Source organism: Melozone crissalis, unplaced genomic scaffold, assembly GCF_028551555.1.
Source record: "Melozone crissalis strain CALT ecotype California unplaced genomic scaffold, PUWL_Pcris_2 ptg000017l_1, whole genome shotgun sequence".
Classification (NCBI taxonomy): Eukaryota; Metazoa; Chordata; class Aves; order Passeriformes; family Passerellidae; genus Melozone; species Melozone crissalis.
Genome location: NW_026535795.1, coordinates 15,274,776 through 15,553,702, shown reverse-complemented (window position 1 = coordinate 15,553,702; position 278,927 = coordinate 15,274,776). Strand labels below are relative to the sequence as shown.

The following is a 278,927-nucleotide window of genomic DNA, read 5'->3' as shown; positions in this document are numbered from 1 at the left end:
TATTTTAAAAAATATTGTGATGAAATATAAGGTGCCAGCACTACAATATTAAAACTGCTAAAGCTCATAATTTTGAATAGAACGAACAAGGATTAGCTTTGCATTACAAACAGCTAAATCTGTCCTTAGTTACAAAAAATGCACAAGCTTCTGTAACACAGTCCATCTTGGGAGATTCAGCTTCAGCTTTTACACAACACGGTTGATCCTTGAGGTAGATTCCATCCCATACCGAAGGTGAACATGTTGTCTATGGGGTATACCAAATTCAGCAGCTCACACAGCATCCATCAATCAACACAACTCATTTGAGAGCTCTTTGTTTATGCACTGAAAAAAAGGCACTTTGCCATACACAGGATTGGGTTTCTTACTGGAAAGATCACCAAAGGGAAGAAAGGAGAAACACTGCTACAAATTAATCTCATCAAACCCTCTTTAACAGATACTTCCCCCAGCATGTGCAGGGAATGGGTTCCCATGTGAATCTCTAGTCAGACAGTACAGTCTGTGAGACAAAGAAAACTTCAGTGCCAGCTGTTCTTATCTTTCTTATGTCCAGTCAAAATATACTGGCTGAGCTGGGCAGACTCCTTGCAGCGACAGAAACCAAGGGCCCATGGGCAAACCAAGTAACAGCAAAGATCTCATGACAAGGGGAGGGAAAAAAAACCCAAAACCCCAGACTGCCTTAAGACATTGCACTGTATCTGCTCTCCCCACCACCTCTACCACTCATGCTCCCACCAAACTGGTGCTGCCACCAAAGCTGACATACTCTGCCTATCCCCTCCCCCAGTCATTCAAGTTTTCTAACCTCACTAAGAAAAAATTGCATGGAAGAAAACCAATGGAGGGGACAGCAAAGTGCATCATGATTGTATCATAAACTCTGGAACACAGAAGAATCTTTTGAATTAATGCACACACACACACAAAAGATGCACACACAAAGAAACCAAGGAAAATAGGCCAAAAATGCTAAATTTCAGGAAAAAAATTGTTCTTAACTATACATAAAACTTATCTGTGAAGGCACATAGCCACACTGAGGCATCGCTTTCCTCTAGAGATCCAAGGGTCCTCCTATCTGAGAATTTCTTGCAGTACAAGGCATTTGAGAGGCAAAACCCAGCTGATGTTGCAGGATACCTACCTCAAACAGAACAAATTTGCAACAGGTCTGTGGTGCAAACACAACAGTGACTTGGGATGAATCACACCAAGAAGCAACCTCTTGCCAGAATTCACTGGCCTAGGAGTAACACACTGATTTAATTTTCTCATTAGAAAATTAATTTCTGAATAAATTACATTTTAGCACAAATTTCTGTGTGTCAATAGAAGCACAGTATATGTTGGATCAGCCTGCCCTTCTCCATGTTAAAAACTAGTTTTATTTTTGGCTTCTTAGAGCTTGTGGTCTGCAAAGGTAGTTCTCCAGTCAAACTGCAAGTGTCAGAAAACAGAAGTGCTGCATAATTTGCTCAAGACTGTGCAGAAAAATGTGTTTTAATCCATATCTAGTCCATGGATAGCAATGTTTTCTCAGTGCTGAGTCCATTTAATGCTTTTGAGGTCAATTCCATCCTGCACCATTTCCCAGAGAGGGCTGTAAAGAAAAGGAGAAAACTGAGGGCTAGCTAAAATGCACAGGACATCATCAACAATAATTAAACAGATTTTTTCAATGACACAAGGAATTAGGAGATATCTATCTGCCTGTCTTGCCCTTCTGGAGGTCAGTGAGCTTCAGGTGATCAGCCCTCAACCGTGTTCTCAACCAAAAATACAAGAGATGAGAGGGCAGATGCTCCACCTCATTTCCTGCTCCTACTTTCAGCATAAAGCACTGGTGTCTCTGAGACTGAGCCCTAGCATTTTTACTGTCCAGATTAGTCACCAGTCTTTCAGTTTCATCAGAATAAAACAATTTATCAATACATTAACTCAGTAATACCATCTCTGGCTTAAAATCTACTAGGTACTGCCCTATGTGCCTGCCCTACTCATATTCTTTCTCTGAATAGAAAAGGTTTGGTGTCAGGTTTGTTTCCTTAGAAATTTGTCACTAATGTTAGAATCAGGCTCCTACCCACCTGGGGGACAAAGTTGCTGATGGTGAGAAACATCAGCAGATTCTTGAAGCAAACAATTACTTGCAAGTAAATAAATCCAATTCTTCCCATGATTGTCACACCTAAGAAGTCTCTGTGTTCAATGAGACAATATCTCACCTCATTTCCCTCAGCCTCTTCACGTGCTGTATGCACTTCTGCACTGTATAATCCACTTCTTCTTCTGTAGTGAAACGACCGATGCCAAACCTAAAGAAAAATAAAATCTTAAGGAACTGAATAACAAGTACATGAAGAGGGTGGAACAAATCTACCATTTATTTTTATCAGGAAAGAAAAATATTTGGAAGCATAAGGGCAGACCACACCACACACCTTATAGATGAGTGAGCCAAGTCTTCATCTGTTCCGATTGCCCGCAAAACATAGGAAGGCTCCAGAGAAGCTGATGTGCAAGCACTGGGAAAGGGTAGGCAGGGAAACGTCAGACTTTTGCTTAATCTCCTCCAACAAAGAACAGGTCACTCACCTCTTTACAACACCATCTAACTACTTCCCCAGCCTCCTAGAAACCACAAGTGAATACAAGCAAGTAAAGTGATATTTCTGCTACTGCAGAAAAAAAGAATACAAGAACCAGGCATTATTGAGAAATGAGAGTAATAAATTAGGAGTATAAGGAAAGGAGACAGAATACAGGTAATACACAAGAATAAACACAATGCCACATAGAGGCAGCAGGAATGCAGATTAAGAGGTAGCTGATGTAGAGGCTGTGAAAAAAAGACAGAAACTATCCGGAGAAAGTAATACACTCAGAACATAAAAGGAAAAAAAAAAAAAAAGACTTCACAAGCTGCTGTTTGGCAGCAGAACAAATACATGAAAAACAGCGCACAGAAGGATCCAGAGCGAGATGACTGCAGTTGTCAATAGAGAGAGCTTCCACTTTGCAGCAGAATACAGAACTGGTTGCATGACTCAGTTGGCCGTGACTCCGTTTTTACAGGTAGCAACATGCAGTGCCAATTGGAGAGCTCTAAAAAGCTCCCCAGTGCACTAAGTAGAGACTCAAAAGAGATCTTCACATTACAGAAGTGTTTGGCTTCAGGGGCAGTCATGTGGAGACTTGCTCTTCCTCCTCATAGTGCCAACTAGTTTCTAATTAGGATATGCTGACCACTTTGTTCTCAAAGGTGAGAGAAGGAGAGGAGGGGCATCTTTACACTCCATTCATTTCATCCTGAACATCAGGTTTGTCTGGGTAACTGAAATATTCCTCATCACTCCTGTAGTCAGGAGAGCTCCATAAAAGCACATGCAATTTTCTTTCTCAGTTTGCCATTTAACACAGGAACTATGAGCTGATTTAATTCAGATATGTGCCCAGCTTCACTAATCGCAGTAAAAATCTGCCGAAGGACAGAAGTTGTTCAAATCTTGGTGGCCTTTAGAATAAAAGTGTCACCAGTAGAAGTTAAAGTTACTCAAATAACCAGTTTGCAAGGCTAGTAGGTAGGAATTTCTGGGTTAATTTTGTGGTTTTGTGGGGGTCTTTCTGTTAGGATATTTTTTTGGTTGGTTTTTGTTTAGTTTCGTTTGTTGTTTTTTTCTTCCAGGATAAATAAATTTGACCTTCAGCTGAAATGTGTCCCTAATCACCACTGTAGAATGTAATCAATGCCAGGCTGACTCATTAACTGAATATGTGAATACAGGGCACAGAGGAAACTACTACTTAGCTTTTACCTTCATTAGCAGATGCTATTTTCTCTCAAAAATATACACTGCTATCCTTCCCATACATTCCACATACCTTCCTGAAGACAGAGCCACATCTTTCAGAGCCATCAGAAGACTCTCCCCTTCCACATATGCAAAAGATAAATTGATGCATCCTACATACACATAAATGAAATAGAAAAAAGAATCCATCAACTGAAATCTCAGGCAAATTGTCCCCTGCAAGGCAGGATTTGCATCATGTGCTCACGTGCATTATTCAGCCATGGCCATTAACCCCAAGGAGCCAGACAGTACTAGCAGGCTCAGAATTTTGCTTGAGTTACCTGGATAGCGATGCTTTTGATCTCCATTCATCACCACATCAGGAACTTCACTCATTATTTTTGTAACCAATCGTTCTGCCAATTGTGAGATTCGCTTATGGTCATACTAACAGAGAAAGCAGAAAAGACACAAATAATAAACAGTGTACAGTCAGACCTCCCTCAAACTGCTCCATGTCACCAGCTGCAAGCAGAATTAAGTAACTGGGTTTGGCCAGACAAGGGAATGAACATAGCTGAAACTTAAACTGTTAAACTTTGCCTGCTCTGGACACTGTTTTAAAAGAGAATAACCCCTTGGCTTGTAGCTAGCTCAGTCTTCACAAATGTTTCAAACCATTCAGAAAGATCTACCTACACAAGCTGCCAAACCGACTTTCATAACAGCATTGAGTTCTTTGGGTTTAAAGACAAGTTACGCAGTGCAGAAGATGATGCATTTTGCACACAAGAAAGGGCTCCTATTACGACAAGTGCCTCTTATTTCCCAGGAGCTCTCTAACTGTACCACAGAAAGACATGGACTTGCAAATAACTATGAACTCAGCTTTTACAATAAGTAACCTGCATGGCGAGACACATGCCCATGTGCAGTGTCTTGCTCTAGACTGAAAAATGAGGTCACTTATACCAAGAAAGCAGAAAGGTGTAGGATCAGCTTTGGCACACAGGACTGGCCACACGCACACATGCAATTCATGCTTGTTTACACTTGAAAAAGTTAAAAGAAAACCAGGCTAGCTCCAACACCAGTTGGTTTTAAAATGCCGTAATTCTGCCAGGCAAGGAGGAGAATCCAGATTGGGGGTTTGTGCAGAATTCAGACTCTGCAGGCTCCCTAGCCTCAGCTTCCATAACCACACAGCTCAGAAGGTGGAATTCTGCTTATCTCCTGGAAAGAAGCCTGATCCTTGGGTGAAGGTATCTGGCCTATGCATCCCATTGTCACTGTAAGTATTTTTACTTTCCAGCTGTAAGGAAGACATTGGTGCTCACAAACCAATGTAGCACCATACAGAGGCTCAGACACCAGACCTAGCAAGTAAACTTTACTGTCCAAGCTAGGAAAAAAAAGAAAATAAATTCTTAGTTGCAAAGCTGCAGTAAACTTTAAATTATACTTAATAGGTGCAATACATATAATAACAGACTGGGAAGTCTTATTTTTTCAATATACATTACATAAACATGACAGTCATTTCAAAGATGTTGCTAATACATATGTGCATAATGGAGAAGTAAATACAAGCACATAAATCCATATTTCACTAAAACTGTCAATTGTAGCCTTGTTGTAGAAAACTACGACTCTTCAAGAAACTCAAGAAAAAAAAGAAACTTTAGAAAGAACTTACAATCACCCAAAAACATCCCTTAAATTCTCAAAACTTTCACTTAATGCTAAAATATGAGAATCAAATTTAATTCAGTTACATGGCTGCAAAAAGACCTAAGGAATCCATAACTTAAATGGTGTTTTTACACTATTTTCTGGAACCCAGGAAAAGTATCTTGCTGCACATACCTCCATCTCCTGCTGTGCCACTTCACATGCTGCCCCCAGTCCCACTGCTAGAGGTGTGGGCACAGTCCCAGACCGCAGTCCTCTCTCCTGGCCTCCCCCACTCTGCAGGGGCTCTAGCCTGACACGGGGTCGACGGCGAACATAGAGAGCACCAACCCCTTGGAAGCAAGGAAAGCTGTTTTAACATATGCCCAGAGTTCTGAAATTATGAACAGGGACTCCAAGCTTTGGTAACATTTCTTATTTCCACAGCAAACACACACGTGAACACATAACGGGAGAAAAATAAAGTGAACAAGTTCAGTATTTTCTAGGAAATGGTGTTTGTCCCCAATAACCATGTTGAGGCTTGCAGAGCTTCAGCCATGGGAGCTCAGCTTCTTCCACTCTGCTTCAGTCACCCAAGGACTCAGTGCTTCTCCTCCTTCCCACAATTCCTGTACACAGCTGAAGTTCAGCCCCTTGCACTAAAGTTTTTATGGGCATTCACCAGTGTTCTCTTACTGACTTCCAAATTCTTTCCCTCGATTACTAGACCAGCACCAGTCCCAGGAGTCCTCTCCCTTTCTTCTCATTAGGAAGACTCATTAGTGGCAACAATTTTCAGCGAGTGGATTAGATAAGCCAGTTTTGCTAGTCAGTCACTTTAGTGCTCTACTCTCCTCACCTTGAAACCAAATTTTCATGTCTTTGAGTGCCCTGGTACACTTAATAAGTGACTGTCACCACAGGAAGGACAGTTGCAACTTCTCAGCATAACAAATGGTGAAAATTTATGTCTATCACTTGTCCAAAATTACTAGTTGAAAACTTAGTCCTTGTCCAGAGATAATGTCTTCAGCTCTCAGCAGAACTCAGAAAAAAACCCCCTTGTTGAAAAATAAGAATTTTGTTTTTTGTTTCTGAATAGGATAACAAAAGTTATAATATTATATATATAATGTTATATATAATATAATGTTATAAGTTAAAATGCTGTATGTATAGCATACAGCAAACCTGATTTCTGGCTCTCTAACACCCACTGTCACAAGCCAAATAGACCTTGACAATAATAATAGCTGGATTTTTAGTATTTGTCAGTCAACCAGAAAATGTATAGCTGGATATTAAACCCCATTCTGCAAAGAAAATGCACAAATGGAGTTGTTGGAATGGAGCCACTGGAAGTAGATAACAATCAAAAATCATCTATCAGTTACCTTTTGGTCTCCTTGTTTCAAATCCCACTCTGGTCTAAACTTTGCTCTATAACCGAGTGATTTCATTTCAATAATTTCAGCATTAGTTCTGATTCACACCAAGCAGATGACTCCTGAAAAACCCACTGCTGCTATGCTGCCACCATCATACAACACTCTTTCTTCTTTCAGTAAAGCCACCTCAACCCATCTAGCATTGAAGATCTACTTACTGCAGCTCTACGCTGGCAGCAGTGCCTGAGTTACTCTGCAGTCTGTCCAACACCATTCAGAACAGCTTTCTACAGCTCAAGTAACTGACACTGTGACAAATGGGTTTGACTTCACACCTTGTGTTGTTACCTTAAGGTAGGTATGGAAACAACAATTCCCTATAAAGCACTTCAGTGAGTACCTTTGGGCCCATAAATTTTATGGCCACTGATGCTCATTAAGTCAATTTTCATGTTGTTGACGTCCATAGGAATTTTACCAATCGCTTGTGCAGCATCCGTGTGGAAGAAAACGTTACGTGCACGGCAGATCTCACCTGCAATAAAAACACCAAACCAAAAACAGGTTACCTTAACTAATTGCTATGATCCCAAAGATTCCAGCACTGGATCTAAAGCATGACTGAATCTAAACCAAGAGGAAGTTATTGAGCTATCTGAGGTGACAAAGGCAGAAATGGGGGATGTGATGTTTCTTTTACACTGAAGTGGCTAAAGCTGTGCAGGGGCTACTGTAGTTTGATGCCCTGGCACAGGTTTAGGCAGGTAGGACTACAGTGAATTTCTCCAGCTGAGAAGTTAAAAAGTCTTCTACTGTTAAGAATTGAGACTATTTCCAAACCCACACCTAACAAGCTTAAGAACAAATGGTTACATGAAATATCAAAGTCTCCACACAGAAATGACTCCACAGTTGGAAAATATTGGTTTTTCTTGCTTCTTTTGCTTTTCAACGTCCAGTACAAGCCAGCCTTCCTTTCAAGTTTCTATTTGCCATATATTTTTATGTCATTCCCTCTATTTTCCAAGTTTTCCAGCACTCAGCTTCAAAAATATTCTCAGAATTGTCACACACACACCTATTACTACCACATGAAGCCAGCTGAGCTGGTCACCAGGCTAAAATATATGAAGAAATAATGTTCATAGGCAGAAAACGTTAAGTATTATTTATTTGTGTCATAAAAAAAATCACAATACATCTTCCACAGGATCTGCACAGCTGCATCTGAGACTTCTCCTCTGCACAAGAGGTTCAACATGGCACTTCACAGGATAAGTAACCCCCCCTGTGCTCCAGCAAGGTCAGGCCACAGGCCACAAGTCACACAGTAGCAGGGCTTCAGGTTCCCTCTGCAAGGCCTCAGGCCTGGCCTGTTGGACCTGTTCAAGGTGTCAGGAGAACATACCAGGGGAACTACAGCTGGCACCAGCTGTCTCTGGCATTTAAACATGGGACCATAGTAAGGACCTTGACAATATAAGCACAGGAGGAAAAAAAGAATCCCTGGGGCTATAAGCAACTCACTGATGGTCAAATGCTTGTCAACAAAGAAACACAACCAACCTTGAAAAACTTTGGCAAAAATAATGCTTTGAGCTTAAAGAAGAAAGAAATAAATGCAGCAGCTAAGGAAGAAAACCAGATACATGAGATGCCTGCCACAGCCTAAGAAAACAATACCCTACGGAATATGTACTCCAGAGCAGTCCAAATATTGTCCAAAAACTCAAACATCTTATGAAAGGCTGTCTTGAATATGAAGGTGTGCTGGGTTTGGCTGGGGTAGAGCTAACTTCCTCCACAATGGCTAGTATAGGTCTATGTTTTGGATTTGTGCTGAACACAGGGGTAATAACAGATGTTTCTGATATTGCTTGACCAGGGCTTGCACAGAGCCAAGGCCTCTTCTGCCCCTCATATGGCCATACTGGCAAGGGGGCTGTGGGTATGTGAGAGGCTGGGAGGAGACACAGCCAGGACAGGTGACCCAAACTTACCAAAGAGACATTTCAGACCGTATGACATATGCCATACACTTTCAGTATAGAAAACTGGGAGGAAGAAGGTGGAAGGGGGAGACATTTGGAGTGATGGTGTTTGTCTTCCCAAGTCACCACTAGGATGGGGCCCTGCTCTCCTGGAGGTGGATGAACACCTGCCTGTCCATGGAAAGCAGTATGGAATTCTTTGTTTTTCTTTGCTTGTGTGCATGGTTTTTGCTTTCCAGATTAAACTATCTTTATCTCAATCCCTGCGTTTTCTAGCTTTTACCATTCCAATTGTCTCCCCAGTCCTGCTGGTAGGGGAGTGACTGAGTGGCTGCAAGGTGCTTGGTTGCCAGCTCAGGTGAAACTAGGTCAGAAAGGGTATCTGTATATGTTTTGCTACTGTCACAGTAAACTATCAACAAATCACCTGGGATCCAGGGATCTGGAGGATCATCAGGGAGGCACATGCTCACCCTGCTTGCTCCAACAACCATGGGTCTCCAGGGTCCCCCTTCATCTGCTCTGAGGTCCCTGTCACTCCACCTGCCAGCTCAGAGCCTGGCTCACCCTCTCCCTGCCTCCTGTTCCAGAAGCATAGCTCTTCAGTGGGCTTTTGGCCTACAAAGCAATTGTTCATGACTCTATACTGGGGGAAGGATTGTCCAAGTGTGGTGCTCACTATCCTCTCCCACTCCAAATCCTGCACATTTCTCCTCTTAAACACTACAAGCGCTCAATAAATCATTATAGTATATAAGCTCAATTTTGGCCAGTTATTCTGTACAATTTTTTAATCCATCATACAATCCAATGAATTGCAGCTGATCCATCCAGAGCAATGATTGCTGCAATGCTCACCATAAAGGTAGTGCATTTCATTCCCATTTCCCTTTGAAATAAATTTTTATTTGGGACAGTAGTATTATTTATTTATAGTACATTTTTTATTTTAAAATATTTATGTTATTATTTTTTCCTTAGCTATATTACACCTAATCTTTTGCATCAGTACCATTTGGAGATGAAAACATTAATCTAAAATGAAGCAGAAGCAACCTTAGTTGGCATCTAGAAGCCACAGTGTACTTACCAATGTCATGAATAGGCTGCTTTACTCCTATTTCATTATTTACAGTCATTACAGAAACCAAACTTGTATCGGGCTGGAATGCAGCCTCCAGCTCCTGGCGAAAGATTCAGAAGGACAAAAGTTGTGACTAACAGAGAAGCAGGATTGCTGCGCACATCTTCAATTTACCAGCAACTCAACCACCAGTCCCTCATTTGCAACAAACACCTGGGGTTCTGACAAACAGCTCTGGGGAGAACACTAACCCACGTGAACATAAAATGCCTGTTGGAAGAGGAGTGAATCAACTGTGTCTCTGCATGTCCTAACCCTTCAATGCACCTGGCACCCCACTTGATTAAATCATATCTCAACAGGCTTTGCTATATCCCATATATGTCTCTGAACTATTTTCTTTAATGAATTAACCACCCACAGTACAGCTTAAGCCTCTTCCAGCCAAGGTGAGGCTGGCTGTAAAGGAACTGCTCTTTAAACAAAGTCACATCACATCTGCAGCAACATGCTCAGAAAGCACCACTCATTACTGTGCCCACAGGCTGATCCCTTGGTCCCATCACAAACCACTGCTCTCCATGGCAGGTGAGGGACTGGGAATAAAACTGTTGCTGCCCTGTGCTACAGGACGTCAACGATGAACTAAAAACATACAACTTCTACATTTTAGGGCTGCAGCCAGTACACACAGAAGGGCTGGCTCATGGACAGCCATAGGAAGTACTGTAATCACTGGAACAGTGCCTCAAGTACTGGGCTCCTTATAGGGTACTCAACAGCTCCACCTGCACAGTAGCAGCTGAAGGGTGGGACAGAAGGTGGATGTTCTGGTTGAGAAAAAGTGTAGGATATTAGAACAGAAAATCCTTTTCCAGGTCTGACAGATTTAGCTATGATTCTCATACTACTTTGTGATATTTATTATCCTTTTAGAGGACACAAGGTTTTGAGCATCAATTTGAAGCAAAAACCTCTTCTTTTTTTTTAGTTTCTTTCTGTCAGTAACAACTTACCTTCAGATCTATGAGCCCATTTTTTTTAACAGGTAGATATGTGATGTGAAAACCTTCTGTTTCCAGGGAACGACAAGAATCCAACACACACTTGTGCTCGGTTTGCGTAGTAATGATATGCTTTTTTCTGGATTTATAGAACCTTGCAACACCCTGTCAGGCACAGTCCATGAAAAAGAAATTGGCCACTGAAGAAAGCAGGCATTACACATTATGATCGGAAATAAGAAATTACTACTTAGATATAGTTCATTTGGATCTTTCCTGTTTGACCCAAGTCATGAATCTAAAAGGTACTGACAGATAATCCACACTACATATCTCCATCAGCACCTGCTTTTCAATGCATCTTACTTCTCAAAAACTCTGTGAAAATCTTTATTGCTGTTAAGCTGTAGAAGCCATTAACCAAAGCATTTTTTTGAAAACTTTTGCAATGGAGTTATAAACACTGAGAAGTCTGAACAACCACATACTACATACAAAACCTAGTCTTCATAAGAAAAAGGTTTCTAATCTGCATGTCCACTATATTTCACAATAAAGATTTCAATTACATAAGCAGAAGGAATGTATTTAGTGCATGTGAGATAAACATCAAATATTTTACACTGCCCTCAAAATCATGTCCCAGGCATCAAAACATTCATCCATGTATTTCCTCCACATATGTAAGAGAGTATCACAAAAAGTAAATCCAGAAATGCAAATATGTTATACTCCAACATATATTAACGTTTAAATTGTTGAGAGATGCATACAGTTCCTAAATACAAAATTTTAACATAATAAATGAGAATCAGTGTAAACTTTTTACCTTAATTGCCATATTATTGGACTCTGTTGCACCACTGGTAAATATAATTTCCCGTGAATCAGCTCCTATTAAATCTGCAACTTGCTGTTTAAAAAGAAATACAAATTTAACTTGTTAAGAAAACATAGAATAAATTCACTACAGCAAAATACATGTGAAATGCTTTCAAGAATACTCCCTTGAGCTTCAAAGGATTACAGCTGGTACCTAACAAAGTTATGCTAAAAATAGTCTAAATATCTGAATTATAAAATACACAAGGAATCCACAGTCATTAGAAGTGGTATTAAGCATTAACCTGTTATAACACAGATAAAAGCTTAAGTAGACAAAAACCCACTACATATTACTTAAAAAAAAATGAAAAACATCCTTCCCTAAAATTAGAAGAATGATAAGATATGGAGTTAGTCCAATGACTACAGCAACGTGCTTGTGACTCCAGGAAACCAATAATACTGTGGCACTTTTACTTACAGTATTGGTTTCTGCCACTCCAGTTGCTCTAATCTCACTGTTGGAGCAAGTGCTGACTTCTACACCTGGGACTGGAGAACCCTGGGAGCCCAGACAGACTGGGGAACAAGAGGCTGGAGAGCAGCAGCACAGAAATCTGAGACCTGGAAGTTTGGGCTGAGGGCAAGTGCAACAGGAGCCAGCAGTGCCCTGGCAGCCCCAAGGGTCAGCCTGTCCTAGGGAACATCAGGCCCAGCATTGCCAATCGAGCAAGGGGGAGACTGTCCTGTCCTGTCCTGCTCTGCTCTGGGGAGGCTGCACCTCAAGTCCTGGGGGCACTTTGGGGCAAATCTATATAAGGATATGAAGTTATCAGAGAACATCCAGAGGAGGGCCATGAAATGGTTAAAGGCCTAGAGGACAGTCTGTAAAACAAACAGCTGAGGTCACTTGGTTCTTTCAGTCTGAAGAAAAGGAAATTGAAGTCAGACCTCACTGGGGGCTGCAGCTTCCTCATGAGGGGCATCAGAGAGGCAGCTCTCTGCTCTCGGTGACCAATGACAGGGCTTGAGGAAACAGATAGCGCTGTGTCGAGGAGGTGTAGGTAGGATAGTAGGAAAAAAGTTTTTTACCCAGAGGGTGGTCAGGCACTGGAACAAGCTCCCCAGGGAAGTGGTTACAGCCTGAAGCCTACCACAGATCAAAGAGTGTTTGGAGAATGCTCTCAGGTGGTGGGATTGTTGGGGCATCCTGTGCAGGGCCAGGGTTGGACTTCATGATGCTTGTGGTTCCCTTCTCACTTGAAGTATTCTATGAGTCTATCTTTTCCTACAATAAATCTGCTAAAGTACAGCTAAGCAAAGAGGAAGCTGCTAAATCCACCCCACAGAGAACAGGGGTTTTTTTTCTTCCTTTTTTTGTTAGGTTCTTCTGACCCTGATTTTCCTCAACAGCAGGAAAACCAATGCAAACAACAACCAACAACTTACCCGCCTCGCTTTCTCCATGGCAGCCTCACTCTCCCAGCCATAGGCGTGGGTCCTGGAGTGGGGGTTGCCATAGTAGGCTGTCAGGTATGGGAGCATGCTGTCCAGGACTCTGGGATCCTGTGGAACACAAACCACCCAGCCTTAGAAAAGGAGAAGGGAAACTATATCTGGTCTCTTTGGACAGAACCCCTTGCCACAGTATCAGCAGCACTTCTGTGGCAGTGTCTTGCTTTAGCTTAGACCTGACCTTAAAAACTTGAGGCTATTACATGTTACGTGTAACACAAGTATTCAGCAGTCATGCTCTGTGCACATAACCCTGATCTGCACCGAAGGTCAAAGAAGAACAATATCATTTGAGAAAACAGAATCACAGAATAGTATGGGCTGGAAAAGACTTTAAAGCTTGTCTTGTTCCACGCCCCTGCCACGGGCAGGGCCACACTTTCCACTAGGTCCGGTTGCTCCAAGCCCCATCCAACCTGGCCTTTCTTCTGAGCAGAAAAAAAACCAAAGTCTTAAAATGTTAAGAAAAATGTCAGATCCGTATTTTGGCTGAATTCACTTCCTGCTTCTCTCAACTGTCTCCACTCCCGCAGGGGTCGGTGCGAGCCACTTCGCGGCTCGGCCACGCTCCGGCCCTGCGGCACGGGGGCTGCCCATCCCGGGGGCTGCCCCGGCGTAGCTACAGCCCTACCGGGGGATGCCCGCACTGCCCTGTGGTGACAGGAACAGCCTGTGTCGCTACAGGTGGCGCCGAAGGGCAGCTCGAGGCACACGCGACCGCTCGGGCAAGAGAACCGGGAGTGTGGGGGCCCTGCTCCGCTTCCCGTGCTCGGTACGGCCCTTACCAGCGGGGTGGTGGCCTGGACATCCATGTAAAGTGGCCGAGGAGCACCGCCGCCATCGATGGTTCGCCCTGAGGGGAGAAGAGGGGGAAAGCTGCTGTCAGGGGCCGGCAGGAGCGGGGGAGCTGTTCCTTCCCAGACAGGGGCTCTGCCCGACCGCGGCCTTACCCGATCCTGATCCGGATCCCGGTCTCGGTCCTGGTCTCGGTCCCGGTTCCGGTCCCGGTCCCGGTCCCCCCGCTCGGAACCGCCGGGGGGCTCGTTCGCCCCTCAGGGCCGCCAAGCGCCGCCACAGCAGCATAGCGCGCGACGGCAGAGCGGGGCGTGCCCCCTCTTCCTGTACGTCACGGCGCGCGCCGGAAGCGAGGCCCAGACAGGCGGAGGCGCGGTGCGGCCTAGCGAGGTACGGGCGGGGCTGGGACCCGGGAACGGGAACGGGAACGGGAACGGGAACGGGAACGGGAGGGGGGGGGCGGGGCCGGGCGCTAGTGAGGTGAAGCGCGCGCTGAGGACCCCGGTTCGCCTCCGAGAGCTCTTGCGCCTCGCAACGGCGATGGCCGCCGTTCCCGGGGAGTCCACGGCCTGAATATCTGCACTAAGTTCTCGGCCTGGCCTCGATCTCCCTAAGGGAGGGTTCACTGCCCGCTCCTCTGCCTCCGAGACCAAGCGGCAGCCGGGAAGGTCGGGCCAGCAGTGGAGGCTCGGTCAGGTGCCGTGTGTGCTGCTCGCTAGGGACTGAGAACACACAGGGTGAGGCCCCGAAAGAGTCTCGGTAGCCACAGCGGCGCTCGCAGGAGCTTGTTGAGGGGAAACGACGCCATCGTTCCCTCCTCCTTCCTATCTGACACGCAAGGAAACAAGCCTGGGAGCCAGCACAACCTCCTGCGCTGCACGCGCGAGAAGCTCTGAGCTGTACAGCCTGGCCTGCCAGCCCAGTTTGATTATAGAAGTCTGTTCGACAAAGCAGTAAATCGGTGTGGGTATTGTCCTTTCTTTTTTAGATGCCTGTGACCGTGGGCCCATATGGGCAGTCGCAGCCCAGCTGTTTCGACAGAATAAAGATGGGTTTCATGATGGGCTTTGCAGTGGGCATGGCTGCAGGAGCGCTGTTCGGCACATTTTCCTGTCTCAGGTATGCCAAGGAAATGGCTTCCACAGGCAAGTGGTGACAGGGAGATAGCCAGAGAGAAATGGTCATGCTGTGGGGTTGGGAAGGGATTGGGTCTGGTCCTGTGCCGGTCCCATGAATGGAACTTTGTCTGTGACTCCCAGCTACTGCAGTAAGCCCCTGGCCTACAAAATGTGAGTGCTGGCAGGGCATCACCCCTGGGTGCCCTGTATGCCAGGAGGTCACAGCTGCACAGACCTTTTCTTGCCTCTTGTAAGGAAGGTTCAGTGGGAAGCTGAGGCTGTGGAGGATCACCTCCAGGAGGAACCAGATGAATTGTCAATGCAGATACATGTGCAGCCTTCTCCTGGCCCTAAGGCTTCCTGAGGTGCTGTGTAAGCCCTCAGTGTCTGCATCATGGTCCCTTTGTGTGTCCCATGCCCTGCACAGAGGCAGTTACCAAACTGACCCTGAGTCTGAATGGCAGGAGTGTGGGTACACCCATGGCTCGCATTGGCACAGTCCCACTGTGCAATGGAGAGTGACAATGTTCCACCTTCCTCTGGCACTCAGCATGCTGACATGAAAACAAGCTGTGTTTGTTGCTCTGTGTTTGCTCTGGTACTGTTGACTGGTGTTGCACATCATCTATGACAAAGAATCACTGAAGTCAGCTCTTTCATACTTTGCAGAACTCTGATGGTTTTTACCTGTGATTAAACATGGGAGATGATTTGGTAGTGGGGTGAAGGAGGAAGAGGTACAAATCTTAATCCAATGGGAGTTTGAAGTTTTCTAATCTCTCTCAGTTCCCAGAGGATAAGCAGCATGATGCTGGCAGAAGATACATATTAAGAGCATTTAGAAGAATCAGTGAGAGTGGTTCTGTTGTACTTGAATGACACAGCTGCAGTACTTGTGCTGTTCTATTTTTGAGAGAAAATCTCATGTTTTAAGAATGAAGTGCATGAAATTCGTTAGACTCTTAAGTCACTGCACTGTTTAAAAGCCAAATATTACAAGAGCTTCTTGAGACAGAACAATTCTTTTTGTTTTAGTCTGACCTCAGGTAAGTGAAAAATGGAGAACAGAAACAGTTTTTGAAGTTTCTAGGCCTTTCAGGTGTCCCATATTAAAAACAGAGTCAATAGTAAATAAAAATTTAATTTTAAGTTGATGTTAAAATTTTAAGGTGATATTAAAAAGATTGCCACTGCAGTTAGAGAGGATGGCAGTACAACAGCTCAGACAACTCTTTGTACTCTGGCATGTGAAATACTTGGCCAGCTTTTTTTTTCCCATATTAAGGGTATTTGGGAGACCAGGATGCAAAGCTGTGCCTTCTAAGGGTGTGGCAGGAAGGTTCCACTGCAGGAAAAATACACATGGGCCATGTGAGGTGAGGGCCACCCGAGAGCCCCTGCAGTAGCACAGGGCACTGCACCCAGTCTCTGGGGAGGCAGCTGTACAATTGCACAGATTTAGACTGAAGAAGTGTTCAATTTGCAACCATGAGCTGATTGTCTCAGATGTTTTCTGCTGCATGTCTGTGATCTGTCAGGTTTCAGCTTTTATATAATCCCTGTGATTTTCTTTATCTCAGGATTGGCATGAGAGGACGAGAGCTGATGGGTGGAGTTGGCAAAACGATGATGCAAAGCGGTGGGACGTTTGGGACGTTCATGGCCATTGGTATGGGAATACGCTGCTAATCTGGAGTTTGGGATTTATCCCAGAGTGCCCCCACCCAGCCATTCCTCCACTGTACAATAATAAAATCTTTAGATACCTGGAAGTGAGAGCTCTTAATGAAACAGCACAGTCCTACCCTCTGTGCTCTGCTGATTGTAAGCACACCTTTTACAAAATTTCTACTTTCTTCCCATGTCTTTCTCCCAAAACAATGAGAATTAATAATCATTTTTACTACATTGAAGTTCCTGTTTTACAGATAGAAGTACACCACACAAGTTTCTCCCTTTGGCACTTGGGCAGCTCACATTGCTGACGTGGATGTGGAGCTGCTTTGTCCCTTCTTGCAGTCCTCAGTCTAGGAAAGTTAGATGGTGGGTACTTCAGATTAATTATAAAATTTCTGGCCTCTTGCAAAAATAGGTGGGTTGAAGCTGGTCACATTTCTGAATTCAGTGTCATGGGGCAGGTGCCCTCAACAGTGTAAGGACCCCAGGATCCAGGCAGCTCCCGCAAGAGCTGTGCTCCCAGAAACAAAGCCTCTTCTTTCATTCTGGTTTAGCAGGCCTACAAGGTGGTCAGGACTTCCCTAGGAGAGCATGGGAATCCCTCCTCATCCTCCCCACCCCAGAAGCACTGCCTACAGCTGACCTAGGAAAGGTGTTGGGTGTTGTAGTCTTCCACTACTTGCCTTTTGAAATAAGGCCTCTTTCTGCTCCTCCTTTAGTTCTGTGTAAGGAAGATGTGTGAGCAATAGCACTACCTCAACTGGCACCTGTACAGCCTGGACCTGGTACAAGTGCCTTTTCCCCAGTTTTTAAGGCAGAAACACAAATTCATGACTCAAAGCCTGTTCTCAGATAAAGCACACCTAGACAGCCAGTTTTACTTCTTCAGCTGTGTTACTATTCCCAGAATCCTGCTGTATTCCCACCCCTCCTCACTTCTACCTTTTGCTTGCTCCAAGTTCTTTGATTAAGGACAGGCCCTTGCCACGCTGCAGCTCAAGGACAGCTCCGGCCCTAGAGGCTGCAGAGCAGATGCTCTCCCCGCACTACTACAGAACACCCGTAGCACTGCTGCCTGCCCCACCTTCACCCACTGCCAAGGAATGTTCTGTTCTCCCTACTCTCCCCTTGGCCTTTTCTTAGTGGTTAAAAAGGCCAGGGAGGCGGGACAGGGATAGAAAGAGCGAAGCACAGGGGCAGCTTCCCTCTAGAAACCAGACTGAAAGCAAACATAACTGACTCGTCCAGCCCCAGGACTCTCAACCATTTGTGAAGGATGGGAGTGGAGGTGGGCAGGAGGGCTTTGTCTCTGGACTGAACTTTAAGCATGCCTGAGTAGGACAGGAGTTGTGCCCAGATCCTCAGCAACCACGGTCACACTGCACAGAGGGCTGGGAACAGCTTCTGCATGTACTCTGAGCACATGACATCCCAGGGCATACCTGCATACTGTGTAGTCGTATCCCAGACACTGGGCACTGCACAGCATCTATCACTCACCTCCAGGCCTAAGCACACAACTGCCTAAATCACATTGGGAGACCAGAGAAATAAAACTTCATGAAGGCCTTTTTAAGAGAATTTTATTTGAGTGGTTCTTACAAAGATTGTTGCAATATGAAAGTTTTTGATAGAAATATCAAGCTGTCTTGTCAAACACACTGAAGTAACCCAAAAATATATTTCAGAGCTCACAGAGCTTAAAAAGAGCAAAGATTATATGCAACCAGAACAAAACACTTTTCTGTATTTCCTACCCATTTTCAGACTTGGCTGAAATCCTCCAGCTCTGCCCCACTGCACTCATCTGGAAATGCAGAGATGTTTTGTTTGGAAACTTAGACACACCTCACAGTATTTACAAAGAAACTTTTACAGATACAATAATCAAAAGTTACCATCAAGAAGTAAAACCCTTCAATCCTCCTATTCTTACCAATTATTCAGCACAAAGCAAGCTGAGTAGCTGTCTGCAGTCAGCACTCAGTAGCTTTTTGGATTTTCCATTTATACAAAAACACTAAATATGTCCCTTCATCCAGTCTCTCTCTGATACTACCCTTGAGCAGATCACCCACATTTAGTGAAATGTAAAATGTCTTTGCTGCATTAAAAGAAAGGCTCATGAAACATTAAAAATGTCATTATGTCCCATCTGCCTTTTACAGAGTACTTGTTATCTATGAGCTACTTCTCAGTTCCTACAGATCACCTTTGTCAATGTACAAGAATTACAAGGCAGAACAAGAAGTCAACAGCTTTGTATACAGTGGAAATGCTAGTTAGGGAGAATGAACACACTGCATTTCTGCTTACTTCGTTTTATTTTTAAAGATAGCAGGAAGTGTACACAAAATGACATTAAATCCTTTCCTTTAGTTTTATCTAAATAAAAGATAACTCAATCTTCCTCCAAAAAATACCTATGTACAAAACTGACTAAATTAATCTTCATCGTCGAACAGGAACCAGTAGTTGGGTTGCAGTCATAGAGTCTGGGAAAAGGCTGTGGTATGTTGGAAGAGGTACATACGCTGCTGTAATCATTTTACCTAATCACAAGAGGAAAAAAAGTAAACATCAGTGTTTGTCATTTCTGTAATGGATGACTAAATGTAGGCGTGTACATGGAACACTCACCTGCAAACCACCTCCCATGCAAAGCATTGACAGCCGCGATGGCAGCAGCGATGGAGGGACATTTCACATACACATTGCCCTGCAAGACAGAATAGTGCAGCCCATGAGAACTCAGAGACACTTGCCCAATGCTGTTCCTCAGCCACCCCTGGACCTGGCTGGGACAGAGCCACACCTGCTCCATCAGGCACCCGCTGGGATTAATCCATAACACAGAATGAGCACAAGAGAAGGGGACGGTGGTACTGGCAGGCACTACTCCACTGTGGCAGTTATTGCAACCTTCAATTTTTCTAAATAGGATTTTGCAAGATAGCCCAAACATGCTTTTGACCAGCAATCACTGAGCCATGAATGGCTGATCTGCTCCTGAGAGCCTTTTAGAGAAAGGATCTAAAGGCTCCTAATCATTAACACCATGTGAAAGAAAACAGCACAAGGGGTCTGACAGCCCCCAAGGCAGCCCAGCTGCCAAGGTCTATATGCCACAAACCTCAACTACATATGCTCCACTCAACATGCAAGCTCACAGCCTGTATTCCACAAGAACCAAGCACTCCCCATTCCCCCAGACAGAAGCAACACTTCAAGGGAGACAGATTCCCTAAAAATTCTCCTCCATAAACATCATCATGTCTGTCTTTACTCGAGCAAGAACTGAGGCAAAGGGAAAATCCCATCCCCGCAGGGCAGGAAGAGCTTGAGATTGTTCCCAAGGCATATGACAGACTCATCTTTGAACTTCACCTTGAGTTTGCCATCTGCAGACCAAGCACTGTGCCTCCCTAATCCAGAGAACCACAACAGTCACACCCAACAACTCCAAGACACAGAGATGCCCACAGTAATGTGTGGCATTTTTCTGGTTGCCTGCTAAAAAACAGACCATCAGTAATACCCAAAGAAGATCGATTCTAGCTGAAACAGATTTTTCAGGAAAATAGTACATTAAAAAATAGATTCCGGCCTTTCCTTAGCAGCTTAAGTCAGTCGGTATTAACTCTTCCCACTGCAATCTAACTCATTCCTTTCTCATGGGGCGAACCTGAGCTTAGGGGCTGGTGTTTAAGGCACTAAGGAATCAATTAACATACAGAGCTCTGCTCTCAGCCTCCCCCTGCAAAGGCACCTAAACTGCTTAAATGCCCAGATGAGGTGCAGGAACACAAAGCTGTGGCTTTCCTTAACACCAGGCAGAACAGACAGATGTGGTACATGAGCCATACACTCAGCTGGGACTGCAACTGTTTAATCCTCAACAAATCACATGCTCATAAGCCAACCCCTGACAGCCCTCAGCACAGAAGTCTGAGACAGAGCCCTGAAGGTGCCCAGAATCTAAGCCTGGAAAACAGAATTGTACAATGGAAACTATCAGTGGGTATTTTATAGCTGTGTCACTGCTGTGCTACTATGACAAAACAGATTTCATTTTTTATGAAACATTAACTCATTACTTAGTATGTTGCAGTTGCTTTTTTTAAATCCACCTGCTAACATGAAACAGAATTTTGCAGCTCCATGGGCTTAGAACCTATGTGAGGTATCCTGAGGGCTAGTGTAGTTTTGGGTGGTGGTTTTCTGGGGGGTTGTGCAGTGATTTTTTTGTGTGTTTAGTTGTTGAGAGGGTTTTTTGGAGGTGGGAAGTGTTATGGGTTGTTGGCTATTTTGGAATTATTTTTTTCTGTCAAAGAACGCTTCATTTTCTCTAAGTAACAAACACATTATGGGGAAGGTTTCTTCCTCTCATCAGTCCAATGGTCCAAGACCACAGGCGTAATCTTGAAGATTGCAAGATGCTAGGTAAGGCAGCACACTGTTTTATGTGCTAGACTGCAGCTCCTATCTAACCTCTGTGTAACCCACAAGAAACGGTTTTAGGTGATATTGGGGCAGCTGCACAAGACAGCAATGGTTGAGTGCAGGGCAGAACAATCCCACCAAAGCACACCAGCAGGAACATGAGTTTCAGACTTATACCTTAGCATGGAACACAAGATGACACTTTTAGGGTCAGAGAGATAGAAATTAACCCAACTGTGAAACCATCTGAAAATTGAACTTCTGTTTGGGCTGTGAATTCTTTTTAAAAAGGGTTCAAGAGAATGAATCTATTTACAGACCTTCCAGAGTTTATACAGTCTAAGAGCTGAAATACAGAGAAGAGGTAACCAGTCTGGGGTTTATGTAAACAAAGTCAATTCAGAAGAAAAATATATTTACCAGTTTTAGATGCAGGTATTAATCTGGAATTCAGTCATCAGCAACGGTGTTTCTCTTCCCTGTTCTAACTCCAGGCCCTCAGACTGCCCATTGCAAGACTTTAATGTCCATGAGTGACCACAACTGTTTCTAAGCACAGGATGAGGCACATATTTACCTTATGCTGTAATTCTGCAGGAGCAAGAGCTCTTTTCTACTGAAGCCTGTGCTCTAGAAAGAGGAAACTGAAGTCCTTGACTTGGGGGGAAGGCACAACTTAAGGGAAATGCCAAATGCCTGAACTAGTCACAGCTCTTCTACAGCAACTTCAGCTGGGTAAACCTTCAAGAGCAGCACCAGAAAGCTGTTCATCCAAGTTCACACAATGATTCACAATCGGAGAGAACCATCTACATTCTGCACAAACTAAGAAATTTAGGTACAGTTTAGGAAAAGCCCCGTATTTGTAATGTTCCCCCTGGACAAAAGAAAGCAACAGAGCTCCTAACATCAGTTCAGTGTGTCATCCCCGGAAGCAGGCATACCTGAGCTGAGTTTTTGTCAACATAGATGTGGATTACTCCTCCATGTTTGTTACATTCCTCAATCACATCATCTTTAATTTCTGTGTCCCAGCCAGCTTCTTCTTCACTGTACAGGGGAAGGAAAAACAGGACAGAGATCATTCACACAAAATCCACCCCCAAAACCCATTAAACACATGCCTGCAACATTCTGATTTCTTTCTTACATGTTAAAGTCATTGACAAATGCCAAACAGACAACGATAAATCACTTACGTTTGAGGATTAAACATGTTGGAAAGCTGGAAGCACTGTGTTGCAAGTGGTTGTACAGAAGCAGCTGCAGCCAGAACTGTTGTAATGAAAAAAAAAAAAATTAGCACATCTAAGAACCCACTATGCATGGCTCTAATTTATTCAGCATAATAGAAGCAGCTCTGACTAAACAGAAACTGAAGGCAGGAAAGCAAAACTCAAAACCAGACACTACTGATGATAGATATATTTAAAATGATCAATACAAAAGCCAGCACACTATGAATCACAGTTGAACCTGAAAAGTGAAAATATCATCGTGTACATTGATTTTGGCAGATTTTCCATTTGAACATTAAAAGGCATGCATCTTCATTTGCATTTAAAATGTCTTCCTGAGTTGTATGTCAGCACCTTTAATGTTTTGCTCCTCACAGATGCCCAGCAGCAGCTCAGGACAGCACCACCCCAGCTGACTGGACAGCAAAGGACAGACAACCTTGGGGAATTCCTAAAACCTGTTTTAAGCACGTTGAATCATGCTTCAGAAGTGTACCTGCACTTTCATCCCTTGAAAATGCAGACTGAAGGAAACATTTGACACCTGAAATTGCTCTTTCCCTGTAACAGTGAAATTATTACTTGTCATTTATTGCTGCTTATCATGCCAGTACATTGCATTAAACACTGTCCCACAGGCTGCCCTTCCACAGACTTCAGACTTCTGTCAATGGAGCTGCAATAACAGCTGCCTTCCCCATATACTTCAGACATTAAGGGTTGTGCAGTCAGATAATGAGAAACTCTGAGACAGTAAACCCAAACTTCTGATTCTCAAATAACCCCTGAAAGGCAGGGAGAACACTACTAGCCAATCACAAATACCAGTCCACGCATTTTCTTGGACTAGTACATGGCTGGAGAATGCTACCAACACTGGAGAAAATGCTACCAAGAATTTTCAGTCAAAAAAATAACAGGATGATTCCCCACTTCCCCACAGACAACTAGACAACTAGGAGAACACAATTTCTCAGGTATGGGCAAACCCTATACCACAAGGATTTCCCCTATAGACACCTGAAATAAAATCTACTAATTACAAGTCAAAATAAATGCTAGTTTACCTTCATTCTGCTGGGACAGTCTCGTTTGTAAATCTAAAGAGAAATACAGAGAAGTTAATTAGAGCGCTTGCCAGCATCACTGTATCATCACCTGCCAGCCAGGTTGTTCAGCTTGTTTTTCTGTGGTTAAGAGCTTATTTCAGTATCACTGTTCCTCTCTAGTTGTGAGTAGTTTCACTAACTTCAGCTTCTGTACTAGAATGTTCTGTACTTGACAGATTCTGTGACAACAAAGCATTTTAAAGAGCAACAATACCTTAAAAGGACAGACATGACCATGTAACTTTAATTCAGTGTGTCACTCCCAACTTGCTTTTGCTGTGATTGTCTTCAAAAGACACGTTTTACTCCATGAGAAAATAATTACAGCAATTCTGACATGCATTAGAGGTGTGTGTCACCACCAACATCTTTACTACCAGAAAGCAGTTAAGCACACAGCTATCCAAACCTGACCTTCTTAAAGCAGTTATCAAATTTCATTTCAAGTAGAATAAGGCAATATTTTGTCTGCTTTGCTTTCATATAGATTGCATAATGATACAAGTAGCTTTGGTATTTTTCAAATTCAAAACATTTTCCAGTGTTCAGAACATGTGATTTGCCTAGAAAACATGATTTACTTGTTTAACATACACTTGTCCCAATCCAAAGTGATGGGAACAAACAAATGCAGACTTTCTAGCCATTTCCAAGTAACATGACATCTTTGAGCTAACATAAAACTTCAGAATTCAAGACTAAGTATAAGCCCCTTCAATCATGGTTCCATTTAAGAGACACTAGGGGTGTGAGCAAACAATTGCCTTAATTCACTCATTTAGAGAGTAGCAAAGTGATGAGCACCAAGTAAGCTTCCAAGCTTACCTGGAAATACCTGAAGGCACCAGGTATCAACATACTTTTCCCCTTTCTAATAAAACCTCCTCCACGACACTGAAGAACCAACAGAAATAAATGTTTTTCTCTAGATTTTCCTGATGTGCCTTTCCAAGCGTTTTGCAAGGAACACGTACCAGGAACCATACTGAAAAGCAAGGGCTGGAAGGAGTAAGCTCTGAAGGTTGTGTTGTAAAAAGAGCTGGTGATATTTGGCATGTTTTCCATCCAGATCTGAACCCACAGAGTCCTCACCTCCACAGAATGAGAAATATCACAACAGCAAAGGCTGTCTTAGCCTGTATTCTCTGAAGAAATGGCATGGTCTTGGCCAAATCTGTAACTAATTACCTAGTTAATTAATATTCAGACTCTTGTGAAAACAAAGGCCTTTTAAAGAAAACAGCAAATATCCGAACTCTCAATTTAGAGGAGAGACACTTTTCCTGCTGCAATTCCAATCCATCATGTCCAGCAGAACTCGTCTATGTGGGTCAGCCTGGGGCTCTACAGCCAAATCCCTGCACCTAATATGGTAAACCTGCACATATCATCACTGCAAATTCCATCCACAGCCAAGATCTGTTCTAAACACAGCAAAGTCAGCCACCATTATCTTGTGCAACAGTTTCACAGGTTAATTATTAACCACATTTGAAACATAACCTGCTGCTCACCAGATCTTTTATCAACAAACTGGATTCTTTTGTTGCTCATGCCTCAAGAACAGTCCTGTCCTCTCACTTCTAAAATCACTCAAAATTAAGAAATTGATTGTCACTCTGTATAGTCAATTCATGTTTCCCTACACATAGTTTTAAAGAGTATGAAGAAACTAAAATTAATACATCTGACCAATTCAGATCAAAGTAACTCTTTCAGTATATTCTTGTGTAACACCTGTAAGAGCAGCAAGTTTAGCACAATGGGAGTACATGTTTAGTGTACACAGAAAGCACAAATACAGACAAATCTATCAAAGTAATTTGTGTCTTAAAATAAAAAGTTTATTTTTAAATCCAGATGGCTTTAAATAAGCCAAAGTCTGCCAAACACTGCCTAGCATCTTGAGTCATTTCTTAGAACAGAGACCAAATAGAGGTCCAGGATGATAACAGCTATCTCTTCCTCTTTTACAGCACACCATATCAATTTTTTTCCATAAACAGATAGCTCCTTCCACAAGTAAGGAATGCTTTGTCCCACAAAACATTAGAAGCATATTCTATAGGCTGATTATTTTAAATTTCCTATGTTGAGAAAGAACAGGGAGTACACAGCGACAACTGTTCAGCTTCAAATTCTTTTTCCTGCTGGATGGCCAAATTCTCAGGTGTCCCCTAGAACTAATTCTTTACCTTCCCTACTTTAGTTTTATTGACTCCCTCTTGAACATGGATTATCAGAAGTATTTGCAGATGTATACATTACACCTCAGATGCTCAGGCCTACTTGCCTCTAGGAACACACCTAATATTTTAATGATATATCATGCTGCCAGGTCATGTTCTGGCTCTGATAAACTGAAGCATTTAGATATTTTTCTCCTCCCTGGCCATTCTTCCATTGCTAAGCTCCCAGACTATGCGACTGGAATTTTATTTAACCCTGAAGAGGTGAACAATATACAACACCCCAAGAATTTCTTGTCGACAGCACCTACGCATTTATTCACCTCATTTCTACTACTGACCATTTTCATTCATGTAAATATTACTCAAGACCAGACCAACACCTAAACTTTGGTTTTAACAATAGCCTCCAACTTTCCCAGCTTTCACCTGTAAAAAAGTCCTTTCTCTGAGCCAGCTTACTGACACACCTTGTACTTCCTGTATTACTCACTTCTCCAGTTTAATAACTTCCAAATGGCAGGAGTCTAAAGATCAGCAAGAAGCTGCTCCTCCTCTGCCAAGGAAAGGCAATTTAATCAATGACTGTTGGTCTTTAAATACAGTTTCTGACAGTATGCTATACTTTCATAATATTCTCCAGTTTACTCATCTTTAGTATAACCTCTGAAGGAGCAAAGTCTACTCAGTAACGGGACCAGAATCTGGCCAGACCACATTCTTCTTCCTTCAAGTGTACTTCAAGTCTAATTTAGTCACATGTTTCAGCTATGTACACATCGTGGACTTAAAATGTTTATCAACAATACCAGAGATGAGACCACATGTTTTATACATGTATTCCATCACTCATTTCATGGGACTTTTACTTTTCTGACCTCTTTACATTAGCCTCTTACTTTTAGCTTTCTTTCTACCTTGGGAATAATTTTCCTTTTTTATTTTTGAACTACATATTCCTAGCTTACCTTCCTCAAATTCTAAACTTTATGACCAGTATCCCCACTGCAAGTTGAGGCAACTAAATACATACAAACATTTTGGGAGTAGTTTTTCATTCACCTGAGTCCCACTTCCTTTTTTCTTCAAGAGTTGGTAAACCTTCATCTATTGCTTTCATGACTTTAACAATGGTCTAACTCAATCGGATTGTTGGCAGACAATTATCTTTTTGTCTGTTTCCCCCCAAACTAAAAATCTTGTTTTATTATCAGTCATTTTTCCTATTCTTCATAGGCTGTGTGGTCATTCCTTATTTCTTTTGAGGTAGCTGATCACCCAGGTTCAGCGTGGAGCCCATACTAACAGAACTTTTTCTTCTTTCTGTAGAATACAGATCCAACACAGCATTAGCAATGTAAAACATCCTGCCTGTTCAAACACCCAAGTTGCTCAGACCAGATGACTTAATTGCCTTGTTTCTTCAACCATCAGCTAGACCTGTTGGTGTATCCTTTCATTTAAATGTGAGCAACTCATGATCCCTCAAGTCAATGGTCATTTCTATTCTCATCCGTAACATCTTCATTACTTACCAAATTGAGCTTAAAATAGCATCCCCTCTTCATGAGTCAGTGAGTGTTTGATGAAGAAATTTGTCGGATATCACATCCAGGAATATCTGGGCCCCACCATTATTACTAGCAATTCTTCTCCAATCTGTATCGGGGAAGTTAAAGTCTCCCACAATGACATAATTCCTGGTAGTAATTTTCTCTAACAAGAGTAAAGAGATCTTTAATCCATAACCAAATCTCACTTTGGGGACAGCTCATTGACTCTACGGCAGCAAAAAGCTTTATCTTTTTCCAAAGTTACTTAAGTTGCATATGTCTGCATTATTGCTTTTGTACAATACAAGTGGAAAGAACAATGCTACCCCTACCACCTTTATTTCCACAGTTGCTAACATGCATCTTTTTCTAACATCTGTATTCAGCCTCATGTATTTCTCTGCAGAGAATCATGTTTTCTCATGCTGATTGCATACTACCTGAACCATTCAGCTGTGTCAGACATTTATGGCGATGTTCTTGATTTAGTGAGTTTGGATTTCTTTAGACCTTGTTTGTTTCAAATCCGGGGGAGGAAAAGGACTGGTGTTTTTTTTAAAACACAATTCTCATTTCTAATTGCTGACATGTTTCTACATGAGACTGCCACACCACTTTATAACCTGCATAAATTATGAACTAACTTCAGCAGTGGTTAGCTTTCCTTCTCTTTCTGGACTAGACACACTTTTTCCTAACTACTGTATGTTTTTCATCCTTCTCAAACAGGCAACCAGCATTTTTCTGTCACTGGCCAGTTCATTTTCCTTCCAAGGGCACATCTCTAAAACAACTCTATTATATTCTTTTAGCAACTGTCTACGGCTTCATATGTATGCTCTTCTTAAGACTGCACCTGACCTTCAGTAACACGATTCAGACCTATCTTATTAAGCCTGAATCATTTCCATCACATGCTCTGCTGGAAGGCAAACAAGAACGCTACCTTTTCTTTGCTACTTTCTGACACATCCCACACATTCCAGCATCTGGTTATTTGTGACATTCAGGTCCTTTCTACTGTTATGACAGTTTCATATCCCTTGTTCATAGTATTAATCAAAAGTAGCAAAAAAAAAAATAACATTCAGGGAGGGTACTCCCTGCTCTAGTTCTGAAGACCCCATGAAGTGTTAGTTTTTCAGACCAGCTATGAACTAAGCAGCAGCAATCACATCCCTCAGCCTCATTCCAGCACACCCACCTGCAGAACACACGTACAACTATTGCCAAATCCAAGCAATAGACACATTCCCTGACATAAAATGTCTTTCCTCACGAGGACATACGCTGTAAAAACGCTGCTGCCATCTTTATGATGTGTCCCCCATAGAGTCCTAATAACCTTCCTGCCCTTCGTACAGCTCTGATTTTTCTACAGGGGTCAATCCCCTTCCAATTCTGAGCCTGCCATTTTCAACAGTCAACACGTATGCTGCAGTAGAACATACAAATCCCCACTAGCCCAGAGAATAGTGAAGAGAGGAAGGTTTGGGGTGAAAACCAGCAAATTTGGAAAAATATGCAAAGTGAATCACACCCATTCAAATTGTGATATACCATTATTAGTTACTTGCTTATGATTTTGCAGTGTTTTACAGTGCGTAAAACATGCTGCAATACCTCATTTTAAAAGACCAAAATGCATTTTCATTTTAAAAGACAAAAAAACATAGTTAAGTACCGCCTGTCTCAAATTTATAAAGTAATTTTAAAAAATATATATAGGTCATCATTTCTTACCTGTCACAGCTCCAAAGGCCAAAGATCCACTCATCTGCAGAGCCTGCTGTGCAGCTGGAGGAATCTGCAAACCAGTACCTGGAACAGAACACAGAGAGACCTTGGAGCAAGCCCTTTCATTAATTTAGGAATGCAGTAACAGAAGCATCATAAATATTCCTCTTGTCATAAGATAAAAAATACCATGCATTTAAATATTTCATTCATTTATTCAAACAGTTCTGTGGAGTGTTTTAATTCAAATTCTGCAAACTTCTTCACACACTTGTTATCCAACGTTGCACACACCTTCTGCAAGTCTTGCCATCAACTGAAGCCGACCAGTTGTTCCCAAATCAATTCCAGTCCGTTCCAACTCATCACTGTCCAAAAACGAGCTAGCACTGGAAGCATCAGTACGCTCAGTTACATGTCCAACTTTCATTGGTCTCCCAGCCAGCTCAAATCCATTGAGTTGTTCCAGGGCTTTTTTGGCACACTCAGAGTCTGAGAACTGTGGTTTGGAGAAACACAAATTCAGTAATGCTTGCCTACAGGATTCAGCAACACTTCTACTGTATGTAATATCCACAATTACACAAACAGGAGAAACTCTTTAAGAGAATAGCAATAAGCTAATGTACATGTGCTCAGAATTTTTCATTTAAACAAAACACACACATATTTTGGTATTTACTTTCTCATGGTTAGGTACTATATATTTAAAAATATTGTTGAAGTTATAGCATCGAGATACTGCAATCAACAGAAGTCATGACTGTGGCTGCCTTTCAAGAGTGACACTCAATTCTTCTGCAACCTTACAACTGCCATGGTATTTACAGTTTATTCCTAACAGATACTCTGCTTCATGCTGCAAAACATCAAAATAAACACACAAGCATTTTATCAGTGTTAAAACTGTCAAGTATGAACTATATAGTAAGTTTGGTTTCATTTGTGTCCATGTGCCAGAGGTCCCAGCCGAGACTTTTTTCCTCATGACAAATTGCCAGGTCAGTTAAGAAACTCAAGTTCACAAAACTGTACCTGAGGGTAAAGAGGAAAGATTTTTTAACTGAAAAATTTTTAGCCCCTATTATTTCCCCTATAAAGTTCACATTAAATTATTTTCAGCTATAAAACCACCAGTCTTTACTAGTGTCTTTGCCTGCAGAAGACAGCATTTGCTTTTGCTGGCACTGACTACAGAGGAAACTATTCCCATCTAAACATATTCACTGCTCATTCTCAATACCCAGACAACCATCAGAAAGAAAGAAAAAGCCAGTGCTGCATCCTGCAACATGACACTTCTGAAATGAAATGTACAGTTATCGAGTAGCAATTTAGTACCTCCCATGCATATGTAACAAATTTAGATTGTGCTTAGTTTATTATGTTTAGATTGCTACTATATAACCACATAAATATACACAGGAAGGTTGACATATAGAGAAATATACTCCTGCATGGGAAGGTTACACTCAGAAATCATCTTAGAAACCTGGCAATTCTAGTCATACCGTAATGAATCCATATCCTTTTGAGCGTCCAGTTTCACTGTCCATCATGAGCTGAATACTTTCAATCTGCAGATAAGAATAAAGCTATTTACTAACAGACATTTTGGAACAAACTCCAAGATACCAGAACACAACATGAAAACAGCCCTGTCAAATTGTCAAACACACAGACATGAATGTGAAACTATTACTTTTTTTAAATTAGTTTCTCATTCCTTCCTCATTTCAAAATTAGTATACAGACAGCTAAATAGGTACTTGGATAGTAAGAGAAGCAAGTAAACATAAGGGTTTTGAGCTCATCTATGGGTAGAGGCTTGATGCAGAATTCTAACAGCATAAGCACACAGAGATGATCAGATCGTAACTGAAACACACTCATCATGGCACTTCATATGCTGAGAAACTCTGTTTTACAAACTAAGAAAAGCAGTATGCCTGACAAGTGCTTTGTGAGTATGAAGCTGAATTATTTCCAGAAGCTGCTAAGGCTCTACAACTAAGCTAGGTTTTTCAAATAAACTACTCTAACACAACATGCCAAACTAAAGTTTACCCTGCCAAATGGCTCGAAGATTCCTCGAAGCATATCTTCAGTTATATTGAAGTGTAATGATCCCACATAGAGCCTCATAGGACCAGCACTGCCCTTCTGCAGATTGTTTGCCATTGCTGCTGCTCTGTTTTTCTCTGCCTACGGAGAAAATAAAAATTCACCTTCAATAAGAAATCAATAAAAAACCCCTAAAATAAGAAGTAAATACCTATCAGATCTAAACTAGAAGATTCACCAAACATACAGAAGCTGTTGCATGATCTGCAGTCTATCAGACTTGAACTTAAGAGCTACAAAACCCAAGATCATGACCAAGTACAGAGACAAGAGACTCCAAAAGCCTTCAAATTGAACAGCTTCATGCAAAATTCTGACTTCTACCTAGGAAATTATCTAGAAGGCATACACAATATAGCCTTCACTTCTGTAACACTATTAACAATTTCTTTACTGTTATTTGCTTAAGATCAGCATTTTCCTAATACCTTTACACAACTTTCAATCACTTTAATTTGCCTGTTATCTACTGGCAACAAAAATCCATTTTACTAGCTTAAATAATCATCCTTGTTACGGTTTTCCAAACATTCAGTAGTAGCCAAATTTTCACACCAAGTTTCTCATCAAAATACAAGAAGCATAACTCTGCATGAACAAAAATGAGGTTTACAATTCCTTACCTGTGATGCCTGTACTATGATAGGTACACCCAGGACTCTCTGTCCAGTCAGTCCTATTGCCAGGGGCACTGAACTAACATCAACAAATTCAACATAAGCAATCCCCTTTGAACGTCTGGAATTTCTATCTGAAATCATTCGCACATCACGAACCTGAAAGGCAACAGAGATGGAAATACTTTTAGAGAAAGATGAAAAAACCTAATGCACCCTATTTCTCAGACACATATTAATACTGAGAATTATTTGCCAAGCCAACAGCTTTAACTCTACAGCAGCATACACTTTTTGTAACAAACATATCCCAGAACCAAGCTAGCACTAAAGCTGTTTTGTTTTGTATGTGACAGAGCTTGCAGCACTCTAATGCTTTACACCAGAACCTTACAGCTGATAGAACAAATGAAGTTTTTTCAACTTAGAAGTTACATGAATTTTCAAATGACACTATAACTGACTGACCTATCTAAAAAAAGAAGAAAATATGAAAAATGAAGTTGAGTCAGAATTGCATCAACATGTTTTGCCTCACATCACATCAACAAGCAACTACTGAAAAACTACATTTTTGTGTTCAAAGCTTTTAATAATTAGTTCATCATTAATCCCTCTTTGCACAGGCACAGGAAGCTCCAGAAAGCCACATGCTTACAATTCTGAAAAAATACTGAACCTGTACTAAGTTGTACTAGGACAGCTTGTGGCAAAATTCAAAATTTTTTTAATTTCCCTATCAATTACCTTCCCTACTGTAGAGAAAAATTCCTCCAGGTCTCTTGGTCGAATTCTTGCAGCCAACTGCATGCAGAACACTGTTCGAGCATCTCTCTCTTCAGGGGTAAGATTATCAATAGGTTCTCTGGAAAGAGTAAAGTTCAGCTAAAAAATCAACTGAATTGAGATAATTCATCTTTGAACCACACATGATACACTAAACAATCAGTACTTCATAGTCTGATAGGAAAAAAAAGCCTGCTGTATTAAAAAAAAGGCAGAGTAAAGAACTGAAGGGAATGCCAAATATTAACATGGCAAGTTGAAACATGACTGAATATCCTATTTCACCTGTGAGCACCAAATATAACTGGAAAATTCTATTTTATATGCAAAAGCATAAACTGAGGTACCATTTTGCTACTGTCCAGAAGTGGTACCAGATACCACTATGGAGCTTACATGTCCTTTTCATCAAAAAGATGGAAGAACAAGAATATAAAAGCGAACAGGGCAAACTAGCACAGACTGGCTCTCCAAATTCTCAGAGAAGTAGTGTGGGCTAGGCTTTACTAACTCACATCTTGCATTTACCCAGTCACTTTGGAGTCACTACAGCCACCGCATAAAACCAGACTGACATCCATGTAAATAGAACTCGCAGTCCTCATTCCACAGTTTCAGCTTGTTAACCCATAAAGAAGTATGAATAGTATTGAATTACTGGAATGAACAGTAGAATTACTTTGATCCTTGACACATGAAGAACTACAATAATTTTATTTATTAGCTGAAATTAGATGCACCAGTGTTAACATATTGAAGCTTCAAATCTAAACAAATCTGACTTGTACTCAAGTACAAAGTACATAAGAAGTAGCATGGTGTATCCTGGATTGAGCATCTATCAATGTAGTATGTATTTTTATTAAATTAACCACATAGATACTAATCACTTAGAAAACACAATAAAAATTTAAACATCATTATCTTAGTAAGAGTTTGCCAGTCATTGAAAAACAAAATGAGATTGGTGAAATTTGACTGCATTAACATAAGAGAAAAATCTCATTAGCAGCTATCTAAATCCTATTCCCTTAAATGAGAAGACTAAGAATGAATAAGCAGCTTCTGGACTGCAGAGGCACACAGCCTCTCAACAAATAACACTAATAAATACTGGACAGCAAAAAGAAGCATTTGTACCATTTCATACTCTAGATTATTAACTATGATTTAGCAGAAAAACTAATTTAAATCACAATTAATGGGGAGAAGATTGAAAATACAGAAACACAAACTAATCAAGACTTGTTTGCAAACTGACATTATTTACAACCTTTTATGACATGGGGAGAAAGCAACATACTACCAATATTCTTTTCTCACTAGCTTTCTCAATGAATTCCAGCATCACTTATGAGTGCTGGAGAGCAAGTAGTCATTTATATTTCATCATCACTTTTCCAACTCCAAATAGACAAAAACAAACAAACCCAAACAGGTAAAAAGTCATACCTAACAGGGCTTTTGTCTTTTCTGAAAGGACTTTTGCTTCTAGAGCGGCGTCTGCTAAAAAGAAAGATCAACAAGATTAGAAGAAAACTTTCCAATATACCACTCCTGGTTCTAAACAAAACCTATTAATGATGCAATGAAAGACAGAAAAAAGTCAAAAACCTTAATTTGATGCTGTGAGGCAGACCAATCTTCCCTCTGATGGCACTGTTGAATTTTGGACCAGAACTATGGCAGAAGAAAAGACAAAAGACCTGAGTATTTGAATTCAAAATTTCCTGTCTGTACTCACATTACACTCCAAGTGCTCCCCCACCCTTGCCTCTGAACTTGTCAGCATTTCCATTAGCAGCACTCACAGCATGCATCAGATAATCAGTTGGTTACCAATACATGCAGCACTTCAGACCATACGGCACAGAATATGATCCTCCCCCACTTTCATCTACACCACAAAATCCCAGAATATGCAGGACTCTTCATGAGACAGTCAGCCATAGCACATTTGTATATGCAAACTATTCTGAGCTACAGTTACTGTTATAACCATTTTCACCTGTCTTTTTGTCCACATGCAAGTTCTACATACTGACGACTGCAAAGCATAACATTCATGGCCTGGAACTCTGCTTCAGAGCTGTATGCCAAGTGGTACTGGCAGGATTACTTGCTCAAGTGTAATATTTTAAAATCAAAAAGTTCCAAGAAATTTAAGGTGCAAGAGCAAACCAAAAGTGGCTCCATGCAGGCACCTGCAAGGGACATGTTCACTAATGGTGTCTCGGCTCTAACCAATGAAGTGCTGCAAATATATAAATGAAGCTTCCTTAAAATTCCTAATGGCCATCAAACCACAAAAACAGTGAACCCAGCAGTCAGCTGCATACAGACATGTAACCACAAAAGGAATCCAGCCTCTTGACTCAATCTAATTTAATTCCCCAGGCTTCACACAGAGTCTCTTAGAACAAACTGTAACCTGCCCTTTGCTTCCACGTTCAGGACAGTCCTCTTGCTAGTTAATGGGGCACCCAGGAAGAGACTGTGACAAGAGCAGTAAGATATATCCTATTGTGCTCTCCCTGAATTTGATCTCCTGGTAGAGAGTTGTTCAAAAGGCAAAGAACAACACCTGTTAACATTCTTCCTGTATCTCCACCAAACGCAGAGGCACTCTGCACAGACTGAACACTGTGCACTGGGCTTTGGCTTTCCATCTGTACACAATTGATTCTTTCTGCTGTTGCTACAAATTGATGTAAAACACCCTGAAAGACACGGCAGGCTGAAGACATTAAGTAGTCTTTCACTAAATCCATTTGGCCACGCAATTTGTCTGAAAAACGTCTTCTTGCTCCTCAGTGGAGCAGTAATGCTTATAGTTAAACTCAGCATCCGCCACAAGGAGGAGGATGCCCATTTTTTTAAGCATGTCATGACACAGGTGGAAGCAGTGGGCCAAGATCCAAAACCGTGCTGGCCAGGTTAAAGCAAGGGAAATATGGCCCTGTACAACACTGGAAAAAAAATAAAGAAAAAAGACCATTTAGAAACTACTCATGAAGAGAAGATAACTACTGAGAGAAAATAAGACATAAAACACAGACACATGTGGAGATGAGATCACATTTGATCAAAACCAGAATTTTTTTTTTTTTGCCTAGGAGAAATTGCTCCCTTTCCTGCTCAAGTCCAGACAAATTATTGCCAGGAGTGTCCATTCAGGTTCTTCAGTATCTATGGAACAACTGTCAAAAGCTGCATCTGGAAATACTGGTACTAATTTCAGAGGCTACCTTCTTATCAGACATGGGACTACCTTGCATTTTCACATCAGATGTAAAACATGGTGCTCTCTATTTTAATTCAAATGCAGACAGACAAACCAATTACAGTGACTCCAGAACACTAACATGTGGACCCAACTAAACAATAATAAATAGTTAAGAGCACAAGTTTTCAAGGAAAAGGTGAAAGAAATATTTTAAGTACTCATCTAAATCTAATGAATAACAAAACCAAAACACAAACAACTGAGAAGTAACAGTTTTCAAATGCATGCACAAGGCAGGGGTGGGGGTGGAGGGAGGAGGAAAAAGCAGCAGCGAAAACTCACAATCCATCACAACTCCAAAAATCTCCATTTTTCTTTCTTGACTAGTACTATCTTATTTACAGAACTCCATGACACCAACATTAAGAAACCCCAGACCACTGGAACACACCAAGCAGAAAACTGCCTAGGGCAAGGTGAGAGCCCAAATTACCTTCTCAAAATCAACAGCATACCCTTTTCAACAGTATTCTCCCTGTGCTTTTCTAAGGAGACTTGCTTGTAAAGCTGTAGATCTCAAGTAAAGTTTCTGCATTGCTTCTACTGTCTCTACAACTGTTGCCCAGTTCCTGCTAACCTGTACGGAAACACCGTGTCACAAGCCATTAATCTCTATGTCTAGGAGTCACCTTCTTTGTAAGCCAAAGTCCCGTGTGCTGCCAAAGCACACACTTCCACAAAGCCTAAGAGATGCCACAGGGCCCAATAATGTCAGGTCAGAAGACAGCTAGCAAATTATCAGCTGTTACCTACTCACTCATATTCAAGATTCCAACAAAAAAATGTTGGACAAGGCAAACTCTGGCTAACAGAGTCCAGGAGAATCACAAGGAACTTTCAATCATCATTGTAATAAACCTGTTTTCCTAACAGCTTTGTCTAAATTTGTAATTTCAAAATAGAAACAGGATGGTCTAAGTGACTGCTACTTTATGTTAGCAGCAGCTGGGATTTGCCCAGCAGATGTCTAAGCAAGACTACTCAGTCAAGTTCTTTCTCCTAAGAGACCTTATGATACAGCTATGTAACACTTAAGGGACAACATACGTGAAAATAACATGAGATAAAAACCCCTGTGAACACTAAGCAATGCAATAGTCACCTAATTTTAACCTAATTTAAAATTAAAGCATTTAACCACATTTCAAGCCTAAAGTGAGAAACTCAAAGTTTTCAGGTTGCCTGTAGCACTCTCCTCTCCTTTTCCTTCACAATTATCTATACTAAACTTTTTTCCTCACTACTGCTGAGATGCCTCCTAACTACTCCCAGCAATAAAACCATCTTGGTTTACAGAAAATCAGCTCAAAATGAGCCTTTATAAAGCTCATGAGGAAGACCACAAGGAGGAGGAAGAGTAAAAAGTAAGATAAAATAGAAGCCATTAAGCAATTTGATCTAGATACTGCAGTTAGCCACAACCCTGTCAGCACTAACTCCAAGCCAAAACTACCAGAACAGCCTCACAAGAAGAGATTCCAGAAATAAATTCTCCAGCCAGAAAGAGTACTCTGGCAGTCACTTTTGAAACACTGAACTTATGCCACTGATACAGAGACAACTTCTTCAAATGAAAGCTCAGTATTGGTAGATCCAAAGGTGGCTGGTGATGCAGGAGGGCTTTATCACCAAAGTTTTCATCTCTCTGAAATTCAACATCTGTTACATAGATTCAAAAGTGAGTCCCTGCATTTTAAGAGCCCTGAACAGGAACTCTTCACAATCCCTTCTCTTTCACACATTTAGAGCCAAAACTAGAACTCTGGAATCACATTAGCATGTTTATCATTTTAACAGGACTGTTCATCCTCTACAACTAAATGACAGCAACTGCTTGCTGACTGCCATCAGTCAACACCAAACCTTCTGGGACACATGTGCTTGCCCCATACCAGTTTTCCACAAAACCATCTCAACACACTAGAATTCTACTTGGTTAAGTGAAAGCAATGATTTGGCAACTGAAGCAGTGAACAAACTATCAAATTAACAGCACAACTATGTACCCTCAGAGCATAGTACATTATCCCTGCTTCTTGCTCCCTGTATCTCAACACCAGAGCAATCACCCAAAACAGCTACGAGAGAGTGTCAGGATAGCAAAAAAGACCCCTTGCAACTACTTACCTTTCTGGCATAACATATCTCAGAGCATTAAAACAGGCATGGGTTATTGCAGAACAATACTTTCAACCTCTACTTGCAGAAATTATTTTGGAAGACCAGAACACTGGAACTCCCAAATTTCTCCAGGTGAAAAACCTTCTCACCCAGTGACAACAAGAAAAACAAAGAATAAAAACCTCCAACACAGCTGGAAGAACGCAGCAACTCCCAAGAGCTCCCAAGCAACCACAAGATGAAACAAAGGACATCCTCTCCACACAACACTGCACTGGAGGGAAGGATGCCAGCAGGCTCCATATACAGAAGGCTGAAGTTTTTTATCAAGGTCCTCTGTACCTTGAGCCACAACAGTGGCACTGGCATAACCTAACCAGCTACTGTCATCTTACACGTGCAACAGAGTTGTGGGAAAACTACTCTGCACTGCTGAAATCTTTACAGCTGAAGTCCAGAGCCGTGTACAGAGGCTCTGATACTCAAGACAAAGGAAAAGCAGGGCTGATACATTATGATCCCCACATACACAGGACTAATGATACACAGGACGCCGTTGCACCTTAGAGGACCCAGGAACTGCAGCAGGTTTTCATGACAAAAATGCCAACATCCAGATGACTTGGCATGGAGTGAGACCCTGAGACTTCAGGAAGTTTTTGTTTGTAGTCCAAGAGTACAAAAAGCCCGAAGAAAAACATTCATGTCCATAAAACTGGACAAGCCTACAATTTATCAGAAGGTAAACACTGTCTGCTCAAACATCTTGAAGAGATTTCTCTATCATGGATGGCATTATATGTCATGATTAAAAAAATACACTCTTTTCAAATGCCTTCTTTTAACATCATCTTTCATTCCAAAATTTGACAACAATTGAGATGAGACCTGCACAACAACAGAGACAAACAGCAGCCTCAGGTAATCAATGACAGTCAAGCATACAGCCCAGTTCTCACTGAGTTTCTGCAGAAAAGAGGCAATGGGAAGCATAGGGGAGAGCCACAGCACAAACCATCAGAAACAATACTGATGAAAAAACATCTTTTGAGAATTGATTTACAAATGTCTGGAACCACCTACCACTGAAGTTCTATCAAGCTAAATATCTGAGAGGAATTGTCAGCCTCTAAACAAGTCTGAGAAAAAAGCAGGGCAAATCTGCAACACAAGGGCATTACTAAGACAAGATGCTCCCAGTTTGGATGCATAAACATGGAATATGTTTGAGTGAATATCCATTTATGGAGTTAATGTTCAAGAACAGCAAGACAGTAAAAATCTTTAGTAATACCCAAAAAAAAGGATACGAGCCTGGAACCAAATAAACATACTACTATTAATTTTTTGGCAGTTAAGCCATCAAGTTCATATACTTTAAATAGTTAGGGCATGGAGAGAATTTGGTTGTTATACTGATTTTGTGATAAACTTAGTTTTCCACTCAGCTGTACACATTCTTTCATTTGCTTTCCCATCTCTGTCTTGGCTAAGAATGAAAACTAGAAGAGGAATATTACTATCCTCATTTTCACTCTGTATTTACTGACATTTTTTAAACTTCACCTCTCACTTTCTTTTCAATTATAATTATTGACCAATTTAGAAAGCAGAGAGTGAAACTTCAACCTTCCATACTGTAACAGTGAAGCAGCACACACGCAACTCTGAACAAATAACCTACTAGGGACTTCTGTAGCGGCCTCTGAATCTGCGGTCTCTGCTCCTAGACCGGCTGCGTCTGCGTTCTTTGCTTCTGCTCCGTTTCCTTTCCCGGCTTCTGCTCTTTTTCCGTTCCCGATCTCGGCTCCGTTTGCGTTCCTTACTTCTGCTCCTCTTTCTGTCATGGCTTCGACTTCGACTCTTGCTCTTTTTTCTCCTGACAAAGAAAAGTGCAACTTCAGATACACATACAGTTCAGTGTTATTTACCCCACATTCCCTCTGTTACACACACTGATGGGAAAAGCTTGTACCTGACGGTATTTGTACTTTTTATTGTAAATGGGTGACTAAGCATGTCAGCAATCTCCTTTCATGAGCCACATGAAATCGGCAACAGCACATTTTTCTCTTAAATTTTTTAACTGCTAGAGAATGCTTTCAGAGGAGTAAAAGGACTAAAAACCCATTTCCTATGTTAGACCTAGTACACAGCAGTTGCAGTACTTCATCTGGTGTTTAAACATACTTTGTGATTTTAAGAATAAATTACATAGCAAAGTAAAACAAAATGCAACAAAAACAGAAAGAAAGAGGCAGCTCTGGGTTTGTTTCCTCTTAATACTCCCTGCCAATTGTTTTTTACATGCTGCTTAAGAGTTTTGCTTCCTACTTGCTACTCCCACTCATATTATTTAGAACACAAGTAAAAGCATGTAATCTGTATGATTTCAGAAGGTGACAGCAGCATACATGCTGACTTCAGTGCATTTCTGTAATACACAGCTAACTTTTCACTGTTTTGTCAACTATCAGCTTTGTAATTTTTCTCTTTACATCAATAACCTCTTCACCAAATTATGCTTATAAGGTAAGGAATTTATTTTACAGACTACACACCTTTTGGGTATCACATCCAGGTGTTCACATCCTGGAATTACGCTTGCTGAGCAAGGTGTGCTTGTACTCTTGTTTTTTAAAAAACTTGTATTATAAATTTAGACATCTTCAAAGGGCAGGGACGCAGAGAACAGAGCAAGACGATTTAACACCCTAAACCTTTTCAAGAAATCACTGGTGTCTTTAACAGCTTTCCACTGCTCCAAACCACAATTCTACAACAAATAAGTTTTAAAATGCAAAATCCATTGCATAGGTAAATTAACAAAACTAATTTAAATATGCTGAACATACTAAGTCTGCATTTTTATCTGATGCTAGGTGAATGTTTCTGCAATTTAGATTACATCAGTTGCAAAGGGTATTAACTACATTTGTAAACAAAATAAAATTTCCAAATTGCTGCAACTGCAAATTCCAAGCTTTTCCAAACTACTTCCTTAAACACCACTGACACGGATTCACAAGTCCACAAAAACCAGCAGCCTCTACCCAAATGCAGAGAACTGAGAAAATACTTACTTCTTGCTGCGTTCTTCATGGCCATTGGCACTGCTCAATTTGTTCTCATCCTAAGCAGGGTTGATAGAAGAACATCGTGAGGACGAAGTGGAAATATTTCAAGTGGTCAAAGGGTAATGGGAATAGGAATAAGAAAATAAAAAACAAAAATTTTAATACTAAATTACTTGTTTACAGTTTAATGTGGAAAGCTTTAGAAAATTTAGGTAGGCATGTTTAACCACTTTGCTGCTTAAATTTAAGTCATACAATTACAAAATACAAGACTTACATCATTTAAAAGTGTGTATTAAATTGTAGATACTTCCATACATGGTTTAGAGAGCAAGTTATCCTGTAGAATTCAGCACTCAAGTGACTAAATGTTATTTCTATAAAATTTAAGAGGAAGTCTGAGGTGTTTGCAAGCCCCTCTGATTAGTACCAAGGCTATATCTCTGCCTAAGCCCCGTGGCTACACTAGCAGCCAGCCACTATGGATTTCCTGTGACCGATGCCATTCCCGAGATCTTCACTCATTTTCGTTGAAGGGTTGTAAGAGCTTGATGTCACCTCTGTCACACATCTCGCCCTGAAGCAAACAGGGATTCACACTGCTTTAGTAACGTCGACTCCCAAGAAAGCCATCAATAATCCACCAGTGCAGCCTAAACATCCCCTATTTCCATACCTGTTTACATGGAAAATATCCATGTTAAGCCAGGACACAAGAATTTTAACACAACAGTTCACAAATTTCTCTTCAAGATGTAAACATAACTGCTAAATATTACATTAACTAAATATACCACTTAAAACTTACAAATGCTCATCCAAAAATTCATGACATGGTTGTAATAAACACTGCAGAACAGACTGACAACAGCTGCTATATAACTTATATACTGGCTTTACAGTTTAATCACATTGGTTACATCAAAAGTACAATTCCTAGGCGATTTAAACTTATATACATTTCTTCCAAAATCAGTAGCTAAAGCATGCAGTCTGTTAACACCTCACCACCATCTGGTGGAAAACAAAAAAGACAGTATTCATTTGCTGCTGGTTTAAGTGAAGGACATCACTAAGCTAATTGATAAAAATTTTACAGAAAAATTGACATTTCCTAATTAAACAACTAGGACAGAAGAACACAAGAGCTTCTTTTAGAATGATACCGCAGACTGTGATACTGTCTTTTACTTGCTAAGAACATTCTATTCAGGGATCCAAGAATTTCTGTAAATTCATTCACTCAGCAATTGATTTTCATCTGCCCTGTTGAAAGATTACCCGCCAGCAGCCTTCTGCATTAAAAGCAAGTCCCACTCTTCTCGCACTGAGCAGATTGTTCAAATATTTACTTGCCATGGGACTGGTGAAAAGGTTATTCTTGGAGCCCCGCTGTTTTCCCAAACCACTGCATTCACCTTGTTGCTATACCAAACTAGAATTCACAATTTTAGAGGAAAGGTTTTAGGATTTTGGTTTCTGGGGTTTGTTTCATTTTGGTTTTGTTTAGTTGGTTTTTGGGTGGATTTCTTTTGTTTTGTTTTGATTGTGTTTGGTGGCTTTTTTTTTTTTTTTTTAAACCTAGGGGACCACGGTACAGCGATACGTCACTCAATTACTACCTTATGATTGACAGTTCACACTGGAATCAAAGGTGAATTCATGGGAGTAGAGGTGAGATATCGTTAGGCAAGTCTACAAAGAGAGATAGATGGGCATTTATTCATCACGCTGAAGTGAAACTACTGCACAATATAATTACATTAACAGAATATATTAACTTGAAAGTTACATGTAATGTATGTCCAATAAGATAAATCATGAGGGCTCCAGGGATGTTAGTTTACAGTTCAGCAGTAGTTTCATGAATAATGCTAAATTAAGGTAAACGGGACCTCACTGGCATATTTTTTCTCACCTTCTTGTAAGGAGCTTCAAGCATTGCTTCAATATCAATATCATCAGCCATTTTTCAGGACACCTGAAAGAAGAAACAACTTTCACCTGAGTTGGAAAACACCCTTGTGCTTTATATTCCAAAAGCTTTTGTTTAAAAGGTCATCACTGCATTGGCTCGAATTCACTAAATATTTAAAAATTCAGTAGGTATTTCCAACAAAAACTGGAATGAAGTTTTGCCCAATGAGATAGTAACAAATGTGTCCAAAATAATTACAGCTGCAAACAACAAAATGTGACTGAACACTATTAGCCAGAGGAAATCCAGAGGCATTCCATTAATTTCTTTCAAAACAAAGAGCACAGCTTATTTATGACACAAACACAGCTCTGGTGGCCATCTTGAGAAGTGCTAGAGCTTCAGCAAGGGACAATGAACAATCAGGCAAACCTGTTCACAGCTCCTAGCCTTTGCCACCATCATTTACCAATCTCAGCATGGGGACACCATGGTGCTTTAAGAAATGCAGCTTAATCCATTACAGGGATCACAGGAAAACAGTTATGATTCCAGCACTAGGAGCTACTAAAGCATACAAAAAGTCCATCCACTCTGGAATTTCACATCCCAAAACGAAAACATCCATCACACCAACGAAAACATCCATCACACCAGGTAACACTTGACACCACAGACATTTTGGGTTTAGCTGCTCCTCTTATTTCTAATTTCAACCCCTTAATATAATTTTATGTTCACTATACTCTGAATCACTTTGACACTTAGACTCTTGGTTTCCAGCAGTCTAAAGTGGATTAGGTTATGGGGTGGACAGGAGGGTGAAGTTGTTGTGTTCCTTCACCAGAAATTGTTCTGACGCGACGATTAAATAGGGCCTGTGGTCTGATCTTCGTCCTTTTGGCTGAGGGCTCGATGTGGTTCGATCAGATTAACAATGCCCGCCTTCGGCCGTGCTCTTCTGCCAGAAACTACACCTCCCTTCATGGCCTAGCGGTGTCTTGCAGATTTTTTTAGCCACTTCAATTCCGAGTAAAACAATCTGTCAATGACCTGCTCTTCAGGTGCAGCTTTTGGCCCAAGCCACTGCAGATTGCTGGAGCCCTGAAATTCCATCCAGTTTGAAATTTCACATCTCAAAGCAAAAACATCCATCACACCAGGTAACACTGGACACCATAGACATTTTGGGTTTAGCTGCTCCTCTTACTTCTAATTTCAACCCCTTAATATAATTTTATGTTCACTATACTCTGAATCACTTTGACACTTGATTTCCTCTCCCTATGCAGGTATGCTATTAAGCACCTCTCAAGACTCTTGGCATTAAACTCAGATATTCAACTTCCTCAAATCTCTTAGTGGAAGTTTCTCTTCTTTTTCTTTCTTAAGCTCCAGAATGGCCAGTCCTCTAGATCAGAGTCTGACAGCCCAACACTGAAGATTTGTGTGTGCACCATAAAATGGATTTTTAATTATTCAGATTAGTTCTTGCACCTTATCTACAGGCAGTAGAACTGTGCTGTCCTGAGACTTCAGCAGAATAACAAAAATGCTCCAACACATCAAGATCCTTTACACCGGTTACTTATAACGTCGTAATTGAGAATACTTTGCCAGAGCTGCAGCACACCTGACCCTGGCCCCGGGATACATTCCAGAATAAAACACCATCCTCAAGCAGGATCACAACACTGGAAGTTCACATTCAATACTTAATTGAGGCATACTAACCTCATTTTCAAATTATTACTCTTGGGCTACAGTGCTATCGCTTACAGATATGACTGTCCTTCAAGTGTAAGAGCTCAATTTTACTTTTTACTACAGTATTTATAGTCAGCTTTTCAAGCCATCTACATACATGCACGTGATTTGATTCACAGCTGTTCTACCAGTAGGTAGTATAAATAGTACATCAGTGTGATTAAAGGCATGGAAAAGGCAAACCCAGATTTCTACAAAAAAATTCCCCCTGGTGACAACTCCCACCCAAAATTACATTTCCAGACGTGTAATTTAGCCAACATATCGAGCTACACTTGGGGAGGAATTCTTCATCCTGAAGAGGGGTGGCCATAATAGGGACCACCAAATCCTGAAAAGCATGGAAAATTGCAGAGAGAATGACTATTACTGCATTCCCCCAAATAATAAGTGAATGAACTATCATCTAGTGGATTCAAAACAATGGTCCTTATACACAAAGCATTTAACCATTGAATTCACTGTTGAAGGGCACTGTGGATCCCAACAAAGAAAAAGAAGCACATACAATGTTTAAAAAAAAACAAACCAAACCAAAAAAGTTTAAAGAAAAAGATTTTCATTAAACAAAGGCACGCCTCGTGACCCTGAACTACAACTAACTGACAACTAAGCGCACACAGAGAGAACTGTCAACGTGTGACTGCGCTGTTCATTCTGCTTTTGGCTTTTACTGCCGGCCACCAGCACTGAACCTCCTGAGCTGCATGGACCTTTGGCCTCACCCCAGTAATCTGTACCCTTTGTACTCTTTACAAAACACTTCCACTGGGACAATACCATGTTATCAGAATTCCTTCTCTCTACGTGTACCAGTCCTGCTATCAGCCCTGAGACGCATACATGTAATGCATATAATCATGCTTCATCCAAAGATGGAAGTAATTTTTTAAAAAACGCAAACGAAAACCCTTAATAATTTCAAATTACTAGAAAATCCTGACAGATTCTTAGGTATCTTTCATTAAACAACAACGGTCCAAATAATTGTCCTAAAAGCCTTTCAGCTTTCTCAAAAAAGCTAAGCATGGCTAACTTGTTCGTAAAGGGGAAAAAGGAACCAAAACCACCCAAACAAGCACACGAAAAACACCAACAAAAACACATACCAAAACATCAAAATTTAAAAAAATGAACTACACCTGAAACTTTGTGGATCTACAGAAAGCGTAAAGGGACATGAAATTTATTGCAACGGAACTAGTCACTATTTGGAAAGAAATCACTCTCTTTCTGCTAAACTATACTACATAAAAGGAATTTATAAGGGTCCCGTTCTCAAAATTATTTGTTTTAGAAATCCAACGAATGACAATTCGACACGTTTTTCATGTAGTGTCCGGGAAGAACATCAGGAAACTTTAGGGAGAGCTCCGACGCCTCCGAAGGGAAGCCAGCCTCTCAGCAGGACCCATACGTCTGCGGGCAGGTCCACAGCCTGCAATTCCCAATTCCCTCAATTCCCACATACTCCTGACAGGATCGAGCGGACCGAATTCGGTTTTCCCAGAGACAGCGATGCCCCGCGCTGTCTGCCCCGCCGCGGCCGCCCTCCCACGTCGCTTCTTCCAAAGATTTCACTCCCAGCCCGCCCGCCCGCGGCGGCCGCTGCTCCCCCACCTCCGCCCCGTCTCCCTGCGCGAACGGCCCCAAGCTGCTCACGCCCGGTCCCTCCGCACAGCGCCATCACGAGAAGAGAGGGGGAGCTGGAGCGGGGGGAGCCGGGGCGGGGCAGCACGACGCCGGGGGCAGCTGGGCCTCCCCGCGACGTGGCCACGGGAACAACCAAACCGCACAGGGCCTGGCCGCAGGGCGGGGACCGCCGGCCGCGCTAGCCCTGGTGAGGCGCAAAGCGGCCGCGCGGGCAGGGCCGAGGCGGCCATGGCAGCGGGAGGGGCGCAGACGGCCGGGCCGCAGCACCCCCTGGAGCAGGCCGCCGCTCGCCCGGCGCGGGGCCCGGGGCCCACCCGAGTTACCTGCGCCGCGGGCAGTGCGATCCTCGCTAGGGGCCCGAGGTCCGGCAGCAGCGGCTCCGGCGTTATTACCCTGGCGGTGGGGAACGGGCCCGAGGACTTGAGCACCTTCTCCAGGCGTCTGAATATTAAATGGACGGCGGCGCTCAGGCAGCCCCGGGGAGCGGGCGGCGAGGGGCGGCGCGGCCGTGAGTCGATCCCGGTGCCGGTCTGGCCCCGTCTATGGCTCCGCAGCTGCTCCCGAAATGGCGCCCGGCCGCTCGCGGCTCCGCGCACGGCACAGGGGCGCCCAGCGCACCGCGCAGGGGCCTCTCGCGAGACTCACGGCCAAACAAGCACTTACATGCCCGGGCTCGCCGCCTCTCGCGAGATATTGAGCCCGGAAGCAGTGGCTCAAATGCTCGCGAGATTTGGGTTGCCATGTGAGCTTGTCACGCGCCTTTGCGCTCTCGCGAGGGCTCGCCCGCCTGCCGGGAGGGGCCGGGGCCGGGGCCGGAGGAGGGAGCCGGGGCCGCGGCCGCGGCGGGCTCGCGGCGCGGGTGCCTCCGGCCCTGTGGCAGTCCGGTGCGTTCGGAGCAGCCGTTCCTTCCCTGGCTCTGGAGGAGCCGTGTCCCAGATCCTTCAAGGACATTCTTGAGCCCCATGCCGAGGCCTTTCATAGACTCTTGGTTTCCAGCAGTCTGAAGTGGATTAGGTTATGGAGTGGACAGGAGGGTGAAGTTGTGTTCCTTCACCAGAAATTGTTCTGACGCGACGATTAAATAGGGCCTGTGGTCTGATCTTCGTCCTTTTGGCTGAGGGCTCGATGTGGTTCGATCAGATTAACAATGCCCGCCTTCGGCCGTGCTCTTCTGCCAGAAACTACACCTCCCTTCATGGCCTAGCGGTGTCTTGCAGATTTTTTTAGCCACTTCAATTCCGAGTAAAACAATCTGTCAATGACCTGCTCTTCAGGTGCAGCTTTTGGCCCAAGCCACTGCAGATTGCTGGAGCCTTGAAGCTTAACTCAGCAGGGAAGTAGTGTTTTGTGAAAAAAGCCCCTCTTTAACAGTGCTCGATGCTGTCTCATTAGCAATGCTTTGTTTCCCTCAGAGCTCACAGAATTGTTCATTTGTATTTAAATATAATAATACAGTTTGGGGCAATTGTTCAAGGTAGGACAGACAGCATTAAGTACGTTTCCTGCTGCAATCAGCATGAAATAAATTGTTGCTGGGGAATTTTAGGTTGTTTTGTTGTTGTTTTAGAAATTTGAAACAACATAAAGAGAAATTCTAAACAAACTTTGCCTCCTGAAGTTATAATTTTATCTGAAAATCCCAGACTACTGTCTCATTTAATTTCATTTCTAGCTAAGTTCCTGAAATGTTAATAGCAGAAAATCATCCTGCAGCTCTTGCCCGGAGTATCCAAGTCTTTCTAAGATGAAGTAGTCAACTAGTAGAGTTTGGAACATTTAGGAAAAAATTTCTGTTTAAAATTAAAAACAAAGCATTACTATAATAGGGTTTTTTCCAACCTAATCATTTCTGTACCTTTTGGTTGTAAACAAAATTACTAGTCTTACAGACAAAATGCGGTTTGTTGTATTTGTTCCCATGCACTGCTCTGGCTGCTTGTCTCTTACCCCTCGGCTTCCAGTCAGCCACCAGGTCTGGTATAACCATCTCCATGTTCCTTGTTCCCTCACTTTGTTGTGATTGTGACTGAAGTATGCGCATAGGCTCACGTTGGTGGATTTACCTTCGGCTTTTCTCTATCACCGTTTGCCGTGGAGCCAGGCTCTGGAACGGGTACACAGACATGGGGTTTTTTGTCTACTCCACTAACACACTCCTTGCCCATGGCTGGTGCCCAGGCAGTGTGGGAGAAAGGATGCAACCCCACGCTAGCAGTACTCACGGAGAGAGTGAAGATGGCTAATGAGGGACCTGGAGTAGTAAATAGCTGCACAAGCTGCGTGTCCAGCCCTGTTGCCAGACCCGGCGTATCGCAGCAATGCCCCGACCCATCAGCTGTCGACGCTCAGCTCCGCAGGGCTGTTGGTGTGGTCAGTACACACTTGGCTGGATTCACCTCTGGAGCTGAGGGGAAGCTCTCATTAACACACTTCCTAAAAAAGGTTTTCTTGTTTGTGGGACGGCTTGATTCGGAGGAGAGAGTGGCTCTGCAGTGCTGAGACATAATGCCGACTTATCGCCGGCGTTCCTTACTCTAAACCTGGCTCCGTACTCGCGCCAGGAAGTTCGTTCGCCTCAGGTCCAGGGTTGCGGGCAGGAGTTTGTGTTACCTGCGCTGAGAGGGGTAGGAGGAATCGCGCAGAACCAAAAAGCAAGCACGCCAAGGAAATAAAACCATTGCTTTCCCACACCGGGAGTCGAACCCGGGCCGCCTGGGTGAAAACCAGGAATCCTAACCGCTAGACCATGTGGGATTGCATACTGGCTCTTTATTCCTGAGCCAGTCAATTCCTACACAGCTCCGTCCCTGCACTGTCCCCTGTCTGCTCTGCTTCCCGCCTGCGCCGCCCGTCCGCGCTACGCGCTGCCCACCGCTCGTTTCCTGCTGCCCGCCGTTCGCTGCTCGCTGACCTCTGCCCGCACCGTTGGTCAGGATCAGGGAGTGGGGTGAGGGGTGCACGGCCACTCCCTCACTTACTTAAAAGATGAGGCTGGAAGTTGACAAAACTGAAGAAGTCGGAAATTACTAATGGGAAGATGAACAAATGAAGTACGACCTAAAAAGGCACAGAAACTTCGCAACAGCCACCGATGTGCTCTGTAACAAATCTGAGCAACGACAAAAGCAGGCAGAACAACTGCACTACCCAGTTTTGACCGAGGACAACCTTATCAGACAGGTACAAGGCAGGTAACAAGTGGCGCACTGAAGTGGCTGGCTGCAGATATGCAGGAAGAACTGACTGCTGAGCATGTGGAGGAGTAATGCTGGATGTTGAAGAAACTTCAGAATCAATGTACCTAAACCATTTTAATCTTCCAAGATGTAGCTGAATCCCTATATGTGGAAAATTCAGACCTAAATAGGCAAAGGAGAGAATTAGGACTATTGTAGTGAACAGAGTGTAAAACCAGCGGTGGTGACAGTAATGTATTTAGGAGGTTAGAGTTGCTACCAAGGCAGAAAACATCATTATGAAAAGTCTCCAATTTCCCCCACACTGAGTGAGTAAATGTTACATCAGCATATCATGTGCTTGCTACATTTAGATATCACAAAGGTTTGATTTTTGGAACAGCTGGTTGGAGAACATAAAAGAAGCGACTGGGTTTAATGCTGAGTTTTGTGAGGGGTTGTTAGAACAGTTATGCATAGCAGTGAGTATAATGTACTCTATCTGGTGACATTATAAAAACAACATCAACAAAGAAATTCCTGCCTCAAGAGGTTATTAAAAAATGAATAAACAGAAAGGATAACATGGTTGTAAGAAGCAGGGAGATTCTAAAATTACTCAGAACACTTGTATTACCAGAAAGAAAAAGCTATGGCTACAAAGCACCAAAAAAAAAAAGGTTATGGAAATATTAAATTAAAGATAAAATACCCTTCAAAATTTTAAGGTGGCGTAGACCATGTCCATATGCCAGCAGAGAAAATCCTGAATAGGTTATAAACGATCAAATTAATCTGACAGTAACTACAGAATGTAAATTTGAACAGATTCTCTTTCCTCGCATGGATCCCAAATGCAGCCCACTGACCTCCATGAGGTTGCTAAAGAAATGGACAAGGACTGGGTGACAGCCAGACAGCCCAGCTTTTTTGGCACACAATGATCTTAGTCTGTCTCTGAAATTAGGGGGAAATTTGCTCCCCAAGGACTTGACAGCAGTGGTGGAGAGATTTGAGCTTCTTCTATGTATCAACCTGCCTGTCCTCAGCTTCTCTTCTAGTTCTAGAACTAGATTAATCTCTTTCTCCTTCCAGAAGGCCTAGTGAGATGTCAATATTAGCAGCAGTGCCAGCATCTATGCCACTCCAATTTTGCTTGCTTAGGAATTGCATGTGAAGGAAGGGCATTTGACTTTGTCAACCATCCCTGAAGATCGGGACCAGGGGGAGGCAGAACTTTGGGTTCATTTCAACTGGCCATGCTCATGCTGTTAATCTCATCTGTCTGTGAAGTTGTTCTCAGGGCCCCAAGAGGACTAACAAGCACTCAGGCCAGCCTCATTGAGGGCTTGTGCCCCAGCCCTGCCCAGGAGCCCCAGTTCACATCAGCCCTGTGTGGCAGCAGCTCTCTCCACAGACAGCAGCAGGCAGAACTTTCCCAGGCATTTTCCTGTGGAAGGCTGTGAGAAGATCAGAGAAAAAAATGAGAAACAATTCTTATCTCCACTTGCTGCACCTATTGTTGTGCACATGTGGAATGCGTTATGGACATTTGTTTACCAAAGGGTGATTTCTTAATTGGACACTGGTAATGGTGTTTCGATTGACTGACCAATTAGGTCAAAGCTGTATTGGACTGTCTGGAAGGGGACGAGTTTCTTAAGGAGTATAGTACAGGATAATATAGTGTAATAAAGCAATTGATCAGCCTTCTGCAATCAGGGAGTCAATGCCAATTATTACCAGCTGGGGGCCTGCAGCAACAGACCTGGACCCTCGGGCCCTATCTGAGCTGCATTGAGGTGTGCTTGTCTCAGTGCACACCTCATCAATTGTCCATGCCCATGGCCATGCCCAGCCCTGAGCCTCTGACCCTGACCTGGAGCCTGCCTGCCTGACCTAACCTCAGCTCTGCCTTGTTACTACAGACCTGTCGTGGGCTGGGTCTGTTCCTGGTCACCATCACTGGCCTTATGCTGATCCCAGCCTGCAGACTGACTTTCCAAGTTGACCTCAGACTTGCCTCATCCCTATGAGCTGCTCAACAGTCTGGGCTACCCATGAGACAGCTCCACCATGGCAGGGCTGACCATGACCTCCTGCAGATGTGCTATTCTGGGGGACTACCGGCAGGTTGCATGGGGTTGTCCCCTGAGACACTGCTCTGTTGCAATCCCAAGTGTTTTCTCTCTCCTCTAACAGCAGCTGTTCACAATGAGCAGCCTCAGAGGTACAGAGATGGACAGAGATGCACAAGTTCAAAGTGCCAGCACCCAGCCTGAGTGCACAGCACTCAAATTAAAATATAAGAACCTGTTGGTTGAGTTGATCTGCTTAGTAGATCTCCAAGATGTTTAAAAAACTAACAAAGAAGATCCTTCAGAGGGGTCTGCCTAAGGTTGAATACCTCTTTGCTGAGAGGAACCCAGCTTGCCTGTCACAGTCAGCGCAGCACAGGAGGACACTGAGCATTGCAATGCTGGCAATAACAGGTTTGGAAACTTCACTTCCCCCTTCAGTTATGTGGTAGAGCAAAGAATTTGCTGCTGTTCCCACTGAGTTAGCAGGAACGTGGCTGGTCCTGAAACCCTTGACTGTATGAGAAGGATAACAGATGAAGAGTTATAACCCACTTCTAGTGCTCATGATAGGATTTCTGTTTTCATTATGTATAAGTAAGGAGGTGTATAAGTAAGTATGCAGACAGAGGTCAAGACAATACCCAAGAGCAAAAAGGATTGAATTTTAAACAATGAAATCTGTTTTATTTTATTGAAAGGATACAGGAAGAAATAACAAAGTGCATAAATTTCAGTTGAGGACACCTATAAACAACAAAACGGAACAATTTTTTTTTTTTGCTAGTTAAAAAGAACAGGAATAATGGGATGGAGCTGAGAAAACTTAGGCAAAATACCCTGGCGGGATTTCAGATAGGTGTCTGAATGGTCATCCCAGAGACAACAAGGCCAGGAAGAATTAACCCCAGAAATGCCTCTGCACTGGTCAGAAATGGTGAAAGTGATCTCACAAATCCCCATCTTTCTTTATGTCTTGAGACCTGACTGTGGTTCCTGCTTTCCAAGTTACTCACAGAAATGGGGATTAAATTAGTTTGTCAAGGCTAGTTTGTCAAAAAACATCAGACTATAGGATTAACTTGAGGAGTTACAGGTTCTGCCTGTGGCTAAACAATAAACTCAGTTCTTGCCAAGAACCTAGAATATTACATTGCGCAGCACAAACGTCAACCACAGCAAAGCCAGATTGTAGCAGTTGGTTTGAAGGTCCCCGGGGGTCCCCGGGGGGCCCCCTAAGCTGTGTGTTCGCTGGTAGCAGCAGGCAGGCAAGGAGACTCCACACGGCTTCTGAGGGTGCTGATTAGATGAGGGTTTATTGGGGGTCCCACCCCCAGGAGCAGCATGGTTCCTGAGGGTGAAGGGGGGAAGAGGGAGAGAGGGAGAACCTAGGGAGAAAAGGGCCAAGAGAGCATCTGTGGTCTCTCCCGCACAGCTTAACAGGGAGATTCAAAGTGAGCACGGAATAAGACTTGGGCCAATGGGTTTACAGATGCATGATACTGCAGGGGAGGATCACAGGCTTGGAATAAACCGTACATTTTCGAGGGGCGAGACAGAGCATACCATTTAACTAAAATGTAACACCACACCCAAGCAGCTTGTGCAGCCCAGCGGGAGAGTGAGCAGGTAGGCGCAAGGAGGTGGCACAGTGTTGCAGAATGAGGCCTTTGTCCAGGATGAGCCATTTGTCGGTGAGGGGAGACTCGGACACTCAATATGAGTGATAAGCAAGTTCCGTTTATTGAAGAGAGCATCAGACACTTATACAGCAAATAATAAGCTTATGAATATTCTGTAAGCCAAGCAATCTATTGGTTAAACTATACCATCAACTCTTCCTCATTCCTTTGGGCCTACATTCCCTATTCCCCACGTCTCTCTGTCCACTTGTTATCATACCCAGCTAGGCCCAAGGACACGCTATCTTGCAGGTGCAGGACTTGGAATTAGCCACGGCCTTGTACTTTTCCAATCTCTAGTCAGCTAAATTCCCAGCAGCACAGCTCTGTCTTCTCCGCTCATGCTGCTCTTTGGGTGCACTGGCGGTTCTAGCTCAGTTTTGTGTCATAAGCCCTGGCCACAGGCCTCTCAGCAATCGTCCTCTGCTCTGGGCAGGTGTCGCCCAGCTCAAGGCTGCTGGTGGTGAAACAGTTTCATGTTTTCCAGAGTATAAGGTCACCTGTGGGGTAGAGAGCACTACTGGCCAACTTAGCAGAAATATATTTGAGAGCAGCAGAGTTTACCAGAAACAGAGAAGTATGGGAGGCTGTGATATGGTAGAAGTCCTTTGGAAACCTGTCAGGAACATAAGTACCTTATTTTGGGGAGTTTTCATCCCACAGGAATTTTGAAGTAAGGCAGACAAATCTCTGCTGGGGATATTTTCCTGACCTTCACTGCCAGCAACCTCAGAGTTTGGCTCCTAGAAAGCTACCTGGGAGCATGCACCTCCTTCCTGTGTCTTGTCTAGTATTGGAACAAGGACTACCCTGGACAGCAGAGTCGATCTGGTTCACAAGGGACATCCCACTTCCACCTTCCTCCCCTATTCTTCTGACCCATCCTGGAGTGTGGCTGCTTTCCTCATTCTCATCCCAGTGCTTGCCAGATCATCCATCAGGCCAATACAGGTTCCTAACTGTCAAAACACTGCTCACTTTTAATGCATGCCAGTTTAATGAGCCGATGGGGTTCACCCAAGATCAGGTGAACACCAAAATCAGGACTCAGAGCAACAAGAGAAGCAGGACTTGTTGGGTCCTCGGCTCAGTTCAGCTATTTCACCCACTGCACCCTTCCTTCCCATGCAAGGGTATGTTGACATTGTATCTAATGCCCTTCTGCTCTTGGCAGCTTTCCTCTCAAAGGATGCCGCTTCCCTTTGCAGAAGGGAGATGTTACCCCCGCTATATAATGCCATGGCTTTGTCAGCAGCCAGGAAGCCACAGCAGCAGGGAACATGGCAAAAACCTCCCCTGTATGTTTTTACTCACAATCTGTTTTAGAAAGCAGGAGAGGAAACAAAGAGCATTTGCTGCTCCATCTGTTTCCATGTCCCATACTGCACAGTTGGGTTACAGCCAGCTGCTGCATTGCCAAGCAGTAACACGATAGCACTGCTGCTTACTCTGCAAAGGAGCTGAAGACGGTAAGGCAGAAAAAATTAGGACACAATGATTTTTTAAAAGCCCATTGCGAAAGACCTGGCTAGTTATATAAATTTACATCATGCCTGCTAAGGGAAAAAAAAAAATCTAAACAAACCACCAAACCACTACAACCTGCTGATCGATGCTCAAAAACATGTATTTTTACAAATGGTCAAATATCTCCAACTATCCTTTTCCAAAGGACTGTCCTGGGCTATTCAATATCATCATCTTCACAAAACAGACAGGATTAATGAAGAACAGGGATGTTTTTTTCTTTTCCTCATACTTGCTAAGACCATTTGCCAGAGAGAACTCTCACAGCACACAATCCAAAAACTTCAGCCAGCAACGCCTGCAACCAAGTCAGCCTGGTTCCATACAATAAGGTCTTGAAGACACTGGATACAAGATGTCTGTGCTGAAATACTGAAGAATTCACCACATATGGTGCAAATGTCTAGCTCCCTGATATGGAGTTACAGACGTGTTGGTTGGGAGGGACCTTTGGTGAGCATTAGCCCAAACTTTTGCTTGAAATGAGACCCACACCAATACTAGATCAGATAAACCATGGCTTTACATAGCCAAACCTTGAAAATCTCCAAGGACAGAGATCTCTGAGTAAACTGTGCCCCTCAATCAGCCCAGCACTTTATCTTTGTTGCAGCAAAGAGCTCCCCATGGTGAGCCCACATGTAAACACTCATAGGAGTATCTGGGCAGTAGTTTGACCTATTTAACACAGGGCTTTCACAGAATGTGTTTTGGTATTATTGGCTCCCTCATCACAAGAGCACACTGACTGACTGGCTCCTGCTCCTGTCCCCCCTTACAGCCGTGGGGGCTTGGGGTGCTGGAGGCAGGAGAGGATGACAGATGTGACGTGACAGGATGACAGGAGACAAGGTGACAGTACGACACTGCCATACTCACCATGCAAGAGGAGCAGAGAGTTTGGTGTCAGTAACCAGGGTCAGCCAGGGTTGAGTGACTGCTGACCCAGTGAGTGGGCCTGGCACAAACTTCAGTGAGTGGAGTACAGCTGAGGTGAGGTCAAGGCTGAGGACTTGAGCTCAAATGCAGCTCAGAAGTAACATCGGGAGTCCCCAGTGAAGCATTTCCCAACTCATCCTCCCACCATTGCTGGTGCCCTGGAAGGTGGATCCAAGGCTGCAGCTGCACTGGGGCAGTGCTGGCTGTAAGCCTAGCCATACAGACCTTGCCAAGCATTTTAGGCATCTAATCCCGGTATCACCAGTCTCTCAACAAAGGTTTGTCAGAGCTGACTGGAGTTGTTACTCCCTTCCTTGCTGTACACGGAAGACAGTTGCTGTGGGTCTGGTGCTGGACTGGGCTGGTTCCAAGCTGTGCAACCCAGTTTGTTAAGAGAGGCAGAGTAAGGGCAGTGCCTGCTGGCCCAAACCTCTAGGACTGCGCTCATATCTGTAGTATATCTGCCTGGGGATTGCCAGAACTCTCAGCCTGGGACATACAAGCAGGACAGCAGCACTGCAATCCTAAGCTTTCCATAGCTTTAGCATCACTGGTTATTCCACACCCCCACAAGAGAAATAACTCTCATGCCAGGACCTCCACCTGCAATTTCCTGACATGGAGTGTATGCCCAAGTATTAGCACCAGACAAGTAGTTTTATGAAAGGGTGTACAACTCCAAATACAATTACTTCCACTTGGGAGCAGTACCTGAGAAACAATTCAAGCATGATCTCAGGAAGCTGCCTCATTTTGCAGTTCTGTAGTGACAGTTATACAGTATATCCTTCAGCCAAGTACAGGCAGCAACAAGATGGTTTAGTCTGGAAACACTGATCTCTTACGGCATCTTACAGTGATCTGGTGTTCACAGCCTTACAATTAATGAAGGCTATTTCTTCTTTTATTAGCAAGACAGCCAGGACCCTCTGTTCTCAGAGACACTGCAGTGTTTTTTCCATGCTCTCAAGTCATTTCACATTCACCTCCTGCTGCCACTTTTGGTGTACTGATAACAGGTCTCATGACTGGTGGGCTTGATATCCCAAGCAGGTGTCACAGTGACCCACCTGTATCTCTGGAGAAGAACTGCCCTGTGTTATTGCCACGAGCAGAAGTTTTCCTTAGCCCCTGACTGTCTGAGCTGTCAAAGTATCTGAAAAAGTTCCCACAAAAGAAGCTTTTCCTTTAGCTTCTTCCCCCTCTGGGATTACTCTCCCCCTCTCCGTTTCACTAGTGCATCAATGGCACCTACGTACAAGGCTCAGCCTCAGAGCTGTCTGTTGTGTCGGAAAATTGAACCTCCTATCACCCAGCTTTCCTTCTCCAGCAGTGGGGACCTCTGCTCCCAAGAGTATCCTTGATGTCAGCAGGTGTGTAACCCTCCTCTAGTGGGGAGGTTCTGCCTTCAAGGTGGCTTCCTTGCTCTGCATTTTGATGCCCTTCTGCTGTGTGACTTTGTGCAGGTCAGCACAGAGCTGCCAGCTCATGAGTTGGACTGACTGGAGATGTCATGATGTCAGTGTGTCCTCTGTGTCCTTGAGAGACCCCAGTTTGCCCATTTTAGCCTGAAGAGAGACAGGATCTCTTAGTGCAGAGTAACATCCCAAGAGTTTGAGCTGTGGCAGCCAAGTGGTGATGTTTAGGTTCTTCAGCAAGGCTGCCAGAGGAGTAGGTGGAAAACAGCCTACACATTATCATCATGCCCTGAAATACACAAAATAAAATGAGAATGTTGCAAAAAATGAATATTTTGTCTGGTCCATCCTGCAGCCAACTTCCCACTTACTGTGGCAGGTCACTCATTTTGGGGGGCCCTGAAGCTGGGGCCCTGAAGCTCCCATGTCCCCAGCATCTATTTTCAGCATGCCCAAAAGACCTTCTGGCACAAAAATGATGATCAAACTGTTAAAATTCTTACACACTAAGTCTGTGTCTACAGGAGCCATTGAACAGACAGAGACTATCAGGCTGCTATAAGCATTTTCCCAGTATTACTGTTTCCCTGAGGACAGGTATAACCTGTACTGGCAAAGGTAAGCAATATCTGCATCTCCACAAGGAGGGATGCCAATTTAATCATAGTAGAGCTACACCAGCAAATTTTTGTTTGCAACACAGACCTGGTTCAACTCCTCCTTTTCTTTCCTGTTAGCCTGTGCCTCAGTTCCTGAGCTTTGCAGTCCCACAGAACTCAACTTCTCCTGCCTGCTTTCCCACAGCACCTCAGGCATCTCCAGCAGCTTCACAGCCCCTGTGGGGGCCCCACTCGCCACTGGCCCCTGGCTGCCCAGATACAATCTTCCCCTCCCCCCCCCCGCATAAGCACAGTGCAGCTGTGTGACCAGCCCACAAGTGCAGCAGCCATGATCTCACTGTCTCTCTATTTGCTATTTAAAAATGCAGTGGGAATTTCTTGGGAATGTCTTAAGATTAAGTTACCCTCAAGTTCTCAATAGTGCCAAAATGCCATCTGAAAATGAGTGCAGTTGCTCTGGGTGGGACCCTGACCATTGGCTGGCATGGGGTCATTAATAAGCTGAACAGACTAATTTCTTACCGTAGCAGACATTTGCTCCCTGGTGCAACATGAGCCCCAAACCACTCTGTTAGTGGCAAAATCCACCAAGAATCTGTCAAGTCTTGCACCCCTAGTTATAGGATCTGAGGAATCCAGGCAGCTCAACCCTCAGGATTTGCATCCACATGGGATTGTTTCTATTCCAGAATAATAGGACAGTAAAGGATTCCTCGGGAGAAGTGGCACATTGCAGCAATTACTGATATACAGGAGCCACCATGCCAAATGACATACCCCAAAGCTGTGGCTGACAGAAGCTGATCTATCAGGGCTGACCTTTAGAGCACGGCTTGTTTATTTAGAGTACTCATGCTGGCCGAGAAGCAGGGCTCTACTAGTTCTTGAGGTCTCTGAACCTATGCTGTTCGTACGCCGCTGGTGGATCTGTGCATCTGCTGGAGACACACCTGATATTCCTGCACAGCTTTGACCAGTCTACTATGTGCTCATGATAGAGAAGAAACAGAAAGTCTACAAAATCTGCCCAGACAAAGCTGCTGGGGCAAAAAAAAAAAAAAAAAAAAAAAAAAAAAAAAGAGAAAAAGAGCAAACATCTGGGCAAACAAAGGTCTGTACCCTCCCAGCTGGAAGCAGAGACAGCTCAACATCTAGCATTGGCAAAGGAACTTTCCTCTCAGTGTTCCACACTAGTTCAAGTCCCCCTTGCCACTTTCCATCCACGCTCTTGCAGGATGTCGGGAGTACCAGAGGGCAGAGCAGAACCAATAAAGCCTCATGTGCCCAGGGCAGCGGCAGGCAGCGTCGGGAGAACACGGTTCACCGGCGCAGCTGTGATCCAGCGGCGCGCACAGGCCGTACCTGAGGCCTACAACTACAGCGCTGCCGAAAGACCCCCGAGGCGAGAGCAGGATGTGACCTGCCTGACCACGGCTTTCCTCACAAAAGAGGTCACGACCACTGACTTTTGCCATTGACCAGTAGCTCAAATAAGGCTTCAGCGACTCCAAAACTGATGTCCCGGCACCGCTTCCATTCTCCTTGTTTCCACTCCTCGGGTTGGAGCTCCGCGAGGCCAGGGCTCGGCGGACTAGATCGGGTTCCGTAGCGACCGCACCCGCCGCTAGGGGCTGCCCTCGACCCGCGGCTCCACCACTGACGCCGGCTCCGCCAGTCCCGGACAGTCCTGGCCCGCTCCTCCCCATTCCGCTCCGCTCCGCTCCGCTCCGCTCCGCTCCGCCCCGCCCGTCCCAGCACAGCAGCCCCCGGCAGAGGGACCTGGGGAGTGGCTGGGGGTCCCGGGTCCGGCCGCACCACCTCCGGGCGGGGCCGGGATCGGGTTTCACATCCTGTCCCGCTCGCGGGCAGAGCGGCCATGGCGGAGAGGTGAGTGTGGCCGCCACGCACCTGTTGAGTCGCGGGAGAGGGGAGAGACGCGTTGCCGCTCTTCGAGGCAGTGGGCCTCGGCCTCGGCCAGGGCCTGGGCCTGGGCTTGGGCTTGGGCTGGGGCCGGGAGCAACTCCCGGCTAGGGTGGAGGCGAGGCCGGGGAAGCCGACCTGGCAGGTGAAATGGGACCGAGTTGAGTCGATCCGTGCCGTGCCGTGCCGTGCCGTGCCGAGCGGTCAGACTCGTGCGGGGCGGTGGTCCCGGGTCGCCTCCCGCCGCGCTGGGCTGTCTGTGGGGGGACCTCTCTCTCGCACTGTCCTGGCTCCCGCCGGGGCCTCCGCCTGGGGCTGGGACTGGGCTGTTTGCGGCCTCCGAGCAAGGCGGGCGGCCATGAGCTCGGCTGAGCGTAGCCGGCCCGGCCCTGACTCGGGGTCCTCTCTCCTGCCGGGTCCCGGCGCCTCCCCGGGGGCTGCGGCCGGACTCTGTCGGGTGCCCTCACACCTGCAAAGCCGGGCGGCTCGTCGGGAGCACACCATGGTTTTGTGCCCGTTCCAGTCCGGGCTCGCTGGCGCTGAGCTGTGTGCTCCCGTAGCTTTCTCTCTTTCGCTTAAAAAATAAGCGCTTTTACAGAATGACAGTGAAAATACTATCGGGTGTGGCTGTTGCAGGGCCAGGAGAGGGTTCTGTCCTCTCCTGGAAGTGGGTAGGGAGACAGGATCACCTGTTGGCAGTGAAAATGGAGGGCCAGGTAGCCAGGCCAGTTTCCCAGGCTGCATCCGGCTTCCGACAAACTCAGGCGGATTTTACGGCTCCAGTGAATAACCCCATTGAAGGAGAACTCTTCCTGGTTCCCTCCGCGCCTGGGATCGTCGGCCTGAAGTGGTTAAATTAAGTTTGATTCTGCCAGGAGGAACGTGCAGAGGCACTATCCTTGTTGTTGCTGATACCAGTTGCAGTTGTGCTGTTTTGCTGGTGTCTTTTTTTCATTCTAGGTTAAATACTTGACTGATTTAAAATTCCTGCAGTGTGATTCTCTCTTCAGCTGGCTTCTCACGTTCTTGTTGGCAGGGGGAGAGTTGCACTGGCCTTTTACTCAGTGCCTCATTGGTGATGCAAGGTGTTTGGAATAATTTTTTATTTCTCCTGCGTTTGAAGTTGTTTTATTTCTTTTTCCTTCTGCATCTCCTGCAGCAGACCAGGGTTTGAGTAAGTCTGTAAGGAGCATCTTGGGAAGGGATAGCAAATCCCATTGAGGGTGGCCCTAAAACACCAGAATTCAGACTGAGCAAAGTGATGAGCACAGCAGCATTCTCTCATCTTGCCAGGAGCAGCACCTCACAACTGCTGCTTCTGCCTCTGTGCTTGTGACAGCCAAAGGCACTTGGAGATCGAGGTTGTAGATTCGTCATTTTGGGGTAAACTCTAAAGGCCGACAAAATCTTGTAGATTTGAGGCTATCATTCCACTAGCTGGTGCAGATGAGTACAAAGCTTCTTGTGCTGGATTTCAGTGTGTTTTACCTGTGTATCCCTTGCTGTTTCTTTAGTGCTTTTGAATTTGGTTTTTGCTGGGTTGACAAGACAACTCTTCCTATCAGTTGGATGGAGGCTGTTTGGAGGGATGCTGTGATTACAGTGGATTATAGGAATGCAGATTTAGAAGCCACAGTTTTGTTCAGATAGTTCACATGCCATCTATATTCACAACAGGCTTGCCTAGCTGAAACAGATATCTTGGCCTTAGTTGGGCAAACATAAGCTGCAGTGAGATCTCAGTCCACACGTCTGGTGCATTTTGTAATTGAGAGAATTTTACGGTCATCCTTGTGATGCAAAAGTCTGACTTCAGCCTCACCCTGACTGGATTTGCAGCAGAAATCCTCATGGGAGACATGCATGCATAATATGCCATGCAGAACAGGGCTTACTGAGTGCTGCCCTGCTTTAGGGACACAAAAGAAGTGCCTCCCATTCAACTGACTTACTTGATTCCTAGAAAAATATAATATGTGGTACAAAGATCAAAGGAGAGCCTGGAATTCCTGTAGTGAGCTGCCTAAGGGGTAAGAACAGCTTGTGGATTTCCTTGTATTGGTGTCTGAGCTTTGAGGCATTTTTAAAATCCATTCTGCCATTCTTTTGGGGGTGCCTTCACAGGATTGGGGTAACTGCCTGATAACAAACCGGTAAAGTTTTGTAGATCAGGGACCAAGGGATTTTTTTCCTCTGAGAGCAGTGGAGGAAGAATTATTAGCATTGTTGAGGGACTGTGGGAAGAGCTGTAAGATACATAAAATCAGCTTTAAGGGAATTACTTCTGCAATTAAAGGTAAGAGAGCATAAACAGCTATAGGAGTCTGACTTTTTGGCCCATGACTGTGGCTTGTTTTTTTCCTCTGGAAGTGCCATTTAATAAATATTCATTCACCCTTTTTTGGAAGTCATATATGTCATATCTATATTTCCTGATGGGTAAATGCTATAGTAATGATACTACTTGGGTTGTCACTTTACTTATGGAGAAGAAAGCTTTTAAGTTTGGACTTGCTGTTTTAGCAGCATATTTTTGGCTGTTTGAATTAAACTGCCTCAGGATGGGTGCGAAGGGAGATCTTCCAGCCTACCCAGAAATACTGAGGTTGCTGAAGTCATGTTAGCTGGGTGGAAGGACTGGGAATGGTACTAAGTGTGTTTGTTCAGCAGGAAACCTGCTGTTCTGGTTGGCTGTTTTAATTTGATTTATACAAAATGTAAGGGATTCTTGTGTTTTGTGGGGATTACAATGAGGACTCTTCATTTTGTTATTGAATCTTGAATCACTTTAGCGTACTTTGTTGTTTTTAGTTAATTCAGATTAATTCAGGCTTTGAGTTTGCATGAATACTAGTTTCCATGTTTTTTAGGAACTTCCATTTAGGAGTGAATGAAAACTTTGACAATTCATCGCTCTGCCCTGGAGCTGCTGATGGGCTCTGTGTGTCTGAACTCAGCTGTGACTTTGCAGCAGAGAGGTCTTCTAGTTTTGGCAGGGCATCCAAGCCTCTCACTGTTGTGCCGTGCAGAGCCCTCCACATCCTCTGAACTGGGTCCATGTGCCCTGTTCTGGTTTAGTCTCTTCTTAGTTGGCTTAAATAAGGCCATGAATAAATATCCTCTCTGTAGCTAGCTTTGAGTGCAGAACACGCCCATGCCCCACAGCAGGTCATCCCACTCTTGTCTGCTGAATGAGCCTTTTCTTGGATGGACTGGATTGTGGTACTTCACTTGGCAGTAAATAAACTGGGATAGCAAAAGTCTCTGTTAGCTCTGCAAAGTCAGTGGAAATAAGTGCAGGTGGGAGAAGTTATCAGCAAGCCTGACCTCTGCCATATGCTTGCTCCTGTTGTCACTACTCCTCTAAACATGCTGCTGAGCCTGGTAAGCTTACCAGGGAAGTTTCCTTGGAATGAAATGTTTTAGAGGTGACTGGCTTTAAGTGAAGCCAGGAGTTTGTTTTCCTCCAGTAGCTCTTCTGGCAGAAGCAGAAGAGGGGCTGTAGAGGACAAGGTGGTTGTCCTGTCTACCATCGCTGCCAAAACCTTTTTAAGGTGCTTTGATCAGCAGGCCCAGCATGGCCCGGAGCTAGCTCCTAAGGGGCAGTCAAACCTTCAGTGTTTGCCTGTGCAGATAAAGCCTGGTCTTTGGGAAACGCCTTCAGACAGATCAGAGTCTTTTGATGGAAACTAATCAGAAGTTCAAAGGAAAGCAGTGTTTCCTCCTTCTTGTAGTCTTGTAGTCTCCTTTTCCTGCTATACTCCTGAAATGGCTTTCTCAGTGGATGATGCAATTAGGAGGAGATGCTTGCAAGCTTTCAGCAAATACATAGGTTAGCAATTGAAATGTTCCATTTAGGCTCCATCAGTCCTTCTTCCCAAGTGGAGTGCAATTATTTGTGCCTTGTGACGTGTATACGCTTGTGTTTCTATAAAAAGTCCCCCAGGCAGATTCAAATAGTTCAGGAAGTGCCTCTTATCTGTAATAAAAAGAAATTCCAGAACAGGCGCTGGGATTTGGTTTTAGCTGGATTCATAGGAGGTTCCTGAGTTCTGCTGTCGATATTACAGATTTAATGTTTATTCCTGCCTTTGCCAAGGAAGGCTGTTCCCATGTAGGAAAGACAGCCTTAATGAGCAAATAATTTCTTGTGTTTTTTAGTAGCTCAGTCATGAGTATCCATTGAAGCAAGCTGTCTGTTTGATGGGTTTTATGCTTTTCATGAGGAAGAGTACTCTACTTTGGATAGTTTCTTAAAGCAGTCAGTTCTAGAAGTGGCAGGAAAGTATTAACTGAAGCAGCAGCCTTGAGGTCCATCTGCCTCGTACATCTGGAAGAGACTGTAGGTCAAGAGAAAATTCTTTTGTGCTTGGTCTTTGTCTCATGGGATATTGGAAGTACCATTATTTGGCATATATTCACTCATCCTAATTACTGTTCTGTGAATTTGAAGTTACTGCTGTAAGAATTAAGTGTTTTATATTTCCAATTGAGTGTAGCCCAGTAAATTCCAGTGTAGCTGGTGTCAGCTATCTTCCAGCTTCTCTCCCAGGCTTTTTTTCTTTGTGCGTTGTCAGCTGCCATTTTTTGGTTATGCAACTCACACAGCCAAAAGATATTTGGGAAACTTAAAATGAGAGTGCTGGAGGTTCAGATTGTTTGGTTGCAGCGAAGCATGGGAGAGGGAAAGCACTCTGTGATTCCCAGGTGAATGTTGGCATAGCAAGGAGACATGGCCTCCCACTGTTACATGCTTCAGGCAAAAATAAGAGGCTTGAGGTAGACAATATCAGCTGTAGAAAATTCTTTCTGAAAAAAACCACACTGAAAGATTAAAGTGCTGGAGATGCTAAGTTTATTGTTTTTTCAGGCTCTTTTGTCTCTTTTTGCTTTAGGTCTTGTATGAAATTCCAGCAAGGGCTCTATGCTGCAGAGTGCTAGAACTTCTGAAAAAAAGGGTCTTATTAAAATTATTTGCTAACATATTCATCAACCACTAGAGGAAAATAGAAGTCTGGTTCTCTAAGGAGGGTGTATTTTCTTACCCCTCTTGTATTCTGCTTGTGCCCAGCTCCCTGAACCAAGCTCTTGCTATGCTTTGCCTTCCTCAGTGGCAAGTGCTTCAACACAGATGAAGAGGGAGCACCCTGTGCTCCCCAGATTTGCTGTGTTCCTGTCTCAACTTGAAGCAGAGCAGTCCTGGGCCTCTCTAAACCAAGCGTTTTCTTAGCTGCAGGGTTTATGATCTACCAAAACCAAACAAGCCTAGCAGGAAGGGTTCCCCACACAAACTTGTGCTGGGTTCACTTGTGTGTGTAACTTTGCAGCTGTGGGACACTGCCATAAGGCACTTTGCTGTGACAGATGGGGCTGTTTCCTACCTGGGCAAACAAGGTTGCTGCTTTTTGCCTGGAAACCTGTTACGGAGGCAGAAAAGACTCAATATAGTGGGATTTTGTGTGATCATGAACATCATGAACTTGTGGCCCAGGGCCAGGTGCACTGTAGCAGGGATAGCCTCTTTGTTTTGTAGGTCTGGTATTTTCTGTTTGTTTTTGCTTGTGTCATTCATCTGGGAAAAAATAAACAAAGAGGCTTACTGTCTCCATCGCTAGTGATACCAAGAAAATCCCTGCACAATGCTGCCTGATGAACTGAGACTGAGCTCAGCAAATCCCCTTTAACCACATGGAATTCAGCTGTCTTGGGTTTTTCTGACTCTGAAGCAGTGCAATATGTTGTGTACAAGCAGCCAGGGCTCAGGTTAAAGGATGAATTGGTGTAAAATATTTTCAGTCATAAAGGAAAGTCAGAGAAAAACTTACAGGAAACTTTCTAGCTAAATAATTAAATACAGGCCCAGGGAATGCAGTGCATGAGCTGTGCTGTGGAGTCTTGCTTGGAAGGTTCCTCTGCACTGGCTGGAGTGGCTGACTCACATACTGTTGGAACTCCAATCTGCCTGCTGGTCCTGGCCACCTCACCTGCTCCGGCACCTGCTTCTCACCCCCTGCTCATCTGCTAACACAGTTGTACCCTGCCACATGGTCTTATCTGCCCTGGGCTGGTCCCGGAATGCTATTGGTGCCATGTGGGAAATATCAAGTGCAGGGCTGTTTCCAGACCTGAGGTAAACTGCGGGTGGTCCCATTGTAATCTAGGCACTGAGTCTTCCTTACAGATGTTAAAATAGTAACCCAAGGATCAGCTGTTAGTTTCAATGTGGTCAGTTTGCTGTAAAGTGATAAATGCCATATTTGGTCCTCTTCTGGTCCTGTATCTATTTCTTCCTTGTGTACATTGTAGTTCTTTGATAGTCCTTTGATATCTACAGTTATCCAGCTGTGCATCAACCACATTGTTTAGCTCTTCTTGGCTCCCTAGATCCAGTAGTTATGCTTGGGATTTTTTTTTTATTAGACCATCCGACTATGTATTGCTCTAAGCTAGGGTGAGAGGAGAAGCTCCAACTGTTTTATGTATTCTTGATCATCACTGATCAACATGAGGTGAAGCAAAGAGAGATGGTGAAATGGCTGTGAGCTGAGGTGCAGAGCCTGGAATAGAGCCAGCATGAGGAGCGTTCAATGTAGTCCGGAGGACAGACACTTAGCACGTTGTAATGTGGAGGTGTATGATCTTGGCAATTTATGCCCATGTAGTACAGTGAATAGTCTGGGTGAGATATGGCTGAGTTGTATTTAATCAGCCTGGTAAAAAGAGTGTGAAGGAAGTAGCATTGGGGCTTAGAGGGCAACTTTGTGCTTGAGTTGGTGTTGCCCTTGGGCTCTCATCTGCAGTGCCGAGTTAGAGTACAAACGGCCCACGAATTGCGGTTTTGGCTTGGAAACTCCTTAGGGTTTCCAAGTAATCTGCCCCTGAAGTAATCTACTCTAGTGAAAACCAAATATACTCTTTTTTTTTTTTTTTTTTTTTTTTTTTTTTTTTTTTTTTTGTATAGAGGGCTTAGAAGCTGCTGAGGAAATGCCTGGTGGTGATATGATAATCCAGCCTGAATTCACTAAAGCTGTAGTTTGAAATTAGTCTAAAACACATGTTTAAGATTCTGGAGACTTCCAAAGTAGAAGTCTGTTTTGGGATGGCAATAAGCAGAAAAAATTAAAAAAGACAGTGATGATCTGTGGAGGTGAAGCTGAAGCTGTGCACTGCCACCTTACCTTTTTTTTTTTTTTTTTTTTTTTTTTTCTGTTTCTGAATCCTGTTACCAGAGTCGGTGAGTTCACTAAAGCAAGAGAAAACCATCTGCTGTTAGTTAGCAGGCTGAGTTATCCCTGTGAAGGATTTGAGGAGCTCTGCAGGCCTCACGTGATGAGTGCTGGAGATGGGGAAAGAGTGGGAGGGGGGGCATAGAGAACATATCACTGAATCATCCACTCTGATTTTAGTGTGCCATTGTGCTGTGATGTTATCATCCTGTTCCCTCTCCATAGTCTTTTGAGCCAGCTTTGAATGTAATGCTGTTGAAGTGACTTTGGCCTTGAATTCTAAATGCTGCTACAAGAGGAAGGCTGGCAGAGATACTGTGGGCATAACTTCCTTAGTGGTGACACTTCTTTGGGTTGGTCTTGTTCTTGAAACCAGGAAGGCTGATGAGTTTGGCAGTGAGGGGCATGTCAGTGATTTCAGCCTTTCTGGCTCCCCATAACTCTTCCCTAGTAAGGTGGCCTCTCGATGTCCAATGACACCTCCCTGTCAGCCATCCAGTGCTGTAATAGCTGAGCACTTTTATGCTTAAACTTTATTTGGTCTTGGAGGGATGAAATCACTCACTATTTTCACTTCAAGCAAAGCTGCTGCTGAGATGTGAGAGCTGTCTGTACGTGGAGAAAAGCTTTTTGGGTACTTGGTGTTCAGTGAAGTTGTACTTGCTGCAGGGGTACAGGGAAGTTTCACCTTGGGCTGTTTTGTCCATCCCACTCTCCCTGGAGCAGGAAGCAAAGACTTCAGGTGGGAAAGGGTAAACAGCGTGGTGATCATCACATGGTTTAGTGAAAGTACCCAGAGTTCAGCTGGAAATGCAAAAATTAGTATCTTCTAGTAGTTTTGCTCTGGCCTGGATGGCTTGGGTGAGCCCCAGAGGTGTTGATTTTGTGCTGCTGTGGAGTCTCATTGGGGAGAAGCAAAGTTTTCTATTTTAGGGTGTCTCCTGATACACGGTATATCTTGTACTCTGGATGAGAAATAAAATAGCCACTGCAGCTGGCCCAGACAGCTCTGTTACCCTGTCTTGCCAGGGCACATGGCACCAACTGCAAAGTGGAGTTGGGCCTCCAGGACCTGCACTTGGTGGGCCCTTGGTGCAGGCAAAGGAGGGCATGCAGTTAATTCCTGTTGCTTTGCTCAAGCCGCTGCTGTTTGCAACAGTGGTTATTTTTTCAAGCAAGGACATGCGGGTGGTCAGAGAACAGACAAATTAGTCATGGAACTGCCAGCAGTGCAGCTTTCTTGCCCTTCAAATTCCAGCTGGACCTGGCTTAAACCCAGAGGTTTTACGTACTGCAGAGGTTTGAGGGACTCTAGATGAATTAACAGTATTCCCCAGAAGTTACCATTTTGGGTCTGTTTCTTATGATAGGAATCTGTACTGCTTTGCCTATGGATCTATAGCTGTAAACCCTCCTGAATGGTGTGGCTGTTTGCCCTGGGAAAGGCAAATGTGAACTGTGGCACGAAGAGCTTTAACAGTGAGATGTGTCTGTGCTAGAGCTGGGACTGCTCAGTTGGCCTGCTGGGAAGCGTGGGCTTTCATTAGGACAGGCAGTATGTGGGCCCATGGACAGAAAGCAATATTAGGGTGGCTGACTGTGAAAACTGGGTGCTGCTACAGGGGACGTTCAGCCAGCCCCTTCTTGGGTGTAGCTCTGTTGTAGCAGAGCTCTCTGCTGCTCAAGATGTAGGGCAGTATTGGGCTTCATCTTTCAACTTCCCACCTTGCTAAGCTGTGAAAGAAGATGAGAAAAGGAATGAACAGCTGAGGGATGTAATACTCACTTTTACTGTGCTTCAGGCAATAATTGATCCACGATGCTTTTATTTTTTAGATTAAAACCTGTTGCTGACTAAACTTGTTTTGCAGTTTGTTAGCCATTGGGCCTAGCTTTTTGTCTCTTGTATGTCTCCCACCAAGGTCCTGCTGGTTTCAACCTTAGCTACAGCTCTGTGCTCAGTAGTGCTGAAAGTAAACAAGGGAGAAGGTCCAAGCTGTGGCAGTTCCTTGGAAGGGAAATGCTGTTGCAGGGTGCTGCTCTCCTGGAATCTTTTCTGCCCATTGATGTCATCTTGTATTCCTCCTGGGAAGGAGAAGCCTTGACCCCTCTACCTCTCACCTGGTGGCTGCCTCAGGAGGTGCTTTGTTTGTGTAACATGGTTTCCAGCTAGAAAAATATCTAGTTTTGGGCATCTGGAAACTGTGAATGTGCAGTTACCTGTGAAAACTCAGTACTTGTGTGCTGAATAGTCATAATAATGCGAAGCCTGGGGTTATGATGGGATCTTTATGACTGGCAGCATAAAAATAAAATAAATGAGACTTGTCTGCCTCGCCCCAGAGATGGTGTTTACTCCTGAGTCTGCTAAAAAGGGGCTGTCTGCTGCCTTGGAAGAAACCTGAGATCTGTTCCTCGGCTTAAGAGGAGTTGATTGGAACAGAGGGGGCACAGAAAGTATTTAGTGGTTATATTACCAGCTCAGAAGGAATGGGTACCTCCACCAAGAACAGATCAGACATTTTATTTGGCCTTTTAAAGAAAGACACAAAAAAGGGACATGTGCGGAGGAGAAAAGGACAGTAGAATGAGAAGCAGGCTTACCAAAAAGGGGAAGTTGTATCCAGGCAAGAAGACCAAAAAAACCTATCTATTTCAGCAGATTACATGTAAAATCAAAATAAGGTGGTCCAGATTAAGACTTTTGAGGAGTGAATTTGCCAAATATGATTAACTTTCAAATGCATTGAAGCCTTTTGGAAACTGGCAGCAGAAGAGATCAAAGCATGAGAGCCACAGAAGATAAAGCTATCACAAAAAAATCTAAACCATTTGTGGCCATCTTGACTCCTGTGGAGGAGCTTTGCAAACTTCAAGCTTGCTACAGAAGAACTGTTGGAGAAGTTGTCTCGCATTGAACATCAGTAGAAATAGCTTTAGAGCAAAAGACGAGCTGATAAGAAGCTAAGGAACAGATAATATTTACTCAAGAGTGCCAAAGGATTTTAATACTGAAATTGTTGAGATACTTTCATGTGTATCCTGCCTCTAAAGTGCCCTTGGTATCACATAAATTGGTGGTGGTGAATGCAATAGCATTTTAAAAGGTTGAGTCTTGAGGAAATTGGAGAAGTGGCTCAGTATTTGTGCAGGTGCACTGCTAGGGAAGGGCTGTGAAGAGTATTCAGGATTCCATGGACTGTTGGGTCTGACCCCTGTGCCTAAGTCTTTGCAATGAAGAACAAGTTTGCTGAAGGCATGGCCAAGCACAGCTGCTTGGACCAGTGTTAGAAGGGCTATTGTAGAGGCAAGCCCTGCCCCTGCCTCACAGACCTGCTGGAGATGAGCATGCTGGGAGCAGGACCACCAGGCTTCATGTGTCTGTGTTTTCAGACAGTCTTTGGCAAGTTTCTCTGCCAAAGGCTTTGAAGAAAGAGTCGCCACGGGCACGGAGGAAGGGTCTTGTTACGGACAAAGAGCTGGTGAAAGCATAGACTGCAAAGGGCAGGGCTTACTGGTCATTTTTTAACCTGGGGAAGTCAGCAGCAAGGCCCGAGAAACTGGTGCTGGGAGTGTTTTGCACCTTATGGGTAACCTCAGGTATAGAGGGGTGCAGTGACATTCCCAGGTTTGCAGAGGATCCTCAGTTTCTTCAGTGGGTTGAATAGCTCACTGAAGATAAGGAAATCCATTAGAACCTCAGAGAACTGAGCAAGTGGACTGATACATGACAGGTAAGCTTCAGTGTAGGAAAACATGGTGAACAGGGAAAAATTACCTGTACTGAACCTGTTTGATACTCAGCCTAGAACTAGTGGTTATAGCTTGAGAAGAAGCTTGGAGTCACTGACAGTTCTCTGAAATCATCAGTTCTGTCTGTGATGTTTGCCAAATAAACCAATCAGTTTTGATCACCATCAGCAATGGAGTTAATACTGAAGCAGAGGACATCAATTTGACCCTCTTTAACACTTTGTTCATGTCTTGGAGACTGCATGCTGTTTGGATTTCTGCATTGTGAGAAGGACAGTGATGTTAGAGAGACTGCAGTGAAGATAATTAAAATTACTAAAGGACAGAGCAGCTGCCGTAGGAGGAGAGAGCATAAAATTTGTGATTCCTTGGTTTGGAAAAGTCTTGCATAGCAAGATCAAGGTATGCAAATCATGAAGGTAGTAGAATCAGAGAATGGTTTGGGTTGGAAAGGATCTTAAAGATTGCCTACTTTCAACTCCCTGCCATGTACAGGGAGATCTTTAACTAGGCCCGGTTGCTCAGAGCTCCGTTCAGTCCGGCCTTGAGCAACTCAGGGAATGGGCATCCATATTTATTCTGGGCAAACCCATTCCAGTGCCTCACCACCCTCACAGCAAAGAAGTATCTAATCTAAACCTACTCTCAGTTTGAATCCATTCCTCTTTTTCCTGTCACTACACGCTCTTGTAAAAAGTCCCTGTCCATCTTTCTTGTAAGCCCCCCTTAGGAACTGGAAGGCTGCAGTTATGTCACCCCTAAGCGTCCTGTTTTCCAGGCTGAACAAACCCAATTCTCTCAGCCTTTCCTCCTAAGAGAGCTGCTCCATCCCCCTGATTAACCTGGTGGCCTCCTCTGGACTGGCTCCACCAGGTTCGTGTCTGTCTGGCACTGAGGACTCCAGAGCTGGATGCAGCACTGCAGGTGGGGCCTCAGCTGAGGGGACTGGAGGGGCAGAATCCCCTCCCTTGACCTGCTGCCCACACTTCTTTTGATGCAGCCAGGACACGGTTGGTTTCTGGGTGCCAACACACAGGGCCAGGCGTGTGCAGCCTCTCATCCACCAGCACCCCCAAACCCTTCTCATCAGGGCTGCTCTCGATCTGTTCCTGCCCCGGTCTGGATCAATACTGGGACTGATACCCAGCTCAGATGCAGCACCAGCATCTGGCCTTGTTAAACCTCAGAGATTCCCGTGGGCCACTTCTCAGGCTTGTCCAGGTCTCTCTGGATGGCCCTGTCCTTCAGGTGTGTCATCTGCAAACCGGCTGAGGGTACACTTGTTCCCTTCATGTACTAATGAAGATATTAACCAACGCTGGTCCCAGTATGGACCCCTGAGGGACCCCACTTGTCACTAACGTCCATTGGGACTCTGAGCCATTGACCACTACTCTCTGGATGTGACTGTCCAACCACTTTGTTACCCATCTAACAGTCCACTCATCAACTTCATCTCTCTCCAATTTAGAGAGAAGGATGTTGTGGGGATTTGTGTCAAAGCCTTTACAGAAGTCCATATAAATGACATCTCTGTCCCCTCCCTTGTCTACTGAGCTATGCCATTGTGCAAGGCCACTGAGTTGGTCAGGGAGGACTTGCCCTTGGTGAAGCCATACTGGCTGTCCTAAATCACCTCCATGTCCTTAGTAGAGCTTCCAGGAAGGTCTGTTTCATCACCTTCCCAGGCACAGGGGTGAGGCTGACAGGCTGGTAGTTGCCAGGGTCTTCCTACTCTTTTAAAAGTTGGGGACAGTGTTTCCCCTTTCTATGGGTAAGTTGAATTTTTTCTACCAAGTCTTGTGACCCTAGAACTATTAGCACTTGGTGAAACCTAAAGGAAGAAGGCCATTTATTTTACACAATCTGTGATGGACTTCTGATTTCAGTGTTCTTGGGGGTCACGGATGCAAAAGGCATCATCAGGTTGAAAAAGTATTTGCGTAAACTTATAGACAGTTAGTCTGAGATAGTTACTAGGAAGAGCAGCCAGCCATCTGCCTTTAACATCTCTAATACATGTGTGGATTCTTGAGCAATGAGGGAGAAGATGGAGAAAGGGCATGACCAGGCTTACGTGTTTTGCTTAACAAACTTCTCAGAGTGTCTCACCAGTAGGCAGAATGGAAGGGGCACTTGGCTTTACCAAAGGTGCATGACTTACGCTTCAAAGTTTCCAGAAACCAGTATTAAGTGGGAACATAAATGGGTGTGACATGTTGGGGAAGAGCCAATATGGCTTTTGTCGACCAAAACTGAGCTACATGACTCCCCTGGTACTTGGAAGGTGTTTCCAAGTACGTGGCAGGTGTGATCAAGTGGAGTGGTCTGCTGGACCTCACTGAAATGTTTCAGCAGAGGTTATCGAGGAAAAGTCCATCATGGGTGGATAAATGGTTAAAAGATTGGGCTGCAAAGATGAGGAGTAGATGGTCAGACTTCACAGAGGAGGGAACTCTTGGTGGAGCCAGGCTGGGATCTCTGCTGCTCACAGTGTTTGTACCTGATCTAGAAATGGGGACAAAAGTAGTGGTTGAGGAAGAGCAGATGAGGGAAGAAATCCTTAGCACTACAATTCAGGAATGAGTTTAGGGTAACAGATGGTTCTGGAAAGTATTAGCACTCTGTGTGTGCTCAATGCTTGGCAGTGCTGCAGGGTGGAAGAGGGGGCTGAGAACTGCAAAGAGGAAAGCAAAGGACAGAATAGCACAGCATGGTGATCTGCTGCCATGTTGGATATTGAATGTCAGGTCATCCCATCTTGGAAGACGCCCTGCTTTAAGCGCCTCTTCATTTATTTGCTCTTTTTTTTTTTTTTTATCGGTAGCAAAATCTATGTATTGGGTACATAGTGTTTGGCAGATGAAGACTGTCTTGATGGATATCAAACAATAAAAAGTGAAGTTGAATATGGTCCAGTTTCTGCCCCAGTCCATCAACCATGCCATTGCAGAAGCACAGAGAGTGATGCCTGCTTTAATGTCTTTCTGAATTTGCCTCTTTTTTGCTGTCTTCCTTGCCACCGTTGAAAGTGAAAAGCTCAGTTTTGGACTGAACACAATCTAATAAATGTGTGGATTTTGGTGGGAGAAAACATAAGGAACTTGTTTTGGGCACCAAATCAAGAAGTGTATTGTTCTCATCCCACTGTTCACTGTTACCATGTATAGCAATTTCTGCCATGGCAACACATATTTTCATGAACCAGCCAAGATCTTCCAGGGCTGCAACATAGCTTCTGATACTTGCTCATTGTGATGCTATTAATAACTTTGTTTCCCCTTATCGTAGCCCGGAAGCTGCTTCTTCCTCATAGACCAAGTGCAAGCAATAAGCTCATTTTAAATCAACTGTGGGGAGAATTGACACTGCGGATTTCCTGGGGTTTTTTTTGTTCTGGAGATCCTGTCTAGTACTGCCAGCTCTGTGGCCACCCACTGCACTGTCTCTTTTTTATAAGAAAGTCATGTCTCAATTTTCTTTTAAATTCAGTTTCTTTTTTTCTCTTATTCCTTTCTCCCCCTTCCTTTAAACCAGGACAAACAGATGATACATATTTACTTCTCTGGCTATGCAAAGTAGCTTAAGTGTTTATCTCAGACTGACTTGGTGAAGCGGAGAACCTGGTGCAAATCAAACATGGTCTGGGCCAGGCTCTGGTCTACATGATTTCTTTACTTATCTCTTGCTTATTCAAACAAGATAAACTCTGAGTATTTAAAATTGCAGCTCAACTGTTCTTGGCACTAGTTGAATTTAGTGGTGTTTAAAATCCCAGAGTGCATTAGCATGTCTGCATGAATCTGCTTGGAGTTGGAACTGTGTCAAAAATACCATCACCAGCGTGGTTTTTTGGAACCTTTTAAAGAGCTGTGGAAAAGGTGAAACCTGGGCTTTTGCTTAAGAGGGTGGTTCCACTTGAGCCTGGGCAACTGTGAAGAGCTGCAATGGGTTCGAACCAGGGTCATGAGTCTGTCCCCAGCTCTGGTTCTGGGTGTACGCAAGTCACAGTTCACCAGTTTCATCCCTCCGGAGGAAGGAGTTGTTTTGCCAGATCACTCTCCTCTCATTCGGGGAGTTCACTTTTCTTCTGCTGAAGTGTAGGTGTTAACTGTACAACCCTCCCTCCCTTTCTTCACCAACTTGAAATTTTTTTTGGCAGACTTGAAACTTGCAGCTTCAATGTCGCTGTCTTTGATATTGCACTTTCCCTGATCTCCCTGACCTGCTGGATTGACCGCCTACTGTCATTAACTGAGGGAAAAAGATATAGTGAAAACAGGGAATTCTTTATCCTACCGACCTCCTTGGAGAGGCTAAAGAAATGAGCATATGCCCTGCAAAAGGTTTGTCCATAGCAAGGAGTAATTGTGATGTCCATAGTGAGTGACTGCATCATTATTTTAATGCTGCTCTCCCCATTTCTTGGGAGGGTCTGTTCAAGGTAGTACCTCCAGAGGTGCTGCCAAGGGTTGAGTCTTCCTGGGGAAGCATCATATGCCATGCAGGACTGCCTTCTTCTGCAGCCCAGCTGGTTTTTCCTGAGCATCTCCAAGAAACAACTGAGAGCCTTTGGTGACTGATGCAGTCATTTGCCACGAGCTGCCTTCTTGTGGACTCTTGGGAATCACAGAATATGCTGAATTGGATGGGACCCATCGGGATCACTGAGTCTGCAACCTCCTGGCCCTGCATAGGACACTCCAGTTATCCCACCCTGTGCCTGAGGGCGTTGTTCAAATGCTTCTCGAGCTCAGACAGGCTTGGTGCTGTGACCAGTACCCTGGGGAGCCTGTTCAAATACTCAGCCACCTATTGGGTGAAAAACTCTTCCCTGATATCCAACCTAAACCTCCTCCAACTTCATGCTGTTCCCTCAAGTCCTGTCACTGGTCACAAAAGAGAAGAGATTAGTACCTGCCCCTCCACTTCCTCTCATAAGAGTGTTGAAGACCATAATGAGGTCTTCCCTGGTTAATCTCCCCTTTGTTTCTATGACATGGTGAGAGCAAAGGCTAATTTGGGGCTTTAACTAATGGTGCTTTATTTTGTGAAGTCTTACATCTGTGAGATCGAAGAGATGTTCAATTTTTAAAAAGCTGTGACTGTATTTTAAGGCAAGGTCAAACACCTCAGTCTTTGTTTCTCATTAAATCAAGCCAGAGCTTGTTAAGGACAAAGCACTGGAACTATAGGTAACTAGTATTTTGGTTTACTGAGGGTTCAAGGTGTTACTGTAGTCCCTGCTCTTCTTGCAGATGCAAGTGTGTAGCAGACAAAACAGAGGCTGAAACGCAGCTCATGGGATGTGACTCCGACTCACACTGTAAAGTTGTAGAGACAATCAGGAAAAGAATGTCAGTTTGGGGCAACAGTTAAGCATGCTTTTCCTTTTGGAGGAAGCTTTTTTTCATGGTTTATTACATCAGAATAAAAAACAAGATAAAAGAGTCAAACGTGGGCTGTGATTTTCATCCCAAACTAAGAATTTACTCAGGGATAGGTGAGCTTTCCAGAGCTGGAGCTGTGCATAGAGCAGAGACCCATGTGCTTCCCTGTGGGGCAGGCATGCAGGAGGGGAGGCTCTGGGGCTGCAGGAGGGACCGATGCTGTGGGTCCAGTGCATTGGCTTTGCAACATCCTGACTCTGTTGTGTCTGATGTGCTTGTCATTCAGCAATTCCTGTAGGCAAAACAAATGGAAGGACCTCTTTTCCATTATATATTTATTTTTCTTGCTTATTGGTTTATAAAGAGCTTATGAACTTTGTGACTGAGGTTTTCAGCTATTTACTTACTATCTCTTCTTCTTCGCCAGAGGAAATTGGTGTGCTTTGGGCTGGAGAAAATGATAACACTGCTGTGGCTCCTCTGCACAGAGTCCTGTTGGGATGAGCTTCCTGATGGCATCTCACAGGACAGGAGAGATTTGTTTGTTTGCAGGTGGTTATTCCTTTGACTTGCTGCGAACACTCTCCTGTTCTTTCCTTTGATTTGAAACCAAATTCCTCTGCTAGCCTGGTATTTTAATGGTTAACTTGAGTCACACATAACAGGCTTGGACAGCTAATACTTTCAAGAGCTTCACTGCATCTGTTCTCTTGTGATTTTTTTTCAACGGAATTGGCAGAGACAGCTGCAGCTGGAGAGATTTGCTGAAGAATGAATAACCCTAAAGAAGTTATGATGAAACACTTATATTTGTTTTGTACTTTTAGCCCCCAGTGTTTTGTGGACTCTGCTATCTGAGGAATGACTTGGTCCCTTGCTGTCCGTGGCTATGTTGTGCATAAGTTTTCAAGGGACCCTGTTTTTCAGCTCATAAATGACTGTTAAATGAACAGAGACAGAGGGCCATTATTTTGCTAATGTCCCACTTCTAGGAACTTAGCTGCCTCAGATATGTAGCTTTGCTGAGTGGTGCTTGAAAGCATTATGCTCTGTGGTCTGGCTGTTTGTAGGGCATCCTCTGTTGGCACCATGGGTGACACTGTTCAGTTGGCCATGGCCTGGCAGTGCAGGTTCTCCACCCTATAATTACAGCCTCAGTCTGCTGTTCCTGACCACTGCCAACTCATGTTCTGCCTTTAGAAAAGCTACGGTTGTCATGTTTTTTTGATGGTCTGGTGGAATTATTTTAGATCAGAGGTGGGTGTCTTGAGAGGTCCTTAAGTCTCCAACCCTGCATGCTCTCACTGTGGTGGCCATTTGGTCCTGAGGACCTGGCTGATGGGTTTCCCTTTGCTGGTTCTGGAAGTATCTTTTCTGTTCCTGTCTTCCTCCTCTTCACCCTCTGACACTGTTCAGAAATCTGTGTAAATGTTTTATTGTCCTTACTCAGTGTTCCTGTCTGCAGCAAAAAGCTATCCCTGTGCATGATGCAAATGAGCCTTGGGAGCTGGCTATTTACTTTGGTCTGTTCTGGCTGCTATGGGCTCTCTCTTCCCTTCAGTGAAGATGACACGAGAATGGTTGTTCTTTTGCCCTTCTGTATGGGGAAACTATGCTGCACTGCAGTGTGTTTATGTCTGTGCAGTGCCTGGTGTCATGTCACTGAGCCCAGGATGATCCGTGTACAGAAATGACGGAAGATCAGTCGCTGTTGAGTCCTGCTCCTTCCGCAGTGTACAGGTTGTGGGTTGCTCCCAAGGTACTGGAGCAATTGCTAGGTTTATGTGGTAATGGGGCTTTACTTAAACAACTTCTGATTGGAGAGCCTCCTATTCCCAGACTGCTTTCTTTGGCATCAATTCTCTGAGGCAGCAGCTGCTGTGCTGGGCCCCTGGCTGCACGGGCTTCGTGGCAATGCTGGGAGGAATCCCTGGTATCAGTAGTGGTGACATAGGAGGCGGTGAAGAGTAAATCTCAGTCCTGAAGCAGCTGGACAGCAAGCTAGATAAATCAAGACCTTTGTCAGTAATTATAGGATGACAGGGCAGTGACTGCTGCTGAGTCCTTGAAATAGCAGGGATATCATTGACGTGACGTTGCTTGCTTTGGCCCAGGGAGAGCACTTGGTGTATGCTGCTTCTCCAGGGCTCTGGGCTCTTGCCCTACCTCATTTTGGCAGGTACAACTTCTTCACCTCATTCCTGCAGTTTAAGAAGAGCATGATGCTCTTCACCCAAGGTGCAGTTTTATTGGCACTGGGAAATGTCATCCTGCTTCAAGTCCAGTTTACTTCTGTTCAACAGCTGCCAAGAGGTATTGGGGTCTTACAGATCTGTGGAGCCGTGTTCAGCTTTCTAGTCACTGACCAGGGTTTCAATCAGCAGGTAGTGCTAAGAGGTGCTGGGGCCCATTGAGAAGGCAGGAGATTAAGGGGTCCCATCTCCATCCTTTTCTTTTGTTTGTATGGATCCTCCTTAAAAAAACACAAACAGCCCAGACCTGATTTTAGAGTTTCTTTCATGCTGCGAGGCTCTTAGCTGCTTTGAGTACCATTGTGGGCAGATCCTGTATGATTTGGTGGTGCCTGCATATGCTCTCAGAAGAGAGTGAAGCTCAAGTCTGCTTCAGTTGGTATCATATGTCTTAGATTGTGCATCCCAAGAAGATGTGGAGAAAGTAGATCTGTTACCTTGGGTACCTGCCTGCAGAGATTTACACTCCTGGAAGGATGTGGCTAGTGCATCTGGTGGCGACCTTGCGTGGGTCCTGCTGCCCCCTTTGGTGGGATCCTATACAGGTGGGATGACCATGGCGATACTCATCAAGCCATGCTTGCAGCGTGACTGCATGAATCCTCCCTGAAACTAGGGGCATCACCATGGGAGCAATGGGAAGTCATCAGGCTGCCTCCTTGGGACTGAGCCCCACATGCTGCCATGGGGGAGCACCAGGGGTGGAAGGTAAGCAGTACGCATCCCAGCTGTGGTCATCATTTTTGCTGTATTGGCAGGTTGTCCTGTAATGCCTTTACCTAAGCAAATATTTCCTCTCTAGGATATTGATAAAATCAAAGTTTTCTCATTTAAATCCTGTCTGGTTGGGGCAAAGTCTAGTTATGAGCATGTTGAGATGGGATGTAGTCACTGTCAGATGCTATGGTGCTAATATTGGTCCCAGTCCAATGACAGACCTGACCATGTGTCCTGGGATTGATGCAGCTTAAGGCTGTGCAAGTTGGAGGCCAGCACCAAGCTGTGCCATGTCTCAGCTCCCTGCCAGGGTGCCTTGTTTCCCTTGGGCAGGGACCGTCCTGCTTCCCCCCACAGCCACCTGCCTTCCAGCAGCTGTGGTTTGGAGGCAGCTGTGGATGCACACAGTACATTTTGGAAGGAGAAGAGATGAAGACTGCCAGGTTCTTTTTATCTTCTGCAATTTGTTCTTAAATATTTAGCCCCTTAAAAGGAACAATAACTCTGCTGAAGTTTTCATTGAGCTTAGAAGGTGCTACTTCTTCTGGAGGAAACCAGAGCTTTGGGGAGGCTGTTTAAGTACTGGAGTTTTGGGCTTTTGCTGTGACCTGCAGAATGAAAACTCTAGCCATAAGGCAGAAGAGACCCAAGGTATGCTATCACAGCAGCTTGAGAGCTGGACAGGGTGTCAACGCAGGTCCCATAGCCCAAGGAAGCTAGCTCACTTCTCTGCAGTGGCCTGGGGCTCAAGCTCCACAAATTATTTTGCTCCTCACCATGTGAAACCCAGGGGCTGGATGTGACAGATAGGCAGGAGAGGCTGCCTGCCAGATGTGTGTCCCTGGCCAGCCTGTGGATGATTGCAAAGAGTAGAGAGAAGCACCTGGAAACTTCTTTATGCTGAATGTTTTTTGACATGTCTTCTGCCTTCTGCTGAGACTGCAGTGGCCACAGCTTGTCTCTAGCCATAACACAGGCCAAGGTGCTCACCCTCAATGACAATTTGGGGACAGAGAGAAGTGAGAGACCCTTGGCCTCCAGAGAAGCAGCAGATAGCTCTCTGGTGAAGACCTGTGCCCAGTCTGCATCACCAGGATTTTTTAACAGGAGTGGATTTTACTGCTCCTCCTGCCCTCAGGTGCAGTTTCCTTTAGTGTTGGTCTGCTGGTCACCAGGCAGTGCCCTGGTGCCTGTGTCTCCAGTATGGAGACACTATGGACACTATGACCACCTTCTGCTCAGAGTGTCCGTCCAGCAAGTGCTTTGTGTTTTGTCTCAAGGCCATGAAAACAGGGATGTTTTCTGTCCCTTGGTCTTTCCTCTGTTGCAGAATTGCCCATCCTGTGATGGAGGCACCGAAGGATGGGGTGGGGATGAGCAGCAGTTCAAGCCCTTCTGTCTTCCCCTCCCCTTGGGGTGCTCTCTGTGTGGCCCCAGGGAGTGATTTCAGGACCCAAATCATTCCAAACCTAGTGGACAACACTTGGCACAGAGTGGATGATGGAGAAACATGAAGTTTGGTGTGGGCGTGCCTGTGCTGCCTTCCCTCCTCCCTGGTGACATACAGAGCTCTAAGATGCCTGTGCATCCTTTTCACCCAAGGTTCAGGTACTGGTCTTGGGCTGTTGGGCCTTATGCCTTTGAGACTGTTCTGGACTTTATTTTAAGCTGATTATCATTGGGGCATGCCTTGTCATGGTGTCTGTCCTTCCTTATGCCCCTCCTCTCTCCTTTTGCAGAGACCCCCAAGAAATCTCACTTGTGTCCCAAAAGTCCTTTTTACTTACTTCTTTCTCTCTGAGACAGGATCTTGAGAGAATTTGCTGGTAATTTTGGTGTTGCCCCAACCTTCTTCCTTGGACTGAGCTACCCCTTTGCTGTCTGTTCTGTTCTGGATTTGGGATGAATCAAGAGGCTATAATTTTTGTTAGAAGGAGGCATGGGTATTCAAAAGAAGTTATAGAGTGTGTGTGAATAAAGCCTGAATTGTCTCATTCAGCTGAAGGAGGATTACCATAAGGAGCTGATGCTGGAGACCTTCTGGAGGCTCTCTGCAGCTCGAGGATAGAGATTAGTTTTACATGCTTGTCCTGGCTTTGATATGCAAATCTGAGTGAATCGGAGCCACCTGGAGGTTGCACTTGGTTTCTCAGCGTCTGTACTAAGTAAACTTTTCTGAGGCCTGTTGTGCCGAAGGTGAAGGGGCAAGCGCGATTGTCTTTAAAAAAAAATTCTGTGGTGATATTTGAGTTCTTGAACACAGCCTGTGCTGTTTTTCAGTCAGCCAGGAGCCTAGACCCACAGAGGAGCAGCAAGGTCAGCAGCAGTGGAGCCTCTGGGCTGGTACCCTCTCCCCATTCCTGAACTGGCTTGCCATGGTCTGCTTCAGGGGCCTCCTTTTAGAGGACTCAAGATGGTGAACATGGCATCATTCTCTGTATGACTGGATCTACTCCTTTTCATGGGTTGTTTGTCCTGTGTGCCATTAACAGCAAATGAAAGAGGATTTGAACTCGTCTCTGTGGGGCTGATAATTTCAGATGCCCATCCCCATCACCCCAGTTGATTGCTACAGCAGGTTGCCCTGCACGCACTTCCCTGCCTTTGGCTGGTTTCACACCCTGGCCAGTCTCTGGGAATTATACTTCACTCTGTGTGTGATGGCCAAAATGCATTCCTCCTCCTCAAGGAGGACCTGTTAACAAGGCAGTTAATTTTGGCATAGGCACATCCTCAGCTAGATGGTCTCTGCTGATGGCAGCAACTGGCATCTTTGTCTTGGGACTGGCTTTGAGTATGCTGCAGGCCTCCATTGAGGACATTAGTCTTGAAAAAATCCTGCTTGGTATGGAGCCATGTTTGGCCAGGAAGGACTTAGTATTGCCCCAACTCTCTGCAGGGCTCATCCCAAAGAAGGGAAGTGGGGGGAGGAGGTGGGATCTTGGCTTGAAGCACAGAAATCCAAAAATTACAGAGCATGGAAGTGGAATGGGAGGAAGACCAAGTCATAAGAGGTGTCCTTGTAGCCATGCAGAAGGGTTTGTTGGCAGCCTGGTGTGAAGCTCCCTGAGTCAGTTGATTCTCTTGGCTATCCTTGGTGCTCTCTTCCCCTTGGTTAATGTTTGCCTTCTCAAGCTGGTGCTGAGCAGCTTCCACATGTGGGGCTGCAGATCACATTAAGCTGATCTTGAGCTGACAGCTCCAGCTAAGAAAACATCTCTACTATTCTTACCTTTTTACAGCCTTGGGAAGAACTTGTGGTGTCCCAGACTGTGCTTGACTGCCTGGGCTGTGTTGTCACTTGGGTGATGGTGGCAGGAAAACCAGCTCTTCTCTGAGGGAGTGGCTGTTTGACTTCTTGGGGTTCCTCAGCTCTTCCTGCAACTGACTCTTCACCTGTACCTGGTTGTCACAGACATGTTTTATGAAAAATCCTTTTTTTTAGGATTTTTATCTTGAGAAGCTGAGAGGCTTTAAGAACAAAATGTAAACAATTATCTGCTGCTGTGGAATGCAACAGGTGCATCTTTGATTGGTCTATGTTAGTTGTTTCTAATTAACAGCTAATCACAGTCAGCTGGCTCAGACTCTCTGAGAGTCAGGAGTTTTTATAATTCCATTCTTCTTCCTTTGCTTGCTAGCCTTCTGATGAAATCCTTTCTTCTACTCTTTTAGTATAGTTTTAATATTTTATATATATATAATAAAATAATAAATCAAGCCTTGTGAAACATGGACTCAGATCCTCATCTCTCCCCTCTTCCTGAGACCCCTGTGAACACCACCACACCTGGTCCTTTCCGTTTCTGGTCCTGGTCAATTCTCTATAGTTAAAAAAAAAATTATTCCTTCCTAGACCTCCTATTAAGCATTTACAGTCTTTGTGAGAAAGATCTGGTCAGGAGATGCTTGCAGATGCCCTCTCAGGATGAAACACCGTTTCTTTAAAATTACTGCTATTATTTTTTTTCCAAGGCTTTGCCAAGCAGGAGTGGCAGCCAGGAGGAACTTGAGCTGGTTTTGAAGGAGCAAAGTTGGTACATGTCCATCCCCTGTGTCCTTGAGGCTGCAGGACAGAGCACAGCAGCTTGTCTCTTAGCTGTACTGTCTATTACAACACTTCATTAAAAAAACAGCTGCCCATCTGTGAGGCAAAGCCTTCAGATGGGACTAAATCTGTCTGCCTACATGAGATGTGATTATTCACAAAAAGCCCTACACTTTCTTCTGCTTTTTCCATGCCTAGTGCACCATCCTGTTCACAGCACGCTGCTGCTTGGGGGCTGACCCCTGCAATGGCCTTGCCACTCCTCCAAAACATCAGCATGCTGGAGGCACAAGCCATCACAGCTGGGGGCCTTTGCCTGCTGGAGTGAGCAGCTGGAGCTGTGTCCTCTTTCCCAGCTATTCGCTCTGGAAAGTATTACTCAGGACACACAGAAAGCTCCTGGACTTTCTGACAGTACAGGAGGATGCACCTTGGGAATGTGGACTGCTTTTGGAAGCGAGTGGGGGTTTTGTGGAAATCCCTCTGCCTTGCAGGCTCCGGTGACTGCAGTAGTTCCCTGGAGCCATTGCCATGCCAGCAGGCTGGTTGTCCTGTGCTGGGGTAGTGGAGGGCTGTGGTCTCGCACTGCAGATGGGGCCTGCAGGCAAGTCTTGTTTTGGGGACACTGAGTTACAGGAGCTGTGATGAGGCGAAACCATTGCCGTGATCCTGCTGGTGCGAGCAGGCGCTGCAGTGCTCGTGAGCGTGGGCACCCACTCTGTGTTTGCTGCATCCCTCAGCACTTGGAGCTGAAAGGACAGAGAAAAGAATTATTTAAACCATCCCCAGGAAACTTCTTTAACCTTGTAAAGTGGAATATGAATTAATTTTGGTTTTTGTGTGTTTAAGTTACAGCCTTAACTGCAATCTTGGGTTTATCGCATCTTTCCAGAATTCTTGATATTATGTTTGAGGCTTGTGTGGCAGCCTGGCGCTGGCCCTGCTTCAGGAATGTACTCTTTGCTTTTCCTCAGTTTTGAGGACTGGCCTGCTTTTTATGAGTGCATGCCAGACTGCTCAGCATTGATTGTTGTCAGTCAAACCCACAGTTTTCCTAGCAGGGAGGTGCAGTGGGCAACTAAACCCTCACCCCGACTTGCCTGGTGATAGGAGATATGCTGACCTTCCTCAGAAAGCCAGGGCTGGGCACAGGAGCCTGGGCTGCCATTTCAGGCACTGCAGTGCTGCCACCATCACTCCTGACCCTTCTGAGGGTGCAGGCTGGCAGCTGAGGGTGTGAGAGGGATGCAGTGGGATCTCCCATCTCCCACTTCTGCTGTCATACCCTTGCTGAAGAGCAGCTGGTGGTTGTGTCAGAGTGAACCCCTGGCAGAAACAGGTTTCAAGAGGGGCCTTGGACCTGTCCTTTTCATATGGCTTTTATTAATGGCAAAAGTAGCTTCAGTTAAGGCCCTCCTTCCTGCAGCTTCCACCAGCATTGGGATGGAGGCCAGGCTTTGGGGTGTAGGAGCAGGACAGGCTCATGTTGTTTTTCAGCATGCTGAGCATACAACCTGGTTCATGATCACTTTAGGTAACATCTCTCCTTTGCTGAGGGAAACCTTGCTGGGTTTGCGCTCCCTTCCTCCATTTACCTGAGCTATCCAAAATGGTTTGGGCTACTGCATTGGGGAGGCATTGGCTTTGCTGAACTCTTCAGGCCAGCTCTTTAGGGTTGGTGTGTCAGTGGTATGGTTGATATGACATGTATGACGGCTGTGCAGCCCAACACCTCTGCATGAAAACCACTGTGCTGATCTGCCTGAAAAGCAGTGGTTCAGCACTACCTGCTTTGCTCTCACTGTCTGGGCCGGTATGGGTGCTGATAAAGGACCCTGGGGCTCAAGGGGTTCTTTAGGGCTGCAAAGGTTTATGCATCAGCAGCAGGGCCTGTCCTTTGGGTCACCTTACACCCTGCTGAAGGCTCTGTCCCATCAGCCAAGGGATAGGGGGAAGAGCTTGCAATGGAGATGGTCTCATCCACCAGTCATTCCCCACATATATCTTTTGGACATATAAGTGTGGGCTTCGAGCTGGGTCCATGGGACCCAGAGGTCCCTTCCAGCCCCACAGCATGTGGAGCCTGCAGGCAGGCACTTGCATGGAGCAGGTTGCCCACATTGTTGGGAGCCAGGGCTTTGGTCTCCCCAGGTGGAATGTGCAGCTCTCAAAAGGAGCAGATCCTGTTCTGCAGATACACCCTGCTCCTGAAAGTCAAGTCCCCTCCCCTCCTGCATCTTGCACCCTGCATCTCCCAGGCACTGGCACTCCTGTGACTGGGCCAGCCCTTGATGTGAGTCATCCCAGCATCAACAGACTGTGCTCGCCAGCCCTGTGGGCTAGTCCTGGGCTAGTGAGTGGGAGGTGAGTGGGCCAGGCTGATGGGACTGACCTCCCCTTCCCTGTGCCAAAGGACTGCTCTTTTGTAGCAGCCCCATCTCAAATCCTTGTCCTGGCCTCTCCTAAGATCGTTAGATTGCTGAATAGCCCCAAGCAATGCTTTGATCTGCAAGCAGGCTGCCTGGCCCAGTGGCAGCAGGTTTGTAGGACTCTTCAGACAACCTGTTTGCTTTGGGCCTCTGGTCCAGACTAATATGGCTCTTGTGTCCCTGCAGCTCGGACTGGGTGGAGATCATTGAGCCCCGCTCCCAGGAGCGGATGTACGTGAACTTGACCACCGGGGAGTGCAGCTGGGAGCCCCCTCCCAACCTGAAGGTGCGCCAGTCAGACCAGAAGCAGTGGTGGGAGCTCTTTGACCAGAACAACAACCGCTTCTACTACTACAATGCCATCACGCGGCAGACAGTGTGGCATCGGCCCCAGGGCTGTGACATTGTGCCCTTGGCACAGCTCCAGGCCATGAAGGGCAGCTCCCAGCCTGACTGCTGTGGCCTGGAGCACCGAGGCAGCACTGGCAGCGGTGGCAGAAGCACCCCCATCCAAATGGCCGTCTTGCAGGAGATGGAGAAGGGCAAGAGGAACAGTGTGGCAGAGAAGAGGAAAGATCCTGCCAGGTATGGGGAGAGCTTCAGCCTTCTCTGTTTGTATCTGTGGGGTGAATTTAGCTGCCAGGCCAGCCCTGTTAGGCAGGTTGGGAACTGTGGTTCCCAGGAGGGTGCTGTACTGCCCCAGGAAGGTGCAACAGTGGGGCAAAGTACCGCCAGACTCCCAGTCACTACCATGTGTCCTCCTCTTCTTGGGGCACAGCTGTCTGCTGCCACCACTACCTGAATGTCCCCAGCTTGGGCCAGGCCATCTTTGTGTGAGTCACCATAAAAATACATGTCAAAAGGTAATCTTTGCTCTGGGTGCTATAATAGACGGAGAGGGGACAGGCAGGAGTGTCATGTAGTGATGAAAACGCTCTCAAAAACTCGCTCTCAAAAGCTCTCCTGGGCACAGTTGTGTGGTCTCATCAAACCTGAAATAAAAGACCAATAACAAGATGCTATTTTTATGTTTGACTAAGAGATTTTTGTTTTTACACTAAAACTAGTCTGACAGCAATTGGGGACTTTTTTATTGTATTGAAACTATTATTTCAGCTTCAGTTGCACAAAAGTATCCCTTCCCCAGTCTCTGTTGGGTTGGCCCCTCTGCCTGGGATACTGTGTGGGGCTGCTCTGCCTCCCTTCTACTCTGTCTGGGCATCATCCTGCCCTGGAGGATGTGCTACTGACAGCTGGGGAGGCTGTGCAGCAAGCAAAGTTGGGTCATACTGAGAACTGACCTGAGAGCTAGAGCAGCTCTTGGGTAAGCCTGATTGTCCTGCCATATATGCTGGGATGCCTTGTTCCGGTTCTGGGCAGTGCAGCAGGTGGTAGCACCTTGGTTTTTGGATCAAGGCTGCCTCTCTGCGTGCCTGGTGCAGGCAAGGATAGAAAAAAAAATGCCGAGTTAATGAAAGCCACAGAGGATGGCAGTTCGGGAAAGTATATGCACCCTGAAGTGAGGTTGCTTATCACATGTCTGCTGCTCCCTGTATTCAGTGCAGATCTTAATGGCTGCAAGACACTGGTGATGCACATAAAGTGCACCAGAAGGAACCCAATACTTTACTGGTGATTATGATGCTCCCTGTGCTTCCTGCCCCAGAAGCAGCACCCCTGAGCTGCATGTCCATCCAGAGAATGGTCCCTGCCCTGCCAGGAGAAATCCAGTAAATGTCTCAAGCTGTACCTAAGTAGTTCCCAGTTCTCTCAGGTCAAACCCAGTGACTTGGGAGGGAGTCACACAGTTGAGCTACTGGCACATGGGATTTGACATGAGACAGGCGACTTTCCTTCTTTGTCCATTTACAGTCTGCCACTCCAGGGCAGCCAGGATGGGCACCATCAAAACTACATTACATGTTTCCAGATAAATGAGTGTAAGAGCCCTGATAGGGCCCTGTGAAGCTCACAAGATACTGTGAGCTTCACAGAGTCCAAAGTATTCATGACTGTGCCAGTTTTAACACCAGCTGGAATTAAGCTCCAAATAAACCACTCCTCTTCCCCTCACTGTTTCCAGTAAGAGAGAGACAAAAGCAGAGATTACGGGTTGAATTAACAATTTACTGAAAGCATAAAGCAGTGGAATAAGACACACACAATAACAACAGCAATGTTAATAGCAATAGTATACAAAAAGAGGAGGTGTTATGCCCACAAAAAGTTTTTCACTATTTGGAACAAAACCAAGATGGCAGATGCTCCTTGTAAGCTGCATCTGCATGGTTTTCCTGGACAAAGGCAATGTGGTGGCCATTCATGTGCTGCCTGTGTGGCCGCTGGGAACAAAGGCAAGATGTGGGAGAACTTCTGTGACTAATGTTTGCTTCTCCCAACCAGAATCCACAAAAACCAGTAACATATCCCCTGAAAGCTGGATCGTCTGAGTAGGGTCCTGCAGCTGTCTGCACAGGTAACTGTGCCACCATTTCAAGCACCCCACCTCACTAGAGGTCAGCCCTGCAGGTCACTGCTGCTTTTTTGTCATACTGCTCAAACGCACTCCTTTAGGCTCAGTTTGGCTGGGTTTGGCAGGGCTCCTTTCCGCTTGGCTTGATGGGCTCAGCGGGATTGGGGTCACTCCCATTGCTGGACTGTTGCCTTCCAGCAGCCTCCTCCTCGCCAGTGCTGTTGGTTCAGAGCTGCTATCAGTTTGCATTTTCACCGCTGTCCCTTTCAACGCCCTGTTCCATAGTTGTGTACCGAGAAAGCAGGAGGGGAACTGGCAGGAGGGGAGCAAAGGGACTGGGTCCTGCAGGGGTTGATGCTGACAGTCCCTCCTCTGGAGAGAGAGGGAAAATACCACGCTTCAGATGGGGTGCCTGGCTTTCCCTGCTGAAACTGTGGTGTGGTTCAGGAGGGAAAATGTTATTCTATACCATGATGTGCATGGTATAGAGTAACAGCAGCGCTAAGCTCTGGGCTTGTCTGCAAACAGGACGCTGACTCAGTCTCTCGGGAGGGAACATGGCCTCCTCTGCCTTTGTACTGGAAGTTGCTGTGCCTCAAGGGAAAAGTGACGCCAGTTTTGACCCATCCCTCAGTTCTTCAGTCCTCTCAGTAGAAAAGACCCTTCTACAGGGTCCCCTCCTATAGAAGAAAGGGGGGTGATGCAATGTGGGCAGGAGTTTGCTGTACCTTTCCTTATCTCCCAGGGCAGCATCACCCACCATCACTGTTGATTCTCCTGCAAGGAGGGGAGGTGGAAGGCGTTCTCCATTGTTCCATCCCTAGATGAGGTTTATGTAGCAATCTTGGGGCACCTTGAGCCTGCAATGAATTAAAGGGCAAGTGCTGAGAAAAGCATGAGTGGCAGCTTGCATGGGAGGTAACAGGCTACTTGGATATGCAAGGCTCTTTCAGATTACAAGGCTCATACCAGTAAGCTGACGTCTCCGAAATGTGCTTTCTTGGAAGCAGAAGATTGGGCATTGTTTCCTTGCACATCTATCGTGTTTTCTCTTCTGTGTGAGCAAGGGTTGTGTAACTGGTTATAATGCAGAGTTTGATTTCCCTAGTTGAACCTCACACCCAAGGAGAGATTTCTTGCCTTTTGCTAGCTTGTAAAATGGGGAGCAAAGAGCTGAGCCAGAAGCAAATGTTCTCAGGTGGGATCTAATGCCATTGCTGGGATGTCTGGTATACTAACAGCATGAGCACACTAAAGTTTTCAGCTCTGTTGTCTGTGTTGTTCTTCAAAGACAACCTGAAGCATGTCCTCCTCTGCTCAGGAGAAATGCAGCTGCGTAAACAGAGGATGAACACACTGAGTGCTGTTGGTAGTATTTGACATCTTTATAGTTACTTAGTTCCACTTTTGTCTTTTAATGTCAGTGCAAAAATAGTGGTTTTCTTTCCTTCATGTTTGTCATTCTGTGATAGATGGAGAGACCAGCAGAGACCAGTGTAGTCCCCAAGAGAAGTCTCCTGCAAGCCCACCCAAGAAAGATCTGGGGGAAGGGATTTCATTCTGGTTTTAGTTATACTTTGTGGTCAAGGCTTTTTCTTTTAGTAAACTGGTTTTTACCACCTTTCCTCTCTTGTGCCTTATATCAGCACCGCTGAATTTGTTGTGCCCCCTGCCACATCTCAGTGCTGTGAAACCCTCAGCAGCCTCGAGAAAAAGAAAGAAGCTCTCCAAACCTGTTCCCTCTGTCTCTATTCCCATGCCACCCCTCCCTCAGTGCCCCACAGCTTGCTGCTGCTCTTCCAGCTCTTGCAGTGGCTTGGAGCAGCCTTCTCTAGACATCAGCCTTTGGCCTCCCCAGGTAGTACAGGAGGGTAGACCTCCTAGGGAAATGGCAGCTTCTTGCAGCAGGGTAAGGCACTGGTGCCATGGACCATCTCTGGAGCCTTCTGGGGAAGCTCCTCTGCCCATGCTCTTGCTCCCATATTGTCTTTCTGCCACTCATGCCTTTCTGTGCTCTCTGAGGCTGCCCAGCCCAGTGCTGGCTCTGTTTCTCCCTTGCTGGACAAGAACAGCAAACAGCACTTGCCTCACAGCTCCAGACTCATCCTGAGCTCTTACAATCCCGTTAGGAAGCAAACTGGACTCTCTTCAGGGGAAATGATGGCCAAATTATCCTTTCACACACTGGAAAGCTCTGCAAAGGATGGACATACTCCCTTGGTCTCACAGTCCAGCCTGGGGTTGAATGCAGCGTTTTGGAAGTGTACTCTGAGCCACTGCAGCCACGCTGAGCTTTGCCGGAACTCCAGGGTAATGGGTGAAAAAGGGCTTGGTGGAGTGCCAAGGCCTGAAGAAGGCAGTCTTTCTGGGAGGCTGTGTGCTGGTCTGCAGCATTTCAGCACACTGCAGGTGAGGACTGTGAGCAGGCTCTGCTGTTCCCAGCCCTGCTATCCGTGCAGTACCAGCCCCTTTACTCCTCTTCCCCTGTTTCTCATAAGGTCAGCACTCTGAAACTGGAGTTTCAGAGTGCTGTTTCTGAGGTTCTCTTTGCAATAACAGGCTATCTTAAAATCGTCTGTAAGAAAGCCACCTTCTCTAGGAACATTCTGTCCCCCAGAAGAGGAAGGTGAGGTTCCTTTCTCCATGGGCAGTAGATTGTGCTGCCTATCCCTTCCTCACCCACCGTTCCCACAGCTCAGCATCCTTGACTGGGAAGGAGCAAGGGCTTGGTGTTACAGTGCCAGGAATATGTGCTGGAAGAGCAGTGAGAGGGAATGTGTGATTAGGTGGCTGTAAGAGGACCTCTGCCTCTTCCAGCTCTGATTTGTTTCATCATGGGCTCATGGATCTCAAGGCACAGCATAAGTAATGCAACTGTGAAGTTTTCATAAGCAAGAAAGACCATCAGAATCCCTAATACAGGCTTGTTTCCTGCTTGTGCAGTTGGCCTTGGGGTAGGATATACAAACACAATGTTCTTTGCACAACTCTGCAGAGTTTTTGGTTTGGGCGGGTTGTATCCCTGCCTCCAGTGTGGGAATTAGGGGCAGAGCAGCAGTGCTGCTGGAATACAAACATCCCTGTTCACTCACCTTTGTCACAGCACCAGGAAAACAACTAGTAGAAAGAGCAGAGCTAAGGTGCAAGGCCTTTTCTCCAGGCTTCTGGGAAGGAGGAAAACAAACATTGAAGATCTGGAGCCTGGGAAGAGCTGCTAGATATGCTGTTGGAGCTAGGTGCAGGCTGGGAAAATCAGTGCCAAGTTGAGGCCTTTATATTGGAGCTACTTGAAAGCATTCCTCACAGGAACAGTCCCAGGGTATTCATCAGAGTCTCTGCTGCTATTGGCTGAAGAGCTCGGCTGAGAGGCTGCATTGGGACACTTCTCCACCACTGGCTTTGCTTTTTGTCATGGCTTTCACAGGGACAAGACTGAAGCTTCATGCTGGGAAGTCAGGAAGTCCCTGTTCTCTTCTGCTTGGTCTTCCCAGCAGCCTGGGGATGAGGTTGAAGGAAGCTCTATCCAGATATGGCCCCAAGAAATCATTCATGGCTGTGGAAATGGCCTTTTCAAGACAGCTTTGTCTTTTCTGTGGTGGTGCTTCTTTGCTCTCATCTCAGGCAGCCAGGGAGGCTGCAAATGGCATGATGTGTCCATGATGAGACTGATGGGCGAGGTGGGGTACTGTACACATTTAGAAGTTTCCCTTCACCATCACATTCCTGGGTGGGGGAGCATGGTGGCATTTGATGACATGGGAGTAGCACAGCTTCCCAGTTTCCCCTGACCTCTGCAGGGCATCTAGGTGCTTTGCCTCTTACCAGTGTCCATGGTAGCCTAGCTGTGGCAATCCCACATGTTTCTGCTTTTCCTCAAAAAGAAGCAGTGTCAGTGGGTGGCTCTGCTAGCTCCAGGGAGGTGCAGCGGTCTGGAGCAGGCTGGCTCCCAGTGTGCGCCTTGACCTAGGCCTGAAGGAAGGGAGCATGGGCTGCATGTTGGGACATGGACTACAAGTGCCAAAATCCTGCTGCAGGGTGGCAGAGCCACTTCTTCATTACCTTGCTGTGGCTGTCTAATTTGTCTTACTGTCCTGCCATCTGGGCTCAGGGGAGGTGCAGAGAGAGTCCTGTACCAGTGCAGAGCTCCTGCTGCTCTCCATCATGTCCCACCCATGTGGCCAAGTCTGTGCTAAAGGCCCAGCGCATCTTCAGTCCTGGGCAGGCCCAAGGTGAGGGATGTCCCTGATGAAGGGACTCTGGGCAGTGAGGAGCTGTTGTGCTTTGGAGTGCCTTTTGCCCTCCAGCTTGCTGGGGCTCGCAGGTAGGTAGCTTGCCTCTGCAGGAGGCTATGAGCACAATATCCTCTTTTTTTTTTCAGATCAAATCCCTCATCACTCATCTGAGGACTGAAATCTGGGCTGTGCTCTTTATCACAGATGGAGGGGCAGAGGTTTTTGCCAGTTGAGGTCCCACAGGGCCCTAAAAGTTATAATGCCATGCTGGAGCAGGAACCCATCTCTGATGGGCAGGTTGGTGATGTTCTGCAGATGCCCAGGCCCACACCTGAGCAGTGACCAACAGGGATGTTCCCAGTGCTGCTCTGTGGGTGTGAGTTGGAACCGATGGGGCAGGAGGTGGTGCCAGTGCCTGCTGTATGGACAGGGAGGGGCTCCTTCCTGTGTCTCAGAGCTGAGCAAGGAGGTGGCAGAGCTTCAGGCTCAGTTCCTGGTGATGTGATTTTCTGGTGCCAGACAGTAGCAGTGTGTGATGAGCCTGGACGGGGCGCACAAGTCTGGCCATGCTGTATCTGGCTGAGGTGGGTCTGCCAAGCCTTGGCTGAGTGGATGGTTCAGCTGTGCGCAGCTAGCTGGGCCTGCAGTGCTGCATGTCAGGGAGAGGAAAAACTTCAGGAGGTGGCTTGTGGTATGTGGGCGTCCAGCACCTTTCCACAGAGCACAGGGTTATTTTCCAGGCCTGCCATAACTGGAGGTCTTGTAAGGCAGTGGGACACATCTGCAGCTTTGGGCTATCCTTCTGCAACCCAACAACTGGATAATGCTGGTCCAGATGCAATGATGGTTGCTGTAGGGTTGAGCTAAAATATGTCCCAGTCACACACTTGTGGCCTGCCTGCTGAGTCAGGGGCCTGTGGATTGTTCTGTCCTTTGCCAGTCTCTCTTCTGTGCCATGAAATGAGAGACTGGCAAAGTGTCTCTCACTGATCCAGCCATGGAGGTGTCAGAAATACTCATTTAAAAGCCTAGAAGGTGTTGCTGTTCTGGTTCTTCCTATTAGTCCACACACTCTTTGAGAAAGAGTCTGGTCTTCAGCAAGGCTTGGGATTGAGACTGGAGCTTGAGTGTGCCAAGGGGAGATGCCTTGATGCAAGGAGCAGGCCGTGTCCCCAGGAGGAATACTTGGTGGAGCTGGGTGTCCTCCTGAATGCCACTCTCATGCTGCTGTTACCGCTGGTGGTTCCATGTGTGCGTCCTCACTTGGCACCGCTGGCGCTCAACCCCTGCATGAGGCATCATGCCCCAGGAAGAAGCATGTGGAGGACAAGCCACTGAGGGCTAAACAGGAATGGGAGAGCAGGGGCTATGCTGGATGGTGGCTTGGGCAGATGGAGAGAAAATGTCAAATTTGTCAGTGTTCCCCAAGCTGCTCTTGGCATAGGGCTTAGGTCAGCATTGGGCTGCAGTGCTGTGAAGAGAATGAAGGTGGAGGCTGGGAGACAGGCTTTCCTCATGGCAGTTGCATCACCATCTTGAAGTAGTGTCAGGAGCTCCCTTAAAATAAAATCCTTGGTGCCTCTGTGGGAGGTATATAAGAGGCCCCAGAGCAAGAGGGGGCCCCAGGGTTCAAAGCAGAGGACCTTTGCTGGCCACAAGCACCAGAGAGGGTTGACCTTTGCTCAGCCTTCTCTGGCCACACCTGGGTAGTTGCACAAGAGAGCTGCACGGACTCTGTTGCGGGAAAGGAGCCAGCCCTGCAAAGACGGAGGTGCAGCAAGTGTGATCAGTGTCATGAGGCCTTTGAACCCTGGCCAGGGGTCAGGCACTGTGCCCATGACAGGGCAGTGCCAGCCTCGTCTGTGCCACTCATGATGCCATTGTGTCAAGATGGGATTCACGACACATTGCCAACAGAGAGCATGTTTTGCCAAAAATATGGTAAGCAGTGGATAGGGAAGGAGCACACCACCCCTTTAGGAAGGCAGTGATTGGGAACAGATGTGAGACATTAGCTGTTGGACAGAGGATGTAGGGAAGGTGACCAGAGTGCACCAGGTGAAATAGGACACCCACAGTGATGGGGGGCAGGTGTAGGGAGAGCAGGGGGTGCGCAAATGCACTGGCAGGATAACCATGGGGGAAGGACAGGCAGAATACCCCAAGGAAGCTGTGCTGAAGGAGGTGGCTGGCACCTGGCCAGGTGAAAGGGCTCTGGAGAGCAGGAGTGGAGCAAGAGGGCTAGTGTCCACATACCTTGGGATTTGGTAGGGAAAGCACAAGAGAGCCAGACATGGTGGGAGGCACCTCCGGACATGCAGCAGAAGTGGGTGTGTCTGCCAGCACAGAGGCCATAGAGGACAGGTCAGCAATGTGGAGTGGGGAGCAAGGTCAAGGTACAAACAGCAGAATAGCTATGAAGGTGTTAGGGGAGCATCTCCTGTCTCAGATGGAACACATGCAGTACACCCTCAGGTTTTACCCAGTGATGGCTGGTAGCAGATATATGGAGGTAGGGCACAATTCAAATGGAGGTAGGGTCAAATTCAAGTGGACCTTCCTGGGGACTGTGATGCCTTGGAAAACCTGGAAACCCAGCTGGTTTAATATCCTTTCTATTCCCTTTTCCTCAGAGCTCACAAACACAGACTGGCTGTGGTCACAGCCTGACAGCAGGTGGTTGTTGCTACACTGTAGAATATATCCTGGAAACTGGGGTGTTGCAGTGGGCATGTTGGGTTGTGGTGGATCCCGAGTGCCGCCACAGATCAGAGGTGATACTCCCAGCAGAGGAGGGTTTCACAGCCATGGGAGCTGAGCAGGGCCGGTTGGTGTGGTCAAGGGTACCAGATCCTAGTGCATCTGGACAAGGTTGGGTGGAGACGTGGCAGGTTGTGTGGGAATGTAGGCTGTGAGTGGAGAATGGCCACCCCCATGTGCCTCCCATAGACCTCATAGGTTTTTCTACAAATAAACGCATATCTGGAAACTTATATAAAAAATAGCATGGTCTGGAAGGACTGTCATAGTTGGATAATCTGAAGGCAGGTACTTCAGGGGACTATTCAGGCACTTTGAGACTAACAGTTTGGTATTTGGGTAGACATAGAAGGTACTTCAGTAAATATAATTCTTAAATAATTGTGTGTATTTGTATCTTTCTTCTTTTAGGGAGACTCCTACCCACTGGCAACCTCTGCCAGGCACGAAAGCAGCCTTGTTGGTCAAAGTGAACAGTTTGAGGCAGATGCAGAACTTTTCAAACAGTTCTCTTCAGCTGCAGGGTACTCCAAAGCCCAACAGCCCAAAATCTCTTCCCAAACCAGCTGTATATGCTCAGCCTCAATCCACATCCCAGAGCCCTGGAGCCACAAAGCAAATGCCTACTGGAGAAACAAAGCAGTCTATGCAGATCAAAAAGACCGAGAGTGGTGGGTTTTGCCTGGTGATGATGAATGGTCCTACTTCTCAAACACCTCCAAGAAGCCGGACAGGAACCCCCCAGCCTGCATCCCCCACATATGCCTCTCCTGCACCTATATATGATGAGCCATCTTTAGAGTTGCCAATTTATGACGAGCCACCAGTAGATATGGACACTGAAAGCATTTGTGTGAGTGGGATGTCTCCACCAAGGTCACCAAGCAATAGCTTAAAAAAGCAGCTGCAACCAACCAAATTTTTGCAGCATCCCAGTATTCAACAACAGCAAGCTGCAAAGAAGCATGCAAGAAATCCCTCTTCCACTGAGTACAGCCCAGCTGGCAGAGAATACATAAAACATATGGTCAATGTTGACCAATCTGCCAAACTCTCCCACTCTTCTGTTGCAACAACAGATACCTCCACTAAACTGCCTGGTCAGCTTGCTTCAAAGGACAGCTTCAAGGAGTCTTGGAGGATCTTGGAAGCCAATGTTCTCAAGAACATGGAACTCCACCACAGTCGGCAAAACAGCCTGCAGACTCAGGAGTACCCAACTGGCCATCAGGATTCTGGTTATTCAACTGGTCCTTCTCCAAGCTTGAGAAAAAGGAAAGGAAGGAGGCAAGGAGCAGGTCAAGCAAGACCTGGCTCTGTGGGCAGCAGCAGTGAGCTCACAGCTCTGAATGATAAAGTGATTGCTGAGATGCGTGCTGTGGTGGGTAGGTCAGCAGCTTGCAGGGGAAGCAAAGGCAGCCTGGATGCTGAGGGCCTGGAGAATGGTGTTCCAGCAGAGAGCAGCAAGGTCAGGTTTCAGTCTGACCGCTTGAAAAAATCCATCACCCAGAGCTCCAGGGATGATGTCGCAGCCAGCAATAGGTCTCTGTACAGACAGGACCTGGAGATTAGGGAATTCTTTCCCAGCAGTGTGGCTACTCCACAGGACACAATGAGGCAGAAGAGAACTTTTGAGAAAATAGATTCTTTAGAAAATAATGTCACCAGCCAGACAAGCGTGACTTCATCAGGTGCTACACGCCATTCCTCCCAGGTACCTCCCCATCTGTGCCATGTTAAATTTTTTTTTTTTTTAATTGCTAGACTCATCATAGAGAGCCTGCTTCTGGGGGATTTAATTCCAGGGGTATGCTGCAGGCAAGACACATCTGTTCCTGCAGAGTAGCAAACAGGTCATAAAGCTTCACATCTTTGCTCGTGGAAACCCTGTTTGAGGCCAGTGGCTTGAGAGGAAGGAGAATTGTGGGATGGGGCTCATGTCCAACAAGGCCTCAGCACTGTGGGTAGTTCTGCTCTGCTACTTGGGTAAATGTGCTTGCCTGATCATGTTACTGTCACTCATGTCTTCCCTTATATGTACTTTCTTCACTGGAATGATCTGAGTTGGTGGGTATGGCATCAAGATTTGCATAGCCACATGACAGCAATTCCTCTTTTTCTCTCTGTCCTTTTTCAAATGGTTCCTCATAATGCTATTCTCCTTCCCAATTCCTGAACATGGAATAGCAGTATTTAGAAGATCGGTGTCAGTGGCTCTAGCATCTTGTTGGAAATAGCTATTTTAAAGCCCCATTAGTGTGCCTGCACAAGGGGAGTAGTTTTCTCTCTAACACAGCACTTCTGCAGGATTATTTTGCCACCTTTTTTCTTTTTTCCTCCCCTGAGCCCTTGGATTCAAAGGAATGTCCTGCTTCCTGGTTTTAGTTCAGATTTAGGTTCTTTTTAGATAGTTTTATATCTCCTGAAGCTTTTTCCCTTTTTTGTCTTTGCTCACTCTGTGTTCCCATTTTGAACAAGCAGGATCTCTACATCAATTTGATAAGGCAGAGCTGACAATCATCCTCCATGCTGAAAAGTGGCTTCTTTTCTCTAGTTTTTCTTCTCTTTGCTGGTACGAAGTCTTTCATGAAGAAACTTGGGAAAGCTCCTTGACTATTCCAGATTGCTCCAGCAGACCTGTGAGATTTACCTTTTCTTTGAAAGCCAGGCTGACAGCTCTCCGCTCTATCAGATTTATCTGTGTGTGTTCTCTTTATTGCTATTTTGGATCAATAAGTGCCTTGCTTTCATCTGAAACCTTTTGGAAAACTGATATCATGTTCCCACATTTCCCACTTTTCAGGCACAGAGACACATCAAGTTTACATGACTTACGTGTTACTATTAATAGTTCAGCAATTTCATTTCATAGCCTCTTTAGACTTGAGACGGATGCCTTAAAAGAGATGGATGTTGTGGTAGAGGCAAAAAGAGTCAAAAAAAAATATTCACAAAAATACTCAAGAGTCCAAGTAAAGAAGGGAGGAAGTTGCAGAAAATCTGGCAGCAGAATCACTGCCTCACCTAAAAATAACATCCAGTGGCTTGAGTGAGCAGTGATGTCTTGTGCTGGGCTTATATGATACAGAGGAAAATTGGGAGATAAGAAAACTCAGTATTGGAGGAGGGTGGGCAGAAGTTCTGGGACAGGCTAAGCAGAGGTGGCTGTGAATGAGATGTGAGAGAGAAGCCACAGAGAGAACAGAGAGAGAACCCAGAGCTTCCTGAACCTCAAGATAGTATGAGGAGGTGACTCCTCAGAAGGAACATGCTGAAGGAGCAGGTAGGGTGATAGATGGAAAACCAACTCCAGGCAGGTAAGGTGGTTTGAAGGAGACTGAGGATGTTAAGATGGCAGAGAACTGCAAGTGGGGATTTTTAGTCAGTGTGTTGAGTGAATTCAGAGGGTGAGGAGGTAGAGGAGTAACTCAAGGGATAAAAAGAACAAAGTAAAAAGCCAGGAGAGATTATTGTGCCCCAGGCTGGCAGTGAGGGGTGGAATGTGATGTGTGCTAATCCCATCATCCGCATGCAGAGACATGTGGGGTGTGAGATGGGAAAGGGTTGGACTGCAGAAGCCTCTGTCCTGAATTCAGGAGTTCCTCTATACTAAGAAGAAAACACTGACTTGCTCTAAACTTCTAAGAACTAATGTGTATTTTGGGGTTAACTGTAGACCACTGTCTCATCCTCTTCCTGGGCTTCTGGAGCTGCATTGAAACTGAGGAGTGCAGAGATACTTGTTTCCTTGATGTGTGCTTGGTGCCACAGAGCTGTGCTGCTGCTCTGGAAATTGGCTCAACTCCTGTCTATCCCTGTAAACTCAGCAACTGCTGGGATGCTCAGCCCTGTTGCTCCGTGTCCCAGCACTTCCCTTAGGGACAGCATTAGTGTGTGGCTGTGCCAGCCAGGCTCTTTCAGAGCTACAGGTGTTATCCACCAATTCTAGATGTACCAAGTCATGTTTGTACAGATTCACCACTGTGCAGTTGCTGGCAGCTTCATGTCTCACTGTGGATAATTTTCCTAGCCAGGTAAGGAGTCACCTACAGGTAAGGAGTCACCTAAGCTGCTTTTAACATGTCTGTTCTTCTTTGCAGCCTGAGACCATAGAGCTGGAGCCCAAGCAGGAGGGCAGCAGCCAGCGTGGTGGCTGTGTGGAATGCCATTTCCCTTACAGCACCCTACGGAAGCCCATCTCTCAGAGCAGCATGGCAGATTGGGCTTCCAAAAACCTGAACATGCACACACAAGGCATCTTTCGACGAAGGATCTCCATCTCCAACATGCTGTCCTGGAATGGTGGCTCCATTAAAAAGCCAATGCTCATCACTAGCAACCGGACCATCAAAAAAGAGGCATGTGAAATGTTCAAACTGGTGCAGAGCTACATGGGAGATCGTCAGACTCGCATGGACCGCAATCACGTGGCGTTGGTCACAGTCACCAAGTGCTGGAGCATGCAAGGCTTGCGGGATGAGCTCTACATACAGCTGATCCGGCAGACAACAGATAACATGTGCTACCGAAGCCTGGCGTGGGGCTGGGAACTGATGGCCATCAGTCTGGCCTTTTTTTCCCCATCACCCAAATTTCAGTCTTACCTGGAAGGTTACATTTACCGCCACCTTGACAGTGATGAAAAGAGTAAGTGCCTCATGCACCTCCTCTGTATGCAGCAGCATCTTTGTGAGTTGTGCCACATAGCCAAGGTTGTCTGGGTTTTAAAAGTACAGGTAGTCCCCAGCTAGTGCTGTGGGCTCTGTTAGTGAGAGCACAGTGTACTGTCTGAGTTCACCTTTCATCGGTGGGATGAAGCTGCCACCAGCTCGTGTCTGGCAAAAAATTGCAAATCCCAGACTGTGCTTACCTCACCTGTCAGCACTGAAATGAGCGGATGTTATCCCTCCAAAGGCAGAGCTTTTCTGGGTTCTCTGATGACATAATTTACTTTTAAGATCCTTGAAGCTGGCAAAATAAAAGGATTGTTAGCATCTAAATTTTTAAGGGAGCCATTGCAGACACTGAGAACAGACCTTGCCTGTTTGGGGATCCTGAAGAACACAGGCTTTTAGTGTGAAGAGATGAAATTTATGTGTCTTTCAGAAGTTTGGGGACCAGCCCAGCTTATATTCCATTATTACCCCAATTTTAAATTGCTGTAGCATCCAGTTGGAGGGGGTGGGGGGATGGGGTGTGAAGAATAGAAAAAAAGCAAAGTACCAGCTTGGAGAGTATTAACTGGTATTTATTGGCTTATTTCCACTATTTCAGCCACACGCACTGTATCTTGTCCAATCTCAGGCCAGAAACTAGACACTTACTTTCCTCTTGATCTCTGGGGACCTGCTGTGTTTGAAGCCCCCCCAGATCTCCAGGGTGGCTACTGGAGTTCTGCCCCTGCTCATGAGCATGGCGGCAGAGGTCAGACCAAGGGGCAAGTGCTACACTGGCAATATTTGCCTTCTTTTTTTATGATTTTAGCCTTAATGTGGGATTTCTTCACTGAACTGCCTGTTGTGCAGCACTAGTTTAAGTTTTATAAAGATTTTCAGCCATTGTCACTTCTGTCCAAAAACATTTCCTCCAGCTGTGCTTTGCCTAGAATACAGGCAACCAGGAAGAGTATTCTGAGATACCGAGAAGATGGTTCTTTTGCTGGTATTTAGCAAGTTTAATTAGGTATAAACTTTTCAACTGTTTGGCCATTTGGAGAAGCTGAATGTTCTGAGCCCTCATTCAGGTTCATTGGGAGCTGGCTGTGGTGCAGGACCTTTCTCCTGACAGAGCTTCTTATTGCTGGAGTCAGGCTGGCTGCCATATCTCAGGGCAGTTCTGTATTTTGGTATTTTAGTATATACCACATTATTAATTGAGACTCTCTTCTGAATTTTCAGTTGCCCAGCACATCAAGGAGCTTGTGGATCTGAAAAACAAGAAGATCACAAAATCCAGGAAAAAGAGAAAACAAAACACAGAGGATGAAGGTAGGGAGAGGCGCAGGAAGCAGGAAGCTGAGAGAGAGGTCTGCACTGACTTTAGGCAGGCAGCAATGCTGAGCTCTGCTGAAAATCAAACCATTTCTTTAAATACAGAGACTTGGGTTTGGGAAAATTTATCTGGTGGCAGGCTGGTGTTCAAGATTAGATCAGAGCATGGATCAGCAGTGCGAGTGGCAGCTGGGCTGCATTTGGGACAGGTGGGGGCCCTTTCCATCACAATTGTGCAAGTTGTGTGAGGGATTTTAAGTTGGATGCAGATTTGGTGCTGTAATTCCTCTGATCTGTGCATGCCACATTTCCTGGAGCATATTCTGGTGCTAGAAGCCAGAAGCCAAATGAGCCAATGTGTTGAAAAGAACCTGTCTCAGTTGTCTTAATGGATTTTGTAAATCACTGCCTAACCTGAGGCTCTTTCTGGACACTGGTGAAGGACACTGTCTTTTTCTCTTCAGAACTGGCTTCCCTTGCCCACACTTTCTGGGCTCTGCAGCCCAGGGCTTGCCCTGGCATCTGTGCGGAATGAACAAGAGCTTGCGCATTCCTCCAGACTTAGTTTAATTGCTGGCTGCAGGATAACACTTTATCTGACTAAAGCCTTACTAGGCAAAGTCCATTCAATATTTTTTATATTGCTTTCAGGAAACTTCAGTTAGCCCTGTGAATTCCTCTCAGGCAACAGTTTATATCAAGTGACTTCCGTGTTTTTAATCTGTGAGAGCTGGAGTCCAGCTTCCTGCATTCCTGAGCACTCCCAGCAGACAGCTGCTGCCTATGGTGGCTTCCCTGTGTCACTGCTGTGTCACCCTGTTTCATGAGGCAGCTGCAAGTCAAGGGGTAGGGCTGAGGACAGCCCTGGGTTGAAGCTGCTGCACTAACAGTGTTCATTGTTTCTCTGTCTCGGGTGGGATTCAGAGCAGAGACCTGCAATTACATCGAAGAATTATATTTCTGGTAGGAATATGTGTTTTTTCTTTCCTGTTCAGGCCCAGGAGAGTTCAGACCATTCTGAGCCTTTGAAAATTCATTTTGCATGTGCTCTGAGGGACTAAGACATCTTTATGAGACAACTCCATGGAGATTGTTCTGTTCAGCAGGGCGTGATGTGGGCTGAGTGGGCTGTTCTGTGCAATAACATGTCTAAATTGTGTGTGCTGGAGATGTGCTTAAGAAAACAGATGTAGTTTTTACCTAAAAACAAACATTACATTTAAAATTTAAAACAAAATACAAACAAAAACCAACAGTTAGACTCTTTGTAGGTCCCTTCCAACTCAGGATTTTCTATGTTGCCTCTGATACATATTTTTATATATATATTTATATATATATATATATTTATATATATATATATATATATATATATATATATATAAAAATGTTGTGAAAAAGGCATGCTAGGATAACTTTATAGAGTTTCCAGAAGGAAGCACTTGAAAGTCAGCTGTGCCTGTGTACCTGTGTGGCCTCAGCTGGGGCTCTGGTGACAGGTCACACACACTGTTACCTTTTATAGAATCATGGAATCATTAAGGTTGGAAAAATCCTCTGAAGTAATTGAGTCCAGCTGTTCCCACAGCACTCTTAAGGCCTCCACCAAATCATGTCCTGAGGTGCCACATCCATATATTTTCTTAATACTTCCAGGGATGGAGGTTCCACCCCTGCCCAGAGCAGCCTGTGTTCCAGTGCCTAATTACCCCTGCAATGAAGAAATTTTGTCTTATATCCAATCTAAATGTGCCCTGGCGCAGCTTGAGGCTGTTTACTCTTGTCTGTCTTTCTGGCCCAGGAGGCTGCTCTGGCAGGGACCAGGCTATGAGTTGTTCTGCAGGGGTTTAACAGAGGAGGCAGCAGGGCTGGCAGCTCACTCAAAACAGCTTTTTCGCAGTGACTGAAACTCTGAGGACTTTTCCTAGAGACTGACTTTAGAATTGCACCTGAAGTAAGGGGAAATCTTGCAGGAACATGCCATGTTCTCTCTGCTGCTGGCTGGAAAGGTCAGGTTTTTCCCTGGAGCACCTACTTCTGGTTGACCAGCCGTGCTTTCCAGATGTGTGAGGGGTGGGTAGGATGCACCTGAAGCTGCAAGGCTGTTGCGAGAAGTTTCTTAGTGGCTCTGAAATACTAAGATGCTTATGGATGCTGTAGCATCAGTTTAACGGGGAAATCCATAAGGAAATCAAATGCACTGACTTTGGTCAGAACTGAGTAGAAGATAAGTAGGCATCTATGTAAGTCTTTCAGTGAAAAGATGAGTTGAAGCAGTGAATCCCCACACATGTGCACATAATGCTTTCAGTCCAGAAGCTCATAGGTGAGTAAACATTTACCACCTGACATATACCCAAAGAAAGAATTCTGAAGTTTCCCACACTTAACCTCTGCAGTATTCATCTTCTAGCTTAATTCTCTGTGAATAAATGAAATATAAATGTGGTTCAAGGTCTTTTTATGCATGAATAACCTGTTGGCAGGCAGAATAATAATGGGTAGGAATAAATGCTGTGTTTTCAGAAGGAGGATTGTCTGCTGATCCCACAGAAATGTGAGCTGGTCTTTGGATTTGTACAAGGAGACAAATCATGAGGTGACAGCTCAGTGTTGATAGAAAATTGTTAACAGCTATAAAAATGAAGGGTGCAGAGGGATCTGGCGAGAGTGACAAACGGAGCGATCAAGCAGCAGAGAATGTTGTGTCACCAAAAGCAATGGTTTTACATGGGGGAGAGGTCTCTAACTGCAAGTGCAGGGGGAGGTCCCAGTTGAGCCTTTTTGAGGAGGGAAAGACGTTTTCCAGCTAGTATATGAATTTCTGTGAACACATACACATTGCTAGGAAGTGGTCAGAAACCAAAAGAGAGATCAGGAGCTTGCAGGGAAGGGACAGAGAGCAAAGCAGCACTTGGCTGTAGTCATGCTGTGCCCACCCTGTATGTCCTGCCCAGGGGTCCCTCCAAGGCTGATGAGTGAGGCAGGGAAGGTGACATGTGAGCTGGACGTGGAGGAGGGAAGAGGGGCGATGGTCAATGGGAGGAAAGAAACTTAAGATTACCTGGGGAAAGCAAGAGGAAAATTTCTCACTGTGTGCCATAGCAGAGCTGAAAGCTGCCTGGTTTTGGTGTTGGGCAGCAGGCTCAGTAATGGTCTGTCCTGAAGCACAGAATGAAATCCCAAAGGGCTAGTACATTGTTCAGATTGCCATGACATTCCCAAAGAAGCATCTTGAAGAAGACATCTCAGGGCCACAGGCACATCTATGCTCATGCTGGGTGATTTCAGTTCTGCCGTGATCCAGGCACACAGAAGGAGAGACGGGGTCTTTGTGTGGGGTTCCAAGGAGAGCCTTTATTGAGCTGCTTCGTCAAAGGGATCCAGGGATAAGCAGCCACTCTGGCAGGCAAAGCAGAGTTTTATATAGGGATCCTGAGGGGCAGAGCAGAACACCAGGGCCAATGGGATGAGGGCACAGGGGTGGAGGGAGTGGGAAGGGCCAATGGGATGAGGGCACAGGGGTGGAGGGAGTGGGAAGGGCCAATGGGATGAGGGCACAGGGGTGGAGGGAGTGGGAAGGGCCAATGGGATGAGGGCACAGGGGTGGAGGGAGTGGGAAGGGCCAATGGGATGAGGGCACAGGGGTGGAGGGAGTGGGAAGGGCCAATGGGATGAGGGCACAGGGGTGGAGGGAGTGGGAAGGGCCAATGGGATGCATTGAGTCTGCACATTGCAGCAAGGCATGCCGGGAGAAGCTTTTTTCCTTACCCTAACAAGGGTGATTGTGGCTTGAGAGGTTTTCTGTCCAGGGGAGTATTGTGGGTTCTTTCCTTGTTGGCCCACCAGCCCCCACAGTTCAGAGCATAAAGAGGCTTAGAAAGAAATGGGACAAATGCGAAGAGGGGAGGTCTGTCTCTTGATGGCTAATGGTCCAGGTGCAACACGGCCTGAGGGTATTGCCCACCTGCTGTTAGCTAGGAGTTTTTTGAAGGGAGATACCAGTTTTTAAGACATCCTGTATCTGTGTCTTGGTGACAGGTGCAGGCTGCTGGCTTGTCTGGCTCATGAACATGGCATTTCCCATATAGGGAATGGTGATCCAGAAGCATTGTTGGAGTGTAGAAGGAAACACTTGTGGTGTGAAAAAGAGGAGCTAAAGCAGTGCTGTAAAATGGATCCTGGGCAGATCTAAGCCAGGAGAGCAGCACTGCTGGTGCCAAGCCCAGTTTACCTGCTCAGGAGCACCTACCCCTATGCTATAGAGTGCAGTGAGATGGGATCCTGGTCTGAGAACCTGCTCTGGCTGTGCCAGGCTGAAATCCAAAATGCTGTGGTAAATCAGAGGAATATCTAGACAACAGCTTTCTGTAGTGCTAAAATACATATTCGATGGCCAGGTCCTAAATCCACACTCTTTGGTGAATTTTTAGGACTTTTTTTTTTGCAGGAAAGCATTTAAGTCAGTTCCAGAAGGTATGTTCCTGCATGTGTCTAGTCTGGATTTTAACTTTTTCTAAAAGGAGATGTTCTTTAAGATGCTGTCCACATGTGTTTCTAGGCTGGAATATGGAGAAATATTTTCCTTTGAAAACTATTTTTCGCTATGTGGGCTGTTAGTAGTCTTCTGTTCCAGAGCTCCTGAGGCTTCTGTGATACCATAGGGAATAACAGATCATCTTGGATTTCTCAGATTCATTATGTGCTCACAGAATTGCCTTCAGGATTAGCCCTTTCCAGGCAGTGCAGATGAAGCTGCCCAGCCCTGCAGCAAGAGGCTGGAGGGAGTACCTGGCCCACATGTCTGGAGATGTCAGTGTGCGTGATGAGCTCAGCGGCGGTGGTCAGTCTCTAGCTGAGCGTTCTGAAAGCAGCAGATGGTTGGGACAGGTTGCTGGTTTGGAAAAGCTGAGGCTCAAGCTAAATTCTACTCCTCTCCCTCATGTGCCTTCCTGCAGCTCAGCATGTGCCTCCTGGCCTCTCCATGTCTCTCTCCATTGTTGCCCATCCCACTCTGCACATGCCAGGAACACTTATGTTGGGGCAGATGGCTTCTGCTCTGGAGCGAGGAGACTGCATGGAAGCCATTGGTCTGTTCCCTCTGGGATGAGTGCTGCTTACCCTATTCCTCAGGGCTTTTGCCTCTTTTTTGGCCATTCAGGTCTATGGACAGTAACTCCTCCATCCTCTTGTGCACGTAGCAAGTTTATTTTTCAGTTACTTAAATTTGGTCAGCTTCACACGTGACCCCAGGAGGCCCCATTGGGTCAGAGGCTGTACGTGGTTGTCATGGGAGCAGGAGGCCTCGCTGCAGAAAGTGCTGGATGTAGGTTTTAGGCTTTTTCTGAGACTGGGAGCTTCCTGGGAAAATGCAAAATAGGCTTCAAGCAGGTGTGTCTGCCCATGCATCAGCCATGCAGAATCTGCAGGACACCAGTTTCTTTTGCAAACATTGTTAAACTTTTAGGGTGATTATGTGTTTCATGGTCTAAATACAGTGTGAAAAAATACTTATTATTATTAATTGTGAATGTGCTGTCTCCTGCAAAATTGCTGGGATGCAGAGACGCAGTCCAGCTTCTTCCCCTTCCCCTCTGAGAAGGATGACACCTCTCTTCAGGGTGTGTCTCACATTGGACAGCAGAAGCTGTAGCCTGGGATAGTAAAGCATCACAGGGCATCTCATTTGGTTTGTTTCCTTTTAATCCTTAGATATTCCCAGTGTAAGTCATGCCTAGCAGGATTTTTGCTTACAGTGAATATTTTGCATTAGATATTCCCTAGAAAGAAATTCCTAAAACTGGCTTTCCTTCCCATTGCCTGTGGGAGATGGGAATGCTGTTGTGTACCTGCTCTGGTGCGGCTCCAGCTGTGAGGCAGATTGATGGAGGCAGGAGGTGCTTGTTTCATCGAGAGGAGCCGAGGACTGTGGTTTATCTGCTGGCTAAGAGGATAACACATCTCCCACCTCTGCTTGGGAAGAGTTTGTCCTCCCTCTGCATTAAGAGGATTTGAAGATGTCCAAGCTCCCAGTCAGCATGCCTAAGCCATAGGGTGCGTGAAAGGCTGATGTGAAATGCCCAGCATCTGACTAGAATGTAGACTTTCACCACCACAAGTATTTGAACTCTGCTGCAAGCTTTGGGCCTGGCAGGGAATCAAATAGGACAGATCTATTCACTGCTTTCAGTGAGCAGTTTTAGGTTTTACTTGAACAAGAACAAAAGGCCGATGGTTTTGGAAAAACTCTCTCAGCAGTCAGTGCTCTGTCATTGCAAACATTTCTCTTGGTGTCACGGGAGGATTATCTCTGTGAATGGTGGCTTGCACTTGCCTTCAGAGTACACTGAACCAAGCACAAACAGAGCAGGTGCTCTTGTGGAGGGCAGCAGCTTTTGAGGTACAGTTCCCAGGCTTTGGTGTGTCCCATTTTCCTTGTCTCACAGAACATGCCTGAGCTGCCTGGTACAGGCTTGTGTTGGAGAAGATTGCAGGCAGGAATGTGAGGAAATCTTCTGCAGATCTCTGGGAAGATAAGATCCCATCAGCTCCCCACGCCTCTTCTTGTGTCCTGAGGTCACTGTTGGTGCTGCCACTCTGTCCCCACATACCTTTCTCTGCTGCTCCTCTCTCACTAGCAAAGGAACCAAAGTTCTCAAATAATAAACAACCTTGGCTGTGCCCAGCAGGCCAGGGCCCAGGCCTGTTGTGTGCCCACGCTGTGAATGCTGAATGGGTGCCACGCGTGGAGTCAGGGTGGGGCAGGTGCGCTCCGGGTGCAAGAGGCAGAGATCTGCAGGAGCAGGGATGGGAGGTGCAGAGCTCTGCACCTTCACTCTGGAGATTAATCTTTCTAAGTCCAAGCCCTGGCATGCACTGACACTGTCTGCCGTGGGACTGGGAGACTTCAAGGTGCTCAGTGCAAGTTTTGGCAGTCCCGCCCTGCTGCAGTGGGCTGTGCATTGAGGGGGCTGCTTGTGCCAGAATGAGCTGCTGTGCTGGAGCTCTCTGAAGGGCTTCAGTGTGGGGGTGCATGGTGCTGTGAGCTGACCACTCATTTCCTCTTTCCCACCAGGTCTACCCATTAGCACCTACGCCAAGTACTGCTACCGGAAACTCCATAAAGTAGCCGTCACTGGAGGCAAAAAGGTGAGCAGTTGCCCTGGCTGCGGGGCTGGGGGGCTGCCTGGGGGACTCTGGTGGTCACCACTGATTCAGTGATGGGAAATGGAGATAGAGTGAGCATGCTGTGCAGGTATCTGCATGGCTCCCTGCTTCCTGGCCTCAGGGACAAAGACAAACCCAACACTTACCTGTTTCCAGGGTAAAAGGAGCTGTCTGTGCACGGGATACTCATAATTTTGTTTCTTCAGGTGAGGGAAGAGTCTCCCTTTGCACTGAGAGCTTGGGTCTTGCAGCTGTTTTACTGCAGAGTTGTTCATTCCCAGTTCAAACAGTCATACAGCAGAGATGGGTGGTGCAGAGGGGAGTCTGTGCTCTGTGTTGTCTGTAATCTTCCTTTCTTCCCTCTGCATGGTTCTGCCTGTGGCCATGAAAAGTGGTAGATGGCCTGTCAGTTTTAGGTCACTGAGCCAGATCTGGTCATCGGGGTTTTTTTTTTTTGGAAATTCCTTTGGGGACTCCCTGCCATCTGAACTTTGCATAGTGAAGAAATTAGCTGAAATACCTTGAGAGGGGTGAAGGCTCCTGGCATCCTGCCAGGGGCAGGACAGTAAGCCTCCAAACACACATTGTACACAAGTGCAGCCCTGGCCACTGACCCTCAGAGGGCTCAGTGGGAGCTTCTCCCTGTCGTGTTCCCCACTTGGCTGCAGGATCACTGCTGAAGGCCACTGTGCTGGGCAGCCTGTTCCCCCTGTGACAGCTCTGTGCTTTTCCAAACTGCTGCCAGAGGACATTCAAATCCCCCTTTAAGTGTTGGTATTTGTCAGAAGCAACAGGTACCAATGCCTACTTTTCAGATTTTAGCACCCCTGAGAGCAAAGCTTTCCCTGGAGTTGGAAATACCTGGAATTCCCATCTCCAAAGGACTTTTTACACCTGTCAGTGGCTTAAGCACTCGCCCGATGCTTGGTTGGGGTATGGGTGCCCTCTGCTGACCTCACACAGCTGGGGCTGGGCTGGGCTCCACTCCATACTGCGTCCTGCAGCAGGTGGAGCTGCAGCCAGAGCAGTCCTCTTGCTGTGCAAAACACAGCAACAGAATCTCTGCAAAACCGGCCCAAATTCTCCAAAGTGGTCTCCTCTGCTCCTCCTGGGCCTGATGAATAGACCCACCCCTGATTTTAGGCAGCAGAACAAGAACCATGCTGCCAGGAGGGTGACAAGGTGCCCACACTGGGGGTCAGTCTTCTCTGTCCTGGCCACTCACCATCCCCATCCCTGGATCACTCTTTCTCTGTGGGCTGGCTGTGTCATGGCTGCACAAAGCTTTTCTCTGTCCTCAGGGCCTCCGTAAGCCAACAGTGGAAGAGATAACACATGCCAGGAATGCCATCCTCACGCCATCGCTCTTCGGCAGCTCCCTGGAGGAAATCATGCTGCGGCAGCAGGACATGTATCCAGGGAACAAGCTCCCCTGGGTGCAGACACAGCTATCACAGCAGGTCCTGGCCCTGGGAGGGGAACAGACTGAGGGGATTTTCAGGTGAGCTTTTGCGGTACTGTGCTACTTTTGAGCAAACCACAGTCAGTCCTCATAGCCAAGAAGTCAAGATCGACCTCCACAACCTTCCTCTTCCCTAAGAATAGCACTTCACTATGGACTGGGCAAAATCTGACTTTCCTCAGGTTCAAGAATCACCTCTTGTAGTGTCATTAGCTAGTTTGCATGTGTTAGCACAGAGGGGACTGGTGTAGGTGTGACTTAACTATGTGGACAACTCATCCCCAGGCAGGGTGATGAGCTTTCATCAGATTTGGCAATGGTGGTTAGCCGGTGTAGGGGAGGGAGGAGCTCCCTCCCTGGTATCCTGGCAGAGCTCTTTATCTAATGCAGCACATCAGCCTCAGTGCTGCACAAGACACAAGGAGTCAAGAGAGACACAGAATCTGTGTGGTGAGCATGGGGGACTCTGCTTTGGGTTTGGGTTTTCTTTGTTGTTTTCTTTGTGTGTGGTTTTGTTTTGCATTTAAGATTTGAATTAGTTTTTCAGTACCTAAACTTAAGATAGTTGTTAAAAGGCTCACTTTACCTTGTATGGGTAAATTTTTTGATAGATAGGTAGATAGATAACAGATAGATAGATGTGTGTATGTATATAACTATATTTAGCCAGAGATGCTGCTCATCTTTCGTCTGAACACGCTGCAAAGAAGGCTGGTTACAGAAAATATTCAGTCCTGAGAACAGAGATAGTTGATATCTGAGCTAGTTAGAGCCCCCACTTCAAGATGGTGTATAAAAATAAGCACTCCCTTCTCTCTGAGGAACTGCTGCTGTGGCTGCCACAGGTGCCTGAGGCCTTCTCCCTGCTCCCTTCTCCCTGAGGCCCCAGAAGCAGCTTCGGAGCCATGCTTTGCAGCCTCACCAAGCACATTGCCTGGCTCACTCAAAAGGACCTTTTCTGTGTCTCTGCAGGATACCAGGTGACATAGATGAAGTCAATGCATTGAAATTGCAGGTGGATCAGTGGAGAATCCCAAACAGTCTCAGTGACCCCAACATACCAGGTACAGGACTGTTGCAGGTGTGATGCTGCAGCCTCAGCCATGGTGCAGTGTGGAGGGGCAGGTGCAAGAGCAGCTCAGTGTGTGTGCTGCTGCTTGGCAATGTGTACACAAGCTGTCTGCACTGACCAGAATTTTGTTCTGTGTCTTTTCACTGCCTTTCCAAACACTGCCCATAGAGGAAACGTTGGGTGTGGGGAGAAATCTGTCTCTGATGTAGTAAGGCTGTGCAAGCTGGGCAGAGTGGTGGGAGTCTTTCAGGTCTCCTTGTCCTCTTCTTTAGGCAGTCCCAGAGCTGCTTCCTAGAGGAGCAGGTAGGTAGCAGCCAGTATTTGCCACTAACTGGTCTGCTTGGGTCCCTGAGCATTTCAGAGCCAAGACTGAATTAAGGTGAAGCAGCACAAGCACAGAAATTGCTTCTCTGCCATCTCTCTCACTGCCAAGTTTGCCCCTGAAGGGAGTGGGGAAGTGACCAGAGCTGTTCTCATGCCCCTGCTTTCTGCCCAGCCTCTCTCCTCAAGCTGTGGTATCGGGAGCTGGAGGAGCCTGTGATCCCCCAGCAGTTCTACCAAGAGTGTATCAGCAACTATGAGAACCCCGATGCTGCTGTGGCTGTGGTGCAGCTTTTGCCAGAGCTCAACAGACTGGTGCTGTGTTACCTCATACACTTCCTGCAGGTAGGCAGCCCCCACAGCCCTGCACTGGGGCCAGGAGCATGTGAGGCACAGTTAGTGTGACAGCTGTGCCGGGACCATCAGCACAATTTTAAGATCTCTTATCTGTATTAAGGTGGGATTGATGGAGGGGTGTTTGCTGGCCTTGTTCCTTATGGGAGCAATAAACCCTGATCCTGATCTTGTAGAGCCTGGGGTTGGTTTCCTGTCTGCCAAGGCTGCTGCTCTGTTGGTTATGTCAGAGCACAGTGCTGTTCCCTGTGGACGCGTGGCACTTGGGGCACTGTCCTTCAGGCAGGCTTTACGTCTGCTCTCCTTGCACCTTTTCTTGGGCCATGTGTTTGGACTTCCTTGCCCTTTCCCACCGCTCCATCTGAATGTGTTCTTCCTATCTGCAGATCTTTGCTCAGCCATCAAATGTGGGCAGAACAAAGATGGATGTGAATAACCTGGCCATGGTGATGGCCCCCAACTGCCTGCGCTGCCAGTCCGACGACCCTCGCGTTATCTTTGAGAACACACGCAAAGAAATGTCTTTTCTGCGCATGCTGATAGTACACCTGGACACGAGCTTCATCAAAGGGCTGGTTTGAGCCACTGGCCCCACACTGCAAAATGTTGCTCTAAGGAGTTGCTAGATTAAGTCTTCTCCTCTCCACTTAGGTTTCTTCCATTGTCCTTACTGTTGTCATGCCCTGGGTTAGCCCTTCAGCATCTCCCAATGTATGATCACAAGGACTGGACATTTCTGGAAGGCTTGGTTCTGTCAGCACCAGGAAATCCTTGGGCATGGCAGGTCAGGTTTAGCAGTTCCTGGCCTTTCAGTGTGCAATCCTCTTCCTGAGAGCCACAAGATTGGGTGCTCAGTGAAAGGGCTGTGACATGTGTGAGGAACTGCTACATGCGGCAGTGAGACTCTTCATTTTCCTTCTGGAGGCAGAGTTGACTTGAGGTAGGAAAACATCACTCCTGTGCTGTGGCAAGATCTGGTCCGAGGGAAGGTGCTGCCTCATCAGGAATAATCCTACTACTATGGGGCCAGCCTTGTTCACCTCTGCAGACTGTTGGCTGGAGGTGTCAGAGTTGTTCTGACGTCCCACAGTGCTGTTGATAAAGGGCTGTGAAAGTGCAGAAGTTCAAGAACTGTAGGGCTGTGCAGCAGTCTGTAGGACCAGCCCTGTGCTGAGTACCCACCCACACCATGATGCTGGGTACAACAGGAAGGCCACACACCTAACAACAAACAGGTAAACAACCACTTTGGCATCCTCTTAATGAGGGCCATATCTTCTGGAGCAGTGACCCCAGTGGCCTTGCAGCTCCTGTTTGCTACAGACAGCATGAGCTGACACCAGCTTTGCTGAGGAGCTCCTGAGCCTATGCTCAGAGCAGCATTCACAGCTCCAGCTCCTTGCACCCCCCTTCCTAATACCACATCCTTCCCAGACTATTCTGCCAGGAACTAAATACCAGTTTGACCCACCCTTCAGGCTCAGCCCAGGTCTAAAGAAAGCCCACAACAGTCAGAAGTGCTCCTGTGCTCAGGTACACCCTTCCAGGCAGAGCAGCAGCAGCGCTGTGTGCTTCAGAAATGCTGGTACTGTCTGTAATCAACTGTGGTATCCATGCTCTTCCTTTGAGGTGTTTTCCTTGCTGGAGGCAGGTCTGCTGCAAAAAAGTGTGTTTTGGGATTACTGTTGCAGTGCAAAGTCTGCCAGTATCATGCAAGGTTGCATTTGTGTTTCTGTATCCCCCTCCCTTTCCAGTGGGGACCTGGGATCATCCTCTCCAGACTGCAGTGGGGAGCTGAGCCCTGCCCACAGTGAGGTTTAGAGCTGATGCCTGAATCAGTGCCAGTGTGGTGCCATGTGCAGAGTCTTTCTAAGAGGGTTCCCAGAGCCTATGTTCAGATGAGTTTGAATGAACTCCAGAACAGGAATTCAGTTTGTGCCCAGCTGAATAAAGGTTTCTCATACCAGATGACCCTGTGGTCCAGGAAATCTTGCTCCCGTGTTAAAATAAGCTTTGTCAAGCATGCCCACAAAATGTGCCAGCATTTGTTTCACGTACACACCCATCTCCATGCTTTGATGCCTCTCAGCTTGTTCTGTCCTTCTGTAGTGCTGAACAACTTGTTCTTCACATGTGAAGCTACTCCCCCAGAAGTGTAGAGACAGGCAGAGGTTACCAGCTCTGACATGCTGTCCTGAGATTTGAATTGCTGAACAAGCTCAGGCTGTCCTGTTGCCTGCCAAGGGCTGGAGCAGCCACGTGGGACCTGCCCTCCCTCGGGCTGCAGGTGCCTGTGTCTGTGTCAGGCTTTGCCTGCAGCCACTGCAGTGGTGATCCGTGTTACTGCTTGCACTCAGCCAGAGGCAGTCAATCAAACCATAGGCATTTGCTGCTAGTAAAAGTGAATGATTCTGGCAAGAGTTGTAAAACATGCTCATAAAAGACACTGGATATTATTGTCTTTGCCAACAGATTTGTAAATATCAATCAGTAAAGTAGCTTTTCCTCTGTTCTAATAGTAATAAATACAATCTTCATGGCTGTATCTTTTGTGAGTTGTCTTTTTTGGGAATTTCTGCAGCATGATTACATCTGTGTGGGGCTGCACATTTCAGCCTGAATGTCAGTGCTCTTGAGTAAGATTTGAGAATCAGCATGAAGTAAGCATTTGGAAACCATGCTTTGGGCTGCTTCTGTTGTTCTTAATTCTCAGGCAGCTACCAAAGGACACTTAATGAATCTTGGAAGAGAATGGTTTGAAACAGGTAAGAGACAATACTGCTTTACACATATCTTCTGGAGCCTTTCAGGGTCATAAAGGTATGAGAGAATTTTATGGGTAGTTGGAGGGTAAGAGGGATATTCTTCTTGTGTCCCTTCTCCAGCAGCTGGGAGTGCTGCAGGTGGACTCCAGGAGGTGGCCACACAGGCATCCTCTGCATGGCCTCCTGCGGGGTCTCTGCTGATGCAGATGTAATTAATTGGGCTGTTAGGCTGACCTGATGGGGACATTTTTATGTTCAGACTAGAGCATTCTCTCATCTTTCCTTGCTGGTCATCCAAAAAACCACTGGGAGCAGTCTCTTGGTGCTCGAGACTCGTGCTGGTTGCACGGTGTTGTGGAGCTGCAGGGCAGATGCCAGCTGTGCTACTTCAGCCACACAGGAATGAGCCCAGGCTCTGGATTGTGTTGCTGGTGCTCTGGGGGGTGGTCACTGTCTTGTCAGACTAGGAAAAGCTGCTGCACTTCAGACAAAGCCAACGAGGACTGTTCTGTCACACCAGCAGTTAAGGATCACATATGCTGGCCATACCACTGGGTTTTCCCACCAGTCTGGCTGGCAGAAGTGTTGTAGGTGGGCTGTGGGGCAATGGAGCACAGAAGGAAGACCAGGAACATTGTAACCTCACACAGCCCTTTCCTAGGGGGATGTCTGCAGCCCAATTTCTGAGTGTTCCCCAAAGCTTTTCTGTGAAATGAGGTGATTTTTGCCAAATCAGAAAAGGCCACAAACCAAGTGCTTCAGCTCAGGCTCCAAGACTCAGGCTTATTCCTGCAGTCACCATGACCTGACACCTGGATCAGTTAAAGAAGTGATGGCCTTGGAACAAGCTTGTGGTTTGTTCTGGGCTTCTATGAGCAGTGCAGTTGGAGCCAGTGCTAGAGGGCAGCTGGGACGCAGCTCCTTGAGAGGAGGCACCAGTGGCTTGTCCATTACCTGCTGCTGGTTGTGAGAGACTGATGTGTTCCAACGGGGCCAGCACTCCTGCAGTGCTGGGTGCTCTTGCTTGTGCTGTTGGATTTCTGGCTGGTTTGAGTCTGCTTTTCACAGACCCTTACAAGAACTTTTTGCTATGCCTGCAAACAGAAATGGTGAAAGCAATTCTGCTTATGGCTGCTGATAGACACCATGCCCTCATGTCTGTTGCCCATGTGCCAACTCAGCTCCTGAAAAGGCTGGGCAGATGTTGTGGATCACAGGTGGATTTTGGACCTGTGTCCTAGATTGCAAGGCAATAGTTATCTTCTGTTAATTGGGCAGTTCTCTTCATCTCTTCCACAAACCAATCCTCCCTCTGGGGAGACATTAGCTGTTAATGGGCTGTTGAATGTCACTGCATGACTGATAAAAATTACAGCATCCCATTGTGAGATGCCCCGCCCAGACGGAGGAGCCAAGGATTCTTAACTGGATATAATCTGAGTTTTTGGGACACCAGATCAACCTTTCCACTGGATTCTCAGAGGAACAGCTGCCTTTTCCGCTGGATCTTCAGAGGAAGACTACACTCTTCTACAGGATCACTGCTCCAACAGAACCACATCTGCCACTCCAGGAAGACTGCAGCCACCATTCCAATTGGACTGCTACCAACACCCTGACCAACAGGGTGTCAGGTTGTATTCTGACTCTGTCAGTGGTTTTTCTTTTCTATTATTGCATGTTTTGGTTTGGTTTTTTCCCTTTTCCTAATAAATTGTATTACGTAGAGTCTCTCACTGGTTTTGCTTTCAAACTAGAACAACCTACCTGTAGGTTCAGCTTGAGGTGGAGAAAGGGCTTAGCTTTGGCAGCTGCCTGATGTTTTACAGGACAGGGCAACCACAAGGCTACCCCTCTAGTAGAGAAGTTCCCCGCTGTCTTTCCTTCCATTGAAAATGTGAAGGGTCTCCCTGCCCTTGTCCACCAGAGATGCACAGAAGTTCTGCCACCTCCTCAAAGCTCCTGGGTAATACGAGGCCAGTTTTTAGTATAATTCTCATGTAGGTTTTTAGTCCAATCCTTACATGGAGCTTTGCACTAAATCAGCCCTGTGGGAAGATAGAGACCAGAGGAACAGGCAGGTCTGCTTTGGGAGCCCTGCAGCACTGGCAGGAGGCAGAGATGGGAGGCTCCCTGTCCTGATTCTGCCCCAGTGCTGGTTTGATGTGGGTACAGCACAGCACTGGCAGATTGAGCAGAACTGGCCCATTGAGACAGTGCCAAGCTGGGGCTGTGTGGAGCAGGGCTCTGGCTCTGGCACACCCATGGACTGTCTGCGGGACACCCAAAAAAAAAAAGAGATGGGAAAAGTTGAATTAGTTGCTGAGGTTATTGCTTTTAGAGGTCCTGTTGTCCTATACCATTTGTCAGCCATGGTGAACAGTGGCAAGAACTGGTTGTGGATGCAGTGGGCTGGGGAAACCAGCTCAGGCATTCATCATCCCATGACGAGGGAACAGGAAGGAGCATGGGTGTTCTGAGTGAGGTGGACCACATAGGAACCTGACCAGAGTTGAGTGCTTACAGGTAGCCATGCAGGAAATCTTTTGGGACATATGGAGTTCACTCATCAGCTTGACTATTCCTTGCAAAGCAGGGGACACCAGCTGAGGACTCTGTCCAGGCCACAAGGATTTGAACCTGCATCTCCTGCCCCAGCCTCTGCCTGGACCTTCCTCTCTCTCACCATGTAAACTATCCATTTTGTCTGAAGTGCTTAGTGTTTACAGGTACCATAAAGGGAGCTTGTGTCTGAGGACTGGAGGACTGTGTGACCTCTGCTGTCAGGGCTGGATGCTGGCAGAGATCGAGGCCCGAAGTCATGAAGGTGTTAGGAAGGTGAAGGCTCTTAAAAGCTGCAGCTTCTCCCAGAGAAGAACTAGTGGGTTACATCAGTTCACCTCCGCTCACAGACACATTTCTTCCATCTCGTCTGTGCCACATCTGGTCTTTTGTTCAGATTACAAGTGAGGTGGGAGACAGGTGGTCCATGAGGGATGTAGAGGGTGGGGAATGGAGGAGGGAGTGGGGCCCTTCCTTTTCAGTGAGCTGCTGGATTGCCTCAGCTGCCTTGAAACAGGCTTCCCTGAAACAACCTGGCCGTGGTGCCTGCTGGGGAAGACGAGGGCACTGCAAGTGCAGACAGTCCCCAAATACTGGGCTAGGGTGTCCGCTGGTGGGTGTTACCTCCTTGCTCTCGGGACATGTCCATCAGACCCCATAACCCCAGGGACCACAGAAAGGCCTGTAGAGCCTCCTCTGCAAATGGACAGCCCTGTAAAGAATGAGGAGGTGAGGAATCTTCAGCCTTCTCCCTTCTCCCAGCTAAATTGGGATGTCTGGGTGTGGTGATGTAGAAACGTCTGCTTGTCTGTGTGTCCCTCCCAGCCACTCCCTGGATGGGGCTGTGCTTGCTCTGGCCAAGGGCACAGGGTGAGGGTGGGCACCCATCCCTGGAGATATGTAGCCAGTTCCCAGCCTCTGGTGCTCTGGTCAACAAAGAAGGGGTGAGAAACTGTCCCAAAGTAGAAGGTACCCAGAAGTGGAATTCTGCTATGATGATGGCACACTGACCTGGTGAGTCACTCAGCTCCCATCCTTTTGTGCACCTTGGGAGCAGTCTGGAGGTCAGCTAGACCTGTGGGACCTCCAGCAGCACTCTGACATAAACAAGTGCAAGCAAGGTGAGGCACAGTGGGAAGAGCAGGACACAAAGCTCATCCCTGGCCTGCTGCACATTGGTGTGGAGGGTGGAGACCATGTCCAGATGAATCTGCAATGCTCCTGCCCCAGAGTGGGATGCTGCAGCAGCTCTGCAGACTGCAGGGCCCTCATGGGGGCTGTGTTGAGGCAGCTGAGGGCTCTGGCAGAGGTCTAGAGACAGGAAAAGACCCTGTTGGCACAGACTCTCCTCCTTCCCCCTGCCATGCAGGCCCCAGAGTGGCCAGGCAGGGAGGAGTGGAGGGTCTCAGGCAGGAATTGCTTCAGCCAGGCACTGAGGCCTTCGTGACTGCTCTCTGGGGCTGCTCCTGGGGTGCATTGCCCTGCCACAAGTGTGATTGTCTCGGTTGGAATGTAGGGAAGCAGAGCTGCTAAGCTCAGGGCCAGCTTCCCAATAGCACCACAACAGCCAGGCCCTTGAGGGGAAGTAGCTGAAGGACACCTCACTGGGAATTTCCTCCCTGTTTCTCAGGAATGTTGCCTAAACGCAGACCTTTGCCCTTGGACCTCAGGCCCTTGCCTGAGCCAGGTCAGCCATTTCTGTGATGATAGAGATCCTGGTCTAAGCCAGGATCTCCTCCCCTGAGCTGCCTCATTGCTGTAGGATTTTCCAGTGTTCATCTGGTCACTGTCCCTGCTTTGCTCCCATGTACCACTGGCCTGTCCTGTGCTGGATAGGGCAGTGCCCTCCCAGCTCAGTTCCTGCTCAGCTGTCCTAAGACAGCTCCTGCTGCTCTCTGACAGTGAGTCGTGTGGAGTGCACAACTCTGCTCATGCTGAGCATAAATAAAGGATTTACAGGTGACACCTGAACTCCTTTGCAGAGAAAGCAGAGAAGATCCAAACTGATCCTTCCACTTGCTCAACAGCGAAGCTTGCTAAACAAGACAAAAAAGCTGGCTACTTCTGGCCTCCCTACCTCAAATTCCCTATAAAATTTGGTCTCAGCATGATAGAGGCTGAAGAATGAAAGATAGGACAGGTTACACTAAGGAAAATGCCCAGAGACAGTATGGTCTAGCTAAAGAAAGCACAAACAAGGCCTTGGAAATAAACTCTTTATTGCCACTACAAGGATATGGTCTGTGTTTGCTGTCTGAGGGCTCTTCAGCTCTCCAGTCACACACCTCACTTGCATCAGATGAACTTTGGGCGCTTTGCTTGGTGCTGTCCTCTGGCCTGGGCTGGAGGGATGGGCTGTTGGGAAGGCGATGGGTCCACAGTAGGGAGAATGTCCTCAGTGGCACAGCTCTCCATTCCACCTTGGGATGTGGGTGGGTTTGCAACAGGCCCTTGAAAGTTCTTGTTGAGGACTGCTGCAGGCCCTGGTTGACTGATCCGCTCTAATACTGAGTCAGCAATCCGATTTGACATGGTCCTTATTTCCAAAGTGTTGGCTAAGGCTGTTGACTTTAGGCTCCTTTTTCTTTCCAAGTTCTCCTTCACCATTGCTTTCAGGCTCTGCTGTTCAGATGCTCTGGGGAATCCTTGTCCAGCTTCCATGCCCTGCCTTGGACATGTTTGGGATGACTGCACTTGTCTGTTGGAGACATTTCCCCCAGGAAGCTCCAGGATTTCAGCGTACTCACCGCCAGTGTCTTGTTCAAACTGAGAAGTTATAGAGGATTCCAAGGTGTAGTGAACACTCTCAACAATTTCTCTGGTGAGTGTGTCAAGGGAGGTCTTTGAAAGTACTCTGTCTGCAGTGTCTTTGGATTTGTCTGCTTGGGTGGCTCTTGCAGCAAGAGGCAGGTCCTCCCACTTGGCTGCCCCCCCCGCCTCAGCAGCCTTGGATGTGCTGGATGCCAGACGGTCCCCCAAGATCTCCAACACTGTTGCTACAAGCTCTTTCGCCATCACTTCCATTTTCTGATGGTGATCTAGAGAAGTATCCAAAAGTTCTACTCTCATGCGGCCTAAAAGTCTTTCTCTGATTCCCTGGGCAACCCTCTGTAAAAAGCTGCCATGCTGATTCCTAGGAATCTTCAACCTCTCAAACACTCTGTACACCACAGTCTCAACCAGCTCTTCAAGCTTCTTGGCTTGTGCTGCAGTTAGTTGCTCAAACATAGCATTCAAGAGGCCATTGTCAGTGCCATCTGGCTTCCTCTGGGAGTCAGCAGCAGTGCTGGCATCCTTCTGCCCCAGCTTAGCTCTGGAGTAAATTTGGCCCTTGTTCAGAGCTGCTCTCGCTTTTCTGCATGCCCCCAGTTTTTGGCTCTTGGGTACGCTGGAAGGCTTTTGAGGCTGCAGCTTCCCCTGACAGGAAGTGTTGGTGATTCTTGGCAGGCTGGGGCCATGCTTAAATTGGGCCCAGGATTGACAGAAGGGGAAAAAAAGTGAAAAGTGAAAAAAAAAAGTGACATCTTCCTGAAAAATAACACCAGGTTGTGGGTCATGTTGCTCAGCCTCTGCATGCTGAGGATTCCCGCAGGCCCAGGCCAGCACTCTGCTTCAGCCAGGCACAAGGGCAGGGAAGAAGGGCTTCCCTCAGTACGGTGTGTGCCTGCACATGGCCCTGCTGCCCGTGCCCAGCTCAGTGCCCTGTGCTGGCTCAGCTCCCAGCCCTGGAGTCCTTTCCCCACCACAGCGCCCGGCCCAGCAGCACCGCCCTGCACAGTCCCATGCCCCTGAACACAATGCTTTGCTTACTTCTTGCTGCCCCAAGATCTGCTCTGACCGTAGCTTGATCCTGGTCAGGTACTGCCTGTACTCGTTGAACTCCTTCACAGTGCAAATCACCTATGGAGGGACGAGGGCAGAATCCCCCAAAAACTGTCAAGCCATGCAGTCGGCCTTCCCCAAAACCGCCCGAGCCCAGTGGGAGAGGAGCTGCCCCCAAGCCCTCCCCTCATACCCTGGTGTTGGGGCCACTGCTGTCCCCCCAGCCAGGGCTGAACAGGCAGCGTGGGGCAGGCTGAGAAGGGCAGGACTGGGGCTTGCCAGGAGGACGTTGGCGCTGCTTCTGCTCCCAGGGACAGCAATGCACAGCCCTGTCCTCTGGCAGCAGCAGCAGCTGCAGCAAGGGCTGTGGGAGCCCTGCTTGAAGAGGGCTGTTCTTGATCAGCCTGATGTCCAAACCTACCTTGTTTTCTCTGGTGACAAAGCCCCGTTTCTTCAGCAAATGCAGCACATCCTTGCGCTTGTGGTAGTCCTGAAGGACAGGGTCATGCAGGCAGTTGTATGCTGGGCTGAGGTGGTGACAGTAGGGATCATCCAGAGTGAAACAAGGAAGCGGCCGGTGGAGCTGTAAGAGAGAGTTTCCAGAGGATGAGGAAGCAGGAGAGTGGAGCGAAGAGGTACCACATGGTACCTGTGAAAAGGTAACGGTCTTCTCCACCCTTCTGTAGGCACAGAGACCTGCACAGACAGACTACAGGGCTGGGCTGTGATGGGTTAAGGGAGAAAAGACAAACTGCACAGCAATCCCACCTGCAAATAGGTATCTTAGGTCACCAGGAAGAACTGCAGACCCATCCGCAAATTAACCTTCAAAGGTTCAAATGCAGCCAGTGGAGAGTGGATGAAACCAGTCTCCTTGGGTTAGGCAGGCCCAAGGGCTGTGTTGGCTACCTCCAGAAAATCTCTATCTTGGGAAGCTGCAGCGCAAACTGGAGGACAACAGTGTGTGTATACCGCAGGCAGGGAAGCCCAATTTATTCCAAAGGTGCCAAGAAGGCAAGCAGAAGGTTGGAATCTCCCTTACAAGTGCCCCAGGGGGCCTGACATTGTGGGATGAGCTGGAGGAATGAGCTGCCTTGGCACCCAGACACACACAGCTGTCTGCTGAAGGCAGGGGCCCGGCCACACACATGCACAGTGCCAGAAACCAGTGCAAAGATGGACAAGTGCTTTCTCCTCTGTATTCCAGGGAGCCTGGAGTTTCCCTTGCCCAGTCCTGTCCAGTTGAAGGGCTGCAGCTCCTGATGTAGAGCAGGTGGCCTCAAGAAAATCTTTGCATGATAGGGACTCTATGAAAGAGATTTTCTATCCCTTTCTATTTCCTTTACCTTTTCACCCAGCTTTCCCCTGCAGAAGACAGGCTTGGATCCAGGTGCCACAGGGATCTTGACTGCGAGTGGGAGGTTCAGCAGTTCAGGGTCCATTTTCCTGGTACCTCCTTCTCCCAGGTGTGGTCTTCTGGGGCTGAGATGGGAAGACACAGACACTCAGGTGTTGCCCAACAAGCCTCCTGCATGGCAGTCCTGGAGCCCTAGAGCATCACCCCATGTCCCAGGCTCCCCAGCAGAGCCCTCTATATTGGCCCAGTGGTCCCCTCCCCCCTGATTCCCAGGGCACTCAGCAGTGCCTCTGCCTTTTGGCAGGACACCAGCAGTGGGACGGGACTCCACAGCTCTTGCCAAGACCTCTCATGGTGTTGTGATCCCACTCTTACTCTTGCTCCAGAGACACAGCAGCTGCCTCCTTGCTAAATATAGCCAAGGGCATTAAGGGCATTGTTACATCATGGTGATGTAACAGTGACATCCCCGCATTGTCACATCATGTGCTGACACCGTGTCACACAGAATCTGCCCATCACGCCTGGGGGGAGGTTGGTGCGCCCGGAGGCTCCTTTGGGCAGCCCTGTGGGCCACCCCCTCCCTGTGACCCAGCTCTGAGAGCTCCTGTCCACAGGCCCCTTCCCCTCCCCTGTCCTGTCATTCTGTGTGGCAAAGCTTCCTCACCAACAGGAAGGGATGGGAGAAATTGCCACACCAAAGGGGTGCAGTTTGGGTTCTGCTTTTCCCCTCTTTCCCTTTTTAGGGCTTCTTCCCTATCATGGCCAAGCAGCCACAACTGCGGAAATTGCAGTAAACTGGATATTTGGCCCATCCCTGGCAACATCTAATTCCTGGTTCACATTTCAAGAAACAGTAGAGAAATAGAGGCTGAGAGAAATCCCTCTCCTCCTCTTTCAGCAGGCTCCCCTTCAGCCCAGACACCTTTCTGCCACCTTCTCAGTCTCCCCTGCCCTGGCTTCTGCCATCCCCATTTGCTCTCACTTCCTACAGCTTCTTGGCTGGATTTGGTGAGATCTCTGGTGCCCGTTCCTCCAGCCTGTCTGGTTCCTTGGGGCAGCTTTTACACTGCAGAGCCCTGCCAGCCTCGCTCTTTGCACAAAGGCAAAGACAGGCAGAGCAATCTGTTGGAGATGCAGTGATTGATCCCCACGGGGCTCTCGGGAAACAGCGAGGGGCGCAGCCCAGGGATGGTGTTCCTGGGCTCCCAAAGCCGTTTCTGGCACACGCTCCAGCTGCAGCTCTTCTCCATCTTGGCCAGAGGAGGAGCAGCATCGGCTGTGCCCCAGCTTCCCTGTGCCCCGGGTCCTGCTCAGCCCCCGGGGCCGTGAGCCCCATACCACATTCAGCTGGTGACATCCCTGCAGAGAAATCCTCTCAAGTTCACAGTGCAAAACTGCAGCAGCTCAGCAAGGGTGGGAGTAAGGAGGTCTCTGCCTAAAATCTTGGCCGGGCCTGATGGACAAAGGGGACAGAGGAAAGTAGTGCTGCCTGCCTCTGTTCTCACCAGTTTGGGCTCCTTCCTGGGCCAAAAAGCTTAGTTTGTCCACATTTACTGCTTTCCTCTATGTGAGGGGAAGCTCTGGACCCAAATTTATCCAACTGATCCAATCATGATCTGTCTGCACCAGAGCAGGCAGGGACCAGCCAGGTCTGTGGAGGAGTTCCTGTTCCCTGGGAAGGGCTGCTGCTCCATGGCCAGCCACACCAGGCAAGTTTGGCAAATGTCGGAGCACTCATGATCATTTTAACCATGGACACTAACATCAGAGAAGCTGGATGCATAGACAGCGAAAAAGGAGAAATGTCACAAATTGGCACAGACACATCCCTGAACTACCAAGAGCCATGTGCTCTCCGTGGGAACAGCAAAGCAAAGGAGTCCAGTGGGATCTAGGAAGACCTATTTTGGAGAAGGAAGTGGTTCTCAGGGCAGGTGTGCTATGAGTCTGTAGGTTTTTTTAAGTGATGAAACTCCAGAATGAAATACAGTGCTGTCAAAAACCCCATTACATAAACACTGTGCTGATCTTTTGGTAAAATAAAATAATTTTCTATTTATCTCAAAACTTAAGGGTTATTTTCCAGTTCTTTTCTGTTTTAATTCTTTCTGCAATTTTTTTTCTCTTCTAGACACCTGCAGTGTTAAGACCATTTCTGAAATATTCAGGTTAAAATACAAATCTGAAAACCGTATTTTCAACCTTTTTTTCCTCCCTGCTGCAATACTTTTAGCAAGCCATTCTGCTTCCACAGATTCCCAGCACACACAGTTCACAGGCTCTGTCAGAAAAGCACTAGCACCTGCTGCTGTACAGTGATGGGGACACTCTGCTTCAAATCATCCTTTGTGCTCCCTGGGTCCTGCGATGCTCCTGGAACTGGGCTGAGGCTGATGTCAAAGAAGCAGCCAGATTTGTGTAGCAACAGCAGTTCCTGCAGCTGGAGGAGGAAGAAGGCAGAAGGGAAAAGCCCTGGGGCCATGTTGTGTCTTCCTCTGAAGCCCAAAAGCGCCCGGTGCTGTGTGGACACCTCGGCCACAGCAGTTACTCATTTAGTCACAAAACCTGACAGGCAGCAGCCCTCTGCTGGTCTGTGGCCTCTGAGCAGAATTTCAAGGGTTATCCTAGGAAACTGACCTGAACCAGGGAGAATTTATCCACCTAATTCCAGCATACACAGATTTTTGCTCTTCTATGTCAATCTGGTTTGTGCTTTTACCCAGCATACAACTACCAAAAAAAGAAAATGAAAAAATGAAATTAATTTGCCCCTGAACAACTCTGTTATCTACAGCTGAACCCACAGTCTTCTGACTGAACCAGAGGGTGAGCACGGCTGAGGAACAGTGACGATGCCCTCGGATGGGCACTATTCAGGCCCACCCGCGTCCCGGCCCATGGGGCAGCAGTGCGGGCACCGAGCCGAGCCGGCGGTGGCTGCGACAGCCACGGGCGGGTGTGCGCAGAAGCGCCCACATCCCGACATCCGCCCCAAGGAAGGCTCAAGGGAGCAGGCCGCCAACTCTGCCCGCTATTTCACGGCCGTGCGACCGCAGCGCTCACGCTGCCGGCAGGGCACCGCGGCTGCGCCCCGCTGAGGGCCGAGCCCCCGCCGCACCGCCCCCACCCCGGCAGCACGGCCGGCCCCGCTCGGCTCCATGCCCGGCCCCGCCCTCTGCGCGCGCCCTCCGGCCGGAGTGGGCGGGCCTTCCGCCCCCCCCCCCCCCCCCCCCCAGCGGCGCCGCATCGCGGCGGCCATTTTGTGCGGCTGCGGTCGGTGCGCGGGGCTCGGCGCGCCGCGGGCCCGGTGGGGGTGGCTCCGTTCTAACCCTTTTTCCCGTACAGATCCCTCGGTAAGAGCGCGGCGGCGCCCGGACAGGCCGGGCCGCCTGCCTGATCCGGCGCTGCGGGCCCGCGGCGCGGCGGGGAGACGCGGGGAGGGAGGCCGGGCGGGCGCGTTCCCGCGCACAAAGGGCCGGGCCGGGCGGCGCCTCCCGCCTGCGGCCCCGGGGCACCGAGCGGGGCCGCTCCCGCCTCGCCGCAGCCCGGCGCGCTGAGGCCCGCGGCTCGGGCCGGCCCCGGCCGCTCCCCCGTCCCTGACTCCCTGTCGCCGCCCGCGCACGCCGGCCCGCGGAGCTGCGCGGGCAGGTGAGTCGGTGCGGGCCGAACGCAGGCGCCGCGGGCCCGTCCGGCGGGAGCGGCCGAGTGACCTTGCGGCGGCGCCGGGGCCCGAGCCGTGGCACGGGCCGCATGGCGGGGGCTGTGCCGGAGCCCGAGGCGGGGATTTGACGGGTCCGGAGCGGCGCCCGGCGGGCCGGGTGCGGCGGGGAGCGGGACGTGCAGGGCCCGGCGGCTCTGGACTCCGGGGGCGCTCGGCGGGGCGGCTGTTCGTCACCCTGACCCGCGAGTGGCGAACCCGCGCTGAGCAGGTACTTGCCCTGCCAGATGTTCAGTGCGGCAAGGGGAGGCTTCCGTTCCTTTCCTGTCCCATTAAATCTAGAGCATTTCTTTATCTCGCTACGCTCTGTCCCTTTAAACAATTTTAAAAGAACAGAAATTACGGTGGATATTTTCACTAACCCCAAAGTTGCCTCATGTCGTACCTATGTAATGCGTACGGTTGGGAGGCACTGGGGTGTTCTTCCTGGCAGGTCTGTGTTCAGATACGGCTTATTGCCAGCAAAGTGGATTTTTGCACCAGTTGGTAATCTGTAGCCATTCCAGGGTTTAGTTAATCTAAACACATACAGTTTCGGGAAACCATTTTATCTCCTTTACCGATTTAAAATCTGGGTACCAGAGATGTTTCTGTAGTCCCAGGCTGTTGTTTTTAGCCTAAATACTTAAAAATAAACCAGGAGAGATATCTGAAAGTTGATGAGTCCAAGTTAAGTAAAATAAATGTCACTAGGCTACAGAATTTTGTTGTGTTGTATGCAGAAGGGAATTAAACAAAATGTTAAAGCAATGATAGTGACTTGAAATAACCTTTTGTAAGTATCTGTACAGCACTTAGTAATGGAGCATCTCTGTAACTAATGCTTTTGACCTGGGTTCGTTTAATTTTCTATAATGTGTTATGAATCCTTTTGCAGAACCAGTTTTGAAAAAAAAAGGTCAAGCAAGAAGGCTTAAGCAAAGATCAGTCATATCATAATTCTCTGTTTTAATTTTTGTGACTTCTAAACTTTCATAGTAATAAAGGGAGGTGACTTAGGTGAATGCATGTTATTTGAATGCATGCTAAGTCAGCTTGTGGAAGAGTTCGGTTGTTTACGCTCTTGCTGATAACTTTGTGGATGTCTCCTCAATGGAAATAAAATTTTACTTGAGCAGGCTGAGAGTAAAATCTGTCTGCCTGTAATTTTAAGGTCAAGTTGGGAATGAGGCTAGAGTATTAATTGTTCATAACGGTGCTGCCTTGACTGAAATGTAAGAAGCATGTAATTTATTCATGCCTTTAATTGGCAAAGCTCTCTGTAGCACTTGCTTTTGCTCCTGTAATTCCTGCATGACCTAGGCAATGATATTGACTTAAATTCTCCCTCTTGGCCAGGAAAGGAGAGCACAACCCCTAATTTAATAGTAGGGGATGATAAATTCTCTCTAACTGCACATTTTATTTATAACTGCATCTGCAGAAGATAGGTATTGTCTGTAGCTGTAATTTGTCAGCTGACAGGCTGACACTCTTGCCTGGCTCTCTTGCCTGTGTGACCATTGTCCTGTGCACGTGTGAACACTTGCATTGTGAGCTGAGCTGAAGAATGTACGTGGGACAGGGGAAGGATTTATTGCTCAGCCCTACAAGTGGTTGTTGTCAGTATTTAAACTGTACTCTTGATGGTTGTCTAGTTGCATGGTTACAGTGGGGTTTTTTGAAATCTTAAAAAGAGCAGTCCTTTGGACTGGTGCGTCATACCGAGAAGTGTTGGGAAGTGCTAATGAGCTCATTGTATGTTTGAGTAAGTCATCCTTTCTTTTTTGCTTCAATTAATTCCTTGTCTTCATACTTCGTACTTCTGTTCCTTGCTTGCCTACAAGTTTGTTTTGACTGCTTGTACTTCCTGCAGGAAAATACTTTCTTCAGGTGAAAAGTGGTGGTTTGGAACTCTTGGTTTGTCCTTGCTGTCTGAATACCAGTAGCTACATGGCCTGTATATTTCTAAAGACCTTTCAGAACTACTGGCATTCCAATATTTTTGTGACTGCAAACACCAGGGTTAAATGATGATGAATGCATGGGTGTATACTGTGTCTGTGGTGACTAGCTGCAGATAATAATATTGGAATATAAACACTCCTTTTGGAGGCATGTTAGTTTGTTGACACGCTTGTGTGACTTTTTATTGGGCTTGAGAACTTTCAGCCAGCCTTATTTAAGTGTAGGCAGCTATGGTCTGCCTTATTTTTTCTTAAATCTACCTGAAATGGAGTTAGAGAAATTGATTAGAAAGGAAAACATGTCTTCAGCTTGGCTGCCTGTATTAATGAAAAGAGAGGAAGCACTGTTGCTTATTGTGTGGGGGTTTTGTTTTGTGGGCTTGATTCTTGTTTTTTGTGTTTTGTGGACTTTATTGTTTTTGTTTGTTTTGGATTTTTTAATATGAAGTTAGCATCAATTGACTCACATTTCTGCTGCTTAAAATCAGCACTTCTTTTCCAAGGAATTGGAGAATATCCTCTTGTTCCACAGAGTCGTTGAGTAAGGAAACTGTCTTCAACACCTCTGTGCTCCAGATGCAGAGCTGAGCATCCTTAGCCTAGACCTGTGTGTCAGCAATGCAGAGTGCTATTGGTAGGGTTGGAGTTAGAATTTTTGTTAGTTTTAAAAGCATGTGTTGGCATAGCAGAGGTTGTGAGTACACCAGGCTGGAATTGCCTCTTCCCTATACTGTAGTTTGCTAATGGCTTTTTTTGTTCCAAGATCCTGTGTGTTTGTATCAGTCATTTCCCTCTGCTGCAGCTGTCTTTTGTTGCTGTTACCAGGCTTGCAGAAATAGGCACTTAAAGTTTTTTTGTTTTCCTTCTGTCCTTTCATCTCAGCTGGGAGACAAGCCTGCAAGCAGCCTTGAAATGCACGCCTTTCTTTTAAAACAAATAGGCAAGTTGCATTCTTCTTACAGGGTGACTTGTGCACAGATAATCTTTCTGCTTAATTAATTACCTTAAATAAAGACATAATTTTTTATCAGTACTTATGGCAGTATAACTTGGAAAATTTTCCTTTATTTGGATGTCTTGAAAATATCCTCTTCTTTATCAACAGGTAGGGTAGATTTGGTTCTGTCAAGGCAAGAAGCAATGAAACAGAATGCTGTGCCTAGGAGTCAGGACACTGTACTGACTGGGTGGAAGCAGTGACCGCTGGAATTTTCACTAGCCAGTGTTGCAAATTATCTCTGAAAAATGTTTTTCAGACTTTTTTTTAACGGATATTTTTACAGGTAGATTTCTTCTAGGAGTAAAAAGTCCCAAGTCCAGTTACTGCTGCAGGTACTGTAACCAGATAATTTTTGTGCTTTCTGATTTGCTCCTTCCATTTTCGGTCATAATTTTTTCATCTGATAGCTAAAATTCATGTTGATGCTTGGTGGTAAAATCTTAGCTTCAGCATCCTGCTGTAAGAGTGTACTGTGCTGCTGGAACACCCAGAGCAGCCTCCAGGCTGGGATGTCGCAGCTGATGGGTGCGGTGCTGGGTGGTAATTTAGCCAGGTAAATGGGATCCCTGTCCTGTGATGCAGGCATTGACTGGGAGAGCAGGAAGAGGACAAACATTTAGCCTCTGGAGGCAGCTCCTGTCAAGTGTGAGGGAAAGGTCCTCTCTCAAGGATGATGATTTAGTGCAAGAAGGTGGACCACCGTAGAGAAAGGTATCCACTACCCAAGAGAATCAGCTGTGCTGGGGGTAATCTATTGGGATTCAAATAACGAGCAACCCCCTGTCAATCCAGATGAGGTCCAGAGTACATAAATGTTGAGCCCCTGAGCTCACTTGGCAAGTTTCTTTAAAGAAGGTACTACTTTTCCCTGAGGTGAGCACACAAGAGAAATGCTGCAACATTCTCAGGAGGGTAAAAAAACAAATCTAAATGGCAAACTTTAGCAGAGCAGGAATTTAGCAAAATTTAAAACAAAACAGTCAATTGGAATAAAGCCTTTCATTTAGCAAATTCCACCCATCCAACCTTATATTACCCATATTCCAAGAAGGGGAAGTTAGGAGTGAAGAAGAGAGAAAACCAAGATACAGCTACCATCTTTGATCCAAGTGCAATCTCAGCTATCCTAAACTCCAAGGATGATAGGAAAGTTACCACATGCATCTTAAAGCAGTGGGTTTTACCTGCTCTGGTCTCCTGTGGCTATGCTTCCCAGGTGGGACTTCTGGTTATCTCTGGAGCTAGATTGAGGCTGCAGGCATGGGGTGTGGGGCGTTCCTTTCAGTGTGACAGTGCCCGACAATCATTCTGGGCTGGACTAGAAGTTCCTGGAGGTGGGTTGTGGAATGGAGCAGTGCACCTCCCACTTTCCACAGAACTGCCCCCTCCCCTTCAGTTGATTTGAGCCAGTAATAATTTTCTCTAGTTTTTCACAACAATCCATGTGGCAGAAGTTTGGATGGAGTGTGCCATTGTCACACACCAGGGCATTGCCATTGATGTCAATGAAGGAAGGAGCACAAGAAGTGCTCCAGGTGACTGCCTGATTCAGCAATTTGAGATCATTTTTCCTCCTGACTGCCCTGTGGCTGTGAACTGTCCAAGACTGGACAGACTTGAAAGACTCGAGCAAGTTGGAGAGGAAATGTCCTGTAGTCCTAATTGGCCAGTGCATGGGTGCAATGGAGAGTGGACACTGCCAGTGAAGTATTTTGGCCTGAATGAAGTCACACCATCATCACACCATCACGGAGTGCTACTGTGCCAGACATGCTGGAACTTCAGTATGACCTGAAGTCCAGGGCAGCAAAGTGGTGCCACCATTGAGATTGCCAGTGTGTTTTTCTCCATTCCTTTAGCAGCAGAGTGCAGGCCACTGTTAGTTTTTACCTGGAGTGGCATCCAGTACACCTAGAAGCGGCTGCCCCAGCGGTGGAAGCAGTCTTACCATTTGCCATGGACTGCACTGGAAAAGGGTGAGGTTCCAGGACACTTGCAGTACATTGATGACATCGTTGTATGGGGGCAACACTGCAGGGGAGGCTTTTGAGAAAGGGGAGAAAATAATCCAAATCCTCCCAAAGGCTGTTTTTGCCACGATCAAGGACTTGCCCAAAAAAATCAGTTCCTAGGAGTAAAATGGCAGGATGGATGTTATGAGAGTCCGGTGGATGTGGTCATCAAAGTAATGTGTCTAGACAGCAAAAAGGAAACACAGACTTTCTTAGGAACTGTGGGTTTTTGCAGGATGTGTATTCCATAAGATAGTCAAGATTGTAAGCCCTCTCTGTCAAGTGACACGGGAGAGCCACAATTTTAGGTGGGATTCTAAACAACCACAAGTTTTGGACAAACTCAACAGAAGATTGTGCAGCAGCCTTTGGGCCACTCAGGACAGGATAAGATGTGAAAAATATGCTCTACATTGCAGCTGGGAAGCATGGTCCTTCCTGGAGTCTCTGACAAAAAGTACCCATGGAGACTTGAAGACAATCCCTGAGGTTCTGGGTTTGCTGATAAAGAGGATCTGAGGCCTGTTACACCCCAACTGAAGAAGAGATCTTGACAGGTTATGAAGGGGTTGGCACGGCCTCAGAAGTGATTGACACTGAAGCACAGTGCTTCTGGCACTCGGACTGACAGTGCTGGACTGGATGTCCAAGGGAAATTCCCTTCTAAACATCATGCCACTGACACCACATGGAATAAGTGAATGGCTCTAACCATGCAGTGAGCTCAAATAGGAAGCCCCAATCACCCAGGGATCTTGGGAATAATCACAGTGGCACGAAGGCAAAAATATCCGTACCATCAGAAGAGGAGGAGGAAAAGGTGCCACCATGCTAAGGAGACTCCACCATATAATCAGCTACCAGAAAATGAGAAGTGATGCTCTCTTCACTGCTGCTTCCTGTCATACCACAGGGACAAATTGGAGATGGAAAGCTGCCATTTGGAGTCTTACACAGTGAGTTGCAGAAGCTATTGAAAGACAAGGTGGTCCTTGCAGAGCTGAAAGCCATCCAGCTGTCCTCAAATATTGCTGAATGAGAGAAATGGCGAATATCCTACCTCTGCATTGGTTTGTGGATGGTGGCAAATACTGGGGGGAGGGGGGCTGGACCAGTGAAAAAAGACCAGTTTGTAGTGCAGAGGGAAACCCATCTGGGCTACTGAAGTGTGGCTGCCTGGGTATAGAAATTGACTGTAAAAGTATGTTGTGGAGATGCACACATATCCAGGAGTTGGGCTACTGAGCAGTATTGCAACAATGAACAGGTGGATCAGGCTGCCAAGGTTAAATTGCCTCAGGTGAATTATTTCTGTCTTGGGCGGCCCATGACACCTTGTGTCATCTGGAAAGAGATGCAACATGACAGATGGGCTCATGACTGTGGGGTGGACTTAACCATGGATACCATCTCCAGGTTATCTGTGATGGCTGTGAAATGTGTACTGCAGTCAAGCTGGGCCAAGTGGGTAAAACCCCTGTGGTATGGGGGGGGCAATGGTGAAAATATAAATATGGGGAGGCCTGGCAGATTAATTACATCACACTCCTGCAGACTCACCAAGGCAAACGTTACATGGTGACGGTGGTGGAAGGTACCACTGGATGGTTGGACCTACCCCTTGCCTCACAGCACTGCCCAGAACACCATCTGGACCTTGAGAAACAAGTCCTCTGTCAGCATGGCACTCCAGAAAGAATAGAGTCAGACAACAGCCTCATAGACATCTGAGCCAGATACTGTGGGATTGAGTGGGTGTATCATATTATTTAACATGCACCAGTCTCTGGAAAAATTGAGCGGCATAATGGACTGTTAACAACCACATTGAAAGTAATGGGTGGGGAACCATCAGACATTGACACCTACACACAGCAAAAGCCACCTGGTTAGTTAACACTTGAGGCTACACCAGTCAAGCTGGCACTTCACAGTCAAAGCCTCCACATTCTGTAGAATGGGGTATGGTCCTCGTCAGGGATAGATTATGAGGAATATATTAGGGAAGACAGTTTGGGTTAGTCCTACCTCAGACAAAGGCAAGCACATTTGGCGGATTGGTTTACTCAAGGACCTGGGTGCTCTTTGTGGGTAATGCAAAGGGACAAGGGAACATGATGCATACCTCAAAGGGACTTGATGTTTGGGTGAGAAGAGTCTGTAATGTTGAATTGTATAATATTGGTTGGTGAATAATAGTGCCACTGTGTGCCATAACTGCAGTTGACAAGGTGTGTAGACTGCTCCAGATATACCAGTTGTGAATTCCTGATGCAGTTTGCCACCAGCCCTCTTGCCCTAGAAGACCTGTGATGGATGGAATCCACAGTCTTGGACTAAATCAACTCAACAGACATCTTGGAGGGACAGCCATTAATGATGGAAATGATACCCGTGCTTTTGTAGATACCTATGTCTGTGTGTATATATATTTATGTGTGTGGGTAGTTGGAAATGGGTAGGATTTGGACATGATGTATGTGGTACAGAATAAGGGATGGATAATGTCCCAATAGCCAGAAGAGGGTGTGGCTAGAAGCTGATGTGGGTATGCAGAGGGGTGTCTGTGTGTTTGTAAGGGCCTCTTAAGCATCTCTCTAGTTTGGACTGCAGCAGCCTGCTGACCTCTACTGCAATTCTGTGCCCCCTCACAGCATTTTCTGGGCACTGGGGAAAGGGGTTCCCTTCCAGGTTGGGGTGCTTTGGGTGTGGTCAGGTTAAGTCAGGCTCTGCGCTGAGCATTCACGTGTGTATTGCTTGCCTCTCTTGTACACTTTAATACCATTACTTTTACAGTTCATTTTCTTATCTTATTGCTTTCATTTGTTTTCATTAAACTGTTCTTATCTCAACCAATGATCTTTACCTTTTGTGCCTGTAATTCTCCTTTCAGTGGGAACACTTGCTGGAGGAGTACTATGCCTAAACCACAATAGGTTCTGTGCAGCTTCAGTTCAGGTAGAAACTGGGAGCAGTGTCATTGCAGTGCCAAATCTGCAGCCTAAATTGGGCTTCTGGAAACAATTCAAATGGCTGTCTTTCCCACTTCTGCAGTGCGAGGAAGCCTACATGTATTGACAAGAATTAGATTTGTGGATGAAGAATCAATTCTGGGAAACTCTTGTAGTTTGTTCTTGTATTAGCAAAACACAGCTCCTTCTGCCATGTGGTGAATGTAGATTATCCAATTGAGTATGTCTTCATTGACAGGAGTGGACTGCTTACTTAGTGTGTAGTTAGTTAATACTGCACTAAAGTAGGAGTAATGATAAAGTTACTGGTGACTTTTAGTTGACAACAGATAAATAAATGATGGAGAAATATGATGTGGATATGCAGAGAGAATGTCTGTGTGTCAAGGTCTCTTAAGAGTCTCTCTAATTTGGATCACAGAGCCTGCTGACCTGTACTGAAATATTTTCAGATTAAATTTTTATTCTAGAGTTGTTATTCTATTATGCAGGTACTGTTGACTGTAGAGAGAATATTTTTTTGAACTCTGAACTACTTTTAGTCTCAGAATTCACATGTTTTTGTTTTTCCTTTCCTGTAGCTACACAGCACTGGTTGGAATGTTTGCAGCAACATAAAAACAAGTTTCTTGGTGAGTATAAGCATAGATCCTTTTTTTAATTGTGGCTTTTCCTTTAGCGTTTGAATTTTGCTTTAAAGTTCAGGTTTTACTTAAATACTATCCACAGAGCTTCTGCAAGACTTATCTGCATTGAATTCTTGTAGTCTTAAAGGCTGCCATTTTTTCCTTAAACTGAAAATAAACAGCCTCATTAAAGTAGGTTTACATTAATATTGCTTTATTTAGGAAAAACTTGATTTATTTTATGTGACTTAAACCTTTCTCCAATTACTTCCTGTTTGTTCAGTGCTTAGGTGCTTGTTTTTTATCTTTAGTCTTTACAGGAAAAGAAACCAGAACATAGGACATGATCAAATCCCTGAAAATAATTGTTTTCAGTAATGACTATTTATTTCTTTAATTGCACTTGGTAATTCAAATAGATTTCATTATAGAAATATTCTTTTTTTCTGTTGATTTGCTTATATTCCTTATTTCTGCTTCCATGTTGGTCTGTCCCAGTCTCAGCGCCAGGTGAAACTGACAGCACAGTTACCTGAGGTGTTGCTGAGGGGATGAAAATGACGTTCTCTAGGCTCTGTAATCTCAGGAAGTGAGGATCTTGTTCAGAGACTCATTCATGTAACGCCTTTTCAGTTTTGTCACCGAGTACTTTGGGATGGTCTTGGTTCTGCCTGAGGAGAAGGGCAAATGTAGATTTTTACTGGTCAGTTCTCCTAATCTGCTTGTATAAACTAGAGCAAAAGTAGGAGGCTGAAATCAAGTCTTATGGTTTGAGGGAATGTCAGTGGTGAGGAATGAGCCGTTCAGCATTCTTGTTACAGAGATGATGAGTTCAGGATCCAGTTTCTGTTTTGTGTGGCTCAGAGGTCACCTGTGTAGTTGTTAATTGAATCTGGGAAGCTTTTAAACCAAGTAAGTGCTGGTGAATATGTAGTTGAGGATGTTATATTGTGCAAATAGGAACTGCATATAGTCCTGTGTCGTGTTTGAAATGTGTCTTTTGGATAGAAGAAGGGGTGTGATGCAGTACTCCTTGAAATTTGTTGCAGTGTCGGGTCTTCCTATCTAGTTTAAATCTTTCTTGTTTAAATCTTTCTTGCCTGAAGCATTGTGGTTTGAAACACTGTTGTGAAGGACATAATCTGAAACTTATGGTCACATCCAAAAACAGTAACCTACCTTTGAAATGATACACAAAACCAACTTGAGGCAGGAGCAGACATCCTTGGATGAACAGAGGCTGTTCTTGGGTTAACATGTTTAGCAGGTATAGTTTTTTATCTGTTTTTATGTGTAGGGCAAAACACAGTAAGGCATGGTAGCACTGCTGCTGTAGTCAAAACTTGCCAGGCAGAGGGTGTTTTGTCTGCAGGCAATAAAAGTCTATTGTAATCAGTTTACCAGTGCCAATACAGTTTTTAAGTGGTGCTTGTGAGACTTCCACTTAGTCTTCATAAGATGCCATTAGGATTGTATAGTATAAATGGTGTCTGTAAATACTGTTTTGCAGTCTGATATCATACCTTTTCTCATCTGCAGGTGTGTGGTTTCAGCACAGCATGGCTGTGGTCATCCACTTGCAAGTTGTTCCGATTGTGGTGGGGACCATGAACTTCTCTGGACTGACCATTCCTGATGGGGGCGTGCATATTGTAGGGGGTGAACTGGGTGAGGCTTTCATCATTTTTGCCACTGATGGAGATGTGAGGCTGGTGTCATGGGTGCAGATGATAAAAGGTCAAAACGAATACATCGACGAGTAAGAAAAACCCGATGTACAGAACGTGAATGGACTTAGTCCTTGGCAGTTCCATACGTAGATGTGCAAGCAGATTTGGAGCAGTGGTGCTGGAGAGGATGGCAGAGTCAGACTTAGCCTTAGGCATTGTGGAGTCAGCTTTGTCCTAGAAGGAAACAAAACAGGCTTGTGTTGCTTGTGTGGGAGTGGCAGTGCTGCCTGCAGTAGCCCAGGTCAGCAGTATCTGTGCTGCATCTCCAGGAAATACAAGACAATCTCTGGCTAGTTGCTTTTACTTCCTGGTTTTGCCAGTGCTTTTTATTACCTGTCTTACCCTGTAGTCCTGAAGAATCACCACCAAGGTACTGAGTGCTTCCTAGGAGCTGGGACAGCAAGCTTCCCATCCAGAATAAAATATAAATTCTCAGTGCAAATTAGGATTATATTTATGCAGACTGTCAAAGTTGATTGTGCTTCTTTATCAGGTCAGAGAACTGTGGGGTTTTTTTCATGGTGTTCCTCTTTTTTTCTTTATTGTATCCTTATGGCAGAGGGAGGGAAATCCTTGGGTTTGGTGTGGATGCACAAAAGAATGAAGGAAATAGGCTGAGTTGTAGAAGTGAGTTGTATTTCTTCAGAACTGCTTATGAAGCAGCACTGAGACAGAATTAAGTTTGAAAGTGGGGCTGATTTTAAGGAAAGGGTTTTGGTATGACACTTTGTAAAAGAATGGTTTAATCACTCCATGGGGATTTGGAAAATAGTTTTGCCAGGGTAGGTGTCGTTTGGAAAAGGTTGCAGTGATTTTGCAGTTTCCACAGAGGAAACAGGAGAGGCTGTTATTAGTGCAAGTTTGCCATAACTGCTTGGGTTTGCTCTGATAAGATGAAGCAGATTTTCAGTTGCCAGAGGAGCCCACTTCTGTTAGACCTTGGTGTTATGCCAGGTTTGGGTCTCTGGAGAGAGTAAGAACAGCTACAGGTGAAGGTGTACAGGACATGCACTGTTAGCAGAGCAGAAAGCTTGTTTTAGGAGTCAAAAACTCTGATCCCTGAAGGGATCAATATTAATGTATTTTCCTCTGCATTGCCCCGAGATAAGTGTACCTTTGTCACTGATATCTGTCTGATTAGTCTTGAATAGTCTTTAAAAGTTATATTATCTTATGATGACTTTGATGGAGAAGAAAAGACTGTGTCTTTTAAATAACATGTATTTCAATAATACAGATTTAGGAACATTTTGTTTTGGAAGTAGTGACTTACCTAAATCCTGATCCTGAAACAGATCTGATCTTCATAGAGAAGTAAGACATTATTTTCTGGTGAAGAAAATTTTAGGAGAGATATTCTGGCAAAATATTCTTATTTCCAAGTTGTAGCTATGAATGTGTCATCAGTCTGGGGTTGTTTGTGGACAAGCCGTTTTAATGTAGTTCAAGGTTTTAAAGCAATCTTTGCTGTAGAGGACAGGGGCAGAAACATAAAACCTGAAAGCAGGCAAGCCCCTGTGTTCAGTGCTTGCTTTCTGAGAAGTGAAGTTATCAGTATGGTCATGATCATGCTGGTGAAGCATATTTTGGCCCTGCCTCTTGGCCTAGTTTGTGCAGAGCCATGTCATGGTTCTCAGTAAAAGTTGTGTCTCATGGTTTCAGTCTCACTCTAAGGCTGGATATTTTGGGGTAAAATGGTTGAGGCCTTCTGCTGGGTAATTTATCTCATGTTATGTTCTGCCAAGTATACATCTGCTTGAGGAAACCATTCCTGAAATTGGCTGTAAATGGAAAAGCCAGCCTGCTTTCATGGTCTGAGGAGCAGGACCACAGTCCAAGCCAGTGGTAGGATGTGAGAGAGAACCCAAAGCAGCCCAAGTTTTGTAACTTTGGAGGGGAGAGAAATGAAGACTTGGGGAGGAGGGGCCAATGATAAGAGATTTTTGCTCACAAAATTTTTTCTCTCTTTCAATTTTGTGACCTTCTGCCTTCTAATGAGCTTAGCCGAATTAGTGAAGTGCAGTGTGTGTGTGCTTTTACTAATGTTGGTGTTAGCTGACTATGACTAGCTGTGTTCAGATTTTCATGGAATGTGCTGCCTCTCTAACTGATTAAATGGCTCTGGCTGTTTTCTTCACATTTCCTATTAGCTGTGATACTCATATTTTTAAAATATTTGAATGAAACCATAGTAAGATCTTCTGCACCAAAATGAATGTGTTTATGGAAGCCCTAATGTGTGTGATCCTGTTACTGAAATCAGCAGATGTGTATGTTCCTCTCCAGCCCCATGGAGGTGAGCTGAGATTGAGTCCCTTTCATCCAGATGGCAGCTCTTACTGAGGAGAACCACTGTGGGAAGCTGAAATAATGCACTGAGAGTGCCTCTGGGTTGGCTTTGTCCCTCCTTAGAGAAAAGGAAAAATAAGCGTACTAGGGAAAGATTCACCTTGCAGATATAATTTCTTCACGTGTTAAGCAAAATGTGTGTCTGCTTGGTGTTTGGAGGCATGAAATTCCCTTGCTGGAGTAAGAAAGGGATATTTCAATAATGTAAATCTGCAAAGAAAATAGTGGCTATTTGAGGTGTCAGGGGATAAACCTCTTAAAGTATAGCTTTGTATATGCTGCCTTTTTCTTTTTTTCAAATTCTACGTTCTGATGCAACATAAACTGTAAAACCCCATCCATCTTAAGTTTTTCTTAATTTCCTTTCCCAGTTAAAAGTTATGGACTCCTGCCCCAACCATTAGAAGACTGGGCTGATTCAGATCCAGTGTGATACTGTGAGAGCTCAGTCTGCTATCAGGTGTTACTCTAGGAGATTAATTTTTTTCAGTTCCTCGGTGGCTAGAATACTTTGTCTTTTGCTGTGAATCAGGCTTACAGGCAATAGTATATTTTCCCCTATACTCTTGCAGGCTGCTTTAATAGAGGCGAGGATCAGTCTAAAAGCACTGTTTTAGAGGAAGGCAGCAGATGAACTTTTGGTAGAGAAGTTTTTTTGTAGTGTGGTGATTGAATGGAGCTGGTTGGGCTGTCTCTGTGGTCAGCCCTTGGCAAATGGCCTGGCCTAAAAAGTGTGGTGAAGGAGTAGCTTTTCCCTGTTGTAAAAGCTCTACGATATTCCTAAAGATCTTTGATTTCTGAACCACACTTGAAATTAGAGGAATTCTTGACGATGTTAATGTTTTTGTAGATGCAGCTTAGTTGACACCATTGCTATTTATGCCTTATGTGAACGAAAGTGCTAGTGCTTATTTCTGTGCATGTCTCCTTGTTCATGTAGTGTAAGACTAGGTTTTTTATTTTAACTTAAATCAATTTTGTCCACCTCTAATTGAATGTTCAAGATACAACCTTACTCTGAGGACAGTGATATTGAATAAGACTTACTTGTGGTTTTGGATCTTGTGTACTTGAAGACTACAGGAATGGATCATAATTTGTATCTTAAAATTGCTGGAAACAACTGACAAAAAAATCAGGAAAAATAGCTGTTGATCAGGCTTTTACACTATATGTACCTTGAGATAAAGATTTCTTAAACTTTTATGTTATCTGTTGGAAACAAATATTAATGAAGACTTTTTTAATATTCTGGTTAAAGCACTGGAGAAGTTGGACAAAAACAATGCAAATATGCAAGGAGTATAGAGAGTCTTCTAAAATTGGGTTTAAAAAGCTACATATTTCTAATGTCTTTGAACTTTATTGCACTTCTAGTGATGAGGTGACATAGTGTTCAAGAGTGTCGCTGATGTGGCAGCTGTTGACAGATTGTCATTGTGTTTGTTTTGCCCAGTTCCTGTTTACTGGATTCCTTGTTTTCATCAAAGTGGAGAGGGGGGCAGAAAATATTACGAAACTTCCGTCTCATTTGTGAATAAACCCTGGATTGTGTGGTTCTTAATTGACCTGGAACTTGGACCAATGGACAGAAGCTGAGCTTCACTCTTTCATGGTCCAGTAGCTGCCATTTTGAACATACTTTTGGAATCCTTCTGCAGACTGTCACTTGGGAACCCTTGTTTAAAAGATAATTGCCCCCTTACTTTCTGCAAACCAAAATTACAGCAGTTCCTTAACATCTGGCTTCTGGGAATTATAGTGCATAAGCTTATTTTGTGTATGTCTTGATTAGTGATTGATATTTAATTGCATTTTTCAGGGGAATAAAATCAGCAGTGTTGATATTACAAAATGACAAAACATCCTCCGAATAGAAGAGGGATCAACTTTGAGGTGGGAGCCCAGTTGGAAGCCCGTGACAGATTAAAAAACTGGTATATTTTTAAAACCATTCATCTTATATTAATTTTAAGTCTTTACTATCTATAACATTTTGTATTGATTCAATATTTAGAGTCGTAGTTATTGGTTTGTAGGAAAGTAGTTAATTTATAGAAGTTTATATACCAGTGATTGAGATGGGCAATAGATGCTGGTATGTTGTGCTGGCCCTCCAGAAGTGTACTGGTGTTTTGTCTGGGAATAGGACTGCTCCTAAATCTAGTTGGACTTCAGGCTCTCATTCTCCTGAATTCACCCTTAAAGTTCTGTGCTATACTTAATATTGCAGAGCAGATATTATGGAAGAATAAATTCTTTGCAGTACAGAATATCCTTGCTGCTTCCTTTCCCGGTGCTGTTGTGAATTCATAGGCTCTAAAATCTGATTGAGTTTGTTAGGCCTGTGCTCATATGATGGTGGTCAGCTTTAGAATTAAAGAATTGTGTGGAGAAACATGTTCCATGCTAATAAGTCTGGTCTGATGCCTGTCTTGCAGTTCTCAGCTGTGAGGAAGAACATTTTTCTTCATGAACCACTGGATTAGGATGATGAAAAAGAGCCTACAAATTACTTAGCCTAACTTTGAATTTTCTGACTATGTACATTTCAGGTAGTCAGCTCAAAACTTAGCATTTAATAATTCTCAGTGAATAAGAGATAAAATGAAAATTACCAAAGCCTTCTTAAATACAGGAATTAATTTGGTTTTGTTAGCTCGTGTAGATAACTTCTCTTTCCATAAGTCACCTGTAGCTGATTTTTATTACAAAGTCTCTGTGGGTTAGGTATGATTGTACTTGAAGCTCTGGAACCTGCCAACAGGTGAAGTGTGCAAAGTCAGTGTTGAAAACTATTTGGGCATCTCAGGAAGACGGTGCACTGCCTTAGACACAGGGGATTTCTTCCAGAAGGTCTTGGTTGCATGAGAAGCGTGTTCTCTCCAGGTACAAGGGCATTGGAATTGTGAAAATGAGAAAACATAGCTCTTTCCATAAAGAACGTAAAATATGAACATTAAATCCTATTCACACGTTAATTTGGCTTAGCTGTGTATCCAAGACTTGTGTAGGTAAGCAAAGATATGAACCTACCTCCATTTTTTGTATTCTTCAGTTTTGTTAGTACAGCAAAAAAATTAGTGAAGGCTTACAAAAATAAGATCTCTTAGCCTGTCTGTAATGTAGGCTTTTTAGCGATGCAGTTTGGTGTAGCTGCTGTTTGAGTAAGGCTAATAACTAGTGTCCATGACTCTTATCCTTCTGATGTTTGCTCAGCAACAGTGTTTGAGTGTACGTAACTTTTGCACGGGAAGACTTTGGGGGGGGGGGGGGGGGGGCGTTCAACAACCTGCTCTACCTTCTGCATATCCCTTGGCTTAAATTTGAATTTTGGGCGTGCTATTCATTCCACGTTCTTTGGTTTTTGGAAACACTTGATCTTAAATTACCTGTCCTACACGCTTTGCAGCTCCGGTCTCACAACTTGGTTGTGAACTCTCCAGTTCTGAAATCTTTTGTTTCCTTGCTAAGCTTCGAACTCTGGATTGTGTGCATTTGCATTTTTAGGGTTTCTCAGTCAAAATTTTTAAGAGCTGGGGGCTTAGCAAAACTGTCAGTGCTGACACAACTCACTGGGTGTGGATTTGTAGAGGTCAGCAGACTGATTTTTTTCTCAGCTGCTTACATCTGCCCCGTGCATCTGCCCCAGGACCACACTGTGGTGTGGTTACCATGCACTCCTCTAGGGGCACAAGATTTTCTGTTTGCTGACACTTGCTTTTTCCTTTGGAGGTCCAGACTTTTCTTTTGTGTACTTTTGTTGCTGTATTGGTGCTAAAACAGTCACAAGTTTCCTGTTTAGTTAAAGTGCTGGCTTTGATTTCTGTTCTCAGTACCAAATACATCAGTCAATTCATGGCCCACTATTACCAATCTATTGGCAGTGATGCATTGGAAAATATTTCATGTCAGAGTACCATATACCTCTCTTTCATGTCAATGGCTTGTGCTCCAAATTGCTAGTTAAGGACTTCAGGGTGTTTGGATGTGTTGTCAACCCTAGTAAAGAAAAAACACTTTTTGCCAGCAGAGTAGTCAGTGTGGAGCCTGCTCTTTGTCGAAGTGCAAAGTGAATTTTGCGTCTTTACTGCTCATTCCAGAGGTTGCTTTGTTGTATTTGGAATCAGAGCATATTGGCAGTGCATTGCAATTCCTGGTGCAGTTGTCTGTCACGTCCTATACTTGAACTCCAGGGAGCACAGTGAGTCCTTTTGGTGTTTCACTTTAGGTTCTTAGGGCTTGGGTTGATGCATGGGAAGTGTTGTGACAGATTTGTCTGTTGGCCTCAGGTTGCTATAGGGAGAGAGCCTCTGTGGGTGCTGAGAGGTCTCATAGTGCTGGAGTTCAGAGGATGAAGGAGGGAGACTGCTGCAGTAGGACAGTCCTGAGTGGAGGGATCCCTGAGGGAATGCTGTAGCCATGGACATGGTCGCACTGTTGCAGCTGAATTAACTTTTTGAAGCCTTTTGCATTGAATCATTTAAACTGATTGAGTGGTGTCTAGCTGTGTCCTCTCTTACTGAAAAGAGGATAGCTGCACTGGATGCCTGCAGTAGGCAAATGATGTTACCTTTTGTTACCTTATTGTAATGATATATCCAAGTTTTTCTATTGTCTGAGTAAAATGGATGTGAAGGGGCTTTTGATTATGGTTAGAGCTCTTGAGTAGTATTGAGTATGGTGCTACCCTGTTAAGATTCAGATTGTCAGTCCCATGAGTTCAGTTGTTCATGCTGTCAGGAATTGGTCTCTAAGTACTAAAAAGATGAACCACTGTAGCTGTTGTCCTTCATGGTGCTGGTTCTCCTAAGTGCTTCCTTTCCTCTCTGCATTGCTTTGACTGCACTAAGGTTGTCCCTTCTTAGTTCCAAGGGAGTGGGGGTTTATAGCAGTTCTGGTTTGGTATGTAGGAAAAGAGAAGGGAAACAGACCTAGTCCAGGGAATTTCCAGATATTTACCTCTTCCCAGAAGAGGATAGTTTTGCCCCTCCTGTATGTTGCAAGATATTGTCTCCAATTTCACAGTGTTTCAGCGAAATACTTAAATCAGTACCATTTGGGGTTTTCTTACCCAGAATCTGTTTAGCTGTCTTGAATATCCATTGAGTCAGCTGAATACTTCCGTTGTGGTTTGGGGGAGGATGTGTTGGGCCACCCTGAACATATCTTAGTTGTTCTCTGGGGCCTTATCCAGGCTTCAGCTATTGGCCTTTCACTTAGTGTATCCTCTCATAGTATTTTTTTTTAATAAACAACTCTGAATTTCTTTGAAGTTACCTCTCCCCTATGTATGTCCTTTGGAGGAAGGGTATGGGTAATGTTCTGTTACTCTTCTGTATAGGTCTGTGAGCACTTGCACCTCCTGATGTGGTGCGCTTGCTCAGTTCTACAAAAGGTGTGAGAGGAAAGAAGCTTGGCCTGTCAGTGTGTGGTGCTCAGGGCTGTTGAGAACCTATGAACCTTTCTGTGACCCTTTCTGCTTTGTTTAGTGACTGCCAGTGCTCTCATCTGAAAAGAAAGTAGTGTCCCAGTGCCAAGGTTTGTCAGAGTACATGGATAGGTCTAGCACAGCTTGTAATAGGTTTACTGCTTCAGTCAAGAGCACTGAATGTATGTTAACTCATGTTTATTGCTTCAGAAAGAGAGAATGTTGAGGCTTTGCAGCATGTTCTCCAAGAACTGAAAGCTCTAGCTCAACCACACTCAGGTAGACTGAAATTTGGTTTCATTGTCGGATACTTTTTTGTTAATGATCTTAACTCCCATTAGTGAAGTGGGATAGGTGCAGATGCTACTGATATATGATTCTGGGATGATAGTTCTGGTGGAGAAAATTCCTTCTTTTGCTGGATGTGAAGCAGAGAGCAGTATTGCATCATTGAGTTAGCTGGCTCTTGTAACTTGGGCTTGTCTCATCTCAGTGGTAGATAGTGAATTGTGCTTCCTAGAGGTGGCTGTTTGGACAGGATTATTAGCTTTGTACTGAGTCAGCACTCTGCCCTTTTTATTAGCTTCCGTCTTCATCATTGAAAAATCTCAACGAGTCCTAGGCATACTGCAGTCCCAATGGCAAGAGCACCCTTCTGGCTGCTCTCTTGTTGAGAGGATATAGGATTTCTTACCTGGTTTTGCTGGTCTCAGATTGTAGGGAATGGGATGCTGATTTTTGTCATTATCTGTACTTAGTGATATCCAAAAATAATGTTTATGTTGTGGCTGTAACTACTGCCCCATCAAGAGCTTGTGGAGGACAGTACTTGAGTTACATAAATACAAAGTATATTGACTGTAACAGGAAGAAAGTTGTTTTTTTTCCCCCCCGCAAGAAGTTGGTGGCCAGTTACAGATGTCCCTGCTATAAATATCTCCCATTGGAATTCCTTTCCTCCACAGCCTTTGCTGCATGCATTTTGGTAATACATGGGGATGAACTAATGGCATAGCTTGACATGTGTGGTAGCAAGTATCCTTAGTCTGTAGTTGCAATGTAAGTCTCTAGTGTGGCCTATTCATAGGTCTTTGTGAAGTCATGACTGGGCATGACTTAGATCTGGTGGAGGATTTCAGTTGTAGGTAGATTTGCTTTCTCTTTGTGTAGGGTTGTAGAACAGTAGCCTGGATTGCATTTGAGTCTTAATTCTTACATGTCTAGGCTTTACTGTTAGTATCATGCTTGATCTTTTTGAGATGCCACTTCTTTCTACCACTTGTTCTGTCTTTCAAGTGTGGTTTACCAGATAAAGAATACTTGTGGATTTGAGTTTTGTCTTCAGCCCTTTGTTCAAGAATTCACTGGGGCCTTGTCTTTCTTCCAGAATACTGAAAGCACTGACAAATGGAAATTTTCTCTTGATGTTACTATTGCGGAAGGGAAAGCTTTGTGCTTGGAATGTTACCTTTAGTTGTGATAGTGAAATAGCTGTGATTCTGAAATCTGTACTGAAGTTACAAATTACCAATGCAATTTAAAGAAATACAGAGTTTGCTAGGTCTTCCTGATCAGAAACATTTAAATTTGACTCATCTCAGATTCCCCTACTACTAATGTACTAAGAAGTTTATATTTTAAAATCCCAGGATTTTGCAGATGAAATTTAACTTTGAGATTCTAAAACTTAAATTATGTTTAGTGTGCCTGCTGGAATTTTGGTGTTATATTGGGTAGATGATTTATGATGCCTGGTGATGGGTATCTTAGAGAAATGAGTGTATTGGCACCCAAGTGTTAGTCTTGGTAAGAGTGAACTGAAGCTATTGATTTTGTAAAATGTGATATGTCTAGATGTAGGGAAGGTCTTTCTGACTTCTGAATCTGTAGTTATTTTTTTTTTCCACACCAGAGTAAGAACTCCTTAGTTGTCTTCTCTTGCTGCAGCCAATGTTTGCATTTTGTGTTCAGTTTTGGGTTTTCTTATGTACTTTGCTCTGTCATTATGTAGCATCTTTATTGTTTATACAAGTGGTACATCAAATTAAAACAATTGGAGGAGCTAAACCGAGGTTAATGTGTATAAAGTGTCTGAGACAACTTCCCTTATTCATAATTAAAATATTTTAATCTACCTCTGGCTAGGTATCCAGCACACATTGAAGAAATTGATTATGAAGAGGGCAAAGTACTTATCCATTTCAAGCGCTGGAACCATAGATATGATGAATGGTTTTGTTGGGACAGTCCTTATTTGCGGCCCTTAGAGAAAATACAGTTAAGAAAAGAAGGATTGCATGAGGAAGAAGGTTGTGCAGTAAGTGCAAATTTGAGAATATTTGTAACGGTTTAGTGTGTGTTTGTATGAATGATGACCTTTAAAATGCTTCAGTGTTGCTGTGTTACCTGCTGTGTAAATTTTATGATTTCTTCTAAACATTGAAAATTAATAATTGAAATGTTTTAATAAGGTTGTATGTTTCAGTAATTCTCAGATAAAGACGCTTTTAACTACTGTTTTGTAGGGATTTCATATCAATGATCGGGTACTGGCATGCTGGTCTGACTGTCGCTTCTATCCAGCCAAAGTTACTTCTGTTAACAAAGATGGTAAGGATTTCTGGTTTTGTCACACTTAGTAGTTATGTATTTCTAATTGTGCTGGAAACTCATTTGGGGGAGAGATACTACAGCAGATGGAAAACCGCTTTGAAAATGCAGTTTTGTGTTTTAGATGTGTTTTAGTCTGTCATTAACTCTTAACCTCTTACCTTTATTACGAGAAAAGAGCTTTCTGCTGGGCTATCTAGTCAGTACTTGCTTTAAGTATATATGTGAGAAAAGTTGTTTCTTAAATTTGTTTTTATTGCCTATAAAGTGCAATAAAACCTATTGTCAGAGCTGCAGAATCCCCTTAAAAATCAGAATGGGAGGGGGAACTGTGAATGATTTGTTTTAATGTTGGGCTTGCTTTAGATTGTCTGTGTTGTAAGATCAAGGAGAAAAGAACTGTGTGATTATATATTGCAATATTCCACCAAAAATATTTTGGGGTTTTGTGAGTAAGGTGCATCTGGGGAGCAATTCTAAGATGAGACACGCTCCTTTATTTTGACCAGAATTGTTTTGGATCACTTTGCTGTGTCTCCCTGGCCTGTGATAGGAGCTCTGTGTTGAGGATTCTGACAACACAGGTAAAGCAGCTTTCGTCTAGGGCTAATTGTGCAGCTGTAGTGTTGGAGCTATTAGCTGGCACTGTGTTAAATACCTTCTGATCTTTGAACTCTTACACTTTGTTTTCATATTTTAGGTACCTACACTGTGAAATTTTATGATGGTGTAGTTCAGACAGTCAAAAACATTCATGTCAAAGCTTTTTCCAAAGATCAGGTAAGGATGGTGCTTGTGCAGCTAGTGTATTCTTAAATGAGCAGTTCAGGTGGCTAGATTTGGTGAATTATATAATGTGAAATTAATGAAAAACCTTTACTGCTAAAATGCAGTATGTCTGAAATAAAGTCCCTTAAAATGAAAAAGGGTGATGAATATCTCAGGAAAGGGAAAAGGGGACTTCATTTCTCCTTCATTAATGGGAATCCCTTAAAATGAAATGTGAATCTTTGTGCTGTGATTTGCAAAGCTCTCAGGTTCTTTAAATGCACCTCTTGAACTAAAGAAGTCATAGGTATATAAGTAAAACAGATTTCCAAAAGTCATTGGAAAATTCAGAATGTACATACTAAAGCTAGTGGTAAGGTTTTGAATCACGCTGTGATTGTTCTCCCTGTTCGCGATTACTTTAAATATATATATATGAAATATATATACATTTATACACACATATATATTTAAAAATAAAGGAGTGACAGCTATGGAGTGGACAGAAACTGTTCTTTTCCAAAGTAACTGCTTAATATTCATGAGGCACTTAAGGAGCATGACTGTTAATATTTCGCCTCACAGCTTTGAGAAGGTCAGCTTTTTTTAACTAGTCCTTGTTTCTTTTCTGTGGTTTGGCTGTTTTACCAACCCTTCACTTGCTCAGCACTTGCTGAGTAGCTTCAACCTTCACCTCATGAGAGAAAGTAGTAGTGAGCCATTACATTTTAAAAAATAGAAATTCTTCTGCTGATGGTGAGGAGGAAGAAGTGCTGCTCTGTACTTTGATTTTCATGTACAGGCACGTAGGAAAGGCTAGTTAAGTTCTGGTCTTGAGTAACTTGGTTAAAACTTCTGAAATAACTGCTTCAGAATAATTTTCATTACAGACAGGGTTTTCAGTCTGATCTCTTGCCACACATTCCTGTGTGGTAACTGTAGTATGTGGGTTTTTTGGTCATACTCTCTGCCTTTAGTTTTCTGAAACTTTAAGTTTGAGCAAAGAAATTGAATCTGTCCCCTCAGTACAAGTCTTAAACACAGATTCCAGTAATGAGTGTCAGTGGTACAATTTATATTTGTCACTGTTGTGGAGAGGTATGGCAGTCCTCCAGATTTCTGTATCTGCCAGGCTGGATTGGAACACTGTTTCACGTTTGCCAAAAGTGCCCTTAATAGCTTTTAAATGGTTATCATTGTGTTGGTAGAAAGTTGAGTAATACTCACAAGTGAACTAGTGCAGAATCTTCATTTCCATGAGAAATGTTTTGATGATATTTAGCATTAAATAAATGGAGTTGAACAATCTGCAGAAATACTCTGCATAAGTAAACAAAAATATTTTGTCTCTCTTTTATGAAGTTTCGTGACGCTGCATAGTTTTGGAAAGTTTTGAAAGGAGATGAAAAGGGGTTTTTAGTTAATTCTTTCTGTTTTCTCCTTTTATCCTTTGTCCAAGAAGATTTCTCTTAGCCCAAGAGAATCTCTTTAGTTATGCTAGAACATTTTTTCTGTCCTTTAGCATAAAAAAGTATAAAGTGAGAATTTCCTAGTGAGCTCTACTTATACAATCAGAAGTAAAGTTTGAAAAAAAAAAAAATACTTGAGCCACTGGAGTGCTCAAGAATGAGAAAAAAACAGGTACAACAGTAGTGTAGCAGCATGGTGGAAGTGGACTGGAGGTGTCTTGTTCCTGTTCTTCAGGAGGAAAGAGTGTAGTCATGAAGGCAGACATGGCTCAGATCTTAGTACTTGTTAAGGAAAAGTGCTCCAAATCATACAATTCCTGAAGGGAGCAACATAAACAGGTTTTTTACAGTATTAAAATACTGTATTTTAATATTTTAATACTTTAAATATTAAAATATTTACAGTATTAAATATACTGTCCCTGTGTAGAGTGTGTAACTGGCTATGTTGAACAGTGATGGTAAAATGCTAATGACCTGTAACTGTAACAATGTGCCTTTGCAAGGACACACAACTTTTAAGAGTTCAGGAACACCAAGAGGTAATTCAGACATACTGTATTCATGATTCAGTTTCTTGAGAATGTTTTGATTAGGATGGCTTAGGAGAGTTCCAGTACCAAATATTTGATTCAGATCAGATAGTTTTGTAAGCATAGAAAGTGTTGAAACATAGTTGCCTGAGGGTTGTTTTTTGAGGTGGTAGATGTTAATTTGTTTGTTTGGGGTGGGTTTTTTGTTTTGTTAGTTTGTTTTCCCCTGATGTTTGAGTTGCTGCTTCCCTGAAGCTTCTCCCATAAGGAATTTACAGAATACAAACTTCTAGGATGTCTGGAAAAAGGAGTGCTCAGACACGTGAAAGGCTTTCTTCCCATTTACCTGTCTGTTTTCGTGGAATGTACAGAAATTTCATTTCATGCTTTTAAACAGTGACTTTTTTTAAAATCACATCTGTAACAAGTATGGTTGAAATAATACTATAGAGAATGGAGCAGATTGCATGTTCACCATTTTAATGCAGCAGTATTATTTCTTGAGGCTACAGTCCGAAAATACCTGAAAAGGTATCACTTCATGTAAGCCACAGATAGACAGGAATACTGGAGGGGGATAAGGCAAGATGTAGTGCAGTACAAGTAAATAGTCTTAAGTGGATTCTCAGAATTTCATATGCCTTGAAGCACGTGTTCCACTTCCTTTCCCCAAGAAGGTGTTGAGGTATTTAGCCTTTCCTGTCCTCTGATCCTGGGTCAAAGTTCAAGATTGTTGGGCCCTATAGAACTGTGTCTGGGAAGGAGCATGGTGCTCTTTAGTGCTTCAATTAGGCTACAGGAAGAGAGATGTTAGTTGAACTAAAGGCAGTGTTGATACATGACCAATATAAATTTTTAATCCGCGTGCAAAGGTAGAAGATTTCTGTTCATCTAGGACAGCCTGTAGCAGGATCACTGGAAGGGGAAAAAAACATAATCAGCATGTATCATCCTCCCTGCTGCTTCCCAGTGGTGTAAAGCCTGATCACAAAAGGGGAAGGACATGGAGTACCCGTAGCAATATTAGCAGCAATGATTAGTACAAACAAACTGCGTGCCTGTTTTGAATGAGACTCTACTGTGAAAGGAAGAGAGTTTGCACATCCAAGTGATTGACCTGTCTGCTGTTTTCTCTGCTCCTGACTCCTACTCTTTCTGCAGTGTCCCAAGTAGATTTTATGTAGTACTGCACAAGCTAGTAGGGACCCAGCCTACTTCTGGGAGCAAAGGAACAGCAGTCTTCTGCCATTGTGTGGTGAGGAATGGTTTTCTTGCCCTGTCCTGTTCACATTGCGCAGGTTCTTCACCAGTTCAGGTGCCTCTAAGTTTTAATCTGTGGGTTGCAATAGAGTGTGTACTTTTATCACTTGAAAAACTGGACAAAGATGCAAGTCTGCTGAATACAAAGGGGAGGGGTGGCTTTTAGACTACAGTGAGTTGATTTTCCTGTCATTCTCTTTATTCTAGAATATTGGGGGTGATGCTAAGCCTAAGGAAAGAGGTAATGAAATTCCATCATCTCCTGAAAACCAGAAGTTTAAAGAGCAGAGGAAAGCAACAGGTAATGCAAAGAAAGACGAAGATGAAAAGACATTAAAGACTGAGAAACGAGTTAAACAACCCGATAAAGAGGGAAAATTTGTAGTCATCTCGGAAAAAGTCAAGATCTCAGAAAAGAATATATCTAAGAATGGAAAAGAAGATAAAGAGAATATATCAGAGAATGATATGGAATATTCAGTAGATACACAAGTTGAGAAGAAGCCTGAGAATGACAAGGTAAAGAGTCCACAGGAAAATGCGAAAGAAACTAAGCGAAAGCGTGGCAGACCACCAATAACACCTCCCACGGGTATGTAGCCAAGCTTAAATGTTTAGCATGTAACAGAACACTTTTAAACTTACTTAAAGGAATAAGCAGTGTCTTGCTCTTTCACAGCCTAAATCTCTAGAAACTCTTAAAAAACTTTAAGTTCATCTTTGTTTGACAGTCAGGAGCGTGCTGAAATTTGGAGCCTTGGTGGTTTGGTCAGAGATTGGATTTAGGCAAGTAACCATCACATAATATAAAGCATACCTGTCGCAGGGTTAAATACTACTATATGGGTTTTAGAAGGCCATGTGAAGCTGTATGTATGCAAGTGCAGTATTTTAGATTGTGAGGCTTGGGAATTTGTGTTAAAGTGTTTCACAGGTTTGTATTCAATCAGTTTTTCTTCTGTTATGTAAATATGTAGAGCCAAGTTCTCAGACATTGCAGCCCATAACTTTGGAGTTAAGACGTCGGAAAATACCTAAAGGATGTGATGTTCCATTGAAGCGTCCCAGGATTGAAAAAACATTGTGTGAGTTTTTTGATATTCAGCTCTCACACTATGTGTATGTGTGTGTATAAATATAAAAGTTCTTCAGGCTTAATGGGTGGAGGAGGGATAAAACAGCTCTGGTATTAATCTTGAACTGTGATAGATGCATTGACTGAAATGCAGCACCTGTTTTTCATAAATTTGCCATTCATATGTGGCATCATCATGCTGGAATTCCCCCCTAAATCTTGGAAGTTGGTTTTGGATAAAAGAGGCATAAGTTGTGAGCCTTGATGTAAAAGTTCATAGATGTATGGGTGGCAGTGATTATATTGTCTCCAATATATAGAAGGCTATGGAAGCCTTAGAAGTTGTAGAAACTTCAGTTACTAGATGAAAGATTAAAGCAATGGCACTTTAATACTATGTAAATATTTATGCCACTACAGTTGAATAGCTTCTACTTTATCTTTCTGTGCTTTGTGTGGAGGCTGAAGAACTTGAGTGTGTTGATGAGGAAAGAAGATTATATTCTCTGTAATAGTGTCATGGCCAAGGAGATGAAGACCTAAAGAAAACTCTTTCCTTAATACCACACTCTTAAACTTCAGTGTGTGTAGGTTATCCAGCTCAGTCACAGCTTTTGATGTGTCTGAATTGTCTCATCTAACTCCTGATATTATTTATGTCCATGGAACAGTTTGTTTAGACCAGCTCCACTATAAGGGGATGAACACACCCCCACTGCTCTGCAGTATGCTTCTGTGTGCATTTTACTCAGTGGAATTCTTTTTTCTCAGTAACAAACTAGTAAGATATTGATCTGTATTCATACTTCAAATCTGTTACTAGAAGAAAAAAGTAGAGAGCTTTTGCTGTATTTTTATGCTTATTTGTAACTTATTGTAGCTTTTACAGAGGCCTGATTTTCCAGGCTTTTTAGCTTTTAAGGTATTAGCCTTAATTCTTAAAAAACACACTTTGAAGGGAGTCACGGGGAGGGAAGAACTTAAAAGTTTGCTTGTGATCTGTTTGTACTCCTGTAACTGCATAGTACCATTAAATACAACTGTTCCAGCTCAGGAAAAACTTAAGAGCTCTTCAGATAATGCTGAGAGAGACCAGATCAGGAGGCGATCTTCAAGACTCTCATCCAGTATTAGCCATGAGATTTTAAATACAGATCTTGTCACAACTTCCACGGAAATTCAGACTTGGAAAGATGCAGTACCTAACCAAAATGAATCTGAGAAGGGTGAGTGCCTTCACAGTGTACCTCAGATTTTTGTGACGAGGTGGTCATGTAGTTGTTGCAAACTCTGTATTTTCAGTTGCTTAACCTGCAGGCTCTGTATCTCCCATTAAAACCTGTTTGCATCAACAGTGCAGAGAAAACTCATGGAAAGTTTATATTGCTCTGCTGCCCTGATTGCTTTTGGCTTTTGATTCCCTTTCTGTCAGTAACCTCAGCATTTCCCTTGGGTGATGGGAGCTTTTCCAGCAAAGGAGAGCTCCATAGGCTAAAATTTTCCAAGGAAATAGAGTTTTTTTGATTGTTTAGTTTTCTTTTGTAGGGAATACAGGTTCTGATTGTGAAAATGAGGTAATTTCAAAGTTTTAACACTTTCAGATTGTAGAAGTAACAGCCCTAGTACTGAACTCTTACAGTTCTTACAGATTAATCCTATTGTTGAACACTAAAAGCATCAAATAGGCTGCTTTTATGCTTAAACAGGGTTGAGATAACACTCCCTTTTCTGCCCTGTGCTTCACTGCCTTTCCTTTTTGAGGGAGCTCTTGTATGAGATCCATCCTGTTCTGGGCTAGAAGCAGTTAGCTTGTGTGTTTCTAAGCAGCTGTAAGTTCAGAGGGGTACTACAAATTAGTTGTGTTGCAAAAATTTTGTGTGACCAAGAGCAAGCAGTCAAGAGCATGGATGGGTATTTTTCTCCATTATCATTGATGAGGATTTCCCCTCTTCCCCCCCCCCCCCCCAGTGTTCTGAAGTATGCTTTTGTATGCGTTTTACTCAGGGGAACTTTTTTTCTCATTCCAGTCCAGTTAGAAATTCCTGTTGAATCTGACCAAAGTTTTGGTGAACAAGGATCACCTGGAAACACATTGCATAGCACAGCACTCAGTACAGATGCCAGTTTGGAGGAAGAAAAAGCTGAAGACACTGAGTCTTCCTCTGTTCCTGTCAGAACTCAAGAACCTTCTGCTGCTACAGGTTCAGGTTTTTCATACTTAATGTTGATGCATTTCTTAAGGCAACTGACACCAGGTGTTTTATACTTGTGCAGGTGTTAAAACTGTGCATTTTTGCAATGTTAACTTTGGTAAAAAAATGCATATTGTTACACTTGTGGACTCGGTTTTAATCTTGTGCTTTCAAGTTGGACAGCAGTCTTAAAAGTGGAAATTGTAATTTTTAAATGACTGTTTGTCAGTTTTGAAAACTTCTTGTTTTCAGTGTTTGGAATTCTGGATTAAATTGAACTTAGCACCATAAAAGGTCAGGTTCTTTTCTCCTTAATGTGCTGCAAGTATGTGGTAATATTGCTATTTCTGCTGTTTGGAAATCCTGATTGTGCATTTTTATATCCTTTTGTTTAGTCTTGGAGAATTTAGTACAAATGTATGAAATAGTTCAAACATTTCAGTTTGAACTGTCTTAATATATTTACTCTATTTTCTTTAGCTGAGGAGTGTTCTTACCTTGCCTTTTCAAATTAAAATTTTCTTTGCAGATAGTAGACTGTCAAAACATGGTGCTGTCCTGTGATTATTTCTCATAACTTTCATCTTTGGATCTACAGCTAACTAGGGAAACTTGAAGTACATATTTTCTAGTTTATGCTCAATTTAACAGTGTAACAGAGCACTTGGAGAGATTTACGATTTCTCAGCATTGCTGGAGTAAACTGTGTGTTGTTTGTTGGTTATTTTAAATTTACCTCTTGTTTGCACTTATTTTCTCTCGCTCACTTGGGTGTAACTGTTCAAGTCACATGTCCTCTCCCTTTCCACTAATGGGTACCCTCAGTGCTGGAAGGAACTGACCTCTTCGCTTTGGTTGGATGTGTAAATGAAAATGTATGCATTTACACTATTTAGAAATATGAGCTCTTTTGATGTTGGTCTCCTTCAGGTGTTGCTGAGCATTTGTAATTTGGGTTTAATCTCGGGAGAATTCTAACTGTATGTTTAATATTTGTGTGTGTAGTGTCATTCACATTAATGGAATGTGTGGGGTGTGGCCTGAGCTTGCTTCAATGGATACAAGCAGCAAAACTGTGGGAGCAGGGCTTGGCTAACGCCTGCCCAAAGGCTCTGATAGGCTTTGTGCACTCTTGTTCCTGGCTCTTTTGTCAGGACTTGAGCAAACTAGATTAATTTGGGAATATTCATTCACATTGCATTCTGACCTGAAGTACAACACTGTTTTTTAGGTAAAAATACACACTTCTGAGTCTGGATTTTATTTAATTGAAAATTGTTTCAGTTAACATTAGAAATCAGACATGCACCTCAGTGACATCCAGATGTGACAAGCAGGTGTTTTTATTGTAAAGGATTGGTGATAAAAACTATGCAGGGTCTTGGAGGAAATACTGTCACCTGAAATCCAACTGCAAAAGTCTACATTTCCATACTTAACCAACATTAAAAATGTTATTAACAAGCAGTTTTAGAAAATTCATATAGTCTATCACAGATAAATCCTTTGTAGTTAAAAGTGGATCTGTGTTTCCTTCTCTGTGCTCTGTCTTGGTTGTGGGATTGTACTGGTACACCCCAGTGCTGATGAGTTGCTTGATGGGGGAGCAGCAGGGCTTGGTATTTTACCTGGTGGTGGTGCATGTGTAGCAGCATGACAGTGACAGGTGCCTCTAGGTGGGATCTGAAAATACCTCTGAAAATCTCCAATGGCTTCTCAATGTTGCAGAGCCCAGGCATGTGGTCCTAAAAATAGCTGGTGTTGGAGACTGGCAGCTGACTTAAATAATTTATGGATGATTATCAAGGGAACAGATAGGCTCCAGATAGAATAACTGTGTGTCAGTTATGTTCATTAGTGTGCCATGTGTTTGAAAGAGATTTGGGTCTTGGGCAGGGGGCAAAGTACATTGTTGGAGAGTAGGTGGTCTGTGTGGGAGAAGAGGGTGTCTGTTGCATGTGAGATTCCTGAAGTACAGCATGGAAGTTAGTCATTGGTAGCTTTGCATATGTAGAACAAAGGCAGTATTGTAATCCAGTATTACCATTATAATTTGTCTGTAGACTTTAAATCTAGTCACTAAATGAGAATGAATTATCTTCCTGCAGGAGAATACTGTAAAACCTATGTTTCCCTCAGTGTGATTTGTTAGTGTCATTTTGGCATTGTTGAGTAGTACATTCTGGTAGTACAAATTTTATGTTGCATGATCCTTAGGAAGAAAGTTATTTTTATAGCATTTGAATATCAGGAATTTTTAAGGACACAAGCATTCCTTTTAAAGGATATTTTTCTAGTCACTGGTTGTAGATGATTCAAGATTAATAGTGGTTGCAGACATTTATAACAGCAAACACAGTCTGGAGGTCTTCCTATGACTGAGATGTTTTAGAATGGAACATGTTCTGAAAGGGCAATATGGCACTGTTTGTCAAAAATGAAGTTCCTTTTTAAAAAGCTTCACCAAAATTCTGAATAATTACATGTACCGAAAGATTAGAATCCTGTTCTCCTGGCTTTTGGCATCTCTGATGACAAAGGGACCAGAAGTGGTGATCAGAATTTAGCTAAATCAAGCTGTCTTTCCAAAAAATATGTGACAGTCAGTTGGCAAATTTTTGCAGCCAGTTAAAGGTCTGCATACATCTGAAAACAAGCATTTCATAGCTGTTCTTATGAGTTTACTCTTAAAAATTCCTTTAAATTTAAAGGCGAGCTGCCTTTGCTTTGCACACATGCACTATCCTGTTTGTAGTTGTATTTGCTAGCGCTCTTGAAGTTACTTATTTATTTGCATAGACATGCATCAGGGATTCTGTATACTTACACCTGCTTTTCTGATTTTGTTCTGTTAGCTTTGGGTTTTAGTTAAGGAGAAGCATAAGCCCTTTTCATCAGGTTGAAAGAGCTGCTGTTTCTCCTGCAGCTCGCCTCAGTAGGCTTTAATCCCTTCACGGTAGTGTGAAAGTTGTATTTTTGAGCCTAACAAGATACGGTAGGTGAGTGAGTGCATCGTGCCTTGCTCACCTAAAGCTCCCTAGGGTGGGGCACCTCAGCCTGATTGCAGTGTTTCAGTTACAGGTCAAAGTACAGGTAAAGCCTTCACATCCCCCCCACCTGGCCCCTCCAAAGGTAAGTTGAGGTGTGAGTGGTGCACTGCAAGGCTTACGTACTTTATTACCCACTGCAGGCTGCTTTTATTGGTACCAATTTATTTCCAGCACAGGGGGAAACTGGTGAGTGGAGTGCCATAAGAAATACTGTCTTGAGTAGTTCTTGCAATGCTAGGTAATGTTAGAGCTCAAAACCCCATAAGTTTATAAATATGTAATGATCAGTGATTATTGATGCTGTTATGTATTTCTTACACCAGGCATCTGCTTCTGTGGATTCTGGATGCACTGGAAATTCTTGGATGCTGTCCTTACCTAAATTAGCTTGAGAAGAGCAATTAAGCAAGATGGTTTTTGTTTCACAACTGAGATATTGTGAGGGCTTTGGAAAATAAAGGAAGAAATGTAATTTGAGAGCTGAAATGATGAAACACTTGGTGAGCTCAGGAAAAAACAGCACAAGATTTCAGAAGAAATAAGTTGAATGAAATAATTAATTAGTGAGGACACTGCCCAGTGTGAAGTGGTCTAAAGCACAGTGTGAAAACTGTCAGCACAAGCATGTTTGTTACCATGACCTGTCATGAAGATAATATGCCAAAGAACATGAGTTTTAGAGAGTTCCAATGTGTTAAATTAAACAGCAAGTGAAGAAATAATTTGATCTTCACTTAGTATTTCTTTGGAGACCAGGAAGTAGAAAGGGAAGGTCTCCTCATTTTAGCCAGCAGTTGTATGTGGAAGTCTAATAGCTCGAAACTGCAGTAAAGCCATCTTTAAGTGGGGAAAAATGGAAAGAGTTCTTTGCACTGCTGCTTCTTGGATTGTTTACCAGGATGTTGCAGGAGATGCCACAGGATGGCAGACCTTCAGTCAAGGTACAGTGGGGCTGCCAAATATTCCTGTCCTGGCAGGACTCATGTCAGAGAGAATTGGTAATGGTGTAAAAACACCTCTGGTGGACTTGGAAACTTCACACTGTGCATTTTGCAGTGAACTTAGTGCTAAACATGGTCATAGCTTGACCCTTGGATAATTCAGCCCAGTGAAACGTGAGAATGGTTGCTGATGGGAACACTGAAGGAATGTTTTGCTTTGTAGTGAAGCTTAAAGGACAAAGTGATGTTTGACCATGAGTGTCTGTGCTTAATGTTGTAATGGCTGACTGAAAAGCAGGTGAAGAGTTTGAATTTTGATTATAATAATGAGAGAAATAGCAGGTGTCAATTTACCATTCATTTTCCTCTGTACTTGTAGAAAATAGCCACCGAACTGCTCTGTAATGGCAGTTGCCTGAAAATCTGAAGACAATACACCAAACTTGTTTCTCTAGAAACCAATTTAGTGTCATATGTTGTGAGCAAAAATTCTGTATGTAAGGAGGGTAGCTGCCCCTTTAGGTGTTGGTGTAGGATGTTATTTTCAGAGTGTCTGGGGCAAGGACTCTCCAGAGGCTACCCTCGGTGGCAGCACTGGTTCTCAGTTTCCTACTGTGCCTGGGTGACAGGGAGTTCTATTGTGCTACTTGTAAAGAAGGAAAATGTAGCGATGGGAATGACTGAAGCTTTGTTTCAAATTTTGTGGCATCATCTATATTTTTATTACTCTGAATACATTCCTTTTGCACACTGCAGTAAGTTTTTTGTCTGCTTCCTTTCCCTTTGCCCCATGTCTTTGTTATCCCTATTTCTAACTTTAGCTAATGCAGTCCTTTCATTTTCTAACTTGTAGCCGATCAGTTAGAAGCCATTCCCTCTGTCTTCTCCAGAATCTGTCCAGCTTAGTGGAGAACAAGTGCTCTGAGCTTGGATGTGGGGCCTCATCCTGACAGTTGTGTGATGGTCACATCACAGTTGTTGACAGTTGTTGTCATCTTTGTAATGTTTTTTTGTTAGGTCTTTGGACCCCATTACTCCCTTCTGCTGCAGTTGTTTCAGTTGTTTTCCAGCTTCATGTTGGTTATTAAGTAGTAGCTAGTTCTCAGCATCTGTAGTCCCAAATGCTGTTTTTTTTCCTTTAGAGTCAAGAGAACCTTTCTGTGTTTGCTTTCACTAAACCCACAGGCCGTTGCACTGAGCCTTCCTGAAATACTTTTTCATTCTTCCTGAATGCAGCTTTTGATGGTCTGCAGTATATTTTGATTTTGGTATTGGCAAGCTTCATCATTCTGCAAGTGTGAGTCTGGCTTTGCTGCAGTCTTATTGATGTTCCTGTCAGCATGTTCTTAACGTGGCTATGCCAAAGTGTCTTCCTCCTGGTCATTACCACTGTGAAACACCCAAAACTAGTGTCTTTCTTTGTACTATTTTGTTCTCCAATTTCATTGCATATTCCTTCTTTTAACCAGCTTGGTGTTGCATATGACTTAATCTTTCCCTATGCATTAGGGTACAACTAGTTGTGTTTTCTCTGTGTTAGAGATTTGTTTGTACACAGTACTTAAAGGCTGGATGTGCCTCAGAATATAGATGTTTCGGATGCTTCTCTGCACTGTGACAACATTTAAGTCTGCTGCTCAGTAACACCATTTTTGTTACTGCATGCTAAAAACTTGGAAACAAGCTGTACTGTGTTTTTACTCCAGGATCGTGTTGGCACTGCCTTTGACACTCCTTCTGTTCAAAGCCTTACTGCACTTACAGGAAAATCTTATTCTTGTTCATAATGTTTCTGGGTGCTTTTGTCTCCTGCTTACTTCTAATACAGTGTCTTAATTTTCACTCGTATGCTGCATCCCTTCAGTTTTAGTCATGGTTGCTAGGTTTGGGTCTTGCAGTTAAACACTGTTTTCTTAATCCTGAAAGTCAAAAACTCTTGTAAAGATGGAAATAACACTTTAGTACTGGCAAAACAAATTAAAATCGGAAGCTGGAATTTTTTAAAGTGATACCTCCTTTCCATTGTCTTCTAGCTGGGGAGGGATTTTTGGATGCTGTGTGTGTATTAGTGATGGATAATTGCGTAGATCTGTTTAGATCTGTTTCCTCATTTTTACCTCTCATGTGTTGTATTGAGTACAGATACTGGTGACAGTAATTGATTTAGTTCAAAATGTTTATTTTGTATGTTTCTTAGAAATAATATGAACTAAAAGTTCCTGAAATTCATGGTAGATACAGCCCTGGGTTGCAGACCAGTGCTCTTTGGAATAGGTGCCTTAAAATGTTCTTACATTTGAATCTTTAGGCTTTCCTTACTTTTTTGAGAAACTAACTAAGTATAGCTCATAGAGAACATTTTGTAACAGATGCAAGCAATTTTGTGCTTCATTGCTACTTAAAAATTGAAATAAATTTCAGTTTTACTTTTAAAATGTTCTAACATATTGCTTCTATTGTCTTTGGAAATAACCAGGCTTTGGTGGCAAAACTGTGCACCCAGAAAGCAGGTAGCAAAATAATTGTAAGCAGAGAAGCAGAACTGTTTTCTTGCTTTCACCAGAGATGTGAATAGTTGTGAACAAATAATCTTTAGTATTTGGACATAGGGATGTAATCTCTGTGTGATTCAGTCTTCTATCTTCAGGAGCACTACACAGTGAGATCAGCTGTTGGGCAAGGGCTCAGGGAAAAAAAATATTTTAACTTATTCATAAAAACAGTGGTGTCATGACAACTGGATTTATGAGCAGTCTAGGGTAGAGTTTTCCCTTTAAAGTTACTAATATTGAAGGCAGATAAGGCATTAACATTTTATTTCTAGCATTTCATAGCTAATGTGTGTGAATGCATGCTTCTTTTTGCTGTTGAAGTTTAGGAAACCATTTGGTAAATATAGCATATGCATGGGGCAATTTATCTGTTTTGTTCTTACAGTAACAAAACCTTGTAGGAGAACAGATTTTCTTGCATCAAAAAAAGCTGCAACTGTTGACCAAGATCACAAGTTTAGATGCAAGTTCTTGGACTGTTCAAAATCCTTCCGCAAAGCCAAGTTATTGCATTATCACATGAAATACTTTCATGGAGTGGAGAAGGCTGCAGAACAGCAGAACCCTGTAAAAAGAAATATTCAAACCAGAGCTTCTTTGGCTTCTGAAAAAGCTAATCAAGAAAGGTCAAAAAGAGGACGGACCACAGCTGGTTCACTGTGTAAGTATGGTATTGATCTCTTTCTTTTTTAAACAGCAGCAGTCAGGACAGACAGAAAATACCAGAAATCAATTTTCTTTTGGGCTGAAGGAGTCTCTTTCAGGGCTGTGTCTTAGCATGTTCCTGTATGGAGAAGAAGCATAATATGTGTGCACATCATGTTGTAGAAAGATATGAAGATGTTTCTTCTAGAATTCAAGATCATTTTCTGGTAAAGATCCCACTGTGCAGCTTCTCTTATTTTTCTGTAGCAGCTCACTTGCATATTAAACCTCTGTTCCCTTTTAAAAAACCCATTTCCCTGAATTTCTGACTTGATTTTTATTTTTCTCCTGGCTTATAAATAGTATTCGTTGGAGACCTCTGTCCTTTTCTATATTAGGGAACAGTTTGGCTACCTCCAGTTCTCTCCTATTTCTTCCTTATCTTTAGACTCTGACTTTACTTATCTGTACTTTACTGCCTTCAAGCACATACCCGGCTGGAAATCCAGTATGATTTTCTGCAGTATTTACTGTTCTATGTCATGAAAAATCGTAGTATTTACGAGTGCAGATGTTTCAGCTGTGCTTGAAAAAGATCTTCACACAACAGATGTCAGTGGAAAGGGATAAAAACTTACTGGTTAGCCAAAAAAAAAAAAAAAGTAAGTTTTAACTGCTTTGCAGTCTGCAAAATCACATTCACTTCTGCTTCACCCTCATTCTCGGAAGCGCTCTCTGCCTGCCATGACACCAGAGTGGCAGTCTAGGTCTAATGTTAACTGCAGTGGTTGTTGGTAACCTGTCCAGACTTGGCGCTTGTGGACTGATGTTGCTGTGTACTTCATGTCCATAAAAGTAGTCATGTCTGTCTTCTCATTGAGCCTTTTTTATAAAACCCATCTTTCTCCTTGCTGAATTCCCTAACGTCTTTTGTCTTTGCCGTTCATCTTTTGTTAATACGTTGTTTAAGAACTACAAAGTATTGCAAGTTGCTCACAGAACTCCAGCTCACTACAGCAGGATATATCCTGCCTTGCTTTGCTTTGTGGCTGCTTTTCTTAAGAGTCTAGAAAATGAGTTTTCATTTGAGGTGCTACTGCTTGTTCCTAGCAAGATAAGTGTGACTTTACACACTGTAACTACATATGAACCCCAAATATTTCTGTATCTTTAAATAATGCAAAGGCATAATCTTGGATTAGGAATGCATTAGGATGTAATGATTTGTATGTATTGTACTCTGTATGCAGCTTAATTGAACCCAAATGTTGCCTGGAGAAACATACCTGAGATAGGCATGGTGTGAAGACTGGCTACTGACAGCTGCAAATTGATCAAAACAGGCTTTGTGCATGTCATGGACTTTTCAATAACCAGACTTCTATTTGGCTCTTTTGCACTGTGTAATTCTTTTTGATTTGAGAAGTTGTTTTGTTGTGATTGTCTTGAATGCACTGACTAGTGATTCGAGATCTTGACCCTTCCATTTATCCTTTCCTCCAAGTGCATACAGTCAGATGCACCATCATCACTTGCAAGTAATTCCTTGTGGAGCTGAGGTGTAACTGTATTTGGTTTTTTTAAGCCTCCACCCCTCTAATTCCCCATTTGTGGATGGATGCTTTTCACCTGGATCATTTCCGTTATGTACTCCATAGCAGCTCTCTGCAGAGTGCCTGGGGTGTGCTCACAGCAGTTGGACTTTGCATCAAGGTGATTGGGGGGGGCAGGTGGGCTGTAAAGTTCTCAAGTCACCTTCACAGTTGAAGCCTGCTGTTGTGGAGCTATAGTACATTTTTTCTTGATGAGGAAAGACAATGTCATTATATATTAGTTATATGTCTGATACTAAGTGCCATTGTTTTCCAACTCAGTGTGTTCTTTATGACTCTGATGTTTGTTTGGTGGTGCTACACAGTTGAAAGCAGAGTTCATGAGATTCATGAGCTCTTACTTTGAAGTTGTATTTGAAGTTCTGTTCTTTGCCTTAATGGCATATATAGAAAGCCTGTCTTCTAGGCAAGACCTTCTGTCTACTGAGCACTTATGCCACCTTTTCAAAAGGGTTTTCAGGAGGTACTGCTTAGAGTGAAAGCTTTTGAATCTATAAATTCAGTCTGGTATGTGATGGGTACATTTTCATCTTTACTATCCTTTCATGAGCAAAAAATCTCCTGTTTAAAAAGAATATATTTAAATCATTTTACCTTTTGGTACAAATGTGATTTTCTTGTACTTCACTATATTAGGTCGATTTTAGTGCTTAAGAAAAGGTGGCAATTTCTAACAGATAAAAATTTCAGCAATCATGATTTTTGTTATTCTATAAAATTTAAGATGCTCTTGCTTTAGGAGCTTTGTCACACTTGTCTCACAAGTTTTATTTGAGACCTCTGTAACTCCTTACTCTTTATGCTGCACATAAAATAAATGGTGGGGGTTGTCTGGTGCTGGATTTAAAGTGAAAGTACTTACTGCTTCTAAAGTTGTAGGGGAACGTATAAAATTGAGAACAGTTGCAAAACCTTTTCTTTGCAGTGCTTAAAATTAAAATTTTGGCACACAGAAAAGAAGATGGATGTAAGTGGTCTTCAGTGACCATGTTGTTAAATTTGGGAAAGAACAATTCAAATATAGTTGCTTTAAAATTTCTTGTATGTAAGTTGTGTTACTTGACATTGGAATCAAAGCTTGAGTGAGTGGGAAAGGTTAGTGTGGGACTGATTTGAACTGTCTCCCCCTCTTTCCAAAGAAGGATCTTGCCTTTGCAGTAGCAAAATTGACCGATAGGTCTCTAAATTCTGTAGTTGCTCTGAGCAGAGAGGAAGGTACTGCTATTGCCTGCAGCTTGTATTTTACATATGCCTTACAGAATATGCCTAAACAGAATGACTAGGATTTCATGGCTACTGGATATGTTCAGGCAATACCTTTCTTAAATTTATCAGAAAGTAGTATGAGGTCATTATGATGAAACAGCTCTTCCCCCGAGTGCATGTTACAATACTTACCTCCTTGAGTTGTTGCTGCTTTTGGTCTTCAGGAAAGAATTGTCCTTACATAGAAGAAGGCAGTTGATGTTATGTCCCCCTGGGCTAGAGGAGATGCAGGTGTACCTTCCCTCAGCTCTCAGGCTGCATTATACCTCAGGTGCATTGCAGAGCCACCTGCAGGCCTCTTTTGGGAGAATCGAGATCTGTAGAAAATATATGTGGATGTTTAAGCCTAAAAGAGGCTTTTTGAGTCTGGGCTGCAGATGACTTCATTGTTGGTCTGAGATGAAAGAGTTGCTTAGATTTTGTGCTAGCTCAAGAAGAGATGCTCTCTGAGAATAATTGGTATCTGTGACAATTTATGTGAGCTGCTTATTGATTGTTCTGTGCATCTGTACTCCATTTTTTTTATTACAGCATTCTTAGTTGGAAGGGACCCACAAGGATCATCAAGTCCAACTCTTAAGTAAAACTGAATTCTGTGCCCATATACATTAACCTTAAGACAGGTTTCTTTCTTTGTGGTCCCTTCTCTTTTGCTGCAGAACCCCTTAGTGTACTGTTAAAGTACATTATCCCATTCTGTGACTTGTACCCTGCAGACACTGTAAACAATTTTCTCTGAAGTTATCAGTTGTCTCTTTCAGATATGTCTGTCTGTCCATCCATGTTATTTTGTATCAAGTGCTTGCAAAAGATTTTTCTTAATAAAGATTGTCGTTTCCTGACCTATAAAAATGTTTTTTTTCCTGACCTAGACCGCTCCAAGGGCATGAGGCATAGAGTAGTTTCATTTCTTTCTTTGTTACCTGCAAGTCACAATTTTGACATCTTGACTTGGAGTTTTTCTGTCTTGGTGACTCATTTTTTTAATGAAAATCTGTCCATTTGGAGATTTGCTAACATATAGTTAATGCCTTTGGGCTGAACGCATGTTCTGAAATCCAACAGTCAAGACTTGCGTGCTTACACAGCTGATGTGTCCCCGTGTTGTACTATGGTGAAGCTCTGTACTTGCTGGATGCTGAATATTTCTCAGGAGACACAAACCTCATGAACAAGTAGGGGAGTTGGTGATGGAAGTGCCATCTGAGGTGATTTGTGTGCTCTTAATAACTACTTAGTACTGGTGTCAGCACAATTGTACTGACAACGATCTCATGAGTTGATACCCATTGACTCTTAGGACACAGTTTAGCCCCTCTCAGGAGTTTTGGTAATAATGGAGCCAAAGTCAGTTTTGGAACTTCAAAAGCACTGTACAGTATTAGGCTTTGATTTGGAGTGTGGGTGTAGTACAGTAGCCTCAGTCTGGCAAGTCGCTCCCACTCTTGGCTCTCCTGTGTTCCTTGCCATGAGGAAGAAACCAAAGGAAGAGACCTGCAATTTTTAGATTTGTAAAAAATCTGTCCTTACTGTGGAGTCCATATAAATCACTTAAAGAAAGAAAAAAATGTTTTGTCAGTAGATTTAAATTTTTTCACATAACCTCATTTTTAGAAAATTCTGCCTACTCAGAGTTAATTACAGTATGTCCTGTTAGTGTATAAACGACTCCATCCATGAATTCTTTACATGAGTAAAAAAAATAGGTATTTTGTCCTTATTTGTGTTACTGATGAGAGCTGAATTGTGTGTGAGTGGAGTTGGCAAACCTGTTTTGACATCTTAAAATATCTCAGGCATCTGGTTGTCTCTAACAGCTGTTCACAGGCAAACCTCTGGCCTGTTGTGTAGTGATTGTAAGATTAATCCTTTGGGAAATTTTCCTATATCCTCTTGATTCTGGCTGACTGATGCCTCTTTGCTAGGCAGTGGGTGTGCATGGTGGTCTACAAATGTGGGCTTTTTCCTTGGAGCCAGGGAAGATCTGCATAAACACCCTCTGTGTTTGCAGAGTTGCTGGTTGTATTTGGCTTACCAAGACAGTACTGCATTTGATTTCTGGGGAGTGGCTGTAAGTCAAGATGAAACATGGTCTCTCAGTTCTTGAAAATACCACTGGAAGTTCCCAGCAAATGATCTCACAGCTGTGGATGGTACCTTTGTCCGATTCACATACTTGGGAATGCAGTCTCTGCTTCCTGTGAATGCTGAGTTATCTTCTTACCTGGGGTCCTACATCAGGGTTCCAGGGGACAGAAAGCTACTGCCTTGTCTGTCACTGAACCTTGATGTGTTTAGTAGTAAGTTTTCTAAAGCTCTGTCTGTGTGGTTTCTGCACAGTTGAGGTAATTTCACATTTTGGGTTTGTATGTGTTTCTAAGATCCTTCACAGCTTCTGGGTCAGCTCTTGGTACGACAGAGGATACTTCTTCCAGGCTTAGGAGAGAGAGGCCTGAAAGAACTCCATGGAAGAAGGCTGGAGGCAGTTAATCAGCAATCCTGTTCATCTCCAGTATCAGTGAACACCCCTCCTGTCCTGTTAGTGATATTCAGCATCATCTGAGCTGGAAATTAATCTGCTCTGATCTTTAATCACAACATTACTGTTCAAGGACAATGAAAGTGACATTGTCCAGGGTGTCAGGAGGCTTTTTGTGCCTTTTGTGGTTTCCCTGAGGTGGGACACAGGTGTTGTATGTGTCTTCATGGGGCCTGCACAAGCAGCTTTAGGAAACGCTTAGGGATCCCCTGTGTACTCCTCATAGGAATATCCATGAGCGTGGTCCTGCTGTCGCTGCATCCTCACAGCCCAATGCTCTGTGACTGGGTGGAAGCAGAGGGGTAGGAAACCTTCTGGAGGGTTAAGGTTGGCTTGGGGAGACCAGAGAATGGAAACAGATGGCACAACTCTGCAGGCGGTACTAATGCAGAAAATCCAAATGTGAGAAATGTGCAAGTTTTAAAGTCACATGCCTAAATATAAGGTCTTAGTTGTGTTTGTTATGAATAATTGTTCTTTATTCTTTAGGGAATGATTTTATAAACTGACCTGAGTTATACTACCAAATGAAGAGGAAAAAGAACACTTTAGTGTGGAAGGCTTGTAAGCTTGTATCTCCATGGCACCACTTTTAATATTTGCTGTCTCGAAAGTTTAGGATAAATTTCCAGGTTTAATCTCATCATCTCAAATTTATTCACGACTTCTAAAATGTATTCAGAGTGCTCAGAGATCTTGTAGACCCTCTAAACTTTCTTTTCAATGGAACAAAGATGTTTCAAAAGCTAGTATATTTGTGTCTGTTACTGGGGAAAAAAAAGAAAAGCATCCAGTGTATGATGGAATACCATGACCCCTCCTCCAGGACAATGTTACAGCTTGCTGAGAAATCTTACAGAAATAGATTAACCTGTGTGTCATAAAAAACAGGATGTATTCTTGGCAAAAATCTCCTTGAAGTTGAATCTCACAAAGCTACAAAAACCCAGTGGACGTGAAATACAATTTTGCTCCACCAAAATCCTGTGTGCATCTGTGTCAGCCCACAGGAAGCTAAGAGGCCTTGTGCTGTTGCAGACTGTGAGGATCAAGGTGGCTGTGGTGTTCTAAAGTGTTAATTCATGGGATTGAGTTGAGCTGTTGGGCAAGGGAAAGTTAGGAGGCCTAAATGAAGGCTGTAAGGTGTGTAGGAATTTTTGTATTGTAATTTTGAGTTTCACTGATGCGGTGTTCTGTAAATATTTTGGAAAATTATTGCAGAGTAGATAATTAGGAAAGCTGCAGAAAATATTGTTTGTGTGACTTTTCACCCTGTACTGAAATACACCATTTGCATTTCATAAATTTTATTAGGGTACTGGTGTTCCCAAAGAGACTATGTAGTACCCGAATCTTAGTTCTCAGCTACTGTGTACCATGGAAAAAGTTTTCATCTGAAACTTTTCTTCCTTTGGTTTTGTCATCTGAACTGATGATATCTTGACCCCTAGTCATGGGCGTCCTCAGAGGAGCAGGAAGTAAATATAGACTTGACTTAAAAAACACCCAAGTAAATAAAGACAGCGCCAAAAACCCCAACCAAACAAAAAATTACCAAAAAAATTGCCTGTCTGGACAAAAGGCATCTTTTAGAGGATCTTGTGTGGTAATTGGGTTTTGGTTTAATTTCTGTGTTTTGTGGCTGCTGTAGATCACTAGGGCAGTAGACTAGAAGATAAGTTTGGTTGTGGAAGTAGTTACAAGTGGCTTTTCTTTTTTTGTTTGGAATTCTTTTTTTCCTTTCAGTTCCAACTTCCTAGAGAGAGAGGACCAGGGAAAATGTCATCAGATTTCTGCATCTTGGAGTTTCTTTTGCTTGAAGAGATCCATGTGATTCTGAAAGCTCTAACAATATCTTTTAATGTGCCTTGCTATTTCTTCAGCTTGAAATGTTGATCAGGGCAGGGTGCTTGATCTAGTTTCTTCTCCTAAGTGTGCCCTCTGGGACTCTTTCCCTTTTCAGTCACTTTCAGGTTCTGCTCAGAATTGTTCTATTAAAGGTGTCTAAGTATGGCATGTTAATCTTCAGATGAGAAACAAATTGCCTTTCTTATCCTCTGACCTTTTGAGATGCATATGATGATAGAGCCAGATATTTTTGATAAATGTCAGCATCCTGTCACCTTAGCTACTGGGTCTCATTGACCAGGATACTTGATGTAATACTCCAAAACAAAATAGCAAATGGTCTTGTTCGGTCCGCTGTCCTATCTGCCATGCAGCTTTAGCTTTTATCACCTTCACTGCTCTTTTTCTGTGTCCAGGAGTCTTTTCAGGAGGAGTTGCTACTTGCAATTAGGAGGATGAAACAGTTTGACTTAATTTAAATAAAATTGTAATCTCATATGAAGCCATGTCTGCATCTTAAGATTTTTATGAATTTCAGGTAGGGGTTCTGAATTCTTGCATCTCACTCTTCATTGAAACACTGTTGTTTCAGTGGTACGTATTTAAAAACTGTTCTTCCTTATATGTGCAGAGCTGCTTTATGCCACTTCTGTGTATGTTACAAAGCACACTTAGGAGAACTGGCTGTGGTTCCTCTAAACCAACTGGGCACTTTTTCTCTTGAAGGAGCTAATAGAAATGACCCAACCTGTGTCTCTGCTGAACTGAACTGTTTCTGTTTTCATCTTTTCTCAAAAAAAAAAAAGTCACAGTTTTTCTGGAAGAAGAGAGATTTGGGAATGGACAAGTGGACATCCCGTGTTTATTTTTGAAAGAAAAGCTCATCAGCAAATCCAGCAAAAACATTGGTGGTTTTAGCATTTTAGGGCTAGGACTGAGTTGAGCAACGTCTGATCAGAAACATTCCACATGGTCTGTCAGAGCTGCTGCTGCTGAAATAGACTGACTTTGGAAAGTATTTAAAGCTTGGACTTGGTCTTTGTTCTGTTTGTAGATGCTCCTCTACACATAACCCTCAGGAGTACCCCATATAGAGATGAAAAAGTAGAAAAGAGAAGAACTTCAACTCCTGTAAGTGCACTAAATAGTCACCGACATTCTATTAGAGACCAAACCAGGAACCACATAGCAAGAGCACTGCGGAGACCTCGGGAAAGAGAAAGAGTTCAACATGGTACGGCTTTTGGTTTAACATGGAAAGGAAAAAGTCTTGAGAAAGTTTTAAACATTGTAAGGAACTGATAATATTCTGTATACCTTTTTTATAGATGAGTAAATGGTTGGTTCTCACAATTAAGGGGTAAACATTATATATATGGTAAAAAAAGTTTTATAAATGTATAGTTATGTGACTGTGATGTGCTCCCCCTGGCATGTGTTATCATTGGATGGTCTTGGTAATCCAGGGATTTGGGAAGGTTGGCTTGTTACTATGGCAATACTTGACCTCCAGTCAGAATGTAAGAAAGTGACTTCCACCACTGGATCATAAGGAAGGAGTTGACTGACAAGGCTCTAGGAGAGGCTAGAGATACAAAAGGTGAAGCATCCACCTTGAAGATGAGCCAAACATGTGGTGGGCAGCCATGAGGGCAGTTCCCAGGCCTGCTTTTACCTAGTCTTTGTTGTATTTTTGTTAAGGTTTAATAAACCCTTTAAATTTTTTTAAGTGAGCGGTTGTTTCTCACACCTTCATTTAGAGAGAGTAATTTTGTAAAAATGTATGGCATAAAATGTAAGCAGTGTTTTTTCAATGTAATTTTGTAAGTTTTCATGCTCTCTGCACTAGGGTTTATTCTGCCCAGTCAGTTGGTAATATTTATAGGATGTAAAAAGTACTAAAGTATTAAAGGTCATTAAAAAGTTGTAGGTCTTAATTCTGTTAAACTCCTGGTTGCCCAAATCATTAAATATTTTAAGTAATCTTGTATGTACTGAGATACCTAAACTTAAAAGAGGCGGATGGGGGTGGGCATGAGGCACGATGACCTAGGGTGATATGTTTTGTAGGGGGTTATTTTCAATAGCAGTTGACCACTTCTTGTAGTCACCAATTGCTACTAGACATCTCTGAAGAACTTCATGACTTTGACTGTTCAGTGGTATCATGTAAACTCTCTTTATGCTGAAATCTGCTGTAGTATCCGTGGGTAACAGCCGGACGGACGGGGGGATGTATGTATACACACACATACGTTCATAGAAACAATACATATTAATAATAATATTTTGTATGTATAGAAATAATATATAAATAATTCCCAACATACTTCTAGATTACTGCATCACCACTTTCTTTCAGTAAGAAAAAACGTGAGTCACAGTGATGAGGAAAACACAAACAAAATCTGAGGTTAGACTGCTGTATCTATGGCAGATGCTCTGTGTCCTGGAGATCACCTCCTTAGCTGCCTGTGTCTGTGTTGTCCTGTTGATCATAGCAGACAGACAGTACTTAGCATCTTGTTTATTCTTGTGCATCCCTCGCTGCCCTTCCTTGTGGGAAGGTCTGAATGAGGCCCATCAGTATCTCCTCACCCTTCCTCACTCAGTGGGATGTGTCCTATGTGCACGTGTGGCATTTAGATATTATAATGAGCTTTCACAGTGGTGATGTGATGGAGGATGGTGAGCACTCATCCCAGTTCTTATGAGAGTCTGCCATTCAAGGAAGTTGAAGTCCTCTGTCTTTTCAAAAAAACCCCAAACCATTAAAAATGTAGTTGTTTTGTGCTTAATTTCTAGGATTATGTTTCTCAGTTTATCTTTCTGTTAGATTATGTGAATCTGTGAGTATGCTTATAACCTAGATAAGTCTCTCTGTCTGGTCTTATGTCAGTGAAAATTCATTACACTTCAGAGCACTTAGAAGAAACAGCTTTAAACAATGAGATTGTTTAGTACCTAGTTTTGGAAGATTCTAGTGTAATACTCGAATACTTGTTCTTTGAAGATTTTTTTTTTTCATGGAAATATGCATTAACTGCTGTGCATTTCAGAAGATAGCTTCACAAAGAAGTTTGCAAATATTTAGATTTTTTTTTCAGATTTTAAGACATATGGGGAAGCTTACGGGGGCAAGGTGGATAAAGTGACAGTTTCTTTCATATTTATTTTGAATATTTTGATAGTGGTTTAGGAAGCTTCCCATGTGCTCTTGGATATCTTCAAAGAAATCCAGTAATCTGATCATGTGAATTTGAATTTTCAAATGGAAAAAAGGAAAATTTTCCTACCTCTGTTGAGCTCAGTTATTCTCTCTTTGCCCCTTCTGGAAGAACAAAATGGTAGAACTTTCTTGCATCCCTGTGAGCAAAGAGAAGGGAATGGTACCAAGAGGATCCTGACCATTGGAAGTACAAGAGATGAGAACAGATGAAAGTAAGAAGGAAGTTGGAAGCACTGTGTTTGACACTTGAATATGCACCTTTTCTTTTCCTGTTTTTTGTTTTGTTTTTAATTTATTTTTAATTTAATAATCCCTCAACACCGAGAGGTGGAACAAGGTGACTTTTGTGCTGCCAGTCCTGCTGCCAGGTGCCTGGTGTGGCCATGTGGGTGAGCTCCCTGAGGTGCCTTTGCTTAACCTCATGCTAAGAGGGGCACAGAAATAGCAAAGTAGCAGGAAATCTTTGAGGACTCAGAGAGATGGGCACATGCAGAGCTAAAGAGTCTCCTGAGGACAAGCTATTAAGCTTATCCTGCATGCTTACCAGAGCAGAGTAAATGTGACTGCCATTTGCAGTTTCTCACTGGACTGTTTGTGCCATAAATACTCAGCCAATGAATCGGGGACTTTACTGTTGACGTGTGAAAGGGGTTGATATAATATGCTGGTATTGCTGGTTTACTTTATAAATGGTTACAGACAACCTAGGGTTCTCAAATGGTTTGTGCAAGTGAAGATTTCTTACAGTATACACTGTCTTCAAGTGCTTATTCAGATCTCTATCATCTGACATTGAAATAGGTTTCTGAATGGGATGGTGAGTGTCTAATCAGCCAAGCACTCTGAGAGCAGAGCCATTTTGAGATACAAGACATCCTTCCATAACAGGCATTGATTAATCTCTGAGTCAGGGTAATTTACATAAAGAACTGCATAAGTATCTAGAAATTGTGTGCTGGGACCTAAATCTGAAAGATAGGATGGAACCAAACACTGGGGTCTGGAAAGCAGGGATTTGTGTACATGCCCTTGCAATAGGCTTATACTGAATTGTGCATGCTCTGGAAGCATGCTTTGAGGATAGACTTAATTGACAGCTGTCAGTCATTCATAATTATGGTGTGTTTTTAATCCTGTAAAAATAGAATGGAGAATGGATGTTGAGAGAGTAGTTAAAGCCAGCTGAACCATTTTTACTCCATTTTCAATATAAATAAAATATTTGATTGGGGAACTGAACTTAACTGAAGTTTAGGGTGTTGTTCTGTTACAGTGCTAGTGAAATGTCCAGTCATCATAATTTAAAAAGTGGACATAACAAATCCCTCAGTTGTTTTTATGATCTCTGAAGCATGTAAATAATAAGTGGGCACTACTGTACATTTCATTTCTCCTACATGATGCTTATATTTTGTTACGGGACAGTCAAATTAGGATTTAAAATAGATTATTCCAATTGAGAGCTGGGGAATTCTTAAAAGTAAGTTTTCTTCTTCTTGGGTTTATTGTTTTGTTTTGTTTTTTTCAGGGAACTGGCCTTGATTGTCCAAAAGAATGGGAGGCTTTTAAGAACATCATGAAGTAGAATAAATGTATATATTTTTTTAAACTAATTTGGAATTTTGTCTAATTTCAGTTGTTAAAGGACATGAGAAGAACAAAGAAAAAAAATCCAAAGACTATGAAAGATCCAAGTCAAAGAAAAAGAAAAAAAAGAAAAAGAGATCTAAGCCTGGTAAAGTTCATTTTTCTTCTGTAGATGAAACTGGCTTCATTCTTTTGTTTTATTACCTCCAAAAAAATCACTTTAGATCACTTAAGATCAGGCATTGCATTTCAGCCTTTTTCTTCACTTAGCTTTTATTTTATTAAATAATTGATTTTAAATTGTGGTTGACAAGATAATCTATTTCCTGGTTAAGCTTCCTCAGTAATGCTGGATGGTGGCTTGTAATAGTGCTTGTAATGGCACAGAATAAATGTCACTCCTAAATGAATGTCAGTGTATAAGTCAGGCTTTTCCTTAATAAGTGTGCTTCTGTGCAGGCTTTGCCCAATTAAGAGAGTGCAGATGCCCTGTGTACTCTGGGGCTGCTTTATGAATGCTGGAGTTTGCAAACTTTGAGTCCTTTTTTTCTGCTGTTAACCTTATTATTTCTTACACTTTCACTTTGAGGGGGAGTGGGCTGTAACAATGAGCCCAATTAAACCTGTCACAGCCCTAATTTCTTTCTTAAAGAAATTTTGTAGAGATTTAGTAAACGCCCAGTTTAAAGTCTAAACTCCAGCTGTGTCCCTCTTTCATGTCTCATAACATGGTGTTGCATTACATTAAAATGGCTGTAGTAGCAACATGTATTCTTGGTTTCATCTGTGGGGGCTTGGGAATGCTTTCCTGGGGCCACTTCAAGCTTTGAATTTGAGACAGAGGCCCAGGTGTTAGAGGTAATGGATTCTTCGCTACTGAAAACACAGCCCATTCTGGAAAATTTGTTTGAAACGTTTAAGGATCAAGTGTGACAACATCCTCTGTTATTGATGGGGATACAGCATACTTCAGTCTGCTAGGCATTGTTTGTGAAACTAGATCTCCCTAAGGAGGAGTTTCTGAGATAGAAAATTCTCTGATTGCTGCCATGAATAGGGCAAGCTATCAAGAGAGTGGATTGGAAGAACTATAAGCCAAGTCACTTAGAATTGTACTGCAACAAATAATTTTAATGAATTTCTGATTGTATGGTGCTCACAAGTATAATGATGAAGTGCAAAATATAATCTGTAGATTTATGCACCAAGTCCCCACAAGCCACCTGTCAGTCTGTCATTGGGTTTTAAGATGTTACATGCCTTTTTTTGATGTTGACCTTACGGGAATTCAGTCCAGAGCTGTGAAGATTTTTTCCAGGTAACTGGAGAGTGCTGCTTGTAACTTCAGCCAGCCTTGATTTATATCCAATGTAGGCCTCACAGGGGAACTATTCAAGGTGTTTTCTTCACACACTCTTAATCTGGGCTTGTCCATCTGTGCATTCTGTTCCATACATAGACTAGGAAAACAAGTGCTTTCTATACACTTTGAAGTCTGAGATTAGGGAATGTGTATAACCTCATGTGAGTAAGAGTGGGATGTGAGGGGGAGGTCTCCAGCTAGTGGTGCTTGTGTGAAAGTGCCTGTAAAGCACAGGTATTTGTACACCTACTCAGTCTGAAGAACAGTTCGCCTGGAAAGGCTGATCACTTAGACTTTTGTCACTTCTGACAGCAGTAAACAGTGACTGAGCAGCATAAAATTGTCTGGTTCAGAAAATACCTTCTTGCCTCTGGAAAGCTTGCACATCTTGCAGCAGCATCACGCAGTCCCAGAGCTCCAGCATACTGGGAACTGGCTCAGTGAGTTACACATTTCTGCTGTGGGCATGCATGGTGCTGTTTCTTTTGTCAACTTTTTTTGACCATAGATTTTTAATGATTTACTACAATTTTGCAGGGTATTCAGGCACTGGGGAGAACACAGATATCTCACAAGAGCTTTCACCTGAAAAATCAGTTATCACAAAATCTAATTCTTCAAGTAAATCATTTGCTCATCCAAGCACCTTGCTTCACTGCACTGATTCTGGACAGCATAAGGGAAGATCAAAAGCAAATGGTGAGATGACTCTCCTCTATGGCTTTCTAGTTCCATCTTTCATTACCAGTAAATATGTGAACAGCACTAACATATTTGAAAACTGGTTCTTATTGTATAAATTTGGCTATTCTTACTCAGGACTGTGTATATTTCTTTCCCCCTGCTTGACAAGACTGGACCCAGTTCATTTGTCTGAGCTTGATGTTGCTGCTTTTTACTTTGGCTTTACTTTCATATACACTTCAAGATTGTTGCTCTTATCTCAGAAATCAAACTCATTTTGTGGAGTTTTTTTTCAGTGCCTTATTAACTCCTAAAATAACTATGTTACAACTTAATAATTTTTTTATATTTCCAAAAGTTTCTACAATGTAAGAACTCCTTCAGAGTTAAAAGTGGGTGTTTTGTGAGCTTGCTGTGTTCAAGAGACCATTGGGTGTGGTGATGTGTAGTTGTATTGATACAGAATGGATATGCTTATAATGATTTTCTGAGCTTCATATGAGAAGCTCTTGAGTACTGTTTATTGATGTCTTCTTCATAGTACTTCATACACACAACCCTTGAAAATCTGGCTGCTGTGTACCAGCTTTCATTATTCTCAATGTCTTGCTCCATGTTACTACTTACTGATACAAGCTGGTACCATAAAAAAGATAAATGTTTGATTTTTCTCTTCTTAAAAGTCACAGATTTGAAGGAAATAGAAAATATAAGACAGCTTGATTCTGTACATGAACGTCAAATTCTTTTTTGTACAGATACATTGTTGAGAACAGTTTGAGCTTGTTTTGAGTGTTTTTGTTTCTTTTTGTTTGCGGGTTTTTGTTGCTAGCTTGTTGTTGTTTTCCATAACTTTCTTTGTTTTTAGACAAAAGTAAATTTTAGCTTCATTTAATTCCCCTTTATAAGTGAAACAGGAAACATTAAAAACTACTGAAGTGCAGATAGTGGTAATGTCTTGAAACACGTTTTGCAATCTGAGCAGTTGTGTTTCTGGAGTATATCAGCCGTATGACATACAGCTTAGTAACTTGGCCATCAGTTGCTCAGACTTCTTTTGGTCAGTTGATAGATATTGAAAGTAGTGAAAAATACCAGAAATTATTTTATTTCATCCTTTTAAAATTGTTTTGTTACTTTTTGCATCTGCAGAATTTGTGCCTAGGTAAACAAGATCTGGTGTAAACAAAAGTGAAACTTCTGTGTAATGTGGAAGTGCAGTGTGCCCATCCCGTCACTTCCACTGTACTTTAGGAAAGAGTGTCCTAGTTCAGAGGTGGAACAGAACTTCTAAACATGAAAATAAACTATAGTGTTGGGTTCTCACCCTTTGACAACAGATGCTTCCCCAAAAGATACAGTTTATGCCACAGACCAGTAGTTCTGTTTTTGCATTCTATGAGCTAAATGATGAAAGTAGTTATACTCATGGTAGGTGAGACCCCACCATTGTACTTAAGACTAAAATTTTTACCTTCCATTCCCCTTCTTCCTCTGACCCTCACATTCTATCCCCAGGGAAGATGCAGTTGTTGATTTAATATTATTGAGATAAGATTCTCAATTCAGCATGCTGTTCAGTTAAAATTTTCTTGGCAGTTTTATTCAGTCTAGGATGCACTAATGCTTCAGCTAAGTAGTGTGGATGCATTCTGGAAGAATACCTTGTGCAGTACACTGCCTGTGAGTTTATAAATGCATCCTAAACAGAAGATTAAATTAAAATAATTTCTGAAGCAGGATTGAATTCTGTGTTGGACCCAGTATTTCTGTCACGAAAACATCACTTCGTGAGATTAAATGGTTCATAAAACAGAACCCTCTTGCATCTTTTTGAGAGCTCTACACTAGAAGTGCCAAGTCACAATTCTGTACCAATTGCAGCAGCTAGCATGAGTCCTATTTGAATGTACAAGCCTGGTTTTGTTGTTTATAGTTTTTTCTGAAGAGATTTCATGCCTTGGTTTGAGATGCTGTATGCTGACAATACAGTTTTAATGACAAAAGTTGTTAAGATGGATATTTTGAGAGAGCCATTAATGAGACTATAAAACTTCATTATGTAGTAACCTTCAATAAACTGTTAAAATTGTGGTATTCCTTAAATTGCACTGTGAACTCATGCTTTTTGGAATGTGTATTTGCATACTTGGGATGAGATTTTGAGGGACCTTTTTTTATAATTACTCAGGATTTTATGTAAATACTTCTTGTACAGAGGATGACACCCTGAGTGAGTCATCTATGGATAGCTTGCCATGGAGTGACGATGACTGCAGTCAGGATGTTGATGTAACCACCAACCCTGATGAAGAAGTTGAAGAGAGTGATTTTGAGATTGTTCGGTGTGTTTGCGAAGTAAGAGAAGAAAATGACTTCATGATTCAGGTATGAAATGGAGGGTAAATGCACATTTTAGTGAATGCAGTGGAAGGTGTCAGTAGAGAAACTTTTGTTTTGTACCTGAAATAATAAACTATTGTTGTCTTCCAAAAGCATAGCATTTTTTGAGGTAATCTGTAAGGGTGACTGCTCCGATAGTTAACTTCTGCTTCATAGTACAGTTTAGGATTTTTAATTGAAAGAAAGAGGGAACATTCACTCCAAGTCAAAAATGGTTGGTTTGTTATTTGGGAATTTTGCTAAACATAGAAGACTTTCTTGATTCTGAGAATGCATATTTGAAATCAGTGATTTTTCTTTTTTTTTTTGGGCTCCCTCTAATTTAGAACCTGTTCAGAGCATTGTCATGAGATAGTACTGTACTTCCCATTCCTCTGCCCTGGTAAGAAGCTTAACTTACACATACAATTCTCCAGACAGGCTGGAAAAAAAAAAAAAGAAAAAAATTGAGAGTTTTGCTTTAAAGCAGAACTGCATTTGTCATTTGTCCATTCTGCAGTAGTCTGCAAATTCAGAGCTCCTAACCTGCTTAAGGCCATCTGTCCATTCCACATATATCTGCTCTTTTTAAATCAGCTTCACTGAAAACTTGTAGAGGCTTCTATTGTCTCTCCTGCTTAAAACTGTTGATAAGAACCTCCTTGGAAGTTACTTGCCTATTTACTTTGAGATGTTTGTAAATTATCAGAAAATCATGTTCCTATGAATTTCAAGAGGTGAAGTCAAAAAATCAATTACATTTCTTCATAATTTTTTGCTCTAATTAATTTTCTTTGAGTTTCCATGCTGTTTCATGGAACCTTGCTGTGGAAGGTATGATGCTTTTTCTCTTAGTGGTGAGTTCACTTCACACAACTTTGTTTTAGTGTTGGATCCTGACAATGCAGGGCAAAAAGTAACTTATGAATTAGTAAGGAAGGGTGGAGTGATGGGCAGTGGTCAAGTGTAAGTAAATAGCACCAGACTGTACATGAAGGAAAAGGAGTCCGACAGTGGTGACCAAAGGGGGGTAGATACCCTCTGAGGAGATGGCTTGCAGAAAATCACAAAGAAATAGCCTGGGAGTATAACTGGCAGAAGTAAGTTCAATACTAGGTTAGAATTGCAGGATGTAGGGAGCTGTCAACTGGCTCTGGATGCAGCCTATGGATGCCTTTCCTTTAGAGTTTCATGGGCTGTTTCTAAGATTACCTTGCTAGCTTGAACTAGTTTGGGCAGGCTTTTTTAGCATATTGCAAACTTTTAAACATTTGAATTCATTTGTGAAAGAACTGGTCTCTGGAAGAGGGATGCAGATTAGCAGTATTGTGAGTATCTGCATTCTTGGTGGGGATTGAGGTAATAGGAAATATGCTGGCACCTGGGATACCTGCTTGAGTTTGCTGCGTGCCTGTCTTGATAGCGGAATGAGGAGCCAGGGCAGTTTCTTCATGGATCTGGCAGGAGGTTCATTGCTCCCAATATACATGTATCCCCTCCTCTCTTACAAGGGGGAGAATGCTAAGCGTTCTCTTTCAGCTGTGTTCATTACCATGAATGTGCCAAAGATAGAAACAATGCAGGAAAATGTTAATTTTAAACATATCAGCACCTTGTCCATGAAAGACTGGGGAACATTAAAGTTTAATGAAACTCATACACAGTTAAAATGGGAGTTCCTTTAGGTATTTAAACTAATAATTTGCCCCCACATTCAAAAGATTTTATAAAAAGTTTTCTTTGACCTGTACTTGCCTTAAATGAATTGTCTTGAGCAATTTGTGCATTAAGGATGTCATTTATTGCACTGGGATGCAGAAATCTAGGTTTGCATTTATAGAAGTATCTGCTTCAGTTAGTAGAAATTAGATCTGGAAAAAGAAGTGCAGAAAAATAGTGTGTTGTTGGTTAGTGCTGTTTTGTTCCAGTCTCTACAGGGAGGTTACTAGACTTCATTTAGGGAGCTGGTGTAAAGCAGCAGTGTAGCGTTGCCCTGTGTTCCTTCTGGAGGCACAGCAGTCCGATTTTGTGGTGAGACCCAAAGAAATCCAGACAGACTGTTGTTGCCTCATCTTTCTAGTTTTTATATCGAAACATTGGTGAATTTGTGTATGATGCAGAAAATTCTGGGGCTGGATTTGATGGCCTCAGAGGTGATGGATGTAAACAGACTTGAGATATTTTTGTTCTGGAAGGTGCAAAACTGCTTTAAATACACATCTTTTGGGTTTGTTTATTTATTTTGTGACTTGAATTTCAATTTAAATATTTTTGCACAATGCTGTATGTTTTTTTCTTCTAAATCTTCTGCTTGGAATGCTTTGAAACTCCCTACTACCACCTGGGCAGGGAGTAGTTTCCCAGTAGCATGTGCCAGAGCAGTAACCTGTAGCCTAGCAGCCACCATGTGCAGTAGAACCTGCAAGTTAAAGAATACACCTGTACCCTGAAGGGGTGAATATTTAAATATCAGTTGAGTGAAATTTTAAAAACTTGGGATGTTTGTGCTGGTTTGAAAGTAAACCAGCAGGAGAAATGAACCCCACAGAAATACCGTGAGAGAGATTTCAGGTCAGAGTTACAGTGTCATTAGGAAGATTACAGTAAATGCAACAATACACAAAAACTGGCTTAAAGTCAGACTACAGCCTGGTGTTCTGTTGGGCAGGCTGGTGGTCTCAGTCCTATCAAATAGTGACAGTAGTCCTGCAAAATGATGGTTGAAGTTGAGAGCAGTGGTCCTCCGAGAGGTCTAGTCCTCCTATGGAAGTTCAGGTCCTCTTCTGGATCTGCCCAGTAGTTATGGTGTCCTAAATTCCTAAAGCACCCAGATAATTTATGGGCAGGATGCTCAGTACCTCCCCCAGGGCAGGGAATTTCACAATGGAATGATGTAATCCTATGAGTCATAGGATGTTTTGGGGATCCTTGATGGCCTAGGTCTTTACAGCTGCCCATTGGGGCATTAAGGCCTGATGGCAGAGATGACCCCCCCTTAGGCTGGATGTAGTTATCACAGTTAAGTCAGTTTGTGAAGACAAGAAAACTACCCTGATGTACCTGGTTTGGGGGTGGTTGGCCTCTTTAACTCTTGCAGCCTGCTGGCTGGTGTGCACTGGGCAGCTCTTGCAAACAACCCATCATTAGCAGTTCATCAAGAATAGTGTAGATGGGAGTAGAGTGCATGTTTTGGTTACAACCACACTTGCAACCTAGGACAGATGCTTCACTAGAGTTCTGGGCAAAATTGCCTGGAAAAACACTGAGTGCAGCGCTGTACAATATTACATGATCCATAGGATGCAGGTGTAACTAGATCCAGGAGCTCCCTTCTTATTTTTAGCACAGTCTGTTTCTCTCAATCTGTTTTCTTTGTTTTAGAGCAACTTTTTCTGACTCTAAATTGTGAAATGGGGATTATGTCTGCCTTTTTTGAAAATATCTTCCAACTGCATTAGGGCTATTTACCCATTTTGGAAGGCAAAATATTGTTGGTTCCGTCCTTCAGAAACCTGTTTCTCTCTAACCTTTTACATTCTCCAATCCCAGAGCTCCCATCTCCTCCACACCTAGACCACTCATTTAATGCAGTGAAGTATTCAAAGTCTGGTTGTCCTTTTCTGTCCCTCCTAGCTTAAGGAAGGCAGGAGATAAGAGCATTAATTAAAGTGATGTTGAACGCAGACGAAATGTTTAGCAAGTTTGCATTTTTGTAGGTCAGTGAAGAGCAATGTGAGATTCCTTGCAGTTGCTGTTAGGGTTTGGTTTAGCTCATACTGCAGTCCTCTACATTGACAACATTTCTGGTTTTGGCTTATGCTCTGAGAAGTAAAGGGTGGGGTGTATAATCTCTTGTCTCACTGCCTGGGAAAATAGTAACTTTTAACTGACATCACAGTTTCCAGTCAAAATAGATTTAATATTCTTATGTGGGGTTTTGTTCCATGTTTCAGTGGTCTGTAGTCTACAATCACAATTTTGTCTCATTAAATACTGATGGGGAGAAAATAACAAACAAAACGTGAATAGTTTTATCCCTGCTCTAGAACAGCATGGCTTTAAGAACAGTGACTGCATTTTAAATAGTGTAACTGTGCTAAAGAGATCCAAATTATATTCAGTCGTTGCCAGTATGATTGTCCTGCCTTGGAAAGATGTTGGATGCTCCTAAAGCTGGTGCAACTGATCTGCACTGCAGGTTTGTGTTAGTAGAGCTACCCTTGAAGTGGATAAAATGTTGGAGATAAAAGAATCATTAAAGTATAATATTGCCTACTCCTGAAATAAACAGGGCAGGAGACTTTTTCTCCTTTTAATGCCTTTATTAAGAGTGATCACTCAAGGTTGGGAGGCTCGATGGGTCCGCCATCGCCGTGCAGCTTTGTCCCCTGGGGGCAGAGCTGGGGGTCCCGTCCCCACGATGTTACCCAGCTTTTGACTTTTCCAGGCTCGGGGCTTGGTTCCAGCTGAGCTCTGTGCTCAGGGAGAGGGGCAACAAAGGTTTTCAGCATCTTTGCACGTTCGGTACTTTGTTCCTCACGTTCAGACATCACTCTAATATCTTAATTCTGTATTGGCTCGGTTTTTTTGAGGTCTTTTCGGTAAGTTTGGTGGAGTTGCTTCCCATGGCATGTTGGTCTCAAGCCTATTTTGCATTCTCTCCCATGTCCCCTCCTCTCACCGTCTGGGGAGAAGGATAACTTAGCCTTAGGTAGGGCCATAGCAATACAAAAGGAGCAATTAACGAGAACGACTGGTGATACAATAACAAACAGGTAGAACATCACCTTGGCAGCAACTGGTTTAACTGGTTCTGCAACCCTTTTGTTCCCAAAAAAATTGGCAGATATTTTATTTATAACACTCCTGTGTGACATAAATATCTCTGGGATTTGATAACTAAATGTGGATTACTGTTTGAGGTTGTCAGGAAAAGTAATCCACAAACATCAGAGGTTTTTGTCCAAAAAGGAGACAGAGGAGCCCTTTTACTTTATTTGAATAAAGGGAGAGGCCATGGGTCATCCCCCTGGGGTCCCTCAGATTTCTGGAGGACAATTTTTTGACACTGGCCTTTTTATCCCAATTTCCCAGCTGCATTTCCCTTCTCTCTTTCCCCTGTGGCTGAGGCACTTTAGAGGTACAGACTTCCCAGAATGCCTCATACCAAAGATTGCCTTCTAATGTATAGCCCCTCCTTTTTAAGTTTTAGTTCTTACGGAATTTAGGGGTTTCCCCATTGTGTCTTTCATCTTTCAATATCCAGTTTCATTTATCAGTAAGCCTACAGTTTGTTTCTAAAGGCAAGTATCTTTTTCAGTTCATCAATCAGTGGAATCCTTCCTGTTGTTTCTCTTATCTCTCAGTGCTAGTTTTATCTAATAGCAGACCCACAATTTGTTTGTAAAGACAAACCTGTCATTCCTCTCAAGGGGAAAGCTTTTGAATTCAGAAAAATTGATCTGTTTTGGTGAAGAAAGCTTGATTGCTCTGTTGGCTATGTGGTTATGTGCCCATGCATGTCATGAATGATTTTCATTTCCAAAGGGAGTATTTTTGTACCTTTCAGAATCTCTGCTTGTACTTTCTCATAGTCGTTCTCCAGAAACACACATGAAAAATGTGGAGGGCTCACATTTTATTAGAGTCTGTTTCTGTAATGTATTTGTTTGTAAGTGGAAGGTGGGGTGTGTGTATTAATAGACCTTTTTGTCTTAAAATATGTAGATCCTGTGCTTCCTAATTGACATAATGGTATTGAGCTCCTCTAGCCTTCATTTCTATTAAGGTGCACTTCTTGTCTTTGAACAGTGTGAAGAGTGTCTGTGCTGGCAGCATGGAGTCTGTATGGGCTTACTGGAAGATAATATACCTGAGAAATATACCTGCTATATTTGCCAAGATCCTCCAGGTACAGAAATTTAAGGTTACAGACCCTTTTTATATATGTAGTAAATCTACTAATTTATCTATATCTAATCTGTATCTATATCTGTCTCTCTGAAAAACTATGCCATTTTTCCCCTCACCTGTGTCTGTGACTGTAGGCAAGTTTCAGTTTCAGGAAATTTAATTTATGTGAATGTCCATGAGTCAATACTGTGGAATTACAAAAGGACAGGAATGGAAAAGACTGTTTTCACTGTGATGACCATCTGGCACATACTTACTATAATAAGGATTGTACTGTCTGACTATGGCAAATGAGTGTAGAAAACAGGAAGCTCAAGCAAAGACTCCCCATGGGTACATCTTAGGGGATATGGCTGCAGCTCTCCCCCAACAAATTAGGCTGATGCATTCTTTTAAATAAGTCAGCAGAAGGTTTCTGGCTCTCCTCAGCAGTAGCTTTTGTCATTGACTGCATTACCTGCTGTTCTGGTGTGATGCTGGCCCAATGGCAGCCACCCACAGAAGCCACTTGCTCACCCTCTCCTGCTTCAGCTGGGCAGGAGAGAAAAATGTAACCAAGAGTTCAGGAGTTGAGACCAGGAGAAAACACTCCAAGGGGAGAACAGGCTTCACTTAGAGATACAAGGTGAGTTTATTACCAACAGAATCAGAGGAGGATATAAAAAATAAAATGAGCCTTTAAAAACACCTTTTCTTCCTCCATCCCCTCCCTCCTTCCCACCAACAGTGCAGGGAAAAGCTTGTGGGGGTTTGGTCAGTTCATCACTCAAGGTTTTCTTCTCCTGCTCCAGGAGAGAAGTTGCTGCCGTGTGACACCGTGGGGTCCCTCCCACAGGAGAGGGTTCTCTATGAACTTCTCCAGCGTGGCTTACCAATCTCAGGAGCAGCAGCGTGCCCAAAACTGCTGCAACGTGAGCCCCTCCCACGGGCACACAGTCCTCCCAAAACTGCTGCAGCCTGGGTCACTCGTCCACGGGCTGCAGTCCTCCAAGGACAGGCTGCTCCAGCCTGGAAGCAGGGGCCCTCTCTGTCCACCAGGTCTCCCACTGGATCACAGCCCCTCCAGGCATCCACCCGCTCGAGTGTGAGCATCTCCCCCACGGGCTGCGGCTGCATCTCTGCATCCCCTGGGACTCCCCGTGGGCTGCAGGGCACAGCTGCTTCACCGTGGTCCTCAGCACAGCCTGCAGAGGAACCTTGGCTCTGGCACCTGCAGAACCTGGAGCACCTCCTCCCCTCCTTCTCCACTGACCTTGGCGTCACCATGTTCTGTCCCTCACATGTTCTCACCTCTTCCTCTTCTGGGACTGAAAGAAAAACCTGCACTTTTCTTGGGTTGGCTGTCTGTCTCTGCCCTGAGATGCGTGGGATGGTTCTGAGGCAGCCCGTGCTTTCAAAGAATGAGCCTGGACTCTTCGTTTTTTCAGTCTTCAGGTTGTTTATTATTTCTTACCTACAAAATTTTCTTTCTGCCCAGCCAAGATCTGCTCAGCAGGGCAGCCACAGGCACTCTGCCTGCCCCCGAGGCGGTGTCGTCTTTTTATACTACAAACAACATATAACATATTTACTTTTAATTCCCAATACCATCACCTATGTTAGACAGTGCACTTTTACTCTAAACCAATCCCTAAGTGCCAGCATCACAGCAGAAAATGGAGAACGAGAAGAAGAAAGAAGGACTAGACATTGCCTGATTCCTCCATCTTGTCCCCATAACCCCCATACCAAAAAATCCTAAAACCTACATTTTCACCCTGTGAACACCTTGTTTTTACACCATTGAAACCTGTGTGGCTTTCACATCCCCATGCCAAGCTGGCAGTTCATTAGAAGGATCAAAATCAAGCCTCCAGGTGTTCTGGGCAGAATGCCAGGGTCTCCAAGCCCCCCGATGGGGTCCTTGGCAACTCTGGACATCTGGAGGGATGTGCTGAATTCCCACACACCTTGGTTTTGATTTTCTTCTTAAATCTGTTATCACAGAGGCATTACCAACCTCTCAAATTAGGCCAGCTTTGGCCACCAACATGTCCATCGTCAGAGCCACCAGGGATTGGCTCTGTCAGACAGGTGGAAGCTTCCAGCAGCTTCTCACAGAATCCACCTCTGTGGCCACCGAGCCCGCCCCCCTCCCCCCACTGCCACAACCAGGCTGTGCAAAACCAACACGCCTGCAATAACCTATATATTGGAATTTACCTGGGGTAACACAGTCAGAGTTGATTAGGCAATATGTTCTCTCCTCCTTAGCAGATATTTTGAAATGTCTTAGTGTTGGAAAATCCCAACTCTGCAGAGACGGGGCAACTGAAAGGCAATTTAAAGATTTTATTCCGTTATCAATCTCGTAGAAGGGTGAGACATAAGAGCTGTAAAACTCAATGCCTTTCCATCAGAAGCCAGCCTGTTTCCTGGTTACAATATCTTATAAATGTTTTTCAGCCTATTAGCTTTTGCCACACAATGATGCTCATACTTCTAATACCAGTCACCTATTACTTTACCCCATGTGGTCTTCCTACAATGCATCTTTCACAGTTCTAATTCTCAAAAATATCAGGTCTTTTTACAAGCCATCATTTGAAACTTGTTTCTAGTTCAATCTCTCTCTCAGCAATGGCATCTCTATTCCATGGCCTTCCTGAGTCAGCACACCTTATCTCAGAGTTTGCATACAGATGTACAAGACTGTGTGAGCTTTCAGTCAGGTTTTGAGAATCCTTTACAAATCTATTTCTCACATCTTAGTCCATCTTACACAGCAGGTAAAATTACATTAAGCAAATATTTTCTGACTTTCTACTGTATTTATTACAAAGACTTGCTGAAAGTGAAAAGGATGAGGTTTGGACTTGAGGCCATTGTTATAAATGGCAAGAAAATGGATCTCTTTTCACCTGATTAAAAGACTTTTTTGGTTTATATACATATTTGGATTGTGATCCAAGTTTTTTTTGGCTGTTGAAAGCTACCAACTCTTTTGTACTTTAACTCATAGATTTGTGTAGTATGTTTACTGCTGTTGCTTGTACTCTCAGCAATGAAGACATGCTATACCTAAATTTTAAACTTTTACTACAGAGACAGCAATATATTTAAGGTTTCTTTAGAATATCTTGCTTCTAGAATTTTAAAGATATTTTGCTTTATCGCAGTTGAAGGTAGTTTTAAAGGGACTAAAATGCACTTGCAAACTGAAGTTGTGTCATCACACTTGAATGAGTGTTTCTGTGCAGAAGGTGATTACAGCTTCATTTATTGAATTCATCATTAACTATTAATTTCAAGATTCTGAAGTTTACATTGGAGGGGACTTAATTTTTACCTTTTGGCTCTGTCTTAATTTTACTGCTGTTGTGAAAAAGGAAAACATGTCCAACTTTCTGACTGCAAAGATGGCTTTTCAGTGACTGTTTTTGGCTTGAAGTGAGCTGATAAGCTGTATGAATCTACAAAGAAGTGGCTTTTAAAACTGAGCATGGCTATTCAGCAGACTCTTACTTAGGAGCTTTCCCCAGCCTATACTGCTGGGACTTGTAACAGCACCACTCATTCTATTAGAAATAAAAAGCAAATTTAGTGTAATTTTGTCTAAAAACTGTATTAACTGCTGTTTTACTCAGATCTTTTTGAATCGGGTAGGATTTTTAAGAGATTTGTTAACATTTACCCTTGCTTAAACGTGATCAAGATGATTATGTAGCACAATTATGTGGGCATAGTCTGGTGTCTCCTCTTCAGGTTATATACTTCAAAAGGGAGCACTTTTTGTCTCAGGGTGCACATCACCTCAGTTGTTCAGGTGACCATGAAGTTCTCAAAGTCAGTGTTTTACTCTTGTGGACTGAACTGTACTTTCTGTCTCAGATGTCAGCTTCTCTAACGTAGAAGTTAATGAGGGAGGGCCAATGCAGGTGGCCAGGAGTGTCTCCAATGTCGTTCTGACCATACCGAAAATTCTGCTTGCCTTCCTGCTTGATACAGTGTATCTGCCTGGAGGGTTGAGCTGATGCACCTTTCAAAATTCTTTTTCACCCTGTCATGATTTCTGATGCCACCTATTACCCATTCTATGTAGTGCTAGCCTCAGTCTCACTCTGCTGCCTAGTAACTCCCTTTTTCTTTTGTTTTAGCTTCTCCTCTAGTCAACATTAACCTGCTTATATTGGAGACCTTTTTGCAATTATGGTTCTCAGTCTGTGTTCCAGTTTTATCTCTGGTTTTGTGGGCTTGCTGCCTGGGCTGTATGTAGGCAGTGACTGATGGGGTTCTCTGGGTGCTGAGCTGTCCGCTGAGAATATCTGTAGTAAATGTACATTTTACAGGATGTGGAGGAGCTTTTGTTAGGTATTTATTGTGAAGGGTTTTTGTGTGTATTTGCAATTTAGTAAGCACCTTTCCTGGTAATACCATTTGTTTAGCAGTTTAAGTTACTTCTATTGATACATCTTTCACATTCAGCACTGTTTCATTTCAGCTGTTGCTGATATTCAATATCAAGAGATAACATTGATATCTCTTAAGATAGAATTATCATTATTAATAGCTTGACTTAGGCAAGTTTTCTATTGGAACCTTAGCCTTGATTCCTTCAAAATCTATTTTTGCACAACTGTACTAGTACATGTTGATGTTAAAAACAGGATCACTGAGAAGCTGATTGCCTTTTTCTGCATTTTACTGTCTGCAGAGAGCTGCAGTCAGACTGTAACTTCTGTCATAACCATGCTTAAACTAGACAGTGTGATACTCTGCTAAAAACACACCTTTCTCAGCCTCATCTGTAGCTGTCTGTTGTGGATATCCTCTGGTGGAAGTTGATGTCAGAATATGTTTACAGTTGGGCAGAGGTTTTTGGCTTCCAACTTTACAAGTTCTTAATTTCTTCATTGGTCTGCTTTTACAGTTTCTATTGATAAGAACAAATAAGCTGTTGCCGTACCTAGAGATAATCAGAATTACTACCAGCACTGTCAACATTTCATTTTAACTCACTCATTGCTGTCACTTCAGGTCAGAGGTCCAGCTTAAAGTACTGGTATGAAAAGGAGTGGTTAAGTAATGGTCACATGCATGGCTTAGCGTTTTTGGAAGAAAATTACTCTCACCAGAATGCCAAGAAGATAGTGGCCACTCACCAGCTGCTCGGTGATGTACAGCGAGTGATCGACGTCCTGCACGGGCTGCAGCTGAAGATGAGCATATTACAGTAAGCACATTTACCTATCAGCCAGCATGTTCTCCTCAGGAATCAGACTGCAAGTGTAAAAATAACCAGAAATTCTGACTTGCATTTGTGCTGTGTGGATTTAAAACATAGTTTGAATAGCTGATGTGATCTTGGGAAAGGATTTGGCTATTTGAAAACTGTTTAAGTGGGATGAGTGTAAATGGACAATGTGTTTAGAAAGGGTTAAACTAATAAACCTAATGACAGTTTTTCCTAATTTACTCAAATGGATTTTAAGTAAGAACAGGATAGACTTATAACCCATGACGCCATTTTTGCAGCACTTGCTTTCTCCATTCCAGGAAATCTGGTCATAGCCTCTCCAAGAGGAATCAGATATTTTTGTTTGGTACAGTGTCTTGTTTTGGTTCAGTGGGAGAGTGGTCGCACTCTCAGCAACCTGCAGTACTTCATTTCTGAAAGGTTATTTCAGCTATACCTACAGAAAATAGCAATTATTTACATAAAATATTTTTTTCTATCAATTCAACTCTTTTGTGTATTTTCCTATTTAAGTCAACCTTGGGTTCTGATGACTGAAAAAAAATTAACTCAAATCTAGCAGTTTTAAATTTATTGAATTCCGCAATTGTAATTTATTAGTTGATAATTTGCACTGTTTGGCAAACAAAATGATTTTGGCATTCTTTGGACTCTTCCCCGAATCTGTGGTAATGGCGGAGGTCCACTGACATGGAATAATGCTTAAAGCAAGAGAGGAGCCATTTTAACATAAGGGTTTGCTTTTCCATTATGGGTCCTTTTATTTACATCTGTAAGTAATCTCTTTCCTTTTTGGAGACTGAAACAAATACTTTAAGGCTACTCCTTGGGCCCTTTTTAAAGAGCAATATTTGAGTTTCAGGCGAGATTTACATAGTACTGAGGTAAGGAGGACTGGGTATATATGTGATGGTTGCTGCAGGTTTTGTTCCTTTTCTCTCCCATGCTGAAGTCAGTATGATGGCCTGGATTAATTAAAGGTGAGGTGCAGTCCTGTTTGGATCATCTGGTTAAAAGCTTCAGCTGCTGTTTTCTTTATCATGATAAAAATTGGAAGGGATTTGAATAATTGCTGAATTTGAATAATTATTATATTTTTGATGCAGATCAGCAATAGAGAAATGATTTCATAGGTGCCTGAAATTATTAGGAATTGCTCAGTGTTTCAGGGAGGTGGCAAAGGACACAAGGTGACCCCAGCAGTGCCGTGGGAGGGTGAACCTTCAGCAGGCAGGAGTTAAAAGGTTATTCAAGTATTAGCATTTGAGTTTTCATCCTTTAGTAACTGGTGCATCATTTTTCAGAAAAATTTTCTGTCTTCTGTAAAATTATCCCTTGCTCTGGTTTGAGCAAAGTGCAGTTTCTTTAGGTGTAGCAGATGAGTGGAGCTTGAGCAGAAAGCTTTGGTAAATGAACACCTGGCTTTCACTTTTCAAGCCATGCCTTCAGGATGGTTCACCAGGGAGCTCTGTCCTTGCTGTGCCAGCACTGAAGTCAAAGATGCTTCTATGAAATAGTCTGAGCACATCCTTGGCAGCTGTACTCACTTTGCTTTCCTCTGAGAGACACTGAAGAAGCCTGAGCTGCTGCGGGATGGATTAGAAAGCAGTTACTACCAAAGTCAGCTGGTCATGTTTTGTTCAGTGGTTTGGTGAACAGCTAGAAAAGCTGGATCAGCTGAATAGAATAAGTCTGTCCACCTCTGCAAGGAAGCAGAGAGGAAGGCTTGAGGGCAGCCCCCCCATCTGTGCAGCCCAATGCAGCAGGGGCTTTAGAGGCAGCATTTGCTCTGCTGTGTTCCTGCAGCCTGTGGCAGATGAGCTGCCAGCCCTTTCAATATAGCAGAGTATGGTGCTTTGCTCTCCTTTTACTGCTGTTTTGATGCTTTACACAAGGAGGAACATGGGTTACAATGCTCACTCAGAATCTTTTGTTTGTTATATCTGTAATAATCTGATACCTATAGTTGTCCCTTCTGCTGAAATAAATAACGTATTAGTCAATTTGAAGACAATTAAAATAAGAATTTTTCTAAGAACAGATGAAGGGAACTCTGGCAACTCTGAGATGCCACTACAGTTGCAGTGTTGGTGTACCATACCTTTACTAAAAATATCCCTGTTAAAATTAATTTCTGCTGCTAATAAATTGCAAATATTGAAGCAAAATGTTCCATGAAGGGCCAGCATTGGTGAGAAGTCGTATGTGTATATTTGCAGCTTATTCTTCAAGTTTTTTCTTAATCCAAACCTTGGTTTGTCTTTTTTTCCCATAATTATTCTTACTTAACTTCTTTATGCAAGAGGATAGTTTGCTTAGTCACTTTGGCATTTAAATTGGATGGTTTACTTTTTTATGTTTGAACAGAAATAAAGAACACCCTGACTTAAAGCTTTGGTGTCATCCATGGAAGCACATCACGGTGGATGAAAAAATCCATACAAAACACATCATTCACTTTGAGGAAAATTGCAAAGAGGAGACAGCAAGTTACAGAACTTGGAATGGGACAGTTGAGAAACCCTCAACAATTCCTTCTGTGGAGGAATCTTACATTACGAGTGAACACTGTTACCAGAAGCCTCGGGCCTACTACCCTGCCATAGAGCAGAGGCTGGTTGTGGAAACCAGAGGTTCAGCCATTGATGATGGAGTAAACAGAATAAGGGAAAATGGGGATGATACCTTCTCAGAGAGGTTTGGCTGGAATCTGGACCAAGAAATATGCAAGATGGAAAATGAATCTAAACACAATTACTCTAAGGTATTTTTATTAAAATAGCCTTCTCTAGCAAAGAGCCTGTGTTTTCCTAGCAACCTGCAAACCTCAGCCTTTTAAAATACTTTTTGGTCTGTTTGTGTTTATTTTTTTTGAATTAGACTGTTAAATATAAGTTGCCACTAACAACTAAAGTGATAAATGTGATCAACTCCTTCATTTTATATTATAATTTAAAACTCTAGGTTGACTTCTGGACCTCAAGTTGTTTGAAGAGCGTGGACCATGTATTATGGTCCACTGGTAGCTCATTGTTGCTTACTTTTGTGTACTTTTAAATGAAACATAAACACTAGTAGAGAGAGAAGAGGCCAAGCATGTATGATATTACCAAATACACTGATAGGCCAGCTTCTAACTATGTCCATCTTGTTTCCGTGTTCTTTCTAATAGCTCAATTAATTTTGGGTTCTTCAGGCAGCATTTCAAGATTGAAAAAAAAAAGGTATCAGCCTGAAGTGTTGTTTTTTTTTAAGACTGATCACCATGGAGTAGTCCTGTTTCTTCTTCCTACTGTAGCCCTTCAGGTTTAGCTTTCAATGCTTGGTTCTCATTGTCATCCCTGTCAGCCTAGTAGAGGCCTTTCTGCTCTCCAGTGCAAAAATTTTGATTCTGTTAGTACCAATTCCTATGAAATGTGGGATGAGAAATATTGCAAACCCTCTGGGAAATGAGTGAAGCCCCTCTGCTCTGGAGCCAGGCTAGGGGAGCTGTGGGTGTTCACCTAGAGAAGGATCCAGGGAGACCTGAGAGCCCTTTCCAGTGCCTGAAGGGCTCCAGTGCCTCCTGGAGGACTGGACTTGGGACGAGGGATGGAGGGACCGGACAAGAGGGAATGGCCTTAAGATGAAGGAGTCTAGATTTTAGATGGGATATTAGGAAGAAATTCTTCCCTGTGAGGGTGGTGAGCCCCTGGCACAGGTTGTCCAGAGAAGCTGTGGCTGCCCCTGGGTTCCTGGAAGTGTCCAAGGCCAGGTTGGATGGGGCTTGGAGCAGCCTGGGACAGTGGAAGGTTTTGGAACCTCCTCCAACCCAAACTACAGTACGATTTTATGATTCCATTAAATACTGAGCTCCCTTTTTTTAGATTAAAGGTTAGGATAGCTCTTATTTCATCCATATGTAAGTTGTAATTTGCAACTTTTAACTTCTCTGTTGGTCTGTTGAGATTGTGTTTTGTTTCCTAGAAAGGGAAATATTTTAATTCTTCAATCTTAAAGAGCCTTTTTCTAAAGGATCATATTTCAGCAGAAGGATGAGAAAAGTAGGGGAGTAGAATGAGCACTGCTGGTGTTGTAGTCAAGTTTTGTAAGGAGTGGTAATGCTTGTTTGCAGATGGTTCAGCAAAAGTTTTAGTAGAATTTTGATGAGTTTCCTTAAGGAAAAATCCCTTTTCACTCCTGAATTGTTTGCTCTTTAGTTGATTTAGTTGATTATTGTATGTATGTATTGTCAGGTTCTAGGAACAGATGTATTGTATTGTCAGGTTCTAGGAACAGCTTCAGCATTCCCTGAGATACACAGATTAAGTGCAGGATCTTCCAGATGAACAGTGGCAGGGAGATAACTCCACATGTGTATCTTACCTTCAGAAAACCAGATGTTTGTAAAGTACAAATAGTTTTCAGCAAAATACCCATAAATATGTTTATATTTAGATCTTCTTGCCCAAACCAGGTTAGTGTCTGCTTATGGTCTGTGTCTCTATCACTCACTGGCCTCTGATGAGTTCAACAATTATAGGGGACTGGGAGGACTCAAGCAGTTTGGCTCCCCAATTCTCTTTCACTGTAACAGATATTTAATGTGTGTATTTCTGCTAGGTGAGAGAGTCTGTCTCTAAGAAAGTCTCTCCAGAGGAAGCTATTGAAATGAAATTGCTGGAAAAAGACAAAGAAGGAGTAGTGAACTCACAGCTGCAGTGGCAGCTCAATCTTTTAGCTCACGTGGAATCTTTGCAAGATGAAGTCATACACAGAATGGATTTCATTGAGAAGGAGCTAGATGGTAAGTAGTGTTATTCTAGTTTAAAAAACAATTTTGTTTAACTGACCTACCTGTTCAAAACATGTTAACCAGAATTTTACTTCTTCAGACCTACAAAGAGAATAATGTTCCATTATCACATTTTCTAAATAGAAAATAGACAGACTCCTGATGTGGGGGGTGGATTTTAAAACAAAGACCAGAATTTCACAGAAGTTGTTCTAGTTAGGACATCTCTAAATAGTTGTATCAGATATTGTACTGGAACATCTTTGTGTCTTTTTGGGTTTAGTTTTTTGTCCTTTTCCAAAACTCTTCTGTGTGTCTGCATTTCTCTGTTCTTTGGGAACTTGCTGGCTATGTTAGCCCGTTCTGAGTAGCCTCTTCAGCTCTTATCCTTTCCTGTCTCTTCCAAATTCTTCATCTAAATATGAGATTTTCATAGCAATGGAAAACTTATAAATCCTTTGTGTTGCATTGAATGATTTGGGATAGTTCTTTACATTGTTAAGTCTGACCATTGGTTGTGTAGTGGTTATAACAGTAGCTTTACTTGCAGGGGAATCCAACTTCTCCCCAAGTAAGAGCCCTGTGTTTGTAAGTAAGGTACTGAAAAGTTGGACAGCTGAGGGGCTATTTCAGGTAAAGTAGATCAGTCAGGGCTGTGCTGCCTAAAAAGCTCTGGTTCCAAAAAGTTGGACTTTTTGTACCTGCTGCTGAGCAGAGGTCTGTGCAGTGTGTTGCTGCTTTGAGCAGGAACTTTCTTACTCCAAGGTGGGATGTGTCAGTACCGAGTGATGCTGCTGGCTCTGCAGCAGGTGCTGCCCATAGGTGAAATTTACCTGTTGATCTGGCTGGTGGCAAGGCTGCTCTTGGTAGAGGTATTTATTCTGTCTTGAAGGTTTCAGTCTCCATCTGCAGTACTACCAACATCCCCGGAACTCATCACAGTCTAACCCTGACCACCTTCCTTGTGAGCATGTTACATTATGTGTCACTTGACTTCTGCTGGGGGGGTGGGGGGGTTTCTTGTTTCCCGCAGAGAAGCTTTTTAAAGCAGAAGTTTATTTTCTTTATGGAGCACTCGGCTGCGTTGTGCTTTTGATCTTCATCCCCATTTTGTGTTACCCACTTCTGTCTTGGTCAGTTGTGTTCTGTATTGATGACAGATCTCTTTCGTTCTGATAGTCCCATTTTTGATGGTGTAAACTCCCTGTACCACAGTTTCTTTGCCTGAAATTGACACAGATCAGAAGAAGTTTAGCATGAGGTTTCACAATGTCTGGTCCAGAGTTTTCCTTTCCTGCTTTTTCTTAGGAACAGCAGCTTCTCCCTCCATCTCCATGTGAATTATTTGGTAATGTATCAAAAGTTACTTGCAGAGATTGGTGTGAGGTGTTCAGTTCTATGATTTCTCAAATAACTGTTAAAAATATTGCCCACTGCCTTCTCAAGAGTTACAAAATATTTAAAGAATTCTTGGTTTGTGACTTAAGATGAGCTGTTTGCTGAGAACTGCAGTAGTGATGGATTTTGTTTTCTTTGCAGTTCTGGAGAGTTGGCTGGATTACACAGGAGAGCTGCAACCCCCAGAACCACTGGCTCGACTGCCCCAGCTCAAACATTGCATAAAGCAGCTGATAACAGACTTGGGCAAAGTGCAGCAGATCGCGCTGTGCTGCTCCACGTGAGCCTGGGGAGCTCTGGCTGGGACTGCCTGCAGAGCTGCAGTATCTGATGGGAGCACATCTGAATCTGTAAATTAAACTAGCATGATGCTTGCATGGGATGCAGATTGACTTCAGGGACTTGTCAAGAAGTGTTGTTCAAAGAAGAGCAAAAAGGTTATTTCAGGTCTATTAGACAATTATAGTGCTGTGGAAAAGGTCATACTCTTGTCTCCTGTTGCCTGTTGGTTGATAAGTTAGACTAAAATTTTCACTCCCTACAAGTTGTTCATCAAAATGGTAGACTTCTTCATCATTCAATTGACTAAAAATTGTGCCACTGAAAAACAGAGTTTTAAGAGCCAAAAAAGTTTGGTTGACAGTGGTTGTAAATAACTTTGTGTAGTTTAAGTGACTCATGTCATGTTTTATTTCTTCTGGTTTATGCATACTAGCACTCAGTATTTAATCATTAGGAGATGTTATAACAGTTTCAGACTTAGTAAGTGTGAATGTCCAGCTCTTGACTGTAAGTGTTATGTGGAGGTTTTCAAGTAACAGTGGCCTGACCCACACTTCTGTTACAGTAAATAATGTAGCAGGAGGTCACAGGTGGATTGCACTTGTTTTCCATATTTATCCTCACTGTCACATGACCTGGTACTGCCCATGAAGGTGGTGTTTGTGTGTATTCTTGAGCTCTTCAATCTGGCCATCCTGTGCCTCCTGCAGCACTTGCTGGGGGATCCCCTCGTTGCAGTAGTGTGGAATGCAGCCAGGAAAGGACTGGAGCCACGCTCTGAGTTCAGACCCAGCATGGTCTGTCATGGATGTGATATATTTTCTACCCATTTGTTAATAATTGCCATTCCGGTTATATTTGGAAATCTAGATTTTTTTTTCAATACTATGGATGTGTTCATTGTAAAGACTTGCTATGAATGTGTGGTTTTGGGAATCAGTTTTTGTGTAAATAAAGCCTCGAGATCTATGCATGAGGTGCTGTCCTTGCAGACAGTGAATGGGTTATTATTATCTTAAATACTCTGTGTTCACAAAGTTCCTTTTTATACCTTAAGTTTTAATTTTCAGTTTGTATTTACTTTGTGATGTAGGTGACAAGGCTGCTGATGTTCAGTCAAGTTATACAGAACCTTTGGAACGTTGTGAGCATTTGAGAGGTTCAGAGTCTTTCAGCTGCAGATCACCACTCCTGAAATAATGGCTGTAACTTCAGTTTTCCTTCACAGACATTGCTGAGTTCAGTTCCCTATGGAACACAGTGAGCTGATTTTGCAGTGAGAGGGTGTCCTTAAAAAGATGGATTTGTTGCCCTTATTTTATTGTGTGCAGTGGTACTACCAAAGGGTAACATTCAAACAGAGTTGTAATGGAAAGGCCCATACCTGTACAAATTACTAATTTGGAATATATATCTGTAATCTTTTTATTCTGCAAAGAATAATGAAAACTTGAAATATCCAGTATTATTGTAGGAGCTACAGTCTCTACATGGTGAATATTTTATTTCCTTCAGAAAACAAAATAATTAGGCTGCTCTAGGTAGTAACTAAGACTTTTATGCCAAGATTCAGTTCAGGCAATAATTTGTCTCACAGTTTTATAGTACTGTGTCGGTATATAGTGAATACAACGTACATACAGCAGAAAAACAAACTTTCTTTTCTGTAACACAATTGAAATAAAGCTTACATTGTATTTTAAGGATCACTTGGCTCTCTGAAGATGAGACCAGTGCTTATACCTTGGCTCATTCCTGTCAGGTACTTGAGCTCATGTAGCTCAGAGCAGCATCAGAGGAGCCTCGCAGGCAGCTGGTGATTTTCAGGTGAAAGAGACCAGAAAAGGCGTTCCCTGGTTACAGTGGGGAGAGCAGGACACAGCTTGTTGTGGGAACAGCTTGGTTGTGCTCCCAGTCTGAGGGCATTCAAGCACTCAGTCCCTGAGCTGGCTTCTTGCTCCAAAGGGGGATTTCTTCTCAAGCAATGGCTTTTGTGTGCTCATTGTGTATTTTCACTTGTCAGTTTATTTTTGCTCAGGGCAGTATTGGAGGTTTGGAAGAAAAAGCATTTCCCATGGGTAGATCAAGTTGCAGACCCTGGAGACTTGCATCCCTTCAGTAGTGCTGGGGAAGCCCTTGCAGATAAAGACTGAAAATATTTATTTAAAATAGAGTAGTACTTCTCGTATTCAGGGAAGATTCTTCATTGTGCTCTGCCTGGATTCATTTCTGTCCCTTTTTTTTGCAAGTTTCCTCATTGTTATTTTTAGTCTGGACCAGCTGTTCAGACTGACAGGTCACTTTTTTGTTTCTTCAAATCACTGGTAAGTGAATGCAGCGTGGAGCCTTGATGAACTGAGCAAACATTGCACTGTGGGTACACACGTGTTTGTTGATGCACTATTAGAACCAAGGGGCTGTACATAGAATTTTGTTTTGGAGCAATATTTGCAAAACTTGAAAACTTCTGTATCTTGGTGTTTGGAATAAATAAAAAAATAGGTTTTTGTTGTTTAAATTCTTAGTAAAGTCTTTGTTTCAATTAATGATAACTCAAATAATTTTGGAATTTTTTCCTTTGCATTGCTTTGCAATGCAAGAACTGTAGTTTGTCAGGTATATATATCTCTTAACTGTTGCTAAAGTCTGGAGATAACTATTTTCCAGAACTATGTTATATAAATATCCTTAATAGTGTATTGGATATTGTTTAATGAGGAGCTCATACATTTTGTTCCCAAATCCTAATATATGTAGTATATTAGTACCAATATATGTAATATATTAGTACCTAGTATGTGTGATCTGACCCTAATTTTTGTTCTGTTTGGATGAGCAGCCTGTCAGGGGCAGCAGCTCAGAGGATGCACAGCATTAGCTACGGTGTGAAGCAAGGAGCTGTGGATGCAGTTAACAATCCATACAGAGAAAATGCACAGGAAGAAGAGGAAGCTGGGGAGGGCTGGAGAAGCAGTGCACTTGGCCCAGGGTGCCTGAAGGCAGGGGCAGGCATTTATGTACTTTCAGCTTCCATCTCTTCCCTCTCAGTTTCTCCAGTGGAAGCAAAGCAGATCTATTCCATTGTCATACCAAATTTTGCTTTCTAACTTCATTCTCAAAAAAAAATAAAAAAAATAAAAAGGATTCTTATGAAACTGGATTTTAAGGCTGGAGGGTGCATCACTGCTGGAGCCTGGTTTGTGAAGCCTGGAGAGACTTGAGCCACTGACAGCAGATCTCCGTGTGTCTCACTGCACTGTGTCATCATGCAGGTCTTTGATGATCATTTAAATGTCAAAATCGGGTTTTAAAGTTGTGGTCTGGATTTGAAATAATTCAGTGGGATGTGTGCTGTGGCTTGTCATGTTTTCATGTGCCCTCTGATTTACCTGCATGATTGGAAGGTTTCTGTAGTTGCAAACGCAGAGAGGGAGGCAGCTCTCAGTCAACAGTGGGACTTCATGTGGGTAGAGTCACCATATTCTCGCTGTTATTTGACCAAAACATCATCTGTTGACCATTGTCCAGCCCATGGGTCCTGTTCATGGCCATTCTGATGGCCAGTGCACCATCCATGCTGTTGCTGTCTGCTGTTCCATGCCCCTGTGGGAGTGCTTGTGGGTGGTCCTTGCTCTGATTTCCCAGTGGGGTTCTGGTGCACTGCAGGCCATTGCAGTTGTTCAGCGCTGTTTCACAGCTTTGTGCTAACCCTGCTGGTTGCATAGCAGTTCTTGTGAAGGTAAAAACCTGTGTACAGCCCTGGTCTGGGTAATACCTGCTGTGAGTAACCCCGAACAACGTCCTGTTGAAACAGTTCAACAGTAAATATCACTTTTTTTCCCTTTTACAACAAAGAAGTAGACAGAAAACACTGAGAACAAACCAGCAAAACTGGGATTCATCCTGTCCTGCTGCAGAGTTTTCCTGCTGGTGGTGCTGGTGTGCTGTTGGGGTGTTTGAAAGGAGAGGCTGGAAGGGGCCGTGGAGCGTTGCAGTGCTCCATACCCCGTTCTGAGGGGCTGCATGGACTTGGGAGTGGATGCTGTGTGTACCTTCAGGGCTCCCAGACTGGTGACTTGGTGAGTAAGTCATGGAGCTTGATACACATGACAAAGGACACCAGGGAAGGACCAGCTCCTCAACAGGTGGTTTCTGTGCCCTTGGGTTGAGGGTTGGGTGGATGCTGCTCTGAGTCCGGGCTCTAGGCACAGCCATGTCCTTTGCACAGAGGCTCTGAGCTGATGAAGACACTTTGCCTACTTGGCAGCTCCTCGAAATCCCCGTGATCCCAGCAAATGCTGCTGCAGGGAAAGATGCTAAGCTCCAACTGCCAAGACTCATCGAAAGCCGACTGTGTGGTGAGATTTTTACCTTCTCATCCCTCCCTCCTTTTCTTTTTCTCTTTTCTTTTATACATATCTTTGGGTGATATTTTTGTAGTTTTACGTTGTTGGGAATGATGTAACTTTTACAATTTTCAAAGTAACTTTAGTCATGTGTTTGTTTGCCTTTGCCAAAGGGGAAGGGAGGGGTTGGGGGGCGGTGTGGAATTCAGGTTTCTCTTCAAAAGACTCTTCTCACTGAGGGTTTGAATTTCGCTCAGTGAGGCCTGACAGGCTTCACATCAACAAAAATCAACATCTACAGGTTGGGAGTAGCAAGAAGACACAGAGAAGATAAACAGACATTAACAAATATGCCCTCGTTAGGCTGGAGTCATCTGATCTGGAAAAAGATTGATAAGAGAACCAAAGAATGAAGACTAAATTAGCATCAAAGGTGAAGAGATCCAATAGGAGATCAAGTGCTGTGATTTGTATGATGTAGAACCCAATGAATGAGAATTTATTTGGGTTTTAAATGTATAAATATATGAAAAGTCTAGCAAAGAACTAGGTGAGCTGGAATGATTTCTGCTGCACATCCTGTCTGGAATAAAGTAGTGCCTGATTCTCTAACACTTGAAAGATGGTACTCAAGAGTTTCTTCTATTCCCGCAGTTAGAATGACAATTTTGCAATGCTTTCATATTGTTATATTACTATAGATAATAATCAAAAAGGTACATACCTGCTTTCCTTTGCAGCCAAATTGTTCAAAAATAAACCCTGTGTACATGTGTTTATACACATTGAGCATTTCAGTATTGTTTCACTCTAATCCACCCCAAGGGATCTATTAACAAGAATCTGGGTTACTCCCATCTCCTGGGACAAGTTTTTAACACTTGTCACTCCAGAGGGAGTGGTGACACGGCTCTTGTGGGTCTGTGCTGCCCACGGTGTGGCTGATCTGGCCTGTGGCCATGAGGCACAATTGCAAGGTAGCCTGAGCCCTGTGAGGATCCTGGGCACTTGGAACACCACTGGGGAAGGCCACAGCTGCCCATGCTGGAGTGGCTGGGATAGCTGGTGGGTCCTCCCCTGCCCTAGCACTTGTGGTCTTGCTGGGGCTTGTTCTGTCACTTCAGAGCCTTCAGCGTCCGTGTCCTGCGCTGCCAGGGAGAGTAGCCCCAGGGGCAGCATTCTTGCTCTGCTCTCCTCTGGCTGGCGGAGCACTGCTGCTCTTGGGAGCTGTTGGACCCACTCTGTGCTTCAGCTGTCTGTTAAAATCTGCTTCGTGCCCGTGGTGTTCAGAGGCTGCAGCGTTCAGCCCTAGCAGGCAGGGAATGGGCCTGGCAGTGCCCTGGAAAGACATTGCCCAGCATGAGTGGCACGTGCCCAGGACATGGAGATTTTCAGGATAGGAAAGTTAGAGGGCTCAGAGGCTGCTGGCAAGGGAGGAGGATTTGAAAAGCCTTTACAACCACATCTGTCCCATTTTACCTGGCTCCAGGTTACAGATGGCAGAGCAGCAGGCTCTTGACTGTGGTCTTTTGTGTAAATGCATCCAACAACCTGGGTGCAGATTGGTGATGGAGGGAGGAACCCAAGAGCCACGTTGGTTCACACGACATGGGTCAATAGCAAATATAAACCATGTGAAACTCCTCTGAGTTACCTTGGGTCCCCAAGCGTGACAGCAGCGGGACCAAGCCTGGGACAAACCCCAGCCCGTTCTGTGCTGAGGCCACATGGGCTGGAGGCTGGGGCTGAGCAGGTCTGGGTGGAGAAGAAAACAAGAAAATTATGGTAGGTTTCAAGATTGAGCTCATCAGACAGGAAAATGAGGAAGGGATGTCCAAGCAGGACACCTGCAGCTTTTGGGTTAAGGGGCAGGTCTTGCTGCACCAGCCTAAAGATGCAGAGAGAGAAGGAGGAGAGGGACTGTGCCAAGCAGCGAAATTGCTTTTGCACCACCTCTAGCCACAGAGGAAGCTCCAGCTTTGCTAATAAGAGCCTGTTGAAAGCAGAGGCTCATGAGTGTGGCTGCTCTGAGGCCTTTCTGCTGCGTTCAGGCCCCTCAGCCCTGCGGTGTAGCGGGATCGGGGCTCTACCTGAGTATTTGCATTCTACTTCTTTGAATAATCTATTCCTGGCACGGACCCATTTCTTTCCCCATTGTTCCTAGAACAGCAGTTGTGCGTGTTAAATTACACATTTAAACCTATTGGGCTCATGAATTTGCCTGAAGAGAGTTGTCTGAGGACCAGCACTGCCGTGGCTGCCTGCTCACTCCAGCTGGGGCCAAGGGCTGTGGCAGGAGCAAATCGCCTCAGGCTGTGGCAGTGAAATTGGCCCCATGGGCGAGTCACAATAAGTTCACCTCAGCTGTGAACAAAGTGCCTTTTAATTTGTAACAGATGGTTATTGCTGCATGTCCAGCAGGATCCTGTTTTATGGAATTTACAATCTATGTGTTAAAAGGTCTAAAAATAGCTGCTTTGGGCACAGTCAGGGGCTGGTTTCCCCCTAGCTGCTGGTCCCACCAAGCAGAGTGGTGAGTTATGGGGTGAAAGCACTCTGATGGTCCACAGCTGCTGCTCACAGGCCTGCACAGACACCCATGCCCTAAAACAGTTGTGTTTAAACTGGGAAGGTCCGATAGGCTTGGGCTGTTCCTCCACCTGGGCCAGGATTTGGTTTATTGAACATTTCTATCCTCTCTCTGCTGCTGTGGGAATACAAATGCCAGGGGCTCCACTGCAGCCTGTAGGGCTCCTTCTCTGTGCAGCCTCTGCCTCCTTCCCCCTTGGGTGCTGGGTGAGGCTAATGGATCCTGTCCCAAAGTGTCCTGTGAGGGACAGACAGGCCCTCAGGCAGCTGCCTCCTTCCAGCATTGCTGCCTGCCTGGCTCTGCATTGGTCTTGGCTGTCCCACATCCCAGTCAATGGGCCCCAGCACGAACAAGAGACTCTGGCCGAAAGGAGGAGAAGGCTGAGCTGGGGCATGGGTGTCCAGCACAGAGCTGTGGCCAAGTGGGGACCCTGTCCTCAACTCTCCTTCACTATGTGAGAAATGATTCTCACTTTAAAAATTTCAAAAGGTTTATTAAACCTTAACAAAAATTACAACAAAGAACTGCATCAGGAAAGATTTCAGTGTTGGGAGTCTCCATAACTAGCTCATCTACAAAATGGATGCTCTGCCTTTTATATCTTTAGCTCCTCCTAAAGTTTTGTCAGTCAAGTCCATCTCTGCCGTCCTTTGGTGGTGATTCTTACATCTTGACTGGAGGCCAGATGTTGTCATGTTGTGCTGCTTGGTAACAAGTCCTCCCAAATGCCCTCACTACCGAGGCTATTACAAGGGGGAGGGGAAAGAGGGGAAAATATGTCCTATGGGAGGACATATTATAGTAACATCACTGTACATCCACATAGTATCTGTCTCTTAACTGTGAGACCTAACTATGACATTACTCATCTATAACCACCTTTCCTGTGGGGTCTGGCTCAGGGGTGTCAGTCTCTGAGAGAATCAGGTAAGAGCTGATGGCTTCCCTCAGGCCGTGGCTGATGGGGCACTCCTCCGGTGGGGATGTGGTCTCCAAGAACAGGAGGGAGCTGCTCGAGAGTACAAAGGGCAGTCAGCAGGCAGCCCACAGCCCCTCGAGGGTCCGGTGGGGGGAGGCCCGGCCCCTGTCCCAGCCACCCTCACCTCTCAGTCTTGTTCCAGTGGAGTGATGGCTTCCTGAGGACAGAGTGCTGTGGGGGCTGGGGCCACTCTTGGTCCTTCCATGGGGCAGGGCTCGCAGACACGGCAGCAGAGCCCCTCACTGAACTCTGGGCAGGGAGCCAACAGCATCAACAGAGTACAGCCCTGCCCCCAGGCTGGGCACACCTGGGCAGGGGAGAGACCAGCTGCCACATTTTCCCCCTCCCTCCTTTCAGGGCATGGGGACATCTCCCCACACACTGCTCAGGGTGCTGGGGGGCTGGTGGGGCATTACCAGAGTAGTGGTCCACCAAGTTGTGCAGGCTGGGGAAGGTGAGCCAGGATGAGATGTAAAGCCACCCATTATCCAGCCGGTGGATGTGACAGTGAGTCACTGAGGCCCAGGCAGAGCACTTGCCACACTGCACCAACAGGGAATAGCAGCCTGGCAGGCACAGGGCAAAGGGCACTTGGCTGGGCTCTCCCAGGACCCTGTCCTGCTCAGCCCCCGCTGCCTGATGCAATCTTAACTCCCACACACTACAGGGATTCAACCATCCTACAGAAGCAGCAGCCATCACCTTTCTCCCCATGGGCCTTGTGGCTGCAAGCACCCCTGTGCCAGCCCCAGGCCATGAGCACCTTCAGAACACTGTAGGTGACAGGGAACAGCTGGGACATCAGGTGGCGTTGGTGGCACCTGGCAGAATCTCCTCACAGGGTGTGATGGGGCTCTGTTTCTTTTTGTGGGCTGAGTCTTGTCACTCCTCCGAGTAACCCAAAGCTGCAGGAACCTGATCGTGGTTTGCTCTTCTGAGGCACCACGGCAGGAGCTCAGCACAGACTGGGGAGCAGCAACAGCTGGAAGCAGCCCTGTAGCCCGTGCTGCTGCAAACCTGTTGTTGCCATTCTGGATGTTTCTAGTTGCATCCAATGCCCTTGGACAGCCTTCTGCCAGGGGCCACAGGGCCGCCAACCACATTATTCTGGTGCAGAGGTGCCCAGTCCTGTCCCTGCCCTGGGGATGAGTTTGCTGTACGCAGCAGGAGACACTGGAGCTGCCAAACCCCCAGGGGTGCAGCTAGTGCCAAGAGAAACACCAAGAGCACAAAGTGTAACAATGAAACTCAGTTATAGCTTTATTCCATAACCGGTACAAAGTCCCCCTCAGGCAGAGCCTCCCAGTCCCATTCCCTACCTGAAATGGAGCAGAACATGAGCATGACCCTGGGAGGAGTTGGCTCCCATTGGGTCAGGCTGCTCAGCAGTGAGGAAAGGAGGTTTTGCTTATCAATTGAGACTTGCAGCAGCCTGACCACTCATCCCTTTTCTCCCATTAACACCAGACCTTGGCAGCAAGGGGACCCAGCCAGGTGTAAAAAGGTAGCACAGTCGTGAATTCCACAAAGACAGTAACTGCTATCTGCACACTGGTGTTCACTGCTCGCCCCTTTGACACGACTCACAGGAATGTGTGACTTCTGGCTGCCATACTCACTTGGTGTTTCCTGCCCCCATTTAACTGCACCCTGTGCAGATCCTGCCAGGGGCAGTGGGACACACAGATGATGGCAGTGCAGGAGATTCTGGGATCTCCACCTGGCAAGAGGCACTGCTTCCCATTTCACAACCTGCTCAATATTAAATATTCACCTGTGCCAGGGGAGAACAGCAACCATGTGTCACTGCATCCTGTCCTTCTGCCAGGTCTGCAGAGGGTTGCAGAAGTGGTCTAGAGCCAGGGCTGCTGGAGTTTAATCCCTTGTACTGGGTTAATAGTGCACCTCGTTAGTTTACTAGTTAATTGCTTTGTTTTTTCAGGAGGCTCAGGTAAGAAATCACTCTACTCCTTCTTAACACACATACACAGGTAAGACCAAAACAGTATTCCTGACCATTTGTTAGTCTCAGGCTGCATGGCATGTGAAACAGCCCTGGGGACAGACAGATCTTCCAATGGGTTCTGTGTCCCAGGTACAGCTCCACACTGCACTGCCTGCTCCAGTGCCTGGAGTGCCACATCCTCATGGTCTTACTTTCCCACGTCCCACCAATGACATACCAACTGCATCACAAGGGCCCTTTAGCAGAAGCACAACTAGAAAGCAATTCTAAACCTCACAAAGCCACAGAAATTATATTTAAATGAAGAGGGGAGACAACGGCTGTCATCTGGATTGATACACAGCACAGACAGGAGATGGCATCAACATGTACAGTAATGGGACTTACTAAGACTGTGGAATGTCAATGAGTTTTAAAGAGACTCCGATGCCAAAGGGATACAGAAAAGATCAAAGTAATGTCACGTACAGACTACCAAGGAGGTGGCTGCTTGGATGGGCATGCACAGGTTAGAGAGAACAGTTAATGCCATGTCGGATGAAATGCTAAATTCTGAGTGGGTTCATTGGGGTGAGTGGAGCTGTCTGAATCCAGAAGAGGGGCTCCTGCCTAACAGGATACTTCCATGGTTTGAGGTGCAGCCTGGAGGTCGATTCCCTCTGGGGTTCCAGCACTGCCTTCCCCATGGGTGCTGGCATGAGACCGGCTGCGGCTGCTCTCACCAGAGCCCACGCTGGAGGAGGAGTGGCTGCGGGAGCGCATCAACCGGGTCATGCTGGCTGCTGGCACTGCAAGAGAGAGCAAACGTGGCACTCAGACAAGGAGGCAGCTCCTGGAGCCAAGACACAGTCACTCAGGTATGTGCCACTGGGTAAGCACACAAAGAGCTGTACCCTTCAGAAGAAAACTCACTCTTCACTGCCAAAATTAAGTCTCTGCATGTCTAAAGCAAGATGTTTAAGGCCCAATTTCAAAAGGTCCGAGGTGAGAAAATGCCAGCAGTGTAACTGATCCTCTGCAAGTGCAGCCACGGCCAGTGTCTGTGCAAACCAAGGCAGCTGTGGCATGGATGACCTTTTGAAAGTTAGTCTCATCACTCTAGAAAATCACAGAGCTGAAGTCATGCAACAATCAACAAAATACAAATGAAAGGTGGAAACCCATAGCACGCACGGTACAATGATCAGCCCACCCACAGCAGGACATGCTGAGACAGAGCAAAGCACACCCAGAGAACAATTCCACTCAGCACACAGACCGGGGCCGAGGTGGATGCACGGTTGGAGGTACCTGACTCAGTGCTTAGGTGGCTGAGCTGCACATAAGGGACTGGAAACAACATGAGACAAGGAAAGGGATGAATACAGGAAAGAACCCATTAGTTGCGGTGTGTGACTAGCGGCTGCACTACTCCTGGGACCCCCAGCTACCTTTCCTTCCATTCCCAGCTCGTACACTGCACTGAAAGCTCCCAGGATTTGTAAGAACAGCTGCTAATAAGCATCTCAGGGAGATGCCAAGCTCACCTAAAAACCCATCAGGGCCAAATCTCTTCAACGCCTTTAGCTGAAAATCACACTGTACCTGGTGACAGCAACTCCCCCCTGCACACCCCACACCTGCTCAACAGAAATATGGTTTCCCCAGGGTATATTGTGTAACTCCAGATATGGGACAGAAATTCCTGCTGCAAGTCTCCTTCAAGGCTGGTACCTTCCACCTCCAGTGTCAGCAGAAGTACATCCAGCTGCTTCAGCTCATGTACAGAAGGCACAGGAACAGCTGTTGGAGAACTGGTTTCTGTATTTCTAGCAGTGCCTAGCTGAGTTTTGCTTCTATCTTGTTCTCCCCAAGAGAACTGGCCACACCCACAGTGTCCCACAGTCTTGCCCATGAAAACTGGGAAAACTATTCTGGGACCAGTTACTAATTCTGCAAGGAGAATTCTGCCAGGTTCTGCTATGCCTGACCATGATCTGGCAAAGCTGTGAGGAGACCACTGCAAGTGTCCCAGCCCTGATGGTGGCCATGCTCAGCGGTCAGCCAGTCACACAAACCAAGCCCTTCCCTAACTCAAGCTTTTGAAGGCTCGTAATCCACAAAAGGGAACTCCTGACCCCAGTAGGCAAGAAAGAGCTGCAGTAGTGCACCGAGAAGCCCTTCTCCTGATGTTCCTGAGTAGTAAAGCCCTTCTTGGAGATAAAGAAGTAAAGAAGCCCTCCTCCTCCGATTCCTCAGGAACACCAAGGGCAGGGAGCTGAGCAGCTGTTAGTCTGACACACTCAGGTGACAATATCTTCTGCCTCCAAGCAGGGTGAGGAAGCTATGGGGCAGGACACGCACTGGTGCAAAGCACAGCTCTCTCTGGGCTCCCTGGGCGCCTCAGACGTCACCCAGGAACCTGTTCTGCCTTTAGAGGGATTTGTTGTGGAGCATTGCTTAACCCTGGTGAGTCTGAGAGAAACAGGAACATCTGAGGAGAAACAGGGGAGCTCTCATACCCGGACTAGTCATGGAGCTGCACTGCTACCTCCTTCCCCTTTGGAGAAGGTAGGCACAGATTTGCTGTTCTTGAGAACACATTTTTCTGGACTGGCACAAAGACAGACTTAAAAGGTTTTACCAACACCAGCAACCAGAAAGGAGCCACCAACACGTCAGGGAACAACACTGGCTTGCTAAGGCATGTCAGCACACTAGCTGATTTTCCAGCATGAATGGATCTCCTGGCAACCACACTAGCTCAGGGGTAGGAACACAGATGCCAGTGAGTTCAGACGGACCAGAAAGCTTGAGTTCCATTCACGACAACCCTCCTCCAAAAGACAAAATTGTGTTTGCCACTTACTGTAGCCCATTCCCTGCACAAAATACTTGAAGGCTTCAGTCAGCTTGCCAGGCTGTGGAAACAGAGAGAGTGGCTTTAGTGCAAGCAGAACAAAGGGCTCTTCTGCCCTCAAATGCCATGGGAGAGCCAAGGTGTGTCTCACCTGAACCACCTGAGGCAAGCCCCCGCAGTCGGCCATCTGCAGCAGGAAACAAAAGGCAGGTTGAGCTGTCCTGCCCAGGAGGACAACCCCAAACCAAGCCAGCACCACCCACCCACCAGGCTGAGAGCACCACACTGCATTTCCACCACCTCACCTCTACAACCAGAGCAAGGCCGAGGTGATACACCTTCAGGGACCTGCTGCTGAGGGAACCCTGCACCTTGGAGGCCATGTCACCAAGTGATCTCAGGCCACACTGCAGAAGCCCAGCACCTTCCCAGCCACCTCTGCCCAGACCCGTCCCTCTGCGCTCCCACACAGCCGCTGTCGGGCACATTGTGGGGTGAGGATGGAAAGGACCAGTACAAAGCTGGGAAAAAGGATGTTGTTGTTGCTGTAGAGAGCATCTCTGCTAACTCTCACGGGCCATAAAGCAGGGATTGAGGGACTCCATGACAAACTCTTCCCTCTCAAGCCCTGACTCCATGGAGGAGAGAGCACAGCTCTGAATGACTGTCCAAAAACTTCTCAAAGCCAAATGTATGGAAAGCAAAAATCTAAGTGAAGCTGAGCAAAAATAGTGTCTTTATGCTGGCCAGAATGATTCTGGAGTGGCACTTGCCTTCAGAAGGGTAGTTTTGGTTGGGTCAAGACGGGAATTGCATTCAACCTAGAAAAAAGGAGAGAGGTGTCACACAGAAAATGCAAAGACTGAGATGTAAAATGTGGAGTAGCTGCACCCGAAGCAGTGGCTGTCTTCAGCAATGGTCTCTTCTCTGGAGCCAGGAAGGAGCAAGCAAGAAAGCAGAGATCCTGTAAGAAGTGAACAATGAATAAAAGATCCAGGGAAGAAGGACATGTGTTCCATCTAAGGGACCTTGTGATGACAGGTCATGACTTCACCTGAAATCATCCCCTACTTTCGGGATGCACTATAAAACCCTGGAGCACCTTCTGTGCTCTGACAGCAAGACTGGGAGGGAAGGGGATTTCTGTGCAATGCAGCATAAGGGAGGTCACTCAGTGCCCTGGCCAGACAAGGAGGTCACGACCACATCTTCTCTGTAAGACTGCTGCAAAAAGAGAATAGGCAGAGACTCTATAGGAAAAGCAACCACAGTTGGGGAGGTTATTCTCAGCAGGAAACCTGGGCGGCCAGACAGGCACACTAATATGCAGAAAACCCTATCCTGTACTGTACTGTGGCCAGTAAGCAATGAGACTCTTCAAGGATAGTATTCTAGAAAAGTCAAAACTTGCAGACTTAATTTCAGACTTCCAGATCAAACAGACCAAGGCAACAGGCCATGGCCAGAAAATGTTTTCCATGCATGGCTCCTAGGTTCAAGTTACTGCTTCAGGAGACTCCTATACTCTTCCACAGTTTTAGACTGCTGCTTTTGTTCACAACCTCCTGGTCTCCCCACAATCCCTGGCTGATAAGGAAGAGCAACATCCATCCCAATCACACTACCCTGTGCCATGCCTCGCTCACAGCTGTGCTGGGAGGGAAGTGGGTTATGGGTGTCTGCAGAGAACGGAGCTCCTAAGTGCTGCCTTCCTGGTGATGCACTACCCCAAGAGAGCTCTACCACAAGAACTGGAGTCATACTCAAGTTATTTTTAATCCTTAGATAGCCCCAGAGTAACAGCAAAACAACAGCAATTCAAGACTGGAACCAAACTGCAGGCAGCAGCCTGGCAGAGCTCAGGGAAGGATGTATGATCCCAAACAGGGTCCTTTGCATCACCTGTTGAGCAGGGTGCTCATTCAGGTTCTGCCATCCTCACCTTGGAGATGCCCTGAGAGCCATTCAGGGCCCCTGAGCCTTGGCTCTCCCATGAGTAGCTGGAGGACTGAAAAAGAGCTTGAGACAAAGAGCCACTGTCTGTAATTCTGAGCAAGGTGAAAGCATTGCAGGGTTGCTAAGTGACTTGTGGGGCTAATGTCAGAGGAGGAAAGAGTTCATGGATACATACCACTGCTTCCACAGCAGGTGAGTTGTCACCAACAACAAGCAAGGCAGGGCACCTGGTTAAAAGCCAAAAGAGAGATGTTACTCCAAGTGCATCAAAGGGGTTTCTGAGAAGGTTGAGCTTTGTGAATCAACACCCTCATGAAAGGCTCAGCAAAAAAACAAAAAAGGCTCAGCAAAATCCCTGCCTGCCATCACCCTGGCATTCTGTTGTACCAAAAAATTGTCCAGGGCTTGCAGATGCACCCGGACTGTCCTCTCCATGCACACCAACTGGCACTGCTGCTGCACACATGTGCCTCTGACCCTGCCTTCTGGAGAAATTCAATGTGTTCTCAATGAGAGGACTTCCAGACACCTCTGCCCCATTGCAGCTGACAGTCCTGTACAACAGCCTGGAACTGTCTTGGACAGTCTTCCCAGTGCTTGAGCTTGGTGCAGTTCTTGCTGAGAAGCAACATCATCTTTTCTGCTGAAGAGACTGCAGAATCAGTAATTGAGATAGGCTGATTCAGGCAACTTACTTGAGTGTTTTTGCAGTCATTTCATTGACACCAACAACTGGTCTCTCAATTTCTAGATCTTTACGACTGAAAGACAAAACAGAACAATTCTTCATTAATCTGCTGAGGAAACTGATTATCATGAGGGCACACAAAATCCAACCATGAGTGCTGGATCCAGCACCCGGGCAACTCTGTGCATCATGCCCTGATCAGGAGCCCCAGCAGTCATCCCCAGACAACAGGATTCATCCTCTCATGGCATTGCTGTGTGCCCAGAGATGAGCTACTGAGGTGTGACAGTGCCTGCAGGCACACACAAGGGCTAGGTTTGGCTCAGGGTAACAGCTGAAAACTAGGCTTAGGACAAAGGTTCCCCTGATACAATACCCAGTAGGATAACACATATGGCAGCACATTTACTGAGCTATGGGGAAGCTATGGGAGCTGTCTGTCAGGCAGAAAGGTATCTAATACCTGTTGTATGAGGTGAGGAACAGCTGAAGGTTATCCTGGTTAATGTCCTGCGCAATATGAAGCCTGTATGTTTGGATCAAATCTAGATTTGCCTGCAGTTCCTCCTGTACAAAAGTAGAAGAATTGAAGAACAGGAAACACTTTTCACAAGTACAGAAGCAACAGTCATAAAAATGCCAAAGCATGTCCACAGATGTCATTCTCTGTGAAGAGTGACACAGAGGGCAGCAACTGCACACTGCATAAGGACCCCAGAGACATGAGGTGCTCAAGTGATGTGCTGGTACGTGCCATGCTTTGGTAATGTGACTACCCTTTACAACTGACAGTGCACAAGCTGCTGCCGGAGTACAAGTATCCTGAGATGGGATTAGTTAACTCCCAAGCCTCAGTAATGCTTACACAGATACAAATCACTCTGTGTTTGGCAGGTCTTCCACTTACGCTTAATGTTTAAGAAGCAAAGTACGTAATAATACTAATAAACGTAATAAAGTAAAAAAAATACTTAAGCTGTAAGACTGTGACCAGGGGAAAGTTCAATTCCAGCAGCCAGTTCTAAGAAGAAACTACATTCTGAGAGAGCCAGAGAGAACAGGGAATGTGAGGAAGCACTACATACAATGAAGGGGCTTGACAGTGGGAAGAGAGCAGGATGCGCACAGGAGGAAGTGGTGCTGGAGAAGAAAGCATTCCTTTCAGTGCTGATGTGTCATTGCAAGAAGACTCCAGGTCAGGGACTGATCTGCTGTGTGGCATACACAGTGTGCACAAGGCACTACCCCTGTCATTGCCCAGTAAGCTTGCTGTTGACAGACAGCTAATCCCAAACACAAGGCATTGCTGTATTCAAAGTTTTCAGGAGGGGCTGGTTTGCCTCTGCTGAAACTGAAGGGTAACATGAAGAGCAGAATGCAGCAGTTCAACATCTGGACAGATACAAGATCCCACTGCCAGCTCCCAGCTGGCCTGTGCTCTACCCAGAGTCCAAAGGCTTCCATGCTGGCTACAGAGAACTGGCTGCCACTTGTTTCTGTGGACAGTGTCCCAGGCACCACAAAGGAGTTCTGTCACCAGTGCATGGCCTGGAGACAGTGAGGGCAAGAGTGAGGATGTGTATGCCCCCCAGCATGCCAACCCCAATGTGAGCTTGACACACACAGAAAATGGTACTACCTCTGGCAACTCTTGTCTGATGGACCAGAACTATTTGGGAGCAGACACATACAGAAGTTATAGCTCCATGCACAGTTGCACAGGCAACATTAGCATCTGCTGGGTACTTACATGGCCAAAATGATGTGCCAAGACAATATCCACTATGTTGGTTGTCCAGCCTGAAAACTGAGGAGTGACCATGAATGAGGAGGAGAGTAACAGGAAAATGCAGTTTCATCACACATTGTGAAACAGCTACTCAGAGTAAAGGAAACAATGAAGAATCTGTTCATATTATATAAGAAGCAAATGCCTGAAGCTTGGGATGGACATGCAAAGCTTCAAAGAAACTGTATACACAACCCAGCTCTCCAAAAAACCTGAAACCTTAAATAACTTCAAGGGACCAGAATAAGAGAATAATTAAGAGATTCATTCAATATCAATCAAATGAAGCCTGCAAGCAGAGGAATGAGAGGAAAGCTGAGTGATCCAAGCAGTTTATCTGCATTTCTCATTCACATGATCACACTCAACCATGCTCCTCTGGCAGAAACCATACTATATCCAGAGTCAGAATGCAGCAGGGACAAGAAATGAAATTGTAGAGTTTTCCCCAGAAATGGAAAATGTCCTGTATTTTGTCCTTTTTTTTAACTCTACACACTGTTCATTAGGTGCTGTGGAGAGCACATGTGTGGGAAAGCAGAATCTCACCTTGGATGCTGCCCAGTCAATCCACCCCTTTGCACATGGATCAACATTAATAAGAACAAGTCCCTCCACCAGGTCAGGGTGGCTGAGCTGTGGGGAGAGAGCAGAGGCACACTCAGAAGGATGATTCAGCCCACACAGTGGTCAACAGCTGGTGCAGCAGCTGGAAAGCTTCTTGCAAAAGGTGCAAGACAAACTAGGGAGCTTCTCTGTGCCAGGTAGCCAGTGGCTCCCAGCAAGACCAGATCTGACTCATTTGTGGCACTGAGGTGCTCCACAGCACCTACAGACTCAGCAGTGCCTTCTGGTGACCTGGCACAGCTGCAGGTCCTGCTCAGGCCCAGTGTGTTACAGGGATCAGCAACCTTCTTTGCTCTAATCCAGCACCTCTGTGATGAACCTTGGCAAGCTACTGTGCCTGGAGAGCACCTCTTTCTCCTCAAGGAAGAGGCAGTTTTCCCAGTGGAAACAGCAGGGGAGTTAGTGCTGAGCCCCCCCAAGCCCCTGCAGTATGGAAACTTGAGCTACAGGGGCACCCTCTCCCCAGGCAGCACCCCTGCTCCCCCCCTGCCCTGCAGACACCCCTTCCCCTGCTCCATCCCAAAACCCTCCAGTGTGCCTCAGGCTGTACCTGGGCTGCACAGGTACAAAGCACTTATGAGAACTGCTTGCAAATACAAACTCAGAAATCAGAGGCAACCAGCCTCTGCTGAGTTCTGGGCTCACTCCAAGGCAGCTCTCCTGTTCTGCTGCACTGATGTGAAGGAGAAGGAAACATCTCTGTCCTCAGCAGGAAACTGCCCGCAGCCCAGGGAGTGTGTCAAGGGCACACTTGTGGCATTTCGTTGAGGACTAAGGCTGATCTGCACAAACTCCTCTTTAGCAAGGCTGAAAACTATCCAAGATACAGAAGGCAAGGAACAGTGAAACACCAATGCCTCACACTGCCCCAGCTCAATCCTGACTGTAGGGAATGGGAAACAGAGAACTTTGTGTAAGGAGGGGCAGCCGTCCAGCACAATGGCTTGAAGAAACTATAGTGGCCTAAACAACTGGCAACTGTCTGCACACAACAACCTGAAGTCAATTTTACTGAAAATGTCAGATTTCCTGGGATTTTTTAGCAGTAACTCTGAAAGACTCAGGTGAATTCCCGATAAATTTCTGTATCGTACTAAACAATACCCACTGATTTCACATGAACACTACACTAGAGAGAAATGTATTAGCGGATACTGAAATAGAAGCAGCTCTCTTGTGTAAGGGTGGAGCAAAATCTGCTTCCTTCCAGTGACAAAGCACATTCCACATCAACACCAGCTGGGAGTACATCACCACATCCATTCTCTGGTGCCACAAACAGTGGACACACACACAGTAGTGCAGCTGGTCTCTGCGAAGGTTCAAGACTGACTATTACTAGCACTCAGGATGGGCTCCGCTGACTCAAAGGCATCACATTACAATGTTTCCATGCCTGGCACAGCTTCAGAGTAACCCTGACTGCTCCAACACAACCATCTGGATGGAGGTAGCTCTCCCATGGCTCCCTGCAGCCCTGCTGTAATTACTGAATGTTACTTGGCCCATGCCCCACAAGGATGACCACAGCCCACATGAGTCACAAGCAGTGAAGAGATACTTACTGCACACCTGCTGAGGACATAAGCACCAGCGCCTAGGCCAATCCCAATGAAGCTTTTCAGGCTGAAATACAGGCATTTCACAGTCAGCACAACAAACTTAGCTCAGCTGAAGCATCCCTTGAGGCAAAGCCTTTCCCCTCTGAATCCAGCTGTGCACTTATGGTTTGTTTTCAAAACAATGCAGCAATGATGCAGCAGCCATAAATTGCTTCATGTAGCAGACATTGTCCCCAGCATAAAACTAGAGAGGGTCCCACTGGTTAGTAGATACTTGTGCCTCTTGGGACACCTCAGTGAGCATATCAGTCATGGCAAGCAGAGACGGAAGTAGGTGCTGGAATAGAGGTATCCAGCTGCCTCACCCCGTTTCCTTTCAGAGACTTACTTTAGATGTGTCAGGACAGCAGGTAACATTTCAGCCAGTTCATCCATACTGGGATACTGGTACCTGAAAAGCAAGGGAGCACCTCCAAATACAGCCTGACAGAGGTTACCTTCCAGTTCCACTCAAGGTAGGAGGGACAAAGAACATCTGGCAGACGTGCCCAGGTTATTAATGTGCAACAATACTGTATGTTTCAGCTGACTGTGTGGATCCCATCCCTCAGAGCAAGACTAACACAGAGCTGTGGTCCTTTGGGCAGTCATATTTCTGTGGCAAGACGGACAGATGAAATGCCAGCCCGACTGCAGTGTGCTGGGTTCATGTTCAAGTAAGGAAGGTGGTACCAGACTTAGCCCTAGTGAGGGCTTTACCCATGTCTTAGTAATTGGAGAGTTCTCTGAATGACCCTTGGGAAGCTTCCTCATCTTGCCATTTCCTCTGCTGTTGGCATCTGCTTACCACTACACTCAGCCTGGCAGTCCCAGCTGGCTTAAACTGGGTGCTACCTCAGTCCAGACTGAAAACATGGGTGACTGCAGAGCTCTTACCCAGATGGGAATGGGGGGGCTCCTTCCTGTTGGCCTGGTGCATCCACATGGCACACAGCAAAATGATGGGTGATCTCTTGCATGTCTTCGAAGTTAAAGAATGCATTAAAACAGGATTTGTCTGAAACAACAACAAGAAGAAATTAGACACTTCTTTAAGTTTTATTGCAAGCCACCCTCCAAACACCACGGCACACACCTGCAGGAGCTCAAGCCCCCACTGAGACCATAGGGCAGGCGGTGCTGGATAGTGTATGTGCTGTGCCTCTGCACAAAACTGCAATGCAGCAGTGAGTCTCAGCAATGGAATTACCATGACTGGAGGGCAGGCAGACAAACAGCCATGCCTGCAATGCCCTGGGAAGCAGGGCCTCACAGCACCTGGGGACTTAAAGCACTCACAGAGAAGTACCTGTGTGAAGGTAACAGAACATTTTGGGTGGGAAGATGTCAAAAGAGCAACTGTGCCCACCAGAACATTACACTACTACTGCAGCCATGTAGAAGAGACTTGTTCACCTGCCCAGCACCCACGGGATGGATGCTCTATCACACAGTGCAGCAAGTCAGCTAGAGCACTACCGTGTGTTGGGCGAACCTATTTCCATCTTTCCACCTTGGCCCTACCTTTCAAGGGCTATTAGAATGGACAGGGGCACGCCATGTGCTCTCTCTCCTGCAGACCTTTATCTTTTCACCTTGGAATGACCCCATCTCAGCTCCATACCAGGCCTGCTACTCCCCATGCTCAAAAGCAAATACCACGAATAATCACTTTTTCAGGGTCCTGGCAATGCAAGGGCTTACGGTTGAGGCCAATGTCATGGTATGTGAGGATGACGGGTCTGTTCCCCTTGGGTGTGCCCCGCATGGTGACATGAACCACTCCGAAAGCTGTCTCAATGTCATGTTCCTGCAGAGAGAGAAGAAGGAGCCCCAGTGTTACATGTGCTGCCTTCACAGGGAACCCTAACTGAGGGCCAGCAGCAAGGACCTCATTCCCATGTTAACACTGCTCTCCTACCCACAGTACAGCTCTTGAAATCACAGAATGGTTTGGGTTGAAAGGGACCTTAAATGCCATCTCATTCCACCTCCTGGCCACATGCAGGCATACTGTCCACTGTATCAGGTGGACAGGAGATCCAAGATCCACCCAACCTGGCCAATTCACAATCCTGTCAAACCTCTGTATCAGTTCTCTGTGTTCAACCACTGCCCAAAGCAGCTTGCTTTTGTACAGATATGCAAATGGTCTGAGGCTGCATCTTCTCATGATCAAGATCTCCGGGATATCTATGGACTTTGGAAAAGCTATGGAGATGTCAGGAAAGCTGGATACACAATATCACTTGTAAATCCCTTTTCTTATCTACAGAAATCAATGGAGAGACATGTTCTTACAGTAACTATAAAAAACACCAGTTATTTTCTTGATACTAAGAAAATGCCTGCATAGGAAAAAGCCACATGGTTCAGCTTGAAGACAGAACATTACAACCTCAGAAACATGTTTTACTAGTTTACATAAAGTATATGATTTTTTTTTTAACAGTAACTTTGAACAACCTGAAAGTCATTAAATCAAACACAGGACTGATGAGAGTACTTGCCTTGCAGCACATCAGAAATCCACCTCACCCACTTTCTGGGCACTCTTGAAAGCTGGTTATGGGGCAGACTGATGTAGTTCTTGCAGTGTAAGACCTTCCTTCACCCAGCTGTGCTTCTTTTCAAGGACTCCAAAGCCTGTCTCTTCCCTTGCTCCAGGAGTGTGGCAACAGGAGGACACTGGCCCAGCCAAATCACATGAGGCAGCCCAAAACCTTCCCAAGGCTTGTGTTTGAAGGATAACAAGACACCCCTGTCTGCCCTTGCCCTCAGACTGGGGCTGGGTTTTGCTTGCATGCAGCTGTTGCATTGTGCATGTACAGAAGCTGGAGAACTTATCTACAAAGCAGCAGAGACCCATCTGCAGATGACATTACCTTATCTGAGGCTCACCTGGCTCCCTTTTCCTTAGGAGGAGATTGGGGGTAGGAAAGGACTCGTCTGTGTGTGCAAAGCAAGCATGTGTCCACGTGGCAGGAATTCCTGTCCTCACAGCAAGGCTCCACAAAGCAGCCCAAGGTGCAATCCCTGCTTCCTCAGCCTCCAGCACACCTCCAGGCTCTGCCCCTTGTCTCAGCTCTCAGGAGTGCTCTGCTGAGCTGGACAAAGCTCTGTCCTGTACTTCTGAAGGATGTGCTGTGCAGCCACAGCACCGGACTCCAGTTCAGTGCTCTCTAAGCCTACAGGTGTTAATGAGTCCTTTCAATAAAGTGGCCACTTCTGGAGAAGGCAACTGGCAGTGCAGGTAGCTGGAAGGGCGAAACACAGCGAACTCAATGGAGAGTGCAGCAAGTGCCCAAGTGGCTGGAGCCTGACCCTGACCTGCACTTCCCTATACCCCTGAGGGCTGAACTAAGGACTTCCACTAAGAGCAGGTCTCTCTGCCAGCTCTGGCACTTGCCAGGCTCTTCCATAAGCAGCTATCCAGTTACCATTTTTTTAAAAATTAATCTTGCTTTGTTAGACTACTGGCAGGTCAGTGAGTTAAGAAGCTCACAGACTGGTCTGGCAAATGCTGGTTCTGGTTCAGAGCCCAAGGGGAGTGCAGGGGGTGGCAGAAGGAATAGCCTTGCCCTGATCACAAGATCAATTAAACTGATTCACAGCTCATGAAGGGAGGAGACCTGCAGGGGATGAGGGAGGTTCTATAGGCAGCAGCAAAAGCTCAACTATCAAACAGAAGCACAAACACTAGACTGAGAAAATAATGAGAAAAGCAAAGAAAGCAACAAAAGAGCTGATGATATTGAAATATGTCTGCAATACAGTCTTTTCTGTAATTACATTTGAACTTACTGAGTTTTACCCCCAGTTTCCCTACCAGTGATTCAATGTCAGTTTTTACAGCAAACTTTATTTTCTCTAAAACTTTCCCTGGAGTTTTAGGGCTTTTATCTCAATCTCTGATTGCAAAGGACAAAATCATTTTCAGATGACACACAATTAGCGTACGCATGACTCCTCATCACCTGTTTGTCTCCACAACAGCTCTCCTATGTATCAAAGCCACAGGACAGCATGAGATGGAAGCTTAAACTGAAGCTTAGATATTATGGTTTAGATGGCAACACAGTCTCTACACTTAAACAGCTGCTACCTTGAACTGCCCCCCAAAAGTTATTATTTAGTTACATTATTACTGGCTTATTACTCGCTCAAATGTGGAGCAGAATAACTCACAGTGGGTACCAGAGCACTCAGTGAGAGAACAGGAACTTCGCCAGCTGCACCCTCTGCCCGTGACAAACATACTTTCCTCACGTCCTTCTTCTGTACACCCTTCACAGCTGCCTAACTGCTGCCCAGTTCCAAAACACAATTCTGGCATGTTCACTCCTGGTATTTGCCATCTGCTTGTGTAGATGTGTTGTGTTGGAAAGTAACAGACACTTCCAGACTCTGGCACACTTGGTTTCTTTCTGCTCTCTGCTCACACTATATCAGTGTAGTTTGAAAAGAGATTCAAGGTTTGTTACTTTGCAGGTGCTCAATTCCAGCTAACATCTGAATGCTTATCTGGTCTAGTGCAGGGAAGCAGTGATACGAGAAGGCAGGTGGAAAACACGTGGCCAGGAGACAGCCAGACTTTTGCAAACCTGCAGTCTTTAAAATAAGGGAGATGAATGCAAGAGAAGCTCATGATCCACAGGTTGTGTTTTGAAGAGCTGAACAGAATTCAATTTTCACTTAGGGACTGAAAACTTTATCAGAGGTTTTTCTTGTGAAAAAAGATATTTTTATCTTTTGCCTTTATTTGTATGGTAGGTAAAAATAACCAGCAGCTGCAGCCCAGCTGCTGCAAACAGGAGGAGGGTAGCAGAGGCAGTGTGGCTCCCAGAGCTGGCCCTCAGCAGCCGTGGGCACTGCCAGTGCCACACTTGCTGCTGAGGCTGGGCAGGGAGCTGCCATTGATCCACCCAGAGCACCTGGGATTCACAGCTTCGAACACGAGCAGTGCCTGGAGGTCGGGAACGAGAAGAGCAATGATGAAGGAAGAACAGAAGGCATGGAGAGCAGCTGCAGCTGCAGCCTGCTGGGATGACTTCAGGAGCCTGCAATCGTGGAAAAGGATAAAGCGATACAAGTTCTCAAACACTTGCATCTTGTAACAGTTTCCCATCTTGTAACTTTCCCAGCTTCCAGCAATCTGTAGGTCCAGCAAGACTTCCTTAACTGGAGGTGTGGTCTTCAACTTTCTGAGGATGGGGCTGCAACTGCCCAACGCTTGTGCCTTTGGTACCTCTCTCCCCCTGTGACCAGAGCAGCTGAACCTTATTAATGTGTGGGGGTAAAGAATCACGTAATTCCCCATCTGGTATCTGCTGATTTTGCATGAGATCTCCTTGCCTTTGGTTTGGAAGCTGGGGAGCAACTGACCCCATTTCCACACTCCCCAGAAGCAATACCCTGACAGCTCGTGACCCCCACATGCTCCTTTCTGGGCTGGTGTGCTTGTATCCAGCCAGCCCCAGTACAGCAGCTGACCCTGACCATGCTGCCCCAGGGACTCTGTGAGCCAAGGGGCCCGGCAGGATGCCAAAGGCATGCAGGCACACGTTGTGGATGCACAAAGCAGCACAATGGAGGTGCTTTGTTCTCTGTTCCTGATGAACAAGGATTGATTTGCTTTGCTGAAAGCCACAAGCCCTGTGCTGACATTGTCACTCGTCCCCTGCAATGTTAAGGTCTTACGCCTCCGGGTTATCATCTGCTGTGAGCCCATGCTTTCATTTTCCACTCTAGGAAGGCTTGACTCAATGTGCAGCACATTTTGTTTACCCAAAGGCAGATAAGTTTTGTCACTGCACCTTCCATCACTTTTCCCATACCTCTAAAGAGTATATTTAAGCAGCACAGGTCCCAGTACAGACCTCCAGAGTGCTACTCAAGTGATCTCAACTGTGAAGACAAATGCTGGGTTTTTTCAGTAAGCATTTCATCCATCAGTGGACTTCTCTTCCGACTGCATGGTCTCCTAAGTCCCTTAAGAGATATGTTTTAAGACTCTTTTTGGTCCTGTCTCTTGGAAATCCAAGTAGGCTTTATTGACTGAATTATCTTTATTTATATCACTACTGATTCATATGAAGAATTCCAACAGCTCTGCAGAGCAGGACTCCTTCCATTTAAAAACTTGCATTACCCTTTCCCAGTATTTATCAGTGTCATTGATCCACTGTACTCTGCTAATTGTATCAGTCTGTCTGGTATAGTTGGTCAGTGAATTTCAAGAACTCCTCTGAATTCTGATCCATCTTTTAAAATGTCTGGCAGACGAATCATTGGGTACCACGGCAGGTTCAACAGAGGAGCATAACCTCTCACTTAACACCTCAACTATTTAATCTTTAAACTTATTTAAAACTCCTGGGTTGGTACTTCCAGTTCTGGCAACCTGCTACAAATGCATAAATATTATTTTTGTAGAGCCTCTGCAGCAAGCACTGTGGGGTAAGGCAGGATCTGCACTGACTCCCCACAAAGAGCATTCCAGCACAGTGCTCTCTGTGAGTTGCTCTGTGCCAAGCCTGCATGCAGAAAAAAATGTTTAGTTTTTCTGCTATGACTAGCTGTAAGCCTCTCTTCCAGGTTCCATTTTGACAGACCTGAAACAGGAAAGTTGGGATTTTCCCCTTTGCAAATCATCTCTCAAAACCCTCTCTGTTCATATATTTAACCTGTTAGAGTTTATAACCTCTTCCATTTTCTCTAGCTTTTTAAAAAATGCTTTGTTTACAACAACCTCCCTGCCCTTCTGTTAGACATGCTGGCTTTCTGGCACCATTCCTTGTCTCTGCTGCAATGGATAGTGGGCATTTGCTCTCTGCTCAGTTTATGTTCAACAATATTCTCTATTTCTGTGCAGGCTTCGTTCTGAACTTTGAGTGCAAAACTAGTGAAGTTTTCTGTGGTTTGCTGGTTAGTTTTTTCCTTTTCCCCAAGGATGTTGATCTGGAATACATTATGGTTCTCATCGCAGAGCAGCTCTTGGAAGGCACAGAATACATTTCTCTGCCCTCAGAATCATGTCAATGATGGCTTCTCACGCTCTGGAGCTCCTTAACCTGCTGCTCCACAGAAGTTTGTGGCTAAAATGCAGTGTTGTCACCATGTAACAGATGCAACTTTGATTGGCTGACTTCATGATGAAGTGCCACTGGAAAGAGTCCTTCTCCTGTCCCTCTGCCCTGCCCCACGTCCAGTGAGCTGAGGGTCCTATGGAAATCTGTAGGCGGGAGTGCAGGGTTGGGTTCACTGTCCTGTGAGTTTTGCTGTAATTTCTATAGTGCCAGCTCCTGAGAATCTCTGCTCTTGATCAAAGAGCCCTGCACATAAGAAGTGTGTGTGAACCATAGTGGCCCAGATACTGGAAAGTGATAAAACACAATCCAAGAGAAACTTTAAAATATCTAAGATCAAACTCAGACAAGAACTGCTGGAAGACATTCCTTACTGGGCATCTGCAGGTCATATAAGGCCAGGACATTATTGCATTTGCCCTTAACATTTCTGAATGTTTCTCAAACTGAAGAGGAAAACCCACACCCAACTATGACTGACAAAGCCTAAATCTACTGTGGGACTGATTACGGAAAGTAGACACACGGTAAAAAGGTTCAAACGTAGGAACCATTTCTGACTGCCACCCTCTGCCTTTGGGCAGAGAGGGAAACAATGCCAGTGCCACTGACAGGTTCTACCTGTTAAAGAATCCATTCAGTGCCATAGCTTCAGGTGCAGCTGCAGTGGAACTGCTGGCTGAGCTCTGGAGGGGCAGGAGCCTAAGCGGTTAGCCAAGAGGTTATAAACTGAAGAACCTTTGCAGAAAAGGGGCCAAGGACCTGAGGCCCAGAGAGGGGACCCAGACTCAGAGACACTGCAGCAGCTGAGGACCCTCAGACCTTCCCTGTGCTGTGAAGGGATAAAAGCCCAGGGGGTCCTTTGTTTGGGGTCCGTCTTTGGAGGCAACAGCTCGAGCTCTTTGTTGCTTTGCTATTTAGCTTTCGTACCATGATTAAATACCTTGGAGATCTGGACATCTGTGACTCTGTTATGGAAAACCTGGGGTAGAAGCAGTAAGAAACCTGCTGTGACTGAGTGTGGGATGTGAGCTGCCAGGGGCTTGGTCCCAGTTCAGGTGGTGTGAGTGACTGCCAGAGTAGCTCTGGGAGGATTGGACAGGGAAGTTTCCTTAACACCACCAAAAAATTCCCATATTGAGAAAAATCATTCTGAGTGAAGGAGTGAGGCATCCAACGGCAGCTCCAGAGGTTCTCAATGCCTTGAGCTCCAGAAACTCACAGGAAGCAGAGGCAGCAGTCCAAATTCCAGCTATGCTCCCACAAACCCAGGTCACAGTGTGATCCAGTACTTAAGTTTTAAAAGTTATTAAAGGTTGAAGAAACCATTTGTTTCACAGTGGGAATGATTAATGACTAGAATTCATATTACCAGTGCTTTTCATGACTAACATATTAAGCTTCTTTTTTGGCATTACATTATGAGTTTTACTCCCAAAGTTCAAAATTAGTTCCTTAAAAAATTGGGATTTTATTTGATTTCGAGATTGGCAATAAAGAACACATTGTGAAATCCCTTCAAAAACTTTTTCTAACATGAAAACATGGGAGAACACAGAGCAGCAAGACATCTGTTGCTTGTACTCTGCTCAAGCTTGCTGCATGTCTGTAGTAGCATAGGGCTAGAAACATCCCCAAAAATCTTTCAACTTAAGGATATTCAGTTCCTGGTTCACCTAAGGCAAAGAGAACTGTCCCTGCTGCTTTGCTGTAAGGTGGAAGAGATGCAGATTACTCAGGGCAGGCTCCCCGTTTTCACCGACTGTGGCTACAGCTATTTCCTTTACATCATCTTTGCCAGTCCTGGCAAAGGTGAAAACCAACCACATCATGCTCCTGGGGCAGCCTATCCCAGCCACTAACTACAGAGAGACTAAAGTAGAGACTCCATTGTCTTGCCTCGGCAAGAGCTGCCCTCAAATTTCTACACATTACTAAAAAATTACCATAAACTATGACTGTAAGATAAGAAAAAAATATTTTAAGACTGTAAAACATCACCACCTGGTAACTCTTCCCATTATAATACTGCCAACCTTAAGGCAGCTGGCAGCTGAGTGCTTCCCAGCTCCTTCTCAGTGCAAAATTATTTTAGAAATTGTAGACTTGAAAGAGATGGCTGCATGGGAAGCAAATCAAAATCAGATTTCAAACAACATCTTGAAGTAAATTGGTCACTTCCATACAGAGCAGAAATTTATTAATAGAAAACACAATATGATCTATGCAGGAAAGCAATAGTTTCTGGTACTCTGTGTAATTGGATTAAGTGTTAAATAAGAGAAATTCTGAGTGAGAATTGAGAGCAGCAGAAGAATGAGATATTCAATCTGCTTACACAAACTCAAAAGCATCAGGAGACAGAGTTGCAAGCACCTGTTCCAAAGGCAGGTGACGATGAAGGATGGACCCACTCCCTCTCTGTGACCCTTGCTAAAGCTCAGTGTCAGCCAGCAAGAACTGGCAAGTCACTTCCAAACACAGATCGTGCCAGAGAACAGACATTGGCTTTGCAAAGGAACTCAGCCAAGTGAGCTACAACACAAGCACGGCTGACAGGCTGGGTTTGTGCTCCCAAAGCAGAAATCACAAACCCCTACAACCATGCAATGCTGACACCAGTAAGCAATTCATGACAACATATCTGAGAAGCAGAAAGATGCACTTCTCCATCTCCTGCCCTGCCCACGTGTTACAAGCAGCAGTTAAAACCACAACTTTCTTGCACTCCAGTCAAGTACCCAGTGTCATGAGCAAGGCACCCAGCATAGACTGAGGAATACATGGTGCTTCTTACTCCTGCTCTGACAGTAGCTTGCCCCTTCCCCACCTAAGGCAGGAAACTGGACCTGCCTAGATCTGTAATAGTTCAGGGTGAATTAAACCATGGCAGCTGAGCTCTGCTCTGCACTGTTGATTTGAGACAGCAGAATGTGAGACTGCAGCCTTCCCCCTGGGCTGCAAACAGAACAGAGAGCCTCTGGCTGTCTCCCATCCCCTGGGCAGCGGACTAAAGATGCCACCACCTGCAGACACACAGCCTTTGTAAACCTGAAGCCTGCACAATGGAGATCTGAATGTGCTAATACACAGATGAGCCTGAAACAGTTTGTGTGACTGCTAGACCCCAGACCACCTTAACTCCTCAAGGAAGCTGGAAGGTAAGCCAAGGGCCATGTTTCTAGCCAAGGACAGTCCTCCTACTAATATGATGTCCCAGTCTGCATTTCAGTACCTTGCTCAAGACAGTGAACATCTTAAAATCTCTTGAAGAAGAGAATGCAGGGCTGTGTTCTGTATCTCCAACTTTTCCACATCCCTGGGAACTAGAACTGCATTGAATTAAACCTGGTAGTACAGTTGCTCATTAATTGCTGTGAAATACCATTAATGGATGTTGCATAATGAATGAAAATGGCTCAATGTAAAGCACATTTATTTGCTTTGCTCTAAAAACTCACACACAAGAACATAAAAAGTACAGGAACTTCAAATATTACAAATGCATAATCACCCCTTCGGCACACTGTTGTCACAGAATACAGAAAGCAAAACTAATGTTTATGTAAACCCCAGGGAAGGACTGTGCACATACATTTAGAAGTGGGAGTCATGTTTCAGTCCAAGTCCAGCTAGTTAAAACTTTTCAGAACTCAACACGGCAGTTTTACAAAAAAGGTGAGGTTTTAGATAGAAAACCAGATGGGAGGAATCACAGGAAAAGCTTCCCAAGAAACAAATTATGCAAAAAAGGGAGGCCAAAATAATATTCTATTTTAGTAATTGTTATCTTTACAGTGTTTTTTGCTGTGATGTCAGAAGTCAAAACCAGTACTTTAGTGGTGATGCTAGTTTTAATAAGATTAGAAGCAGCATTAATCTAGCAGGTATTAAACAGACTTGCTTTCTAGATCAAAACATCTTATGTGTTCAAATTAATTTCACTCTAGAACTTTAATCAAAAGAACTCGTTGTACAAATCAGAGGAAAATGGCCCTCAATATCCCAGACAAAATGTTTCAATAGGGATGAGAACAGCTCCCACTATTCACACAGAGAAACCAAACCCTTCTGCAAAAGTGCTAACAGTCTATTTTATCTCAGCACAGTAAACAGAAGATGCCTTAAAATATCTTGTAATCAATGCCACAGAGTAGCATTCACAAGCTGTCTTACATGAAAAATGAACACAGTTTCAAAAAATGAGGACAGTTTCAATTCAACCTCTCCAACATCAGGAAATGCACACAGTGGAATATGTCAATAACCTCTCAGCAGCACATACCCTTTTTGACAGCAGAGCAAGTAAAAATAAAGCGAAGAGACTAGGCAAGGATAAGCAAACTTCTAAAAATGCAGATTCAAAAAGCTTCAAACTACTTTTAAGTTTACATACTTGCAAAATAACTCCTCCAAAACTGAATCAGTACAAACAGGTGACACTTTCAGCAAAAGTAAGTGGCAAAAAACTCCTTATCAAGGTCTGACATTAACTCTGCAAACATTGTGTTGTGTTTTACTCTGGACACAAGCAACTGAGCAACTCCACAATTTCCATTAATGCCAGCAAGACCGCACATTTTTATACCAGACAATTTCTTTCCTCCAAGGGTTTATGCATGCCTTGTCCTTTCTGTTTCAGATGAACCCTGCATGTCCTGGACTCACTTATTCACACCTCCTCCTCAAGAGCTTTCTGCAAATACTCAGTCAAATCCCAGACCACCTCCACACTCCAAGCCCCTTCTGCATGGTCTGTGCTGAAAAGCCAAACACTTCTCTGTCTTCCAGTTGGTGGGAAGCAGTAGAGGCAGCTCAAATGATCAAATCAACTAATCAGATCAAATGCCAGCTTATTTCAGACTGAAACATAACACAGGTTTAGTTGGATAGTTTTCCAAATATATCAGCATATTCCTTCATTTCTATTTAAAGTAAATAATCTTGAAAAGAAGAGAAGATGTAGGCTGAGACAGAACATCTACTTCTGAAAGCGGCAGAGGGCCTGCAGATAATAATAAAAGCACAGGCACAGCTCTATTAACAGTGCAGATTAATTAACAGATCACGATACCATCTGTCCATCAGCATTCCAGACCATTTATTTGACCATCTGCCCATGGACATTGGGAAAAGCCAAGCCTGGACTTCATTAGGGTTCATACTGCTTTCAAATAAAATGTAGGTCTCAGATTTAGGTTAATGCTTTTTAGTTCTGAGAACAACCTAAATTCATGTTGATAAAGACTGCTAAGCCCCTGTGCCAGCTCTCCACTTCATCTCCACTGCAGCCACCAGATTATGCGGGGTTGTTTACTGACACCCAGGCAATCCACTATGTATCAGGGTTAGCTTTTGTTGCTTGCATATGAACAGTTCAAGAAAACCAGGACAGCTGTATCTGGAAGTCAGCTGTACCAGAAAAGCTAAAAGCTCCCTCACACACATTCACCCCAGAATAACAAACTTCAGAAGTAGGAAGAGGAAGAAACTTGTGCTGTTGACTTTGCTCTGATCTGATCCTGGAAAGTTACTCAAAAATAAAACCAAACATACAGGGAAATTAATAGAAATTCACAATGGCATTACCCCTTTTCACCAAAGGAAAGACCTTACAAACCTTAAATATACATGTTCCATTGAAAAGTAACACATGTCAATACAGAAAACAGTGTGGGGAACCTGTGTGCCTGGTTCTACACACCTCCTAGAGTCAGTGACAGTGCTAATGACATGTTACTGAGAGAGGATTAAACTAAACACTTCTCCCATTCGTAAGCATAGCCCAGATGTGGAGAATATTTTGAAATTCCAGTTTTCAGACAGAGAGAGGTCTAAAATCACCACACAACGAACACTGAGGGTGGCTGTTACTCTGGCTGTATCCAAGGAGAAGCTAGGGTAGGAACATCAGTCAGTCCTGGAAGGAGCTGGGACCCTGAGGTTAGTTCAGTTGGTTAAGAGCATGGTGCTAATAACACCAGAGATGGTGGGTTCAATATGGGCCATTCACTTAAGAGTTGGACTCAATGATTCTTGTGGGTTCCTTCCAACTCAGCACACTCTGTGAAATTCTAGCATAGAGTTACAGCAAATCAGCAAATGACCTCAAGGCCAAGAGCACAGAGTAATACAGACAAATAAAACAGGATGTGTTCCAACAGGGAACACGTTGGATCTGCACTGCTGACAGGGTTATCAACAGTGCTGACAGAGGCTCACCTTTCCCTCACCACCCCTCTCCCTCACTGCACTGTCTGCAGCCCTGCAAGCACAGCTCAGGATGTGGTCAGCCCCAGTCAAAACTACAGCTTTAACTCCATTTAAAACAGCTTTTTTTCAACTATTAGAAAAATAAAAAGGTCTGAAATGCAGATCTCACATCACTGATGCCAAGGTATCATATTGCAAACACTACACTGTGCAAGATAATAAAATCTATCTCGCAAATTCTTTAAATTTTGCCTGAAAACTCATCAGGGCCCTTGCAGATGTCGCTGCTACTGGAAGCTGATTGAGAGCTTCACTGCACTGTAACTGGAAATCATCTTCCAGTTTTCAGCTTTCATCAGTCTGTGGCCAGTTTGTGCCTATTCTTGTCAAACTGAAATCCTCCCCAAGGCTCTTCCTCCCGCTGAAACTCAGGACAAATTAAAACACTGCCCCAGCCTAAGTGGGTGGGGCACAAGAGGATGTCCCTTCCTCTGACAGCCCTGGTAACCTTCTTCACTTCAAATTCTCCCCACACTGGTAAAGCCACACAAGTTTCACAGAGGCCTGGATGTGGCAGCCAGGTGTGCTTTGCTAAATTAAAAAGCAGCAGTAATTTTTCACAGGACACAAGCTCAGTCTCCATGTGTAAGCACAGTTCCTGGCACGAGCAACTGAGACAGAAAACCCAAGGATCCAACACAGCATCCATCCTCTCTGGCAGATTTCAGAGACTTAAACCAGCCTTTGCAGTACTTTCCAGATATGATGTGGGGAGAATGTCAAGCCAGGTGTGTCCTGAAACTACACCTTGCAGGGAGAGATGCTGGAGAAAGGTGAGGCTGGGACAACATTTACAGTCATGAGAGACACCATGTTAACATCTTGCTAAAAAAAAAAAAGTATTCTACATTAATTATATGGTTTCCCAGGAAGAACATCTTGCCTCCTGCCCCACTGTTGCCATGACCACCAGCTCACTGGTGATCTACAGTAAAGCACAGAATCAACAAGCCTGTCCTTCCTGGCCTAGCACTCCCCAGAGTACCACTCCCTGGCTGCAGACCACTCAGCTCTTCCCAAAGCTCAGCCCTGGAGAGGACAACCACAGCTCTGGGACATGCTGAGTGTGCAGGTTGGTGACTGCAGTGCCAGCTTTCTGTGGGGTTTGCCCAGCTTCAGATCTGGGGCTCTGTTTAAAGAAAAGTGCAAAGAGGTTTTCCTTGTTGAGGGAAAGTGTAGAGCCAAAAGGCAGCAGCTACACAGAGCTCTGTGCCAGGACCTCTTTCCCACCTTCCCACTCTGCTCTGGCTCCCTCAAGCCATGCTGCTCACAGCCAGGCAAGGTGTGGGCACGCCCAGAGCTTGGGTGGGTCAGTAGAGAACTGGCAGCAGAGGCCAATACACAATATATTCATATTCTTCCCAATCCTGGCACGTAGACCACAGCAGGAAGTGCCTCTGCTGTTTACACTTGCTCAAAGGCATTTGCACCTATTTTTACTCATTACCCATCTGACGTGGGAGCAAACTTTACCTCTAAAGGTAAGAGTAGATAGATGGAGACATGATAGTAAAGTGTTTTAAACCAATTATCTAACTTTATTTCAAAAGAAAAATCATTGCTTAACACTATTGCTGCTTTCCAGAGAAGGAAAAAATATGGACTACCTTCATAGGACTGTATTTACTACGTTCCTGCTGTGCACAGGCTTGCAAATGGTTTCCTGGAACCACCTACATCAACAGACCTGTAGTAAATTTATCATGATGTTGCCAGCCCCTAGTGTGCTACAGCAGTGCTGTATGACCTGCCCTGTGCTGAGCAGAGGACTACAGACACAGCAGCCTCCAACTGCTAGAGAGAAACAACAGCCACTAGAAGCATACCCATGTGCTCAGTGAGAAGGCAGCAGGATAATCTGGAATGGGAAATGAGCCTGTGCTCCACAAAATGCCCCAGAGAACCTCAGGGCTCTGTTCTGCCTATCACAGAGCCTGTCCTCTGTCTTAGATGCTGGTGGAGCAATCACTTCTACGAAGGGATTATTTATTCCTTTGGCAAGCAGAGCCATTGGGCTCACCTTTGTACCATCAATAAACTCCTGGAAAACAACCATGGCTGTGTCAAAACAGGCCCAGCAAAGCAGTGTGCTGTACCTGGGGCAGCTCTCTCACTTCCCTCTCCTCTCAAGACAAGTAGGTAGAGCATGCAAGCTCCTCCTTTCCCAGCCAGTGAACCAGATTGGACATGAAAGAACTGCAGTGTTTCAGCACACTGCATTTTTCCAATAAACTGTTATTCAGGAGACCAGCCATCCTGCAAGGTGTTGTGCAGCCTTGGCAGAGCAGTCAGCACCTCAGAACTCATGCTGCTTGGCATGAAAGGGTGAAGGGCAATTTCCATCACTGGATATATTCCAGTTCTTATTGAATAAACCTTAACAGGAGCTAAAATTAAAATCATCTCTCTCAACATTACTGCTGAGCTATGGGGAATTACCAACTGATCCTGTCTCCTACACATGATCTTACCTGACAGTCGAAGTCCTGGAAGTTGCGAGCTGCATTCTGTTAATGAAAAACAGGAAAAAAGAAAAAAAAAAGAAAAAAGGAGATCAGTATAATGCTCCAGAACACCCCCAATAACAGCATGAAAGCTTCCCATAGAGAACTCTGTTATAGCACTGTTTAGACTGGCTGCAGTCAGGTAAGCAGGGAAGTGCAAGATCTGTACAAGCAAACTCCATGCAAGATCTGCCCATTCCTATACAACAAGGTCCTAGGGCTGTAGGGAAGCTACCAGCCAAGGAAAGTGAGTGCCTGTGGGCATAGCTGAGAGTGCCCAAGCAGGGACAGATGCACATAGGAAGGACACTGGCCACAGCTGGACTGCATATGGGACTGGGTTTTGTCTATTCCTGGTGCCCATTAGGAGTTTTGCATCCAAATTGTTAAAGTACTACTGCTGGGATCTCATGTACTGAGTGCAGGAAAACAAGCCATGCAGTCAGCTTCTGTGCAGCCATTGCTGCAGGTATGGGATTGTTCCATGACAGACACCTGGCAGGGACCTGGCAAGCTCCTGAAACCCAAGTCCACGGGAACTGCACGCAGTAGCTCATCACTGACTCTTCCCAGAGGGTGACCCCTTGCATGCACGTGAACACAGTCAGTACAGCACCCACTTGGCATCCTGCAGGTTAGAAGATCTGCAGGAACCTGTCCATGTGCCTATGGGCTTTGTGAAACGCTGTCTCCAACCACACAGTAGGTTACATCACTGACAGCTATCAGCAGAAGGCTGAGCAAACCACTTGAGATGGCATCCCAGCTTAGGGATGTGTTTTAGGCATAGCACCCATTATGACTTGATACTGGCCAAATGCCAGGTACCCATGAAAGCCATTCATTCACCCTATCTTGTTCTCATCTGGGCAGAGGAGAGGGGAAAACAATTACCAAAGGGCTCATGACTCTCAACTCATGAGGACAGGGAGAAAACACTCTAAGGGTAAAACAGGTTAAAATTTAAAGGTGTAAAGTAAATTTATTATTAACAGAGTCAGAGGAGGATAATGAGACATAAAAGAAGCCTTTAAAACATCTTGTTTTTCCCCCAACCCCTTCCTCCTTCCCACCGACAGTGCAAGGAGACAGGGCATGGGGGTTTTGGTCAGTTCACCACTCGTTTGCTCAGGAAGAGGAGTCTTTTCTTTGCTATGCCATGAGGCCTCGCCCATGGGAGACAGCTCTCCATGAACTTCTCCAGCGTGGCTCTAATCTCATGAGCAGCAGTCTGCCCAAAACTGCTGCGACATGCATCACTCCCACAGGCAGTCTTCCCAATACTGCTGCGGTGTGGATCACTCGTCCACAGGGTGCAGTCCCCTAAGGATGGGTTGCTCTAGCTTGGAAGCAAAGGCTCTGTCTCTGGAGGCAGGGGTTCTCTCTCTCTATTTGGGTCTCCCACTGGATCACAGCTTTCTCTGGTATCCACCCACTCTGGCAGGAGCACTTTTCCCATGGGCTGTGAGTGGATCTCTACATCCCCCATGAACTTCGTGCCTCACAGGGGACAGTTTGTTTCACCATAGTCCTCATCATGGCTTGCAGAGGAATCTTGGCTTTAACACTTGGAGCACCTCGTCCCCCTCTTTTTCCACTGACCTTGATGTTGCCCTGTTGTTGTCCCTCACATGTGCCCACCTCCTCCTCTTCTGTGACTGCAAGTAAAACTGGTGCTCATAGGTGCTTTTGATAACGAGTTCTGCTAATTCAAAGATTCCTACAGGATCCCGCAGCTCTGAGAGGTCAATCTCATCGAGGTTCTGTGCCAGAGAGTCTCTCACCGTGTTTCTGCTGCTGGCCACGCGGCCCCGCCACCACCAAGCGGGCAGTGACGGCCACCACGGCCCCGCACTATTTAACCCCTCTCTTCCTGCGGGGCCTGGGAAGGAGAGGCTGCTGCCGCTGCCCTTCTTCCCACGCCACGGCTGGCTGGGGTTGGCCAGGCAGTAGAGGCTTGCCACGCGCTGCGCCAGGACAGCAGCAGCCGTGGCGCCTCACCACCCCAGGAGAAAACTGCGCATGCGCGTTTCAATTTTTCTTAACTGTGCCATCACAAAGGCATTACCAGCCTCTCTAATTGGGCCAACAGCATGTCCATCTTCAGAGCCATCAGAGATTGGCTCTGCTGGACATGGTGGAAGCTTTTAGCAGCTTCTCACAGAAACTACTCCTGTGGCCCTCCCTCACTACCAAAAACCTGGCTGTGCCAAATCAACAGAGCACCTTAGTACTAAAATTAATAGGAGAAAACTAGGATCACATATGGACAACAGAAACACTCCAAAAATTTCTTCTGGCTGAGCACCCTCATTCTTCCCCATGTGTAAACACATGGCTGTGTTTTCCTTGCTGCAGAGCCTTGTAAATAAGAACAAAGGTTGCTACCTATATTCTGCACTTTGAGACATTTGAAATATCTGCAAATCTGTTTTAAGAATCCATTCCCCTCTTTCCTCTGTGTGTTAAGTATGGAACTCTGGCCATGTTTTGAGCAGGACATAGCAAAAACCACTAAATCCTGAGTACTGGGGAAAAGAAAATAAAAAGCAGTGTCCTCTTATTTCAGTTTGAGACCCTGAAATTAATTGAGATTTCTGACACCATCACCAGCTCATGAAGCAGGTCAGTTCACCCATTTCTTTATGGAGAAACGAAAAATGTCTGTATACTGCACTGGATTTGGATGGTGCACACTGAGTAAAAAAAAGGTGATCAGCATTTGTACTTAGAAAAGTCTGAGATTCCCCAAGTGAATGGGGAGGAAATGACACAAAGCAAGGAATGAGGCTCTGAATTGGGCTGCTTGTTGTCAAGGCATACCATGAGGCAAAAGAAGCTGATGTGCCCTGACTCTCACATACTTGATTTTAACACACTGAAAACCTGACTTTAAAGCATTTATTCATTGTCTTAATTTGAGAAACTTTAAGGTGAGTTTTTCAGGCCTCTAAACATGCCATGGCTGCACCTCAAAGCACAGAGCTGCCTTGGCTGACTTAATCCAGCCTAAGGGCTGCCCCATTTCATTTCCTGAATCTGGCTCTGACATTTCGATAACTTTTCACTGAGGCTGAATTAACAGGAGTCAAAGGTGCCAGAACAACAAAGTGTCACTGGGATAGTTTTTCTGATCAGGCAATACTCTCTTTTTCTCTCTCTTTCAACAAAATGGGAACATTTGAAGTTCCTTTGCTTCCCCAGTAAAAAGTGGCTGCATTTTAATGAGCCTGAATGAGGTGAACAAACATTGTGTATTTTACTTTCCTGCACTTGATATGAGTTACAAAATAATTAACATTAAGTTACACGCAAACAAAATAGTGTTTATATTCTTCAAAAGTCAAGTTTGTAACTTTTTGCTGATTTGAGGCAGAAAAAAGCCAGGACTCAGTGATCCACAGTGGCATTACCTATAGTTCAGACCAGTGAACAAGATACAACCAATTTCCACTTCCACTGGTAATTCCACTGGTTTAAGAGTCTGAGACACCAGAGCTCCTTCTGTGTGTACAGTAGCCTTTGTGTCTGAGGAGTTCATGAGCACTCACTCATTAGCACCTTAAGAGTGTTACAGTACTATTTCTGGCCATTAATCCATGCTGGCTCAAACTCCTATATCTAAAGTGGGTTGTCAGTAAAAACCTTAGTGAACTCTCAGCTCAATAGATTTTGGACTCTGATATGTTGCACAGAACAGCAGGTTATTGCAGCACACCCTCATGCTCCAGAAACTATGTCTAAAAAGTACACGTTTTTCTCAATCTTGAAAGCTCTAATAAAGGCCAGACCTTGGAGGTGGCTGCTCCCTGAGGCCCTCATTTTGTAAAAGTGTGAAAAGGAGAGCCACAGCATATTTCTCTTCCCATGCAGTACTGAGGATGGTTCTGGAGCTACCCTTCATATTTCTCCCTACTGAGATATTAAATATTTCCTGTAACTTCAACACTGAGTTAAGCAAAGAAGTAATCATTCTGTGTGTGCCCTTCTGCACCCTGGTTAACATCACTTGGTGTTCTGTTTGGGTGAGAACTCAGCATTTGAACCACAATGGACACCACAGTAAGGAGTGGATGGGGCTGACCAGGCAATACTTAAGACTGGAAACTTATAAAGGGAAAACCACTTTGATCTGGCATACCTCAACGTCTCTGACTTTGGTCAGCTGACTGAAGCAAGGGCAATCTACCCAGTTCAAATACAGAAAATCCCAGGAGAATCATGAGCAAGATCTGGGCCACTGCCTTTAGGAAGTTTGTCTTCTGTAAATGTTTCTCTCTTGTTTTGAAATTACAAACTGCCCTCAATGCCTGTATTCCATATTTTTATTTGCTGATCTACACTGATTTTCTACTTTCAAGACTCACCCTTCCAGGAAACATTTTTTTTTAAATGGTGGAAGCCCAGTAGTCAGCACTAGTCTGTCAGATCAGGCAGCTGGACTGCAGATTTCAGCTGAGTTTTTAGATTTTACAGATACTAAAAACTGATATGTTAGAACACTAAAGAAATGAGTGAAAACTAATCAGTACAGATTAAAACATAGCAGATTTCCAGAGATTTCACCCATTTTGTGGGGGACAATGCAGTCTTCTGCAAGCACACAGTGAGTGGACAAAGCACCACAGACAGCCCTTTGGCAGCACAAGCCAGGTCCTGATCATCAGCCATCAAACAGCAAAGCCTTAGGAACTCATTCCCACATCATCAGACTTGGCTGTGAGCTATGGAAAGTGACCAAACCACGTTGCTCATGATCACAGTCTGCAGATGCAAGATGCTAGATCTTCCCTGTAGTGAACTTAGGCACTCTCCACAACAGTTTGTGGCAGAATCTACTGAGCCCAGATGGCTCTTCCCCAGAACACAGAGTGAAAGGCTTAAACAGCTACTGCGATACAGTGATTTTCCAAAGCCTCAGTATTGCATAAATCTGGGCTGTTCTAACTGGGGTCTGCAGACATTAAAAGGAAATTACCCTCCATTACTAAATCCAGGGAGACAGGGCTATTTTAGGGGTCAAAACACTAAAGGATCAATTAAGACAGAATATTTTCAACAAAAAAAAAGTAAAAAAAACCAAACCAAACAACAAAACAAAACAAGAACAACCCAAAACCAACCAAACAAAAACCAGGATACAATACAGCACTTCCCTAACAAGGAGAAACTTATTAGGGGTTCTACAGCAACACCAGGTCAGGAATGGGATCACCTTTCTAACTGCTGTCCAGCCTTTGGAAATCCTCAGTACAGGCATGACATACTGGCCAGGACTCCAAAATTACCTGAATTGTTTTGGTCTGTCTTTCCCGGAGACTTTGGAAGAGTAGGTGGTGGTAGATTATCAGAGTGGGGAAGAATTTACTGGGTTTCAGTACTTAAGGTACTTCAATCTGTGGACAGATTCTGGCAGCTAGGGCTCCTTGCCAGACACAAAGTTATCCTGAGTACACCTGTGAGTACACCTGGAGCAGCCAGCATTACCTTGTCATTCAGGAGTGGCTTGATCTCTGTCAGCTGAACATCCTGCAGTTCATCCATTGTGCTGGAATTAGGGCCAATTACTCCTCAAAGCAACAAATAGGGATTCTGAAACAAAGGCATATTGTTAGAAACAGCATTACAAGACATGCTAATCAAAGAATGCTGAGAGATTTTTCATTAGACTTGTCTGTGCTTCAAATTAAGCCTGCAAGAAGCCGGTTCTTGATGCAACACAAAGCACCTGTAAAATGCAGAAGGCAAACCCTGTGCTGCTCTCACTGTGTCAGTCTGGTTACTCCTTGCCCTGCCCACAGAAAGCTGCCCTTGAAAGCTCAGGCCTTTCAAGTGAGAAACTGCATCTACTTCCATGCTTTGCTGGTATTTCAGCCATAGCTTGTCTAGAAACGAACTGGAAATTACCTGATCAGCAGAGTGAAAAGCTGTTTAGTATGTGGTAATACTGACTTCCCCTGCCATGCCCTACATACCCAAACCCCAGCATCCTGCCACCAAAGGCAAGGCTGTGCTGTATTCCTGAGACATACAGCCAAAACCACACCCCCACACAGGAGACAGAGGTGTGGAGATCCACGCTCCTTGCTGGCAGAGCATAAGAGAGTCCAGAACTCAGGGCAGCCCTTGCCGTACAAGGTGAGATATAAAAATGGCCCCAGATAGTGCAGGTCCAGTGAAACATGTGCAGACAACACTGTTAGCTTGGCAGCCCAAACCATCACTCTACCAGATAGTGCAGAGTCAGCAAATGAAAGAAAAAAATGTAATCAACAGTATAAGAAGCTGCCATATGTCTGTAGGAAATTGCTGTTACCACGGAGCCAGAGGAGAGATCTTCGAGTATAAATACAGCAATGAAGATGGATGAATAACATGGCTGAGTTTACAAGGCATTTGATTTTTACTCTAGACACTCTAGCTGTGTTTCTAGACAGAAGAATTTTTAGTGCAAGCACCTGCAAGCAACATGAAAAGGGCTCTGGCAAGAGATGACCACACCTGCAGACTATGTGGTTGCTCAGGAAAATTGTACCTATATTGTTGCAGATGAAATAAACAAAGTCATCAACTTCATTTGATGGAACAGAAGTAAGCATGTGGTGGACTTTCTGGGCATCAGCTGAGTGTGCCACGAAAATACTTTTGAATACTGTCACAAATCAAATTCTTTGTTTAAGATATTACAGGCTCACTAACCACAGAAGAAAAAGAGTGGGAAAAGAACTCCTGTGTTCACCACCCACCTTAATTCAACACAAACATGCTGGGGAGGAAGGGTCCCCTTCACCCCAAATGCTGCAAAGCTGCACCCTTTGTGCCAGAACTAACACGGGGAGGGGGGCTGAAGCCAGTCTGTCACAAAACAAATAAAACCAAAATGCCTTTCCTTCTGAAAATCAGCCATAGGAACATATGTCTCTTTTAGCTTTGGGAAACTCAATTATTTTTCTTTTTCAGACTTCTTTTGCTGTAAAACATACCAGTTGTGAGAGTTTCAAGAAATCAGTTAATCTACAGATAACAGCCCCCTTCTTTCACAATGAATTTTTATTCAGAAGAGGAGTAAGAGCCATTATGTAGTGCACTCTAAGCCCCAGAGGAAAGCTCTTTACTGTCATACTGCTGAGATATTATGGAATAAAAAAAAAAAAAAAATTCTACTAAGGAATTACAACTTCCATATATACTGGGACTGATCAAGAGCTCAACATTTACCAGGTTCTCTCCAGAACAGCATCACATGAGGTTACAGACACAAAAGGAATTTCAAACAAGCATCACAAAGCTTATCTGCAGATAAGGCGCAGACAGGTGACCCAGTACTAGAATGACCACCTTCACCTCATTAGTGGGACAGCATATCCCTTCTCTTATGCTCCTTTGAAAAGACACCTGCTGGTAGCAGGCAAGAAGGTCACACTTATTCTTGGGGTCACCCAAAAGACAAAGAAATTGTCCACTCTACCCAAAGGAACAAAAAGCTGCGCACACACCAGCCACCTTTTTCTGTGGGTTTTTATATACATGGGAGTTTTCCTGAACCTTGAGTTCACACCTTGCATTTTTGCCTAAACCAGAGTCTAAAGAGAAGGAGGACACCAATATAATAACCCCTCTCCACTGAGCTGTGGCTGACCAAAGAACATATTAGAGCACCAATTGCTCTGCATTAGATTGCTCAAAGAAACTTTTGCTACAGCCTTGCAGATATCTCTTCTATTTTCCCCTGAGCTATACAAAGTCCCAGAGAGGCCTGAGATGCATCCTACACAAATCTGCCCAGGTATGCTGTTTGCGGTCAATACAAGCACATCTATGAAGTGTGCAAAGTCTAGAGCAGGAGAGACACACATTTTATGCCCATGCACTACATTGTTAATCATTTATTATATGAGAAGAATAAAAACCTAGTTGGGGTTCAAAGCAAGAATTATCAAATGCATTTATCTCATCAACTTGGATTTAATACTTGGTCTCTAGATACAACTACAGTGCACACAATAAGCAATATTGAAACAACTCTGAAATGAATCTGATTCTTATCTTCCTAGTCCACTATTGCTCTAAATGCTGTCTCAAGGGAAGGGGGTTCTCTAGGGCAAGATGCTGTTAGCCATAATGTGCAGTATATGCTGCCCCTTCCTTAAAACAAGCTGGATAGCAACAAAAAAGGACTGCTAATTTAGATGCTGAGATTTATGTGAAACTTCCTTGAGACAGAAGAGACAACCTTCCTTAACACCAGCTGGGCTCAAATAGCTGTGAAAACCTTTGAAGGGAAGTTTGCAGAAGAGGAAGAGACTCGCTTTGCAGAGAGTATGCAGCACAGTCAGCCTGGGAAGCTCCTCAGCTCATAGCACATTCTCACCCAGAAGTAAGAACTATGAAGGGTCCCTCCAGTGGGGCCCAAATGCTGAGGTGAGCCAGGAAGTCACTGACAACTGCTCTAATGAGAGCAAAATCACACAGAAAGATTAAACCTGCACAGCCTCAGATAGTGGATTTTTTTCCTAAAAATTTAGAGTCTATACCTATTCACCTAGCTTGTAAAGTTTTTTCAAGACTTTTTGAAGGAAAAGGCATAGGGGGTCACCATCACTCCTTGCAAGCAGCTTTCTTAGCTTGCTGAACCAGCTCTTCCCAGTCCACTCACTGGTGAGCTCTCCAGAAAATGGCTGACACAGCCTCAGGACTTCATTTTAATCTGGTCAGAGGGTATTCCATTGGCAGATGCACATACTTCTCTCTTCCCAAGATCTTAGCAAGCTCAGTGATTGCCCTAGATTAAATCTGGGTAATTTGTCATTACAGCATAAAATCTACTAGCTGTATATGACTATTTGCCACAACTTCACCTGAACACCCTGCTATGTCAACATAGCACGTGTTTTGGTTTGAAACATGGCAAATGGGCACATTTGAGCAAAAAAGGCCTAAAAAACTCTACATCCTAAAGAGGATGCTTTGTAGTAGAGAGACCTTTGCAGAGCACATCTCCAAGTACAGAAGCAAAGGAAAGGATGGGGTGTTGGTGAGCTGGGGTATCCTCCCTTCCAACTGTGCTAAGACTCCTTGTAAAAGCTCTGCAGACTTGTCTGCCCAGGAGCCAATTTACTCCCTCCATTCCTCCTGTTATTTAAAGAGACAAACAGGTCATTTCATAAGCTGAACGCAAGTTTAAAATACCACAACAAAGCAGCATAAATATTCATAACACTGAAAAGATTTTTGTAGAAGTCAGGTCACAGGCAAAGCAAAAGGTTTGCCTGAAACAATTCATGTATAAATGATACATTTTTTTCTATAAATGGCCCAGTACTACCTGCTTTGCAAGTATTCCTCTTGCCTCTGTTTATATCTTACTATAAATACACTCAAATCCCCCAACTGAAACGATCTATCCCTTTCCAAAGGGTTCTTAAAGGCTGAAGTAGATTCTATGTTCCTTGAAAACCAGTAAAACAAGAATCTAGGAAAGATGTGGTGAATTATTAAGCACAGAGACTAGAATCAGGGTAGAAGACAGAAGGCTACAAAAAAACAAGGCAGGTGAACCCCAGAAAGAAACCATCTACCTATAAATAAGATCTTAAATACATGTTTGCATGTTTACTCTAAGACAAGGCTGCTCTCAATTTACATCATTTCAATATACAAAGAAAGAAACTGGAGTTAAGTTCAGTAGTCAAGACCATAAGTACGACAGGCCTGGACCCACTGAGTGTGAGGTGCAGCATCTGTAGATTCTGAGGCTCTGCTGTCTGCTCATTGAAGCTCTGGCACAACTGCTTCCTGCAGGGTTTGGAGCTGCAAGAGCTGCAGAGCTGCATCTTGAATTCAAATCTGTTTTCTTACGGAGGTACAATCTCTTCACACTATTCAGGAACTCAGTGCAACCAAACCTTGCATTCAGAGGCTAAAAATTCTTGGGTTTTCACCTCAATTTGACTATAGCTTATAATGTGTCACCTCCATAGGCACTTACACTCTTACTTTGTATATTAACCACACCAAGGCAAAATTACACCCATCAGTTGTCAAGCTATGCTACAAAACATGGCATTAAATGTACCTAAGCATATGCTCCCTCATTTGGCAGACAAGCTGAAGAAGCTCCTCTCTTGGGACTCACAGCCATGACAGTCCGGGTAAGGTTCCAGAGAACCATTCCCTGACAAGCCAGCTACGTCTCATAAGATGGAAAGCAGAAGTGTTGCTCCCAGGTATGCAAATGAAGATGAAAATAAACCCACAATTTGCAACCCATGCCAGAACAAAAGTACACTATCCATGATCTGCAGGCTTACTGCTCAAGCATTTATTTCTTGAGCCATTTTGCTGTGTAGCTCATCACTGCAACTTCTCCCTTTCTTTATAAGGGGATTCCCACTTCCTGTGCCTCCTGTGTTGTTCTCCCATAGAGGGGAAAACCAGCTGTCTGGCAGGGCTCCTCAGCCTGGCTGGGCAAACCACAGTCTAGGCATATAGATCTCAGCTAATTTTCATTTATGGGCCTTGAGACCCTTGGGCATTCCTATTCTGTTGTTCCTCTGCCCTGTGCAAGCCTCTGGACAGCAATGTGCTTCCCAAAACCTGCACGGGCAACTCTGTTTTCTAAACTAAAATGCTGGCTGACATGGTAAAGTTCCAGAGAAACAGGCAAAGGGCCCGAATTCACTTTCAAAGTATTTTCCAAGGTTGCTCACTTTGCATTCCAGCTCATGTATTTTTGGAACCATGCCACATGGTGCTCCACCTCTAAGATAAACAGCGTGCCTACAGAAAGAAATTGTGTTCTTCTTCACCAGTGCAGTCCCAGGTTCTGCCGTTGCCAAAATGGTTTTTGCTTTTATATTTCCTTCATATATATTCATAGCTCTGTAGATTATTGTTGCATAGTTACATAGTTCCTAGCTAACTCCAGTACTCTTCCCTACCCTGACAGGCAGAAAGACAAAACACATTCCTGAGGCTCCAAGCCCTGGGGGCCCATGGTTAGACTCTGTGGGAGCCAAGGTTGAAACCAGCTCATCGAGATACATTTTCATAAAAAAAGTTTAGTTCTTATCTAAGAAGGGGGAGAAGTCACAAAAGGAGGAATTACCTCATCACTTCTGCTTCTAATTGGGGATTCTTGTCAATTATACTAATTTGCTAAAATTACAAAGCTGTATTCACCCTATGTGGGGGTTGGCATTTTTCCATATCTGCTCCTGGAGGCCCCCAATAAAGACCAGCCTGTATATTACCTCCTATAATAATGTTGTCTCAAAAGTGTTTTGTTTTATTCCTAGCTCTTTAAGGCATCACTGCATTTGAGCAAAGCAACAGCAGCTTCCTATGCCATGATTTTACATCCCTGGAATCTGAGCTACACCTAGGACAGAAATGTCAGCTGGTGCATATAAGTTTCTAAGATGTTTAAACAATATCTACATTTATCAATGGTTTTGTAAGAAAAAGGTCTGTGCCTAGCTTTCCATTAATTCTGGATGAATCCAATTTTAATTCAAAGCAATGTCATACTGCTATGGGTGTAACTGAGCTCAGCAAGGATGACGCTGTCCCTGCCGAATGCCTGAATTAACAGGCATTGACTATAGGGCTGATTAAGCAAGAATGCAATAAAGTCTTTAAGTGTTTTACATTGTCTGGATCAGTGCCCCTGAAAACAGAACTATGCTGAGCTCCCCTATACAGGACAGTCCAAGAAGTTTTAGAGTGGTGACACCCAGGATATAAACTGGAATGAGAAATTTCTGTGATGAAAATTGTGTAAATTATTGTCTTTGAAAAAGTCTCTTCTGATAATGGTATCCCTTGTAAATGGCTTTGCAAATGAAATAAGCTGACTGTTACCACCATTATTATGTTAGGGTTGCAGTGCTGGAGACAGGCACCCGACTGAGTGCACCAAGGGTCACAAGACAACAGCCAATATTTGTTGATGGACGTGCCCTTTTACAGGGGGCTCCAAATTCCTGCAGTTGAACAACTGATTGGTCAAGATCTCACTGGCCAATGATAGGTCTGCATTCAGGACTGAATGGGATTGCCTGGGGTCCTCAGCTCGAGCTCCAATCCAGCCTATCACTGCCTTACCCAGGAACTTGTTTACCTCTGTAACAAACTAGGCTAGCCAAATTGGGTTTCTGTTATGGCCAAATTTATCTGTTCAGCTTCAAACCAGCTGTAGCTGTGACAAGTCATGTTACTCACATGATGTTCTATGTCCTTTGCTGCCCAGAGGCATCCCACTAAAGCAACACCAGTGTTAGCCAGTGTCAGAGTCCACAGAGCTCAGACTAAACCAGAGATCTTCTTGCCAGTTTCATGGTGAAGGACATGTTCAAATGGATCTGTTCCAAGATGCTTTCTGTCTTCTGGGTTAACTACTCCCATCAGCCCTGTAGTCCAGGACGTCCCACCCGTGCACGGGTGAGGGCTCCTGAGGGTTTTGGCTACATGTTTGCCCAAATCAAAACAATCAGCAGTATCACTATTGAGGCATCCACAGCACTTTCTGCCCCTGCCATCTCCTCCCTGTCCTGTGTGCCCACCCTTCAGCACTGTGCAGCTGAACTCAATTGCTCCCCAGCACACACCCACCCATGGCAAGTGGGGAAAATGCTGTCTTCAGTAGGAACATGCTTTTAAGCAGCTTAGGATGAAATCTGACTGCTTTCCACCAGATCCTTCATTTCCTCTGCAGTTTTATTTTCAAGCTTGTTTCTGCTTCATTTCAGCCATGCTTCCTACTGATCAACTGTGTTTTCACACTTAAGGTGAAAAAAAATTAATCAAATGTGAATACACATTGCATTGAGCAAAGTAAAGCATTCCAGAGCAAGGTGGAGTGGAAATCTGTTTAAATGAGATTTGAATAACGATTTTTATCATTAAATATCACATTTCAATTTACTGAAATTTAATGCTGATTTTGCATTTTATTTATCTTACTGAAAAAGTTGCATTTTCACTGGCTTCTAAACATTAAATTGCAGTGACTCAAGGCCAGGTTAGATGGGGCTTGGAACAACTTGGTCTAGTGGAAGGTGGACTTAAAGGACCCTTTCAACACAAACCATTCCATAATATAACCATTCCACCAAACTGAGCCTTCTTGCTGTCTGTGAAGAACCAGTATTTAAGCTATTGTATAGCTAAACAAAGAATTATTTAGACCTCAGTTTTAATATTTTCTAATGCAATTTAGATTGATATTTTTTAGTTCATTTGTGGGGAGTGCTACTGGGACAGAAGAAAAATATTGAAATCAAAAGCACAAGAAAATTTGAGGAGTAACTCTTATTTAAAATTTGTGTTCACTCAAATATATAAATTGTACAACCTAAACCCAACATAGTAATGTATTCACTGGTGAAGGTGATCCCTTGGCATGAACAGGGTAATACATACACACACAAATATATGTGCAGTCTGGATAAACTAAACTTAAAAATCATCACAGACACATGTAAAATTCAGGAAGAACAAATAATTCTGCTCCTCAGCAGCTAAGAAGACACAAATGCTTCTTTCACAGCCTTTCACTGTGCTGTGCATGTATATACATCTAAATCACTTCCAGTGTCTTTGCAGCTTTTCTTCTTCACTCAAACTTGAAAAAAATTTTTGGGTCATCAGAAAGTAGTATGCTTGCAGGCAAAAGCTGATCAAACACTTGAACAGCTCCAATTTCAAGTTATCCACTATGGTGGACATGGGAGAGTCCATAAGTTTTATCACAGCAAATAAGTATTGTTCAATATCAAATATTGATGGTTAATCAGAATATCGAAAACATAGAAGACAAACGTAAGTCTTGGGATGCAGTTTCACTATCTTAATCTGCTCTAGCTGCAGGCTGCTTGCAAAAGGGGCATTCACAGGACCAACACAAACTTTAAGACCATGTTGTATGAAAAATGCATTACTAAAATAAGATTTTTATTACATGCCTTTTATCCCTTCTTCTTCATTAATAAAATAATCCTCTTATGCATGCAGTACCGCTCCTTGAGCTTCTCAGAACAAGCTCCTTCCTAAAAAGGCAAAGGCCTATCATATGCCATTGAAGGACACCCTCTTCTCAAGTATCAGTGCCATTACTTCAGATTCAATATGACTGCACACAGCTGTCCCTTCCAGAATTTCCAGGCTGTGAATTTGCTTCCAAACAGAAAACATCCTTGTTTATGTCAGGCTGAATTGCATGTCCCTCCAGAGGCAGCTGGCCAGGAGAGGCAACTTCACTTAGCACAGTTAAAAACAGTAATGGATACAGGACAGACCAATTCAGGAGGTAATTTCATTACTCATTTAGAACAAGGGTGAGTTTCTGCCAAAAGGGATGCTCCTGTCCTCCCCACACCAGAGAGAACTTCCTCCCTCTCCTTCCCTTGCACCAGGCTGATGATTACGCTGTAACATGGCAAATCAGATCTCTTTATTCTCTCTCTCATTTGTTTTTTCCAGGGCTACCTTTCACCTGGATCAGTGAACTGACTGATGAAAAGACTCCTTGTGTGCCATCATTTTTTTCTAAATCTATCAAGTATTTCAATTTGAGGTTGGATTGTAAGAAAGCATGTGTCTAGGCAGCACTAGCTCTTCACCTGCATCAGAGAGCAGACAATGTACATGCTCAGGACACTGCTGGATGATATGCAGGGGCCTGCACTTAACTTCAGGGTATGATAAATCTAATCCATCTAGACAGACTGTATACAGAACATAGGACAGAACTCTAATTTTGCTAAATTGAGTTACCTTGTTGTAGGTTATAAGTTCAGGACATATAGAGGAATTAGTTTCACCTCACAGCCTTTGAAAGAAAACCCAGACCCTTAAGCTCTCTCCTTTGCTCCATCCCCTTGCAGCCACAACCCAAACCCTGCCTTGGGGTCTGGCATGCTTGACTGCCACATGAGCAAGTGTCATGCAGACTTTTTGCCAGGCTAGCTTTCTGCTGGCTTAGTGAGCTCAAACAGCTTATCAGACAGTCACATAAACATTAGAACCAACTCATGTAATGAGGACCAGACATGCAGTGAGTGACCTCTGGAACTGCCTTCAAATCCTGCAGCCTAAGCTGAGGATCACATACAAAAGGGTAGGGAAATATATTCACAAACTCATTAGAGTCTTTATGGTGCTCTGTGGATACAAGTAACTAGGGCTATAAATGAATACCTGAGTACACATCAGCATGGACAATTATGTTATAAGTTTCTGAAGTGGATAGAAGCCTTTTGATAAACCAGGTAATAATGTCTTATTTCACAGAGGGTAGAAACACCCCTTGAAGTGCTCAATGCCAGCCTGGATGGGGCTTTGAGCAACCTGGTCTAGTGGAGGGTGCCTCTGCCCATGGCAAGGGGTTGAAATGAGTTGTTTGAGGTCCCTTCCTACCTAAAGCAGTTTGTGATTCTGTGATGCAGCAATGGACCACATTTTCTTTCAGCCACTGTAAGCATCCTCCCTTACAAATTACAGGGGCAGTTTGCAAACACATGCATAAATACAACAGAGACATAGGACAGAAAACACCAGCTACTTAAGCCAAACATCACTCATAAAAATGACTTGTGTTTGAAGTCAGTTATAAAACCGCTCATAAAATAAGGAATGCTTTTCTGCAAGCAGCTGGAAGCCAAAGGCAGGTGGCACTCTGCACCAAACACGCCTTCCCAAATTCCGTCAGATAGGCCTAAGGAGGAAACTGACCTACTCACCAGGTTGCACGTTCAATCAAACCCAATTTGCTCTCTAGATTTCCAGTGGATGTTCTTGGTTCTGGCTGCTTGTAAGATAAGCTATTCCTGCAAAAGCTCTGGTCATTATTGCCCAAGATCTGCAAAGTACAGCAGGCACATCCTCCTGTACTTCTAAGATCCAAGCCCTTGCCTTCCTAAAATGCTAACAGAACTTCTGTTTCCCTTTTTCTCCATCCTTCTTTCCCTCCCTTTCCTCATTCACCCCCACACCAATTCCTGTTAAAATCTGAGTGATCAAAATGAGAAACCAAAGCTATCTACTGTGTGAACTGAACTGGGTAAACAACTTATACAAAAAAAAGAGCAGTTTTTAGAAAGGTAAGCTGAATCTGTATAGCTTTTGCTTGCAATATCTACCAGGTAAAAGCAGTAACTTCTTTTTTCCTTACCCAAACTTCTCCACACCAAATTCCATGGGTTAGATCAAGTCAGAGTTTACTTTAACAGTGCAAGTTAAGGTAGTTCCTACTAAGTGAAATTCAGTTAAGTACATTTGGAATATAGAAAATATTCACATGCTTAAGACAGTTTTGTGGGAACTCAGCACATCACTCCTGATGTGCAGAGTCGCCAAGACAACCCTTGGGGGGCTCGGAGGTCCTGGAACGTTGCCAGAAGTGTTTGGTGGTTGGACTTTGATCCTGCATGGGACGCAACACCTGTATGAGGATGGGAGGATCACACAGGGATAAGTGGTGAAGGGATAGGTTAATTATAGTGTGAAACACAGGTTTTAGAATCTCGGTACAGGGGGGTTCTAGGAGACAAGATGGAGGAATTAGGGCGTGTCCTGTCCTTCTTCTTCTTCTTGTCATCCATCTTCGATGGTGATGGTGGCACTTTGAGATTGGTTCTTACTGAATGTGCACTTGTCAATAAGGGTGAAAGGCAGTGGGAGGAAAAGGTAAATATCTTACACGTAGTTTTTGGTATAAAAATAAGTGGCCGCCCCGAGGGCAGTCAGTGTGCTCATGGCTGACTTGCTGTGCAGACCTCTGTTGGGCCGGGAGAAAATATTGTAGGTAAGAATTAATAAACAACACTGAAGAACTGAAAAACCTGAAGACTCCTTTCGTCCTTTGGAGTTCGGGCTGCCTCAAGGCCATCCAGAACCTTTCCAGGCCATTAGAACAGCCGAGACGGGACACAGTTTCACATCACAGATCTTACAATGGAAATCCATTATCCCAGGGGCAATTGCCAACTAGGATGTGCAGTTATTGTAAACAGACCCCCAGAAGATTTTACTTCTTTCAAAACTAACTGCAGATCTCAATACAATTTATTTAACTCTAATACTCTAGTCCTGAATAAAGGTGGACCATCACATGGGTTTAATGCTCAACCCCTCCGTGCTTAGAAAGACTTGATTACAGCAGATCAATTCCTGATTTCATCCCCTAGAAATCAGCATGAGATGAGGATGCACCACACCAAAGCAACAATGAAGGAAAAAGCTGACTACACCCAAGTCTAAAACTAGTTCCTCAGTTAAGAATTAAGAGGAAGTTTCTCAGAAGCCTGATCACAGCCTCTTTTGCAGGTAAGGACAGCACAGCAGGAACATGGGCAAGGTTTCTGTTTTTGGGCCCTGGATGCAATTGCAGAACCATAGAAGCTGGAAGAGATTTCTGGAGGAGTGATTACTCTCCAAGCAAGAGTCATTTCAAAGCTGGATCCAGTTGTTCAGGGCCTTATAGATTTAAAAATCTCTAAGGATGTAGATCCTAGCATTACATACCATTCTAATTGCAAAAGTAGTTTCCTTTTATCCAACGGGAATTTCCTTTGCTGCAAGTAGTATAATCAATGAGATTTTTAACCTGAAAATATCACAAGCCAGAATAAAAAGAAAAATTAAAATGAACACATCAGAAGAATTTTAAAATTCCCTTTCTAAAACTGTTTTATAATGAATAAGGAGTCAACTCAGATACTTCACATTAAAGGCATAGGTGGAGCAGAAATTAATTTTCTGGTAAGTTTTTCAGGGCAGATGTTAATATATCAAAATAACAAGCTTAATACTAAATTGATTGCCAACTCTGAAAAATGTTCAATACTTTCCAGAAAAAGAGCATGTGAAAAACTGTGCAAGACCTGAGTATTGCATCATCAGTCTGATTCAGTTCAAGAGCAAATGTCTAGGATACAGCAAAAGAAGAGCACCAGACAATAATTCCCCTTTGCTTGTACATCCATCTGTACTTCAGGCAGTGTCTGTCTCTCCTGAGTCCTGCAGAAGCTTCTTCCCCAGTGCACTGAAACACTGCTGTTCCTTGTGAACACAGAAGTTATTTATTCTCACACTTTGTGCTGCAGAAAAACAGTAAGGCAGCCTCACCCATGAAATATTGAGACTTCTTCCTTGAGACACAAAAATTATCAAGAGCTTGACCTATTATTACAGAATCACTCTTTCACCCCACCAATAAAAAAATCTCCCAAAATATGCAATATAAAGTAGCACATTCTGAAGATTTTATCAAAAACTAACTCTGACAGACCATTTGAACAGCTCTGAGCAGTCACAACTCCCATTGCCCACACATGCTGTCCAGAGATGGAACTTTCCAATGCCCTTGGCAAACAGCAAGGATAAGAATGCCAGCCTCAACCCTAAAAAAGCCTGACAAAAATCTTCTCTACAGACAGGCTGGCTTGCCAACACTCACCTGGAGAGAAATTACCAAATACTTTTACTTGGTGTAGTATTTCCTTTCCATAATATTACTTGCACATTTCTCCCATGTTAACCTTTAAGCAGAATTTAAGCTGATGCAGGCATCTTAGACGTAAAATGAAAGCCCTAGTTACTTCTGTATTGATTTTATTCATTCCAACATTACTCTTTTTTCCTCCCTTTCCAAGCTTCATTGCCATATCCTTTTGGAAAATGGCAGCTGTATTATTACATACCCCATGTCCAGCATTGCAGTGTTATAGTTGGGGTATCTAAAAAAATCCTCAGAAAATATTTAAAATGTTCTGAAGAAGGGTAATCGTACCATAAGATGTAAGAAAGACAGTATTAGTCTGGTGAGTTGTGGTACAATCAGGTGCCAAGCCCAGCTGTAAAGAGTATCATATTTGTTTAAGCCACCATGAGGGAACCAAAGCATGGATACTCTTTTGAGCCTTGTGCACAGCAATTCCAGCTAATGAGCTTTAGCTGACGAGTGGAGAGGTCTGAAAGCACCCACAGAGCCCAGGACATTTAGTTGTCTGTGAAACCTCAGTAATTCAATTACTCTGCATCATAATAACATTTTAAAAGTAAAATGATAGTAACTCACCTTACCACTGAACATTTCCTCAGCACCTCAAGAGTCAGGTTCAGTCTTGGGCACAGCCATGCCCTGCTCAGGAGCAAGGTGTCCCCAGGGAGACACAAGGTTCCCGAGACCACATGCCAGCACAAGTGACCATGAGGGGCTAGCTCAGCAATACCAGCAGACTGCACCACCCCACTCCCTACTCTTTCAAACTCCAAATATCTCAAGGATTTGCAGATTATAGCTTTTATTTAATGAACTGGAAATAATGACATGCTTCTGTGACTAGATGCCCTTCTGCAGGTCAGGAGCAGATATTAAACACAACTGAAAAACACAGTTCACTTGAGTAGTTTATGAGTTTAAGCTAGTGAAGTCTGTCTTTACAATTCAGTAAAGAAGCGCTTAGCAAGCTCCTACATCAGCCTAAAACTGCAAGAAATTAATTCTGCCAATAAATATGCAAACATAACAAAGCATAGGTGACAAACAGCAAATAAATAGTACCTGCACACTGAAGCCATATCCAGCTTCCATGAATCCAAAACCACCTGCTTTTCTAACTCCTGTGGAGCAATATGAAAACAATGCTATTGCAACTGGTTGGTATTTTAATGTTGTATTATTTTTGTAGTAGAGGCAGCTGGAACTACGACCACAGTGTTAGAAAGTGCCACCATCCCAGCTAATGATCAGACAAAGAGGGCATATTAGGTCTTGCTGTCACAGATGTTTTAATACTCCAACCACAACCTGAAAACACCACACACAAGGTGAGGCTGAATGTCCTGAGCCGCAGGAACTGTATTTGACTTTACTGGGTATTTCTACTAAAATATTTTTTGAGAAGTTGTACTGATTTTCCCAATGAAAATTGATCAGAGGGGCCATTTTAGCTTGCCAGGCTGCATATACCCACTCCACCATTTGAAAGGATTTCTCTTGTGCACAGAGCTCTACAGCTAATCTTACAAAGCCCCATGAACAGCGTTCTGATGAAGTGTTAACTGCAGAATAAATCAGCTTAAATCCAGGAAATTGTTCCAACAGATTAAAGTCTTGATGCCAAAGAGAAAGGAGGAAGTCCTGCTCCCACTTTAGAAATATCTCACTTTGCTTTGAGCCTGCAACCCACTATTTCCATTTGGTGGTCTAAAATTTTTTATCAAAAGAGACAGTGAATAATGGGTTCACATACATGCCATGCTGCTAAGACTGTACTTGCATCATATCCTCTTCAAAGACATCTTTTTGAAAGTGAAGAGCTTTGATCTATTTATTATTCTTTACAAGGAATTCATTGCACACCTTTGATCATTCACATCAGCCTTTTCAGAATCTCTACCTGTTTCACTGGGTCTTTGAGGGCGATGGGACTAGAACCCATGCAGCATTCAACACAGCTGCATTGTGAGCTTACACACCACTGTTTCCTAATTTGATCACTTATTTTTCCACAAGCATCTAACCTTCAATTTGCTTTTCTAAACAATAGGATAATATTTTGATAGAGCTGCCTATTATAAACCCCAGTTCTGCCTCTGACTGGAAAACCAATTCAGAGCTCATCACTGTACACATACAGTGGGGGCTGTTGTCCAGCCACATTACATCACTGCTGAATTTAAAATGCTGCTTTCTCACTTAGTGCCACAGGATTTTTTTCATGTTTCCTCAGAGCTAACTATGATAATGTATGTTTATTGATACAAATAAATGTCACTTGTCTTCAGTTTCTTTTTCTAACTTTGACTTCTCTGTGCTTTTGGCTTCCACATCATTCTCTGGCAATGGTTAATATTGTGAAAACACTGTATAAAATAGATCTTCCATCTGTCTGATTTATAGCTATATTTTTATTGGATGTCCCAACAGTCTTCATGGTCTCAGAAATGCCAATTATTCTTCACTCACCTCCTGCACCAGTCACCCTTTCATAAAGCTTTACTACTTCCCTTTGTCCTCCCAATGGCTTCCTTCTGAGGAGCAAAGTCCTAAACCGTTTAACGTCTCCTCTCTTCTAATTCCATGCCTTTGATCTCTCATCACCTCCCTCTCTCTTTTCTAGGTCTCTTTTACTCAAGAGTTTGCTCATTATGCTGATAATGGGCTCCAGTGTTGATTATTCATATGATTTTACTGCTTTATAGGACTTCCTCAGGGAGATCTATCAGAGTTTCTCTTTGGAAGTGTGCCTTAATGCTGCCACAAACCTTCATAAATGTTTATGCAACCTTTGACATAATGCTCTGCTTCCCCCATCACTCCCAGAGTTGGGAATTTCATTAAAAATATTTTACTACATAATTTTAAATGTAACGCTCATATACTTCTCTCTTGACCTCAAGTTGACTGCAACTTTTTTTTTTAATTAGCCCTTTCATGTACATTTGCTCCATTCGTGTATGAGCTACATTAGGAGCTGCAAAGAGAAAAAGTATCCATCCACTGCAGAGAAATCCTACCCTCTCCTCTCCTTGTCCAAGAGCTTTGATGAAACAAAGGGTGCAGAGGGAATCATCACAAGCTCAGGCATTCATTTCTTTTCAAAACAATGGCTTGATCTGCTTTAGTTGAGTAAGTTCATCATTATCTCTTTCTAGGCTGTACTCTTGGTCTTCTTGGACCCTTCAGGCAATGCTTCTTATGTCAATATTACTCAATATAGTGAAGTCAGAGACCAGTTCCTTCCATCTATCTGAACCTCCTGTTTGGCACAGGAACACAATTTTTTTTTCTTCAATTCCTTTACCAAACCACGCATCGGAATTAAGTAGTCTTGTTTCTCTTGGGATCTTTTGAGTCAGTGTGAAATAACTTTGCATTGAATGAAGGGACCAACAATTTCCACTGAAGCTCAATACAGTGGCACGTGATACACTCCTGTTAAACATTCACCCCAGTTAGAGATTAAATGTTTTGATTTTCCTCCAAATGAAGACATAATCAGGGAAGAAACCAAGAAAGACGTAAAAGCTCCAAGGCTACTTCTCCTGCAATGCCTTTGCAGACAGCTTGGAGGAAAATGGAACCCTCACCATCATTGATTGAAAGCTGTTTTCTACCTTCTACTATGCAATCAGCAGTAATAAAAGTCATGGCTCTTCATCAAGCCACTGCAGGAGAGAAACAGCACAGCACCACACAGATTGGGGTGACTCTGTTAATGCAGGTGCTCAGAGGAAGAAGCAGTAGCTGTCATTGTTAAAATGTGATTGTTAAAAATCAGCAGTATACAGGCATGCCAGAGAAATAAGGATGGAACTTTCTCATAGTTGCTCAGAAACCACTGCAGCCTTGTCTGCTTGGCCAGACAAGAGAAAGAAATCCCCCTCCTACTGCAACTGCACCCAGGATTCAGAGGCATCAGAAGATGCTAGGAGGAAGGCACCTCTGCTCCCCACAGCCTGGCTTTCCCTGTACCTCTGATCCACACAGGTTATTGAACCCTGCTGCAGGGAAGCAGAGACCAAGGGCATGGAACAAGTCCCTTGATGGAGGGAAAGGTAAGTGCCAGTCTTGAAAGCTGAGGTCCCAGACCCTGGAATCACTGCTGCTCAAAACCTTGGTGTTTCCTTAAAAACACAAAAGAAAATGTGAGTCTAGTGATTAAGGACAGGCTAAAAATACTTCAGACTTCACTAAATGAAATGTTTAAAGATCAGGATTTAAACTCTGTCAGCTTTTCCTTACTGAATGTTTTGACAATACAAAGACTGTATTTGCTTAAGTAATTTTTGGGCCAACAAGGTGATTGATGATGACTTCTGCATAAGCAGTTCACTTAGGATAAAAATAGCATAAGCGCCATGTTTATAATCAATCCATTGCCCAGAACAGTTGAAGACTAGAGATCTGAGAAAACATTAATATATCACATCAGTGAATAAAACTATTGGAAAGCAAGATATCTGTATTACAACATTTTTCAGTTCAGAGAATTAGTGATCAGATAACAATTTAAGCTTTCTGGTGCAATGTGTTTTAAGCCATTCCAATTTTTTTCCCCAAGAACTACTATCTACCAATGAGAGAAAGCAGAGAGATTCATATTCTGGAAACCTCCCTAAATGGCTGAGTAATATGTGCCTAAACAGTTATTTTATGAAAATTAAGTACTGACAGTACTTCTCCTGCATTTATACACAGTTTAAAATTCATATTTCTATTCTACTGTAATTCTAATTTCTTTATAGCTTACTATGCCATACTAGGGACTTTATCCTATTTCTTATTTCTTCCTTTTTTTAAAGGGAGCACAGGCTTCTCCGACTGTTTTATTACTTTTATTGTTAAGAAACTCCTGTCTTTATTAAAGAAAAATAAAACAATTTAAGTCAAGAGGGGAAAAAGCAGTTATCTTTTATAAGGCCCAAGGAAAAACATGCATTACTCTTCTACTACTGACAAAAAAAAGATAATAAAATGCTCAGTGAATGTCTCCTCCATCTGTCTGAGAAATCCTATGCAGCACAATTTCCAAAGCTGGCATTTGAAGGCTGTCTTGGGCTTGTTTCACAACCTCAAAAACATGTTTTTAAACAAGGAAAAAAGAAGTAAGTTTTTTCCCCAGATCAAACCAGCTCTTGAGGACATTTCCTGAAGCTCAGCATCAAGAGACACAAGCACTGAGCTCACTGTCCCTTCCCAAAAGCTGCTTCTGCGCTGCCTCCCAGCGCTGCTGGAATTGCTACAGAAATTCTGCTTCCTTCAGGATACCACAGTTTAAAAAATAAATAAATAAATAAAATAAAGGCAGAATGGCAGACTCCTTAAACAATGTTCAGTAAGGAAATATAATTATCTAACACCTAAAACCACTGCCAGAAATGGAATGCATTCATGAGGAACAGGCACCCAACCCTCCCCTCCTGAGAAACCAACTGGTAAGCTCTGCAAATAGTTTTAAAGACATTTTTATACTGGTGTGAGTGTAGCGTACATATAATTATAGCAGCCTAGAATCCCCCTTGAGAACACTTCATTTAGGCCATTACTACCAAATGTCACATCAAAAGCCATTGCTCACAGTGTAAGCTCCACACTATCCAAAGGCTTGATGGGTTCATTATTCTTTTGGAGCTTCTGAAGTACACGGGACCAGGCAGCCCTGGTGTTGACACTGCTGTTTCCCAGATTTCAAGAACTGCTCAAATACCTGGATACAAGCCTGTCAGGCTACCTAAAATTCAGAAACTATCGCCAACATTCCTATGCATTTACAAAGAATTAATGAAGACACAGTCAACATCAACAGGAGACCGAACAAACAAAACCACTAAAAAACATTTGGTTAAGAAAGGCACAAGAAGTGTCTGTTACCACTTTGCTATGACTATCTCAGGCCAGAGGGGAACCAGAAAGGTGGCATGTCCTTAAGACTGGAAAAGATCTCTAAGATCATTCAGTCCAATAACTAAAACACTAAATCATAAAAAATCTTCCGTTTTCCACCCAAAATATCGATATATCAGAAAGTAAGATTTGGGCAGGGAGGGTGGTGGCAAGCAAGTATGACAGCATTTTTTATTCCTGCACCTCCATCTCTATGCTTCCCAGAATGCCAGCACAGAATTTCAGAAGCACCAGGATAGCCCCCAAGGAAATCAGATCAGCAAAGGTTTTTAACTTCCTTGCAGGTCTGGGGTGAGAACTGGAACAGTGGGTGAGTGACAGGGAGTGCTGCAGCATAGTCAACTAATTTTAAAGCAAGTAACACCTCTGAGTAACCTCACAGACCTGAGATGGCTCCTTCCCTTGGAGCACAGCCACAAAAAAATCAGTCAGCAATTACTATGACCAAAGAGTCTGGTCACAGATCCTCTGACCACATGCAATACATCCAGACAAGCACATATTCAAACACCAGGACAACAAAAAACAATCTGGCCTTAAGTTTTTTCAAAAGCTTCCCCAACTGCAAGCATCACACTTTGCAATTCCACATAAATAACTCTTTTGCATGTTGGAAACAGGAGAAATCCTCATATTTTTAAGATTTGAACTGCTGCTGAAGGGATCAGAAAAAAAGCATTTGGAGAGCAACAGAGCTCACCCACGCATGGAGGTGCTTCCTGAAGCTTGGCTGGCAGCAGGAAATACTTTGAGTTGTTTGGGGCATTTTAGTAGAAGCTTAGAAAAATTTTGTGATCCCTTGAAATCACAGGCAACTTGTCTCTGGCTCCTGCCTCATGTGGTCAACCCCACAGCTGAGTCCAGGGGCAGGATAGCCATGAGCTCCAAGTCTACTTAAAGCAGTTACAAATACAGAAATTAAGTGTCCAAAAGGTATTGAATATCTGGGCAATGGTTCTGCTCAGTGTGGCAAAAAAAAAATATTTTAAACCTTTACTCTCTTATGTCAAGACCCCCACCACACATGGCAGCATTCCCAGGCTGGGGTACACCTGGATCTCTGCAGCACACAGCCCATATTGCTGCTCCTCCCTGTGGTGGAGACCTCGCTTTTTCTTCAGTGTGGCAGTGGGAAAAAACAGAATGACACTTCAGCAAAAATGACCTGAACTACTCCATTAGCTCTTTTTCTACAAAGCTACAGCCTCCTCTGTGCTTTTGTATTCACTCTGCTGGAAAAGTCCAGCCCTTTTGCAACTTAGACATTTGTGCTGAAATCTTGGCAATGACAGGTTAGTAACTGAAAAATGTCAGTTGAGAGCCCTAGATCATGCCAACTCCTCAGTTACAATAATTCAGCTCTACAGCAGAGCAGCACTAACTAGTGTGGTGCCCGACACTACCAAGTCACATTACAGCCAGGGACACAACCCAGGCTACAGCCCAGCACCACAGGCTAACACAGGCAAGCCAAGGACTCACCAAGGAGACATCCTGATGGAAAACTTTCTAAGCAACAACTTCCTTATGTTTCTCACAACACTACAGCAGCAGCTACAGTGGTTGCATGATATAGACACTGCACAGTTTAAAACGCTGAATAATGTCCTCACTTTGAACCAGCAGCCTGGTGGTCCCTCAGTTCTGCTCTCAACTCCAAAGCAGTCCTGGACCCCCACAGGCACTTGACCATGCTCACCTGTGTGGGGATAGAGCAGAGAGGCCACGCACTGACCAGTGACCTCACAGACTGTTTAATAAACATGAACTGGCAGCAACACCTGGTGAGTGTTCCACCCACCTACTGCTAGAAGTAATAAAAAAAAATCTCACTGATTTTTTACCCCAATAATGAATGCTTCCAATTAACTACTTAAAACATGTCAGGAAAGAAGAATTTTATTCTGTGGCTGAGCTAATCCACATGAAGATTTTCACTAAACTCTGTGCCTTTCTTTAGGTCAGCCAATGGATCAAGCCCAAAGGCATTGTAAAATGAGGAAAAAAAAAATCTTAACTGCCTTTCCGGAGGGGCCATATGATATGTATTTGATAACCTTTTTAACCAAACTAAAGGAGAAAAGAAGTTTAATTTGTAACAAGGGGCATTTCTTTCTGGAAAACCATATCAGAATGAACTGCATAAGCAAAATAGCAAATGTAGAGCTCTTATACAATGATTAAAACCACTTCTTTGTCAACTGAGCGGCCAGTCCTTGCCCAGCACTCCCAGCGCCGTTGTATTAGTTCTCCACCAAGGCAGAGACAAACCATGCAGCACGTGAGCTGGCAGAACAGAAAAGCAGACTTAAACCACTCCCCAAATCACATCTGCCATCTGGAAACAAGCTCTCCTTTTCCAATCTGAGTCATAAAACTACACACTTACACAAATCAAGTTTTTCTTTCTACCTATGCAAAGGTAGAAATAACCTTCACATCCTGAAACCATTCCCCCACCCCCAGATTCTACTGGCTAAGTAGTAGCCAAAACTACTACAGCCAAAAGAAACTGTTAAAAACACAAGCACCTAACTTCAGTTTCCACACAAAAACAGACCAAAAAAACCCTCAGCAGAAAACTACATGTGACAACAGTACTGGAGAATCCAGGCAAATTTTCAAGAACACATCTGAAAAATCAATCTAGAGAACAGAAATTTCAATAAAGATCTGTGTCCTTTGTATTTATAAAACTTAAATGTACACAGACACCAAATAATTCTAGAACACACTATAAGGGTATCAGCAGCAAAATTTGTGAATTTCCAGTTATATTTTTAAAGTATTTATTATGCTTATAAATTAATTACAATAAGGTCCATATATAGGATAAAAAGTATTACTAGATCCTCATTAATTTACATAATGCACTAAACCCCTTCCTTAATCACCGCCTTTGTTTAAGGAATTCCAGAGGTTAACCCAGGGTCAGACTGTTTATCTGCCTCAGCACAGAGAAACCATCAAAGACACAGTCACAAAATCAACTGAATTAGGACCTAGGTGTAATTCATACACCAAGCTGTGTTAATCTAACTACAGCATCAAATGGGACCATCTGAAATAGGAAGTGCATGCACAGACACCAGACTGCAGTCCAGCCCATAAGGTCGCAGTTTCAATCAGCAGCAGCAAGCACAGATATGCACTTACCTGACTGAACTGATTCTAATTAAACTCCCACATGTGTATACTGCCAGTACAACACTACTAAATCAGCATCAATTTGTAATTTGTTGGGCTCATTTTCAGCCCAAGCTGATGGCAGACTGGGCTCACTGAGGGCACAGGACAGGCAGAGCCTCCCCTGGCTGTACAGCCAACATGGACAGCTGCAGAAAACCCTGAGTGGGAGAGCCCCTGCCTGCACCAACACGCAGCTGAAAGCACGGGGGGGGGGCAGAAGTGTCAATTCTCCCAGGGAGAGAGACTGCAAGGAGCCTTTTGCAGCACTCTACTACACACTGTATTCATGAAGTCCAGAAAAAGGGGCAAGGAGCAGTGAAAGTCTCCCGAGGATACAAGCTATGCTGAGAACAAAGAGAAAGGCTGGCTGAAGATCTGCAGAAAAACCCTCTAAGAGTAATAATGGAGAAATAAAACAGATTAAGTTCAGCACAAATAAAGTTCCAGTCTGAAGATATATAGTCCTTATTTCACATATAGAGTGGTGTGCTCCAAACTGACCATTAATATTCAGAAAATCTTGCTGGAGTCACAACAGATTGATTAAAGCATCAGTTCAAAGACATTGAACACATGAAAAAATAATGTTAGACAATTATTAGTAATGAAACTACCATATAAGAATATAGAATGGCTACATCTTAAATCCTGGATGCAGTGCCTGCTCCTTCCTTTCAAGGGAACATAAATGGAAAGGAAAATATTTTTTAAAAGGAAACAAGGTTTGAAAATACAAATGAGAAATAATCAATCAGGCTAGGGTTCTTCTGCCTGGAAACAGAGATTGCTGCAGTGACATACAACAGAAATCTGTAAAATCATCAACTGAATGGAGAAGGTAAATTGAGATCAGTTATTCACTGTGTCCAAACAATACAACAGCTAAGAGATAGGAAATGAAGCCAGCAACTGTCAAATTCAAAACAAAACAGAGCTAGTCAGCACCTACAAGGTGATTCTGTGCTCTGGAAAATCTCCCCTGGGATGTGGCAGTGCCTTACATTTAAATGGATGGGAGACAAGGGCTAGTTCACAGAAGAAAAGTACATTTATCATGAACAAAATAAAAGCAAACAACATCTACCTCTTGATATCCTACAAATGACAAGAGACAGGAGGGCCATCAGGCAAAGGTTTATATTACACATCCTGATCTTATGATCTTCTCTTTTTGGTCACTGTTAGAAAAGAACAGTGTTCTTACATGACAAAAATCAATTATGTCTCTGGTACTCCTCAGACCTTTGTTGAACTCACTCAGCTTACTTACCTGGCAAAAGCTGATCTTCTGGGGAGATGAGGACACAGAGGGGCTGGATTAGTACTCTGATTATTCAGCAAACTGAACTGGGTCAGGAAAACCTCCAGTAAATGCTGAAGGTGGTACAAGAGAGAGCAAGAATATGTGACCACCCCTTTGGCATGGAAGCCAGTCTTTTGATCAGTTTAAGATGTAACACACAGCTTCATCAGCAAAGCAGAGATAAAAAGGAAGTAACTGATTGCCTACTTTCTCTGTTCAAACACACAGGTAAAAGCCACAATTCCAGCTCTTGTGGACAGAAAAAATAGTGCAGCTACACATCTTTAGTCCATCTGCTAACTACAAAGAGAGTCTCATTTATATATGACCAAATAGTAAAGGTTACTTTAAAATTAAACATTACATTTATAACCTCTCCTAGTTTTATATTACGTAAATAAGGAAAACCCCTTTGGGGAACTAGGCCCATGTAAATACAGAAATGCATCCAAGCTTTGAAAGGACAAGAGCCAAATGAAAACAGAGCTATTCCTTCCATGCTTCCCACAGCACTCATTGGATTACCATAATAAATGGTGCTGTACCAGTCACAGAATACAATGGGATATGACCAGATAGAAAATGGTGAGTGATCAATAAGGTCATTAAAAATCCATAAATTCCATTTGTAATTCAGAATTTACAAGAGCAGACCTGAAAACCAAGTGAGGTTATTGAAGCCTCTCATCAATCCTGCTTTGCACAACAGTAGGCACAGTTACCCAACCCTTTCACAGCAGGACCAAATCACACCTGCCCTGCTTAACAACAGACCAGACTGGCCAGGACACTGAGAATGCCCAGAGAGAAGCAACACAGGATTTTGTTATTCCTCCCAAACCACATAAACATGAAACCACTGAGGAGTAGTGAGACACCTAACAGGACCACTGTCTTCCACATTACACAAGGAAGCTACCAAACCACTCCTCAGGCTCCTGGAACCATCCCAGGTTAAACCAGGCCATCATACTCACAGACTGAAACAGCCTGAGCCAGCCCTGCACAGTGCCCAACATGGGCAGCACTGACATATCTACTTTTATCCAAGACACAGCTGACACAATGAGCACAAGATAAGCTCTGCTCAGGGAGGGTTATGGTGTCAGCACTGCCTATGGAAACAGAACTGAGGGTTTGGCTTCGCCATTTTCCAGGAAGAAACTAAGATACTGTTTGTGAGAATGAAAATGAAGTAATTAAAAATTAAAACCCCTAGTCTCTTCTTACACATAAAAACAATCCCCCCCAAAATATAAAGCTGAATTGCTTTCTTTTTTGTTTTTATTTTCATCCTTAAACTATACTACCATTATATTTTTTGTGCTTCTTACTGAAATACCTATATGTTACTACTGTGCTGTAATGCTTGCCTTGAGCACACAATAGAAGAATGTTTAAAAAAGAAGTCTCAGAAGTATCTCTAAAAAGATTTTCTAGCATATCTTTAAGGAATCATACTACATGTTGTATGTAATAAAACTTCTGAAATCTAAAGGTACCACTACACTTACACTTTCCAATGGAAAACACTGAGGACTGTGTATGACCAATGTGAAGTAAGAGCTGCAAATGGGAGCACTGGAGGGTTTCTGAAGATGAGATTAGAAAAATCCAAATCAAACACCTTTATTAATTTCAATTAATTTTTAACCTCAGATGGAGAATGAGTAGCTAGGAATACAGTTACAGGCTCCAGTAATGCTGCTTCAAGCAGTTGTATAATTTTAATTCTATAATATTGTTAAATTTTCATTGTGTAATATTTCCAGCTTCTACCTTTGCAAACATCTTCATACAAGGCAAATATAAGGCACATGAAGCTGCTGCCCTAAGACACGGTACTTTGTGTGCCACACAAGGCTCAAAATTCCAAATGAATAATTGAAATTGGAACAGTCATTGCCCATCTTGAGCCCCCTCAACAATTCCCAGTCCAGTGGCCAATAATCCAGATGAATCTTACTGATCACTTTGCTTCTTCAGTGCTTTCTTCAGTGCTCCACCCCAGTTCACGAAGCGAGACATCTGGTAAGGTCTGCTCGCCTAGCCCAAGGAAATAATTGTGCTAGAAAACTTTCATGTTAATTTTAAATTGAGCTCCCTCACTCTACATCACCTTTCTGCTTTTTCCCACAGACTGATGCTCTGCTGCACCTGGTTTGCCAGGCTCCATCATTTGGAAGACAAATGTTTCTACAGACAAGGCAAAGCAGAAGCTAAAGCAATGAGCCTCCAAGTCCTCTGACCATGGGAAACTCACAAGCATGCCTGACACACAAAGCAGAACCAGATTCTTCATAGAACGGCCTGGGTTGGGAGGGGCCTTAAAGCTCACCCAATACCAATCCACCTGACACGGGCAGGGACATCTTCCACCAGACCAGTCTGCTCCGAGCCCTGTCCAACCCAGCCTTACATACTTGTATTCCATTCCTCTCCACTTGTAACCCCCATCCTCTCATCACCTCAGTATTCAAACACAAAAACTCCTCTGGATTTCCCAGACACAACCCCCTGATCCTCACCAGACAGTTCCTGTTCTCTGGAGCAAACACGCGTGTGACCAAGTCACAACCTCACAGCAATTCCTGCTGTGACTGTACTTTATCCCGACACCATCGCACAGCGGCTCCAACACCCCCCCAGAGCCGCCGGGACAGGGCTCACGGCCTCGCTTGCTCTGTAACACCCCATCTTCTGTAGCGCCCTTTAGAATGATTGTCTTTAAGGTACCAGAAGCCTCTGATTTCGAGACAACGCATTTAATTACTCCTTGTGACTTACACTAAATACAAAATATTCATTAAACAGAAAAAAGAGACATGATGTAACAAGCCAACGAAAATCTTCAAAAGCTATTCCCTTCCCATTCATATCCCTACAAGGCTGGGCCGAATTAAAGATAAACACCCAGTGTGCGTTGTCCGAACTAAATAATACAAACGAGAATTCTGAGATCTGAATACCATAAAGAAAAGCTATAAATTGAAAGAAATCAGAACGCCCGACGCACTCCCGTCCGTTATTTGCATGAAAAAGCCATCTCCGCAATAACCTCGGGCACTTCCGAGGCGTTTCCCCCACTCCCAGCGCAGCCCGGCGTGACGAGGATCATTTCCCACTCCTGCGGGGGGAGCGGGTCCCTCGGCCGGCGCCTCACAGCGGCGCCGGGCTGCGCTGAGCTCCCCCTCCCCTCAGCGGCGCGTCTCGGCGGGCGACGGCGGCGGCACCAACCCCCCTCGCGGCGAAATCACCCCCGCCGGCGCCGGGGCGCGGCGGGACACACAGCGCCCGCGGGCGCGGCTGCTATTGACTCCGGCCCGCCCGCCGCTGCCGCGTGGCACCTGCTGTCCAGGGGCAGCCGCGCGTCTCGGAGCCGCAGCGGTTCCGCGGGGTCCCGCGAGTGCGGGGGGGATGCCGGCGGGGCCGGCCTGGGACTCACCTGGACCGCGGCACCTCCGCACTCCGCCCGCCGCGGCACGGAGCTCTCTGCGCCTGCGCGGAAGCCGCCCCTGCGCGGGGTCGGGACTACAAACAACATGGCGCCGCCCCCCACCGCCCTCGGGCGGCGCCTCTCGCAGCTTCCCCCTCCCGCCGGCAGATGGCGCCGCCTCGCTGTGCGCGCCGCAGGGCCCGTCCCGGCCCCGCCCCGACCGTGAGGGCGTCGCGGGCGGAGCCGTGTCGTTTGGGCTCGGGACCACGCCGGTGCTGCCGTGTCTCGGTAGGGTGACGTCCTGTGAGCACAGCTGTCCCTCCGTCCCCGCTCGAGGGCCACAGCCGTACCCGTCCCATAGCAAGCTCGCTACCTGTCTGGCAGCGCTCCGCGGAGGCGCTTGCTATCCTCCACCTCCTCCTGCCTTTCCCCCTTTCTAGGGGCGTCTCCAAGGGGAAGCACTCCCTTCCCGGAGTAGTGTGGCATTTCCAGGGCCTCTCACCTTACCCTCGGTAAGGCTTTACCCTAAACATTTAGGATCGAGGTATTTCCCAAACCTAGCCTGTGCCCTGGTTTCTGGTGCCATCCTGTGGTCTTTGCCCTTGAACAAGTCTTGGAGCAAACAGCAGTTCAGGCAGACCACACCAGCTGTATTGACTGTGCCTCCCTACGAGGATCGGGATTTTCTTTGCGATCCCTCTTCAGAAGTGTGCACTAAGTGATCACTGGGCTCAAGCCAGCCTGGCTGAGATGGCCCCGTGGTGGAGCTGAGCGTACCCAGCGAGGCCCGAATGGCCAGGCCAGCCTCACCTGGGAGCCCCAGCCCACCCTTGGGAAGTGTCATTGCCCCTCAGCCCAGTGCCCTCCTCCCTGCCTGCCTTACAGGAAGGTGCCTGTCTCCAGCTGTGCCTTCTCAGCTTGGCTCTGAATGGACTTTGGCTTTTAAGTTGCTTGTCCCTTGGGCAGACCCCTACAATGCATATTACACCCCACCAACCTTCTTCTAATTGGACAATTTTTTAATTTACATTTAACTTTTGTTTCGTATAGATACTTTTTCATATAAAAGCCATTAAATAGTACCATGACAAGTAATACCTGCCCCTTCTTGCACAATACCAAGCATAATTCCAGCTCTTTGTAATACCTTTGAACTTGCTTGGGCTACCAAGACCTAGAGAGGAAGGAAGAGGAGATAAGCGTGGACTTGTGCAGGCACTAAAAGCAGAAATATCAATACTGCTGTTTACATTTTTAGGGATTATGTAAACTAGATGAGCTAGTTTGAACAGAGGTAGAAAGAGGGGAATTTCCTGCCACACGACTGTAAATCATTGTCCTGGCTCTCTCAACCAGGAAGCTGCTTTTAGGCTCTCTCGTGTGGTTGGTCCCTACACTCCTTAATGTTGTCCACACGGATTAGGTGCTGGAGTTTATCCAGAGAAGGGCAACACAGCTGGAAAGGGTTTGCAGCACAAGATCATGAGGAGTGGCCGAGGGAGCTGGAGGGAGTCAGCCTGGAGAAAAGGAGGCTCAGGTGAAACTCTGCAGCTCCCTGACAGGAGGGTGGAGCCAGGCTCTTTTCTCTGGCAACAAGTGACAGGATAAGAGGAAATGGCCTCAAGTTTCTACCAAGGGAGGACTAGATTGTATATCAGGGAAAATTTCTTCACTAAAATGGTAGTCAGGCATTGGAACAGGCTGCCCAGGGCAGTGTTGGAGTTACCACTCCTGGAAGTGTTCAAAAAATGTGTGGATGGGGCAGCTGGGTGTTAAGGAAACTGCCCAGTATGTCCCATTCCCAAGACTCTCTGGCAGTCACTCCTCTACCACCAGTGACTTTAACTGCTGGCACTGAAGCCCCTTTGCAGCAGCAGCAGCTCCAGTGACCTGAGGCCTGCCCTGCTTGACCCCCTGCACTCCCCGCTCTCACAGGCACACCAGCTTTCTCATCAGTTCAACCCCAGGTTTCCCATGGGAGTCTCAGATGTCTTGTTCCATAAAGCCATTTATTTCCTGCACAGTAACAGAGAAACAGGTTGAGCTTGTAATATATATTAAGAAACAATTCATGCTACAAAAGAATGTATTTTATAAAGATTGTAAAATCCAAGCGAGTCTCTGACCACAAGCAGCCTGAGAGGCAGACTCCAAAATTCCTGAAGGCAGCAGGATAACGATCAGCATTTAGCTTATGAATAGACACACCCAGCATGATGATCACATCCAAAGATGCCTAAGAGCGATCATTGCCCTGTTGATAACATTGATCAAGATAGCAGGAGTCGCCAGAAAGATACTTGTGAATACGCGACTTCCCGGGATTCAATCAACGCTGGCTATCAACCAGGAAACAGCGATTGTCCAGCTCTGCACAGTGAAAGAACCAACTGTGAATACGCAGAGTTATAAAAGAAACTTGGAGTCCTTCGCCTCGGGCATAGTAAACTGTATGAAACAGCCCTGCTAGAAGCGATTCTCGTGAACGGGGAAGGGTCCGATGTGATAGGGGTCAAATCCAGGCTCAACCAGCGCTGAACCCGGGCTCGATGCTGTCTCTTTGGCTGTGATGGTTTTGAGGACCGTATTTTGGTTGTGGAAAAAGATAAATAAATATTTTCTCATTTTTTGATAAATTAGTGCTATAAATGATCAAATCGAGACCCAAATTTAAAAGAAAAATTTAGCAAAGATTTATTAATTCGTCCACAAGACCAAATTTCAGTCGTCAAAAACCACCACAGCCAAGGGTCAGCGTCGAGCCTGGGTTCGGTGCTGGGTGCACACACGGATCTGACCTCCGAATGTCAGTCTCCCCCTGTTCACGAATGCTGCTTCGCGCAGCGAGTTTTTAAACAGTTTATTCTGCCCAAGGCAGAGATGACCGAATGTTCTTTGTGTCTCTTCACATGCAGAACCAGGGCTTTACATGTGCAGAAGTGGACAAAGATCCAGTCCAGGTGTCTAGATGTTGTCAGAGAACTTCGGGAAGCCAGCATTCACATGTATCAGGGTGGTGCTGTCAGTCATTGTGGTAGATGTAATCTTCGAGTCAATAATCACTCTTGAGTGGTCGCTGTGACCAGGGGAAGCCGGTGATTATCACCCTGGAAGCTTCTATTCTTACATTAAAGAGCCCAATGTTATCTCAGCATAGTCTGGGAACTAGATGTACTGAGACACTAGACACTGCTCCTGGCCAGGGTGGTCAAAAGACATAGTTTGGATCTTACAATATTTTATACATTAATAGCATGAATTATCGCTACGATATACTACACAAAGATTTATTAATTTGTCTGTGAGACCGCAGTTCAATCATTGAAACCACCACAGCCAAAGAGACAGCGTCAAGCCCGGGATCAGCGCCAGGTGAACCTGGATCTGACCCCTCGAGTGTCAGAGTCTCCCCATTCATGCTTGCTGCTTCACACGGTGAGGTTTTATACAGTTTATTCTGCCCGAGGCAAAGATGACCAAATTTCCTTTGTGCTCTTCACATGCATCGCTGTTGCTTTCCATGTGCAGAGGTGGACAAAGGCTGAGTCCAGGTGTGCCATCGGCTTAGGAGGAGCCATGTATTCAGCTGTATCAGGTTGGCCCTGCTGACTGTCTTGATAGATGCAATCTGCAGTGTTATGAACAAAAATTCTGTTTATTTTTTTTCTGTGAGAAAAAGGTTACCACTACTGCTGGGCTGCTGCCTGTGTTGTGGTAATTACGGGTCGTTGTTGTTAATGGTTGTTTTTGTATCAGTAAAAGCCCTGGCAGGGGCGAGTTAATGGCCCTCCTCCGAGACAGTGGGTGGGGACCTTCCCGAACAGTGAGGAGAAGAGACTTTGGAGGGGAGGGATATGCAAAATACTCCAAGGACCAGCATGCTGTGTGGGACCCCTATTCCAAATGCACGGAGAAAACCCCAAAAACAATGAGCCACCTAAGAGTTGAGAGACTGGAGTGATGTCTGGACGTGAGGAGCCGAGTGCTGAGCCTGCAGAGATGCGGAACACCTTTGGAGTCCCTCTTGCCCTGACCAAGGGAGCCGTCCCCAGCGCCGAGAGCGGGCGGGAAGGGGCCGGGAAAAGTAACATCGGATGGGATCACCACACCCTAAAGACTCTTACGCGGACCTGATCCCCAGCTCTGCCCCTAGTGGACAAAGCTGCGCTTATCCTCCTCCTCTGAGTCGCCCTGGGAGAAACGGTGGGAGACTGCAGCACCGCCAAGCTGCCCAATCCTGAGCTGATCACTTTTAATAAAGGCATTAAAAAGGAGAAGAAGTCTCCTGGCCCTGTTTATTTCAGCTGGGGCGCTCGTCCATGCTGCAAGAGGACTCAGGACTGGCTATCTTGGACCTCCAGGACAGCTGGATACCAGGACCAGAGGGATTGGCTCAGGAGCAGTGACGCAGAGGAGCACCGGACTGGTGAGAAATCCGGTGGCAGGAGTGGGAGACGTGCATATGTGTGTGTGAGTGAGACGAGGGCTGGCAGCTGGACACTCGACCTGAGAGTGGACCCCTTAGTACTGCGTTTCCGGCTTTTCGCGAGAAACCCGGCCGGAAACAGGGGGAAGCACGTGGAATTAGTGTGAGTGAGTTGTCTCCTAAGGGGGAAAAAGGGCGCCCCCCCTCTGGGCGTGCGGAGGGAATAGTTGTATGAGTGGCATGCACCCAAAGTAAGTCCTGACAAATGGAAGTCAGGCAGATTTGTAAGTCCCGAGAAGGATTCGGGTAGCTCACAAGCCCTGCAGCCAAAGTAAGTCCTGACAAAGGAGTCAGGCACAAACCCCAGTGAAGGAGGCTGTGGTTTGCTTTTAAGTCCTGAAATGGTGAAGCCTAAGAATTGGCAGGTTAGGCAAACTAAAAATCAGGCAGTTGTTTTTCCTGACTGAGGGAGTCAGGCACAACCCGGATTCTTAGGCCGAGGCTTTGTGTGTTCAAGTCCCGATAGATGTAAGACCTGACGTTGGGAAAGTTGGGCAATCAAGAGATCGGGCAGTTGTTTCAGTATAAAGTCCTGAGCATCAGGCAGGAATTTGAAGTTTGGTGGAGGAGGCTGAAGCTCCTCAAACAAGGTTTTTTTTGAAATTACCGGTCAGTAAACGCACCTTTGGGACTTTTTAATATTGAGACCTGGAAAATGGGAGGATGTAATAGTAGAAAGACCAGCAAGAGACTGAGGAATATACATCCCAATAGTCCCTTAGGAGAACTGTCAGTAAAATGGGATTCTATAGAAGCCACGGAGGGATTAGATAAAGTGAAAATGATCCACTACTGTGTAGAAGTCTGGCCAGAATTAGAGGTGCAAGGAGGATGGCCTTGGTGTGGGACAAAGGATAAGTGGATGTGCCAACAACTAAATAATTATCTGACAGCTCGAGGGGATACTGATCCTGAGCAATTATTGTATGTAGCTTGCTGGGTAAAGAGCGCTGTTGGGGATGAAGGGATGCGAATTTGTAAGGTACAGAGGAAGAAGGAGGGAAATGAAGGAGGGGATGATGGAATTAGTAAAAGATGGGACCCCCTGGATTATTTGCCGCCTTCTGCCCCTCCACTTTATAATCCTCTTCTTCAAGCACCTCAAATGGCAGGTCCGGTTCTTCCCCAGCTGCCATCTCATTACCACCTGCTCAAATTCCTCCTTCTACCTCTTCAGCTTCCCCTATGATAAACCCAGTATCTCCTCCAGTAACCACTCCCTCACCACCTTCAGCTCCTTCAGTTCCTTCTGCATCACCACAAGTGCCTGCTACACCTGCTGCATTCTCTACCCCTTCTCCAGCTCCACTTAATATTCACTCAGGCTCTTCTCCCCCTCCTATTGCTGTCCCTTTACCTCCTCCTAGTTGGGACACAAATGCCTCCTTGCCCAGTAAACAGCTATCAGCAAATACACCTGCTGATGGGCAAAACATTCAGGGTAACCCAGATATTCCTCAAAGTAGTTTGGCATCTGAAGATGGGCCATACTGCAGCACCAGATCCAAGACCTCCAAGGCGGAGAGACTCTTTCCCCTCAGAGAGGTTCCTATGGGAGGAGTAGCGGGAGGTGTTGGCTTTGTGAATGCTCCCCTAACTGCTTCTGAGGTGAGAGGATTCAAGAAGGAGTTGGGGCATTTAGTGGAGGACCCAGTGGGCATAGCCAACCAAGTGGAACAATTTCTAGGTCCGAATATATACAGTTGGGGGGAGATGAATTCCATCCTCAGTATATTATTTTCCCCAGAAGAGGTCCAGATGATAAGGGCGGCTGGCATAAGAATATGGGAGAAAGATAACAGTCCAGGACCCCAGGTGCCGTCAGGTGAACAGAAATTGCCACTAACAGATCCCAGCTGGAACCCTAACCAGGAGGAGGGGAGGAAGGCCATGATGGAATATAGATCTTTGATAATACAGGGGATCAAAGAGTCAGTTCCCAAAGGAGCTAACACCCAATTGGCGTTTGAGGGTACACAGGAGAAAGATGAAGCTCCTGCTACATGGCTTAACCGCCTAAAGTGGAACTTCCAGTTGTACTCTAGAATAGACCCAGACACCCTAGGAGGTCAAATGCTACTAAAAGTCCAATTTGTTACCAAATCTTGCCCTGATATACGGAGAAAATTGGAAAAGATGGAAGATTGGCAAGAGAAAGACATAAATGAGTTATTAAGAGGGGCATTGAAGGTGTATTTAAGGAGGGAGGAAGAAAAAGCAAAGGCCAAGGCTAAGATCATGGTTGCTGTAGCTAGAGAAGGTGTGGGGTGGGCGGGTCCACCACCAGGAGGAGGCAAGGATAGGTCAGTAGTGTCAGGTGCAAGAGGGATGGAGACACCTCAAGGCCCTTTGAGAGAGCGACATTGCTCTTACTGTGGAAAGGCAGGACACATCAAGAGGTTTTGTAGAAAGCTCAGTCTCGATGCGGCAATAGCCAGGGAACAAGATAATTTAGGGAAGATCCTTAAAGGTGACGATTAGAGGGTCAGGGGCTTTACACTATAGGGGACCCGATGCAACATCTAGAAGAGCCCTTGGTAAACTTTGAGGTGGGCCCCCTAAATGAAGAATTTGAATTTTTGAGTAGATACAGGAATAGATAAGTCCTGTCTCAACAAAATACTAAGAAGTATAGTAATAGTGAAAAAACATCTGAAGTTAGACAAAAACAGCCAGGTAGAAAGGATATCCAATAGCACCAAAACTGGCCAGTAATACTTAACTTGTAATAAGTGATGTGAAAGTAAAAGGTACCTTATTGTTGTCTTGTTGTGTGTGTGAGAGTGAGTCACAAGCAAAGTCAGCCTCAACTTCCCGGGCAGGTGGGGGCTGTGGCCAAAGAGTGTGCGTGACCTGCAAACCAGACTAGGGCTCCCCAGATGTGTGAGGGAGCCGTAGCTGTAAGAGCGTGAGTGACACGCAGACAGCGTCACAGGTGAATGTGCACCAGAGGCAACCAGAGTCAGGGCCCTTCCAAGAGGCCCAGAGATACTGAGACTTGTGGGCCAACCCCAAGGTGAGGGGGGCTACAGGGACCCGTGATTATCTAGGAATAATGATCCAGTTTGTGTCTTGAGGGTGTGAAGGAATGTGTGAAAGTGAATGAGAAATAAGAGAGTGAATATAGATGAATTAGAGTAGAGGTAACGTAGTGTGCATTACAAGTTTTACCACATCTCCTTAGAGGGAAGGGTATTGTGTAGAAGAATAGTGTGAGAAAAAGTGTAAGGGGTTGAAAGAAAAGTAGTATTTAAGCTGTAAGTGAAAGTAAGAAACAGAAGCAAGAGATAAATAGATAAGATCTTGAAAAATAGAACAGAAAACCAGTGAATTAAATACACAGAAAAAACAGGAGAATAAAAGTACTTTGGGAGTTAAGTTAGCTAACAGAAATACAACTCCTTGCAAAATACAGAGTATGAGAGAAACATGCAAGCTATGGAAAAAGAGAAGTTAACCAATAACATTAAACAGAGAAACTGAGTTTTGATAGAATCATAAAATAGCAGACCATTAATGCCTATATTTGAAAGCCCGTTTCAGGTACTCTTCATTATTCATTCGACTGTGCAGACCAAAGGAAAAAGGTTGGACCCACATTACTCTCATCCCCTGGCATTGGACCAGGATTCAACATCAGTTTTTTTCCTTCTGGCATTCTGGCATTGGACCAGACTCCACCCCATTCTCCTTCTGGCATTGGGCCAGACTCCCAGTTTTTCCCTTTGGCATTGGGCCAGAGTCCACACCATTCGCACCTCTGGGAACTGGATAAGGATACATCCACATCACAAGTTAATTCACCTGAGTATACTGCGATAAAAGGACCAAAGGATTTAAAGTTGACTCTCAGGAGGAAGAGTCAAAAAGACTGAACTGTATGGGAAAAATTGGTATCAGAGTTCTAACATTGCTTTCAAAGTTTAAAGAGTGTGTAAACTATATTGGCAAAAAGTTTAAGACTGTAAATAAGTAATTCTGGTTAAGTTCCCCAATTTAATTCTAAAGACTCCAGGTTAATCCTCTACAGAGCACTCCCCTGGGAGGGGAAACCAGAATTGGTAGGGAACAGACCAAGAGAGGTTTAACTAGAGAAGCGGGTAGAAGGGACTCTAAAGAGCTTGGAAGCTTCTTCTCACTAAAATTCCCCAAGAGGCAAGGCCGGGTGGGCAGGCTGTGCAAGATGACCCATACCGGACTCTTGGGAAGGGCAGTACTGATGGCTCTGATTGCTGGTAGTGCTCTGGGAAGCCCAGCTGAGCCGTGCAGTGAATGCTACCAACCCCTCTATGAGGAGGAAGTGAGCTCCTTGTCGAGAGTCCACATCAGTTCTGACCCTGATTGTGTTAACCCCTCCCAATTGGTCCTTTATCAGAAAAATAAGAGAGTGTATTAGAGAGCATACAATACTGCCACTTTTAGGCAGCCACTCCTAAGAGAGTGCCCTATAGGGGAAGCCTGGTTGTGCTTTGAATGTGATGCTGCTGAAACAAGCTCAGTAGATCTAGTAAAAAGAAAAGAAATGGTGAAAATAGTAAGAAGAATTGTTTGTAACAAGTATTTAGCAGTGGAGTATTCAGCCACCCAGTGGATCCCAAGAGATCCAAACAAATTGGAGTCTGTTGAAAAAAAGGAAAGAGACAAGTGTACTCACCAAGAAGTTTATGAATGTTATGAGTGTACTGGAAAAGAGATAAACCCCTTTTGGAACACATTTCAGGGGAGCTCTAAATCCCTAAGTTTGATCTCTGATACCACAGCACACACCAAGTTGTCAGGAGACTGGTCTGGCAGCTGCATCACTAGAGTGTAAAAACCAATTTTCTTGTTATTACCCAAAGAAACTGGATCAAGTTTGGGAGTTTCTATATATAATTATTTGGGAGAAATTAAACAGAACAGGCAAAGTGAAATAGAAATTGAGAAAATCCAAAATTGTAAAAGCCAAGTTCGGATCCCAATATCTATGTTAAACAAAGTCATCCGGCTCCAGGCAGTATTAAAAATAAAGAATTCAATTATTAGGAACATTTCAAATGAAATAAAAAGATTAGCATGTGTAAATAATCAAGATCAAACTTCTACATTGATCCCAGTGGGTGGGAGAACCTGGAGATTTTCAAAAAGGATATATGGGAAAAGGTAGTTTTTCTTGCTGTGTGTCTACTTGGAGGATTGCTCTTTTTACTATGCTTATTTATCTGTTTTAGTAAAATAGTACTTGCCGTGCAGACCAACCTGAAGAAACCAAGGAAAGTAACAAGGTTAAGTAACCATGATTACCAAAGTGCACAAAAAATTTATAGTAGATTCAAAACAAAAAAATTGTAAGTTGATGCGAGCTTAAAATTTAAGCTCGATCAAAGAAAAAGAGGGGGGACTGTTATGAACAAAAATTCAGTTGATTTTTTTTCTGTGAGAAAAAAGTTACCACTACTGCTGGGCTGCTGCCTGTGTTATGGTAATTATGGGTCGTTGTTGTTAATGGTTGTTTTTGTATTAGTAAAAGCCCTGGCTGGGGCGAGGTAATGGCCCTTCTCTGGGACAGTGAAGGGTGGGGACATCCCGAACAGTGAGGAGAAGAGACCTGGAGGGGGGAGGGTTATGCAAAGTGACTCCAGGACCAGAATGCTTTGTGGGACCCCGACTCCAAATGCACGAAGAAAACCCCAAAAACAACGAGCCACCTAAGAGTTGAGAGACTGGAGTGATGTCTGGACATGAGGAGCCGAGTGCTGAGCCTGCAGAGATGCGGAACACCTTTGGAGCCTCTCGCCCTGACCATGGGAGTAGCCCCCGGAGATGAGGGCCTGCTAAGACAGGCAGCAAAATCAAGAACATCTGATGGGAACACCACACCCTAAAGGCTCCTACGAGGACTGGCTCCCCCAGCTCTGCCCCTAGTGGACAGAGCTGCGCTTATCCTCCTTCTCTGAGTCGCCCTGGGAGACACGACGGGGACTGCAGCCCCGCCGAGCTGCCCAATCCTGAGCTGATCACTTTTAATAAAGGCATTAAAAAGGAGAAGAAGTCTCCTGGCCCTGTTTATTTCATGCAGGGTGATAATTTGGGTGGCTCTGGACAACCCAGCAAATGAGCTATCATCGCCCTGGAATCTTCTATTCTTACCTTAAGGCGTAGATCTTAACTTAACTTGTGTCTGGGAACTAGTTGAATCTAAATAACACAGCTGCTCCCCCAGCCGGGGTGGTCAAAAGACATGGCTTGGATTTCACAATATTTTATACCATACATTAATAGCATGAATTATCCCTACCATATATTACATTAGCTTTAGATTGATAATTTACAACAAGCTGATGCCTCCAAGGAGCAGCCCAACAAAGGACTCCTGGGCTTTTATCCCCTTACAGTCCAAGCTTGTGCAAGTCTTGGCTCTTCCTCCCTAGTCCTCAGCTCTTGCATTGTCTGAGCACCTGGCTGGGCCACAAATCCAGCGCCCTTTATTATGCACAGGGTTGGCATTTCCCAGCCTCCCTTGAGGGAGTTCAATCTGCAGCTGTCCCTGCAGCTGCACCACCAGCTCTGGCACTGAATGGATTCCTTGAGAGGGGGATGTGGTTCAGTGGTGGCCCAGACAGCGCTAAGTTAACAACTGGACTTGATGGTGTCAGAAGGATTTTCAAACCTCAGTGATTCTGTGATAATTCCATTATTATCTCATCTGTGCCTGTGCTGCAGAACAGCAGTTCAGGACCCCACAAAAGGCAGCAGCATTTGCCCTAACACCATCTCCTCCCCATGTGTTTTTGACTGACCTGTGGGGTTTTTTTCTGCAGTTCTCCCAGAAAGTGTTAATTTCTACTTTTCTCCTGGAAGACACTGAAGAAAAGTGGTGCTGCTGGCAATGTCATGCAAAATTATACACTGAAATGTTGAACATCCAATGTAGCAATAACCCCCATGTGGGCATAGGTGAGGGCTGGGAAGCAGATGGCTCTTTGGCTGTACAGGCAGTCAGGGCTGGGGTTCCTCAGTGCTTTTGGAGTTGTTCAGTCGAGCCAAGTGTGCTCAGTGTGGCTCTGGGCCAAAGCTCCAAGAGGATGATGGAGCTGCTGAGGCCCTGGATGGGCCAGCTGACTTCACACTGATACTGAAATTGGCCAGAAATTAGCTATCCCACTTCCTTGGCTTTATTTTACATAGTCACACATCTTACCAGGATCCCTTACATGGTTCTTTGGGATCCATCTTTGTAATATATGTTATAAAATAATTCATGCTTAGAGGAGAATGTATACTATAAAAATTGTAAAATCAGAGTCTCTGACCACAGTCAGACCAGAGACAAATAACTATGGAATTTCAAAACTCCTGGAAGCAGCAGGAGAACAATGCTTCATTTACCAATGAAAGAACGTGGCCAGCACAGAGATGGGCTTCCTCTGGAGCCACCAGGGAACACCCAAGGGTGATCATCGCTTGGTAGATACCATCAATCAAGATAAGCAAAGTACCAAGGAACTTATATCTGAATATGCAACTTCCCCTGACACGTCAGCGCCTGCCACTACTCAGGAAACAGGGATTGTCCAGCCCTGCACAGTGAAAGAAACTGTCATACATATGTGAGGCTACAAAGGAAATCGGGGCATCTCTGCCTCAGGCATAAAAACTGAATAAAATAGCCCCGCTGTGTTGCAGTGTGTTGTAAACTTCCTGTTTTAAACTTCCGGGTCCCTTCCCCAGGTGTGCCAATACCCCTCTTCCCCTCCCCCCCTCGCCCCCTGCTGGGCTGTCAATCAGTTTTAACATTCCAGCAAGGTGTCGTGTGGTTGGTCAAGTTCAAAAGATGCCTCTATGCCTGGGGGTCATTGGCCTGTCTGAGTGTCATCTTCCCCTGAGACCCTGCCCCTCTCACCTGGTTGGTGACTCACCTGTCCCCTCCCCTCCCCTCCCCCTGCCCCGGGAGCTTTAAAAGGTAATCAGACCATGCGGTCGCGATTCTGTTGGAGCTGTTGCCTAGATTCAGACCGGTGTGACCATGGAATAAAGCTCTGGATATTAAACCCTCCAGCAGAGTCCATCTCCTTTCTCTTCACCATCGCCTGAAGCCTTCCCTCCTGAGGTAAACGGAGTTCCTACCAAGCCTGGACTTGTTCAGTGCCCAGCTGCAATCTCCAGCAAGCCAAGGTATCTCTGGGGTGATACACCACAGTTGCTGCCTTCGGCCCAGCGGCAAGGGTCAGACTGGCCCAGGCACAATCTACCTGGTAATATTGGGATTCATATTCCAATATTTTGGTGTCCCTGGTCAGGCTCAGCGACTCTGCAGCCCCAGACGGACTCTCACTACCTTGGAGAGGCTTTGGCAGCCGTGCACCCAGCTGAAAGGGGCCTTGGTTGCAATGCCCTCAGCTAGAGACTTTGGGAATATTCCCAGAAGAAGTTTCGTGGACTTGTTCAGCTGCCCAGCTGCAAATACCAGCAAGCTAAAGGTATCTCTGGGGTGATACACCACAGTTGCTGCCTTTGGCCCAGCAGCAAGGGTCAGACTGGCCCAGGCACAATCAACTGGTAATATTGGGATTCATATTCCAATACCGCTGCAAGTGGCATTCATGAACAGAGGGAGATCCCCTGTGACAGAGGTCGGATCCAGGTTCACCCAGTGCCGATCCCGGGCTCAACGCTGTCAGTTTGACTGTGTTTTTTGAGCACCCTATTTTGATCACGGAAATAAAATCTTTCGCATTTATTAATTTGGATTTCTGTCTGATCATTTATAACAGTCTTCAACTTCTGGTGTCCATTTTAGGTGGCTATTCTTCAACCCCTGCTTTTGGGTAAATGCACTGTTGTTGTTTTGCCTAACTTCTGTTTTGTCAGCATTGCAGAGCTGAGCTGGCATCCTGCTTGCAATTTGTTGCCTGCTTGACTTCTGTTTGCCTGACTTACATCCTTTATTTGTTTCTCCAAAGCTGTGCTGTTGCGTTCCACTGTCCTTGATAAGAGTAAATGCTGTTCTGTTCTACTGCCCTTATCAACATCAGGAGAGCACAAGTTTCTGTTCATTTCTGAACAAGCAAGATATAGCTGTGAAAGTTCTTGTGTCAGCCTAAATCCCTGACAAAGCTTTGGCTGAATATTCTTTCATTTCAAAATCTGCAGTTTATGTGAGTTGATGTAGGAGATCAGTAGTAATGAGGCAACTACTCCCTCCATTCAGGTCTGTAGTTAGAAATACTAAGACAGTATTGGAACAGTATTGTATTTTAATTCAATTAATTATCTTTCAAGATTTATAGAAAAATTAATTGTTCACTACAAAGTGATAAAACTGTCTTAAGCCAACATAACTCTTACCCATCACTTGCATAATGTGCACATTTAGTGCAGCTAAATTGAGTGTTTGCATTCAGAGGAAAGTTGGATTTGGAAAATAACAGCTAGAAGTCAGTCTATCTCTGCCAGCCTCTCAACTAACTAATCCAAGTCAGATTTTCCAAAACACTATTGGTTTTTGTTGCAATCAGAGATGTTGGAACATCTCTGCATATTTGCCTTCAGCCCTCTCTGAGGAGGGAATATCTGCCAGAGATACAACTTTGACAAAACTGAGTCCCCATCAAAGCATCTAACAGAGCTGGAAGGCTGCTGGGATTGGTCTGATTCTGCAAGGAGTTTAAAATCTCACCTTTTCCTCTCTGACAGTTCTTGTGACAGCACAGAAAGAAGCATGCCATGTACATGCTGCTTCAGTGCATGGTGAAGGGAGCCTATTCCATTGATGTTCCCACAGGAGACTAATTTGATTGTTGAGGGCTTTCCCAGTTGATGGATGCCTTGTTTCCACTGAGCACCAGGAAGGGCCAATAGAGCTCAGGTGACAGGCAGTGAAGAACCTGGGGATGATTCTGAGAAGACGCCTCTGCCTTCTGTTGCAGTAGTCATGGGAAGAGTGGGGTACAAGCATAGCTATGCCATCCCTGCATCTCCAGGCCTCACCAGGTTTGTTCAGCTCTACTGGGCCAGTGAGATTAATTTTCCATGCCTTTCCACTTCCATGCAGAGAGCAAAGCTTGCCTGGCAGCTCCTGGCTGGAGCCGGTACTCCTGCAGGGCCTGCCTGCAGCTCTGCTTTGCCAGGATGGATTTCTCCTGCTGGCTCCATCTGTCCAGCATCTCTCCAGGCTACACAGGTGATGACTCCTCACTTTCAGTCCCAGCCAGGATATGGAGCAGCATGCTACACCATCCAGAAAGCTCGCTGAATGCTGTGCCTTGGCTCATACCAGCTGCTCAAAGAACTGCTACAAAAGGCTGCTCCTCCCCATAAGCCAGAGACTGTAATGCTGAGAGCAGGGGGCAATGCTGCTCTCCACAAACCTCATTGCTTTGCATCACGGCCCGTGGTTCTCTTGTGTCTTTCTGAGTCTTTCATGAAAGCAGAAGAGTTGAAAGGAGCACTCTTCTTGTTTCATTGGCATGTTGGAAACACCTCCCAGACCATCACTGCACATCTGTCATGTTGACCATTTACTGAGGAGGACACTTGAGGGGCAGTGCAGCTCATGGTGTAAGTGGGGCCAGGCTGAGGCTGACTGCTCAGTGCTCTCAAGGCAGACAACTCGGTGTAGGCTGGCTCATTTGTTGACACAGACCATCTTTGAAGGAACCACACACATGTCCAGCAGCCAAACACAAAAGATACTTCGGCTTCTTTTCAGCAAAACTCCATTTCTGCCTGAGCTAGACCCTGCTCCAGACACAGCAGCTGGGAACACTGGCTCTGTGTGTGAAAATAGGAGCAGCTCCCTGTCTTTCAGCCTAGAAAATAGACATCAGATTCCTTTTTTCCATTACAAACCCATGCCTTTCCATCAGTAAGTGTTTACTTGTTTAGTGGTTTCTTTTTGTGTTCACTTCCTTGTAAGTATTAATGGAAACTAAAGCAGTGAAAGCTCAGCATGCCTGAAAGTACATCTCCATGTTAGAGATGTGCACTGGAAGCAATGAAAAATGTGGGAATGTGACTGATGGAATACATTTTTTCACATATCTTTTTCTGAAAAATCTCTAAGTGGAACAATACCACCAGGGTTACAGTAAAGGGGAAGAAAATCTTCATAAGACACCTGTGGTATTGTCAGGTTCAGAAGAGCAGGCTGAGGAAGCAGCCAAAACATCCAGATTAAAGATATACATAAAATGTGTATGTATGTAAATGAATGGCTAAGATTATACATATGTTATCTATGATATGTTAATGATATATGACTTATATATGTTATATGTAAAATATATATCAAACTGATGTAAATGGATATAGAATTAACTCAGTGCATAGTCCTGGAAACTGAGTAGTTTGGGTTGGAGCTTCGGATTGGAAATATGCTCAATGTTTGTAAAATAATTAGTGAATTAAAACATTAATTATAGAAGACACCCTCTTCTATGCATGGTACAGTGTAATAAAAAAACTGATTAAATGCTTACTAAAAAGAAATTTACTTTAGATACAATTTTCTGAAGCTCAGTCACACCTGAGCACTTGCTTCTCCACAGCAGACCTGTGTCACAAATTTTGTCCCTGATGCAGCTGGGCAGGAAACCTCCTGTTTCTCACAGGGCTCAGAGCAGGCTCTGAAGCAGGCAGTTGTGAGCAGTGGTGTCTTTCTGGGCAGGAAGGTTGGGATGAAACTCCCAGCCCTCTGCCCAGCTGGGTGCCAAATGTGGGCAGGGGGACAGCCACACCCCAGGATGAGCAGCTGGACAAGGATGGGATGAAAAATTTCTCTGAGGTGCAAAGTCAAGATAAACTCCATCTCTGTCTGCTAATTACCCATCAGCATTGAGGTTCATGACTAGAAAAAATCTGTAAGGTTTTCA

At 44.5% G+C, this 278,927-nt stretch overlaps 8 protein-coding genes and 1 non-coding gene across 28 annotated transcripts; 3 read left to right on the top strand and 6 right to left on the bottom strand.

Annotated features, from left to right (window-relative positions):
• Nucleotides 1-421: 421 nt before the first annotated feature.
• Nucleotides 422-14,377, bottom strand: NFS1 (NFS1 cysteine desulfurase). The gene is made up of 13 exons (XM_054274487.1): nt 14,238-14,377; nt 14,073-14,140; nt 13,222-13,338; nt 11,777-11,860; nt 10,960-11,112; nt 9,950-10,043; nt 7,269-7,403; nt 5,673-5,830; nt 4,148-4,253; nt 3,895-3,976; nt 2,454-2,537; nt 2,238-2,327; nt 422-1,612 (listed from the first exon to the last, which is right to left on the bottom strand). The coding sequence occupies exons 1-13, from the start codon at nt 14,368-14,370 to the stop codon at nt 1,549-1,551; spliced, it is 1,368 nt and encodes a 455-aa protein (XP_054130462.1). The 5' UTR covers nt 14,371-14,377; the 3' UTR covers nt 422-1,548.
• A 27-nt stretch (nt 14,378-14,404) lies between these two features.
• ROMO1 (reactive oxygen species modulator 1) lies at nt 14,405-16,972 on the top strand. Its single transcript, XM_054274490.1, has 3 exons — nt 14,405-14,472; nt 15,071-15,201; nt 16,781-16,972. The coding sequence occupies exons 2-3, from the start codon at nt 15,071-15,073 to the stop codon at nt 16,887-16,889; spliced, it is 240 nt and encodes a 79-aa protein (XP_054130465.1). The 5' UTR covers nt 14,405-14,472; the 3' UTR covers nt 16,890-16,972.
• Nucleotides 16,973-18,449: 1,477 nt separating this feature from the next.
• Nucleotides 18,450-47,085, bottom strand: RBM39 (RNA binding motif protein 39). Of its 8 annotated transcripts, none has more exons than XM_054274478.1 (17): nt 46,819-47,085; nt 43,076-43,138; nt 41,164-41,213; nt 39,765-39,959; nt 34,288-34,353; nt 34,126-34,179; nt 32,635-32,752; nt 31,894-32,046; nt 31,214-31,351; nt 30,658-30,723; nt 29,441-29,645; nt 29,153-29,230; nt 23,626-23,658; nt 22,520-22,595; nt 22,265-22,370; nt 19,518-19,596; nt 18,450-19,429 (listed from the first exon to the last, which is right to left on the bottom strand). In XM_054274478.1, exons 2-17 carry the CDS (start codon nt 43,124-43,126, stop codon nt 19,329-19,331), a joined length of 1,569 nt encoding a protein of 522 aa, XP_054130453.1. In that variant the 5' UTR covers nt 43,127-43,138; nt 46,819-47,085; the 3' UTR covers nt 18,450-19,328. The 8 variants fall into 8 exon arrangements, with proteins under 8 accessions (XP_054130453.1, XP_054130454.1, XP_054130456.1 ...); XM_054274479.1 differs by having other exon boundaries at nt 34,126-34,176; XM_054274481.1 differs by lacking the exon at nt 46,819-47,085 and having other exon boundaries at nt 39,765-39,956; nt 41,160-41,213.
• Nucleotides 47,086-49,177: 2,092 nt separating this feature from the next.
• Nucleotides 49,178-49,249, bottom strand: TRNAE-UUC (transfer RNA glutamic acid (anticodon UUC)). Its single transcript has one exon. It is a non-coding gene; the product is annotated as a tRNA-Glu (tRNA).
• A 10,435-nt stretch (nt 49,250-59,684) lies between these two features.
• LOC128935879 (rho GTPase-activating protein 39-like) lies at nt 59,685-115,511 on the top strand. Its single transcript, XM_054274475.1, has 10 exons — nt 59,685-59,822; nt 85,857-86,255; nt 95,547-96,849; nt 99,236-99,782; nt 101,033-101,122; nt 108,201-108,274; nt 109,594-109,793; nt 110,727-110,818; nt 111,323-111,492; nt 111,888-115,511. The coding sequence occupies exons 1-10, from the start codon at nt 59,812-59,814 to the stop codon at nt 112,080-112,082; spliced, it is 3,081 nt and encodes a 1,026-aa protein (XP_054130450.1). The 5' UTR covers nt 59,685-59,811; the 3' UTR covers nt 112,083-115,511.
• A 3,571-nt stretch (nt 115,512-119,082) lies between these two features.
• On the bottom strand, nt 119,083-122,409 carry LOC128935885 (uncharacterized). The gene is made up of 2 exons (XM_054274489.1): nt 121,072-122,409; nt 119,083-120,287 (listed from the first exon to the last, which is right to left on the bottom strand). Exon 2 carries the CDS (start codon nt 120,054-120,056, stop codon nt 119,124-119,126), a length of 933 nt encoding a protein of 310 aa, XP_054130464.1. The 5' UTR covers nt 120,057-120,287; nt 121,072-122,409; the 3' UTR covers nt 119,083-119,123.
• Nucleotides 122,410-125,252: 2,843 nt separating this feature from the next.
• On the top strand, nt 125,253-197,521 carry PHF20 (PHD finger protein 20). Of its 10 annotated transcripts, XM_054274465.1 has the most exons (22): nt 125,253-125,363; nt 128,958-129,006; nt 134,240-134,290; nt 135,824-135,952; nt 140,186-140,300; nt 145,940-146,111; nt 146,320-146,404; nt 147,105-147,184; nt 150,642-151,026; nt 151,412-151,519; nt 152,559-152,735; nt 153,537-153,716; nt 160,630-160,905; nt 169,210-169,389; nt 173,021-173,119; nt 174,872-175,033; nt 177,210-177,406; nt 183,212-183,311; nt 188,330-188,525; nt 190,917-191,313; nt 193,152-193,335; nt 194,863-197,521. In XM_054274465.1, exons 5-22 carry the CDS (start codon nt 140,218-140,220, stop codon nt 195,003-195,005), a joined length of 3,204 nt encoding a protein of 1,067 aa, XP_054130440.1. In that variant the 5' UTR covers nt 125,253-125,363; nt 128,958-129,006; nt 134,240-134,290; nt 135,824-135,952; nt 140,186-140,217; the 3' UTR covers nt 195,006-197,521. The 10 variants fall into 10 exon arrangements, with proteins under 10 accessions (XP_054130440.1, XP_054130445.1, XP_054130443.1 ...); XM_054274470.1 differs by lacking the exon at nt 128,958-129,006 and having other exon boundaries at nt 153,537-153,710; nt 177,237-177,406; XM_054274468.1 differs by lacking the exon at nt 128,958-129,006 and having other exon boundaries at nt 153,537-153,710.
• Nucleotides 197,522-202,800: 5,279 nt separating this feature from the next.
• SLA2 (Src like adaptor 2) lies at nt 202,801-205,416 on the bottom strand. Its single transcript, XM_054274928.1, is given in 5 exon segments — nt 202,801-202,948; nt 203,043-203,087; nt 203,089-203,167; nt 203,335-203,484; nt 205,353-205,416. Coding segments are annotated over 5 exon segments (486 nt in total).
• NDRG3 (NDRG family member 3) lies at nt 204,155-262,641 on the bottom strand. 4 transcript variants are annotated; one of them, XM_054274452.1, is made up of 17 exons: nt 262,599-262,641; nt 235,737-235,841; nt 230,217-230,252; nt 216,089-216,194; nt 215,282-215,402; nt 214,734-214,796; nt 214,349-214,409; nt 212,706-212,792; nt 212,118-212,174; nt 210,831-210,934; nt 210,375-210,440; nt 209,855-209,906; nt 208,497-208,544; nt 207,875-207,910; nt 207,733-207,784; nt 206,175-206,213; nt 204,155-205,672 (listed from the first exon to the last, which is right to left on the bottom strand). In XM_054274452.1, the coding sequence occupies exons 2-17, from the start codon at nt 235,791-235,793 to the stop codon at nt 205,494-205,496; spliced, it is 1,164 nt and encodes a 387-aa protein (XP_054130427.1). In that variant the 5' UTR covers nt 235,794-235,841; nt 262,599-262,641; the 3' UTR covers nt 204,155-205,493. The 4 variants fall into 4 exon arrangements, with proteins under 4 accessions (XP_054130427.1, XP_054130426.1, XP_054130425.1 ...); XM_054274451.1 differs by adding an exon at nt 259,121-259,224 and having other exon boundaries at nt 207,733-207,910; nt 262,599-262,630; XM_054274450.1 differs by having other exon boundaries at nt 207,733-207,910.
• Nucleotides 262,642-278,927: the final 16,286 nt, after the last annotated feature.

What these genes read in the sequence shown, in the direction of transcription:
- NFS1 (XM_054274487.1), bottom strand. Translation starts at nt 14,370, where the DNA reads ATGCTGCTGTGGCGGCGCTTGGCGGCCCTGAGGGGCGAACGAGCCCCC. An exon ending in GTGGCTCTGTCTTCAGGAAG is followed by an intron (nt 2,538 to 3,894) that starts GTATGTGGAATG and finishes ACCCTTTCCCAG; the next exon opens with TGCTTGCACATCAGCTTCTC. An exon ending in AAGAGGCTGAGGGAAATGAG is followed by an intron (nt 1,613 to 2,237) that starts GTGAGATATTGT and finishes TTTTCTTTACAG; the next exon opens with CCCTCTCTGGGAAATGGTGC.
- ROMO1 (XM_054274490.1), top strand. Translation starts at nt 15,071, where the DNA reads ATGCCTGTGACCGTGGGCCCATATGGGCAGTCGCAGCCCAGCTGTTTC. An exon ending in GGCACATTTTCCTGTCTCAG is followed by an intron (nt 15,202 to 16,780) that starts GTATGCCAAGGA and finishes TCTTTATCTCAG; the next exon opens with GATTGGCATGAGAGGACGAG.
- RBM39 (XM_054274486.1), bottom strand. Translation starts at nt 35,562, where the DNA reads ATGACATGCTTAAAAAAATGGGCATCCTCCTCCTTGTGGCGGATGCTG. An exon ending in TTGACAAAAACTCAGCTCAG is followed by an intron (nt 19,597 to 22,264) that starts GTATGCCTGCTT and finishes TCTGTCTTGCAG; the next exon opens with GGCAATGTGTATGTGAAATG. An exon ending in GCATGGGAGGTGGTTTGCAG is followed by an intron (nt 19,430 to 19,517) that starts GTGAGTGTTCCA and finishes TCTTGTGATTAG; the next exon opens with GTAAAATGATTACAGCAGCG.
- LOC128935879 (XM_054274475.1), top strand. An exon ending in CCTTGACAGTGATGAAAAGA is followed by an intron (nt 99,783 to 101,032) that starts GTAAGTGCCTCA and finishes CTGAATTTTCAG; the next exon opens with TTGCCCAGCACATCAAGGAG. An exon ending in ACCTCATACACTTCCTGCAG is followed by an intron (nt 111,493 to 111,887) that starts GTAGGCAGCCCC and finishes TCCTATCTGCAG; the next exon opens with ATCTTTGCTCAGCCATCAAA.
- LOC128935885 (XM_054274489.1), bottom strand. Translation starts at nt 120,056, where the DNA reads ATGTTTGAGCAACTAACTGCAGCACAAGCCAAGAAGCTTGAAGAGCTG.
- PHF20 (XM_054274467.1), top strand. Translation starts at nt 140,218, where the DNA reads ATGACAAAACATCCTCCGAATAGAAGAGGGATCAACTTTGAGGTGGGA. An exon ending in ATGAGGAAGAAGGTTGTGCA is followed by an intron (nt 146,112 to 146,319) that starts GTAAGTGCAAAT and finishes ACTGTTTTGTAG; the next exon opens with GGATTTCATATCAATGATCG. An exon ending in CATTGAGAAGGAGCTAGATG is followed by an intron (nt 193,336 to 194,862) that starts GTAAGTAGTGTT and finishes TTTTCTTTGCAG; the next exon opens with TTCTGGAGAGTTGGCTGGAT.
- NDRG3 (XM_054274450.1), bottom strand. Translation starts at nt 235,793, where the DNA reads ATGGATGAACTGCAGGATGTTCAGCTGACAGAGATCAAGCCACTCCTG. An exon ending in GCCCCCCCATTCCCATCTGG is followed by an intron (nt 214,797 to 215,281) that starts GTAAGAGCTCTG and finishes CTTGCTTTTCAG; the next exon opens with GTACCAGTATCCCAGTATGG. An exon ending in CCAAAACTACCCTTCTGAAG is followed by an intron (nt 207,911 to 208,496) that starts GCAAGTGCCACT and finishes TTCCTGCTGCAG; the next exon opens with ATGGCCGACTGCGGGGGCTT.